The sequence below is a fragment of the Mesoplodon bidens genome, assembly GCF_964165515.1.
Source record: "Mesoplodon bidens genome assembly, chromosome: 3".
In the NCBI taxonomy this organism is placed as follows: Eukaryota; Metazoa; Chordata; class Mammalia; order Artiodactyla; family Ziphiidae; genus Mesoplodon; species Mesoplodon bidens.
In genome coordinates this window covers 174,363,782-174,649,479 of record NC_138178.1, presented here as the reverse complement: position 1 = coordinate 174,649,479, position 285,698 = coordinate 174,363,782, and the positions used below count along the sequence as shown (strand labels likewise).

Here is a 285,698-nt window from a genome sequence, read left to right as displayed (position 1 = left end):
GTTCACAGTCCTGTAAGCACAGGTTCACTACGGGACTGAGACCTAGAACTCTTCCCCTCCCCCCACCTCACCACTGCATTACTAAAGGCCTATTTCCAGAGCTTTCTTTTACCCAGTACCTCATGTCCGGCTATCAAGAAAAAGTTACAAGGCATACTAAAAGGCAACAAACATAGTTTGAAGACACAGAGCAAGCATCAGAACCAGATTTTGATATGGGAGGGAGGTTAGAAATATCAGACCAGGAATTTAAGACAGCCATGATTAATATGCTAGAGCTCTAATGGATAAAGTCAACAGCATGCAAGAATAGATGTGACGTGTAAGCAGAGAGATGGAAATCCTGAGAAAGAACCCAAAAGAAATGCTACAGATCAAACACACTGGAAAGGAAATGCAGAATGTCTTTGAGGGACTTATTAGTAGACTGGACACGGCTGAGGAACAAATCTCTGAGCTTGAGAATATCTCAACAGAAACCTCCAAAATTGAAAAGCCAAGAGAACAAAGACTTAAAAAAATAGAACAGAATATAGGAGGGCTGCAGGACACCTACAAAGGTGTAAATATGTGTAATTGGGAATTCCAGCAGAAGAGAGAAAGGAACAGAAGAAATATTTGAAACAATAATGGCGGAGAATTTCCCCAATTAATGTCAGATGCCAAATCAGAGATCCAGGAAGCTCAGAGAACACCAAACAAGATAAATGCCCCAAATAAACTATACCTAAGCATTTCATTCTCAAACTTCAGAGGAGCAAAGATAAAGAGAAAAAAAATCCTGAAAGTAGCCAGAGGGGAAAAAAGCACATTATCTATAGAAGAGCAAAGAAAAGAATTACTTCCAGCTCCTGGAGAGTGGAGTGAAATATTTAAAGTGCTGAGAGAAACCCCCCCAAATTTAGAATTCTGTACCCTGTGAAATTACCATTCAAAAGTGAAGGGGAAATAAAGACTTTCTCAGACAAACAAAAATTGAGGGAATTTGTGGCTACTAGACCTGCCATTCAAGAAATGTTCAAAGCAGTTCTTTAGAGAGAAAGAAAATAATATGGGTCAGAAATATGGATTAACATAAACAAAGGAAGAGTATAGGGGAAGAAATATAGAAAGGGAAGGTAAAATAAAACCTTTATTTTTTTTATTCTTAACCTTGAACTAACAGATAATGATTTGTTCAAACTAATCATACCAACAATGTATTTGACTATATACATAATATATATGCTTATGAATGTTTATGTATAAGTGAAATGAATGACAGCAATGACACAAAGTATAGGAGGGAGGAATTAGGATTATTTTGTTATTATAAGGGATTTGTACGACCCATGAAGTGATATAACACTTCATGAAAGTGGATCGGAGTAGCTGTAAACGTATATTGCAAACTCCAGGGCAACCACTAAAAACAAAGCAATACGAGCTTCCCTGGTGGCGCAGTGGTTGAGAGTCCGCCTGCCGATGCAGGGGACACGGGTTCGTGACCCGGTCCGGGAAGATCCCACATGGCCACGGAACGGCTAGGCCTGTGAGCTGTGGCCGCTAAGCCTGCGCGTCCGGAGCCTGTGCTCCACAACGGGAGAGGCCACAACAGTGAGAGGCCCGTGTACTGCAAAAAAAAAAAACAAGCAATATAACTGATAGGGTAAGAAAGGAGAGAAAAGGGAATTATATAAAATGCTCAGTTAAAACCACAAAAGGCAGATTTGCAACAACATGGATGAACCTTGAGAACAACATGCTAAGTGAAATAAGTCAGACAAAGACAAATACTGTATGATCTCACTTACATGTGGAATCTAAAATAGTTGAAATCATAGACACAGAGAGTAAAATGGTGGTTGCCAGGGGGTGTGGAGGTGCTGGTCAAAGGATACAAGCTTTCAGGTATAAGGTGCATAAGTTCAGGGGTCTAATGTACAGCATGGTGACCATCATTAACAATACTGTATTATATATTGAAAGCTCTCACCACACACACACACACACACACACACACACACACACACACACAAAGGTAACTATGTGAGGTGATGGATGTGTTAACTACCTTTATTGCGGTGATCATTTCACAATATATATGTATATCAAATCATCATGTTTTACACCTTAAATTTATACAATTTCTTTCTGTCAATTATACCTCAATAAAGCTGGGGGAAAAGAGAAGAGTTACTCCAACACAAAAATCTCCAGATATCAAGGACCTGATAAATATTTATTTCTTACTCAGAAAAAAAAAAACCCACAAAAAGGCAGAAAAAGTGAAAGAAAAAAGTAGTAACAAAGAACCATTGTAACAAATACAAAACAGTAACAATTGTGGTAGATATTAAGCCAACTATATCACTAATCACTTTGAATGTCAATAGTCTAAGTGCACCAATTAAAAGAGATTGGTAGAGTGGATCAAAAAACAAGAGTCAACTATATGTTGTCTAAAAGAAACTCACTTTAAATATAAATACACGTATAGATTAAAAGTAAATGGATGGGGCTTCCCTGGTGGTGCAGTGGTTGAGAGTCCGCCTGCCGATGCAGGGGACATGGGTTCGTGCCCCGGTCTGGGAAGATCCCACGTGCTGCGGAGCGGCTGAGCCCGTGAGCCATGGCCGCTGAGCCTGCGCGTCCGGAGCCTGTGCTCCGCAACGGGAGAGGCCACAACAGTGAGAGGCCCGCATACCGCAAAAAAAAACAACAACAACAACAACAACAAAAAAAAAGTAAATGGATGGAAAAAATAAACCCTGCTAACACTAATCAAAAGAAAGCAGGGGGCTTCCCTGGTGGCGCAGTGGTTGAGAGTCCGCCTGCCGATGCAGGGGACACGGGTTCGTGCCCCGATCTGGGAAGATCCCACATGCCGCGGAGCGTCTGGGCCCGTGAGCCATGGCTGCTGAGCCTGTGCGTCCAGAGCCTGTGCTCTGCAACGGGAGAGGCCACAACAGTGAGGGGCCCGCGTAAAGCAAAAAAAAAAAAAAAGAAAAAGAAAGCAGGACTAGCTAATTAATTTCAGAGCAGACTTCAAAGCAAAGAGTTTTATCAGGGATAAAGAAGGGTATTACAAAGTGATAAATGTCCAATTTTCCAAAAGGACATAACCCTTAATGTGTGCGTCTAACAACAGAGCATCACAATATATGAGGCAACAACGGATAGAATTTCAAAGAGAAATAGATGAATCCACTATCATGGTTGGAGACTTCAATGCCCCTCTATCAGAAATGGACAGGTCCAGCAGGTGGAAAATCAGTAAGGACATAGTTGAACTCAGCAACACCATCAATCAACTGGATAAAATTGACATCTATAGACTACTTCATCCAACAAGAGAAGATTATACACTCTTCCCAAGCTCACACAGAACATGCACCATGATAGACCACTTCTGGGCATAAAACATACCTTAACAAATTCTAAAGAATAGAAATCATAAAATGTCTGCTCTCAGACCACAGTGGAATTAAAGTAGAAATCAATAACAATAGGAATACTGGAGGGCTTCCCTGGTGGCGCAGTGGTTGAGAGTCCGCCTGCCGATGCAGGGGACATGGGTTCGTGCCCCGGTCCGGGAAGATCCCACATGCCGTGGAGCGGCTGGGCCCGTGAGCCATGGCCGCTGAGCCTGCGCGTCCGGAGCCTGTGCTCCGCAACGGGAGAGGCCATAGCAGTGAGAGGCCCACGTACAGCAAAAAAAAAAAAAAGAAAAGAATACTGGAGAATCCCAAAACACTTAGAGATTAAACAACATACTTCTAAATTACACATGGGTCAAAAGAGAAATTGCAAGAGAAATTTAAAAATACAGTTGACCATTGAACAACATGTGTTTGAACTGCACAAGTCCACTTAAATGTGGATTTTTTTTCAATAAGTACATACTACAGTACTACACAATCTTTGGTTGGTTGAATCTGTGGATGTGGAACAGTGATATGGAGGGCCAACTGTAAAGTTACATGCAGATCTCTACCTGTGAGGGTATCAGTACCCCTAAGCCCTGCATTGTTCAAGGGTCAACTCTATCTTGAACTAAATGAGAATGAAAACATAACTTATCAAAATGTGTAGGATGCAGCAAAAGCAGTACTTAAAGGGATATTTATAGCACTGAGTGCATGTATTAGAAAAGAAGGAAGATCTAAAATCAATCATCTAATCTACCTCAAGAAACTGGAAAAAGATCAAATTAAAATGACCATAAGCAGAAGAAAAGAAATAATAAGAATTAGAGCAGAAATCCATAAAATTGAAAACAAGAACTCAGTAGAGAAAATCAACAAAACCCAAACCTGTTCTTTGAAAAGATCAATAAAATCAATAAGCCTCTAGCCAGGCTAACTAAGAAAGATGACTCAAATTACTAATATTAAAAATGAAAGGGGGAACACCACTACAGATCCCATGGACATTAAAATGAATACTATGAACTATGAATCAAGGAATTCTATGCTCACAAATATGATATCCTACACGAAATGGACTAGTTCCTTGAAAGACACAATCTGCCAAAACTCACACAAAAAGAAATAGACAATCTTAAAAGGACTACATCTATTAAAGATTACTGAGTCAATAATTAATAACCTTCCAAAACAGAAAGCACCAGACCAAGATGGGTTCACTGGTGAATTCCACAAAACATTTAAGGAAGAAATTATACAAATTCTCTACAATCTCTTGCAGGGGAAATACTTCTTAACTCATTCTGTGAGGCTGACATTCCCCTAATACCAAAGCCAGACAAAGAGATTACAAGAAAAGAAAACTACAGACCAATATCTCTCATAAACATATATGCAAAAATCCTCAACAAAATATTAGCAAACCAAATCCAACAGTGCATAAAAAGAATTACAGACCACAACCAAGTGGAATTTATCCCAGGTAAGCACCGCTGTTTCAACATTTGAAAATCAATTAATGTAATCAATCACATCAACAAGCTAAAGAAAAATCACATGGTCAACTAACAGATGCAGAACAATCACTTGATACAATCCAAAACCCATTTATCATAAAAAAATTAACAAACTAGGAATAGTTTACTGTTGAATGTTGCAACTCTTTTTCAACATTGTATTGGAAGTTCTAGCTAATGTAATAAGACAAGAAAATGAAATGAAAGGTACACTGAGGGCTTCCCTGATGGCGCAGTGGTTGAGAGACCACCTGCCGATGCAGGGGACACAGGTTCGTGCCCCGGTCCGGGAAGATCCCACATGCCACGGAGCAGCTGGGCCCGTGAGCCATGGCCGCTGAGCCTGCGCATCCGGAGCCTGTGCTCCGCAACGGGAGAGGCCACAACAGTGAGAGGCCCGTGTACTACAAAAAAAAAAAAAAAAAAAAAAAAAAGAAGGTACACTGATTGGGAAGGAAGAAATAAAACCGCCTTTTTCAACATGATTGTCCATGAGAAAAATCCAGAAGAATTGACCAAAAACAAACAAACAAACAACAACAACAAAAAAAACCCTCCTAGAACAAGTGATTATGTATATCAAGGTTGTAAGATACAGTACGAGATTAATATGGGCATTCTTTGGAGATATTGTGGGTTTGGTTGCAGACCACCAAAATAAAGCAAATATCATAATAAAGCAAGTCACACAATATTTTTGTTTTCTCAATTAATATAAAAGTTATGTTTACACTGTACTGTAGTCTATTAAGTATGCAATAGCATTATGTCTAAAAAACAATGTACATATCTTACTTTAGAAATATTTTATTGCTAAAAAATGCTAAACAACATCTGAGCTTTCTGTGAGTCGTAGTAGTAACATCAAAAATCACTTATCACAGACCACCATAACAAATATAATAATAATGAAAAAGTTTGAACTATTTTGAGAATTACCAAAGTGTGACACAGAGACACTAAGTGAGCAAATGCTGTTGGGAAAATGGTGTCAACAGACTGATCGATGCAGGGTTGCCACAGACTTTCAATTTGAAAAAAATGCAATGTCTGTGAAGCACTATAAAGAGAAGAACAATAAAATGAGGTGTGCCTGTGTGCAAAAATAACTTGGTTTCTTATATTCCAGCAATGAACAAGTGGAATTGGAAACAAAAAGCACAAAACCATTTATATTAGCACTCCCAAAAATGAAATATAAACCTAACAAAATATGCACAAGTCTTACATAAGGAAACTCTGATGAAAAATATTTTTTTTAATCTTAAATAAAAGGAGAGATATTTCATGTTCATGGGTAGAAAAACTCAAACATTGTCAAGATGTCAGTTCTTCCCAACTTGATCTACAGACTCAATGCAATTCCAAAAAGTCAAAACCCCAGCAAGTCATTTTGTGGACATCAACAAAGTGACTGTAAAGTTTATGGGAGCTCCCTGGTGGTCCAGTGGTTAGGACTTGGAGTTTTCACTGCCATAGACCTGGGTTCAATCCCTGGTCGGGGAACTAAAATCCTGTAAGCCGCGTGGCACAGCCAAAAAATAAATACATACATATATAAAGTTTACATAAGAGGGAAAAGACTCAGAATAGCCAACACAACACAGAAGAAGAACAAAGTTAGAGGACTTGCATTACTCAAATTCAAAAAATACATACTAAAAATCTACAATAATCAAGACAGTGTGTTATCAGTGAAAGAATAGGCAAACAGACCAATGAAACAGAATAGAGAGCCCAGAAATAGACCCTTTATATAAATATAGTCAATTGACCGTTGACAAAGGAGGAAAAGCAATACAATAAGGAAAAGATAGTCTCTTCAGGGCTTCCCTGGTGGCGCGGTGGTTGAGAGTCCGCCTGCCGATGCAGGGGACACGGGTTTGTGCCCAGGTCCGGGAGGATCCCACATGCCGCGGAGCGGCTGGGCCCACGAGCCATGGATGCTGAGCCTGCACGTCCGGAGCCTGTGCTCCGCAACGGGAGAGGCCACAACAGTGACAGGCCCACGTACTGCAAAAAAAAAAAAAGATAGTCTCTTCAACAAATGGTGCTGGAACAACAGGACATCCACAAGCAAAAAAATGAATCTAGACAGAGACTTTACACCCTTCACAAAAATTAATTCCTAATGGATCACAGACCTAAATGTAAAATGCAAAGCTGTTAAGACTTCTAGATGATAACATAGGAGAGCATCTAGATGCCTTGGGTTTGGTGATGACTTTTTAGACATCAAAGGCATGATCCATGAAAGAAAAAATGGATAAACTGGGCTTCATTAAAATTTAAAAGTTCTGCTCTGTGAAAGACACTGTCAAGAGAATGAAAAGACAAGCCACAGACCGGGAGAAAATATTTACAAAAGACATACCTGATAAAGGACTGTTATCCAAAATATAAAAAGAACTCTTAAAATTCAATAATAAGAAAGCAAACAATCCAATTAAAAAATGGGCCTAGGGACTTCTCTGGTGGCACAGTGGTTAAGAATCCACCTGCCAATGCAGGGCACACGGGTTCGAGCCCTGATCCGGGAAGATCCTACATGCCACAGAGCAACTAAGCCTGTGCGCCACAACTATGGAGCCTGCGCTCTGGAGCCCGTGAGCCACAACTACTGAGCCCACATGCCACAACTACTGAGCCCACATGCCACAACTACTGAGGCCTGCGCGCCTAGAACCCATGCTCTGCAACAAGAAAAGCCACCACAATGAGAAACCCGCACACTGCAACGAAGAATAGCCCCCGCTCGCCACAACTAGAGAAAGCCTGCGTGCAGCAACGAAGACCCAACGTAGCAAAAAATAAATATTAATTAATTAATTAATTTTAAAAAATGGGCCTAAGACCTTAATAGACACCTCACCAAAGAAGATATACACATGGCAAGTAAACATATCAAAAGATGCTCCACATCATATGTCATCAAGGAAATTCTAATTAAAACAGTGAGAGGGACTTCCCTGGTGGCACAGTGGTTAAGAATCCACCTGCCAATGCAGGGGACATGGGTTCAAGCCCTGGTCCAGGAAGATCCCACATACCACGGAGCAACTAAGCCCATGCACCACAACTACTGAGCCTGTGCTCTAGAGCCTGCGAGCCACAACTACTGAACCTACGTGCCACAACTACTGAAGCCTGCGTGCCTAGAGCCCGTGCTCTGCAACAAGAGAAGCCACCGCAATAAGAAGCCCGTGCACTGCAACGAAGAGTAGCCCCCGCTCGCCGCAACTAGAGAAAGCCCACGTGAAGCAACGAAGACCCAACACAGCCAAAAATAAATAAATAAATAAATAATTTTTTTTTTTAAACCCCAAAAACAGTGAGATACCACTACACACCTATTAGAATGGCCAAAACCTGGAACATCGAATGCTGGTGAGGATGTGGAACAACAGGAACTCTCATTCACTGCTGGTGAGACTGCAAAATGGTGCAGCCGCTTTGGAAGACAGTTTGTTAATTTCTTACGAAACTACAGGTACTCTTACCATATGATCTGGAGATCACCCTCCTTTGTACTTACCCAAATGAGTTGAAAACGTATATCCACACAAAAACCTGCACTTCGATGTTAATGGAAGCTTTATGCATAACTGGCAAAACTTGGAAGCAACCAAGCTGTCCTTCAGTAGGTGAATGGGTAAATAAACTGTGATCCATCCAGACAATGGAATATTACTCAGCACAGAAAGAAGTGAGCTATCAAGCCATAAAAAAACATGGAGGAACCTTCCATGGATATTACTAAGTGAAAGAAGCCAGCCTGAAAAGGCTGTAGACTGCATGATTCCAACTATACGACACTCTGGAAAAGGTAATACTGTGGAGACAGTAAAAAGTTCGCTGGTTGCCAGGGGTTAGAAGGGAGGGAGGGAAGAAAAGGCAGAGAACAGTGGACTTTTAGGGCAGTGGAGATACTCTGTGTAATACCATAATGATAGATACACGTCATTACACATTTGTCCAAATCCGTAGAATGAACAACGTCAAGAGTGAACACCAATGTAAACTATGGACTTTGGAGGAAAATGTGACAGTTTTATACATGTCAACTTGACTGAGCTAAGGGATGCCCAGAGAGCTGGTCAAACATTATTTCTGGTTGTTTCCAGAAGAGATTAGCATTTGAGTCAGGAGACAGAGTAAAGAGGACAGCCCTGAAACCGGAAAGGAAAGCAACCAGCCCGTCCTTCTGCTCTGCCGAGACGGGGAAAGTGAGAGTCGCAGCGTTGGCTGTTGGAGCCCAGGGAAATTGGGCTCAGGGGACCCTGGGCATCCCCGCCCAGGCTGCATCTGCCCAGCCCGAGGCACCGGGGGGCGGGGGCACAGGTTGTGAGCCCCAAGACCTGGGCGTGTCCCCTCAGCTCTCTGAGTCTCAGTGTCCTTCTCTCGATGGACCCCCTGGACAGGGCCACCCTGTGGCCACCTGTCCCCACAGCTCCCTGCCTCTGTCTCACCCTTGGATAGGAGCACTGGATCAGCTGTCAGCAGGCCTGGCACGTGGTGAATGAATGAATGCATGAATGAACGAATGAATAGCAGTGGGAATACTGACTCGTGGGGAGTCATAAGAACTACGTGAGAGGGGCTTCCCTGGGGGCATAGTGGTTGAGAGTCCGCCTGCCGATGCAGGGGACACGGGTTCGTGCCCCGGTCCGGGAGGATCCCACATGCCACGGAGCGGCTGGGCCCGTGAGCCATGGCCGCTGAGCCTGCGCATCCGGAGCCTGTGCTCCGCAACGGGAGAGGCCACAACAGTGAGAGGCCCACGTACCGCAAAAAATAATAATAATAAAAATAAAAAAGAACTAAGTGAGAAAGCCCACGGACAGCCCCATATTGCACACAGCAGGTGCATAATTGATGTCAGCCCCTCCCTGTTCCTTTCTCCTCGCACCTCTCACATGTGTCCCAGAACTCTGAGCTCGGCATTCAAGGCCTGAGCCTCGTAGCCTCGGTCCACCACTCCTCCTGGCCACTCCCTGTCCAGCCACCCCCCAGGGCGACATTGTCGGGGAATCAGCCCCAGCCTCAGTTCCCAGATGCAGCTCTCCACACCCTACGGCAGCAGGAGAAAATGGAAATGGCTGGTTGCGGAAGTCAGGCACAGGAAGCTTAAGGTGCTTTATAAGAACGCTGTGGAAGCCCCCAACACCCTGGTCCAGACCCCAGCTCCTGCCACTGGCCACACCCCACACACCCCTCTTCTCGTCTGCCCAGGGGGCAGCTTGCCAGGCAGAGGACATGCTTTTCCTGCACTGTCTGGCAAGACTTCCCCCTAACATGGGGCCGCGGTCAGTCCCCTTTGGGCCCAGAGCCTGTGGAAACCCCGTGTGTGACACATGGACACCCAGGCAAGGAAACTGAGGCTCCAAGGTGGAATGACCCGCTCCGTCTCATTGCTGAACAAGGTGGCTGTGCAGGTGGGTTTCCCAGTTGCATGGACCCGGGTTTAAAGCTGACCCCCCCAGCCTCAGTTTTCTCACCTGTAACCTGGGAGTAAGGACACCTTCCTCTTGGGCGACAGTGAGCACTGACTGAGATCATCTTTCCTCCATTCGGTTGGCATTTATTGAGCATCTACTGTATGCCAGGTGCTGTTCCTGAAGCATGGGATACATCGATGAACAAAACAGAGGGCATAAACCTGCCCTCATGGAATTTACATTCTAGTCGGGGGAGGTAGAAAATAAACAAATCAAAAAACCTTACAATGCCAGGTGGTGGTAAATGCTTTGAAGAAAAATACAACGACTAGAAGGAGAAGGGGGGAACATTGCCAACCTATGTCCCTTACCCGTTGTCAGGAAAGGTCTCTTTGAGAAAGTGGGGTTTGATGAGGGGCTTGAAGGAGGAGAGGCCATGAGCCATGTAGCTACTAAGGAAAGAGTCTCAAGACAGAGGGAACAGCCAGTGCAAAGGTCCTGAGGCAGGAGCACGACTGTGTGTATAAGAAGAGCAAGGAGGTGAGGGCAGTGGGACAGAGCAGGGGAGAGGGCAAGGTGTGCAGATCCGAGGAGCAGCAGGATAACAGGGGCCTGCAGGACACGTGAGGGCCTGGGGAGGTGGCCCCACGGCAGGGTTTTGAGCAGACGTATTGGACAAGAGACTGCAGGGGCAAAGGCAGGAGGGCAAAGGAGACTCGAAGGGGAGATGATGGCTGGGACACGGTGGGCGTCAGGAGGCGGGAAAGGCGGTCGGATTCTGGATACTATCTAGAACCGTGCTGTCCGATATGGTAGCCACTCGCCCTAGGTGGCTATTTAAGTTAATTAAAATTAAAGGAAAACGAAATCAGTTCCTTGGTCACACTGGCCACACATCAACTGGTCAGTAGCCAAGCAGCAGAGCACAGACAGTGTCCTTCCTCGTGGAAAGTTCTTCTGGGCAGTGCTGCCCTAGGATACAGAGCGCCAAGAGAGCAACCTGCCTCCTGGACGCAGGGTGTGAGGGAACGGAGGAGTCAAGAACGGCCCCAGGGTTACACAGCGCCCAGCACACACAGCGAGCTGGCTGTTGTCACCCTTGTTACGATCATCATTCACTCATCCCTGCACATGTGCGGACAGGGAGGCCCTCAGTAGGACCCTTTTCCCTTCTCTCCAGCCTCGGGGTCCTAGAAGTCCCCCCGCAAATACTCGGGAGGTGAAGCCACCAGTTCCCTACCCCACTCCCATAGCCTCTTTGAAGGCAGCAGGCCGTCCTCGAGTTCACGACTCCCCGGCCCGGAGAACACGGGCTGGGCCGGGGAGCTGCCGCTGGGTCCCCTCTGGTCCAGGTGCGGGCAAGTCACCTCCCCTCTCCCGGCCTCGGTTTCCCCACTGTGGAATGATGGGCTTGTCCCATTCCGGTCCTGCCAGGGACAGAGCCCCAGCTCGGGGGTTGCAGTGGGGGAGGGGGTCTTTGGGCGAGGAGGCGGGGACAGAGATGATGAGGGGAGGAGTTAGCGCGAGGACGCTCACAGCCCGGGCGGAATCCCCTGCACCTGCAGAAGCCAAGAGGCCAGTTGCGGCCCTTCATGATCGTGATCTGCAGAGTATAGGCTCCGTCACTCAGGCGCCGGCAGAACAAGGAACCCGCTCCTGAAACCAATGACTCTGCGGCGCCTCCTGACTCTTCCCCGAATAACCCGGCTCGCTCTGCTTCCTGACGAGCTACCGACAAAGGGGCCAGTGGAGGAGGACTCGCTACCGCAGACGCCCCTGTGCTGGGCCCAGGGTTTTTGTGTGCTTGGCCAGGGCCCACAACCCCAGAGCCTTCTGCTTTACAAAAGGGCAGCTGAGGGCTTCCCTGGTGGCGCAGTGGTTGGGAGTCCGCCTGCCGATGCAGGAGACACGGGTTCGTGTCCCGGTCCGGCAAGATCCCACATGCCGCGGAGAGGCTGGGCCCGTGAGCCATGGCCGCTGAGCCTGCGCGTCCGGAGCCTGTGCTCCGCAACGGGAGAGGCCACGGCAGTGAGAGGCCCGCGTACCGCAAAAAAAAAAAGAAAAGAAAAAGGGCAGCTGATGGCAGCGTGACGGGCCCACACCGGGCTGAGGCTGGAGCATTCATCGCATTAGCGTCCAGGCTGCGGGGAAGAGCTGGCTGCTCTTGCTGCAAATGACATGAAAGCGTGTCTCTAACAGACCGCCCTGCCCATCCCAACTGCTTTGTCTGAGGGTTTGGTTTGGGGCCGGGAGTGGGACAGTCCCAACCCCTGCAGACACCCAGAGAGAACACCTGTGTGTTCTCTCTGGATCTCGTGGCGGGCTCCCGGGCTGTCTGTCCTGTGGCCAGCTCACTGGTCCGCTGTGATCCTCGCCCCCCAGCGCTGGCTTCCCAATGCCTTTGCCAGGTTTACCTGACAACAGGCGTTGGAAGGTCAAGGTCACCGGCTCTGCCTTGCCCTTTTCTGCTTCTTCCCAGGGATATCTCTCGACCCCAACCTGGCCCTTGGTAAAGTCCTCACACCAAAAATTCAAAACAGGAGTCCAAACGGACAGCATGGAAACAAGGAGAGAGGCATTCTTTGACACATCAGGATGGAAGTGCGTCATTTATAAACCAAAAAAGCGCCTTGTTTGGGAGGTGTCTCTGCCCCTTTTGGACCCTCAGTCAGCATGGAGGCAAGGACACACCCCAAATTTATAAAGCACGTTCCTGCTGAGCACTGGGGTTCAACCCGCCAGACCAGAGCACTTGACTGTGGGAATGGAAGAACGGTGGTTTATTTCTCGATTCACAGGGAAAAGGTTAAGTTAGAGTTTTCTCAATATAACATCCCCCTACCCCATTAATTGTTCTCTGGCCTCCAACACCTGCTGCCCTGGGAAGGCGGACCTCGGAAGGCTCCCGGGAAGCAAAAGCCAGCCAGCCCCGCTTGTAAAAGAAGCCCGGGATGGCCTTTCCTCCTGGCTCTGGCAGATGGAGACCCAACCTCGCTCTGCAGGCTGGAGTGGGCAGTGGAAGGAAGTGTGTCAGTAGTTCATGGCGGGGCTGTCTGTCCTGTGACCAGCTCACGGGTCCGCTGTGATCCTCGCCCCCCAGCGCTGGCTTCCCAATGCCTTTGCCAGGTTCAGAGCAGCAGCCCGGCCACTGAGATGCCAGCCCTGGGCAAGAGTCAGCCTGCCTGGGTGGGCTCTTCCAGCAAGGCTTTGACACCGCTGAGTCCAGCTGCAGGGGCTGTCTCACGAGGAGCCATCCTGGGCAGGTGGGCAGGATCAGGGCGCTGTCCCCAGAGGAAATGGGGTCAAGAGTACCACTCACCTGCTAAGCTTTCTAGTCTAAATTCCACACATCTTATGCCCTCGCTGCCTGAGAAGTAAGCTATCTGCAGCCTGTCGGACCTGTGGGAGGGGAGGCAAATGGACACGGAGGCCAGGAACACAGGCACTGGAGTCAGCACGTCCTGGGTTGGGATCTAAGCTCTACTGCTTCCTAGCTGGGAAGCCTTGAGTAAGCCAGTTACCCTCTCTGAGCCCTGTTTCCTCATCTGCGAAACAGGGATCACGACGCCCACCAGGGTCCTTGGGAGGGTTCAATCAAACAATAAGAAAAGACCCTCGCACCAAAGGCACATCAGAAAAGACACCAAAAAGCATATATAGGGCTTCCCTGGTGGTGCAGTAGTTGGGAGTCCACCTGCCGATGCAGGGGACATGGGTTCGTGCCCCGGTCCGGGAAGATCCCACATGCCGCGGAGCAGCTGGGCCCGTGAGCCGTGGCCGCTGAGCCTGCGTGTCCGGAGCCTGTGCTCTGCAGCGGGAGAGGCCACAGCAGTGAGAGGCCCGCGTACTGCAAAACAAAAACAAAAACAAAAAAAGCATATATAATAACGTACTGAATTGTCAAGAGTAAAACAGACGCATGTGCTCATCACCAGATTCTGAGTCTAAACATTCTTGGGGGGACTCAGAATGGATATAAGGACCAGAGAGTGGAGGGTGCCGGGGGCTTGGGCCTCTGATGACTGGGGTCCATATTGGAGGTGGCCCTTTAGGTCAGTGGGGCCAATGAGAGGCAGAGTACGGGAAAGGGGGGCGGGTCCAGGGACTTCTCTGCATCGTGCGGTCTGGAGCCCAGCCTCCGTCCAGGGGCTGGGTCCTCCTTGGCTGACTGTCGCTACGTTCCCTGTTTGGTGATAACCTTTACCTTTCTCTTTCTTCCAGGTAGGAGGGTGTGGGCATTCCCTTCATGGCTCAGTAGAGCCTTGATTCTGAAGGGTCTGGGGATATTTCAAGCACATCCTCTACGGTCGGCAGGTACTGACAGCTGGCCATGCCCTCTCTTCTCCACAACTCCTCCCCCAAATCAGGAGCACAGTGAGTGGGCCACAGTGGAGAACCCCGACAGCATCCCAGGAGACAAGAGGCAGCAAGCCTCGGACTTTGCTTCTTTTCTCTCAGCGCACCTGCTGTGTGACTCTGGGCGGGTTGGCCGGCCTCTCTGAGCTTCCACTCCTCATTCCTACAATGGGGGTGACAATGCCTATTGCACAGTGACCCGGAGGCCAATTCAGCTTAAATTCAAAGTAAGATGGGGCTAAGCATTGGCTGTAGGGCTGCTACGGACTGAATGTTTGTGTGTCCCCAAAATTCGTTTGTTGAAGCCCTGATGCCCCACGTGATGGTATTTGGAGGTAGGGGATCTCGGGGAGGTGACTAGGTTTACATAAGGTCGAGGTCGTAAGGATAGAGGTCCCAGGATGGGATTGGTGCCTTTCTAAGAAGACACCAGAGAATTCATTCTCTCTCCCCACCCCCAGCCCGAATCCCCATCCCCAGCACCATGTGAGGTACAGAAGGAAGGCAGACATCTGCAAGAGAGCCTCCACAAGGGACCAGATCAACGAGCACCTGGATCTTGGACTTCTCAGCCTCCATCACCGTGAGAAATAAATATTTGTTGTGTAAGCCACCCCGTCCATGCTATTTTGTTATAGCAGCCCGAGCTGACCAGGACAGCAATTAGTGCTGAGAAGTCAGGTGCTGCTGTAATAGACACTGAAACATGCAGAAGCAGCTTTGGAACCAGGTAATGGGAAGAGGCTGGAAGAGTTTTGAGATACACGTTAGAAAAAGCTGATGTTGCGAGCAGACAGTGAAAGGTGATTCTGTTAAGACCTCAGAAAGAAAAGAGGAGGGCTGTAGAGAAAGCCTCCATCTCCTGGAAAACACACAGATAATCATGAACAGAACGTTGGTAGAACTGTGAAGGCTAAGGGGGGACTTAAGGATGGAAATGAGGAACGTGTTATTGAACAAGGGAGAAAAGTTGATCCTGTAACACAGTGGCAAAGAACTTGGCTGTATTATTTCCGTGTTCTAGTGTTTCGTGGAAGGCAGAACTTGCCGGGGATGAAACTGGCTATTGAACTGAGGAGATTTCTAAGCAGAGTGGTTCCTCCCGACTGCTTACTGTAAAATGAGAGGAGACAGAAGTGAATTGAAGAAGGAATTATTAAGCAAAAAGGAGCCAGAGCTTAAAGATCTAGAAAATTCTCCACCTCTTCCATATTGCACAAAACGAGAAAGTGTGTTGGGAAGAGTCCTGAGGGCGTGGCTGACTAGCCCTTAGTGCAGGTGTGAACCAGCCAGCCCAGTTTGAACCAAAGGGGATGGAGATGAGACAGAATGAAGGAAAGCCGTGGACTACTTAGATTCTATAGGACAGGACAGTAAAGCTGTTCAGCTGCACATGTGCACTGTTCTTCAAGAAAAGAGGAAGGGTAGGGCTTCCCTGGTGGCGCAGTGGTTGAGAGTCCGCCTGCCGATGCAGGGGACACGGGTTCGTGCCCCGGTCCGGGAGGATCCCACATGCCGCGGAGCGGCTGGGCCCGTGAGCCTGCACATCCAGAGCCTGTGCTCCGCAACGGGAGATGCCACAGCAGTGAGAGGCCCGCGTACCGCCAAAAAAAAAAAAAAAAAAAGGTGCAGGTTCAGAAGCCAGACCTCCTGGACTTAACTCTCTTCTCCATCACTCACTCACTGCTGTGTGACCCTGGGCAAATTATCAACCCCTCTGTGCCTCAGTTACCATATTAGAAAAATGGAAATAATAATGGCACCCAGCCTGCTAGGGCTGCACGTCAGGGCCTTCGCAGGCACCTCGCCCATTACTTTATAAATGGCCAGCAGTATGCCTGTCACCACCACTACCATCCCAGCCTTGGAGCATCTATGGTTCATCATGATTGTGTCACTGGGGCCCCTGGGTGTGAAGTATCATAAACTTAGGGTGAGTGACAAGCTCTTTGTTCTGGGATCCCAGATCCTGACACCTCAGGTTGTGTCAAGAGGTGAAAGCTAAGAGATTCAGCTGGCAAGGAAACAACTTATTCCTTCCACAGACGGCAAAAGCGAGAGTCGCCAACGGCATCAGCTCCGCTTGACCGTCATACAGGGGAACAGCAAAACAAATGGGGCAACGACCGCAACATGGATAGTGGACACCCTGCTAAGGACGAGCCTTTTTTTTTTTTAAAGGAGTTGGCTTTCTTTTATTATTTATTATTATTATTATTATTATTTTGGCTGCATTGGGTCTTCGTTGCTGCGTTCGGGCTTTCTCTAGTTGTGGTGAGCAAGCTTCTCACTGTGGTGGCTTCTCTTGTTGTGGCTTGCGGGCTCTAGAGCTCAGGCTCAGTAGTTGTGGCACACGGGCTTAGTTGCTCCACAGCATGTGGGATCTTCTTGGACCAGGGATTGAACCCATGTCCCCAGCATTGGCAGGCAGGCTCGTAACCACTGCGCCACCAGGGAAGCCCTAAGGGCGAGCCTTTTTATGGCCTGCAGCTGTACCCTTTGGGGGAGGGGTAAAAGCTTTTAGACCCCGTCAGAACCTGGGAGGGGATAAGACAGTTTCACGTCTCACGCCGGCCGCCCTGATAGGTAGGGCGGGGAATGGGAAACAGCCTCGTGGCAGCTCCACACAAGCCCCCAAGCCTCCTGTTCCAGGACAACAGGACGTCCCGCCAGGCTTTAGATCAGCTGTGGTCCGGCCTTGTATACATGGCCTCTGTGGAGCTGTACGGAGTTGCCAGAGTGCCAGGGTGGAGCCATTCCCCTACAACTAGATGGAGGTCAGCCTTAAGGAGGAGATGGCCTAAGTAGGCCTTGAAAGATGGGTTAGATCAGAAGAGGCCAAGCCTCAGGAACAGCGTCCTGGGTGGCAGCTACAGGTGGAGCAAAGCCAAGGAGACCGGAAACGAGAGGGTTTCCTGGGAAGTACGGGTGTTCGAGTTTGGCTGCTTCAACGGATTTGAACATTTGTAGTTTGGAGACAGGGGTATCTGGAAAGGAGGCACTGGGATGCGGTGCTGCATCAGGCTGCAGGGTTTCAAAGTCTAGTAGGGGAGGCTGTACCAGAAACGCAGGCAACAAGCGCCCAGGAAGCCAGTGCTCAGACAGAGACCAGCCCAGGGCATGGGGCAGAGGGCATGAAAGAAAATCAAGTGCCTTCATTTTCTATAATTCAGAAGCGTTTAGGGTTTCCATTTGAGGTCTCCCCTTTCCTGGGAGGGGTGGAGCGAGTTGCAGCTGGCCCCCAATGTTGTCTGATGCACCTGATGTGGAGGGTCAGGGGAAGAGGTGACCTACAGGTGCAGCCTTAGCGAGAGCTGGGTTGGGCCGGATCAGGGAAGGCGGGGGCTGCCGACAGGCCCCATGAGCAAGAGCCAGGCCCCGGGTCCCCAGTCAGCCTTCTTGCTAATCAGGGTTGCCATCCATGTCGACGCCACAGGTTAGACCGACCGCAAGACGCATCGACTGAGGATTCCTCTCATTTAAGTCATTCCTGAAATAAACCGCCCTGATCTCTGGCCCTCCCAGAAGGTCTCTGCTCCTGCGTTCTTGAAAAGGTTTGGCCAAAAGCAATACAAACCAACCTGAAATCGAACGTTTCCCCACCTGGGCGGCCGCCTCGCAGCCTCGCGGCACTCATGCCAACCTGCGGTCAATACAGACACACACCGCAGCATCTCTGAGGACCCCGCCCCCCCACCCCCCCACCCCGCAGCAGCTAATCAGTTCCCCGGTCCCTCCTCGCCAGCTCTGGAAGGCAGGCAGTCATTTATTCCGTCAGCTGCACATCAGCCTTTCTGGTTTGTTTTTTCTTGATCAGCGTGAAGGCAAACTTCAAAATGCATGAGAATCCTTCAAACAGAAACCCCGGCCCTGCCCTCCATTGCAGTGCAGGCTGGAGGCAGGCGGGGCAGGGAAGGGGAGGGGGTAGCAAGCTGCGGAGGCTTCAGAGGAAGCGCAGCCTTAGGAGGGGCTCGCAGCCCTAGGATGGGTTCGCAGCCTTAGTTTGGGTTTTTAAGAATCGGTTGTTCAGGAGCCCCTGCCTGCCCGCTCCTGCCATCCCACATTCCAGCTTCACTCCTCCGGGTGAGGGAGTCCTCATGATTCCCCACTAATGCACGTGGGCCTTAAAGTGAGGACAATAGCTCCTTCCTCACCTCGCTGTTACAAGGGTCCTGGCGCGGCTCTTTGAAGTGTGGGGTCAGAGCCTCTGGCCGCTGAAGAGACGCGGAACTGCATTCTGCTGCCACCATGGAGCAGAGACAATAGTGACCCACACCGGGGCTCATGGGGGCCTGGCTGCCTGCCACATCCAGCGGGGTCTGCAGGCTGGGAGGTGGGGACTGGTGGCGCAGCAGTAGGATGTCTGGCGGCCCCAGGCTCCTTGCTGGATGTCAGGGTGTGACCTCTGTCCCTGAGGTCACCTCCTCATTCCTGCAGGACCCAGAACAGCCAAACACGCCGGCCAGGGCAGGAGTGGGCCAGCCTCCTCCTCCCCTCCCTTCGGCCTTGGTGTCTGGCTTCCCCGGCACCTCAGACCCTCTCTGCACACCGGCCCTCTGGGCAAGGTCTAGGCCAGACCCCCTCTCTGCTTCTCCCCTCCAGGCCTGAGAACTGGAATCTGATTGGTCCTGCCCATCTTTGCATGCCCCGCCCTGCCATGAGGATTGGCTGCCCTCCAGGCAAGCGTCTGTCCTAGACCAATCAGCTGGGGCCGTGGGTGGGGCAGGTGGCCTTCCTGGGGCCGCCCCCCGTGGAGGCTGGGACGTGGCCCACATAATCGGGCCTCAGCCCCAACTGGTGCTAGTGGGGTGTGTAGGAGCCCCTTGTTGAGTGGGCGCAAATGGTGGTCGGTGCTGATGTAGGCCCGCAGAGCAGGGCAGTGGTTGAGGAAGTGGGGAGTGATGCCAGGCAGCGTGGCCTGGGAAAGGTACTCCACCTTTTTGCATCTCTCTTTTCTTCTCTGTAAAATGGGGTGATGATAGCTCCATCTCATCAGGTTTGAAGTACAGAATGAATGAGGAAATTCACATAATTGGGCCTGAGTATAGTGACAGCTCAGTAAATACCGGCTGCCTCTTCGGATCGTCACCATTATTACTGGGAAGACTGGCGTGGCATTTGACCCATCTTCAGTGGTCTCCCAGCACCCTCCTAGCTCTTAATCCCTGAGCCACTTTGCTCAGTCTCCTCTGCGCTTTGCCAAATGAAGGATCTGAGAGGAGCTGGGGCCAGGGTGCTGGGTTGGGGGGGAGGAGAGTGAAAAGCTGTGATTATCGCTTGCTCGCTGGCTCAGCAGAAGAGAAAGCGTATGCCCAGCCCACCTAGCAATTACCCACAATGATGATGGTGATGGAGCCAGATGCGGCACCGTGGGGGAGGGGGCTGGGAGGGGGAGGGATGAACTAATTCTCCTCCTCTGGAGAGGGTGCTGGAGGAGGGGGGGGTCATTGGGGAAGATGCCTGGGCCTTTATTCCCTTGCCCGACCCCTGCAGAATCCCAGTGCTCCTAGAATGAAGTCAGAGAGAAGACCAAATACCCCAGCAGCCCTCCAAGGCCCCACCTAGACTGGTCCTTGCCCCCTCTGAGGCTCTGCCATACCCTCCACACTCCTGTGCTCTAGCCACCCTGGCTTTCTGCCAAGCTTATTTCTGACTCAGGGTGTTTGCAAGGGCTGTTCCCCTGCCTGGAATGCTGTTCCCTCTGCCCTTTTGCCTGGCTAACTGACTCCTACTTTGGGTTCCTGTTTAACCGTCACTATCTAAGTCACCATATATAGGCCCTCCCTGACCCCAATCCGAAGGAGGCCCCCACTGTAGGGTTTCTTAGTGCGTAGCCTGGGGCCCCTGGAAGCCTGCTGTGATATTCCCCAAATCCCCCTTAGGTTCACGCTCAGGAACGCCCCCAGGTGGTGACTGGCTTTGGAACACCCTTTCTGGCAGGGAGGTGGGCTTGAGCTGGAGGGTTTTGGGACCTGCTGTGGCCTTCCCACCATCACTGCCAGCCCAGCCACAGCTCCACGATCTGACTTCCAGCAGCCAACCGCCGCCAGCCAAAGGGCAAAATTTTACTAACGAGGATCCTTTTTATGCTGCGGAGCTCATGTCTGAGCTAATTAATTTCCAGGTTCAACACGAACGCAAGAGCTAAAAATTAGCACTTGCAGAAAGCCGCTCTCCTGAATTACAGGAGGGCCTGGAAGGCCAGAGTCACTGACGGCTCCTGGCACAGGTGCACCAGTAGAGGCTGCTTCCTCTTCATCCCCTCCCTGGCTGGCCTTTCCCCCTGGCTCCAGGCAGCAGGGAGGGTACAGCGTGAGGCCACAGACACCTGGGTTCATGGAGCCCTTGGTTGGGCCCTGGAGGTGCCCTGCCTTACGCTGGCTCTGCCCCTCTGCCGGCTGCAGCTCGCCCTTGAAGTAGACTAGGGGCTCCCTGGGGGAAGGGGCCAGGTCACACCCATTCCTGGTCCCAGAGGCATCTAAAATAGTCTTGTTTAATGAGTTTCCCCTGCCTCCTGGACGTAGCGGAAACTTCTGCCAAACTCAGACGAAGCCCAGAGACTCGCTTCTCCTCCTGGCTGGGCCTCCTGTGAGCACTGTGACAGGAGTCCTGGGTCTCACTGTAAAATGGTGCCACTGTCCCCTGGGCCATGAGTAACTGTGACCGTGGTGACAGTGGTCACTTACTAATGTTTGATGGCATTCAATGAGCTGAACACAACCCTGTGACCTCCCAAAGCCCACACGGCCAGAGAAAGCTGGAGAAACCCTTTCCTTGGAGCAAACTGAGTCTGGACCTGGGGGCCAGACAGGATTTGGGTTCACAGGAGCCTTACAAAGTGCCCGGCTTTGGGGTCTCACAGGCCTGGGAGCAAATCCCAGCTTCCCTTTCTGACTCCAATATCTCACAGGCCCCTCTGTGAAACAAGAAGGGCCCAAATCCCTCATCTAGACCCTCAAGGCCACATGCCGTTTAGGATTTAGAATTTCTTAGATTCAGAGAATCATCAAGTACACATACCAACTATTGTCTGACACCCCAGCAGGGCCTGGGGGAGCACCCCGGAATCAAAGTTCAAGATCTCCACACTGAAATGAGCGCATATTCCCCCCTCATCCTCGATAAAGACCATGGGGCCTCTGGTCAGTTGGGTCCAGGCTATGCGGCCGAGCTTAGGAATACAGTTTCAGTTTTCACGCTTGGTGGGTTCGGGAGTGTGGGGAGAGCTGCTGGGGGCCTTACAGACGATGACTGAGTGCTTGGCAGTAGGCCTGGCTCCAGAGCGACTCCTGCAATGGCCACCGGTCCTCTGGAAGCAATTACAAACTCGGTGGCATTTGCAGCTGCCGGTAAACTTGACCTTGCTGCCATCCCGCGGATGGAGGTGGCTTAAGCGGGACACAAGGTAGCAGAATTTTGGGAGGCTTTATTGGCACCCAGAGTTCAATCAGCCTTGGAAGCCACCCTGCCCTTTCTGGACTCAGAGTCCCTTTCACAGAGGTGACATGAGCCAAACATCATAGCAGTCTCCTTCCAGGAAGGACAGAAGAGACACAACTTCCGCATTTGTTTTTCCTCGCCCAAGGGTGGAGACAGCCTCGTGGATCCCCAGCTCCGAGCCTGCAGTGCCCCAAAAGCTCCGGGCAGGCAACCGCGCTCTGTAGTAATTGAGACCTCTCCCAGTGGCAGCTCCTGCTTCCCCCCAGACCCCAGGGTGCGTGACGGGGGCAGGAGGCGGTCTTCTGTTTTAGAAATACAGAAACACCAAGTGAAACCCAAGAGTCGTTAAAAAAGGAACAGTCCATTAAAAAGGATTATAGACAGGATCCACATGGCTGATCAGTGCCCCATTCATGGCCCCGGAGCCCGTTTCTGTGTCTGTACATCCCTCAGAAAAGCGAGGGGCGCGGCTCTGGCTTCTGAATGAAGGCCTCATTCATGTCACCACCCGCCCCCCTCCCCGGGAGCCTGGCCGCTGAGTCCAGCACGTGCTGAGCTGGCGGGGCACAAGCGGGCACACATGCTAAACTCCTCTCTGTTTGCACAACGGGGCTCTTGTCTTTCTTCTGAACAGTGTTATTTTAGGAAAGGTTCCCAAACAAATTAGGCTTTCTAAAAGCCCACCCTCCCTAAGGGGCCTTGGTTTTTAGCTCAAATGCTGCTAATTCTGGTTCCACCTCAGGGACCCAAATCTTTAAGGCTCCACCCTCATTTAAAAAGGAGCGTTCCTGGGCTTCCCTGGTGGCGCAGTGGTTAAAATCCGCCTGCCAATGCAGGGGACACGGGTTCGAGCCCTGGTCCGGGAAGAGCCCACATGCCGTGGAGCAACTAAGCCCGTGCGCCACAACTACTGAGCCAGCGAGCCACAACTACTGAGCCCACGTGCCACAACTACTGAAGCCCGCATGCCTAGAGCCCATGCTCTGCAACAAGAGAAGCCACCGCAATGAGAAGCCCGCACACCGCAACGAAGAGTAGCCCCCGCTCGCCGCAACTAGAGAAAGCCCACGTGCAACAATACAGACCCAATGCAGCCATAAGTAAATAAATAAATAATTTTTTAAAAAAGGGGGTGTTCCTTTAGGGAGCCCCAGCACCCCTCCCACTGCATACCTGCTCTTGGAAAGCTCTGCCCGCACCAGCCTGCCAGTTTCCCTGCAAAACTGCAGCTTCCCACCCTCCCTGGCTCCCTCCCTCACACACCTAGTGCAATCAGACTTCCCTTCTACAGCTTGCCTAGACCTTAGAGGTCTTCCCAGTTGCTTTGACCAATGGACGACGGGAACCTGTGGACAGTGTTTTCTCCCTTCCATCCCCCAGACGTATGTTCAAGACAAGTGTTTTCAGGCGGCCTCTCTAAAGTCATCCCAGGAGAGAGAACAAAGGCTGGACTTCCTCCAAGTTGTACCAGCACAGTGATGCACCCCCCAACGTATGCACCCCCATTCTCGCACTCTGACATTCTGGGAATATGTTATATGTATTACCTATATATACTCCTATATATAATATAGTATAGGCCCTGCCAATTCCCCAAAAGAAAAGAGCCCCGGAATAACTTGTTCTGAAGCAAAGCCAAGTTTCCTACCTCTTGCTACCTGCTACCTGCTACCTGGATAGTCCTTGTTGGGTCTCGGAAGGGGGAGGTGAGGGACTAATACCTATAGGGGTTGGGGGTCTGGGCTTGGGTGATTTTAAGACCACCCTTTCAATGCAGGGGTTGGCAAAGGTTGTTTTGTTTTGTTTTGCCTCAGGATTTTTTTTTAATCTATAAAACTACACATAACATGAAATTTACCATCTTAACCTTTTTTTTTTTTTGCTGTACGCGGGCCTCTCACTGTTGTGGCCTCTCCCATTGCGGAGCACAAGCTCCGGACGCGGCCAGAGCTCAGCGGCCATAGCTCACAGGCCCAGCCGCTCCGCGGCATGTGGGATCTTCCCGGACCGGGGCACGAACCCGTGTCCCCTGCATCGGCAGACAGACTCTCAACCACTGCGCCACCAGGGAAGCCCCATCTTAACCATTTTTAAGTGGCATTAAGTACATTCACACGGTTGGGCAGCCATCACCACCATCTGTCCCCAGAACTCATTTCTTTTTTTTAATATTTATTTTATTTATTTATTTATCTGGCTGCGCTGGGTCTTAGTTGTGGCACACGGGATCTTTGTTGCCGTGCGTGGGATCTCAGTTGTGCCATGCGGGATCTAGTTCCCTGACCAGTGATCGATTCCCAGCCCCCTGAATTGGGAGCGCGGAGTCTTAACCACTGGACCACCAGGGAAGTCCCCAGAACTCTCTTCATCTTCCTCAACTGAAACTGTGTCTTCATTAAACACTAACCCCCAGCCCCCTCCCCGAAGCCCTTGGCAACCACCATTCTGCTTTCTGTCTCTATGGATCTGACTCCTCTGAGGACCTCATCTAAGTGGAATCATACAGTTCTTGTCCTTTTGCGCTGCCTTATTTCACTTAGAATAATGTCTTCAAGGTTCATGCATGTTGTAGCCTGTGTCCATTTTTCCTTCCTTTTTAGAGGCTGAATAATATTCCATCATATGAATGTACCACATCTTGTTTACACATATCCATCGATGGACACTTGGGCTGCTTCCACCTCTCGGCTGTTGTGAAGAATGCTGCTGTGAACAAGCGTGTACAAATATCTATTTGATTCCCTGCTTTCAATTCTTTTGTGTATACACCCAGAAATGGAATTGCTGGATTTGGTAGTGCTATGTTTAATTTTTGGAGGAAACTTGGTCAAGGTTTTGCTATAACAGCTTAGGATGGGTGGACACAGTGAAGGGAGGGTCTGAAAGTGGGTCTTGATGAGTCAACAGTGGATCCATAAGCGAGCAGCCCTCCCCCCTTTGAGGGATCCACTGACCCGAGAAGGAAACGTGGGTCCATATGGGCACCCGCTGTCCTGTGAAGGGGGTGGGTTGAGCGACCCACTGTGTGGATAACTTGATATTCACACGTCATCCCGTGGTTGACAGACTCGCCACTGATCCTGAGATCACACCTCCTGGTGTTCACGCCTCCGAGCGTGGGCGGGGCCCTGACTTGCTTATAAACAGAAGGCGGCAGCAAAGGGAGTGTGGAAAGCACACGAGGAAGTTATTCACTGGCTTCGTCTTATCTTCCTGGGCAAGAACGTCCCAGAGCAGCCCCTCCTGTGGACGTGGTGGTCTTAGGTCCCGGTCCCGATGGATGCGCTGCGTGGATGCTGGCAGGCGGGTTCTCATCCTCCACCCCCCCCATGCCAACGAAAGACGCCATCCTGCCCCAAACCTACCCCGCCTCAGCCCGTATTAGGACCAAGGCTTCTGCATGGCCAGGAACCAGGGACCGAGCTGGCCTGGGCACCCCCTGGGAGGCCAGGGCTCACTTCCGTCTCCTCCCCTACGGCCAAGAGCGGCAGATTCTTCTTCCCAAAACCGCCACAAGACCTTCCTGCTACCGGAGCACTCTCCCCACCTGGCCCTCACTTTTGGGACATGGATGATGGTGATGGTTGCCCAACCCTGTGAATTTAGTTAATCCCACTGAACTGAACACCTGAAGATGGTTAAGATGGTAAATTTTATGTTGCAGAGACGCTTCCCCTGACTGCAGTCTCCAGGTCCAAATAGAGGGCCAGGAGTGACCGCTCCCCCTACACCCACCCACGACTGATTTGCTTGTTGACTTATGTCTGTCTTTGCTACTAACATGTGAGGGCGGGGATGCTTCTTCATGGCGATGTCCCCAGGCGCCACATCAGAGCCTGGCACACAGTAGGTGTACAGAGAACCGCTACTGAATGAATGAATGGGGGCGTGATGCACAGGCCCCACGGATGATGGCAGGGAATAATCCAGTGGGGGGCGGGGGCACAGAGCTGAGCCTGGGTAGGGGCATCCCTTCCCGAGACAGGATGAAGGGCTGGGTGGGGATGGACACAGTCTGCCTTGGTTTTCCCTGTCTCTCCGGCATGTTAGTAACAAGTGTCCCAGTTTGAACGTAAAGTTCAGGGTTACTGACCTGGTGACCTCAGTCCACCTCAGACTCACCATGGAAAACCAGGGGGAGGGATGAGACCCAAGAGAAAGGTTGGTCTGGGTGCTGAGATCCCAGAAGAGATGAAGGAGCTTATCGAAGCCTTTCCCCGAGAGACACTTCTAGAAACTTTTCTCCTTGAGACAACCACCGTCGTGACTTGAAGGCAACCAAGGTGGGGGCTTCCCGGGCACGTGCCCAGAGGCGTCAGCGCCTGCCCTGCTCTCCACGGCACAGCCGGCCGCTGTGATGATGGTGACCGTGGTGAACAGGGGTGGCCCTCAGCTCCACACGGCCCCCTCCCGTGCCAGGCCGCCCGACTGGCAGCACAGAGGAGGGGGTCTCTTCCCGGAGCTCTGGCTGCCTCCTGCTTGGGGTGCGTTTCACCCGCAGACTCAGAACCTCCGGGAACATGCTCTCCCGTTCACACCGCCAGAGCCTCTGAGGTGACTCAAGCTCAACCCTATTTTTCCGCAGCTGGAGCCGTGTCGATTCCCCACCGGGAAAATACCTGGGCCACACCCAGAGGGCAGAACAGGTAGTTCACCTCCAGGAGGGGATGGTGGGTAGGCGGGGGGTCCGCTCCCAAGCCTGATGGGACCCCTCACCTACAGTGTCAGGAGCCAGGGCTCACGGCCACTGAGGGGCTCGCGAGCAGCCTGGGGTGCTCAGGAAGTCCACCTGGGACCGAGGAGCGTGAAGAGGGGCCGCTGGGGCCTCCCATTCTCCTCAGTCACTGACGACCCCCCACATTTCTCTACCCTCCCTCCATCCAGGCACGTGTTCCCCGGGCCCTGCCCCAGGCTGGAAACCAACAGCACGGATGCAGGCTCTGGCCGAGCTCCAGGAAGCCCATTTCCACCCCACTGATTACCCCTGAGATGCCCGCCACCCAGGCCACGTGGCCCTGGCTGTCTGGTGACCCCACTCCCAGCTTCTGGGCCCTGGGTGACAGCGCTGAGGGTGGGAACCGTGGCCCAAGGGTCCAGCCTCCTGGGGGCACATAAGTCAAGCGAGAGTTCTGATTAGGTGAAGGAACTGTGACAGCGGCAGTGTGCGCTCTCCCCAGGTGGGGGTGGGTGGAGGACACACATCCCCCCAGGGTCTCGGCAGGATCAGAGGCCTTCTGGGTAACCCCATGTCACCCCTCCCCCAAGGCAGGTCTGGCCCCGGCTCCCTCCATCAGCCGTCAGGAAGGGAAGGCACTGATGGTGGCACCCCAGCCATCTCCCGGCCGAAGCGGGATGTGTCTGTGCTTAGTCTGGAATCAAGCGCGGTGGCCATGAGCCTGCCAGGCCCCAGGGGTGGGGTCTTGGGAGGCATGCACATTGGAGGTGAGAAGAGTCAGGCAGGAGGGGGCCTCTCCAAAGCCAGCAGGGCTGGGAGCCAAGGGGCCACAGCTCTGCAGCGGCAAAGTGGGCACTGGGGCCCTGGTCTGGCGGCTGAGGGCTGGTGGGTCCTGTCGTCCCTGCTGCCTGCTTCCGGACTCTGCTCACTCTCGTGTCCAGTGCCCCCTCCACATTGTGGCTCCGGGATGAGCTTTCTCAGCTGCAGGCCTGACCCAGCCCCCGACCGCATCCATAGCTGTCACTGGGCCCCCTTCCCCTGCAGCACGCAGGGCAAGCTCCGTGCCTCCCGTGACCGTCTCCCAGTGCAGCCTCACCACCCCGCACATGCATCAGCCCCTGCCACTCTGTCACACCACGCCTTTGCACGCAGTGTTCCTTCTGCCCAGCAGGCCCTCCTGCCACCCCAGCTGGCAAAATCCTCCTTTCAGTCCAGTTCAAAGCTGGGAGGCCGTTGGCACCTTCGACCCTCCAGCCTTCATCTGAAAGGCAGCGGGGGGGGTGCTGCTCTCTGCCTGGATCACACACCCACGTCACGCTTGTTTCTGTGATCGTCCCCTCAACAGAGTGCAGGTGCCTTTAGGGCCCAGATAGGGCCCCCACCTCACCCCACCCCCGACCACAGGGGCTGGCACTGAGTAGCTGCTCAGTAAATATTAAATGAAGGAATTAATGAATGAGGCCCTAATGGAACGCTAAAAATGGAGTTCCCCTCCTGGCGCCTGCCCCGCTTTCGGAGGCGTCACCAGCTGCCCGGCAAGGCAGCATCGCTTCTCCTGATGTGCATTTCCTGTCACCTCAGTGCGCCTCTGATTGCGGCTGGCTCTGGCCCCTGGCACAGGGGAGCTCTGGGCAGGGCAGGCCGGGTGGGCCCAGGCCACTGGGCTCACTAGGACAGGAGGGAGGACCCGGCTGTCAGAGGTCCTGGGACTTTGGGGTCATTTTGTCCGCCCCAGCTGCCAAGCCCCTCACGTCCTGCCGTGTGTGGATTCGGGGTTCCCTGACCCCGTTGTGCCTCAGTTTCCTCAACTGGAAAATGGGGTGACATTGCTCACAGGCATGGGCTAGACAAGGGGCCGGCATGGTGTTTCTGTAAAGTGCCAGATAGTAAATATTCTAGGCTTTGTGGGCCAAACTGTCTCTGTCGCAAACACTTGTGCTGTGGTGGCAAGGAAGCAGCCACAGACAAGATGTAAATGAATTCGTTTGGCTATGCTCCAGTAGAGCTCTATTTAGGGACACTGGATTTTGAATTTCATATAATTTCACGTGTCATGAAATCTTCTTTCTATTTTTTTCCCCAACCATTTAAAAACATAAAGACCATTCTTAGCTCACAGGATGTATGAAAACAGACAATAGGCTGGATTCAGGCCACTGGCTGTCTCTGAACTAGATGACAGAAGTCTTCCCTAATGTCTTCGTTCCCACCATTATTGTGTTTCTGGCTCTTTGCCTCCAAACGGAGGCACTGGGAGATTTGATATTAAAGTAACTGTTTTGTCAGTCATTTACCCAATACACAGTATTTGTGCTAAGAAATCACCATTGATAGATGGAGGAGGTTGCTGGAGTGGTAGTGAGCTCCCCGTCCCTAGGGGTATGCAAACAGAGTGGATGACTAGGACAGGGAAGCCATACAGAGAATTTAGGCACCAGGTAGGGAGTGCAGGAGAGTGTCCACTGAGCCCCCTTTTGCCAGATTATGGACAATGTGCAGGCCTGTGACCTCAGCTGGACCTGGAGGGCTGGACCCCATCTTCTCCTGCTGCATGCCCCATGCCCAGGCCCCGTCCTCAGGCCCTGAGCCCAGGGGTTGGATAGAGGGTCGATGCCCAGTGTGCCTGGCAGCATGCACCCCTCGAGCTCCGGGAGGGACTCAGTCCCAGCTGCTGCCGTCTCAGTTTGGGTCCCCAAAGCCAATCCTGAGACAAGGATTTGGGTGCAAGTTGTTTATCCGGGAGAAGATTCCAGGAAGCACATGGGGAAAGGAGTGGCGTGGGCAGCAGGTTTATAAAGGCTGTGTTAATGATCCGTTACCACTGTGGCTCAGCTTGCAGGGGACCCTCAGAGAGAAGGTGGGGAACACCCTCAGGCACAACCCACAGCCAGAAGAAGAAACTGGGTGCTTATCCACCACTCCCACCCCCAGCTCTGGAGTGGCACCTCACACCTGCCCAGCGCTCTGAGGCCAAGGAACCCTCTGCAGGATAATGCAGGTACTTGCGGTGGGATAGGGACAGCTTATCCAGACACTGCTCACAGGCTCAGGACCCCCCAGGGTGGGCGGAGGGCATGGCCAGTGCTGCACTGAGGGCCTAACTGCTGCCAGCTCTGGCTCCTGCACAGGGCCCTGCTGTAAACAAAGAGCCAGACCTAGGCTCCCCTCCGTCCAGTTCCGTGCTTTTGGGTGTGTGGCCGTGGCTGCGTGGCTTTCCTCTCTGAGCCTTAGCTTCCTTTTGTAATACACACACACCCCCAGGGTTGTCATGAGAACTAAATGAGATGATAACGTGTGAGCGCGGCAGACAGACCCTGTGCATCACAGACGCTCAATCAATGACGGTGCGTTGTCACTGTGTTCCCTTGGCTGCCCATGTCTCTGGCCAATTGAGCCTCAGTTTTCCACAATTGACCCCAACCTCGCTCTAAAAAGTGACCAGGGTTGACTTAAGCCAATCAGCACCTTCACCCCGCCGGCTATTGTGATTGGTCAGGGATGGGCATGTAGCCTAATTCTAGCCAATAAGAGAAGAAAATTCAGGATGTGTTTGGTGTTACTGAAAATGACTCTCTCTCTGCCCCAGGATAGGGTGATGGGGAGATTTAAGCATGTGGGGCAGACATTTTGCTACCAAGAGGAGAGCAGCTGGTGCTGCTAGGGGTACCATTTGGAGCCCAAAGAGGAAAACAAGTGGAGAGACAGAATACAGTTGGGTTAGGGTGATAGTCTTTTGAGCTGCTGGATCAAGCCTGACCTGAAGCTTCTAAACTTTTCAGTTACATGAGACAATAAATTCCCTTTACGTTGAAGCCACGAGGAGTTGTTTTTTTGTCCTTTGCAACCTAAAGAGTCCTATAACAGATAGAGCATCCCTCCTGGTTGCCTGAGGCCCAAGGGCAGGGCCATAAAATACAGGGTTCACTGAATAGACACAAAAAGCAAGGCCTTCTCAGTCTGGGCCAGTGAGCAGGAGAGGAGGCTGGAAAGCTCAGCTGGGCTTCTGCTCGTCACTGCCGCAAAATCACTCAGTTCTGCTACTATGAATCTGAGAGGCTCTATGAATGACTGGCTTGGTGGCCGGCCAGGAGCCTCCGGGTGTAACTACTGTCCCAGAGACAAGGCGACGGCAACGAGGAAGGTGAGCACCACCCACATTCACAGTCCCACGCCGCTAGCACGCCACTTGGCAAACACAACCCGCAGAGGACAGACAGGAGCTTATTCCTTCCCTCTCCATAATTTCAGAAGGGGAGAAAACCTCCAGCGACACGGCCCACGTTGTCACTGTTATCTCTTTTCGAAGACTTGCAGACCTCAGGCGCCGCTCCCAGCCGGGAAACAGAGGGTGGAGGGAGGGGAGGGGTGTGTGGGAGGAAGATGGAGACTGGGAGTCCTGCGGTTCACTTGCTCTTAGAAATCTCCAGCTTTGCTTTGCACGGTTAACACGTTTGTGCCTCCAGAGACGCTGGTGAGGAGGACGGGTGTGAGAATTGTGGGGTTTTTCTTTTTGCAACCATAATAGTGAAATAGCCACAAGGGCTCAGCGTTAACCCGTCCATGAGCCGGCTCATCGGCCAGGCTGGAGCTGCCTGTCCAGGACGGAGACAGCGCGCATGGGATGTCTCAGCCCAACTCCCAAGGTGTCCGCTGCTCCGTGTGCAGGTGACCCGGTGGCCACGAGACCCCAGAGAAGGCCAAACAGAGAGCAAGTAAATGCTCCCAATAGGCAGAGGGCAGGGCCTCTTCAAGGTTTGGTGCTTGGAACCGGGTGGCCAGCCCGCCCACGGAAGAGGGGAAGGGGGTGGCAGTTATTGAACGAGGCAGGCACCAGGGTGGACGTTTTTGGTTTTTCTTTTCTTTTTATTTTTTTGGCTTCACCCCGCAGCATGCGGAACTTCCCCGACCAGGGATCAAACCTGTGCCCCCGGCAGTGGAAGGGCGGGGTCTTAACCACTGCACCACCAGAGGAGTCCAGGGTGGACGTTTTACATACACTTTATTGACCCCTGAGTTGTCAATATTAGACCCATTTTACAAAGGAGTAAACCCAAGGCTGAGAGGCAGTATGACTGGCCCAAGGTCACTCAGCCACTCTGAACCAGACCGGGACTGAACCCTGCTCTGACCCACCCACGTCCACCGGCCCCACTTTTCTCCCTCAAAGAGTCCAATCCTCCCCAAACCCATTCCCGTCATGCTCAGATTGCGCCATCCCCTACCCCACTGCCATCAACCCTGCCCCTCCTCCAGGTCATCCTCTGCCAAACCCCCATGGACCCGGGCACCTGGCAGGGGCAGTGAGATATGCAGGAGGGACTGAGGGCACAGGACACTGATTGGAGCCAGGGGACCTCCTGGGGCTTCCTGCCACTGTGCAAGTGTTGGGATCTACGAGTTGCTCTTTGGGACCCCACTGAGGGCATCCTTTGACCCCCAAGCAGTAAAACAGGACCCCCAGTGACACTAGGTTTCTTGACTGTGTCTCCTGCCCCCGACACACGCACACACAGCTGTGGTCTGAAAGCTGCTGGCTCGGGAGCAGCGGAGAGCGCCAACCCTCCCTCGCCCCTGGCCCCCGTCTCCCCCCACCCTCCCCGGCCCCCCGCAGGGACCTCCCGGCTCTCAGCCCACAGCAGGCCTCGCACAGCCTTGCCCGGGAGCTGCTGGAAGGCAGCGTGGCCCCGGCACAATGGCAGGGATCAGGGACGAGCTGGAGGGCGTCAGGGAGGCCCCTGGAGCGCCATCTGCTCCTGTGCCCTGAGCACGGTGGGCTGCAGAGAGGCGCGTGAGCCGGCAGCTAGGACGCCTGCGAGGGCCGCTGGGCTGGCAGTGCCCCCCGCCATGCGAGCAGAGCAGGGGCCACTCCTGCCCCGCCAGTGGGCCTGCAGACCCGCACGGGGGAGGGAGGAAGGGCCGCTCCGCACCGCCTCTGATTTCATTTTGGAAAAGTACACGAAACAAAGAGCGCACAGCTGTGCACACGCCGCGCAGACATGACAATCACTGGCATTTTGTTCCAATTGTTTCAACTCTTTCTCTCTTTCAACGCAGGATACAGAAACATTACAGATAATACTGAAGTCCTCTGTGTGCCCCCAGGTGGGCATCCAGGACCCAAGTGTTTCTTGCCATGGACACCGCCTCCCGTTCAAGGGAGGAAAGCAGGCACTTTGGGGGTGCACAGTGTGCCCAAGCTGGTTGGGAGTCCCCGGCTCGGGCCCTTTGCTCCTCATGACCACATGGCAAATGGTGACTCTTGTCCCTGCTTCTCAACCAGGGACACTGACCTGCAGGATGTGACTGCCTCAAGCCATAGGAAGGCATGTCACCCAAGGAAGGGGACGCACCTTGACGGCATCACCGGGATTCAGACCCCTCCATCTGTCTGTTCTCCTAGCTGTGGCGTGTCGACCTGGCTTCCACCTGCCCTAGGGTAGTCCTGGGTTCCCGACGTCACCTGCATCCACAACACATCTTCAGGGGAAGGAGGTGCTGTCTTTGCTGTGAGTCTCTTTGATGGGTCCCCACAGACCCCTGCACACTTTCCTCTGGTCTCCTCAACCTGCCCCAGTGGCCTTCCCAGACCACTGCTGGGGAGGGCAATGGCACTGCTGTGATTGGCTTGGTGGCTGCATGCAGGAAGCCAGGCGACCAGAGCAAACAGATGTGCCCTTGGCGAGGAGTAAGGGTGTGGATGGACAACTCCCGTCAGCGTCGGCCGCCCTTGCCAGGGGACCGCAGTCAGCAGGAGGCTGAAGTGGAAGCGAAGTCAGACCATCTGCACCAAAGCCACACCCTTGCACTGCACCACCCACATCGCCTGCACCACCTCTGCGGCCTGCCTGTGCCACCAAACCACCAAACCCTTGCCCCCATGCACGACTCTGCCACTGCACCACTCATCCCATTGGACCACCCTCCCCACTGCCACACAGCCACACCATCTGCACCACTGCACCTTTTATTTTTAAATAAATTTATTCATTCATTTATTTATTTATTTTTGGCTGCGTTGGGTCTTCATTGCCGCGTGCGGGCTTTCTCTAGTTGCAGTGGATGGGGGCTACTCTTCATTGCGGCGCGCGGGCTTCTCATTGCGGTGGCTTCTCTTGTTGCGGAGCACAGGCTCTAGGCGCGCGGGCTTCAATAGGTGTGGCGCACGAGCTTAGTTGCTCCGTGGCATGTGGGATCTTCCCGGACCAGGGATCGAACCCATGTCCCCTGCATTGGCAGGTGGATTCTTAACCACTGTGCCACCAGGGAAGTCCCCACCACTGCCCCTTGTAAGGTGAGTGGGGCCCAGGAGTGCGGGACCGTGGCTGAGGGTGGGATCCGAGGACCACGAGCAGGGTCAGGAAGTAGAGCCCAGAGCAAAGGCCACCCATGGGCCAGCTATAGAGGGTGGGAGGGAAGCCCAGACCTGCCCAGACCCAAGCCAGATGGAATGACCGGTGGTCAGGGGCAATGCCAGCCTCGCCACTCCTCACTGTGGAGCCACATTCTTTGGGCACTCTTTGACTGGACATTTGAGAGGAAAATTGGGGTGGGATGGGATGAGGGGCTGTATCCATTAGAATCAGGTTTGGCTGCAAAGCAGAAAGCACAAAATAATGAGGATTAAACACACAAGGATTTATTTTCTCAAGGAAAAGAAATTGAGAAGTTGGCCGTGCAGAGCTGGCATGGCTGGGTCCTGGGCTCCTTCCATCTATCTCTCTTTTCCTACATCCTTAGAAGGTAGCTTCCATCCTGTAAGTCACCTCCTGATCTAAGAAAGCTCCTGGAGCTCCAGCCATCATGTCTTAATCCCAGGTAACAGGAAAGAGGAAGGGAGAATGCAAAGGGAGACTTTGTCCAGCTGTCTCCCTTCGCCGAAGTCATGCAAAGCTCTTCCATTTCCAGCCAAAATTGAGTAACAGGGATAAGATTTACCCTCCAATCTTAATCTACACACACACACACACACACACGCTAATGAAACTGTGGTTTTTCAAACAGTGGATAGAAGGCAGCCCAGGATAGGGAGCTCTGAGAGAAGGTAAACACATGAGGTGAGCACTACGAATGTCCCCTAGACACAGTTTCCAGGCCACATCCAGAGAAGGGAAGCCTACTCACAGCCCAACAGTGTCTCTGAGCTGGGACACAGAGATCAGAGCGTCCAAGACATCTATAATTCACAATCTAGAACACCAGAGAAGAGAGAGCTGCATAGAGATAAAGAGCTTCAGAGATCTGCAGAAGGTTGTCCTCCAGTCTTTAGCTAAGTACTGATCAGTGCATGAGTGTGAGGAAACTACTAAGGCCGAAGAAAGAATGGAAGATGCAGAATAATCCCCTGGACTTGTACAGGGATGAGAATAGTTCATCTTCCCACCAGCCCAAGTGGAAAGACTTCATAACAACAGGGCATAAGTAGAGTCCTCAGAAGACTATTGTCTTCATGGTTGTGCCCAATTAGCCCTAGACTAAAGGCTGACCTGGATCTGTCTCAAAGCTTAAAAGTAAACCTTGAAAGAATCAAATTGTCTCCAAGTAACTACAGCTCAGAACAAAGCCAAAAATATTTAAAGAAATATGAAAAACTCTAGCACCTAACAAAGGAAAATTACAATGCCTGGCGTCTAATCAAAAATTACCAGGAATGGGCTTCCCTGGTGGCGCAGTGGTTGAGAGTCTGCCTGCTGATGCAGGGGACATGGGTTCATGCCTCGGTCCGGGAAGATCCCACATGCCGCGGAGCAGCTAGGCCCGTGAGCCATGGCTGCTGAGCCTGTGCTCCGCAGCGGGAGAGGCCACAACAGTGAGAGGCCCGTGTATCGCAAAAAAAAAAAAAAAAAAATTACCAGGAATGCAAAGAAGAGGAAAATAGGATCCATAAGAAGACAAATAAATCAATATAAATGAATCCATAAATGACCGGATGATAGAATGAGGAAAAAGGATGATAAAATAGGTATATGTGCAAGAAGGTAGAAGAAATCATGAGCATGAAAATGAAAGAAATAGAATATATTTTAAAAGGCCCAAATTGAGCTTTTAGAGTTAAAATATACAATGTGCAACATGAAAAGATGCTCAACATCACTAATTATTAGAGAAATGCAAATCAAAACCACAATGAGGTACCACCTCATATTGGTCAGAATGGCCATCATCAAAAACGTCTACAGGGCTTCCCTGGTGGCACAGTGGTTGAGAGTCCGCCTGCCGAAGCAGGGGACACGGGTTTGTGCCCTGATCCAGGAAGATCCCACATGCCATGGAGCGGCTGGGCCCTTGAGCCACGGCCGCTGAGCCTGCGCGTCCAGAGCCTGTGCGCCGAACGGGAGAGGCCACAACAGTGAGAGGCCCGCGTACCGCAAAAAAAAAAATGTCTACAAATAACAAGTGTTGGAGAGGGTGTGGAGAAAAAGGAACCCTCCTACACTGTTGGTGGGAATGTAAGTTGGTACAGCCATTATGGAAAACAGTACAGAGGTTCTCAGAAAACTAAAAATAGAATTACCATATGATCCAGCAATCCCACTCCTGGGAATATACCCGGACAAAACTATAATTCAAAAACATACATGAGGGCTTCCCTGGTGACGTAGTGGTTAAGAATCTGCCTGCCAATGCAAGGGACATGAGTTCGAGCCCTGGCCCCGGAAGATCCTACATGCCACGGAGCAACTAAGCCCATGCGCCACAACTACTGAGCCTGAGTTCTAGAGCCCGCAAGCCACAACTACGAAGCCCACGTGCCACAACTACTGAAGCCTGCATGCCTAGAGCCCATGCTCAGCAACAAGAGAAGCCACGACAATGAGAAGCCCACGTAACACAACGAAGAGTAGCCCCCGCTCACTGCAACTAGGGAAAGTCCGCACACAGCAATGAAGACCCAACTCAGCCAAAAAAGAAAAAAAAAAAGATACATGCACCCTATGTTCATAGCAGCACTATTCACAATAGCCAAAACATGGAAACAACCTAAATGTCCATCAACAGGTGAATGGATAAAGAAGATGTGGTACATATATACAGCAGAATACTACTCAGCCATAAGAAAAGAACAAAATAATGCCATTTGCGGCAACATGGATGCAACTAGAGATTATCATACTAAGTGAAGTAAGTCAGAAAGAGAAAGACAAGTACCATATGATATCACTTATATGTGGAATCTAAATATGGCACAAATGAAACTATCTACAAAACAGAAACTCACTCATAGACGTAGAGAACAGACTTGTGGTTGCCAAGGGAGAGAGGTGAAGGGAGAGGGATGGATGGACTGGGAGTTTGGGGTTGGTAGATGCAAACTATTACATATAGAGTGGATAGACAACAAGGTCCTAATGTATAGCACAGGGAACTATATTCAATATCCTGTGATAAACTGTAATGGAAGAGAATATTTTTTTTAAAAAAAGGTGTTCTCAAACCAAAAAAAAAAAAATACAATGTGCAAGATGGAAAAATACACTAGGTGGGATTTAACAGCATATTAAACACTTCAAAATGAAAGATTGGTGAACTGGAAGCCACAGCAATAAAAACTACCCAAAATTAAACATAGAGAAGAAAATGACTGGGTTAAAAAATGAACAGAAGATCACTGACCTGTGGGACAACATCAACTGGCCCAACACACATGTAACTGGGGTCACAGGGAGAAAAAAGGGAGGGGACAGAAAAAATAATTGAAGAAATAATGACCAAAATTTTTCTAAATTTGATGAAAAGTATAAATCTACAGATCCAAAAAGCTCAGTGAACCCCAAGCAGGGAACAAAACAAAGCAAAGAATCTCACTGAACCTCAAGCAGGTAAAGAAAACTACACCAGGCCATATTATAATCAAATTGCTGAAAACCCATAAAAGTAGAATAGAAAGACAAATTATGTACAGCAAAAATAAAGATAAGAGTAAGAGTAGATTTCTTGTTGGAAATAATCCAAGCTAAAAGGAAATGGATCAACAGCTTTATTGTAAGAATAAAAGCTGACCACCTTAAATTTAATGCTCAGTGAAAATTCTTTTCAAACTCGGAGGTAAAATAAAGACTTTTTCAGACCATCATAATTGGAGGGAACCCATCGCCAGTAGAACAGCTCAAAATGTTAAAGGGAGTCCTTCAAGCAGAAGGAAAATGATAACAGAAGGAATCTGGATCTACAAAAAGGAATGAAGAGCACCAGAAATGGCTATTATGTAGGTAAAGATAAATGGCATTTTTTTCTTATTTTTAAAAATCTCTTTACAAACTGATTTACTGTTTAAAGAGGTGGGGGGAACAAACTGTGGAGCTTATAGTATATGCAGAAGTAAAATGTACAACAAAATAACCTGAAGTCTAGAATGGGGGGAAATGGAAGTGTATCATGGTAAGTTTCTTATATTAACCATGAGGTAATAATACAATGTTATTTGAAGGTAGAGTGTGATAAATTAAAGATGTAAGATCTAAACCACTAAACCACAACAACACATACACAACAAAAGAAGCACAGCTGTTAAGCTAAAAAAGGGTAAAATAGAATAATAAATATTACTCTATTAATAAAAAAGAAGGCAGGAAAATAGGAAAAGGGAACTAAGAATAGATGGGCCAAATAGAAAATAAGTATTAAGATAATCAATTTAAACCTAACCATAATAATCATCATACTAAATACAAATTGTCTAAACTGACCAATTAAAAAGCATAGATTTTCAGATAAGATGAACAAGCAAGACTCAATTATACAGTATGTACAAGAAACCCACTCTAAGTATAAAGGCATAGATAGATTAACAGTAAAATATATAGAGAAAAATATACTGTATTAACACTTGTCAAAAGAAAGCTGAAGTGGCTATCCTAGGAACATACAAAGTAGATTTAAGAGTAAAGAATATTAACAGGAATAAAGAGGGTAGTTTCATAGTGATAAAGACTTTAATTCCTCAAGAGTTCAGCTTGAGGACAATCTTAACAATCTTTATGTTTATGCACCTAGTAACAACACTTCAAGATGCATGATGCAAGAGCTGATGGCAAAGAAAAATAAACAAATCCACAATTACAACTGGAGATTTTGACACAGTTCTCTCAATAATTGATAGAAGAGACAGAAAATCAATACGGATATAGAAGATTTGAACAATAATATCAATGAACTTGACATTTATAGAACACTACTCAACAAAAGCAGAATACACATTCTTCTTAAGTGCACACAAAACATTTACCAAGATAAAACATATTTTGGGCGATCAACAAATCTCAATGAAGTTTAAAGAATTGAAATCCTACAAAGTATCCTACAAAGTATGTTCGCCTATCACAATGGAATTAAATTAGAAATCAATAACAGAGAGATGCCTAGAAATCACCAAACATTTGGACACTAAACGACACACTCCTAAACAAGCCATGGGTCAAAGAAGAAATCACAATGGAAACTGGGAAATATTTTAAGCTGAGTAGAGTGAAAACACAGCATATAAAAATGTGTGGGATGAAGCTAAAGCAACGGTTGGAGGGAAAGTTATAGCACTAAATGCTTATATATAAAAGAAGAAAAGTCTCAAATTAGTGACATCAGTATTCACCTTAAGAAACTAGAGAAAAGAAGAGAAAAACCCAAAGTAAACAGAAGAAAGGAAATTATAAAGAGCAGAAATCAATGAAATAGAAAACGCTAAAACAATTTTAAAAATCAATGAAACCAAAAGCTAGGTCTTGAAGAAGTCAATAAACTTGACAAATCTCTGACCAGACTGATCAGAGAAAAAAGAAGAGAAAACATACATTACCAATCTCAGGGATAAGAAAGGGGACATCATTATGGATCCTACAGAACTTAAAAGGATAATAGGTGAATATTTTGAACAACTTTATGCCAAAAAAGTTGACAACTTAAGTGAACTGGACAAATTCTTTGAAGGATCTGAACTACCAAAGCTCTCTCAAGAATAAATTGATATCTGAATAACCCCATATCTATTAAATAAATATTTGTAGTTAAAAATCTTCCACAAAGAAAATTCCAGACCCAGATGGCTTTTCTGGCAAATTCTACCAAACACTTAAGGAAGAGATAATACCCATTCTAAAGAAACTCTCCCAAAAGGTAGAAGACGAGAAAACTTTCCAACTTTTTTGAGGCCAGCATTACCCTGATACCAAAACTAGACAACAACATTACAGGAAAAGAAATCTACAGACCGATATTCCTCATGAACATAGACACAAAAGTTCTTAACAAAATATTTGCAAGTGGAATTCAACAAAGTATAAAAAAGAATGACATCATGTCACAGTAAGGTTTATCCCAGCAATATAAGATTGGTTTAACATTTGAAAATCAATCATTGTGATTCAGCATATTGACAAACTAAAATATATATGCATATATATATGATCATATATATATATATATATGATCATCTCAACAGACGCAAAAAATTTTTTGACAAATTTCAATTTTCATTCCTAATAAAGATTCAGTAGGGCCTCCCTGGTGGCGCAGTGGTTAAAAGCCCGCCTGCCAATGCAGGGGACACGGGTTCGAACCCTGGTCCGGGAAGATCCCACATGCCGCAGAGCAACTAAGCCCGTGCGCCACAACTACTGAGCCTGAGCTCTAGAGCCCACGAGCCACAACTACTGAGCCCACATGCCACAACTACTGAAGCCTGTATGCCTGGAGCCCGTGCTCCGCGAGAAGCCACGACAATGAGAAGCCCACGCACTGCAACGAAGAGTGGCCCCCACTCGCCGCAACTAGAGAAAGCCCGCACACAGCAACAAAGACCCAACACTGCCAAAAATTAATTAATTAATTAATTAATTAAAATAAAAACGACTCAGTAAACTAGGAACAGAAAGGAATTTTTTTTTTTTTTTGCCACACTGTGTGATCTTAGTTCCCCAGCCAGAGATCAAATCCATGCCCCCTGCAGTGGAAGTGTGGAGTCTTAACCACTGGACCACCAGGGAAGTCCCAGAAAGGAACTTTCTTAACCTGAAAAAGGCATCTAAGAAAAACCTAGCGGATTAATACTAAGTTACACTCAATAGTGAAGAATTCAATGCTTGCCCCCAATACAGAGAACAAGGTAAGGGTGTCCACTCTTACCACTTCTATCCAACACTGTAATGGAGTTCCTAGCTAGTGCAATAAGGCAAGAAAACAAAACAAAACACGAATCATACTGATGTAAAGAAAGAAGTAAAACTACACTTTACACACAGATGTCATGGTCACCTATGTAAAAATTTCTAAGGAATTTACAAAAAATGCTATTAGAATGAATCTGTGAGATTAGCAAGATTGCCAGATACAAAGCCAATTGTATTTCTACATACTAGCAACAAACAATTGGCTAGGTAGGATTTCTTAACACAATAAATACAAATTATTTTTTTAAATTGATAATGTGGACTTTATCAAAACATTACTCTTCAAAAGACAGTTTTGGGACTTCCCTGGTGGCACAGTGGTTAAGAATCCCCCTGCCAATGCAGGGGACACGGGTTCAAGCCCTGGTCTGGGAAGATCCCACATGCCACAGAGCAACTAAGCCCGCAAGCCACAACTACTGAAGCCTGCATGCCTAGAGCCTGTGCTCCACAAGAAGAGAAGCCACTGCAATGAGAAGCCCACACACCACAAGGAAGAGTAGCCCCTGCTCGCTGCAACTAAGAAAGCCTGTGCACAGCAACGAAGACCCAACACAGCCAAAAATAAAAAAAATAAAAAGTTTTAAGAAAGTTAAAAGGCAAGCAAAAGCCTGGTAAAGAGGGGCTTCCGAGGGGCTTCCCAGGGGCTTCTCTGGTGGTGCAGTGGTTGAGTGTCCGCCTGCCAAGGCAGGGGACACGGGTTCGTGCCCCAGTCCGGGAGGATCCCACATGCCGCAGAGTGCCTGGGCCCATGAGCCATGGCCGCTGAGGCTGCACATCTGGAGCCTGTGCTCCACAACGGGAGAGGCCACAACAGTGAGAGGCCTGCGTAACACACACACACACACACAAAAAGCCTGGTAAAGAGTATTTGTTTGGTTTGGGTTTTTTTTAATTTACTTATTTATTTAATTTTGGCTGCCTTGGGTCTTCGTTGCTGCGCGCAGGCTTTCTCTAGTTGCTGCGAGCAGGGGCTACCTTTGTTGCGGTGCGTGGGCTTCTCATTGCAGTGGCTTCTCTTTTGCTGCGGAGCGCGGGCTCTAGGCACGCGGGCTTCAGTAGTTGTGGTGCACGGGCTTAGTTGCTCCGCAGCATGTGGGATCTTCCCAGACCAGGGCTCGAACCTGTGTCCCCTGCATTGGCAGGAGGATTCTTATCCACTGGCACCAGTGAAGCCCAAGAGTATTTGTAAAACAGGTCTCTGACAATGAACTCATGTCCAGAATATAGAGAGAGCAGTTATAACTGAATAATAATAACTCAAACAATCCGACTAAGAAATAAGCAAATGATTTGAACAGACACTTCACTAAAATTGATTCTTAACATCAGCAGTCATTCAAAAAATGAGAATTAAAAGCACAGTGAGGTATCAGCACACATCCACTATGAATGGCTAAAATTTAAAAGACTCACCATATCCAATGTTGGCAGGGATGTGGAACAGCTGGATCTTTCATACTTGGCTGTTGGGAATGTAAAATGGTGCAGCCACTTTGAAAACAGTTTGGCAATTTTTTAACAAGTTAGAGATACACCTACTATATGATCAAGCCATTCCACTCTGAGGTATTTTCCCAAGAGAAACTAAAGCAATATGTCCACACACAAACTTGGACCCAAATGTTCACAGTAGCTTTGCTTATCATAGCCAAAGAGTGGAAAAACCCAAATGTCCATTAATAGGGAAATGGATAAACAAATGATAGCTTATTCATACAGTGGAATATGACTCAACAATAAAGAGGAATGAACTACTGATACACCCAATAGCATGGATGAATCTCAAAATCATTATGCTGAGTGGAAAGAGCCAGAACTCCCCCAGCCAAAAATAAAAAATAAAAAAAGGAGAGCGAATACACACTGTAGGATTCCACTTATATAGAACTCTAGAAAGTGCAAGCTAATCTGTAATGGTAGAAAGCAGATCAGGGGTTGCCTGGGGACGGGGGGAAGTGATGCACGCCTTGCAAAGAGGCAAGAGGAAATGTTTGCAGTTGATGGAAATGTTTGCCATCTTGACTGTGGTGATGGTTTCCTGACATACATGGCGAAACTTATCAACTTGTGCAGTTTACGTGTGAGCAGATTATTGTAAGTCAATTGTGCCTTAATAATGCTGTAAGAAAACAACAACAACAACAATTCCCTTATAACAAACTTCTTCCACACAATTCCCCACACGATTCACCTGGCCGTTCTGGCTGTGAGGATGGCTGGAAAATGTAGTCCTTCGGCTGGGCCTGGGCCTCCGCCCCCAGAGCAAGGTTCTCTTCAGGAGGGAGGGAGGGAGCCGTGTGGGTGGGAGACACTGGCCACAAGTGCAGTCTCTGGGTTAACACCCCCTGGGGACTGTGGGCAGGGCCCCCGGGGGCTGACTGGAGTATGGGAGCCCCTATCCAGCCCCTGTCCTCCTGCTCAGCAATTCAAACTTGTTCCATTTGTTTCCAAGCTCCTTGCTCCCGGACCCAATGCCCAGGAGAAGCTACACTCCCTCGGTGTGCCAGGGTCCATGCCAGGGCCTCCACAGACCTTATTTCAAGTCTTCCAGCTTCACAGCATCTTTGCAGAGAAAGGTCAGTATGCAATCTTGCAGATGCAGAAAAAAAGGCTCAAGCTGCAAATGGCCTCTCTCAGGGAAAGGATGAGGCCAAGCTGAGATCTAAATGAAGCCCTGACTGTGCTCCCTCTGCCTCCTGGGGTGCTCGTTTGGCCAGAGAGACGCTAGCAATGAAGGGATGGCTATCCAGATGGCCCAGAGGCCGGACCCAGCATCCGGGGGTGGCTGCCCTGAGGAGGAGCGGGATCCGAGACCGGGTCCCGGAGGGGCAGCTCCACCAGGAAAAGCCCCCAAGTCCCTCGGGACTGTGCTCAGCTCCTGGCAGACCCTTGGAACAGGCCGACCTGACCTCCCTCCCAGCCAGAAATGCTTCCAGAGGCAAAGCCCTCCCCCCTGCACTTGATTCCTTCTAGCCCTGCAGCTTCCACTACCTCCCAGTCTACCGTTTTGGACTTGAACCATTGCAAGTTCTTTATCTGCCTAGGGTGACCAACTGATCCTGGTTTGCCCAGGACTGTCCGATTTGAGAGCCGAAAGCCCCAGGTCCCGGGAACCCACTCAGTCCTGTGCCAACTGGGTCAGTCACCCTAGCTGTGTCCCAGGCTGCCCCGGTCCCTGGCGCCCCCGCCCCACGGCCCCAGAGCAGCACGCTGGGCTCCCGGACCCCAGCCGTGACCCCACCCCTGCCCCGCACCCTCAGACGGGAGGCTTTGGTTGTCCTCCCTGAGTCTGACTGCCCAGACGTGACCTCTCTGCCCTGGGCGCTTCGGTACAGGGACCGTCTCCATTGCTTTACCTGCTGCAGCTTCCCTCCGCCTGACTGGCCCCATCTGTGGACAAGCGAGGCCACTGGCTACGGGGAAGAGCTCGGATGTTGTGGCAGACAAATCGCAGCCTCTTCACTTCCACTGGGAACTTTCACCTACTCCTCTGTGCCTCGGTTTCCCCTCTAAGGTGGGGCTGAGACTCTTCCTGGCAAGGCTGCCGTGGGATCAGCAATAATGGGCAGAGGACGCGCGGGGCGGTCCCACGCGCTTTTCTTTTGGGCCCCTCGTTTTTGACGTCAGAAGCCCAGAGCGAATCCACCGCCCCGGCGGGGGTGCCGCCAGAGCAGAGCCCAGAGAAAGAGGAGCTGGAGATGCTCCAGGGCCCCAAAGAGCTTGGCTACTGCGGGCAGGCTGCCTCGGCCTCCAATCGCGGCCGGAGCGGGTGTCCCTGACGCTGCGTGACTTTGAGGCTCGCTGCAGCCACTGTTCCGACCAGCCTCTAGATCTCTCGCAGGCACGGAACCGGCGGGAACACAGAAGAATCCGAAGAAATAATTTTCCTGCCCAGTGGAGTGGGGAAAATTAGCGTCCACCTCTGCAGCCCAGTTTCACCAAGCGTAGCCCGCACAGTTCCAGCGGCCCCGGCCTGCACGCCCACCTCTCGGTCTGCGTGGCTCCGCGCCTGGCACGGAGGGGTGCGTCCCAGGGACGGGGCGTCCGGGGTCTTTGACCCCCAGACAGAGGCTGCAAACTCCTCAGTCCCTGGGCTCACAGCCTTCGTTCTAATCCTCCAGGTGAGGAAACAGATCAGAGGGGAGAATGTCTTGCCGGGGAATCCCAGGCAGACAGGACCGGAACCGCGGTCTCCTGGGGCCCAGGCCAGAGGCCTAACCAGTGGCCGTTTGGACATCTAGGGGACTTACAGGTCACCCATACCTTGGCATCGTCCTGGGTGGGAGCCACAGAGAAGGGACCCCAGAAGGGGTCACCCTCTGGTTGGAGAAGAGGGTTTACAGCTATTGAAGAATGAAGTGGTGAAACGGTGTGTGCTGGGGGCCAGGAAGGAGGGACATCTGGACAGAGGTGGCACCATGCGGACCCCACCCCACACCCGGGGCCCACCCTCACCATTCCAGGGGCTCTGAAGCCCATGAGCTTTTATTTTATTTGAGTGTTGTCTCCTGTTCCGAGCTGGGACAAGAGGAAAAGTAGCTGAGTGGGCATTCCTGGGGGTGGAAGGGGGCAGAGGGCAGTCTGGAAGGGACATGAGGAATCAGAAGAGCTGCCACCTCTGTCAAGAGTTTAAGTCACACCGGAGACTCAGGGAAGCCCATGGAAGGCCTGGAGTGCCAGATAGGATGTGTCAGGCAGTGGGGAGCCATTGCAGGTTCTTGAACAATAGAGGGACAGGGTGAGAAAGGTACTGGGGACACTGTCCAGGGCCCAGAATAGACGTAAGGCAGGTTTCAGAGAGACGGAGCAGTTGGGAACCTGGGGGTGCTCCCTGGAGATGGGAGCTTCTGGGCTGGGAATAGCGGGTGTGGCGACCTGCCCAGATCCAGGCATCCTCAGCTTCCACCCTGTTGGACCAGCAGACCCACTCAGCACTGCCTTGCCCCCCACCATCAGCCATGCCATTCAGCACAGTGCCAGACAAGCACACCAGGAGTTGGCGCTCAGCCTCCAGGCAGCCTGGCTTGTGGCCATCCCTGACCTCAGGCTCTGCCTCTTGGTCTGTTCTGCCTCCTAAGCCTCTTAGAGGGCTGGTCTCCATTTCCTTGCCCCAGTGCCCAGGCCCCTACAGGGTCCCCCTCCTACGACCTGCTTGGTGACCCCCAGGCTACTGCTGTTTGGAAGCCACATACACCGATTGGGGTCACACCTTCTTCTGAGAGAAGACAACTTTGGGAGCTGAGATGAGGGGTTTTCCAGGAGGACACTCCATGGAAAGGCATCCCACGGTGAGAGGACACCAGGTGCAAAGGCCCAGAAACAGGAGGGCGTGGACATTGACAATGGGGCTGGAGCTGAGGCCAGCTGTGGAAGGGCCCTCAGCCGGGCAGGAGGGCAAGAGCCCACCCACCCCAGGAGCCAAGGCCTGGACCAGGACCAAGCAGGTAGGCTGCCGAAGAAGCCTGGGTCCCCAGGTGTGACCTTACTTAACACCTGCCCACTGGCGGCAGGTATACACTTAGTGGCAATTTCGTCCCAGTGAGGCCACCTTGGTGCCATCCCGTGCTCCGTGTTTCTCACCACGCCCAGGCCCAAGGATGGAAGGCCCAGAGAGAGGCTCCCTTGCCAGGCCTGCGCCCCTTCCCAGCAGGAATCTGGACGCTACCCTTCCCCAGGGGCTACAGGTGGTCCAGAGGAAGGGAGAACAAGGCACTGACCAGAGCTGTCCCCGGTGGGATGAAATGATCCATGTCCTGTGGTGCCTGGAAGCCCCTCCTTCCAGCAGAGCGGCCCTCATTTCTTTTCTCTGCCTGACCTGGCTTGTCTATTTCTGCGTGATAAGGAAGTATATTCACATGTTTTGTTTTGATAAATATTTGGTAGAAATGTTTCCCCTCCTTATAGTTTCTGAGCCCAAGTCACAGCGCCCAGTCCACCCTCACCTGGTAGGACAGCCCAGCACGGGGCAGAGTCCTGGAGAGGCTGCTGCTGCTTCCCGCAGAGATGGCCCAGGGTGGGGACACGGCAGGGAGGATGACGAACCCAAAGACAGCCCTGGGCCAGAAGCTGGGCCCTGGGACCTGTGGGTGGGATGCAATCCCGTGAGGCGGGCCCAGGACCACGGGAGGCGGGAGAGGGCAGGACTCTTCTTGGAGCCTTTACTACATGGTGTTGACGCCCCTATTTTTTTGACTGAATTGGGTACAATTTTGTTCTTTGGTTGCCCAGAAGTCTGGTTACCCCCAGGAGCAGACACTGAATCCTTGCCTTTGTTTTTGGCTGTACCGTGTGGCATGCAGGATCTTGGTACCCCGACCCGCGATGGAACCCATGCCCCCTGCAGTGGAAGCACAGAGCCCTAACCACTGGACCGCCAGGGAATTCCCTGAATCCTTGACTTTTAAGAAAGTGTTCCCAGGAGAAACGAGTGAGGGACCGTGAGGGCAACAGGATGGGGCAGCAGTGATTTGGGGGCGTTGGCCCTGCGGAGGGCAGCTCCACCTGACCCTGCAGGGCAGCCTGGAGGCTAAGCCACAGCAGCCGTAGGGGCATGGAGTGAACAAACCTCTCAGCTGCCGCAAGGTCCAGAGCTCACATTCCAAGAACCTTCTCCATCCCAGCCTGAAAGAAGCGGCAGGAAACACAGGAGGCTCGAATCTGGCCAGACTGGCCAACTCTGGAGCCCGAGGCAGGGACGGGCTGGACTCCTACACCCGGGTGTCTACAGGAACCTCACTCTCAATGACCCCTGATCTGCTGACTTCCCTCGTCCACTCGGCCACCGCAACCAGAGGCCTCCTCCAAGCCTCCCTCCCTCTCCTCCCCTCCCTCCATCAGTCCTCCACTCGTTTGTTCGTTCTCCTCCCCAGCTCCCCGCCTCTCATCTCAAAGCACACACTCCGGCTGAGGAGATCAAGTAAACACGCAGAAACAAGTAAACCAGGTAACAGCAGAGAATAGCAAGAGACATGAAGAAAATAAAACCAGGGAACGGGATTGAGAGTTAGAGGGCAGGACAGACGCCCAAATGAGGGCAGGAGGCCAGGGGACAGGGGACCTACCCGGCCCCAGGGCATGGTCTCCAAGCCCTGCCACTTTTATCTCTTCCTCCCACCTTCACCTGAAACCCCACCTCCTCCAGGAAGCCTGCCTGGATGCCACTGATGCTCCAGGCACCTGTTACACTGGCTTCAGAGGCCTTTCCAGACCAGCCCGTCTTGCAAGGATCTTCAGGTTGCATCATCTGGACCTTCTCCTCAGAGATGCCTAGAGGTGGGTCCTAAGGTGAGACTTGAATGGGGGTGAACATCTGACCAGAATGACCAGGGTACTAAATCCCAGCTTAGCCCTTATTTGCTGAGTGGCCTTAGGCAAGGGACTTTGTCTCTCTGAGCCTCAGTTTTCCCATCAGCCCAAGAGGGCTAGTGCCACCTCCCTCACAAGGTCACATGGGAGTTAACTGAGACCCCCCCCACCCCAGCCAGTGCTGGCATTCTCTCCTCCTTCCCATCATCAGTGAGCTGGGGGAGGGGAGAAGAGAGGGCTTGCTGGGTGGAGATTAGGTGTGCAGCGTGGGGGAAGGGCTCTCCTGGGGCCTCCCCAAGCCGGCCTCAAGCTCAAGTGTGCAAGCTGCCAGAGCCGGGCATGGGCGCCCCCGCCCCTCCCCCGCCTCCCCAGCCATCTGCAGCGTTGGCAGCAGCAGAGCCAGGGCTGCTGGCGAATGTTCTGGCACCATCTGAGCAGGACCAGTGTCTGGGCAGGAAATGTGGGCAGAGCCCTGTGTGCACACTTCATCCACACTCCACCGTTACTGTTGTCCCCCTGGGACCTGGGAGGGCAGGGACATTGGGGCTGGCAGGTGGGGGATTGGGCTCCCGCTGCCTCTTGAGGGGTACTGCCACCGCTGCCTGCGGCCTGAACGGTGTCAGAACCCTAAAGGGCAGGAGTGGAGGTCACAGAGCCTGCCCCGATTCATGATGGGGAACCCAGGTCCCACGTGAGCCTAAAACAGCCCTATAGGAGGGGTTTAAAGAGCCCACCCCCCAGCAGCCACCTCTCCTCTTGTCCTGATCTGTAGACCCTGTGTGCCCGCCTGGAGACAGAAGCTTGTGCCCTGATGCTCACCCCACCCTGCACCTCCCTTTCTCCATTTGTTACTCAACAACGTCCCCAGGGCCTGAGGGGGAGGAGAGAGGACTTTGCCTCAACACTCATGGGTCCAGTCATGGCTCTTTTTTCCTGTCTCTTTTTATTGTTTTTCTCACTTCCCTTGCTATCAATGCCTTTTCACAGCACTGTCCTATGCCTGAATGTAGCAACCTACTCCCCTAATTAAATGAGTGAATAGAAACTGCAAAGTACACAACACATAAAATATAAGCTGGATGGCGGTGTGATGGTTGCACAATAAGGTGAATGTACTTAATGCCACTGAACTGTACACTTCAAAATGGTTAAGATGGTGAATTCTGTGTTGTATATATTTTACCATGATGAAAAAAAGTCAAAAAAATATACAAAGTATTCATTGGAAGCATCTTGTAATCTGCCATGTGCTTGGGAGTTATATAAACACGTGTGAACGATGGGCCCATAGGTCCTGACGGAGGACAGGAGTCAAGTGCCTGTGCTTTGTGGCCTCTCTTCGCACCAGCCAGGATCTTTTCTGGCCCCCTTGTGTTTTTTTCCAGGGTTCAAATACTGGCTGCTGCTGGTCTGGGTGGGCTGGCAGACTTGTCCAGCTGCCCCCAGGGAGCCCTGATGCCCTCAGAACTGAGGCTGGTTCTTGAGGAGGCCCCAGCCTGTCTTGGACCAGCAAGGTCACCTTGCCCAATGCCTCAGGGAGGAAGGGCTGAGGTTCACCTTGCACCCTTCCTCAGGGCTAGGAAGGGGCCAGCCTTGGGCTCCGCTGGGGGCAGGGATAGGGGTGCTCCAGCTAGAGGTTCCCGGAGTAACACTGACCCCATCCAGAGGCCACCTCCCCTGCCTGATTGCTGGCGGGGTGGGGGAGGGGAGTGCCCCTCCCCCATCACTTGGCGACCTTGGCACACGTGTGCAGGGTCAGGCAGAGAGGGAAAGTGGGGCAGACATCTGCGGTGCTGGAGTGGGCCACCGAGTGGGAAGTGGGGCAGAGCAAGGGGCAGGGGGAACTCGGCGGGTCGCGCCCTTCTCCCTGAATTTTCTAAATCTGGGAAGCGTGAGCTCCAGGAGGGGGGGGGTATCCCCAGGGCCTAGAGCAGGGCTGGTATACAGGAGGTGTTCAGTAAATGTTGAGGGGTGGAATGAGTGAGTGTGTGAATGGGTTGGCCAGGTGAGTACTGAGGGTTCCCGCCTTCAAGGGCTCATTCACTCCTTCCCTCAAAGCTTGGCCTGTGCATTCATTCCTCATTCATTCGTTCCTCCCGCACGCTCCGCACTCATTCATTCACGCGCTCTGCCATTCATGCTCACGCGGGTTCATTCATTCCCTGCCCCGCCGCCATTCCCTCCCGGGTTCCCGTGCGCACGTGGCGCCCCGCGCCCCCAGTCCGGCCCCGCGCCCCCCGAGTGCGCCCCAGCAGGGCGCTGCGGGGGGAGCCGCTGAATCAGCCGCGGCTGCGCGGGGCCGGGGCTGGCGGGGAGCCGGGCTGGGGGCGGGGGGCGGGCGCTCCCTGCGGGAAGCCGGGCGGGGTGGGGGAGCCCCGGCCGCGCCGGCTCCGGGCGCGCTCGGCCTCGGCGGGGAGGGCGCGGGCCGGGGGCGGCGGCGGCGGCGGCGGCGGCAGCGGCGGGACCCGAGCGCGGCGGCGGCGGCGGCGGCGAGCGGCGCGGCTGCCCCGGGGCCATGTGGACGGGTGGCCGGCGGCCGGGCCGGCTCCGCCGGGCGGTGAGTACCTGCGAGCTGGGAGGGCAGGGCGCGGGCACGGGCGCGGAGGCGGGGCGGGCACCACCCACGCGGCAGGGCGGTCTCCGCGCGGCGCCGGAGGCGGCCCGCGTGCCCCCCTCCCGCTAGGGGGGCGACGGCCCAGCGTCATCTCCCCCGCCCGGGGCGCTCCCTCCGGTGCCGGTGCGCCGGGGCCCCAACAGGAACGCTTGCCCGGCCGCGGGGGGCACTCGCGGGGCGGGGCGGGGCGGGGACTCGGCCTCAGCGTGCTGCCCTGCCCCCACGCAGCCGGCCTGAGCACCTGGGTCCGAGTTGCAGGGTCTTCGCCCCCAACACGTGCGTCCCTGCGGCGAAAGGGAGGGTGGGACGGGGGAGGGGGGCAGGGCGGGGCCTGGGGATCGGGGACCCGCCGCTGTGCCCGGCGGGTGGCCGGGGTGCAGGCAGGCCCCCTCCTGCCCGGGGTCAGGGCTCGGTGATGCCGCCCGCCTGGGAGAGGTCGCGGAGCCGGAAGGAGGCTGGACCAGGGGCTGGTTCACTGAGCGTTTGCAGCGCGTGGGCTTGCGCCGGCCCCAGACCCCCTCGGTGGTCTCATTCGGCACCTACGGGGCAGGTGTTCCCCTTCTCCTCAGTAAGAAGCGAAGCCGCTGAGGCTCAGGGAGGGGAGGGCTCGCCCAGGGCCGCTCCACTGAAGCTTCCTCCCTCCCTGAACCCCAGCCCTGTTGGATGGGAATTGCTGCCCTAGCGTTTCCGCTTCCTGCCTGGTTTAGAGGTGTTTCCTTCCTTGTCTGGGCCCCACCCCATCCCCAGTGTGGTTCCTTTGGGGCAGGAACAGCGTGGGCGACATCCTGGAGTCTCCTGGACCGGCAGGGTGGGAGCAGAGTAGGCACCCAGGAGTGAGCGGGGGTGGCAGAAGGAGCTGTGCCTTCGAAGGAGGAGCCCTGGATGGCCAAGGTCAGCCGCAGACCTGGGCTGTGCAGACCGAAAGCTGACCAGGGGTCAAGGCCTTGGGGCCCCGGGCCAGCAGGACAGGGTCTCCATGGGCCTGGTTCCTATGGAGGCCCCAGTGCCCTAGACCTTTGGGGCCGGGGACAGGTCCTTGCCCTTCACTGGGCCCCGGTTCCCCTGCCCACTGCCTGCCCCAGAGCCCTGTGCACTCCCAGGGCCAGGGAGGACCGTGGAAGAAAGCTCCGTATACACTGAGGTGTGCCGGCCCGGCCGCCTGGGGCAAGTGGCCCATGGAGGCGGCTCTGCCTGGCATCTGTGACGCACAGGGCGGGAAGGCAGCAGCCTGGGCCCTGGCAGCGTCCCCGAAAACCCTTAATTTCCCCAACTCTCACTATAATCAGGCCGGCACAGAAAAGCAGGCACAGTGGCAGATGCGGCTTCTTCCCGGCTGCTGAGCGCTGGCGCCGGGCGAGGGGCGGCTGCGCTGCTGCAGAAGGACCCTCCCGGGCTATCGTCTCATATTTATAGATTCCTGTGCCCCGTGTTCCTTTTATCCTCAGAACCTGGAGCTGTTCGCACCTGGGATGCTCAGTGGGCAGGGCTAGGGGTGCCTAGAGCCTCAGTGGTGGGGGTCTGGCTTTCCATGCGCCGGGCGTGGGGAGTGGGTCGTTTCCGGGTCAGGGAGCGGAAGTGAGTCAGAGCAATCTGGAAGGTGATCGATCCCCCATCCTCTCTCAAAGACCCTTGGGCACAGGGTCTGGCCCCAGATAGCTGCCACTTATTGAGCACCTACTACGTGCCAGGCCCGGTATAAGCATCTTCACGCATCGTCTCCCCGGCAACACTTTGAAGTGGCACCCGTACTCCTGTAGGCACTTAAGGATGGTTAAGAATGAATGAATGAGAGGGGAGGAAAGCAGTCCGTGGATCCAGGGCTTGGCTGGAGATGGTTCACAATTTCCCAGATCCCAGGAGGCTCGTGAAGCCCAGGAGTGAGTAGGAGTTGAACAGGGGAGGGTGGAGGAGCCTGAGGAGCACAGCCTGAGTCAAGGCCTGGGGGTGAGAGGGGGGCGTGCAAGGATCAGAGGAGGATCGGTCCAGCTGGAGTGTGGAGGTCAAGGGCATGGCCATGGGTCGGCATGTGTGTGTGTGTGTGGGTGTGGGTGTCTCCTCCCCTCAGAGCAGGTAAAGATCTCTGGAGACACATCCAAGGGTGACCCCAGGCTCACTGTGTTGGCCTAGAATTACCCCCAGGGTCCCCTCCTGGTTCCCCCTCCTTCTGCAGAGCAGGTCACTAGCCTGGAGGAGAGGCCTGGATAGGAGTCTGCAGTCTTGGGTTCCAGTTCCTCCTCTGCTCTGTGACCTTGAGCAAGGCCCTGCCCTCTCTGGGGCTCAGTGTCTGAGGCACAACACCTCTCTCGGTCAGAGGACTGGCTTCCGTGGCCCGAGAGCAGGCCCTCGATGGTAGCCGGTGGCGGGAAAAGCTGACCGGAGCTGTCTCTGTTGGTTCAATATTACAGGAATGGATGGCTGAGTGAGCAAATAAATGAAGGAATTCTCCATCCCCCGAGCATACTCTCCCCATGTACCCTCTGCCCCTTTCATTGGGACCACTTAGGTGACTGATACAGACCTCACCTTTCAAGATCTCACAATCTACCGCCAGGAGACATGGACCTTGACTAGTGTGGCAGGTGTTAGGAGAGTGACGGGGGCCTTCACTGTCCCCCCGCCCCCAGCCAGGAAGGGGACGCAGCAGTGGCTCCAGCCCCAAAAGGCCATGTACCTGGAGGCCACTACTGCAGCAACATGTGGATGCCGGGTTGGATGGATAGGGACTTGAATAATGTCAATAAGGTGATGGATGTAGGAACGGATGGGTGGATGGATGGATACAGGAAGAGTGGATGGATCAGTGCTTGAGGGTATGTTGGTGATGCATGGAAGGGTGGATCAGTGCACAAATAGACACATGTCAATGGATGTATGCCTCCGTGGATGGACAGATGGATGTGTGGATACAAGATACAAATGACAAGGATGGATACATGGATGAATGGGAGGTGGATGGCAGGTACAGGCACGGAAGGATGCACTGAGGCGTGAATGGGTACATACTAGCAGATGAATGGTTACAGGGATGGATGGGTGGAGCATCTTCTCATGTAACCCCCCGTCCCTCCCGTTCCGTGATCCCATAGCAGGGAGGCTGCTGGGCTGGGGAGAGGGCAGGGGGCCATGAGGCCTCTCCAGTTATGCTGGAAGACATGCTCAGGGAACGATGAAGCCGCAGTGTAGCCTTCTGTAAAGACGGGTGACCAGCGGGGACTCCTGCATGGAGCTCCTTGTCCCGGGAGACTTTCTGGAAGGTCTGGATGGCTCAAGCGCGCCCCCCTTCTGAGGAACAAAGGCTGGGGCCAAATTCAGAGTGCAGAAATGACGGCACAGAGCATGAATGCTGGGCCTGTGGCCGCCCTCGAGGGTTCTGAGGCCAGCACGGAAATAACCAGCAGCAGAGGCAGGGTGATGAAAAGTGTGAGAATCCTCAGACCCGGAACGTCCTCATCTATAAAAAGAGGGGGATGGTAATAGAAACTTCTGCACTGGCATGAGGGAGGCTCGGAAGGTGACTGCACTCTGTGGGTGTTGGCTACGGTCCCTGGCCTGTGGCAGGCCATGGCTGTTTACCAGTCAGCCCTCGGAGCCCGTGTCCTCCTCCATGAAATAGGGTGGCACGTCCCAGTTTGGGGGGTTGCCGTGAGAATAAGTGAGGTGATGTTTGGAGCTCTTAGCGAATGCTCAGCCTGCCCTCCCCACCCCCCAGCCCCCGCTGCAGGGTCCCACCAGCGCCCTGTGGCTGGGTTTTCCTGTTCCAGCCCCAGGAGGCAACCAGGAGCTGGGTCCCTCCTCCCTCGGAGCTCACAGATACCAGCTTCCCATCCTTGGGAGCAGGATGGGTCTGGGTGGTAGAGGAGGGACTGAGGGGGTCCAGGAGTGAAACAGGGCATGAGTGCCTGACCTCTGGGGGTCCTATCCCGGGCCTGCCGCATCCAAGCCATGTGACCTCAGACAAGTCACTTGGCCCCCGTGAGAGGCTGCTCCTTTAAGCATAAGACAGTTCACGGCTGTCCCCCCTCACGGGACTGGGTGAGGATCTGGGCGATGATGTGGAGCTTGGCACACAGTAGGGGCTCAGGAAGAGGGGCTGGAGCAGATAAGTCAAAAGGCAGGGGAGCCGGAAGCCCTTTCAGGAGAGGCAGCCCATGCTGCTAAGAGGTGAGCAGGCCCAGGCTGCGAGCCGTGGCAGCCGACAGCATCCTCCGGGGCCTCGGGCCCAGGCGGCGGAGAGCCAGTGGGTTGTTATGACAACAGGAACTTGTCTGATACAGCCGGCAACTCTGGGAGAGGCTCAGAGGACCGACTGGCCAGGGCCCCCAGAACATTCCTGTGACCACACATGGTAGGGGAATGGCCAAATTAGAGCCCTGGGCTGATGGGTTCTGAGGTCCCACGAGATGCCAGGCTCTGTGCTGAAGACAGCCAGCGCACTCTCTGCACTCCCACTACATCACTGCCCGGGGCTGGGTACTGCTGTGTCCCCACATGGCAACGAGGAGGGGACGTGACTTGCCCAGGATCAGTTGGGGTGTTGGAGGTAGATTTGACCTTGGCTCTGCTGGCCTCCAAGTTCTGTTCCCACTAGTAATGGAGCAGGGCTGGATGACTGCCCCCGGGGACGGGGGTGTCCACACGTAAAGGGGTGGCCTTCCGGGGACTGCAGCAGTGGCTGGGAACACTGTGGCCTTCCAAAGAGCCTGAGACCCCTGACTCCCCACGTTCTCCTGCCCGCCAGCCCAGAGGAGGTCCACACCAGGCTGGGGATGCCTGTGAAGAGAGAGTCGGACCTGGGGTGCCTTCACTTATTCATCCATTCGAGAACTACTTGTTTTTGTTTGTTTGTTTGTTTAATAAATTTATTTTATTATTTAATTTTATTTATTGTTTCTGGCTGTGCTGGGTCTTTTGCTGCACACGGGCTTCTTCTAGTTGCGGCGAGCAGGGGCTACTACTCTTTGTTGCGGTGCACGGGCTTCTCACCGCGTTGGCTTCTCTTGTTGCAGAGTGCGGGCTCTAGGCGCACGGGCTTCAGTAGCTGTGGCGCATGGGCTCAGTAGTTGTGGCTCGTGGGCTCTAGAGCGTAGGCTCAGTAGTTGTGGCTCACGTGCTTAACTGCTCCACGGCATGCGGGATCTTCCCGGACCAGGGATCGAACCCGTGTCCCCTGCATTGGCAGGCAGATTCTTAACCCCCTACGCCTCCAGGGAAGCCCGAGAACTACTTGTTGAGTGCCTCCTATGTGCCTGGCCCTGTGCAGGGAGCTGGGGTAGAATAGAGCTTACATTCTAAGGGGACACCGATAATAAACAAATAATTGCAATATCAATTACAGGTAGGGGTCATGTTAAGAAGAGCGGGGGGGGCTTCCCTGGTGGCGTAGTGGTTGAGAGTCCACCTGCCGTTGCAGGGGACATGGGTTCGTGCCCCGGTCCGGGAAGATCCCACGTGCCGCAGAGCAGCTGGGGCTGTGAGCCATGGCTGCTGAGCCTGCGCGTCCAGAGCCTGTGCTCCGCAAAGGGAGAGGCCCCAACAGTGAGAGGCCCACGTACCACACACACACAAAAAAAAAGAAGAGCAGGGGTTATAAGAGGCTGCTGCACGGGTACCTAATCTGATCTGGGGCTACAGTCCAGATCAGATCAGGCGTGAATGGGTACATGTTAGCATCATGTACTTTCAGGGCCCCAGTTCAATAGCCTGGGGACAGGCTATTGAACTGGGGCCAGGAACGGGACAGGCTATTGAACTGGGGCCCTGAAAGTTAGTTGGGAGTTAGATGATGAGAAGGAGGGGAAGGGAGAGAGAGGGAGAATGCTCCTGGCAGAGGGAACAGCGAGTGCAAAGGCCCTGAGACCAGAGAGAGCTTGGCACATTCAGGAACTGGATGGAAGTTCCTGGAGTGGTCTGTGGGGGAGGGTAGAGAAGACACTGGAGCCTTGCAGGGCGTATGAATGTGTGATGTTGTCTGGTTATCTGGTCTGTGACTTTAAAAGTTCACACTGGCTCATTTGTGGGGTGAACCAAGCTGGGGTCAGGGACCCCAGGGAGGGGTGATTATAGGTGTCCGGATGAAACATGGTGGCACCTGGGATCAGCAAGGTGATGCTGAGGATGGAGGGAGGTGGCCAGGTGTGAGAAAGGCTGAATAGTCAGGGCCTGATGGTTAGGGGTATGGTGGGGGAAAGGGGGAGAGGGAGAGGGAAGGTCCAGTCAGCTTCCATCCCTGTCTTGGGCAGGTGAGCTCATGAAGCTTTTCAGACATTTAGTCACAGGTGCTGTGAGGCATCCAGAGAGGTGTCCAGCTGAGCTCAGAAAAGAAGGCGTGCCCAGCACTTGATGTGAGGCATCTAGGCACTGCCAGGTGGGCAGAGGCCCCAGGTACACAGCCACGAGCAGGCAGTGCCAAAGAGAGCCTAGGCCATCCTCCAAGCAGCACCAGAAGCCGGGGCTGGGGATCATGGCCAAGAGCCTGGGGCTGCCACCCCCTAGCGAGCCTCCCTTTGACTCATGCAGCTGCATCCCAGGAGTTCTGCGTGGACCCCTGGCTTCCTGAGATGCCAGGGATCTGTGTGTCTCCCTTCATGCAAAGGAGCAAGGGCTGTGGCCCTTCTCTGGGGTGTTCGTCCCTACCCCACTCCCCATCTGACTGCACCCTGGGCCCCCATGTGCCGAAGGCGCTTGCCTCATAGCGTGGTCAACCATGGTTCCTAACTTTATCCCCTGTGTATCAGTGAGGAACTGCACACAGCTGCTAGTAACAGGGACTGGAAATAACCATGGCTTAAATAAGACAGGGGGTTGTTTCTGTCAAGTTAAAGAAGTGCCAGAGGCAGGTGGTCCAGAGCTAGTGTGATGACTCAGTGGTCATCAGGAACCCAGGTTCTTTTTTGTCTTTCTGTTCCTCCAGCCTTTATATATGGCTTCTGCCTCAAGTTTGCCTCACAGTGCGAAACAGCTGCAGTAGCTCCAACCATCACTTCCATGTTCTAGATAAGAAGCAGGAGGGTTTGGGAGTGGGAGCAAAAAGGGCACAGCCAAGCTTTCTGGTCCCTTTTAAGGAGCAGTCACACCCAGTAATTTCTGTTTATATCTCATTGGCTACCCCTGGCTGCAGAGGAGCCTGGGAAATGCAGTCTTTTAGTTGGGTATCTTGCCTCCCAGAATAAAGGGAGGGTTCTTCACTAAGGAAGAGTGGGAGGACAGTGGGCAGCCAGCAGTCTCCACCGCACCCTCCCATTCTGCCAGATGGATGCAGTTCTAATTTCCCCTCCTTCAGGCCCCATGTTCACCCATGTCCCTGCACCCAACCCCACACCTGGCAGAGATGAGGAGACGTGGGGAGTGGAGGCCCAGCCCAGGGCTCCCCCCACCCCCCGGCACACAGCAGGTGCTCATTCAGTGCAGGCTGCCTCCCCAGGCAGATGAAGAGCCCAGGACATGACCTTCCCTTCTCTAGCACTTTCTAAGCCCTGGAGTCCAGCTCCCATTTAGTGAGAATCAATTTAGGGGGCGGGAGGCCCCCTGCCACGTGCTCTCTGGATCGATGGGGGCGGGCATTCAGCTGATCACTCTGGCCAGTGAGGGACGGGTGGCCGTGCCGCCACCCCCCCCCAGAGGACAACGGGGTCCCAGCCACGTGGGAGGAGAGAAGTAGGTGTCAGTGAGGTACTTGGAGAGGCTTGACCTTGGACTGACCAAGGAGGATGCTCTCAGGGGCTGGCTTCCAGGCACGGGGCTCTGACCCCAGCAGCCGCAGGCAGGATGGCCACGGCTCTCTCGTGGATCCTAGGGCCGAAGCCCCCAGGAAGGAGGTCTGCAGAGAGGACTTTCAAAGCTGCAAACTGAGCCCCAGCTCAGGTCAGAACCCCAAGGGCCCACCATCTCACCCCAGCTGGGTGAAACAGCCTGGCCAGGAGGAGACAAAGGCATCACCTGGCCTGCTGTCCATCCCGGAGCCCCTGGGCACTGGCAGCAGGGCTGCCACCGGCCCTCTCGCCTGGCTGAGCCGCCGACAGGAGGCCAGGCTGCCCTTCTCCAGATTCCTGGATGAGGTCGCTGTGCGGGTTCTGGACCCCGGGACCCTGGAGGCCTTCCGGGGGCCCAGAGGCCGCAGCCCGGAGCCCTCCCCAGGTGAGCAAGACCCAGGCCTGGCCCAGGAGCCCCTCGCAGGAGCTGCAGCCCCGGAGAAGACCCTGGCCCTGAGCCCCCAGCTGTCCTCGGAGGTGGCCCCGGAGGCTGCAAGCAGAGGGGGGCCAGGCCGGGCCACGGAGACCAGTGTGCCTCGTGTGGGCAGCAGCAAGCGTGGAGGCCCATCTGCCTCCCCCCAGAGGCCTCCAAGCCCGGTGAGTCTCAGCCCTCGCCCATCCCCTAGGGGGCAGCTGGACAGAGGTCTGCTGGGACCCCTCCCCTTCTCCCCTGATGGGCCATTTCCCCACAAGTTCTGGCTGACCCCCTCCGAGTTCCCTCATCACCCCCTTTTCATAATCACTGTAACAGGAAAGACCTTAAGCACCCAAAGAATGAAGCTCTAGGATGAAATTTCTGGCTTTGGGGCAGGCAGGCTATTTCTGGAGTACGCATGAGTAAACAACAATGATAACAATAATTTCACACCCCCAGTGGCAGAGACCTTGGTGTTTCACCACGGGATTTTATATGATGATTCTTTTGAACCTCAGACATGTCCACGTGAGGTCGGATGTCACAGTCCTGTCAGGCAGTTGGGTGGGTCCACGTCCTTCCTAGCTGCCCATTTTATAGAGTTGGAAAACTGAGGCTCTGAGTTGCCCCGGGGCCCCCTGGGGAGCCTGGGCTTGGACTGAGGTCTTCGAATCTAAATAGCACAGCATCACCCCCTCCACACACACACACTTCGGCCTCAGACAGATGGGCAGAAGGATTCGGTGAGGCCTGCTCGGCCGTCCTGGGGGATCGGGTCGTGCAGGGTGTCAGGATGGCGGCACCCCACCTCGCCGCTAGCCTTCATCCCAAACCACCTGTGTCCCCCGGGGCCAGGACGGGTCCTTATGGGCTGTTGAGGACCTTGTCCTGGCCTCAGGCTCGAGGTGGGACTGCAGGGCCAGGTGGTGGAGATCTCGCCCGAGCCCCTCCCAGAATGGCTGCCCTGCACGGAGGGGTTCTTTTAAAAACAAAATCCTGGGCGGTAGGAGAGAGCTGATGCTTGCCGAGCGCTTACCAGAGTTGTTCTAACTCTCCATCCCTGTGCACCCTCAGCGGGTGGTGTCATCCTTGCGCTCCGGAACTACTGCGTGCTGGGAGGCAACAGGCGAGGGGAGGTCACAGGAGGAGCCGGGGCTGGACACAGGCCGTCTCACCTCCCCCTCTGCACCTACGCTCCTCCACGTCACTCGCCTCCAATGACCTGACCTGCCTCTTTCTCCAGGGAGAGCCAGGGAGCAGCGTGGCTGGAGGGGAGCTCTGGGTATTTGAAGACCTCCAGCCCTTCCTCTGGGGTCCGCTGGGCCAAGCGCAGCCGGGGAGTTCTCAGCTCAGGGGGACTCAGCTCAAGGACCTGGGCAGGTTGCCCCCCCCACTCAGGGCCTCAGTTTCCCCGGCCGTGGAAAAGCGGTCACGGTCACGAGTTTTCTTTCGCCTTGTCACGGGGAAAGCATCCAGCAGGCACCCAATAAGATCGCGTCCCCGGCCTCCTCCACAAGGGCCTGGCGATCCGGGACCTCCCCACCCTCTGCTCTAGGCTCTGCACACCATGCAGACCTCAATCCAGGGACCACTGGGTCCGGGGGAGCCCCGTGATGCTCAGGCCTCTGGAAGATTCTGTCTGAAGGCAGCACAGGGCCTCGGGGACCTGTCGGGGTCCTGCAGCAGGTGCTGGGGGGCAGGGCTCTGTCCTGGGTCCCGGCCAGAATGTCCTTCCCAAGCAGCTGGTGTTGGCTCCTTGAAGCGGGAGGTGGGCATCAGCCCCCAACCCAGCCCAGCCCAGCGTTATATGTGGTCAGCTCCAGCCTCGCATCGAATACTCCAAACAGGCCAATGAGGGAGATACTAGGATCTGGCCCATTTCACAGACCAGGAACTGAGGCTCAGCGAGCAGAGCCCGTCAGGGTCCTGGCTGGGCTGTGCCCTGGCTCAGTGAACCCGGACAAGCCATATCCCCCAGTGTCTTCGTGTGTGTGGCAAGTGGAGGTGCCTGGCACACAACAGGAATCCCATCTCTGGGACGATGGTAGCCATGAAGGTGATGATGACGGCCCCTCTACCTAGCCTGGACAGGCTTGTGTCCTCGGAACAGTTCCCAGGGTGAAGGTGGAGCTTCGGGAAGGTAGGGAGACCCCGGGCTTCCAGGCAGCAGTCTGAAAGCCCTTTCTGGAGGACAGTGCCTGGAGTCGCACCGTCAGCCACTCCAGGGAGGAAGCGGCAAAGCAGGCAAGGGTGGGGGAAGGCCTCTGCCCCGTCTGGCTGCGTGGTCGTGGGGGACTCTGGTCTGACCCCTCACTGTCGAGCAAACAAGAAGCCACTGTGGAAGGTCTCCGGGACCTCCAGCCGTCACTGTCACAGACCTGGTACCAAGGCTCACTCGTACTACAGTGTGAATGGCTGAAGCCAGTTGTTTCCTGAGAACAAAACGGGCAGAAGAGAGCAGGAAGCACAGGCCGGGGTCAAGGAAGGAGAGGCGGGCTGGGGGCTCTGAAGTGGCCTTAGTGACGTTGTGACGAGACCCCAGATGCCAGGGCTGCGTTTGGATCCTGCCCGAGGGGCTTTCCCACCGTGAGCCCTCACGAGCAAGCCCCCTCCACCCTCTGGGCCTCAGGCTCCCCGTCTGTAGGGCCAGCTTAAGGTGTGATAGCGCCTCTCCCCAGCGGGGGACCCCCAAGGTGCCTCTGGAGGGGGCAGCTGCTTCCCTGCTCCCCAACTGTTGCCATGTGGGAATGTGGGCCGGAGTTGCCAGATCTTCCAAAATTTCAGTAGAAGCCAAAAATACGGATTTTAAAATGTAAACTCTCCCAATTTTTAAATGTTGGCTCAAACGTTTAAAAAAAAAAAATTAAAACCCTCTCGCAGGCCAAATACAACATGCCGGCGGGCCAGATTTAGCTCAGGAGGCCAGTTTGCTGCCGCGGGACGAGTCCATCTGTACCGGCGCACGGCTGGGAACCCGAGGCCCTGCCCAGGCCATGCAGAGAAGCGCAGGGCTTGGCTGGGGGGATGGGACGGGGCACCTCTCAGCCCGCAGCGAGGGCCTCCAGAATCCCCAGGGGAAGGACATTCTAGGCCCCATCTGGGGACAGCCCCAAGCCAAGGTACGGGTTCAAGTCCCCAACTTGCTGAGTGACCTTGGGCCAGCGCTCGCCCCTTTCCCGTCCATCTGTGCTCACCTTGGTATTCCGACTAAGGTATCAGGGGATGACCCACTGTGTGCCCAGAGCAGCGAGCTCTGCGGGGGATGCTGAGGGACCCGAGGCCAGCTTCTCACCCATGACACAGTCTGTGACACCGCCTCTCCCCCCCACCTCCCCGCCTGCCCCTTCTGAGTCCCCTGGGCTGGCCCCGCCCCCTCTCTGAACCCTCACCTGGCAGAGCCCCTCCTCTTCACCATCTACGCTCACTCCCTTGTCGACCTCATCCAGTTTCGGAGCCTAAGTGCTGTCTCCATGCTGGCCCCTCCCAGATTCACATCTCCTGGACCCTCCTCCGAACTCCAAACCCAAGTGCCCACCCTCTTGTCCGTATCCCAGCTGGGATGTCTGGACCTGAATCCGGATCTTCTCCCCAGCCCCCTTCAAGCTGCTCTGGCCAAAACCCATGGCCTCATCCTTGGCGATTCTTCCTTCCACCCCCTCCTCTAGTCTGTCAGGGCATCTGAGCGCCTCTCCCGCCTCCACCCTGGTCCCCACTGGATTTGTATAGGTGCCTGCGGCTGGACTCCTCGGGCCCTGCCCTCACCCCTCAGTGCGTCCTCCGCACAGCAGCCCGAGGGGCCCCCACTCTGTTCAGCTCTGTCGGGGCTTCCAACCCACTCAAGATAGAAGCCAAGGCCCTGACGATGGCCCACGAGGCCCCCAACTCAACCTCTGCTCCCCACTGGTGACCGGACGCTCCCTGAACTCAGGGCAGGAGGGGCACTGCACTGATGCCCCGGCTAACCTGCCTCCCCGCTGTGGGAATATCAGCACCGTGAGAGCAGAGAAGGTCCTCTAGTTTAGTCTGTTCACTGCTGAGTCCCCTAGAGCAGGGCACACAGTGAATGTTTGTTGAATGAATGCAAGAAGGCAAGGAGTGATGTAAAACCTCTTAGAAGAGGGTCCACCCTCAGTGGTGACGTCAGAAGTCCGGCTCAGGAGTGGCTGCAGCCCTTCACCAGCCCTGTCCCCGAGACAGGCCCATACACATACTTGGCCACCGTGTCACTCACAGCGTCCTTTGAAGATCTTCCATCCTCCCTAGATGAGGGATTGAGCTCAGAGAGGTTGAGGGTTTTGCCCCAGTTCACATAGCTGCGTAGGAAGCCCAAGTCTCCGTCAGTGGGAGGTGGGTGGCCGCTGCCTGGGCCACATCTGGGATTTGGTTCCCCCCCTCATCTCTGCCCTCTGTACTCTTCGGCTCATTTCCTCCCCTTGAGAAGAGGGTGAGGGAACAGGATCAGGAAGAAACCAAGGAAGCTGGAGCTCAGAGTAGATCTAAGGAGGGCCCAGAGGACCCATCACAGGCCCTGAGGGAGGGCAGGGACTCGCCCAGGGTCACAGGGTGAGTCGGAGGCAGAGGGGAGGCCTCAGCGCCCAGCAGACCCCTCCCCGACCTGGATCTGCTTTCTTTCTCGCGACAGTTTCCGGGAACCACAAGATTTGGGTGGGAAAGGGCAGCAATACACCCGGGCCAGATGGTCCAGTAGAGGATTCACACATCTGCTCGTGGGGGCCAGTGCGGGACTGACCCCCATCAGCAGAGGGGTTCCCTCTGTTCCCTCTGCAGGGCTCTGTGCAGGTGTGTGTGTGCCGGGTACCAAGCGGACTCAGGTGCCCCCTAACGTGGGGGTGGGCTTGGGGGAGGGGGACGACGGGTGAGTGACAGGGGCCATGAGAGCAGACCAGAGGCTTCTCGAGGTGGAGAGCAGATGCCACTGGCTGGGGATTAAGAGCAATTGCATTCATTCAGGTGTCACCAACTGCTCATCAGAGGCCTCTGCGACGGGCCCTAGGGATGGAGACACCGTGGCTGAAGCAGAGGCGCCCTGCTGTCAGGGGTGTCTCTTGTAGTGCAGGTGCAGGGGCGGGGGCAGGCAAATGGACAAAGAGGGTGAGTCCAAAGGGACAGGGCGTGATGAGAAACCATTTGGTGGGAGAGAGGAGCTACTTTAGGTGGGTAGTCAGAGAAGGAAAGATCCAGGCAGAGGGAGGAAGTGCAAAGGCCCTGAGGCAGGAGTGAGCTGGGTGAGCTTGGGACCAGCAAAGTGGCCAGTGTGGCCAATGTGTGCCAAGTGAAGGGCAGGTGGTGGGGGTGTGGTCAGAGGGTTAGGCCAGGCCCAGTCGGTATTTACCAACCCCTCGTTGAGGCTTGACTTGTGACGCAGAGTTGCCTCCCTCCATTGCCCCTTGGGAGCACCTACTATGTGCATCAGTCACATGCCCAGGTGCCACTGGGAGGATGGCAGCTTGGGAAGCTGGACCCAACCCTCCACGCTTCTGCACCCAACCTGCAGGGGTTTGCCTCTTGGAGCCTCTGTTTTTGCATCTGTAAAATGGGGGTTGTAAGACCCACCTCGCAAGTCACCATGGGGATTAAATAGGATTGATTTCCTTAACAGGGCCAAAATCTGTGCTGGCTATACAGCAGGCAACTAAAGGGTGGAGGGGCCTGTCTCTGGCCCTCCGGAAGCTCAGAGTCTCTCAGGGAATAGGGAAAGGAGGGAGGTGGTGGGGCTGTGGTGGTCGGCAGGGAGCTCAGAATATGGCTCAGGGTGAAGGAGGGTGAGCATTCGGGGTGGCAGGGACCAGCACCAGCAAAGACACAGAAGGAAGAGGTGGCAGGTGGGCTGAGGCAGGGATGCATGGTGTGGTCCAGTTTAGCCAACAACTGGGGCTTGTGTGATGCTTGTGTGAAATAAAGATGGCCGCTGGGCTGGACCATCCAGAGGGGCTGGAGCACCTAGAAGAGACAAGAGGAGAGTTTAGGGCAGACAGTGACAATGTCACAGGTGTGTCGCAGGAATAGGCATGGGGCTGTGAGTATGGGGTGAACCAGAGGGACAGCGGCCAGGGCAGGGATGGACTCTCCCTCTGAGGGCACCCAGAGTGCCAGCCTGTGTTCCTACCTGTAACAGGAGAGCACTGGGACCCCACTTGCCTGTGGGTCCCTGGAGGGGCCAGATGGGGCCTTGAGGCTACTTCCTGCTCCATCATTTCACACTGGGGACCCTAGACATCTCAAGGTCCCTCATAGTCATGGTCCCCACCAGCCCCTGCCCCCCTCCTATAATGGAGGCACTACCTCTGGCCTGAGACCCAGGCAGTGCCCCCATTCTCCTCCACCCAGCCCAACAGGCAGGCCTCAGCTAACCTCAGGTGACTCAGGGCAAGCCACTTTATGCTCTGGCCCAGGTTTCCTCATCCAAAAGAGGGGCATCTCAGGAATATCCCCAAGTCTTGTGATTATGAATTGCAGAGTCAAGACTCAAACGTGGTTCTTTGGCCCCAACACCAAGACCATTGCCAAAGGCATAGCCCCTCCGCTTGGGGCCAGCCACACACAGCTGTGACTGCTCTTTGCACATACACCCAGAGCTTCACGCACAACTCCCACCCCCTGGGTGAGGTGCTGGGCTAGCCCTGGGACACAGCTGGGAAAGACACAGGCTCTGCCCCAGGGAGTACAGAACTGGTGTGGAGGCCAAACCCAACTACTCCGCTGGGCCTCCATCATGGAGGGCTGACTGGAGGAAGTGGCCTTTAAGGGTGAGGGCAGTGGTGACCACACAGGCACTGGGTCTGGGGAGACTGCATGGTAGGATCAGAGCCAGGCTTCAGGGTCTAGATTAGCAGAGTGAAGGGAGGGGCTGCTGAGGGGCTGGGGCTGGACCCCCTCCCACCCCACCCCCTGCCACCAGGGCGACTCAGCAGCCTCTCCTAGAGTCCCTTCTTGGGGGAGAAATTCCTGGACAAGGCTTTTAGAAGAGCTGAAACATTCCATCTAAATAATAAATGCGAGATTTTTATAATTAAATTTTAATACATTCTTAGTAATCTTAGACAAACTCCCTGGCAGGTCATTCACTGTGAGTGACTGAGGCAACTGGAGACACTGAGGGGCGTCCCCAGCCTTTGGGTGGAAAAGGTCTCTGAGGAATGGGGTCCAGGCCCAGCTGGGCTCTGTCTCTGAGCTTCACTCTCCTCATCTGTAAAATGGGAGTGACTGCGTCCCTGAGGAAGAGCCGGACAGTGTGGTGAACGCAGGGCTGCTGGGCGGCGGTGTCCTTATGATCTCTGCCAGTGTGCTGTGAGTGGACACTCCCGGGAGGCGAGCCGCGGTTTCATTTCTCCACCATTAGCCCCCGAGGGCAGGGCTCACCTCATTTGCTGCCGTCTCCGAACCCCAAGAACCAAGCCCAGAGCTAATGAATGAGCGAGGCACCGTGGGTGGATGATGGAACACTTGGACTTTGGGGCTTGGGGCTGACCCTCGCAATGCGGGGCTCCTCCCACCCTGCGTTGGCGGGGTGGAGGCCAGGCCTGCTGGGTGCTGAGGGTGCCCTGGTGAAGGGACAGGGCTCCTGCCTGGAGCTCACAGCCAGAAGGGAAGAGGCAGGAAAAGACACGCCAGAGAGGTGTAGGATTCAAGCATGCCTTGTCCGTGTTTATTGAGCGCCTGCTGTATGCTGGGATCTAGTGTGCTGAGCGCGGTGATGGGAACCTGGGAAAGGTGGGCCTGGGTACATAGGGGGCGTCGGGGAGATGCTGGCCAATCGGCCAGCTCTTTGCCTTGGGGGAGGAGGGTATATAGAGGGGTCTGGGCTCGTGGTCTCCGACAACTTTTAGAGCGTCGGGGATTGCGTCTGGCCGCCAGTCCAGACGCCTCGGGGATCCTTTCCTCTGGAATTCCTTCCCGCACCCCAGCCCCTCCGCAGTCCGCGATGCAAAAGGGCAGCAGAGCGCCTTGTCTTGCTCCCCCTGCCCCCAAGCCCAGCGCGCAGGTGAGGAAACTGAGGCCAGGGGAGTCGCGGGAGGGCCTGACCAGCACCCGGGGAATTGGTGGCCGAGCCTGGCGGAGGGCCCCCGGTCGGGCCTTCCAGCTCGGCGCTGGCGGCCGGGCTGCGCCCTCGCCCGGCGGGGCTGTGGGGAGGCGGCGTGGGGCCCCGACCGGAGCGGAGCGCGCTCCCGGCGGACGCGGCGGCGGCGCCCGGCGCGAGGGGCCGGGATGGGCAGCCATCAGTCTTCCCAGGTGTGTCGCGTGGTCCCTGGGCTCAGCTCCCCCTTCCCCCTTTAATGCCGGCCGTGGTACGGAAGGACGGGGAAAAGCCCCCGGGAGCGGCCTCTCCGGGCGATGGAGAGCCCTCCCCGCGCCCCCCGCTTCGCGCAGGAAGTGCGATCCCGCCCGGGCCGCTAGCGGTCTGGGTCGTTCGCCGGCGCCCGCTGGGTTAACGGCAGCCGGTGGGCCCCCTGTCCGGCCCTCGGAGGGGCTGCCCGGCTGCGCGGGGCTGGGCGGGGAGGGTCTCCAAGCCGCGCGCGGGCGGGTCTGCGCAAGCCCGGCGGGGAGCCCCGCTGGCGAACAGGGCGCGCAAGGGTTAATCCCTTGGGCCCGGGAGGGGCGAGCCAGGCCCGGACCCCAGAAGCTGAGGGCAGCAGGGTCCCTGATTGAGGAGTCTGAGGTCCCGACTGCTAGCACCCTCGGATCGTGTGCGTGTCAGGTTCTGCACTCCCATACGGCCCCCAATTGCCCGATTTGAACATTCTCCGACTCGGAGATTCAGCAATTCAGGGCTTGGCTTCCTCCGGGAGGGAGCGCGGGGCTGGAGGGGTTAATGGGCGGGGTGGGGCGTGGGGAGGTGTGCAGCGGGGACCGCGGCCGCCCGAGAGTTAACGCAGCCAGGCCGGGTCCCCTCTTTTTCAGGCAGGCGAGACTGGGATCGCCCCGGTCAGAGCGGTCCCGAGTCTCCGGGCCAGCCCCTTCCTCTCCCCGGGGGGCGTAACTCGGTGCGCGGCGGCCCGGGCGGGCTCACCTGTTACTCGGCTGAGGCCCCGCGCACCCACTGAGTCCCAGGGACGGCGGCCAGTGAGTGTGGGCTGGGGGCGCGCGGGCCGGACTTTCCAACAACCGAGCCGCGCGGGGGTGACCCGCCGCCGCGCCCGCCTGTGCCCGCGGTGCCCAGCTCCGCCCGGCGCGGCCGCGGAGCGCTCGCCTCCTGCCTGCTGACCCTCTCGTTTGGTTTCTCGCAGGCCTCTGCCGCAGACATGGAGAAACTCAGGTGAGTGGAGCGTCTTCCGTGCCGTGGCTCCCGGGGCCGGGGTCGGGGATGGGGGCGCTAGGGAGGGCGAGGGGAGAGGGCTGTGCCCGAGCGCATCTACGGCCCGCGGCCGCCCGGCGAGGCTGGCCGGGGCCGGTATGCGTGTGTGTGGTGCGTGTGTGTGGTGCGTGTGTGTGTACGCGCGCGCGCGGCTAGACCAAGGGGAGCCCCGCGCTGGGGGTCCTCGGCCGGGCCGGGGCCGATGCGGCTGGGGGTGGGAGTGTGCCACTCAGGGCCGGGTCGGCGCGCGCGCGGGTTTACGCGATACCCCGCGCCCTGACCTGGACTCTGGATTGTCCCCCGGGACCCTGCTCCTGCTGTTATGCATCAGTCCCCCGCGCCGGCCGGTCCCCCATCCCCCAGCTGACAGTTGCCAGTTCTGAGTTTTTAAGTTTCCACCTTTTGGGGGCAGGGGCAGGGGATGGAGTCCTCCCGGCGGGCCAGGCAGTCGCGTCTTGGAGCCATTTTAGGAGAATCCCGCGACGGCGTCTGGGGAGAGTCTCCCACGGCCTCCCTCCAGGTGCTAAACTTTGAGCCTTAAGGACTCCACTGGGCGCCCTTCTCGGCTGTCCCGGGATCAGTCGATTTGAATATTCACAACTTCCCTTGGGCGCCCTGACCCCCACTTTGGGAACACCCTCCTGTGTCTTCGTTCGGGAAGCTGAACCGAGGCCCAGCTCTGGCTGCTGGGTTTCAGAAAGATCCGCGGGGCCTGGAGGGTCTCTTGGCCCCCTCCTTCCCCCTCTTCCCCCCTCCCAAGGCCAGGATCAGCATCCCTGGGGAGGCAGCTCGGTAGCAGGTGCCCCCATTCCCCAAGGGGCAGGGACCCAGCAGAGCCCAGCTTGTTCCAGTGCAGGTCCACGGTCTAGGGGAGAGGGCCCTGGGGCCTTCCCAAGTGACCCTCAGTGCTGTGGATGAGTCATTCGGGAATGCCCAGGGGGACCCTGGGGACAGGTGGGCCCACACGGAGGCCCCAGACTGCACATGAGAGCAGGGCCATCTTCTGGCCACTGAGCTGGAGTGCTGCCCTCCCTTGTGGGTCCCACAGGACCAGAACCCATTTGTCTTGGGCTGGGAGGAGAAGTCCAGCCTCTTAGGTCGTAGGAGCTCAGACACAAAACCAAACGTCCATCAGCCAGGCCCACCTTGTCATGGTCAAGGTCCAGGTGGGGCTGATGAGGCCCAGGCAGCGGCAGCTCTGCCTCTGGCCACATAGATGAGCTCAGGCCTCTGACCTCAGGTCAGGACCCTCCTCTATACCCCCACCGGCTATCATCTCACCAGTACCCCCACTGGATGGGGCTCTCTGTGGAGGAGGCATCACTACTTAGCTGGGACTTGAAAAAAGATAGCTTTCATGGGGCACCTTGAGGCCAACCTGGTGGGGGGGGCCCTCTCTGGTCCTCTTTCCCTCTCTCTCCATGCCCAGCCAAGGCTCTTGAGCACCTATCCCTGTGCTCTGGGCAGTAGGGACAGAGACACGGCCCAGCCTGGCTGGAACACAGGTGGACAAGTGAGCCGGGTGCGCAGATCCACTATCTCAGCTGCTGAGGGCACCGAGCATCTCTTTGTTGGGTGGGCTGAGGGCTTCCCTGAGCGGAATCCTGAAGGCTGGTCGCAGTGGCCAGGGCCCAGGCTTCTTGGCTGCACTGAGGCATCGGAAGCAGAGCTCAGAAGCTGGTGGGATTGGGGTCCCGTGTGGCCAGGACACAGCATGGCCTCCCAGAATTGGGGAGCATCCTGCCTTCCTCTCCCTCTCACCCTATTAGTAGTTTCAGAGCGACCTCGAGGGCCTTTCCAGACTATTTCTTCCCAGCCAGTACTGGGGCTGCCCCTGTAGGGTTCTGCCCTGCATTTAGTGTCGGGGGTCCAGGACCAAGAGGCCCCAAGGGATGTAGGGGAAGTTGGTCAGCATGGCCTCCCATGGTGTAGGTCACAGGGTCCTCTGGCAAAGTCCTGATGCTCTCTGGGGCTCAGTTTCCTCATCTGTAAAGTGGGTACCCTGGGCACCCCCACCTTGCAGGGCTGTTGGGAGGATGACCTGAGATACTGGGGGTGACAGGCCTCACCTGGGACCTGGCCCACAGCAGGGGTCCAGGTAGAGGTTCACCGTGGGGCATCCGAACTGCACAACTATGCGTTCCCAGGCAGGAGAAGATTCATTTGTGGTCCAAGTGAAGGGGTCTTGGCTGTCCAGCAGGATGGCCCTGTGCCGGGGTCTCTCCTCCTGTCCCGGGGCCCGCATCGCAGGCTGGGCCTAGGAATCTGAATTGAGCTCCGAGAGGGCAGGCCCTTTGCCCCATCCAGCACTTGTCACACAACACACACACACACACCCGCAGTGCCCGGAACCACAAGGACTATGTCCTTGTGACCCTCAGTGGCTCCCTTTGTGAGCAGGTACCCAGCTGGGGCTCCCTCTGCCTGAGTCCCTCCCCTCGCCACCCACCCCATACTGCAGCCCCACTTCTGAGTCCCGAACTAGCTGTCACCTTCATGCCTCTCTGCCTTTCATGCCTCTCATGCTGTTACCTCTGCTCAGAATGCCCTTCCACCCACCTTCTTGTCCACATGACAGCCTAGTTATCCTCCTTGTCATCTTTTCTCTGTGGCTTTTGTGACTCTCTTATCCCTCACCCCCAGATGGGCTCATTCCCCCTCTGTGTACCAGGTCCTGCGCTGGCGCTGAGACAGGTCAGCCTTCCAGAACAGGGACCCAGGCCCAAAACACAGGCTCCCAGGGATCCCAGGTTGGAGACACTAGCCTGGGGAGTCAGAGAGGGCTTCCTGGAAGCAGGGACACTTGAGCCAAGGCTTAAAGAATGAATAGGAGTTTGCAAGGAGGACAGATAGGACGAGGCTTCCTAGAGGTGCAGAGTCCTGGGGGCCTGAGGAAGCAAGGCTGTGTTCAGGGAGGGGTGGGGAGTGGAGGTCGGTGGGGTGTCCTCTCCGCCCCGTAAGGAAGCCCCTGCAAGCAGAGCATGGGGTCCATTTCTCCAGCCCCAGATCTGGCCGCCTCTGCTCTGGCCTGACACATGCCCCCTGTCCCTCGCTCCCTCAGCTCTCCTGCCTCTGACTGCTTGAAAAACTCTTCCTGTGACACTCAAATATTTGCAGATATTAGCGAGTCCCAGCTGGCTGTCAGCATGCAGAGCCGCTGCACCGCTAATCCCCAAGTTAATCCCCTCCTCTGCCTTCGTCTGCCCTGGGTCCGCCTGCCTTCAGTCCCGCCGTGGGCACTTTGCTGCATGCCTTTCGGCAAGCCATTTCCTCTGTGGGAGCCTCAGTTCTCTCCTCTTGTCATAGAGCAAAGTGGGTCAGTCGCCTCACATGGCACCTGGGACACAGAAGGTGCCCAGGAAACCCAGAGCTATTCCTGTTCCAAGTCCACCCCTCCCCCCACAGTATAATTGTTCAAAGTTGTGAACTGTGATAGGCATCTAGAAAAAGTAATAAACATCTGTGCCGGTTAGAGGTTAACTTTAGGACGACCGCCACCCAGGTCAAGAAGTTGAATGCTGCCAACCTCCCAGGGACCAGCCCCCACCGAGACCCTTCCCCAGTCACAGCCCCCTCCTCCTCCCCCAGAAGTCTTCAGGATCCTGGCTTTTGTGATAAAGTGGTTGCTTGTTTTCTTCCCTATTTGGCCGCCCGGGAGCATCCCTAACTGACATAGTTTTGTTTTGCCGGGTCTGGAACTTCGCATACACGGTGTCTTTTAGCCTGTGCTTTCCAGGTTGGCTCTTTTTTTTTTCACCATAACATCATGTTTTCGAGAGGTGTCCTTAGAGCGCGTGGAGCTGCCCATTGCTGGCTGTCTTGGGGAATGGCGTTTGTGAGTGAAGTTATCTCTTTGTTCACTGATGGCCGTCCGGACGGGCGGCTTCCAGCCTGGACCATTGTGAATGAAACTGCTGTGACCATGCCTGTCCAGGTGCTGGGGAACACGTGCAGCCTTCCTGGGGTACCCCGTGCAGCCTTCCTGGGGTACCCCGGGGCGGCACTGCTGGGGCACAGGGCACGCCCACGGCCAGCTTTAGGAGATGAGGCCACACCCTCCCCGTGGCCCTGGGACTTCCTGTGTCTCCGCAGCCTCCCCGCACTGGGCTCTGTCAGGCCACACGCGGGGAGCTGCTCCTCCGGGTAGCGTTAATTGCATGGCCCTGGATTACTGCCCATTTGGGCTTCCTGTGTTTGTGACTTCTGTGTGTTTTTCCATCAGTTGTCCTATTGATTTGGAGCTCTTCAGCGAGCCCTTGTCAGTCACACGTGTGGCAAATGCACCTCCCGCTGGTTGCTTGCTTCTCACTCTTTCAATGGTCCTCTGATGAACAGAAGTTCTTAATTTTAATTCCGTTGAATTTCTCTTGAATCTTTTAGGCTTTTACTTTTTGATGAAAGCTTTTTGTGTCTTGTTTAAGAAACCCTTCTGACGTCATGAAGCTATTGAAAGTGATTTTCATGTATGGTTTTGAGGTTAGGTTCCTTTTGGTCGTTGTGCTTTGTGGGTTTTTGTTGCTGTTTGGTTTGGTTTTGGTTTTTGGTTTTGTGTATATGTGTTTTTTTGCTTTTTTGTGGTTTTTTGGGTTTTGTGGTTTTTTATTTTGGGTTTTTTAAATTGGTTTTGGGGATTTTTTTGTTTTTTGGGTTAAAAATTTTTTTGGTGTTTTGGCTTTTTTGTTTTCTGGGTTTTGTGGTTTTCTGGGTTTTGTGTTTCTAAATTTTTTTTGGTTTTGGGTTTTTTTTGTGTGTGTTTTGGGTTTGGGGTTTTTTAATTTTTTGAGAGGCTTTGAGTTTTGTATTTTGTGGAGTTTTGTTTTTTTTAGTTTTGGGGGTTTTTGGTTTTTTAATTTTTTTGTTTTTTTCTGGCTTTGCGGGTTTTTGGTTTTGTGTTTTTTTAATTTTTTTGTTTTTTTGTTTGGGTTTTTTGTTGTGTTTTTTGGGGTTTGTGTTTTTGGGGGTTTTGTGGGAGTTTGGGTTTTTTTTTGTTTTTTGGCTTTTTTTTGTTTGGGGGTTTGTTTTGTGTTTATTTGTTTTTTTAATTTTTTTGCTTTTTTAAAAATTTTTTTTCGGTTTTTCTTGTTTTGGGTGTTTTTTTTGCTTTTTGGGTTTTGTGGGGTTTTTAATTTGGGCCTTTTTGTTTGTTTAGTTTTTTGTTTTGTGTTTTTTTGGCTTTCGTGGGGGTTTGGGGTTTTTTGATTTTTGGCTTTTTTTTGTTGTTTGAGTTTTGTGGGTTTTCTGTGTGCTTTTTTTCACGCAGACGCCAAACGCTCAGGCCCATACTCTTGATTCATTCGTGTCACCCACGCGTGTTGCAGTGCTGCCTATACCAGATACCACTCGCTGTGCCGAGACACTGTGCCAAGTGCCAGGCTGATGCCCTGGAGGTCGCCCCAGAGATGCCAAATCGCACTGACCTCATTTCCAGAGGCTCTCCCTACCCACCCCCTCTAGCCACCAGGCTTCATGCCCCTCCTCAAGTCCATCAGACAGGCTCCTGCCCCAGGGCCTTTGCAGGCACATTTCCTTCTGCCTGGAATGTTCTTCCCCAGATATCCACGTGACTCCTTGCCTCCCCTCCTTTCACGTCTTTCTCAAATGTCATCCCTGGTCAGGGTGGGGTTCCTGACCACTCATTCCATGTACAATTATAGCCCCTCCCCCATCCTCCTCCTCCTCCCTGCCTTGATTTTCCATCTCCCTCATCCCCCCCGACTCTCAATTTGTCTTATTTATTTATCTTATTTACATCCATCTCCCTGCCAAGAACAGCAACTGACTGCTGATCCCCAGCACTTAGAGCTGTCACATAGTAGGTGCTCAGTAAATGCTCTGGAATGAGACCAAAGTGTGGTGCACAGTGAGGAAGGGGGATGGGGAGCAGCTATTCCCCACGCTTCATGATGCCCAAGAGGGGGGCCCTCCACTCTTCCCCCCAGGAAGGGGAGTGTTGGGGACACTTTTGCCCCCCACCCCCTCAGGGAGTAGTGGTTTTTTAAAAAAATCACCCCGTGAGAGGCCCTCAGAGGTGTGAGAGCCTCCACTGAAGGGATCTGGCCTCAGCAGCATGTAGGGGAGCCTTCCTGAGAGGGAGATGCTTGGATGGAGATGAGGAGGAGTGGGGGGAGGGCGTTCCCGGCAGGGGGTCTGACGTGGGCAAAGGCCCGCAGGCAGGGGGGATGTTCCTCCTCACCTGGCGCCTGAGCTCTGCCCTTCTTGGGCTCTTGGCCTCCTGCCCCTGCCAGCCAGGAGGGATCACAGAGCCGAAGGGGTTTGGGGAAACAGACGCCAGAGGCGGAAAGGGGCTTGTCTAAGTCTCTGGGGTCAGGACAGCCACAGCCTCCCGGAGCAGCTGGACACTGCCCAGTGGGAGGAGGCCTCTCTGTGTTTGGGCCAAAATTTGCAGCCCACTCGCCCCTTCCAGTGTTCCCTCCTGAGGGCCACACCAGCACCCTTCCTGAAGTCCAGAGTGAGGATGCACCTCCGAGGCCTGCGGGCCCCCACTGACCCTTCAGAAAAGTCAAAGCTCTTGTGTGGCACCCAGCGCCCCTCTGTGTGGCCACCTGAGCCCTGGACCAGCTGCTCCTCCCGCCTCTGCCTCACTTCTAAACATGAGTCAAGGGGAGGAAGTCTTAGGGGCTAATTCTCACTAAGCTGTGAATGACTGCCTCACTTTGATTTCTCCCTTTGGGAGTCAGGGCATTATAAAGGGACCTTCCACATGGACTGTTCTCTCTTACCTTCTGCCCTGCCCTTCAAAGTCTCCTGTCCTCACAGCCCATCTGAGTCCCACTCCTCTGCAAAGGCTCCCTGATGAAGTATGTGGTTAAGAAGGTGGACTTACCTGGATTTGAATCCCAGACCTGCCACTTACTGGCTGTATGGACTTGGGCAAGTTTCTAAACCTCTCTGATTCTCAGTTTCTGCATCTCTAAAATGCAGATCATAATAATAGCACCTAACTTAGAAGGTTGTTTTGAGAATGAACTCGTGAACGTGGAGCTGGGCACGTGGCTGGCGCTGTGTGGGCCGCTGTTAACCTCCTGGCCCCCTCTCACATGGTCTCATTTGTTCCCAGACCCTGTTTCCCCAACCATTGGTCAGATGGCATTATTCCCATGGTGAAGGAGAGGACCACCTGGCGAGGGGGGTTGTCGGGCTGTGACCTGCAGACCTAGACTGAGTTAGGACTGCGAGAGCATTTCAGAGTCGGGCGCAGCAGGCTGGCTCTGCTGTGCCCCCAGACTGCATTTTTCCCAGGGAGGGCACATCACCAGTCCCGGTGGTGGCCGAGTATTTCAGAGCAAGGGTGTGCCGTGTACCTGTTTCTCAGCGTGCTACCTCACCCCCATTAACCACGGGCAGAAAGCCAGCCCTGGCTGTTTGAGATCTCTGGCCCCCTCCTGCACGCTCTCACGCTACGTAGGCTTCATGACAGCCTGAGAGCTGCCGCATCGCCTGCATCCCTCGACAGGCCCACTGAGGCTCTGGAGGCGTTGCCCATCAGGGCGCCAGTGTCAGGGACAAAGCCTGGGTGTCTCTCTTGAGCAATGGAGCTGCCACTACCTGACATGGGAAGGATGGAGATGGGGCAGGTGGGGATGCATGAGATGTCTGTGGGATGGGTGCTCGGGAGCAGGTATCCTGGGATCCTCAGCCCTCGTGGCAGACAGCATGGCGGTGCCCTGCCAGGGCAGGGGGTTGCGTCTCTGTGTCCTGTGTCCTGGCCGGAGGGGCTGCCCTGGGGAGGGTTCTATCCTGGCTCCTGTGCTCACTAGCCAGGTGCCCTTGAGAAAGGCCCTGGCCCTCCAGGCCACAATTCCTTCATCTGTACAATGGGTAGTATCCCCCTCCCTGCCAGGCCTTGGGTGAGGATTCAGTGAGGGGACTGTCAAGGGCACGCAGCAGGTCTCACTGGGTGATTGAATGATTGAATGGGGGTGATCTCGGGGGAAGCTTCCAGAGGAGGTGATGGTCACCGGTGTCCTTTGGGCTTTGGTTACTGATGGGGAAACTGAAGCCCAGAAAAGCAGCCTCCTTCCTCGGCCCCAGTGCCTTGCAACCACCTGCTGCAGCTAAAATCGGTCATCATAACGCCAGTTCTTTTCTTCCAGACTCAGTTTGGCCCCCAGGACTGTCTCCTGTGGGTGTGGAGAGGTACGGGGTAGGTGGGGCGGTGAGGGCAGAGGAACCAGGGACCGAGGGCATCCCGGAGGGGCCCAGGGGCACGTAGAGAGCGCTGGGATGGGGCAGGCCACCCTATGCCCCGCGCTCCAGGGTCATCAACAAGCCTCCCACAGCCCTGATTACCTTTATGATCCCCAGAATTCCGGAAAACAGGCCCCACCGCCGATCCAATTAATGCGTGCCCGTGTCCGTGGCGGGGTGGTCAAATTAGTGAAGCCAGCGTGGGTTCCGTGGTGGGCAGCAATGAACCTGACCATCGGAGTGTTGGACGGCAGCCTCTTCTCACCTGGGCTCCAGGGCGCGTGGCGGGCGCTGGGAGCTTCATCTGGGGACCCCTCACCAGCGGTAGGACCACACCACCCACCCGTCCTCCCTGCGGACGCCCCCTGAGCACGGATTCTGGGCAGAGAGTAGGTGTGGCCTCGGGGCAGGGGAGGGGTCCGTGGCCAAAGTGTGCACAGTCCCGCCCTCCAGGCCCCCCCAGTCTAGGGGGGGAGGAAAGAGAGTAGGTGGGCAGCAGTGCTGGGCTGGGTGCTGGGAAAGACGAGGCCAGGCGGGAGTGCCCAAGGAGCCCCAACACAGCCAGAAAGGGGGCCTTGGGGGCTGCCTGGGGCCCGCTGTGTGGCTGGCCCTACCTCTCCTGAGGCAGCCTCCTTAGGACTCCCTGTCCCGACTCACCCACCAGAGGAACAGCCCCAGGCCGGAGCCTGTCACCAGTCCTCTCCCCTGTGGAGCTCCCCTGGGGCTCCCAGCGCCCCGAACAAGGGGACCGGACACTTGGCCCACACTCAGGGCCCGGTGCTCTCGGCCTCCTGCCAGCCGACCCAGGCCTGGGCTCTGGCCACACTCATCTCCCAGCCTTTGCCCAAGCTGTGTTTCCCACGCAGATGGCTGGCCTGGTTCATGACGGGCACGGGATGACCTCTCCTGCCGGTGCTGGAGGCCCTCCTCCATGGGGTCACCTCTGTCTACATACTCGGGCTGCCAGATAAAGTACAGAATGGCCAGTGAAATTTAAACGAATTTAAATAAATTTCACTGGGCATCCTCTACTTTATCGGGCTCCCCGATTTCAATAAACAGCTGGATGCTTATTTAGTGTAAGTACTTCCATGCCGTGTTTTGCATATACTTACACTGAACACTCATTATTGACCTGAAATTCAAATTTCACCCTCTCATGATCATTTCAGGGGGCTCAGCCCTTATGGAAATCAGAGAGCAACTTCTTCTGGCAGAGCCAGACAAACAGAACGAACCCCCTAAAGCCCCTGACCTCAGAGGCAAGGAAAAGCCCAAAGCACTGGAAGCTGCGGAGGGGAATTCGGGTTGATCGTCAGGAGGCCTGCAGCCTGTTGACCTGGGGTGGCCGCTTTCTCCCTCTGAGCCTCAGTTTGCTCATCTGTAAAATGCATTCACTCTGTGTTTTTCATTCATTCAGCGAATGTTTATTGGGCCCTCCTGGTTGCCAGCCTCTGCTGCAGGGTCTGAGGACCTAGCAGGGAACGAGGCAGACAGAAATCCCTGTCCTGGGGAGTTGCCACTCCAGGGGGTGAGGCCAAGGACACACAGGCCCGGCAGGGAAACGGGGAGAGAGGATGCCTGCAGAGTGTAGGAAAGGCCTCACCAAGAAAGTTGCATTCGAATGTTGAGTGGAGGAGGAGAGGGGCAGCCGTGGGGTATCTGGGAGACAGATCTGGGCAGAAGAACAGCACGTGCAAAGGCCCTGAGGCAAGGCCGTGCTGAATGTGGCTGGAAGGTGAGGTCCAGGGAGCAATGGGAAGGCCACCTGCCATCAGGTGATCAGCGTGAACACATTGGGCTTGACCCTAGCGATGTAGGAGCTGTGGAGATGGGGGGGTGGATTGGACTTAGCCTTCAACAGGACCCGTCTGGCGGAGAGCAGGTGAGGGCAGGAGCCAGTTAGGAGGCTGTGCAGCAATCCCGCACAAGAGAAGTTGGCCTCAGCATGGCGGGCGGCGCTGGAAAGAGAAAAAGAGTCAAGGGTGCCTCCAGGCTCGGGGAGGAGAGCTGGCCCTGCTGGGTCAGGGCAGGGATTGGGGAGGGAAGGCTGTGGATTTGGGGAGGGCGAGCGGAGTGGGATACAGTGGGCTCCGCAGGTCTGTGCCGCCTGCGAGGTATCCAAGCAGAGACAGAGGCAGCAGAGGGTATGCATGCCTGGAGTCGGGGAGACACAAATTTGGGGGCCCTCAGTGGAGCGATGGTATTTGTGGCTGGGGCCACCATGGGGTGAGTGTACCCAGGGAAGGAGAGAGACTGGAGGCACTATTCCTGGGTCCTGCTGGTTAGGAGGTCAGGGAGAGGAGGACCACCCGCAGAGGAGGCTGAGAAGGACTACGGCCAAGTGAGGATGGTGTTTGCAGGAGGAGGGAGGGGTCGACCGTGCCAGTGGCCGCTGAGGGCTCAGGTCACATGAGCACTGAGCTGAGGGAGGGGCGAGAGCTGGTTCAGTCGCGTGGAAGGGACGCGAGCCAGGTTGGGTATTGGTCCTGGCAGGCTGGGTGCAAGGACAGGTCCTGGAGTGTCCACAGAGCGTTGTTCTCAATATGGCAAGCGTACCTGACATGTTCTTGTGCCGGAGACAACGATCCAGAAAAGGGGGAAATTGGTGGTCTGGGAGTGAGGGAGTAGCTGGAGCCGTGCCTGGAGTGGGCGGAGGGGCTGCCTGGCGGGCTGTCTACAGTAACAGGCGGGCAGATGCTGGCAGGTGGGGAGACCTGGCGGTGGCATCTGTGAAAGTTCCCTAGGGGTGGCTTCTTTTTTCCCGTGGAAAAGGAAGCGAGGTCATCAGCTGTGAGTGGCGGTGCGGGAGGAGGCGTTGGGAGGTTGAGCAGAGAGGAGAAAGTGAAGGAACGGGACGGGGGATGTGGTAAGGTTCCCGGGTCAGTCTGCCGGATGAGCAGAAAGGGAGGCCTGTCAGCTCGGCCGTGTGACGTCCTGCCATCTGTACAGGTGCAGGTGCTGAGTCTATGGACAGCTGGCCCTAACCAGAGTGGGGTTTGGGAGGCCAGGGAGGGCTTCTTGGAGGAGGTAAACAGAATGAACTAAAGAACAGGGGAGGGGATGTCCTGAGCAGGAGGGGCAGCATGTGCAAAGGCCCAGCGGTGACTCTGCAGCTGCTCCGCCCACCTGCCCAGGTTGCTCTGCTTCGTCCTGGCCCTGAGCACCCCTGGGTCCACCCACCACTGGGCTCCCAGGCTGCAGTGTTGCCATTTCCCAGCACGTGGTTCTGCCTCGATGGGTGTGGGGGGAGGGGGGCGGTGGGAGCAGGGCTGCAGCCCCCATGATAAGATGAGGCGGAGGCGAGATGACATGTTCCCTGTGGCGTCTCCCGTCTCCTGTCTCTGGGCAGGACAGCAGTGGAGCGTCCATGTCACCGGGCCGCGAGGAGGGAAGAGGGACTGGTTCCACTGGACGACCTCGGTCAGCAAACCAGGAGAGAGCAGGGCCTGAGCAGGCGTAGAGTTTGAGGTCACCCCCTGTCTGGCTTGAGTGGGTGACCCCTCCTGGCTCTGGGCCCCCAGGCCAGCCCTGTGACAGTCCCCTCCCCCAGGACACACGCACACCCATGCACGCACCTGCACGCTATTGCACAGTGGCCTGGCGTGTCCAGAGTCCCCTTCTCCATGCACGTGGTGTTGCTGGTGAAACTGCTGCAGAGTCAGCCGAGGGGCTGCCCAGGGGCTGGGCAGGCGTGTCTGAGCCACAGACCAGTGCCAGCCAAAGGCCCAGAACTGTTTTCCTCCAAGGAGAAGCTCACAGCCCACCAGGAAGTGGGATGAGCTGTCCTGTGGGACTCCAGGCCCCTGCCCTTGACCCTGGCAGGTGGCTCACCTCTTAGGCTCCAGCCTCTGCCTCCGTCAAGCTGGCCGTGGTCGACCCTCACAGGGAGACCATGGCTGTGCCTCATCGTGATTATGTGTGGGAGACGGTTCAAGGAAGAGTAAAGGGCTGCGATTTGCACTAAAATCTGGCATCTGAACGTGAGGGGAAGAACAGCTGGCCCAGTGTTGAACCCCAGGAGGGCTGTGTGACGTCATCGCCATGAACCTCAGTTTACTCATGTGTCATATGGCTGTGGTGCACGCCTCCCTCACAGGGTGGCCTGAGACTAGATGAGTAGGTATGTGTGGGCACCTGGGGCAGGGCAGGCCCTCGGCAGGTGCTGGGGGTGTTGGTTAACCATTCATGCCCACCTGCCCCTCGAGAAAGGTCCTGAGTAGGTTCCCACTGGGGACACAGGATGGAATCAGTGCGGCAGTGATCAAGTTCAAGGGGAATAGAGAAAGACTGTTTGTTCTGAGACACAGAAAAGTGGTGGCCACCAAGCATGGGGGCACAGGCCAGGGCACGGGGGGCCTCGGCAGGGACGAGGGGGCTCTGAGACCCTGCAGGGGTTGTCTCTGGCTCCTTTTGTGGAAGGATGGTGGCACCAGACCTTCTACAGGGAGACTCAGAGATGATGCCAGCATGGGACAGGGACAGAGGCTATTCTGCAGGGACCCGCCCCCGGGCCCACGCAGGGCATCCCAAGAGTCTGATGTGGTGGTCCCAAGGTGCCCACTGGAGGCCCAGCTGGGAGAGGACCAGCTGGGTCCGAGCAGCTCTGGGGGCAAAGACCTTCTCCCAGGGCTGGGCTCACCTTGGCCAAGGTGGCCCGTCAGTGGTAGCTCTGAGGCTGGTTCCATGGTGTCTGCCTCTGCCGGGCATTGCCCTTGACACTGGGAGCTGGCACAAGTCCCTGTGCCATGAGTTCCAGGGTGTCGGCCCCTGCGGGAGGGGGAGAGGCCGGTGGGGGAGGGGCCGGGTGCTCTGCTGACCAGCACCTCAGGGGAGCAAGGAGGACGTGGGGGGGCTTACCCCCCCTTTATCCAACCCCAGAGTAGGCCCCGGGGATATAAAAATGCACCGGGCCTTGCAGCCCCGGAGACAAGATCGGCTCCCCTCCTGCAGGTGTTTCTGCAGCCGTTCACGCGGCACATGTTGCTGGTCTCTGGCTCCACGTGGACACAGCACGGGGCCCTGGGACGAGTAGGTGAAGGAGGGAGGTGATCCCAGGGGAGGGCAGGCAGGCAGGCAGGTCCCCAGCTCGTTGTCCCCGCAGCAATGAGAGAGGGCGCCCCTGGCGGCCGGGGCCTGAGAGGGGAGGTACCTGGCCGAGAGGACGGCGAGGACAAAGGCCCTGAGGTGGAGAGGAAGGGGCTCAGGGTAACTCAGGTGCAGCCTGGAGCCAGCGTGCGGGAAGGGGGCCAGCGCGGGGTGAGGTGGGGGCCGTGGGGGGTCTGCGGGGAGAGGGGCTTGGGGGAGGAATCTTGGGGAATTTTGCCCAGAGGCGGGAGTGGTCTGGCTGGGTTTCGTGACCTGCCGTCTGGTGGAGGGCGGAGACCGGACTGGGGGCCGGCGTGGGACAGGAGACCGGGCCCCGGGCACTCGGAGATGAGCGGGACAGGGGCTCAGCCCCAGTGACGCTCCCTGGTGGGCAGGCTGGGGCAGGATGGGTGTCAGGGTCCCACCAGCAAGCCCCGGGTGGGGAGGAGTTAACCTGAGCTGGAAGGAGTGAGTGCCATCCTGGCAGAGGGGACACAGGGACAAAGTCACCCAGATGAGAAGCTGCCTGCAGCATGTGAAGAATGACAAGCAATTTGGTGGCACTGGAGCATGACTGGGGGCCGGAGCCTGAGCGCGGAGAGTGGGTGCGGAGACGGGCAGTGCCATGGGGGTACCGCAGGGACTGGCTCCTGGTACCTGGGAGCCGGAGGGCGGGCACGCCTTCAGCCCCACCCCGCCCCATCACCACAGCCCACCAGGGAGCACCTCTGCCCCCGGGACCCTTGTTCACACCGCGGAGCAGGGAAGGCTGGCCCCCGGACCCCACAGCTCACATGTCCTTCCTCCCCGTGCCCAGCACAGCATCACAGGCATCGGGGGATTTCAGCCGCATCCCAGACCTGCTGTGTGATCTTGCTTAACCTCTCTGGGCCCCAGTTTTCTCATCTCTAGGAAGAGGCGCTCCCCATGCCACAGGCTGGAAATGAGAATTTGCGTCAGAACGAGAGTGGTTGTCAGGGATAAATGCCTTGTGTGTGACCAGCGGCGGAGTCTGGGTCAAGTCACAGCCATGCCCCCCATTCTCTGTGCTTCCAGGCAAGCCCCGCCCCTTCCCTGGGCCTCAGTTTCCCAGGGTCCCAGCCTCCCTTCTACTCTTCTGAGAACTCACCTGCCAGGAGTCCCCAGCGGAAGGGCCTTCTGGGGTGAGGACTGGCTGGCGAGGGCTGGGACGGGGACTCCCCCAGGGATTGCTGGCCTCAGCCGAGCCACCAAGGGGGGACTGGGTCTCTGGCTGTTCCCACGGGAACGGGCCAGTCCTGTCCCTCCTCTCCGTTTACTCAGCAGCATTGGGGTCATTGGCCAAGAGTGAACCCTGGGCCTGGAATTCCAAAGTCCCGTTCAAATGGAGATCAAGCCGCTGCCTCTCCCCCCACCCCTCCCCCAGCCCGGCCTGCAGAAGATCAGCCCAGGAGACCAGGGCTGAGGGCAGCCCATTTCACAGATGAGCAGATGGGGGCTTAGGAAGTGGTGATCGATGTGCAGCTCACAGCCCAGGGCTGAGAGCTTCCCTACCCGCCCCCCTCCCCAGACTCTCAAATCAACACTTTCAACCTTTTCTGGGGGGAGGGGCAAAATTTGATCCTTAGTAAATTTTTTTTTCTGTTTTTTTTTTTTTTGCTGCACCCCACAGCATGTGGGATCCTAGGTCCCTGACTGGGGATCAAAGCCGCGCCCCCTGCAGTGGAATCGCGGAGTCTTAACCACTGGACCGCCAGGGAGGATTTTTCATCCTCACTGTAGGAAATATGACAAATCCAGAAAAGTATAAAAGAACATTTTTTAATTGCCCAGAATCCCACCACCCACCCAAAACAGCATTAACATTCCTTCCCTTCGGTTATCCTGTGTGGCCGTCTGTACGCAGTTATTTTGTAGATGGGATTGTGCTGCCTTTTCTCTGAACACATACCCTTGCCCCTGTCTCTAAGCCTTGTCTGGACGCCTGATGTCCGGGGCAGCGTCCTCCCGTCAGATTTCTGCTCTGGCTCCAGGGCCAGCCAGGCCACCGGGAGCCCTCCCGGGAGAGACCACAGGAAGGGGGCGACCAAGCCGACTCGCGCCTAAAGCTCTGATATACATCCCGTTGCCCCCAAGCAGGGTGGCACCATGGGGCTGGGGTGGGTCATCCACCCCCCTCTGTCCCACCCCCTGCCCAGCCCAGACAGGCCACAGGCAGGGTGAGTGAGAAGGGGTCCCAGGAGGGGTGAAGTGGGTCCTGTCCTGGACCCCTGACATCCACTAGGTCCCACAACCTCCAGAACACCCCACTGGTGTCCGTCAGCAGAGGTCGGGGGTCACACGCCCTCCATCTTCCCTGCCTCCCAGGCTCTCTGACCAATGGGTCCTGCAAGGAAGGAGCAGTAGCCGGACAGAAACCTGGAGCTGGGGGAGCCTGCCCCCCATGACTCCCCTCTGAGGCTGAGATGGGGATGCAGGCCTGGGGTGGGACTCGGTGCCAGCAATGCACTCAGGCAGCCAGTGCTGGCAGGTGCCTCCCCCCCGGCTCCTCCGCTCCTACCCTGCCACCCTGCTGATGACAGGGAGCTCTCCTGCCGGTGGGGGCCGATCCCCCCCCTCTCTGTGACCGCGTGCCCTCGGCGGGCCCTGCGTGGCCCCCGGGCCCCGTTCTGAGCAGATCCCCCATCTCTCTGTGACCGCGTGCCCACGGCGGGCCCTGCGTGGCCCCCGGGCCCCGTTCTGAGCATATCCCCCTCCTCTCTGTGACCGCGTGCCCACGGCGGGCCCTGCGTGGCCCCCGGGCCCCGTTCTGAGCAGCTGTGTCCTCTTCACCCACAGGCTGCGCAGCCCCTGGGTGCCCTCGTGCCTCGGGCAACCCCGCGTCCTGCAGGGCCGACTGGCCAGGTCCTCGCCCTCGCTCTGGGACAGGTAACACACCTGTTGTCTCCCCGGCTCCTCGGTGTCTCTGCGTCTGTCCCCAGACGTCCGTCCCGCATCTGCATCAACTCCCCCGAGAAGGCCCAGAGACGGGGAGGGTGTCGGCTGCCAGCACACCCCCGCCATTGCTTCCCGGCCATCCGGTCTTGGAGGCGAGGCCCCGGTGGCCCCACAGACCAGCCTCGGGCTCGATCCTCGGGCTCGATCCTCGGGCTCAGGCCTCCGCTGAGCGGCCAGAGGGGCTCCTGGTGGGAGGCAGGCGGGGTCCCACTCTGTGCTGAGGGAGCTCATCTTTCTCCCCCGCGAGGTGGGGAAGACTTCCAGGGGCTTCCCGCGGGTTAGGAGGGAACCACAAAGCACGCACCCCCCAGCACACACCCTGCCGGGTTAGGCCAGATACTGATCAATTCACCAGGACCCAGGTCAAAGCGAGGTGACCCCCCCCGGGCAGCAGTCTGAGCAGGGCTTCCCAAGCCCCCCGGCCAGGAGGGTGGCCCTGATCTGGAGGGTGGGGCATGAGGGATTTCCAGGCCCTCCCTGTGCATCTGTTGAGGGGCCCCCTGAGCCAACTCCACACCAGGGGGAAGGCAGAGGCACTGAGCATTCCCCCTGTGGTGCCTGCCCCCGGCCTCATCTCTTGGTGGTTCTGGTGACCTGGGGAGTGCAGGGACCACAGTGACAGCCCTGCTCCCTGAGGGTGGGTGCTCCAGTGTGTGGGTGCACACATCCCCATTTTACAGATGTGGAGACTGAGGCTGAGGTCAGGCAGGGCTCGGGCAAATGCCCTGGGAGGGAAAGGCAGGAAAGGATGGTGGTACCACACAGGTGACCGAAGACCTCAGGGTGCCCAGCCCAGGGCCCTCCCTGGACCAGGCAGGGGAGGGGACATGTCCAAAGCTCTGGAGTAGTTGATGGCCAGGACCTGGTGATGGGCTGTGAAGGGTGGCCACAGGCAGTGAAGGGTGGCCACAGGCAAGAGGCGTCCCTGCGTCCTCTCAGGGTCTGACTGGGGACGGATGGTGGCTGTGACCTTCCCGGGGGTGGGGAGCACAGGGGGCAGAGTCCGCACTGGGTGCACTGGGTGTGAGGTGACTGTAGGCCTTCTGGGAGGAGAGCCCGGTGGGCGGCTGGACTCGGAGGGCAGCAGAGCCCCAGAGAGAGGTCGGGGCTGCAGATGGAGGCCCGGGAGGGGTTCGTGTGTGGCTGGGCACAGAGGACCTTAGGCCTGCGATGTGCGGGGAGGGGGGGAGGGGTAAACCAGGGCCCTGAGGATCAGCCTGGGCGACGGAGCTGGAGTGGCAGAGGTGGGGAAGGCGTGGTGGGGCACCAGGGTCGGCGCTGCTGTGACCCAGGGACCAGGGGGGCGTGTCCAGGGCCGGGGCCCAGGTGCCCCCAGCACGCGGCCAGGGGGACGAGGAGGCGGCATGGGCTGGGGGCTGTGCCCGCCCAGGGCTGGACCGGCTGCGGCTGAGGGGTGGGTGGGTGGGTGTGGGGGGCTCGGGAGGTGAGAGCAGTGGTTGGAGGGTGGCAAGAGCCGCCCAGCCGTCCGGAGGCCGTCCGGAGGCCGAGGGTAAGCTGAGGCTCGGGTGGGCCGGCGCGATGAAGCGGGCTGCCCCGCGAGGGGCGGTCCCGGCTCTGCTCGGAGCCCACCCCACAGCCCTGTCGTATTTCCCTCCTACACGTGCCTTGTTGGTGAACCTGCTCCCTTGTTCATTGTCTCCCCTCGAGACTATAAGCTCCGTGGGGCGGGGACCGCATTTGTCTCATTCTCGCTGTGAGGCGCAGGGAACAGGGCGGGACAGGGCAGGAAAGGAAGGAAGGAGGGTGACGGGTGGATGCATCGTAGGAGGATACGGCTGGGTCACGTCAGGGGTGGACAGTCTTGACGGCAGGGTCCGAGCTGTGGCTGCAGGCAGGTGACCAAGGTGGGGGAGGGCGGGGGCTCAAGTGGCCCCACGGGTGCTCTCCCCTCTTCCCGAGGGTGCGGACCCCGCCTGTACCCTGTGACCGAGGGCTGTGGGTGACCTGCAGCCCCTGCAGGATGACTGACTTCAGGGGCCGCCGCCCCACTCCCACGCCTGATCCCGTGTGTGCAGGGGGCCCTGGGTGACATGAGAGAGTCCCCAGGAAGCTCGTCAGCCCCCTGGGGAGAAAGGCCTGGGCCGGGGGGGCAGTCTGGGACCTGTAGCTGCAGGGGGCTTGGGGTGAGTCGGTCAGGCGTGCTGCCTGGAGGAAGCAGCAGCGCCTGCTTGGCAGCCATGGGCGGGCACTCTGCCACTGGTCTCCCTCCTTGCTTGTCACTCTGCATCTTCCTTGGGGACCAACTCTTGGGAGGACCCGCCCCGCCCTTCCCTGAGGTTCTCAAAATGTAGGCAACTCTTTATTTTTAAGAATGTAGACCTTGGCAGGAATCCAGGAAGGCTTAATCGGGGTTCGCTGGGTGTGCACCTATGGTAACGTGTGTGGTTTACAGACAGGGCCCGAGACTGAAGCTCACTCTACCCTGGGCTCTGGAGGAAGCCTCCTGCTCGCCCACAGCAAACCCACCAGAAGTTACCATCCAAAGGGTCTTAGCTCCAAATGGTCCCCTGAGGAGGGTTCGGCTTCCTCCAGCAAACAGTTGGCCCAGCTGGGCCCCTACTCCAACCTGGACACCTCTCTGAAGCCAGGGCTTTGTGTCCCCAGGGTATGATGAGGACAGTCGCAGGTGGATGGGGGGTGCATGGCGGGGGCCAGCAGCCAGGTCTGTGTGATGGCAGGGCCCCTGCCCACCCCGTGACACCATGGAGTTCACCTTCAGGCTGCACCATTCTGGGCTTCGTTGTGACTGTAGTGTAGGGGGTGACGGGGGCAGAGTGCAGGGGGTGACGGGGGCAAAGTGCAGGGGGTGACAGAGCAAAGCGCACAGCCAGGGCGCTGAACGGCAGCTCAAACCTTAGCCTCACTCGTGGCTAACAGCCAGCAGAACTCCCCTGGTGCCCCTCACCCACCGGGCCGCTGTCCGTTCCCTGCAGAAATCAGCCCTCCCGGCTATTAAAGGTGAGTCCTTCCCCCTTGGCCCCTTCTGCGTGCTCAGCCAGTCAAGGGAAAGGTGCCTCAGGTCAGCACATGGTTAGGTGCTCTCTGGGAGCTGGGTGGCTGCCGACAGGAGGGTGTGGCCCCTGCCCTGGAGTTCGCAGCCAGTCCCCTGGGTGTGGCCACCACACCTGTCCCTCCTGCCTTGTGCCCAGCGGTAGCTGATGTGAATTGATGGCATATGGCTCAGAGGGTGAATCATCCCGTTTCTGTTTCCTGAGCATGGGAACTCAGCGGCCCGGGGTCCCAGAGGAGCCTCAGTCTGTGGGGAAAATAGAGCCTCAGGAGCCAAGCCTGGCTCTGGAAGGCTTCCTGGAGGAAGGGAGACATGAGCAGGCCAGCGGTTTTCTGAGTGTCTGATGCTCTGTGCAGCTAGCTGGCCACTGTGGCGGATGCTGCCTGGGCGTGGGGCATCCAGGCTCATCCTCTCCCTGGCCGAGGTCACACAGCCTGCTGGGACCACACAGTCGATTTGGGGAAGACAGTCCTGGTCTAGGGTGTGGCACTAGTGCCTCTGGGCCTCAGCGTCCCCAGCCAGCGCTGTGGAGGAGCAAAAGTGGGGGACCCTGTCAGCGGTGCCATCTGGAGGTCGGATCCCAGACCGAGAGACTGGGTGCCGATGGGCGCTCTTTAAAGCAGGGTCCCTTAAGCTGCCCCAAGCACTTGCCCCCCCCCAGTGCCAGACTGGCTCAGGGTCAGAGACCCTGACCCCCGGCGCGGGGGCGGGGCGGTGTGCGTGCGTGCGGGGCGTGCGCGCGTGCGTTGGTGCGGCCGGGCGCACCCGGTGCGCACCCACCGGCGCCTCGAGCTCAGCGCCGCGGCCCGGCCCGCCGCCGCGTGTCGTTGCAGCGCGCTGCAGGAGCAGAAGGGCGAGCTGCGCAAGCGGCTGTCCTACACCACGCACAAGCTCGAGAAGCTCGAGACCGAGTTCGACTCCACCCGCCACTACCTGGAAATCGAGCTGCGCCGAGCGCAGGAGGAGCTGGAGAAGGTCACGGAGAAGCTGCGCAGGTAAGGGGGCGGGGCCTGGGCGGCGCGGGGCGCGGGGCGCGGGGCCGGCGACCTGCCGCTAGCAGAGCTGTGCCTCCCACCCGAGCTGGTGACCCCGTTCGTACACGGGGAGTCCAGGGCTCGGCGAGGGCAGGCGGCCCTGACAAGAGTCGCGCTTTGTGCCAAGAGCTGCCAAACCAGGATCTGAACTGGCGCTGGCTACTGCCGGGTACAGGCTCTCCCCAGGCACCTCTGCGTCCCCTGCTTATTCCTTCTCTTGTACTTATGTGGTGGGGCAGCAGCATGATACAGAAGCAGCCATCTCCAGACCCAGACCCCAGCCACTGTCGCCTGGGGTTTTGACCGGAAAACGATGTCCAGCCTTGGAGGTGAACCAGCATTTAGAGACGGTTCCCTTGAGCAGCACAGCAGCCAGTGACGGCAGGCTAGGTGTGCGGGACCCTGAGCACTGACTCCTTTAAAAACAAAACTCCTGTAAACATCGTGCTGCACGTGTAAGATGGATATTCTTCTAAAAAATATTACACGCTTTCCAGGCTTCTTTTAGGAAGAATGTAAAGAAACCGCAAACTTTGCTGTTGGCTTGGTTTGTTTTAAATGTTTAGAGAGCATTGGATTTGCAGTGAGGCTGTTGGTCCCTTACTACTTAAGCACCTCCAGCCTCAGTTTCCCCCCTCGCAAGACAGGGGCAATAACACTACACATAGGTTGCCGAGAGGATGGCCACTGCCCCTTCCACCGTCACACCGCATGGCGGCAATGGCTTCCCACCCAACACTTGCCTCCATCTCAGCCTCTTCCAGGGGGGAACCGTATCCTATTCACTGTGTGTCCCCGGCACTCACCCCAGGGCACATCACACAGTCTTAAGGTTAGACCCCTGCTAACCTGCTACTGAACTGTAAACCCTTTCGCCAGCCTTGTAAGGACTGTGTGTAAACTGTGAGTTAACCGGCTCTGAGTGAGGACCTGGCAGAGTCCCTTGTGAATAACAGGCTTTCCCTTCTCATCTGCAGGGCTCCTCGGCCCTGGCCCAGGAAATGTTGCAACGAGTTAGCTTCAATCAGGTGCTTTCTAGCACAGGAGCAGTTAGAGCAGGGTGGGGCCTGTGTTCAGCCCTCAGGGGGCTGTATGGCTACAGGGGCCGTGGGAGGGTCAGGCCTGGCACAGCAGTGACCTCAAGGCCTCCGTTCCAGGATTCAGAGCAACTACATGGCGCTGCAAAGGATCAACCAGGAGCTGGAGGACAAGCTGTACCGCATGGTGAGGGCACGCCACACCCCCCCTCACCCCAGCACTCCCAGCCCTGGGCCCCCAGCTCTGGAACCATGGTGAGGACCTTGGGCCTGGTGGTCATGCCCTTGCCCATGAGGAGCTGGGCCAAAGGCCTCGTTTCCACCCTGCCCACTCCCTGCTTCCCGGGGTTGGGCCAGTTCCACCTGTCTCTGCCCAGCACTCACCTGTCACTGTCCCCACGGTGCAGAGGAGAGACTGAGGCTCAGAGAGGCAGTGACTTGCCCAAGGCCGTGTGGCTCCTCCCTGGCAGAGCGGGACTGGAACATGGGCTGCTCTGTGCTCTGACTCTTGCGTGCCTTGGCCTCCAAACACCTCCTCACTATCGGCTGCGAGAGGGGACCCAGGAGGCCCCAGGCCTTGGCTGACTGCTGAGCACCTCCCTCTTCTGCCCGTCCCCCACCTCCAGGGCCAGCACTATGAGGAAGAGAAACGAGCGCTTAGCCACGAGATTGTCGCCCTCAACAGCCACCTGCTGGAGGCCAAGGTGACCATCGACAAGCTATCGGAGGACAACGTGAGTGCCTGGCCATTCTGACCCTGAGGGGCTGGCACAGGGCCGGGTGGACAGACGGGATGGTCCGGACCTCACGGAGTACCTGGGCAGTTGGGGAAGCACGGGGGCTGCCTCACAAACTGCATCCCACGAGACCCTCCACTGGAAGGACATGGGACTTGAAATAGGGAGCATGGGGTCACGGTGTCCCAGTCAAGGCAGGGCTTCCTGACCCCAGGGTTGGGGCGTGGCCACTCAGGACTCCTGCCTTCGGCCACTCGCAGTGGACCTCAGAGTCCTGTGGCTATCTGTGGGTCCTGATTTCCAGGGTCCCGCGAGAAGGGCCCCGCTGCCCTCCACAGACCCGTCAGCTGAGCACACACTCACTGATGCGCATCTGCTTCTCGCCGGGCCACACCCTACGAGGCTCTGAGAATATGTGTGAACGACACAGGCAAGCAAGTGCCCTGCCCACGTGGAGTTTACATCTGAGCAGGGGAGTGGGGAGGGCGGACAGCAAACAGGGTACATAGGTCAACTGTGTAGTGACCTAGAAGTGCTAAATGCTGCAGAGAAAAATAAAGCAGGGGATGGTGCTGGGAGTTGCCAGTTGCAGGGTTAGGGAATCTCAGTCGGGTGCTTCTGGAAGAGGCTGCTGGAGCTGAGACCTGAAAGCAATGAGGGAGCCATGGGACAGCGGGGAAGGGCGCTTCTTCCAGGCAGAAAGAGCCACAGCGGCAAAGGTGGGTCTGAGTAACTTGAAGACCAGCAAAGAGACCAGAAGGGGCTCTTGTGGGGAGGAGAGGCCGAGGGTCTGAGGTCATAAGGGTAACAGGAGGCCGCGTTGTATAGGCTCCTATAGGAATCGGGGGAGGTTTCCTTGAGTGAAGTAGGGAGCCATGGAAGGTTCTTGAACAGAGGCGTAGCCTGACTGAACCTACTCTTACTGGGCTCCGGTGGCTGCTCTGCTGAGGACAGACCTTAGAGGACAAAGCCATGAGTGGGAAGGTCAAGGAGACAGCAATCTGGGAGAAAGACAATGGTGGCTTGGCCAGGATGGCGGCCAGGGAGGTGGGAAGCGGGGGGGCTTGGATTCTGGTTATATTTTGAAGCTGGAACCAAAGTGATGGACCGATTTGGGATGTGGGTTATGAGAAGAAAAAATGGGTCCAGCCCGACTGCAGGGGGCAGAGTCTGCAGGAAGGGAGCCACCTGCCGTCTCCTGGGCTGGGACCTTCTGGGGGAGACGTGGGAGGGGGCGGCAGGTGCGGGGCTGGAGCCGGGCCCTGGACAGCCAGGTGGAGATGCCACAGGTAGGAGATGGCGGAAGAGGGCACAGAGATGAGGGGCGGCGCTCAGAAGACTGTTAACAACTTGGTGGCAGGTCTGGGCTGGCCAGACAGTGCCTGCAGCCCTCTGATGCCAGCGGCAGCCAGTCTGGGGCCTCACAGGAGCCCAGTTCTCAGCTCTCAACTAACTATACCCTTTCAGGGATGCCTTGAAGGAGCGAGGGACCTGGGTGTCCTCCCCTGTGCAGGCCAAGTCGGGGCACCAGCCTCAGTACAGAAGGTGGAGTGTTGGGGGACGGCAGGGGCGCCCACGCCTTCAGCAGCTCACCTGAGCTGCAGGACGCCTGGGCCTGGTTGACTTGAGACTATGGGAGCAGGTGGACCTCAGGGCCCATCAGTGGACCCCAGACCCCCCGCCCCCGCCAGAGCCCTGGCTGCAGAGGGTCCCTGGGCGGCAGTGGGAACCAAGGTCCAGCGGCAGGAACATGCAACAGAGATTTTCCAAAGATGAAGCCAAATCCCCTCGATTCCTACTGTTTGCATCTGTTTTCAGCTCAGGAGGCTGAGCTGGCCCCCGCCCGGACCTGGGGTCACACAGGCCCTCTGACCCCAACTTGCCCTGACCCCTGCCCGGCCCTGCAGCCACGCCCGTGTCCAGGCCTCACTCTGAGACGTGGGAGCAGCAGGCCCGTTCCTCGTCCCTCGCCGGTGCCGGCGCTGTCCACTGCGTTCCCTTGCGAGGGACTCAGAGGCCGCGAGCAGGGAGACCGGGCCTGGTGTCCATGCCTGGGGCCTCCGGGACTTTAGGGCACGTTGCGGGCCCTTCTTCTCCCACTGCCCCCCACCCTGGGGGAGCTTCCCACCCGGGTCAGTGATGGGATTGCCTGGGAGGGCGCCCTCCATGCACCAGCGGCTTCAGGCCAGAGCCGGGGCCCCCGTTCTGCAGGCGAGAGCGTGAGGCCCAGAGAGGGTCCGCGTCCTGCCCACTGCACAGCCGGCTCTGCCCGCCGGTTTCCACGTTGGCCACTGGGCACCGGTCAGGGTGGCAGCGACTTTGGCGAGGGGCGAGCCTGTGCAAAACAGCTTCTCTTGTCTTTTAGGAGCTCTATAGGAAGGACTGCAATCTAGCGGCCCAGCTGCTGCAGTGCAGCCAGACGTACGGCAGGGGCCATAAGGTGTCCGAGGTAACGTGAGCCCCGCCCCCACCAGGCCCACCGCTGCCCCTGCCACCACTCGGGGCCCCTTCCTCGCAGGTCCCACCCTTGAGGGCGAAGGGGCTGGCTGCGCCCGAGGCCCCCTGGCCCTACTCCATCCTGCTGTGCCCTGGCCTCTCTCTACGTGGTGGACGGACCGCCACATACACACCTCCCCGCCAGCCCAGACAGCCGGCGCACCCCCCGCCCATTTCCTCCAGGCACTGCCCCCAGTTCCCACCCGCTGTGTGAGCCTCCGCGAAACCCTGTGGTTTGGTTTGGGTACAATTCCTGACAGGGCTCATTTTCAGAGATAAGAAACTGGCTTCACACGGGAGTCACTGGGCCAAGGCCACAGGGCCCAGCCTCGGACCCAGGGCTCCCCCCCCAGCCAGGCTGCCCCTCCCCTCACCCAGGCCTTTCCACCTTCCATCTCCCCAGCCTGGGCCACACCTAAGACGCTCACAAAATAGATCAAACAGTAGCGGGACGCCCCCCAAAGGGCACCAGGAGCTCCTGCGGAAACCGCTGGGCGCCTGGCCCTCAATCTTTGTTGCATCTGTTTCTGAGTCTGTCTGGTTTGGGAGCACCCAGGCCACGTGAGTGGGCCGGGGGTGCCCTCCCAGAGACCCTGAGGCTGGGAGAGCAAGTCAGCCCCTCAGGGGAAGTCCCGAGAGAGGCCTGAGTCAGAGCCGGGTTCCAGCCTCCAGGCTCTGCGGTGCCCCACGGTAGTGGGCCGGGGTGGGTGGCGGTGACCAGGGGTTCGCAGGAACATCCCGGGAGCTTGTGAAATAGAGCATCCCGGGCGTCGGCTCCAGCTGGTGGGATTAGAGAGGCCCTGGGCGGGTCCCCGGTCGGTCAGCCTCGGCTGCCAGTCCGGGGCTGACCATGATCCCCGTCCCCTCCTCCTCGCGGCGTCCCATTCTAGCTGCCCTCAGAGTTCCAGGAGCACGTGAGCCTGCACATGGAGAAGCAAGGCTGCAGCCTGCCCTCCCCCCTCTGCCGCCCGGCCTACGCTGACAGTGTCCCCCCCTGCGTCCTCGCCAAGGTGCTGGAGAAGCCAGACCCCGGCAGCCTGTCCTCCCATCTGTCGGATGCCTCAGCCCGTGACCTGGCCTTCCGCGACAGGCTGGAAAAGCCGGGCCCCCGGCCCCCGTACAAGGGGGACATCTACTGCAGCGACACGGCCCTCTACTGCCCCGAGGAGCGGCGCCGTGACCGGCGGCCCAGTGCGGACGGGCCCGTGACCGACGTGGGCTTCCTGCGGGCCCAGAATTCCACTGACAGCGCGGCCGAGGAGGAGGAGGAGCCCGAGGCGGCGGCCTACCCCGCGGGCTACCGGCACGAGGCCTTCGGGGGCTACGCGGCCTCGCTGCCCACGTCCAGCTCCTACTCGAGCTTCAGCGCCACGTCGGAGGAGAAGGAGCACGCCCAGGCCAGCACGCTCACCGCCTCGCAGCAGGCCATCTACCTGAACAGCCGCGACGAGCTCTTCGGCCGCACGCCGCCTGCGGCCTACGGGAGCAGCCCACGCTACGCCTCGGCCGCGGCTGCAGTGGCCGCCCCGCTCGAGGCCGAGGCGGCCCCGGGGTTCCCGAGGACTGTGTCGCCGTACCCCGCCGAGCCCTACCGCTTCCCGGTCTCCCCCGGCCCCCAGCCCGCCCTGATGCCCCCCAACCTGTGGAACCTGCGGGCCAAGCCGGGGTCGGCCCGGCTGGCCGCAGAGGACGTACGCGGCCAGTGGCGGCCGCTGAGCGTGGAGGACATCGGCGCCTACCCCTTCCCGGCCGCCGCCGCCGCTGCCGCCGCCGCCGCCGCCGCCCCCGGCCGCGCCTCGCCCGGCGGCTTCAACGACCGCTACTTTGGGGCCGGAGGCGGCCCGGGCGAGAAGGCCGAGGGGCGCGCCAGCCCCCTCTATGCCAGCTACAAGGCTGACAGCTTCTCGGAGGGCGATGACCTCTCCCAGGGCCACCTGGCCGAGCCCCGCTACCTCCGGGCGGCCGGTGACCTGAGCCTCAGCCCAAGCCGCTCGGCTGAGCCCCTGCCCAGCTACGCAGCCAGCGAGGGGGAGCGGGAGAGGCTCGGGGTGCAGCTCTGTGGGGCGGGCGGCAGCCCCGAGCCCCAGCACAGCCCCCGGAGCTCCAGGGATTCCCTGGAGCCCAGCTCCATGGAGGCCTCCCCGGAGATGCACCCCAGCGCCCGCCTCAGCCCCCAGCCCGCCTTCCCTCGGACTGGCGGCTCGGGGCTCAGCCGCAAGGACAGTCTCACAAAAGCCCAGCTCTACGGAACCCTGCTCAACTGAGCACCCACGTGCAGGCCTCGGCCGTGGCCACCCCACACACCGGGTCCCGAGGGGTGGTGCCTCGCCTCCCCGATACCCATCCTCCCGGCCCCGCAAACGAGGACCCCGTCGAGCCTGGGGTGGGGGCGAGGACCCCCCACGTGTCTCGTCCGCCCCCGCACCGCCAGGGCGGACCGTTTCTCACACAGCAACCTCCTTCCCCACCGGAGATGAGCATCCCCCCTTTTATAACGTGCAACTATTTTTATAGAGCAAGAGGGTCTTTCTTAACGCACTCAGCCTCCAGCTCCCTGGATGGCGGCCTAGGCGTTTTGGACGCAACGCTCCTTGATTTTCGGGTGAGGGCGAGTGGGGCCTGCCCCTCAGAGGGAAGGACGGTGTCCTGCGGAGACCCCCCCCCCGCCGCCGCCAGCCAGTGACAAGGGAACCCTGACGCTCTGTCCACAAAGAGGGGGACTGGAACGGGTGGAGGGATGTGTAACGTTTTCAGCTGTTCTCGCCGTGTGGCCGACGACCACCTCCCAGCTCCCCCGTGGTCCGTAGTCCCGAGTGGGGCCGGTGCTCGTCCCCCCAGTGTCCCGCTCCCCGGCACCACCTCGCTCTACCTCAGATGTAATGAGGCCCTCCGACCCCGGTTTCTGTCGCTTGCTTTCCTGTTGTCTGTGATGCATGCCCCGTCTCAGTACTGTATTTTGCATTCCTTAATAAAAGACGTCGGTGGAAAGAAGTTGGGTTTGGGTAGTCTCTTCTCCCCCCTGCCTTTTGATCTCGGGACGTGTGGCCCTGGGTGTCTCCCCCCGTCCTCCCCTCTCTGAGGCCAGGGCAGCCTGATAATAACAGTCCTCCCCCGCCCTGGCACCGTGCCATCCAGTGTTTGAATTCCTCCATTGTCTAACCTGCTAAATGTTATTATTGCCATTTCATACAATGTTCCTTATAGACTTTGCTTCTGCCTCAAGATTCCTTAGGATTTCCTTTAGTTCGGCTCTGCTGGTGACAAACTCTCCTGGGTTGGTTTTTTTTTTTTTTTTTTTTTTTTTTTGCTCTGAAGATGTCTTTGCCCCATTTCTGAAGGATATTCTCACTGGGGAGAATGTCAGCGGGGGTCTCTTTCCCTCAGTGCACAGAGATGTCCCCTGGCTTCCTGCTGGGGTGGGACTCGCCATCAGTCCCCCCTTCCCAGGAGCTGTTCCTTTGGCGCTAATCTGTCTTTTTCTCTCCAGCTGCAGAAGATCTTCCCTTTGACTGGTTTTCTGCAATTTCCCTGAGGTGTGTCTCGCTGTGGATTTCTCCTTGTTGGGAATCCGCAGGGAGTCTTGTATCTGTGGATTGGTGTATTTCATTGGTGCATCTGTGGATTGGTGTATTTCAGTAGTTGAGGAAAATCCTCAGCTACTTCTTAAACTATTTCTCCACCCTTCCCTCCTCCTGGGACTGCCATCAGAACCTCTGTGGCCTCTACCTCTGTGTCCCTGCCTCCTTAAGACCCACACCTTGGTGTCACCGTGCTCAACCTGCATTCTTCCAGGTCACTAATTCTCTTCTGCTGCGTCCACTCAGCTGCCAAACACAGCCACCAAGTTTTTAGTTTTAGTTATTAATGTTTTCCATTTCTAGACGTTCTGTCTGGTTATTCTACAAACCCACTGTGCCACTTTCTAATAGTTTCCTATTCCCTGGAGATATTTCCAAGCTTGCCTTTTGCTTCCTTAAACAGAGCGGGCACAGCTGGCTCACTGTCTGGGTCTGACACGTCCATCAGGTGGGGTCTGTGTAGACCTGTTTATCTTGGTTCCTGCCCATGTCGCCTGGTTTCTTTGTGTGCCTGGTTATCTTTGAGCATGCTCATTGACGCCCTTGAGAAAGTACTTGTGAACGTTCTGCAAGGCCTAGGATGGAGGGCCCCTCCTCCAGGGGGCTTTATGTCTGCTTCTTCCAGGGGCTGGGCACTTCCCATTGGGAGGGGACCACCTCGGCCCAGGTGCACGCCTGAAGTTCTCCGGCCCACCCAGCTTCGTGTAGCTCCAGGGTGCCTGCACCTGACCTGCCACTGCAGGCCCGGCTGCCCACCCCCAGGAGCAGATGCACCCCCAGGAAGCAGCCTCCTGGCGGGGGAGGGGCTGTGGAGAGGCTCAGGAGTCAGCTCCCCTGTCTGGGGCCCAGTTTCCCTGTGGGCAGGTGGGGAAGCAACCCTTACCGAACTGGGGGGGCAAATGGGAGAGTGGAGGGGAAAACACATGGCCCCTGGCACCCAGCAGGCTCTCACTCAGAGACGCTCCCAGAGGGGCCCTGAGCCTTGTCAGCACCACGTGGGTTGTGAGACTGGACAGCAGGGCTGGGAACCCCAAGGACTTTGCAGTCCGGGCCCAGAAGGCCAGGCCCCTACACGGTCACTTCAGAGTCTGAGTGCTGTTCCCCGCAGATGGCCAACAGGCCTCACAGAGCTGTCCTGCCATGGCCTCCGAAGCCAGCCGCAGCCGGGATGGGCTTCCCGCCTTCACCAAGCACCCGCTTTGCTCCACTCCAGTCCTGCCTCACTCCCCACAGGACCCTGGCTGTGCACCCACCGTCCACCGGCCCTTCTGTCCATGTTTCTTCTCAACCCACAGCAGGCAGTGCAGGGCTGTGTGACCTTGGGCAAGTCCTGGGCCCTCTGGGCCAGTTTCCCCTTCTGGAGCCTGAGGACACTGACTCGTGAGATTCCCAGGGGCCCTCGAGACTGGTGGCTGTCCCACTGCATGGAGAGCCCCAGGCTGGGCCAGAGATGGGTCCCAAGGGAGGGGGGCCCACCTCACGGGGGCTGCGAGCATCAGCCTCACTCAGCAAAGTCACAGCCACGCTCAGCAGCAGACACAGCCACGCTGGCATCTCCGTATGAAACCGTTCTTCTCCCACGACGGCTTCGGATCTGTATTTCAGATTTATGGGTGAGGCGAAGGTAGGCACTCAGCCCCAGGAAGGTGGGTGGAGGGGACAGCCCACACTCCTTTTTCACTCCTGCTCCATACTTTCTAAATTTAGCTCTCTTGTTTTAAAATTGCAAATGGTGAACTCCTAGACACCCTGCAGAGGATCAGGAGTCTTGAATGCTCTTTGGAAGACAGCACTTGGAAAAAGAAACAGATAAGTATTCGGAGAGCACCTGCCATTCTTCCCAGTAAAATAACCTAAGAAGGGGGTAGGGCTTGCAGGGCACGTAGTTAAGAAATCAAATCCACAGGGGAGGGATGCTAAGAAACAGCCGCAGTGGTGTCTGGGGATACCTGGATATCCCTGTCCCAGGAGGGTCAGAGCTTCGGCTGGTTCAAGGTGACCAGTGTGGTAAAGAAACGGCCTCCAAGGACAGAGATTTGGCTGGTGTTTGCCCCAAGAGAAGTCGAAAGGGTACCAGCCCACAAAGGCCCCATGCAAGCAGGTGATGGGTCTGGGACCCATGGTGTCCTGGCCCCAAATCCCACAGGGCTGCAGGTAGCCGGGGTGTGGACTCAGCACAGGGGAGGGGCCGGGCAGCTCGGTGGACAGGGAGGTCGTCCCCTGGCCACACCCCAGCACCCACGCCAAAGCCAGTTGAGTGCAGTCCGTAACTGATGCTCATTAAACAAATGAGTGGTCGTATTAACATATCACAGTGGGGAGAACAGTCAGCAAACCACGAGATGAAATTCTCACTCAGAAGACACTCCGCATCAGGGAAGGCAGAAAAACACCCGCTTCGGGCTGGGCTAGGAAGCAGGATGTCTGGGCCCCAGGATCTGGGGCTGGATGCAAGGTGGGGGCAAGAGAGGCAGGCGAGAGGCACCTGGGAAGGCCAGGCCCCCCTACGCCCCAGACGAGCACAGCCTCCCCTCCCGGTCTGTGTCTGGGTTCATTCACACGTGGTCAATCCATCCGACAAATGCCTGCCAAGGGGCTGTTCAGGCTGGACCTGGGGGGGACACACCCTCATGACAATACTGTGGGGGTCCCGTCACTCTCCCCTCCAGCTGCATAGTGGCAGCTATGCCTGGCCAGGGACCCCTGGTCTGGGGCGGGCATGTGACACAAGCCAGCCAGTCAGAGGCCTTCCCTGAGACTTGTCAGCTGGGAGTAAGCTCACTGGGGGCTTCTGCCGTGAGAGTGGGCCAGAGCGGGCCGGAGAGGGCCTCGCCAGACCAGGTCTGAGGAGGAACCCAACTGCGCCCTCTGGCCTGAACTGGCTCAACTCCTGCGCCAGGGGGCTGGGCTGACACCTATGCTAATATTATCGCTAATACCGATACCCCCACTGCTGGCTCCCGAGCGCCTGCTGCATACACAGCCTGCCGAGAGCCATCGCACCCAACCTCATGAATCCCCACAAGCTGCGTACTGTGAGTTCTCATTTACAGCAGGGGACACTGAGGCACAGGGCAGCTCAGCACTGGCTGTGACCGCGCAATAGCGAAAGGGGGTGAAGTCCACGGCCGTCTGATCCCAAAGCCCACATCCTGTGGGCAGGTCTTACCTGCAGTTATTCACAGAATGCCTCCCGCACGCAAGGGCCAGGGATGCAGCCGGGGGCAGGGCCCTGCGAGCCCGGGAAGTTGGCACTGCGCTGAGCATGCACCCTGGAAGGCAGCATCAGGAGGGGACAGGGCTCAGGGCGCCTGTTACACTCGGAGCCCTGAAGGAGCGGGCTGAGGGGTGCGGGGGGAAGAGGGGCCCAGCCCAGGGGGCAGCGGGAAGCAGCTGTAACCTGGGAAGGCTTCACGGAGGAAGTGACCCCAGGGCGGTCTTCACAGGTCACAGAGCTCCCCACTCAGAGCAGGCGAAGCCACCTGGGGGCGTGAGGGGTGAGGCAGGAGCGTCCACTGCCTGCCCGGGCTCTGAGTGGATGCACGCCCAGCCTCCCCTCTGCTCAGGCTGGGCAGCCCCCCGTGCGGGCCTCCACTTCTGCCAGGGCTGAGCGTGGGGTGCGGTTATCTTTCCCTCCACACCAGAGAAGTCATTCTTGAGCCTTCTTGAGCCTTGAGCCATTCTGGAGCCATTCTTCACCTCCCTGGTGTGAGGGACACCCAGGATCCTGTGCTCCCCACCCACCCACGCACTTGGCTCTGGCCTCTCCAGCCCAGCTCGGGGACACAGCATCCGCTCGACACCCACTGCAGGCCAGGCTTCGTGCTGACTGCAGGGGACGAGGACGAAGGACGGAAAAGGGGTCGGCCCCCAGGACGAGTCCCGCCTCAGGGCCTTTGCACTGCCCTTCCCTCTGCTTGTGGACCCCAGGATTCCCAAGGGCCCGGGGGTGAGTCAGACACACTGAAATCAATGTTTACCACCAGCCCCAGCAAGCCCCAGAGCCCCTCCCAATCTGCCCAGTCCCCCTCCCCAGACTGGAGCTCCCAGGGTGCTGACACCCACCACACACTTGACCTTCTTGGACCCTCACAGCAAGCCTGCAGGCTGGGGATTCTGACACCACTTTACAGAGGGGGGAACTGAGGCTCCGAGAGGAAATATGACTTGGTCTCAGCTACACTGACAGCAGAGCCGGGCCTGGAGCCCAGGTTCTGGAGAGGCCAGGCTGGGCACCACCTGCTCCTGTGGCCTCCTCCTCAGGTCCCCTGTGTTTTCTCACTGACCCCCTGCCGGGGACACCCTCCTCACAGGCTCATGGTCTGCCCCCTCCAGGGAGACTTCCAAGGCTTCAGGGATGCCCCTGTCCTCAGACGTGCACCTTTGGTCCCCACCCTCACCCATCGGTGGATCTTTGGGCTCCTGGGGCTTAGGGTTCCTTGAGGCTCCTCAAGGGCCCTTTGCTTCTCCACATTGCTCCGTCCCCCGGGGCAGATGCACTCCCGTGGGCAGCACGCACACCTGACAGGCAGTGGGCAAGGAGAAGTGCAGATGGCCCAGGGCTCAGGCAAACCAGGGGGCCCCGCTGGCCACGCTTTGGGGGAGGGAGAGGGCGGCCCGCGCCTGAGCAGGCCCTGGGAGACCGGGGGCGGGCAGACCTGGACCCAGAGCCCCCGGGGGCTGCCCCCCATCCAGCTCCCACCCCAGTTTTTGTCTCCAAGCTCCAGCAGGCCTGCGAGTGGGGAGCTGATACATATTTGTCGCTGAAATAACAAGAAATAGCAAAACACTCACGTTTATTGATCATCACCAGCACCGTGCCAGGTGCTTTTGCTAATGCAGTCCTCAGAACCCCGAGACGCACGGATTTTTGCCCCCGTTTTACAGATGAGGACACTGAGGCTCAGAGGGTGGAGAAGGCAGCGTCCACCCGAGCCTGACCCAGAAGCCAACCTCAGATCCTCCTCATCACACACACCCACCCACCCCGGCCGGTGTCTGGAAGGTTCCGCGCTGGGAGGCTCAGTGCCAGATCTTAACGTCGCCCTCCCAGGAGCAGGTGGCGAGGACGGAGGGCAGCACAGGGTGGAAGGTGGTGCCCACACAGGCCTGCGTGTGCCCGTGCAGCGTGCGGGCGCGGCTGGCAGTGCGGAAGCTGTACACCAGGACCCGGCCGTCGGCGCTGCCCGTCAGCAGCAGGTCACCGTCTGGAGAGCACTCGCAGCCCACCGAGTAGCCTTCCACCTGCAGAGGGTGACCCGGGGTGAGCAGGCCACGCGGCACAGGGCGCACGGCCTCGCCTGCCCCTCCCACAGGGGAGTGGGCTGGGGCCCAGAGCCGGCCAGGAGCAGGGCTGGGCCTCACACCCAGCGGCCGAGCTCCTGCCCTGAGGCCGGGGCCCCGGCATCGGCCTGTGTCACAAGGCTGGTTTAGTGTAATCCAGACAGCCCAGCTCTAGCACAGCTGATGGCGTCTGGCCTCAGCGCCAGGCGCTGGGTCCCCACTGGCTCTGTCCCATGAGGCAGCCCTCAGCAGGGAAAGGGGGAGATGGAGAAACAGCCCCACTCCCGTCCTGTCCTGAGCCCCTCCCCAAGCCCCGTGACCTGTCCACGTGAGCCGACAGGTCAGTGAAACTGTCCCTGCCCAGATGTGGCCCGGGGCCTAGAGTGGACACCGGGCCACGTGGCATGGGGTCACCTGGGAAACAGAAAACACAAATTGCCTGGACAGAGGGCCCATGCCCTCAGGGGCCGCAAGCCCCTTGCTGGCGTTGTCAGTGGGACAACTTTCCACCTGGGGGACGGGGACGAGGTACCTTGTGCCCTTCATAGCGCCGCCTTCTGCTCATCCGGTAGGGCCACACGGCAGAGAAGAGGGCCAGGTAGTTGCCGTTGGTCTGCGCCAGGAACACAGGCTCCCTCGGGTGCAAGGTGAGGCTGGGGCAGGTGTACCTCTCCTGAGAAACAGCAGGGCCACAGAGAGGGTGGAGGAGGTTCCCACCTGGGCTTCTGCCTCTGACGGACTCACCCCCCAAACTCTGCCTGTGGGGCCTCGGGCCCTCTGCCCAGACCTTGGCTTAGGGGTCTGTGTGAATTTCCTGCTGCTGCTGTAACAAAATGCCTCCAATTTCGTGGCTTAAAGCAACACACATTTATTATCTTACAGTTCTGGAGATCAGAAGTCCGAAACGGTCTCTCTGGGCTAACTAAACTCAAGATGCCAGCAGGGCTTTTTTCCTTCTGGAGTCTTTAGGAGGGAATCTGTTCCCTTGTCTTTTCTGGCTTCTAGGGGCCCCCTGCACTCCTTGGCTCATGGCCTTTGGAGTAGACTGAAAAATGCCCCACCAGATACTTCCATGTCCTAATTCCTGGGACCAGTGAATGTCACCTTATATGCGTCCCCCCGCAAAAAAAAAGGCAGTGGGAGCTTGCAGATATAATTAACTTAAGGATCTTGAGAGGAGGAGATTATCGTGTATTACTGCCCTAAATGCAATCACACGCACACTTATAAAGGGGAAGCAGAGGAGATGAGACACACAGAGCAGGCGACGTGCAGACGGAGCAGAGAGACGCCTGAAGATGCTGCCATGGAGACTGGAGTGATGCAGCCACAAGCCGAGTATCACCAGAAGCTGGAAGAAGCAAGGGACAGATGCTCCCCCGAGCCTCCAAGGGGAGCGGGTCCTGACAACATCTAGATATCAGCCCCGTGATACTTTTTACAAACTTCTGGCCTCCGTCACTGAAAGAATACGTTTCTATTGATTTCAGCCACCAGGTTTATGGTAATTTGTAATTTGTTACACAGCGATAGAAAATGAATCCACACGCCCATCTCCCCACCTCCACAGTGAGCCGTCAAGGGTCCCCGGCCCAGCCCAGGGTCCCACGCAGCCAGAACACATCGTAAGTGAGAAGGTGACTGGCCAAGCGGGGAGGTAAACGCCTGCACAAGGGATTCCAAACAGGAGGGGAAATCTCACTGTTTAACAGGCTCGGTCACACAGAAACACCCCTAAAAGCTCCCTTCTCCATTGTACACCTGTTCCGTGTTCTAAGTGATGTCCTGAAGCCACAGCCTCTAAATGAGCCCAAATTCAGAGGGTGACGTCAGGACCAGTTGGGACCATGGCTGCTGACTAATGTGCTGTCAGAGGCACACGGTAACCTGATAATGAGCTCCTGGTGTGGTGCTACCAGGCAGAGTGCCTGCTTGCCTGCACAGAAGGTGAGGAGGTGTGACCCTAGGAGGGCTGGTGGCTCAGGCACACAGCACTTTCTCTACCTCACTTGCTTCCCTGGCCTCTGCAGGGCCGTCAGAGGCAGGATGCCCCGATGGCTAGACATGCCCCTCCGGGCCCTCCCAGGGCTTATCTTTCTCAGTGGGTTGCACTAGAACCCTGAAGTGAAGGTCTACAGGCAGGTTGGCTCAGGGTCACTTAGAATCCTCTAAGAACAAGGGAAAAAGCAGGGAGAGGAGGATGGTGTATATACACCTGACATATTTTTAAATTCAGGATGGCAGCACTGAAGAGATTAGCCATAGCTCATTTGAAATCTTAAAAGACGATGGTGGGTGGTGATAGTGATGTCGGTGATGGCAGTGATGATGATGGTGGTGGTGAGGGTGACGGTGATGACTGAGGACGATGGTAGTGATGATGATGATGGTGGTGATGGTGTTGGAGATGGTAATAGAGGTGCTGGTGATGAGAGGTGGTGCATTTTATGGAGAACTCCCTGTGCCTGGCACTGTGCTAGATTCTTTATAAGTATTTATGTCTTTTAATTCTCAAAACCACTCTATGAGGCAAGAAACATTCTCACCCTCGGTTTACGAAGAGAAAAATGAGAATCAAAGAGGGTAAATAATGGGCCCAGGCCCTCTGCTTGTAAGTGGTGAATGCAGGATTTTAATGCAGGTGGTCTACCTTTGGGGTCCCTGCTTGAACCCTTGAGTCACAGCCCCTGCCAAAACCACTGAGCCGGGGCAAGGTGGAACCCTGCAGGCTGGCTGGGGTGGCGGAGGGAGGGTAGGGGTGTCTCGGGGGTGCATCCGCATTCCTGTGGATCTGGACCGGGCCGCCCCTCCACACGCTTACCGCGGGGCCAGGCTATACTGGGTAGAGGACGAGTGTGAGGACCGTTAGGCAGTCACTCCGATCTGGGAGCCAGTGGAAGGTTCTCTGGGCGGCCTGGACCTGCACTTTGCCTTCCCCGACCCTACAGATTTCAAGCAGCCCATCTGTCTCCAAAGGTCCTGTCTGCTGAACCGTCTCCGCAGAAGTGACCTGGGGCCCCAGACAGCCTGGGACTACACGGATGCACCCTGAAACTGAAAGCAATGCCAAACAGGGTTTCTCACGTGGAAAATCTGGTTGGAGATCTTGGCGGAGCTCCGGAAATCCCAGGCAATAATGGTGCGGTCGGCAGAGTCCCGGCTCGAAGCATCGGTGCTGCTCAGAAACTCAGAGCCTTCCCGGAGGAAGAGGATGTCCAGGGTCTGCTGGATGGTGGCCTTGTAGCTTCTCACCACCTGCAAGAGCAGGCACCTGTCATGCCAGTGGGCCCCAGGGGTACAGGGCGGGTGCCCACAGACAGGGACAAGGAGGGCCACCGAGTACCCTGAGGGCTGGAGAGTTTGGAGAGGCTGGTGCTGGAAAACACGCCCCCAGGCTGAGGAGCCCAAGCGTGGAGGTGGGGCTGCTGCGGGGTGACCTCAGGACCTGCCCCGTGATACCTCCACAGCAGACAGTCCTCCGCATCCCACGGCCTCCCCACACCCACTGGCACGTGGGCCCAGGGAGGCATGAAGATCTCCCCAGTCAGACTGGCCCCCTGGAGAGCAGCGGGGGCCCAACGAAGGAGAGCTTAAGGAAGGGCCCACGCCTAGCCAAGGGCACCTAAAGACACCAGTGATGCCCATCAATACCAGGGCCATACTCTGTGCGAGGGTCTTGCTTCTGAAGGGGTCACGTAATTCACAGCTTTCAAAGCCTCAGCCTAACGTCCCTGGAGTGGTAAGCGCCTCACGGGAGCCAGTGTTCTCAAGCCCACGGAGCCGGAACCGCAGCACGTAAGTTAGCTTTAAAGACACTCTTACTTTCTTACATCATCACCAACATTCCACAGCCTCCTATCTCTAAACTAACACAATCAAGCGTCAAGCTGTTGTTCCGCTTCCTTCAGGGCGTTTTCTCACATGAACCTTCCAGCCTACAGCAACTGGGCTGGGCAGGGTCAGGGTGGAGGTCCCAGCACCCGGACTAACACGTACCTCCATGCAGTAAACTCCTGGGCGACACTTTAAATTGCAATAGTGAGCAACCGGGCCGCAGGCACAGTGCCTCAGGCCCGCCTGCCGGGCCTGGCGGCCTGTTTACCAGCTCCCAGGGCGCCACCATGTGGCCACAGCATAAACACAGCTCTCCGGCACCTCGGCAGCCGGCCGTGAAACGAGCGGTCTTCACACGTACTTAAAAACTGGAGTTTAGGAACTTCCCTGGTGGCGCAGTGGTTAAGAATCTGCCTGCCAAGGCAGGGGACGTGGGTTCGAGCCCTGGTCCCTGAAGATCCCACATGCTGCAGAGCAACTAAGCCCATGCGCCACAGCTACTGAAACCTGCGGTGCTCTGCAGAAGCCACCGCAGTGAGAAGCCCGTGCACCTCAAGGAAGAGTAGCCCCCGCTCATCTCAACTAGAGAAAGCCCACACGCAGCAATGAAGACCCACACGCAGCAATGAAGACCCAAAGCAGCCAAAAATAAATTAATTAATTAATATAATTTAAAATAGTAAATAAATAAAATAAAAACTGGAGTTTACAAACTTTCAAATGTTTCAGACCTAGATTTTCTATTGTCCTCTTTCAAATATATATAAGTCAAATTCACATTAAATGCAGCACTCCATAAATCCAATTTAGACAGAGGGGTATCTTGAGACCCATTCTCCAGATGAGGAACACTGAGGCTCAGAGAGATGCAGGGATTTGCTCCAGGGCGCAGGGCCAGGGTGTGGTGCTTCTCTGGGGCCCACATCCCCATCTCCTGCTGGCCAAGTCCTGCCTCAGTAAACGCTGGAACAAATTCCTGGGGGAGGGTGGGGAACAAATGATTACCTTCTCTGAGGCTCTTCAGATGCAGCCCTCAGCTAGGGCGATTTCAGGGTGGGCCCCCTGGAGCCTGAGGGGTAGTCCAGGGGAAGGAAAGTGAGGGCAGCCCTGCAGGCCTCTGAACACTGGCCAGCCTGCGTAGCTGCTCCCCAGGCAGCGTGGAACTGGCCACCCCCCTCCCTCCCTTCCTCTCCCACTCTGTGCGCCAGGATCCCACATGCCCGCTTTGCCCTCCCAGGTAGCCATGAGCCCCCTGGAGTGTGGACTGGAAGGAAAGCTCCAGACCCCCGGCCAGGAGGGGCATAGGAGCTGTGCTGCTGGCAGATGCTCTGGCCTGCCCAGTCTGGAGCTGGGGCCACGGTCTAGGGCCTGGGAGGGGACGTGGACTCCCAGAGACCCCAACATGTGCTCTGATAAGTGCACAACATCCTGACTCAAAGGACAGCGCCGTCCCAGGGCAGGGTCTGGAATCTGCTCTGGTGGGAAGAGAAGGGAGGGGAGGGAGCAAGGCCCGGCATCGTGGCTCCAGATCCATCCCCTCCTCCCGTCCCCAGCGCCACGGTCACCTCTGACTCACACCACCCTCTCCACCAGCAGCCCCAGGCCTCCGTCTGCCAAGGCCACGTGGGGCCTAAAGGCCTTCCTGCCGCCTTTCCCGACGCCCTCCCCATCACCACAGTCCAGGCGAGGAGCAGGGAATCAAGGATGGCAGGGGCAGCAAGTGCCAGGAGAGGAATAAGTCCGGCCCAACTCACGTCCCTAGATGTGGCCTGTGCTCTGAGGCGCGTCTCCTCCCGGGCGGCGGGGACACAGCCCCAAGAGCCCATAGGGAATGGCTGCCGATGGGCAGGACCGTGACATCCGTGGGCACCTGAGCCCTCTCCAGCGGCGGCACCTGGATCCCCACACGCACTCGGGAAACACACTGACCCAGGAAAGCCTGGAGGAAGAGGAGGGCCCGTTGAGTTCCAGCCACAGGCCAGGGGTTTCACAGAAATCATCTCCTGATGGCAGCAGGAGGAAGCTGCTCCCAGAGGGCGGTGCAAAGGCCCAGAGAAGCGATGTGCCAGGGGTCCTCGGCCTGTCCCCGGCAGAACTACCCACGTGCCCACCAACACCCCACCTGCCTTTTCCAGGAGAACGAAAACCCTTGTTCTGTACACTTCCTGAGAATGGATGGAAATGGCCCAATTCATTAGGGCGTCGTAAAATCGAATGGCCAGGAAACAAGCCGTGTTACGGGCGATCCCTGCCAATAGCGCGGCTGTAAGTGGAAGGCTGACCTTTGAAGTGATTGCCGCTGAACATGATTTACTGGCCTTCACAACTGCTGCTGCCCCAGGAAAGAGCACAGGAGCCATTTGTGTGTCTAGCTGGTGGGTTTTATGGCAACCTTAATTACACCGACAGCTGGTACGTCCCACCCCAGGGGCGTGGGACAGCGCTACACGGGCCTAACTAGCTGGATCCAGAGGGAACCTCACTCAGACTCTCTGGCAACCAGGGCCTCTGTTGGCAGACAGTTGTAGACACTTGGCCAAAAGTCTACGGCTTTGGGAAAAATGGAAGACGTGATCAAGACACATTCAGGTGTGATGAAAATCACCTAATATCCTTAAAATCTTGTCTGCTTGGCCCACCAAACAGACCTGGGTAACTCTGGGCTGCTCTGGATTCATCCGAAGGCTCACCTTTCCCTTCCCCGGGCCGTGCCACTTCCCAGGTGCGCGGGGTTAGGGGGCAGGCTCCGGTTCTGGCCCGCTGCTGACTCACTGTGTGCCTGGGGCGTCCCCGCCCGCTCCGCGGCTGGTTTTGAGTCATCACCACCAGGGGCCTGGACTGGACAACAAGCCAGCCTCTCACGTCTATGCGCTGCTGGACCCCAGAAAGAGGGAGGGCTGGGGGCCCAGCTCCCCCTCCCCTCCACCCCGGCCAGTCCTCTGCACCCAAGCCTGGAGGGAAAGTGAGGGAGACACTGCTCTGGGCCCCCCAGGATGGCCGAGGCCACCTGCCTGCCCTACAGGACTGTGAGTTCCTGGGGACAGACGCCTGTCACATTTCTGGGGCACCCTGGGCCAGGACTGGGTCTGCACACTGCAGGCATTAGTAAGTTGTGCTGAATTAAGGGCTGGATAAGTGAATGAGCAGATAAACAAATGGACGGACGAACGAAAGGACAACTTGAAAGGCCTCTGGCTGCCAGTGTCAGGCGGGCCCTTGGGGCTGAGGCAATGCACGTGGACCTGCTGCCACCGGCTCCAGCAGGCGCCCTGGGAGATGAAGTTCATTCACAGGGCCCTCCATGGCCCTCGGCGTGGAGACAAGGACACCTCCTCGGCCAAGGACCTCCAAGACCGTGGAGGGGGGAGGGGAGGGGAGGGAAGGGCTCAGTGCATGCATGCCACCACCAGACGTCGGAGGCGGGAGGGCCAAGCTCTCAGGCAGACACCCGGGTACCTGAGCCTGATGGCCTATCACTGGCTGCACGCCGCTGGGCAGGCAGCTCACCTCGCAGCGCTTCAGTCTCCACACCTATAAGGTGGGGCTAATAGCAGGACCTACAGCTTGGGCGTGCAGGACGGTGACAGGCCTGGCCAAGCGGCCAACACACAGCAGATGCTCATAAACCTCTTCCCAGGCCGGCCAGAGCTAGTTCGTGGGATGGGGCTGGGAGTCCTTGGGCAAGTCCCTTCTCCCCAAATTTCAATTCCTTCCCCTTGAATATACTGGTCTCTTCAAATTCTAAGATGCAAGGGGTCTCTGCACAATGGCAAACTGGAGAGGTGAGTAAAGAGCCCCTTTCTACGGTTTACAATCACACAAGTAGGGCTTCCCTGGTGGCGCAGTGGTTGAGAGTCCGCCTGCCGATGCAGGGGACACGGGTTCGTGCCCCGGTCCGGGAAGATCCCACATGCCGCGGAGCGGCTGGGCCTGCGCGCCATGGCCGCTGAGCCTGCGCGTCTGGAGCCTGTGCTCCCCGGCGGGAGGGGCCACAGCAGTGAGAGGCCCGTGTACCGCAAAAAAAAAAAAAAAAAAAATCACACAAGTAAAAGTAGCCAACCACATGGGATAGTGTACACCAAAACTGCTCTGTGGATCATTTTTTTAAAAAAAAACAGAAATTTATATTAAAAAATAAGAAACTATACAAATATGAAAAGAGAGTATGACTGAATTTTTCTACAAAATCTGAGAGTAGGGGAAACTTCCCTGGCTATCACTCCAAGGCCAGAGCAATAAGAGAAAAGATGCATAAATCTGGCTACATGAAAATAATAGCAGTAGAAATAATAATAATAAACATTATTGCACGGCATAAAAAACAGGTAAATAATTAAGAAAAATAAAAAAGACAAATGGGAGAGATATTTGCAACTTATACTAGAGGCAAAGGTCACTGTCCTTAATATACAGACAGGGTCTAAAAATCGATGAAAAAGACCAAGAGCTCTACAGAAAAATGGGCAAGAGAAGTGAATAGAGAGTTCATATGAGGGGGAATGTAACTGGCCCTTCAATCTTGCTCATAAGAAACGAAATTTTAAATTATGTGGAGATATCATTTCTTACTTGTCAGATTAGAAAAGCCACAAGTTTGACAACACACTCCGTTAGGTGGCTGTTGGGCGTTACTTACTTTGCACACTGCTGACAGAAACGCAAAATGGTACAGTCCCTATGGAGAGAATTTGGGTGACACCAAGCAAACCAGCATGTGCCTTGTTACTCGGCAATATACATAACCCAGCAACCCAACTTGTAGGAACTGATCCCAAAGTTACAGCAGCAAACACCAGAAAACATAAGCACGAGGCTGCTGAAAGGAGCACTACTTGCAAAATTAAAAAAGCAGAAATAACCCAAATGTACAAGAAGGGACCAGTTAAACAGACATCAGTCCAGACACACTCTGGAATACCATGTGTGCTGCTGTAAAAAAGAGGGAGGCCCATCTCCCCGCCTGCTGTGGGCTGGCTTCCAGGAGGTACTGCTCAGTGCAAAGGCAAGTGGAGAGGAAAAGGGTGTACAGTAAATACGAGAGGTTTGTGTTTGCTTCCATAAAAATAGTAGAAAGATAAACCAGAAACTAAATAAATAAATCAGTCAGACTGCCTCTAGAGGGGAGAGGGCAGAATCGGGGAGACAGGCTAGAGGCAGGAAGTAGAGGATGTCTATAGAGGGGCAGACAGTAAATACGTTAGGGTTTGGAAGCTACATTCAGTCACTGTTGCATTCTCTTCTGTGTGCGTGTGTGTGTGTGTGTGTGTGACAGCCATTTAAAAATGTAAAAATCATTCTTAACTCAAGGACCATACAAAAACAGGCTGTAGGCCAGATTGGGCCCATGGGCTGTAGTTTTCCAATCCCTTCTCCAGAACCATGTACATATTTTATAAAATTATACAACAAAATTAACTTAAAAAGCAGGCTCTAAAATGTGAAAGCAAAATTAAGCAAATGAAACTAAACATGTATTGAGTTGGTAGCTTAATCACACAAATGGGATTTATTTTAAGAGACATTAAAGCATAGTAGTTTAAGGCAGATCCTCAGTTGAATATACATTATGAACAGAAAACCAGTAATCTGATGGTAAACCCTAATTGGATATACCTTGTGGACAAAAAGAACTGTGAGAAATCTTCAGTTGTTTTCAGTCATTACATTGCTAGTGTCCACATACACCCAAAAAATTGTGGTCAGGAAGACAGAAATAAAAATTTTCAGTTTAAAAGAGATCAAAAACATATAAAAACAAAGAAGTGAAAGAAAAATTCTGTAATGCTAAATTTGAATTGGACAAGTCAGCATAAACAATGATATATTTTTTTCTTAACAAGAAAAACATTTCTTAGCTCTGTGCACAGAAGACGTCTAGAAACAATGACCAACCACAACACTCAGATTCTGGTCTCCAAACCCAACTAAACCCACAAGTGACACAGATGACAGAGCAAGGCATTACAGTGGTCATTACAACTATACATAACATGTGTTTAAGAAGGTAGAAGGAAGACTGACCAAGGGTATAGTAGAGACCTGGAGGATGTATGAGCCCCTCATAGAATTTCTAGAGATGAAATGCACAATGTTTGAGGAAAAGGTATATTAGATGGGATTAACATCAGATGAGACACTGCAAAAGAGAACATTACTGAACTAGAGGACATAGCAATTGGAAATTTCAAAACATACTGGAGAGAAAAAAGACTGAATTTTTAAAATGAACAAAATCTAGTTTTAAACCAAAATGCAGCAAACCCATTATGGTCTCTCACTCTCTTTCATAAATTACAACTAAAAACTCTGGACGAAATTCAAGAAACAACTACCTGAAGATTCTGAAAAGTAAATAACAGCTGATAGGTTGAAGAGGGAAGTCAAAATTTGAAGAAAGACCCATATGACAGGTAAGGTTCTAGTTTTTTGTTTTAATTTTTACTTTGGGGGTTTGGGGGAGTTTTTTTGTCTTTTAATTCCTGATGTTGACCCACAGACAGACTGAATCAAGGAATTACATAGTAGACATGGACAGCAAAAATTCTGAAATAAATCCATCATCCTGGCCAGAGGAACAAGAAAATGGGTCCTTGCAAGCCAGAGAGTAGCGGGTGAAATTTTTTAAATATCTCTTTGCTCTCCTAGCCCTGCCCTGATGCCAATCCCAACAGTTCTGGCAGTGCAGCACAAATACCTAAGAACCAGAAGGGAAAAAAACCTAAATAGAAGAACTGGGAAAAGGGAGGGAAATTCATGTTATTTTTTCCTCTATTTTCTCTGGCCAATTTGCTTTGAAAGGGATCCCGGTTATGGACACTGTGTGACAAGGGAGAAGGCTAACATTCTGAAAGAACTCCATTGCTCTGGGCAGAAGAACCAGGAAAGGAGGCCCAGGGAGCCAGGCAGCGTGGGAGAAATTCCAAAGAGGAGATAGCTGAGAAGGGAATCCTCTAGTTCTGTATATAAACTGACACACATCCCAGGACAATCCCTAAGTTACACGTGCATGGAACATGGCCAAAGGGGCACAGCTAAAGCTTTGAGAAGTGGAGTACCATATAACTGCTGCCCCAGTCTGAAACTAACCCTTTAGTGGCTCCGCATAACAAAGGTTTTGAATACAGAACTGAAAATGGAGCCCCTGACCACAGGAGAGAAGGAACTTGCAATATGAATCTAACAGGCTTGGTTGCCTGTTAAGGCAAACAAATCACTACTCTCTACAGGATGTTAATAGGACCCAGGATCTTACAACATAATGTTCAAAATATGCAGGATATATTCTGAAATTACTTGACACACAAAACCCAGGAAAATGTAAACAGTACCCTTGAGAAAAGAGAAACCATAGATGCCAACCCTGAAGTGACCCAGATGTTTGACCCATATTATCAGACACATTTAAACAGCTATTAAATAATAATCCTCAATGAGATAAACACCCTTGAAATAAATGGAGAGATGATTTCAACAGAGAAACAGAAATTATATATATACTTTTAAGTAGAAATTTTAGAACTGAAAAAAAATTTTTTAATCATGGGATAAGCACAATAATAAAATGGAAGTGACAAAAGAAAGACTTAGTGAACTTGAAAAAGGATCAATAGAAATAATTCAATCTAAAGAAAAAATAAGCAAAGACTTAGGAACCTGTGAGATAATATCAGAAGCTTAAATATTTTTGTCAATGGAGTTCCTGAAGGAGAGGGAAAAGAGAGCAGTGCAGAAAAGAAATACTGACTGAACATGTCCAAATTTGGTGAAAGGCATAAATTTAGAGTCAAGAGATTCAGCAAGCCACAAAGAGGGAAAAAATCAAAGAAATCCAAGCCCTGACACACCACAATCCAACTGCTGAAAACCTCAAAGAAAAAAATCTTGAAAGCACCTGGGGAAAAAATGAACCATTATATGAACAATTTAAATGCTGTGGATTTCTCATCAGAAACTATGGAGGTTAAGAGGCAGTGGGACATACTGAAAATGGTGAAAGAAAGGAGTGTCAACCCAGAATTTTATAGACAGTAAAAATATCCTTCAGGAATGAAGGTGAAATAAAGACCTTGACAGATGAAGAAAAACTAAGAGAATTTGTCATCAGCAGACCTGCTCTATTTAAAACAAGCACTAAAGGAAGTTCTTCAAGTTGAAGAGAAATAATAGCAGAGGAAAACTTGGAACTTTGGGAATGAAGGAAGAACAACAGAAATGGCATACGATTGGGCAAATATAAAAGGTCATTTTTCTCCAGTTAAATTCTTTAAACTATGCATGACTGTTGAAAACAAAAATTCTAAGTCCTTAAGGCAGAAAGAAAACTATACCAGACTTGAATCTACACAAGAGGATGAAAAGCAGCAAAAAATAGTAAATACAAAGGGAAATAAAAAATACTTTTCTATTATTAAAATACTTTTAAAATAATTTGCTGTTTCTAGCAAAAATAATAACAATGTATTGTAGGGGATTGTAATATACGTACAAGTAAAATTTATGCCAAAAATAGCACAAAGACCCTGAGGGGTAAAATTGAAAATCTGTATATTGTTCTAAGGTTCTCATACAATACAAAAAGAGTTAAGACTTGAAGGTAGACTGATGAGATAAAAATGTATATTATAAACTCTAAAGCAACCACTAAAAATAAACCACAACACAAATCCACAGATAATAAAGCAACAAAAGAGATAAGAAAAAAATCACAAAATAAAAGCTAAATTAATCTATAAGAAAAACATAAAAACAAAAAAAAGGAGGAAAATAGATGGAACAAACAAAAAACAATAGCAAGATGCTAGATTTAAACCCAGCCATATCAAAAATCACATTAAATTAAAACAGGGTAAATACACAAGTCAAAGGAAAAGATTGTTATATAGAATTGAAATGAAAGAGCAATACCGAACTAAATGCTGTCTATAAGAAACATGTTTTAAAAATAAAGACACAAATAGGTTAAAGTAAAAAGATGAAAAAGATATACCATGCTAACAGTAATCAAAATAAACCAAGAATGCCTGTTAGTAACAGACAAAGTAGATTTCACAGTAAAAAATATTTTCAGGGATGAAAAGGGTCTTTCACAATGATAAAAGAATCAATTCATCAGGATAACATAACAATCCTAAATGTTTATGCACCTGATAACAGGGCTTCAAAATAAATGAAGAGAAACTAACAGAACTTAAAAAGTAAATATGACAAATTTACGCTTATAGTCACAAATTTCAACTAGCTGCTCATAACTAACAGAAAAAATAGAAATAACAGAAAGGATACAGAATACTTGAATAACACTATTAACCAACTTGAAATAATTGACATTTATAGAACATTGCACACAACGCAGTAGAATACACATTGTTTCCAAATGCACACAGAACATTTACCAAAATAGACCATGTTATAGGACATCAAACAAAATTTCAATAAATTTAAAAGGATTCAAACATACAATGTATGTTTTGTGACCACAATGGAGTTAAATTAGAAATCACTAACAGGTATGTAGAAATTTCCCAAGTATTTGTAATCTAAACACTCCTAAATAATCCATGGATCAAGAAGAAATACAAAACGTAATTAGAAAGTATTTTTAACTGAATGAAAATGAAGAACAATATATCAACTGTTGTGTAATGCAGCTGCAAAACCTAGAGGAAAATTAAAAGCACTGAACGTCTATAATAGAAAAGAATAAAAATCCCAAAATAATGACCTCAACTTCCACTTTATGATGGAAAAAAAGAGATAAACCTAAGTTTTAAGCAGAAAAAAAAATGTTTAAAAGCAAAATTGATCACTTTTTAAAATAAAAGAAATAGAGAAAAATCAGGGCATCCCTGGTGGCCCAGTGGTTAAGAATACACCTGCTAATGCAGAGGACATGGGTTCAATCCCTGGTCTGGGAAGATCCCACATGCCGCAGAGCAACAAAGCCCATGGGCCACAACTACTGAGCCTGTGCTCTAGAGCCCACGAGCCACAACTACTGAAGCCCATGCACCTAGAGCCCGTGCTCCACAACAAGAGAAGCCACCCAATGACAAGCCCACATACCACAATGAAGAGTAGCCCCCTCTCCCCTCAACTAGAGAAAGCCCACGTGCAGCAACAAAGACCCAACACAGCCAAAAATAAATAAATAAATTTATTTTTAAAAAAAGACATAGAGAAAAATCAATGATACAAAAATATATACTTAAAAAAGATCCAAAAAATTGATAAATCTCTATCCAGACTGATCAGAGGAAAAAGAGAAAAGACTCAAATTACCAATATCAGGAATGAGGGAAATGAGGTGACATCACTACAGATTATACAGATATTTTTAAAATAATTAAAATAATATGAAAAACTTTATGTCAAAGAGATAACTTTGATGAAATAGATAAATTTCTTGAAGGATACAAACTACTAGAGGTCACACAAAGAGAAACAGAGAATTGGAATAACCTTATATTTACTAAATAAATTTTATTTGAGGTTTCAAATCTTCCCGCAAAGAAAATTTCAGGCCAAGCCAGTCTCATCACTAGTCAATTCTAGCAAATATTTATGGAATAAATAATATCAATTATACACAAACTCTTCCAGAAAACTGAAGAGAAAGGAACACTTCCTAAATTACTTATGAGGCCAGAATTACTCTGATACCAAAACCAGACAAAGATATTATAAGAAAAATATAGATCAATACCCCTGATGAACATACTTTAAAAATTCTTAACACATTTTACCTAATAGAATCCCATAAAGATATAAAGAAGATAATGTATCATAATAAAGTGAGATTTATTCCAGTAATACAACATTGTTTTAATATTTGAAAATCTATCAAGAAATTCCACCATATTAACAAAATAAAAGAGAAAAACCACACTATCCCTTCAATAGATGTGAGAAAGGCATTTGACAAAATCCCATGTTTATTCATGATAAAAACTTTCAACAAACTAGGAATAAAAGGGGATGTCTTCAAACTGGTAGGGGCATCTACCAAAAAAAACCTACAGTTACCATCATATGTAACTATGAAAAAGAATGAAATTTTTTTTTTCTAAGATTGGAAAGGCAAGTATCTCCATTCTCACCACTTCTAAGTCAACACTGTTCTAGAGGTTTGAGCCAGCGCAATAAGGTAACAGGAGGAAGGGGGAAAGAAGACATTACATCCAAGTTAGAAAAGAAGAATTAAAGCTGCCTTTATTCACAGATGACATGATCATCTTTGCAGAAATAGAACCTACAAAGCAGCAACTAGAACTAATAAATGAGCTTACCACAGTTGCAGAATTCAAGGTAAATATACAAATATCCACTATATTTCTACATTCTAACATTGTATAACCAGAAATTGAAATTGAAAAATACTATTTACAATAGCATAACAATATATAAATACTTTGGGATAAATCTAAAGAAAAAAATGTGATGGAGTTGTACAATAAAAACTACAAAACATTGGTGAGAAAAAATAAAGGTTTAAATATATGGAGAAATATACTATGATTATGGATTGGAAGACTTGAAGTTAAGAATTCAGTGCTGACATTCACAGAAAGATAGACAAGATGAAAAGGCAGAGGGCTATGTACCAGATGAAGGAACAAGATAAAACCCCAGAAAAACAACTAAATGAAGTGGAGATAGGCAACCTTGCAGAGAAAGAATTCAGAATAATGATAGTGAAGGTGATCCAGGACCTCGTAAAAAGAATGGAGGCAAAGATCGAGAAAATGCAAGAAATGTTTAACAAAGACCTAGAAGAATTAAAGAACAAACAAACAGAGATGAACAATACAATAACTGAAATGAAAAACTACACTAGAAGGGATCAATAGCAGAATAACTGAGGCAGAAGAACGGATAAGTGACCTGGAAGACAAAATGGTGGAATTCACTGCTGCAGAACAGAATAAAGATAAAAGAATGAAAAGAAATGAAGACAGCCTAAGAGACCTCTGGGACAACATTAAACACAACAACATTCACATTATAGGGGTCCCAGAAGGAGAAGAGACAGAGAAAGGACGAGAGAAAATATTTGAAGAGATTATAGTCGAAAACTTCCCTAACATGGGAAAGGAAATAGCCACCCAAGTCCAGGAAGCGCAGAGAGTCCCATACAGGATAAACCCGAGGAGAAACACGCCGAGACACATAATAATCAAATTGGCAAAAATTAAAGACAAAGAAAAATTATTGAAAGCAGCAAGGGAAAAATGACAAATAACATACAAGGGAACTCCCATAAGGTTAACAGCTGATTTCTCAGCAGAAACTCTACAAGCCAGAAGGGAGTGGCATGATATACTTAAAGTGATGAAAGGGAAGAACCTACAGCCAAGATTACCTGGCAAGGATCTCTTTCAGGTTCGATGGAGAAATCAAAAGCCTTACAGACAAGCAAAAGCTAAGAGAACTCAGCACCACCAAACCAGCTCTACAACAAATGCTAAAGGAACTTCTCTAAGTGGGAAACACAAGAGAAGAAAAGGAACTACAAAAACAAACCCAGAACAATTAAGAAAATGGTCATAGGAACATATATATCAATAATTACCTTAAACGTGAATGGATTAAGTGCTCCAACCAAAAGATACAGGCTTGCTGAATGGATACAAAAGCAAGACCCATATATATGCTGTCTACAAGAGACCCACTTCTGACCTAGGGACACATACAGACTGAAAGTGAGGGGATGGAAAAAGATATTCCATGCAAATGGAAATCAAAAGAAAGCTGGAGTAGCAATACTCATATCAGATAAAATAGACTTTAAAATAAAGAATGTTACAAGAGACAAGGAAGGACACTACCTAATGATCAAGGGATCAATCCAAGAAGAAGATACAACAATTATAAATATATATGCACCCAACATAGGAGCACCTCAATACATAAAGTAACTGCTCACAGCTATAAAAGAGGAAATCGACAGTAACACAATAATAGTGGGGGACTTTAACACCTCACTTTCACCAATGGACAGATCATCCAAAATGAAAATAAATAAGGAAACAGAAGCTTTAAGTGATACAATAGATCAGATAGATTTAATTGATATTTATAGGACATTCCATCCAAAAACAGCAGATTACACTTTCTTCTCAAGTGTGCATGGAACATTCTCCAGGATAGATCACATCTTGGGTCACAAATCAAGCTTCAGTAAATTTAAAAAAACTGAAATCATATCAAGCACCTTTTCTGACCACAATGCTATGAGATTAGAAATGAATTACAAGGAAAAAAACCTAAAAAACACAAACACATGGAGGCTAAACAATACGTTACTAAATAAATTCTTCACTGAAGAAATCAAAAAATACCTAGAGACAAATGACAATGAAAACACAACGATCCAAAATGTATGGGATGCAGCAAAAGCAGTTCTAAGAGGGAAGTTTATAGCTATACAAGCCTACCTCAAGAAACAAGAAAAATCTCAAATAAACAATCTAATCTTACACCTAAAGGAACTAGAGAAAGAAGAACACACAAAACCCAAAGTTAGCAGAAGGAAAGAAATCATAATGATCAGAGCAGAAATAAATGAAATAGAAACAAAGAAAACAATAGCAAAGATCAGTAACACTAAAAGCGGGTTCTTTGAGAAGATAAACAAAATTGATAACCCATTAGCCAGACTCATCAAGAAAAAGAGGGAGAGGATTCAAATCAATAAAATTAGAAATGAAAAAGTAGAAGTTACAACAGACACCACAGAAATACAGAGCATCCTAAGAGACCACTACAAGCAACTCTGTCAATAAAATGGACAACCTGGAAGAAATGGACAAATTCTTGGAAATGTATAACCTTCCAAGACTGAACCAGGAAGAAATAGAAAATATGAACAGAACAATCACAAGTAATGAAATTGAAACTGTGATTAAAAATCTTCCAACAGGGGCTTCCCTGGTGGCGCAGTGGTTGGGAATCCGCCTGCCAGTGCAGGGGATGCGGGTTCGATCCCTGATCTGGGAGGATCCCACATGCCATGGAGCGGTTAAGCCCATGCGCCACACCTACTGAAGCCCACGCGCCGTGTTCCGCAATAGGAGAGGCCACTGCAAAGAGAAGCCCATGCACTGCAATGAGGACCCAACGCAGCAAAAAAAAAAAAAAAAAAAAAAAATCTTCCAACAAACAAAAGTCCAGGACCAGATGGCTTCACCGGTGAATTCTATCAAACATTTAGAGAAGAGCTAACACCCATCCTTCTCAAACTCTTCCAAAATTTGCAGAGGAAGGAACACTCCCAAACTCATTCTATGAGGCCACCATCACCCTGATACCAAAACCAGACAAAGGTACTACAAAAAAAGAAAATTACAGACCAATATCACTGATGAATATAGATGCAAAAATCCTCAACAAAATACTAGCAAACAGGATCCAACAACACATTAAAAGGATCATATACCATGATCAAGTGGGATTTATCCCAGGGATGCAAGGATTCTTCAATATATGCAAATCAATCAATGTGATAAACCATACTAACAAATTGAAGAATAAAAACCATACGATCATCTCAACAGATGCACAAAAAATTTTGACAAAATTCAACACCCATTTATAATAAAAACTCTCCAGAAAGTGGGCATAGAGGGAACCTACCTCAACATAATAAAGGCCATATACGACAAACCCACAGCAAACATCATCCTCAATGGTGAAAAACTGAAAGCATTTCCTCTAAGATCAGGAACAAGACAAGGATGTCCACTCTCACCACTATTATTCAATATAGTTTTGGAAGTCCTAGCCATGGCAATCAGAAAAGAAAAAGAAATAAAAGGAATACAAATTGGAAAAGAAGTAAAACTGTCACTGTTTGCAGATGACATGATACTATACATAGAGAATCCTAAAAATGCCAGCAGAAAACTATAGAGCTAATCAATGAATTTGGTAAAGTTGCAGGATACAAAATTAATGCACAGAAATCTCTTGCATTTCTATACACTAATGATGAAGAATCTGAAAGAGAAATTAAGGAAACACTCCCATTTACCACTGCAACAAAAAGAATAAAATACCTAGGAATAAACCTACCTAGGGAGACAAAAGACCTGTATGCAGAAAACTATAAGACACTGATGAAAGAAATTAAAGATGACACCAACAGATGGAGAGATATACCATGTTCTTGGATTGGAAGAATCAATATTGTGAAAATGACTATACTACCCAAAGCAATCTACAGATTCAATGCAATCCCTATCAAATTACCAATGGCAGTTTTTACGGAACTAGAACAAAATGTCTTAAAATTTGTATGGAGACACAAAAGACCCCGAATAGCCAAAGCAGTCTTGTGGGAAAAAAATGGAGCTGGAGGAATCAGACTCCCTGACTTCAGACTATACTACAAAGCTACAGTAATCAAGACAATATGGTACTGGCACAAAAACAGAAACATAGATCAATGGAACAAGATAGAAAGCCCAGAGGTAAACCCGTGCACCTACGGTCAACTGATCTATGACAAAGGAGGCAAGGATATATAATGGAGAAGACAGTCTCTTCAGTAAGTGGTGCTGGGAAAACCGGACAGCTACATGTAAAAGAATGAAATTAGAGCACTCCCTAACACCATACACAAAAGTAAACTCAAAATGGATTCGAGACCTAAATGTAAGACCTGACACTATAAAACTCTTAGAGGAAAACATAGGAAGAACATTCTTTGACATAAATCACAGAAAGATCTTTTTTGATCCACCTCCTAGAGTAATGGAAATAAAAACAAAAATAAACAAATGGGACCTAATGAAACTTCAAAGCTTTTCACAGCAAAGGAAACCATAAACAAGATGAAAAGACAACCCTCAGAATGGGAGAAAATATTTGCAAATGAATCAACAGACAAAGGATTAATCTCCAAAATATATAAACAACTCATGCAGCTCAATATTAAAGAAACAAACAACCCAATCCAAAAATGGGCAGAAGACCTAAACAAACATTTCTCCAAAGAAGATATATAGATGGCCAAGAAGCACATGAAAAGCTGCTCAACATCACTAATTATTAGAGAAATGCAAATCAAAACTACAATGAGGTATCACCTCACACCAGTTAGAATGGGCGTCATCAGAAAATCTACAAACAACAAATGCTGGAGAGGGTGTGGAGAAAAGGGAACCCTCTTGCACTGTTGGTGGGAATGTAAATTGATACAGCCACTATGGAGAACTGTATGGAGGTTCCTTAAAAAACTAAAAATAGAATTACCATATGATCCAGCAATCCCACTACTGGGCATATACCCAGAGAAAACCATAATTCAAAAAGACACATGCAGGGCCTCCCTGGTGGCGCAGTGGTTGAGAGTCCGCCTGCCGATGCAGGGGATACGGGTTCGTGCCCCGGTCTGGGAGGATCCCATATGCCGCGGAGCGGCTGGGCCCGTGAGCCATGGCCACTGGGCCTGCGCATCCGGAGCCTGTGCTCCGCAACGGGAGAGGCCACAACAGTGAGAGGCCCGCATACCGCAAAAAGAAAAAAAAAAAAAAAAAAAAAAAAAAAAAGACACATGCACCCCAATGTTCATTGCAGCACTATTTACAATAGCCAGGTCATGGAAGCAACCTAAATGCCCATCGACAGACGAATGGATAAAGAAGTTGTGGTACATATATACAATGGAATATTACTCAGCCATAAAGAGGAACGAAATTGGGTCATTTGTTGAGATGTGGATGGATCTAGAGACTGCCATACAGAGTGAAGTAAGTCAGAAAGAGAAAAACAAATATCATATATTAATGCATGTATGTGGAACCTAGAAAAATGGTACAGATGAACTGGTGTGCAGGGCAGAAGTTGAGACACAGACGTAGAGAACAAACGTATGGACACCAAGCGGGGAAAGCCACAGTGGGGTGGGGATGGTGGTGTGATAAATTGGGCAATTGGGATTGACATGTATACACTGATGTGTATAAAATTGATGACTAATAAGAACCTGCTGTATAAAAAAATAAATAAAATAAAATTCAAAAATTAAAAAGAAATATATTAAATATATATATATATATATATATATATATATGTATATGTATAATGTCCCTTTAGATAGCAATAAGAAGTGCTGGTTGGTTGGTTGGTTGGTTGGTTGGTTGGTTGGTTTTTGGAGGAATGGTAATTAAGGTATAAATAAAACTAGGGTAGAGTCCTCCCGCATAAAGCTCACATAAGCTCACATAAGAACACTGAAACGAAACTGTAAGTCAATATAAAAAAAAGAAAAAAAAAGAATTCAGTCCTCCTCCAAATTGATCTGTAGATTAAATGCAATATCATTCAACGTTCAAGCAGGCTTTTCTTGTAAAAACTGACAAAGTGATTGTAAAATTGAAATGTAAATGCAGAGAACCTAGAATAGTCAAAACAATTTTGAAAGAAAAAAATTGGAAGACTTACACTACCTGATTACAAGACCCATTATAAGATTACAATAATGGAAACAGTGGGGTATTGGTGTAAAGATAGACAAAGAAAACAATGGAATTGAAGAGAGAGTACAAAAAAGACCTACACATATTTAGTCATCTGATTTTCCACAGAGGCATAAAGGCATAGATATTGTTTTCAACAAATGTTACAGGAATATTGAATATCTATATGCAAAACCATTAACTTCCATCCATACCTTGCACCAAAAATAAAAATTAATACAAAATGGACCACAGACTAATATAAAGCCCAAAACTATACAACTTCTGTAAGTAAACAGGAGCAAATATTTGTGGCCTTAGGTTAGGCAAAGTTTACTTAGATTGTACACCAATAAGATATGTTGATAAATCGGACTTAACCAAAAATTTTTAAATTTGCTCTTTAGAGAAAAAACTGTTATGAGAATGAAAATACAACCTATAGACTGTGAGGAAGTATCTGCATATCACATATGTGATAAACGTCTTATATTCTAAATATCAAGAACGCTCAAAACTCAGTATTACAAAAACAAACAATCCGATTTTTAAAATGAGCAAAAAATCTGAACAAACGCTTCATAACAAAAATCAACAGATGGCAAATAAGTTCATGAAAACATCCTCAACATTGTTAGTCATTAGGGAAATGCAAATCAAAACCTCAGTGAGATACCACACGATATATCAATACATTTTAGAATGTCTAAAATTAGAAAGATTGACCGTACCAAATGTTGGCTAAGACAGAGAGCAATGGAATCCTCACAAAATGCTGGCAGGAATGTAAAATAGTGCAATCATTTGGAAAACTGGCAGTTTCTCTAAAAGTTACATGTACACCAGCATATGACCCAGACATTCTAATCCTAGGTATTTATCCAATGTCTCAGTCAGCTCAGGCTGCCATAACAAAGTTCCATAGACTTGGTGGCTTAACACAACAGACATTTATTTTCCCACAGTTCTGGAGGCTGGAAGTCTTAAGATCGAGGTGCCAACAGGGTTGGTTTCTGGTGAGGCCTCTCTCCTTGGCTTGAAGATGGTGCCTTCTTGCTGTGTTCCCACATGGCCTTTTCTCTATGCAGTGCACAGAGGAAGCTCTGGTGATTCTTCCTCTTCTTATAAGAACACCAGTCCTATTGGTTTAGGGCCTCACTCTTATGACCTCATTTAACCTTAATTATGTCTTTAAAGTCCTGCTTTCAAAATATAGTTACATTAGGGGTTAGGTCTTCAACATACCAGTTTAGTTTGGGGGAAGGGTGCCAGGGGGTGGGGACACAATTCAGTCCATAACACCTAAAGAAATGAAAACATGTGTCCACACAAAGGCATGTCCATGAATGGTCACTGTAACTTTGTTTGTAATAACTAAACACTGGAAACAACCCAATGTCCATCAATATGTAAGAAGATACACTGTGGTATATCCTTACAATGGAATACTACTGAATACTTAGCAATATGAAGGAATGAACTATTACTGATACACAACAACATGGATCAATCTCAAAATAATTATGCTGAATGGGAAAAAAAATCACGCAAAATCAAAAATCAAAATCAAAATCAAAAATCACCTGCCAGGGGCTTCCCTGGTGGCGCAGTGGTTGGGAGTCCGCCTGCCGATGCAGGGGACATGGGTTCGTGCCCCGGTCCGGGAAGATCCCACATGCCGCGGAGTGGCTGGGCCCGTGAGCCATGGCCGCTGAGCCTGCACGTCCAGAGCCTGTGCTCCGCAACCGGAGAGGCCACAGCAGTGAAGGGCCCGCGTACCACAAAAAAAAAAAAAAAAAAAAAAATCACCTGCCATATGACCATATTTACACAAAAATTCTAGAAAATGGACACTAACTTACAATGACAGGGAACAAATCAGTGGAGGGGTAGGAGGAAAGCATTATGAAGGGGCACAGAAATAGCTGAAGGTTGTTATGGATGTATCAATACTTAACCTTGGTTGAGGCGATGGTTTCATGGACGTATGTGCACGTCGACACTTATCAAAGTGTATACTTCAAATATGTGCTGTTTATTATATGTCATTTATACTTCTATAAAGGTATTTTTCAAAGGGCTGACATGGAAGAAATGAAGGCAAAATAAAGACTTTTTTGATAAACAAAAACTGAGAGAATTCACAACCCGCAAACCTGTACTACAAGAAACGTTAAAGGAAGTTCTTCAGGCTGAAGGGTAATGACAGCAGATTGGTACTCAGATCAACAGGAAGAAATGAAGACCTTACAGCCAATTAAAAAATAAATTGAAAGAAATAATGATAAGAGCAATTTTAGGCCAACAAATCTGACAACTTAGATGAAATGGACAAATTCCTTGAAAGAAAAAAGTTACCAAAATGAGGAAGAAATAGAATACCTGAATAGCCCTATATATATATATATATATATATATTTATATTTATATATATATATTTATATTTACTTTTTTTTTTTTTTTTTTTTGTGGTACGCGGGCCTTTCACTGTTGTGGCCTCTCCGGTTGCGGAGCACAGGCTCTGGACGTGCAGGCACAGCGGCCATGGCTCACGGGCCCAGCTGCTCTGCGGCATGTGGGATCTTCCCGGACCGGGGCACGAACCTGTGTCCCCTGCATCGGCAGGCAGACTCTCAACCACTGCGGCACCAGGGAAGCCCTACTTTTTATATTATATTGGGGTATAGTTGATTTACAATGTTGTGTTAGTTTCAGGTGTACAGCAAAGTGATTCAGTTATCCATATACACATATCTATTCTTTTTCAGATTCTTTTTTTTTTAAGAAAAAAATTTTAATTAATTAATTTATTCATTTATTTTTGGCTGAGTTGGGTCTTTGCTGTTGTGCATGATCTTTCCCTAGTTGCAGCGAGAGGGGGCTACTCTTTGTTGCGGTGCGTGGGCATCTCATTGTGGTGGCTTCTCTTGTTGTCGAGCATGGGCTCTAGACACATGGGCTTCAGTAATTGTGGCACGCGGGCTCAGTAGTTGTGGTTCATGGGCTTAGTTGCTCCGCGGCACGTGGGATCTTCCTGGACCAGGGCTCGAACCCGTGTCCCCTGCATTGGCAGGTGGGTTCCTAACCACTGCACCACCAGGGAAGCCCCACCACTACAATGGCTAAAATGGAAAAGATTGACAACGCAAAGTGTTGGTCAGAGTGTGGGGGGAACTGAAACTCTCCTGCGCTGTTGATGGGAATGCAAAATGGTGCAACCACTTAGGAAACAGCTAAGCAGTTTATTATAAATTTAAACTTACACATACTATACCACTTAACACCTACACTCTCAGTTACATACCCCAGAGAAATGAAAATATCAATACATATCCACATAGGGGCTTCCCTGGTGGCACAGTGGTTGAGAGTCCGCCTGCCGATGCAGGGGACACGGGTTCGTGCCCTGGTCCGGGAAGATCCCACATGCCGCGGAGCAGCCGGGCCCGTGAGCCATGGCCTCTGGGCCTGTGCATCCGGAGCCTGTGCTCCGCACCGGGAGAGGCCACAACAGTGAGAGGTCCGTGTACCGCAAAAAAAAAAAAAAAAAAAAAAAACATATCCACACAAAGACCTGTTCATGAACAGTCACAGCAGCTTCATGTATAATAGCCAAAAACTGGAGACAACCCAAAATGTCCATCAGCAGGTTAATGGATAAACAATGTGTGATATATTCATACAATGGAATACTACTCAGCAATAAAAAGGGATACTGACACAAACAACCATATGGATGAACCCCCAAAAAATTATGCTAAAAGAAGCCAGATACAGCAGATTACCTACTGTATGATTCCATTTATAGAAAAGTCCAGAAAAATGCAAACTGCTCTTTAGTGACAGAAAGTAGATCAGTAGCTGCCAAGGGGCTGAAGTAGAGGAATGGATTTATCACAAAGGGGCAAGAGGGAATTTTGGGGTGATGGAAATGTTCTATATCTTGATTGTAGTGGTGCCTCCACAAATGTAGCCATCTGTCAAAACTCATTGATTTGTGTACTCTAATGGGTGGCAGTTAACTGTATTAAGTTATACTTCGGTAAAGCTGAGTTTAAAAAAAAGATTCAGAAGCCTATTGAAAGAGGCTCACTCACCAAATACAGGGCAATTTGACCACTGGAGTAATAAGGGCCGCAACTGATTGAGACATATCAAATATTTTATAAAGCCAAAAGTTCATAATGATACTAAAAAAAAAACACCCATGAAAACCCAATTAGGTACCTTTGGAGATGCTAGGGAAGCAACCCATTATTCTGAAAACTTGTAAATAAAGGAAAAGACTCAGGCCTTTCTCTTGCCTTTCCTGTCCTCAGGGTAGCTAAGTTTGAAAGCAAAGCTTTCTCTATAGAAGTAGTCCAGTATTTTGTAACTTCTAATGAGTTCATAGACCTAGACAATGATCATTAGTAACTACTGAGACCATTAGGTGCAAAGCTGATGAGGATTTTATAAATGAGGTACCAGGCAGACAACCCCTGAACTCCCTGATCAATCACATCATCATCAAAAATGGTTCAACCAGACATTAGGTGCCTCCTGATGGAAGTATGTACCACTACCTATGACCTCTTCTTCAAAAAACTGAGTCTGAATCTGATCAAATATTCTTGAAAAAACGAAAAGAGGGCTTCCCTGGTGGCACAGTGGTTAAGAATCCGCCTGCCAATGCAGGGGACACGGGTTCGAGCCGTGGTCCGGGAAGATCCCACGTGCCACGGAGCAACTAAGCCCGTGTGCCACAACTACTGAGCCTGTGCTCTAGAGCCCATGAGCCACAGCTACTGAGCCCGCACGCCACAACTACTGAAGCCCATGCGCCTACAGCCTGTGCTCTGCAACAAGAGAAGCCACCGCTGTGAGAAGCCCGCGCACCGCGACGAAGAGTAGTCCCCGCTCGCCGCCACTAGAGAAAGCCCGCGTGCAGCAACGAAGACCCAATGCAGCCAAAGATAAAATAAATAAATAAATTTATAATAAAAACTTTTTTTTAAAAAGGAAAGAGAAAAGAAGTGCCTGAATCTTATCAAGCCTCTATTGTAGGTATTACCTGGGAGCTTATTAGAAATGCATCTTCTCTGGACCTACTCCAGACCCACAGAGTCAATTAGAATTGGAGTAACAAGCTCCCCAGGTGATCTACGTGCAGACCACAGCGTGAGAAGCCCTGTCTATAGCCTTAACTGCCGGCTTATAAGACATACAGGGAACAGAGGAATGTGCTAAATCACACCACCGGGGATGCAGTGAGGAAAATGAAGGACAACCAACCAATTTCTTCTCCAGTAAATAAGTTACAAGGAAAACAAAGAAGGAGAGAAACCCAGATATTAAACAAGGCTTAAGAGATTTCTCAACCAAATGTTCAGATTCCCATGTGAACAAGGCAACTGTTTTAAAATGTTTAAAATTATGAGGCAATCAGGGGAACTTAGATACGTACTGAATATCTGATGATATTAAGGAATTATTGCTAAATTGTTAGAAGGGACAACAGTATTATAATCATCTTTTTCAGTCCTTATCTTTTAAAGAAACAAGAGTGTGTACAAATGAAATACTAGCATGTTTCTAGGATTTGCTTCAAAATAATTCGGCAGCGGGGGCAAGGAGGGAGAGACTGTTGGGAAAAGGGGTAGGATTATAGCTAAAAGAAGCTTGGCCATATGTTTATAATTGTTTAAACAGGGTGCTGGAGGTTCATCAAACAGTTTCTCTACTTTGGTATATATTTAACTGCTTCAGTAATAAAAAGTTTCTTTAAAGTGCTCTGTGGGGAGGAATGAGCTCCACAAATGTTAATTCTTCTTATTGTCAGTGGGCCTGAAATAATAAGCAGGGTGGGGACCAGCCGAAATCAAGCAGCAGGTATAGAACAGACATAATTATAGCAAAATTACAGCTGCGGCAACATACATCTGTCCCGTTTTGTCCAGAACCCAGTCCCAACCTGCCAGCAGGACTCCAGTGGTCTTCAGAGGCTGGGGCCGAGTCGCTGAGGTTACAGGCAACGCTGTGGTGCGTAAATGAGACTCCGGAGCTCGGCAGCTCTCCTACCTAGGTGCCAGTGGTTTCTATAGAAACCACCAGGGAATGATATTTCAGAGAGCACAGAGCATCTCCACTGGCCTCCACCGGCTTTGTTCACACTTACCCATCAGCATCCGAGATCCAGCCTATCAAAGGGGGCCACGTGGCTCACTTTTAAAATAGGTACAGCTCATTATAAAGCACCTGCTCTCAAATGTTTCCTAGGAAACAGAGGCCCCAAGACGCCCTTCTCTAAATTCATTAGCATTTAACACTCCTTAATGAGGTTTAAAGATGGCGCGCCTTAATAACCATGTGCTGGGGGAGGACACCTTTCCCTTTCACATTTAGGTGTAACTGATGAGCTGGCTCGGGCTCCCAGAGGACCAGCCTCTGCTCTGAGCCCTCCTTAAAGGCAATGTCGTGAGCACGGGGGGTGTCTGCGTGCCTGTCTGAGGGCTCCCTGTCTCTAAAGCTCCCTCAAGGTGTTCAGCCCTGGGCCACAATCTAAACATGGCTGGGGTGGAGGCCCTGCACTGACAGCCACCTTGATTCCTAACCCTCCTGTACACACACACACAAACAGACCCACACCGACTTACACACACACCTTGTGTGCACTCCAGCCACACAGACCCTCACCATTCCCTCACCTGTCAAGCCCTTTCACGCCTCTGTGCCTTTGTGCATCCCTTACGCCTAGAATTCCTTACCCAGACTTGATGCCTAGAACACTCCTATGCATCCTTTAAAACCCTCTGCCAACCAAGCCTCCCAAAGTGCCAGGCAGACTCATCAGTTCCTTCCTCTGTGGGCCTCTCGTCATCCCCTGCACGGCAGCTACCATCACACTACACTCTGCCTGATTCTGTCTCTTCCCCTTGACTGTGAGCCCAGGGCTCGGAGCAGGGATGAGCCTCATTTCCCTCCATCCCGTGGCCACGTGCCACCCGGCAGGTATTCGGTGAGTGTCTGAAGGAGCCCCTGATGAATGGATCTAGACCAAGCACTCCAGGACCCTGGGGAGTCAGCAGGTGGGGAGCAGCCCCGTCTGGGCCTCCAGTTCCCCTGACCACGGGACAGGAGGCTGACTCCTTGCAGCACGAAGCCTCGGCTGAGCCCTTCCCAGATACACACGGTGCGGAGGGGGCTCTGCCTGGTGCAGACCCCATCACAGAGTCCAGCCCCTTCCTGACAGACGGGAGGACTACGGCCCAGAGGACGGGCACCGAATGTGGGGCTCACAAGGGCCACTCGGGCCTCTTCCCCAAGGGGGGGTAGGAGGAGCGGGGGGGAAGATTGTCCCTCAGACCACGTGGAGAAGGAAGCCACCACCTGTCTGGAGCTGGGTGGGAGGCCCAGGGCACCGCACCTCCCGAAACTGCCTCGGGCTCCTCCACCACGGCCAAGCAGAAACAGGATATGCCCCCCAAGGACCGCCTTCCTAGGCGTGACCCTCCACAATGTAGCCCGAGGAGCTGGCCGGGGAGTAGCAGGGAAGGTGGTGGGCCTGGGGCCTGGGGGAGGGGGACATGAGGGGACACCTGGAGAGAAGCAGCCAACTGCATCTCACTCTCCAGGAGCCCCAGGGAATCCAGGAAACCCACACCCACACCGTCACCCCTGGATAGGGCCTGAGTTGCCACCTTCCTCTGTCTCTTTTTTTGTTTGTTTGTTTGTTTTTGCAGTATGCGGGCCTCTCACCGCTGTGGCCTCTCCCACCGCGGAGCACAGGCTCCGGACGTGCAGGCTCAGCGGCCATGGCTCACGGGCCCAGCCGCTCCGCGGCATGTGGGAGCCTCCCAGACCGGGGCACGAACCCGTGTCCCCTGCATCGGCAGGCGGACCCTCAACCACTGCGCCCCCAGGGAAGCCCCCCTTCCTCTGTCTCTGAGTGTGCTCACTGGCCAGTTTTCTGGGACTCACCGGACCTGGGACAAGTCCCGGGCTCCTGGGGCTATAGGTTCCCGACGACGCATCTCCTAAGGTCCCGCTGTCTGCTCTTCCCCTATATTCTGAGCATCCATACTCACCAGGCAATAATTAATTCATTTCTCTCTTTTAAAACTTAATCAAAGACACAGGGGAATGTATATCTGAGCCTCTGATCAGCTTGAGAGGACCCATGTTATCACACCGGGTTAGAACATCTTCAGCCGAAAGCAGGCACTTGACATTTCGGTCAGGCGCACTGCCTGGCTGGGGGAAAAGTATGATCTCCATTCAGCTTTTAGCAAAATGGAAGGCAGCTCCTGACGGCCAGTCATCACAAGCTTGTGGAAAGTACGACCCTGTGGTCACCATCGGAGACGGCGGGGTGCATTAACTGAACACCTACTGTGTGCCATGCACCTTGCTAGGGGCGTCACGTGTGACCTCACTTAAGCCTCATGACCACCTTGCGGGGTGGAGATGACCAGCCCCACCGTGCAGAGGAGGACACCCGGGCTCAGAAACGGGAAGGGCCTGCCGGTGATCCCACGGCTGAGTAGAGGCAGAGCCGGCGTGACATGCGATCTGCGGCCGACACCGGAGCCCGTCCCCCCGCCCCGACTGCACCCCACAGGCTGCCCAGCCAGAGGCAGAGAGTAGCTGCTCAATTAGCGCCTGCTGAACCTGAGGTGGAGCTGAACATGCCCACAGAGAAGCCGTCACGTTGGAGGCCGTGAAATTTTCAATTACGGCTACAGAACACGAGAGGAAGGAAGAAAAGCAGAAAGAGACAATTACACATGTATCCACGCTGCTGAACCTCTCAAGTGAAAAATTGGTTTTCCTCACTTTACAATGGAGGCATGAATTAAAATAGGGCTCGAACAATGAGGCCACCCCCAAGGGCAGCGCAGCTCGGCAGAGTCTGGGCCCCTGCGCCGTGCACGGTATGCACCCATCTCTTCCAGGCGTCTCGGACCCTCAAGAAGCAACATGGGGCAACGCACAGAGGCTCAGGCCTGCTCTGGACAGGACAGATGGAGACGGTGGGGCTGTCCTGCCTGGGCCGGAGAGAGGGAAACCAGAGCACAAGGGACTCTGCACCCTGAGACCTAGTCCATGGCCGAGACAGGGGCCCTGGAAGGAAGCAGGTCCCCCTGGCCTGGCTGCCCTGGGCCCGCGCCCCACTTCCTTCCACCTCCGGTCGCCCCACCCACCCCAACCTTCAGTCCCTCCCCCTGAACCAGCTCTTCCCCGGATGGTGGTGAGCCTGCATATGCCTCGCCTATGCGCCAAACAAGCAAGCCAACCCACCAACCCCGTTCCCAGGGTGACCTGGTAATCCCTTCTGGAAGGAAGTGGCCAGTGGAATCCAGAACCTAAAACCACACATACCCTTTGATCAAGTCTGCATCTGGGAATTTACACACAGAGATGTTCCCCTTAGTGTTGTAATAAAGGAAACACTGGGAATATGATAAATACTCAATAATAGAGGGCTGGTTAAATACATGATAGTATATTGGGTAACTATTAAAAATTACACCATCCAAAAACTTTTCAACAATACAGAAACACTAAGGATATATTCAGTTGGGGGGAAATTACTTAAAAATGTAAATATATGCATTGAAAAACTGGAAGGAAGGACCCCAACTGTCAATGGTGGTTCTGGCTGTGTTGAAATTGAATGCGTTATCTTCCTCATTACAGTTTTCCATTTTCCAAGTAGCCTGCAAAAAGCACAGATGACTTCTGTAATCTGAATGTCTGGAGAACAGCCTCCCTTTCTGCTCTCATGTCGCGGGCACACCACGTCCCCAGGTCCCTGACATCCTTTCATACCTCGACCTCTGCATGCTGCTGACACCCCGAGTCCACGGCCCCGCCCCCAGTCCCCCCATCAGCTCACAGCCCTGGACCCAGCTCTCCTCCCAGGTCTCTGGCTGCTCCTTTGCAAGCTCCCCTTCCTCTATCTTCTTTGGAAAATAATGTATCTACTCTTTTATTCTGAAGAGTAAACCCCACTCGTGGCAGACAAGTCAAACAGTCTGGAAAGGTGTGAAGCCCCCCAGTCCTGCGAGGTGGTGGCTTGGGGCAGGCCGGGCAGTCGGAGCCAAGTCTGGTGAGGGAGGCTGGGCTGGGCGGTGCAGAGCTGTCCTCACCAGGAAGGAAGGTCTGGACCTGCTCTCACGGGCACTGCAGGGTGCTGGGCCGGGAAGAGCCCTGAGCCCAAGGGCGATGTGTTCGGATTTGCGTTTCCAAATGATGGTACTTGCCGTGGTGTGGAAGACGTAAGGCGGTGGGCAGTGGGCAGCGCTGGCATCCCGGGGCGGGGGTGCGAGGGGCAGACCTGGTGAGGCTGCGGGGATGGAGAGGGAGTGGATGGAGCAGACAGAGGGGAAGGGACGGGGCCACGGCTGGCCCACCTGGCCCCTTGGTGCATATCGGGAAAAGACCCTCCTTCAGGTGGAGATCACCCCATGCTAGGGGCATCACTTGGCCAGCGGAGCATAGGCTGGATTCCAGCACCCAGCCACCCCCTTGGCCAGGTGCCTGTGTGCAGTGGACAGCCTGCATGACCCCAGAAGATGGAAGCACAGGGTATGGGGGTGGTGAGGGGAGGGCAATCCTAAAGCTGCCAGGGAGGTTTCCCACATGGTCTAGCAACTTGGTGGATAACGGTGCCAACAGCAGGCATGAGATGTTTCCTGTAGCTTCTTTGAGTCTTGCAAACTAGGAAGATGTCCTACACGTGGCAGGTGCTCGGCAAATGTTCAATGAATGAGGCAAACCAGGTAACCAGATCTTTTAAAAAAAATCTTTTAAGTGAAATACTAGAATTAAAAACTGAGAAATTCACTTGATATAAAAAGGGCATGCAGGGGGTGAGGAGAGATGTCCACCCTTCATCTCCTCTCTGAATCCAGCGTGATGAGTGGACCGCTTGGCACAGCCTAATTACAGGATGCACCACGAGGTTTCCTCTCACACATCCCGTCATCCTTCTCAGCTTGTGCACTACATCTGTGAAAGGCACCAGGCAGTCTTCCCTCAGGGTAGGTAGGGAAGGCTGTGGCCACCGGGAGAGTCTGCCCACTGGCGGGGTGCACAGAACATCCATGCGCTGGAAACAGCACAGCTGTCAACACTGCCCTATAACTGGGGAGCTCTTGGTTGGGGCACGAATTTGGATTGCACAAACTTTCCTAAAGTCATAGAATCTTTGCAGAGTTAGGCTGCAGATTCACGGAGGTTGCTGTGACCATTTATTCAAGAAACACTGATTGAGCCGCTGACCCCATGCCAGCCATACAGAGTCTGGGGACACAATGCCAGGTTGACAAGATCTTCGTGTCCCCCAGCCATCACGCGGCTCACATTCCAGTGCAGGGGTGACATTTGCCAAGCAGCTACAACTCAGACTGAGAGAAGGAGGGGGGCACCTGACCCAGGGGGGCTTTGGGAAAAGCCTCTGGAGAGGAGACAGCATTGGAGGCCCACTGGCAGGTGGCATCCAGCCAACAGAAGAGGGGAAACTCAAGGCCAGGAAACAAATATGTTCAAAGTCCACCCGGGGCCACGTGGGATCCAGTAAGCCCACCAGAGCCTCTCTGCCCACTGATGACAACAGGCTCTGGACAAAATGCAAAAAGCAGCTCCCTGAGAACGCTGAAAGTAAACACAAGCAGACAGACCCCGGAGAGAGGGCAAAACCTGGAGAAGTGAGCAGCATGAAGACGAGCTGCTATTTTCTTTCCTTCTTTTTTTTCTTTTTTTTTTCCTTCTTCTTCTTATTTTGTCTAACAGCTTTGACCAGCAAGCAGGCCCGCAGTGGAGCTGTGGTGGCAGCTTCAAAATACATAAGGGAGAAAAGACAGAACTGAAGAGAGAAATGCACAAATCCACAATTATAGTTGGCGACCTCAACACTCCTCTCTCAATAATTGAAAGAACAAGTAGACAAAAAATGAGCGAGGATCTAGAAGAACTAACTGAACAATACCATCATCTAACTTGACCAAACTGTCATTTATAGAACACTCCACCCAACAACAGTGAAATACACATTCTTGCCAAGAGCACATGGAACATTCAATGAAGCAGACCATATTCTGGGCCATAAAAGTATTTGAATCATATAAAGTATGTTTTCTGAGCATAACAGAATTAATAACAAGGAAATTAATGACAGAAAGATATCAGGAAAATCCCTACAAATTTGGAAGCTGAGTAATAAGTTCTAAATATCCCACAGGTCAAAGAGGAGGTAAAAATAAAATTAGAAAATATGTTTTAATTGAATGAAAATGTAAATACTGCATGTCAAGATTTGTGGGATGCATTCTTAGAGGGAAATGTATAGCATTAAAATGCTTATATTAAAAAGGATTTCGAATCAATGATCTAAATTGCTGCCTTAAGAAATGAGAAAAAGAAGAGCTAATTAAACCCAAAGCAAGTAGAAGAAAATAAGTCTCTAGCCACACTGACTAAGGAAAAAAAAGAAGACATAAATGTCAATATCAGGAATGAAGGAGAAGATAGAACCTAAAGACATCAAAAAGGATAATAAAGGAATATTATGAACAAGTTTATGTACACAAATTTGATAACTTAGATGTAATGAACAAATTCTTTGAGAGACACAAACTACCAAAGCTCATTCATGAAGAAATATACAGTCTGCACAGTCCTATATCAAACCTTAAGGAGACCACAATGAGACACCACCTCACACCCACTGGGATGGGGAAAAGCAAAAAGACCGATAACAAGTGAGGTGAGGACAGGGGAAAATCGGACCCCTCATACATTGCAAAGTGGTGCAACCACTCTGGAAGACAGTCTGGCAGTTTCTCAAAAGGTTACCCATAGAGTGACCATGACTCAGCAATTTCACTCCTAGGTGGAGTCCGAGAGGAATGAAAACACATGTCCACACAAAAACTTGTAAATGAATATTTATAACAGTATTATTCATAAGAGCCAAAAACTTAAAAGAACACAAATGCCTATCAACTGATGAATAAACAAAATGCAGTCTATCCACACAATGGAATATTATTTGTCCGTAAAAAGGAATGAAGTACTGACACACGCTACAACACAGGTGAACCTTGAAAACATTATGCTAAGTGACATACTGTATGATTCTGTTTATATAAAATGTACAGAATAGGCGACTCTATAGAGACAGAAGGTAGATCAGTGGTTGCCAGGGGCTGGGGGTAGGGGATAGAGGCAGGGGAGTTGGGGTGACTGCTAAAGGGTAAAGGGTTTCTTTCTGAGGTGATGCAAATGTTCTAAACTGACAGTGATGATGGTTGTATAACTCTGTAAATATATTAAAAACGAACGAATTGTATACTTTAAAGGAGTGCATTGTATGGTATATGAATTACATCTCAACAAAGCTGCTACTGGGACTTCCCTGGTGGTCCAGTGGTTAAAACTCCGCACTCCCAGTGCAGGGGGCCCGGGTTCGATCCCTGGTCAGAGAACTTGATCCCGCATGCCGCAACTAAAAGAGCCTGCATGCCACAACTAAAGATCCCACACGCCGCAACCAAGATCTCGCATGCCACAACTAAGACCTGGAGCAGCCAAATAAATAAATGAATTAATTAAAAGAAAAAAAAGCTGCTACCAAAAAAATTTAATAAGTATTTAAAGTATATTAAGAAAAAAAATAACTGGGACATCAAACCCATGATTTTTTTTTTGGATACTATTAGTTATGGCAAACTAAAATAAGTTTTTAGGTAAAACAAAAACTACGAATCTATTTCATAAAGACATTAAATTTTTAAAAAGCTCAAGGAGAAAAAAAAATCTCAATGAGAGATGTTCAGTGTATGTAACACAGCTTATTTTAGTGGCAAAACAAATTACAAAGGTCATATACATTAGCATTACATAAATATTTTATTTATATAATCATTACGGGTCCAGAGTCTGCTTTATATTTTCTGATACATCCTACTGCATCTTTAAGAGCCCAAGTGACCACACGGGGACGTGGCCTTCCTGAGTGCCACGCTCTCCCGTCGTCACACACTGAGCTCCAGGTGGCAGCTCACATCTCAGGTTTTTAACTGGAGTCTGCTTGACACCCCAAGAAAAGTGCTGCCGAGTGAAGGTGAAGAGAAGGACTGGGCTGGGGGCAGGAGTCTGAGGTTCTGGATTCCAGGGACCCCTTCCCCAGCTTTGCCCAAGATTTTGGATGACCCAGGAGACACATGGGGACCCCCTGGCCGCTTGTGAAGGCAGCCAGTGAGGCCCACAGATCAGGTCCAAGCCCCACAGTGGCTGTCCACCTCTGCGCTGAAAGCTGAGCCGTTCAGGACTGGTTTCCACGTCTACCTGTGGAGGTCGAAGGGCCGCCCTCACAGAGGTGCCGGGGTTATGACTTCAGGCCTGAGGGCGCAGGGCCCACCACTGTCAAGTTCACAGTGGGGTCCCTGACACCGGGCATCGAGCTGCAAGCAGTGGGACCGAGCAGGCTTCTGAACTCAAGGGCTGCCCCATGCAGGCTTCTCCAAGAAGAAGGCACATGGCCCTCACTGCCAAAGCTTTATTTACACCCAAGACCAACGCTTCCTTCGCCCTGTGAACAGGAGGGCCTGAAAGGGCGCGGGAATCAAGGCACCGGGTCAAGGTCTTACCCCCCTTACCAGCCAGCCGTGTGCTGGCTGCTGGAAGCCTTCTGAACCTCGGGCACCCTGCCAGGGGGACAAGGTGACAGCGTCGCCTGGTACACCTCCCAGGACTGCTGTGTCGCGGTAGATGACACACAGGGAGGGTCCAGTACAGACCCAGTCCATGCCACCCGAGAGCACCCCGCCGCCACTTGACAGGTGGGGCAACGGGAGCCCGGAAGAGACAAGGACCCACGGCGAGCCACACGGAGCGGTGACCACGCTTCCCTCAGCACCAGGCTGTCCCCGCCCTCCCCCGTCTCCACCTCCCGTAGGCTCCCGCTCTCATCTCATAAAAAGTTTGGCTGAAGGCAAAACTTAGCCAGAACTGCAGAAGTACGAAGAGTCCAAACAAAAGGCGTTTTAGTATAAAGCTGATGAAAGAGACAAATGGAGAGTAATCAGAACCTCATTAGAGCAAATAAGCAACCTGCCTACAACGCCACGAAGACTGATGGTGCCCGGGAACCAGGAGGTGAAGGTGCTGAGTCTTCCAGACAGCTGCCACTGCAGGAACGGACACTTCAGGACACCCTCACCTACACCAGCAGAGACCCTGCAAAACACCAATCGGGACTCTCACTCATGCTCCCAAACCCTGGCCCCCAGGGCTGTGGTTCGCCACTCGGGCTCTTCGTTAGAATCACCTGGAGAGTTTTCACAACGCTGGAGGCCGAGACCATCTGCAGGCGTGGGTGGGTATCCTCTAAGTCTCTGGGTGCTCAGACCACTGCACCAGGGCAGCCAGTCCAGACCAGCAACCACTGGCTGCATGACCAGCCGGTTCATTCCCCCTCGGGGCAGGACACCCACGGTCGGTGCCGGAGAAGAGTGTGTTAACAGATGCTGACTCAGCTTCCACTTCACCTGGGTGGGCTTATCACTTGGGATTTTTTTTTAATTGGCCTGGATTAAGGCCGTTAGTCATTCCTGCAACAGTCCCATCCCATCCACCCAGCACTTCGCTAGGCTCAGGGAAAACAGCAGGAATGGAGCAAATCCCTGCCCTCAGGGAGCTTACATTCTGTGGGGAAACTGCAGCAGAGTGAGGGGCTGTGACAACAGGCAGAGAGAGATGAGAACCCAAGGAGGTGGGAAGGACGAGCCAGAGGCCTCGCCCACTGTCACCTGCATGATAGGACACACACCTGCAGTGGGTTTGGGACAAAGCTCCAAAAGGAGGTCAAGGAATGAACTCAAGATCTGGAAGTCAAGACGGCCCTTTACAAACTTAAAAAGAAAGAAAGATGTAGAACAAGCATGGACTATTGATGATTCAGGTCAAACCAACACTAGAGCAAAAAAAGTGAGCTGGTCTGTCAGAGTAGATCTCATCCTGAGAACTACCCGAGCGGGTGGGGCTTGGTGTTTTCAAGGCCCAGTGGGGGCCTGAGGGCACCTGAGACTCTCCTTCTCGGGAGCAGAGTGGACCTATGCATCGGAAGTCGCGCTCGGCCCTAGCCTGCCCAGTGTCGGCCCTGCCCACGGAAGGGAAGAGAACTGGAGCAGAGGCCAGGTTCCCAGTGTCGGGAGCCACATGTCCCAGATTTTACAGGGCTGCTCCAATTGGCAGTGCTCGATCCTGCTTGGCTGAGAGGTAATTTGCTGAGGTTGGGGTTCCAGAATTCAGTCTCGCAAAAAGGGTGATTCACTCAATATGCAATATGATTTTTAAGCCTCTGTAGGAGTTCTTCTACAACTTTCATTCATGATACAAGGGAGAAATTTTATTACCTATCCTAACTTTTGGCTCAAACTACATAGTCATCTTAAAGCAAACCTAAAAGTAACTACCTTGGAGCCTTTCCCACAGTGCTGGTGGGCCCTGCAGATCCGGAACTCTCCAGCTCCCATTCCCTGCCGGGCAAAGAGCCAGGGCCCTGCGAGGCTGGAAACTCCGCCATCTACGAGACACTGGGGCACATGAGAGCTCAGACTTGGCTGAGAGCTGCAGTGTTAGAACCACGGCACCAGCCCTCATCTGGCCCAGGATCTCCCAAGTCCTCGGCCTCTGTCTACACTTCTGGAATGACCAGTTACAGCTGAATTGCAGCTAGCCTTTATTTCCCATTTGTTGGAGGGCCCACTCCCTCTGCAGAAATCCCAGGGAGGCCACTGCCCCCCAAAATGTGGGCAGGTGGGTGCTCCTGCAGGGCTCCATCATGATGGGAGGGGCGGCTGACCCCAGCAGCTCACTCCAAGTTACCCCCTGAGCACCTGCTCTGGTTCCAGGTCCTGTGGGAGATGCCGGGGCGCAGACATGACTGGACTGAGCCCCCCTCACAGGCAGGTGTAAATGAACAGCTGTCGGGTGAAGGTGCTCACAGCCTATTTATCACTGAGATAGGTCACAGGTGGTGCAGGTCAATCCAGGACGAAGACAAAGGGTGCTCACGTGTGAGAAGCATGGGACCTCTGTGTTCAGAGGCCCTTTGAGACCTGGCTTCTCAAAGTGTGGTCCATGGGCCGTCTGTCTCTGCATCTCCTGGGAGCTTGCTGAAACGCAGGATCTCACCTGCAAAGGACTGAATGCTTGTGTCCCCCCCCAAAATCTATATTTTGAAGCCCTAATCCCCAATGTGATGATATCTGGAGATGGGGCCTTTGTGAGGTAATTAGGTTTGGATAAGATCATGAGGGTGGAAGTCCCATGATGGGAATGGTCACCTTAAAAAGGGATGAAGAGCCCAGAGCTTGCTCACTCTCCATCCTGTGAGGACACAGCAAGAGGCAGCTATCTACAAACCAGGAGGAGCCCCCTCACCAGAGCCCGACCACCCTGGCACCCTGATCTCGGACTTCCAGGCTCCAGAACAATGAGAAATAAATGTCTGCTGTTTAAGCCCCCCAGGCTGTGGTATTTGATTACAGCAGTCTGAGCTATGACATCATCTTCCTGAAACAGAGTCTGCATCCTAACAAGAGTCCCAGGTGCTCTCCCACGCACAGGAGAGTTCAGAGGCCCTGCTTTAAAGATGACCTCATCCTGCCCCTTTACTATACCACGGGGGAAACCCTTGACTGAGAGAGGCTTTTTTTTTTTTTTTTTTTTTTTTTTTGCGGTACGTGGGCCTCTCACTGTTGTGGCCTCTCCCGTTGCGGAGCACAGGCTCTGGACGCGCAGGCTCAGCGGCCATGGCTCACGGGCCCAGTCGCTCTGCGGCATATGGGATCCTCCCGGACCGGGGCATGAACCCGTGTCCCCTGCATCGGCAGGCGGACTCTCAACCACTGCGCCACCAGGGAAGCCCTGAGAGAGGCTTTAGTTTAGAGATTTGCGTAAAATCAGCCCGCTAAGCAAGTAGGAGAGGGAGGATGGGAACCCGGTCTGCTGGATCTCAGGCCAATAAGCACTGGTGGCCCGGAGGGGCTCAGACCTCCGTGGTAACATGAAGGTCAGACCACAGACATCCTGGGTTCCAGACCAGACCCACGTTCGAGCAGACCGTCAGGAGACAGAAGAGTCAGAAGACCCTGTACTGGCAGCACGGGGCCAGCACGAGTACGCAGGCTCGGAGGGTTCGTGAGGAACACGTCCTGCCGACCTTCTGGAAATGAAGCCAGGCGCTCTGCGGTGACGAGGGATGTGATCCACTCCTCAAACCAGAGCAGAGAGAGATGGGCCAAGAAAAGACAGGGGAGCCAAATAGCCCATTTGCTGTAATGCACTGGGCTGGACCAGGGGAGTCCAGAATCCCAACATTCATCATGTGGCTAAGCTTAAGGAATAACAGTCTACGACTGGAAAGTAGCTTTGAAGTTATCTGTTCCCACTGCTCCTCAGACCCGGTGGGAGGCTGTCTGGCCACACCGTCCTGCTCCATGGTGGGCTCAGCTCCATCGTCGGACACCTACCCCTTACCTTCAGAATGCTGACTCACTTTAACCCAGCAATTTGAGTTCCGGGGCACAAGCTGCAGGAAATAAACTGCCAATGTGGAAAACACTAGATGCACAAACGTGTGTCACAGTGGAACGCATAACAAAGTAGACTGCGATGGTTTGTCTGGAGATTGTAACAAGAGAGGGAAATGACCCACATACCCCTGACTGAAGCACGGTTCTCTGAAAAGACATTCTCTGAGCACACGGTTTCCACAGGGTGCCCATAATAGGGTGAGGCACAGGGGCACCCACCCTGTCAGCCAGGTCAGGAGGATCAGTCACAGCGTGACACACACCACAGCCAGATACGTCTTAGCAGGGATCAGCCAGATCATAAATATTTTTGGCTTTGCGGGTCGTGTGGTCTCCGGTGCAATTACTCAGCTCTACCACTGTAGTGTGAAAGCAGCTGTAGCCCATACACAAATGAATGACAGGAACTGCATTCCGATAAAACTTTATTTACAAAAACAGGCAGCAGGTCAGATTTAGCCCCAAGCTGCAGCTTGCCGATCCCTGATCTCCACCTTCACATCTATTAACTTTAAATGGCAAACCAAACCAAACAAAAGGAAATGTCCTAAAATCCAACCTCAGGAAATGGTTTAAGAAGCTAAACCATTTGAAATTGACTCATTCGATCCATATTTATCGAGTGCCTGCTGTGTCAGACACGGCTCTGAGCGCTGAGGATAAGGCATGGAGCAAATTAGCCAAGCATACTGCATCAGGGGAATGTACTAAAAATCTACAGGAAGTCATTTCACCGTAAGGAAAACCTTTACAATGCTGTGTGAAAAGCAAAATACAAAACAGTATAAACATGAGACCAAACGATGTTTTAAAAAACACACAGTGGAAAAGAACACTGAAATAAAAATATTTAAATGTGAGGATTCCCTGGTGGCACAGTTGTTGAGAGTCCGCCTGCCGATGCAGGGGACACGGGTTCGTGCCCCAGTCCGGGAAGATCCCACATGCCGTGGAGCGGCTAGGCCCGTGAGCCATGGCCGCTGAGCCTGCATGTCCGGAACAGGAGAGGCCACAACAGTGAGAGGCCCGCATACCGCAAAACAAAACAAAACAAAAACACAGTGGAAAAGAACAATGAAATAAAAATATTTAAATGAGGGGCTTCCCTGGTGGCGCAGTGGTTGAGAGTCCGTCTGCCAATGCAGGGGACACAGGTTCGTGCCCCGGTCCGGGAAGATCCCACATGCCGCGGAGCGGCTGGGCCCGTGAGCCATGGCCGCTGAGCCTGCGCGTCTGGAGCCTGTGCTCCGCAACGGGAGAGGCCACAACAGTGAGAGGCCTGCGTACCGCAAAAAAAAAAAAAAAAAAAAAACCCACACATAAAAGTATTTATTTAAATGTTACTAATGTTTACCTTTGGCTGGCTCAACTACCCCTGCTCTCTGTTTCTATTTCTAGTTTTTTCATATAATCACATATTACTTTTATAATAATAACAGTCCTTCCGTTGTATTTAAAAGAGGAAACCCGTCTTGATTTTAAGCTAAGGTCTGTGTCCCTGCTGCAGTTTCCACGGCTGCCCCTGAATGCAGTCAGAAAAAGACAAGCCGCTCAGCCCTAGGTGTTCCTACACTCACCAGGGAGGGCTGGAAAGTTCAGCACCTGGGACAGAGCCCCAGGCCCCACGGGAGCCCAGCAGGAGGGCAGAGCCCTCCCAGGTGGCGGTCCACACCTTTCCTCTCTGGCCCTCCTGCTGGGTCCACACAAGGCACTTGGGCCACACCTATCAGAGGAAACAGAACTGAAGCAGGAAAGAGACTGGTCCCCTGAGTTTGGCTGATGCAAATGGAAATAGTCCTTGTGACCCAGCAAGGGAGGACAGGCAGTCATATTGTTGGTAAAAAGGAAGTAAAAACAAATATTGCACAGATCCCTTTACCCACATTATTAGCTGGGGAGAGACTGGCAAACATGCCAATACCAGTCACAGCAACATCTGCTCCTAATTGCTTCTCCCCCAGCATTCTCAGAACGCGTCAGCTGGCGTCTGCCCTAGGAGAAAATCCGATATTTTTAACAAAGTCTTAAATCAGATGGCGTCCTTGATGAGTAATTTCTTACGTGTTTGGTCTTTGAGGCTAAAAACAGCACACCTCTAAGGGACGTGGCCGTCACCAGGGGCTGGTTGATCAGGAGGCCCCACTTCAAACAGCATGACTAAGAGTGTCCAATTCCAGCAGCACTTTCCAACGTCTTCTTTCATTTATCATGTATTTATATCCCATATACAAGTGTTCTAGTGCTTTTAAAAGTCCACACATCCACTTCTTTATGGGTAACTTTTCTCTCTTTTCCAACTATTCTTGTTTTAAAAAACAGTCTCTTGTAAAAGAAAAATGTGTGTTTTTTTAAAAAAGAGTACATCTCTCTATGCTCTAATTCTCCCACTTGTGAAGTACTTTAGGCAAAATACCTATGGATATAACATCCTGTTCTCTTTAAGGAAACTGTCTCTGGTTTTAGGTTCTCCTGAAAACACCAGCAGCTCCTTCCCACAGCCTGGGGGGAAAGTGCCTTCCTGCAGCAGCCGGTCTGACGCATGAACTCGCCTTTCGAATCCGGCACTGGAGGTCTTGTCCCACCTCCTTCCATCCTGGCCACGCAGAACGGCCTCTTCTCAGTGAAGACCTGCTGGGGGGCTGCACCTGCCCAGGATGGGGTAGGAGGCGGCCCTGGAGGGGGATGCCTTTAGGTAGAGGCTTTGGCGCTGCAGATGCAGCAGGCTAGAGCCCTTCGGCGTGGGACCACTGACTCCCCTGAATCCCTAATGGAGGAGGACACTCTCTGATGTTCCACACCCTCTTCTTTCAAGGTCCAGATCAATGCAGGTATCATCATGAACTACCCTGTAGCATTCTAGTGGCTATGTGCCTCCTTCAGACCAGGGCGGTGCTTCTCAGAGCTTGAAACAGCCATCCTGAAATCACTGAGCCCCCCAGAGGCAGGAGGCAGTCAGGTTCTTCCCCACTGCCCCTCCCTGAACCCCCCTGCACCCCTGATCCCAGCCCCCCTGCTCACAAACCTCCCATGGCTCCTCGCTGCTGATCCAAACCCAGACTCATGGCATTAAAAGCCTCTCTGCCCGGCCTGTCCCACTGCCTGGGGCCCATGCCTGGCCAAGTTGAGCAGGCCACTGGCCATGTACACACCTCGTATCCCCCAAGTCGAGCAGGCTACTGGCCCTGCACACACCTCGTATCTCTCAAGTCGAGCAGGCCACTGGCCCTGCACACACCTCGTATCTCCCAAGTCGAGCAGGCCACTGGCCCTGTACACACCTCGTATCTCCCAAGTCGAGCAGGCCACTGGCCCTGTACACAACTCGTATCCCCCAAGTCGAGCAGGCCACTGGCCCTGCACACACCTCGTATCCCCCAAGTCGAGCAGGCCACTGGCCCTGCACACACCTCGTATCCCCCAAGTCGAGCAGGCCACTGGCCCTGCACACACCTCGTATCCCCCAAGTCGAGCAGGTCACTGGCCCTGCACACACCTCGTATCCCCCAAGTCGAGCAGGTCACTGGCCCTGCACACACCTTGTATCCCCCAAGTCGAGCAGGTCACTGGCCCTGCACACACCTTGTATCCCCCATCCTGTGTGACTGCCCTCTACCTCCATCCACTCATTCAGTCACCCACGGTCTGCTGAGTGCCTACTATGTGCCAGGCACTGTTCTAGGAGCTAGAAGTCAGCAGCAAACAAAACAGACAAAAATCCCTGCCCTGGAAGAGCTTACATTCGAGGGGATGGAGACAAGGCAAATAGACAAGTAAAATCCATAGTGTGCCGGGTGATCATAAATGCTATGGAGAGAAAAGAGGTGGCAGGGGGACTAGTGAATGCCAGGGGTGGCTGGCACGGTGGTCCGGGAAGGCCTCACTGCAGAGGTGGCATTTGAGCAGAACCCTGTAGGAGGGAGGGAGCCTCTCCGTAGAAAACTGGGAGGAGAGCATTCCAGGCAGAAAGTGCAAAGTGCAAAGGCCCTGAGGCAGGACTGTGCTGGTGTGTTCTAGGAAAGGCAAGGAAGCGGGTGGGGCTGAGGCTGAGCGGAGACCATGAGGCCTTGTGGGCTGCCCTAGGGACACAGCTTTTCCTGTGAGTGAGACCTGAGCCTGGAGGGTTCTGACCAGAAGAGTGACACATCTGACTTCCACTGTCACAGGCCACTCTGGCTACTGTGTTGAGAACAAACCGTAAGGGGTCGGGGGAGGGGGGGTGTGGTGGGGGAAGACAGATACCAGAGAGGACACTACTGCAATTATCAGGGCAGCTTAAACCCAAGTTACGACTGGATTTGCTGATGGTTTGGGTGTTGGGGGGATGACAGGAAGAGGGGAGAGAGGGATGGTTCTGATGGTTTGGGCCTGAACAACCAGAAAGATGGAGTTGCCACTTTTTTTTTTTTTTTTTTTTGGCCACACTGTGTGGCATGCGGGATCTTAGTTCCCTGGCTAGGGATCGAACCCATGCCCCCTGCATTGAGAACGTGGAGACTTAACCACTGGACCGCCAGGGAAGTCCTGGAGTTGCCATTTCCTAAGTTAGGGAAGCAACAGGAGGGGCAGGCTGTGGTGAAGGACGGGAGTGGACATCACTTCTCTATGGGACTGACGGTGACCAACCTTTAAGCCCCAACGGGAACACTGTCTCCTCCGAGAAGCCTTCCTTACACTGAGCTGAACTGAAAGCTCACCCGCTCTGAATGCCGGCCCCTCCCTCCCCACCACCCCTCCTCTCACTCACATACACACACACACACACACACAGAGCACTTCTCCACCCCACTTATTTGTATCCACATATTATTCCCCTGAGTAATCTGAGGCTGATTCATTTTATAACATCTGGAAGCATTTGCACACAGTAGGTACTCAACAAATATTTTTAGTAATATGCTGTATAGAATTGCACCTATGGGGCTTCCCTGCTGGCGCAGTGGTTGAGAGTCCGCCTGCCAATGCAGGGGACACGGGTTCGTGCCCCGGTCCGGGAAGATCCCACATGCCGCGGAGCAGCTGCGCCCGTGGGCCATGGCCGCTGAGCCTGCGCGTCTGGAGCCTGTGCTCCACAACGGGAGAGGCCACAACAGTGAGAGGCCCGCGTACCGCAAAAAAAAAAAAAAAGAGAGAAAAAAAAAAAGAAAAAAAAAGAATTGCACCTATGATGCTTTAATAATCTAACAACTCAAGAATGTTCTTTCAAAACATCTAAAAATTATGCTTCCCACTGATTCAATATTAAGTGGTAATTATTCCATCTCAAGGGTCCTATATATAGATGCTGACCCACTCCCAATCATTCAAAATGTCCAGGCAAGCTCTCCTGGAAAGGCCATGTGAGGAAGAGGTGTGTTACCTTGCTGGTCCTTATGTCCCAAGCTTTCATTTCAGAGCTGAAGCCGCCACATACGAAAACGTTGTGGTCTCTTGGATGAAATTTCAAGGTGGTGATTCTAAAGTCACTTTGACCACTGAATAGCTGGGTTCCTGCAACACGAAAAGAGAAGAGAGGGTTCGAAAATACTCAGATCACAAACTAAATACCTTAACACTAAGATGCCATCTGATATGGAGCCACGGGAGAGCGCAGCCCACCTGGGCCTGAGGCGACCAATGGAGACTTTCTGGAAACACAACAGCAGCGGCATGTGCCCTCACTCTCTGGCCACCCGGTCCTCAGTTAGCTGAACCCCCCCACCCCCAGGGATAAACAAGATGCCTGAATCCACCTTTTCGGTGCTCTGTAAACATTATGCACATCAACTCATTTCAAGCACATAATCCAGTTTGCAGTTGAAAAAAGCAAGGCCCAGGGAGACTGAATAACATTTCCAGAGCTACACAATTAATTTTGTTAGGTTATTTACTGGGAGTCTAAAAGCCAAAAGCAGGATGCTCCAACATGATTCTTTTTAGGATCAGCATCTTACAGTCACACCCTCACGATAACCCATCAATGGTTTGCCATAGAGCGTGGCGCGTGGGGTGGCATCAGCCTCTGGGTGATAAATGAGAGCGTGACGTCACAGCGGCTCAGGTCACAGGTTGGAGGGGGTGTGAGGACCACCTTTTCTATCTGCCATGAAACTGCCGTCAAGTGCTCCTGGACACTGTGCAAACGACTGCGTGCACACACATACCTCTGCTGTGGAAACTGTTCCTATCACTGAGCTCTCTTAGAGGTAAGCCATAAAAACACCAGAAATGTCGATCATTTAGAACAGCTCAGACTCGGGGAACAGACGTTTTGTGCTGAGCCCAGGTCTCGAAAGCCAGCATGCCTTCCTCTACACGGTGCCACAGCCCAGGAGGGACAACCTTGAAACCCTTCCCCTGGATTGAGGCAGTGGGCAGTTAGGGACATAAGAAGCTGGATACCAGTGCAACGCCAAGATCTCAAGCATCGGGCTTCCCTGGTGGCGCAGTGGTTGGGAGTCTGCCTGCCGATGCAGGGGGACGCGGGTTCGTGCCCTGGTCCGGGAGGATCCCACATTCCACGGAGCGGCTGGGCCCGTGAGCCAGGGCTGCTGAGCCTGCACGTCCAGAGCCTGTGCTCCGCGGCAGGAGAGGCTGCAGCGGTGGGAGGCTCGCGTACCGCAATCAATCAATCAATCAATCAATCAATCAATAAACAGAAAAGATCTCAAGCATCATCTCCCTTACGGGAACCCAGGAAGGACACTTGTTCCTTCAATTCAGAGAGCGCCTCCGGAAGGCTGCCCTGCTCTGTGTTTAGGACCACACTTTAGTTAAGTGCTCCACCAGCTCACCAGGTAAGGAAATGAAAGTCGTCAGTTGGTCCCCTTGAGAATTACAGCAGAAGCCTTGACAAATCCAGCTTGCCTAGATCCTTGGTCTCCAAACTCGCCTGACAGTACATCCCAGCCATGAGAACCCCTTAGGCACATACCTCCAACACAAGTATATTTATTTATAAGTTACACAGTGTGCTACTGTACCAATATATTAGGAATATAAAAGCAATTACCAAAAAAAGGACATTTGGGAGGATGAGACAAGGGTAAAATAAACAATACTTTAAACTATATTTGAATAGCCGTTTACTAAGAGTGTCAGCAAACCTCTTGGAAATTATTAACTCACGTGGGTTATAATAATTTTAGTAAGAGCAACAGGACTGAATATGCTTCCACTAGGGACCTTTTTTTTTTTTTTTTTTTTTTTTTTATGGTACGCGGGCCTCCCACTGCCGTGGCCCCTCCCGTTGTGGAGCACAGGCTCCGGACACGCAGGCTCAGCGGCCACGGCTCACGGGCCCAGCCGCTCCGCGGCATGTGGGATCCTCCCAGACCGGGGCACGAACCCGTGTCCCCTGCATCGGCAGGCGGACTCTCAACCACTGCGCCACCAGGGAAGCCCGGGACCTTTCTGTGACTCCGTGATTTGACAGTAACGTGGTTACAGCTGAGGTGACACACACTGATGTCCGCCAGAGCCCCAAAGCCTCCTCCCAGAGACGTGAGGACCCAGAATGGAAGACGCTTACCACTGGCAACAGGGGAGACATTTTCCACTTCCATCTACCACTGATGCAAAGGATTTTGTGAACAGTTTGCTAATAAAGCTCCATTTCCCCTAATGTCAAGTAATGGCTCCTGCAAATAATCAGCGGCTGTTACTGTATTCTCATATTTTTAACAACCTAATTCAAAATTTACTGAAACTTTCATTTACAGGATTTTAAAGCAGGACTAGAAAAACACTGTTCCCAGGTTAAGAGTGCTGACACTGAAGTTTTTAACAGGTGACACATACACATCGTTTCTGGCAACAAAAATTACAGAATGATATAAACAATGAAAAACATCTGTTTTCAAAGTGTTCTCTCCATAGGACAGATTTCTTGGAAAGAAGCTACTCTCTTGTTCTTTGTTCAAGCATCACCTTTACCTTGATGGATGATTGTGTTGATTTTTTTCTGATATCTTCTAAGGGCCTACAATTGGCAGTCAGTTGTCATCAGAGAAAACTCTGGCAACACTTGACTTTTTGTAAATGAAGACTCTATACCTCTTTTCTTTTTTCTTTTTTCTTTTTTTTTTGCGGTACGCGGGCCTCTCACTGTTGTGGCCTCTCCCGTTGCGGAGCACAGGCTCCGGATGTGCAGGCTTAGCAGCCATGGCTCACGGGCCCAGCCGCTCCACGGCACGTGGGATCCTCCCGGACCGGGGCACGAACCCGTGTCCCTCGCATCGGCAGGCGGACTCTCAACCACTGTGCCACCAGGGAAGCCTGACTCTATACCTCTTTAAGCTCAACAAGCCCCTTAACTATTTTGCTACAAAATGCAACTCACAAAGATTTCCACAGTCATCCTATGTCATCACAATGCTGTCAAGAGCTGGCCAGTTTGGGTCATTGCACTGATGACGCTGAACGGGCTATAGAAAGCAGCCTAGCTGTCCAAGCTGAGGGAGCAGTTAAGGCAAATGTGGTTCTCTGCCTGGTGCAATGCTGAAAAGCCATTTACAACTGGGATTATAAATAGCACTCTGTGGCAAGAGGGACAAAGCTTGATACCCGTTCTTAAATTACAGGAGTATTAAAGGACTGACGTAAACAAAGACAGGGAAGACATGATTCACCAACAGGAAATGAGTTGTTCTGGGGGTGGTAAGATAACTTCTTAAATCATACTAATATTGCTGTCATAACACTGTTTTTCTAATAAGTAAAGAACTCTTCTATAAAAGCACGAGGAAGATGAGCAGACTTGTAGTATTCTGTGTGCTGTGTCCCTCTCATTAGGTCAAGAGACAAGCAACACTCTCAAGTAGACCCAAAAAAATCACTTCCTGAGGAATTAGTCTAATTGGAAACCTGGTATTCCTAGTTCTTAATCTTCTTTTCCTTTCCTGAAACTTGTCTGGGACCCAAACTCTTCCTCGCCTTTTCTGCTACACGTTGGGGTCAGAAAGCAAGCGTGACATGCCCGGTTAGCAAGCCCCCCTCCCAGGGAGGATGGAGCAGGGGGCCGCCCGCCCGTGCGGTACTGTGTGCCCTGGGGATGGGCTTCGCGCCTGCAGCGCTGGCTTCGGGAGCTTCGCTCCAGCCAGGGGGCTGGGGGAGCCACATGGGGGCTAAGGGCGAGGGGCTGTCACCACATCCCCTCGATGGAAAAGGAGCACAGATGTCGCTGCGACCCTCACACCGGCGCAAGAAGGCCCCTGTAGTCCAGAAGTCTTCTCTCCAGACAGACAGAGCTGCGCCTAATGCCGACTTCTTGCTCATTTGAAACTCACTGCCAACCCTTAAGTCCAAAAGGAAAAACAAACTCTATATGCCTGGAGAAAAAATTCTCCCTGTTTCTTGGACCATAGCATATACCATATGCTTATTTCAGGAAAAGCAGTGAATTAGGCACGTTTTTTTCAAAAAGTGCCACGACAGTCTTGCCAATAATAGGGGAAAAAGATGAGAGGAAAAGTGAAAGTCGAGTTGCTAAAAGATAATCACTGAACTATTTTGCTGAAAAAATGTATTTCTGACTACGTTATTCATCCTCAATCCCCCAAAGAGATTGAGACAGAATCTATGTCTTTTAAGTACTAAAATTTTCCAGTTAGAAGACAAGCTGCAATTTATATGTTTTCCTACTTTTACTTGTAATAACTAGGCCTTTACTGTACTTCTTTGTTAAAAGGCACCAAAATGAAATTTTTCCATCTTTGAATAATAATTACAGATACTTATTGGGAAACACGAGGTAAGGAGGTCTGGGGCAAGACCGTGGCTCAGAAATCAGGACCCCAGCCATTGTCACCCAGCAGCCTGTTCAAAGTGGGAGGTGATACAGCCGAGGGGTGGAGAGTCACACACACCCGGGTCCCCCACCAGCTCTGTCACTTCCAGTGGAGCGACCTTGGGCAGGGTCCTTCACTGCTGTGTCACACACCCTCATAAACACACGTCTGTCGGGAGGGCTGTACGGAAAGCATTCTAGAGGGCCTGGCAGACAGCAAACAACAAAGGGGTTCAGAACTCTTACAGTTTGAAAAAAACTAAACCTCAAATTATTGAATTCACCCTTAGTTAAACTGAAAGCTAAAAACAAGGGATATGAGTTTTTAACAGCAGGGAACTTGAGAGATTATTGACGTTGAGTTTTTGTTCTGAGGCTATGAGAATACAATGCCCTGGGCTGGCCTTTACATTTAGTTAAAGAGATACAAATAAAGGCTGGTAAATATTTATGAGAAACTGTCTTGAAGGTGATAGCCACACTGGAGGTGAAAGTCCTTTGCTGTCAGATGTGTTCCTACTCTACAACTTTTCATAAATGGAGTAGCTTTTTTAGTTGTTTTTTTTTTTTTTTTTTTTTTTTTTGCGGTATGCGGGCCTCTCACTGTTGTGGCCTCTCCCGTTGTGGAGCACAGGCTCCGGACATGCAGCCTCAGCAGCCATGGCTCACGGGCCCAGCTGCTCTGTGGCATGTGGGATCTTCCCGGATCGGGGCACGAACCCGTGTCCCCTGCATCGGCAGACGGACTCTCAACCACTGCGCCACCAGGGAAGCCCTTAGTTTTTTTTTTTTTAATTTTCTTTATTTATTTTCTTTATTTTTTTAAAATTTATTTTTATTTATTTATTTATTTATTGGCTGTGTTGGGTCTTCGTTTCTGTGCGAGGGCTTTCTCCAGTTGCGGCGAGCGGGGCCCACTCTTCATCGCGGTGCGCGGGCCTCTCACTGTCGCGGCCTCTCCTGCTGCGGAGCACAGGCTCCAGATGCGCAGGCTCAGTAGTTGTGGCTCACGGGCTTAGTTGCTCCACGGCATGTGGGATCTTCCCAGACCAGGGCTCGAACCCGTGTCCCCTGCATTGGCAGACGGACTCTCAACCACTGCGCCACCAGGGAAGCCCTTAGTTTTTTTTTTTTAATTTTCTTTATTTATTTTCTTTATTTTTTTAAAATTTATTTTTATTTATTTATTTATTTATTGGCTGTGTTGGGTCTTCATTTCTGTGCAAGGGCTTTCTCCAGTTGCGGCGAGCGGGGCCCACTCTTCACCGCGGTGCGCGGGCCTCTCACTGTCGCGGCCTCTCTTGTTGCGGAGCACAGGCTCCAGACATGCAGGCTCAGTAGTTGTGGCTCACGGGCTTAGTTGCTCCACGGCATGTGGGATCTTCCCAGACCAGGGCTCGAACCCGTGTCCCCTGCATTGGCAGGCGGATTCTCAACCACTGCGCCCCCAGGGAAGCCAGGAGTAGCTTGTTTATCGCATCCCCTCCTGGGCAATGCTACTTTGAGCACAATGGTTAGTTGTATATAACCTTTAACCGTGAGACTTATCTGGCTTGTTTACATGTTTGTTATGGAAAATTCCATTTATTCACTGCATGCTGCTTATAAGAAGCCGAGTTTTAAAATATTTTGTCTACTAACACTGACTTTATCTTGTTCTAACGAACTCAACCAGTATAAAAGAACTGTTCAGACTCTCTTGGAGTTAGGAAAAATCATTTCTTTTCCTCCTTGAATCCATAATGATACAAATAAACTATAAATCGCCATTAAAACAAAAACATGTTTAAGACAGAATGCAGAAGCTCACTGGTTCTCTTGACACTACTTGTGCTGCCAATGCACCATCACCGATATTGCTATGATAAGGCAGCTGGTAACGCTGGCCGGGCTCCTCCTCGGGGGCCCCCCCCCTTTCTCAGGTGGAGACACTGAGCTTCCCAAGGTGACCACCTGCGTGGCCAGGCAACACTGCCTGTCAACCCTAATGCCTACCCTGTGGGACCCTATGGTCACGAGGGCTCCAGGGCCCTGAGGGGCCTCCTCTGCCCCTCAGCACACCTGGCCCCCGGCCCAGTTCCTGGCACGTAAGAAGCACTTGACACAGGTCAGGTGAAACCCAAGTACGGGTCCCCAAGAAAGAGCAGGGAAGCTCATGCCCTCCTCTCCAGAGAGACGGCGCCTATCGCCTCCAGGCCTGCCTGGGGCTTGCACGTGTCATGCCACAGCCCTGCGTGGGATGTGTAATTACCCCATTTCTCAGCGTTGCGGGAGTGGGGGATGGAAGCCCAGAGAGGTGAGGCCTCATCCAGGGCCTTGCAAGTCGGCCACACTGGGACAGAGGCTGGACCCGTGTGACCCCGGAGCCCGCCCGCGAGCGATTCGTGACCTTTCCTTCTGCTGAGCTCTGCGTGCACACCGCAGGCTCGGGAGCCGGTAGGGGAGATGCTGACAAGGGACTGGCTGGCGCTGTCGGCTGGTGGTGATTGAGCTCGTGTTCCCAGGCAGGCGGTGTATGACTCATTCTGCGAAAATCAATATCCTTACACTCATCCTCTGGGAAGTATTCAGCCAGCTGTAAATTTAACCCTCCTGACTCAAAGTGAACGAAGAAAGGAGCTTACTAACTTTCCAATCAAACTCTGTGAATCAGAAACAAGGGCCGGGCTTCCCTGGTGGCGCAGTGGTTGAGAGTCCGCCTGCCGATGCAGGGGACACGGGTTCGTGCCCCGGTCCGGGAAAATCCCACATGCCACGGAGCGGGCTGGGCCTGTGAGCCATGGCCACTGAGCCTGTGCGTCTGGAGCCTGTGCTCCGCAATGGGAGAGGCCACAACAGTGAGAGGCCCGCGTACCGCAAAAAAAAAAAAAAAAAAGAAACAAGGGCCATCTTGGCATGCCGGGCAGAGTCCCGGGGAGGGTCCAGGCCAGAGTCAGACGGCCCGTGTCTGCACGTTCCCTGTAGATAAGGTAGCAGCCCCGGGATCAGCCGGCAAGCCTCTCAGATCCGTGGGCTCCTAATACGTGAAATCAGGAGAATAAATCTTACCTTCAGGGCTTGTTGTGAGAATTAGAAATAATGCATGTAAGACAGCAAGCCCCAGACAAATGACAGGCCCGACAGACAGTAGCTGCAGCGCAGTAGTAGTCACAGAACAAACAGCAGTAGCTGTTGTAGAAATTTCTATCATATCAAGTTTGGCCACTGCATTTAATTAACTAGACAAGACTGAATTTTCCAAAATTAAAAAAAAAAAAAGTTCTCAACTTGCAAACAGGTCCCAAAGGTCCAACTTAAGTTGGTTTTCTGGGACTCAGAGGTCACCACCAGAACAACGAACAAGCCGTGACTGTGTTTAGCCTCCAGGGTCAGTCAACAGAGGTCGTCCCACCTACAAAGGGAGCCAAACTGCAGTGCAATCACAATTAAACACACACAGAGATAAAAACATCACCTCTGTGCAGTAACGGTAATGAATGAAATAGTGCCGTTGATTAAAACCCACCTTCGATTTATCCAGAGGGCTGGCACGAGCTTAACTAGAGGCAGATGACTAGTCAGAGGTTTGTGGAGGCGTGGAAGGCCCTCGAGGGCAGGTTCTAAAGTGTGAGATATGGGGCTGGCAGGGGCTTTACTCAAGCGTGGTAACATCTGATTTAATATCCACAACTAGGTCGGCTTCTTACCCCAAAGCTGTATGGAAAGAGGGGGAGAAATCCAGGGTGGGACTGGAGAGAAATACTCCTCCGAGCGGAGGAGAAGAGTGTGGGTGGGAATGGGGACGGGTGCCCGGGATCGAGAGGGCACAGCCTTGAGAACAGACTAGTTTAAAGGAGGGCTGGGAAAGGGATGCCGGTGAAGGAGCGAGCTTAGGAGAAAGTGGGACTCCATCGTGTAGAGGAGTCTGCGGGGTCCCGCCTGTATCTGTGGGACGGAGGACAGGAGGGCAGGCAGCTGCTCCCAGGGCAAGAGGGCACTGGAGGGGCGGCAGCCAGGGACCACCGTCAGCTCAGACCTCACTGGGGCACAGAGCTCTGCACAGCCTCCATGTCTGGATCTAGTAGTAAAACCCCGAGGACCGAAGGAGCAATGACACGAGACGTGCCCACACCCTCGGGAGCTCCATATCCATGTCCGCTGGCAGGAGACCTTCCTGCTGTCCGCGGGCGTGTGAAGGACACCTAACCGGGTTCCTCTGAGATGTTCCAGAAAACAGTCATGGTGCTCGAAAGCCTAAAGGCTGGAAAAGCCCAGGCCTCTCTCACCAGTGCCTCCCAGGAGACCCGGGGTCGTGGGGCAACACCGCTATGAAGGCTTTAGCCCAACAAGGAGCCCCCTTGCAGCCACTTCTCCAAAGCCGAGTGAGCCCCTGACACTCTTCTCCGGGCTTTTTTTTTTTTTTTTTTTTGCGGTACGCGGGCCTCTCACTGCTGTGGCCTCTCCCGTTGCGGAGCACAGGCTCCGGACGCGCAGGCTCAGTGGCCATGGCTCACGGGCCCAGCCGCTCCGCAGCATGTGGGATGTTCCCGGACCGGGTCACGAACCTGTGTCCCCTGCATCGGCAGGCAGATTCCCAACCACTGCGCCACCAGGGAAGCCCTCTCCGGGCTTTTAATATGGACGCTTCTCACCCTTCCTCAGACAAGTGTTGTAAAATCGTCAGTGCAAACATTTCTCCTGCCGGAACGGCAGCTGTCGATAGCCAGAGAAGCACCCTTCAGCCAGTTACTCCATCAGAGGGATCAGTCAAGATCAGTCTGGGCGCGCTTTCTTCCCAGAGGCCCCGAGTTATCCTCGGCAGGTGGTAAGCCAGCTGCCCGGGTGAGAGCCAAGCGGGATCCCCCGGAGTCGGCTTAAGCAAACTGTTTGGTCACAGCCCAGAAACACACGTGGTTGAGGGCACCCGCTCTTGTCCTTCAACAGCCAAAGCCTCTGCCAGTCACACGGGCCGGAGCTGAACCCCAGCTCTGTCACTGAAAGTCATCAAACGCTCCAAGCCTCAGTTTCTGAGCCCATGAAATGGGGATAAAAACACTTCCCTCATAGGTTAGCATGAAGACTAAATATGTAATAAGCAGAGGGCCTAACATCCACGTATTCATTTTGGCTTGATACAGGCCAGGCAGGGTGCCAGGAACCAGGGCTACACGGCTCACAGCCTGGCCCACAGTGAGCACCCAGCCAATTTGTCATTCCCCTTTTCCTTGGAGCATTCCTGTGATGGAGGCCCCAGCCGTGCTGCAGAAACAAGGGAGACACCAGAAGACACTTCTTGGAAAAGAAGAGTCACGATCATGTATGGGTCCAGTCCCAGTCGGCCACTCACGCCCAGGCACCATGACCCCCACGGAAGGACACAGGGAGACCCCCAGAGCAGAAGGAACCAAGCAGGGGCGGGGGCGGCAGGGCACAGGAAGCGGAGTCTGAGTGAAGAGGACGCCCACTCAAGTGAAAGGCACGTGCCGACCCATCACGAGGAGGAAGTTGCTACCCGGCTCAGGCCGTTTTGTCATGGAGCAGCGAAAGACGTAGGAGCGACTGCGAGACCCTGAAAGGTGGTCTTCCTGCCGCTCTGCCCCCAGCCCCACACGTGGAATCAAGAGCCCCACTAGTAGGCTGGCTCGGGAGGATCTCTGGGGGTTTTGGAACTGAGCCACCAAAGCTGCCCCATGTGGGGAAATGGTCCAGCCACTGGGGCTCTCTGGATGCTCAGAGGAACAAGGCCATGGTTTCCCACCTTCTGAAGGGCCTTGTGGGGCAGGCGCGGGGAAGGGAAGGGCAGCCTCTGCTGAGTGCTTGCCGTGCAGGAGGCACTCTGGATACGTTATCTCAGCTGTTCCCCTCCACGACCCCAGCCGCTGGGCATTGCTACCCGTCTCACGGATGCGGAAACGGAAGTAAAGGAAGCTTCCCCAAGGATGCCCGGCTTGGGGAGGTGCAAGAGCCGTGTCTGCACCCCATCCAAGTTCCTCCTACCACACTGGGCTGCCTCCAGCATCCGGGAGCTGGGACCGGGTGGCACAGCCTGGATGCCCCGGATGGGCTGGACACACGTCAGGAGAGCTGACTGGGCACAGGAAGGAGGACAGGGTGCCCTGCCCATCCAGGGCCCTGGGGGCTCCAGGGAAAGGACCATCTCCTTTGCAGACAACAAATGCAAAGTTGGAGGCCTCGCACGCCTCCGAGGCCTTAACAGCCAGGCTGGGGGCGATGGTCTAAGGGGTGGAATCTGCAAGAACCAGCACCACTTAGAACTGAACGAGCTGAAGCTCTTCGGGGGCTTTTGAGGAGACTGGCTGATTCGGTATGCCGGACAGCTGACTCATAAAGCAGGCGACGCTCGGGACCTGGTGGAGTCGAAGGCCAGCGCTCCCCGAGGCCGTCTCAGCCTAATGCACCAGAGACGTTTCGTTAGGAAGATTACAGACTGAAATGAGAGCACCAAAAATAATTAACCTGTGAGCAGATTTTAGTTACGTGTTGATTCATGGTTGTTCTATAAGCCAACAGCCCGTCAGAACTATAAATTAACGAGATAAAATGTGACTGGCCCTCCCTATTTCAGGCCGGGTATTGACGTTTTAGAATCCACAGATTTTTAACTGTATTGACGGAGGACACCAGGATAAATGGCCTTGGCGCCAAATTCCCATTAACGACAATGGGCACCGAGTGACTAATTCCCAGAGCGCTGCGGTGAGAACGCGCTGCGTTGCTTTCTCCTGGCAGGGAGTTCTAATTAGATTGAAATGAAACAGCCAAATCACCAAGGGCGGAAAGAGGCAAAGCAAGTGAAAAGGAAGATCAGACTCAGTGACGAGAAAGGACAGGAGTCAAACGAGGCCAAGAGCCACGGGGGCCGTACACAGAGAGCCCCCGCACACCCCGGGCCAGGGCGGGTGCCGGAACGCGGCGTGGGCGTGCACGCAGACCCCACTCCGGTGGCCCCTGAGGAACCCACCCCCGCCTGGCGAGGGCCTCCTCAGCTCCGCCTCATGGGCACGCCCGCAGGGCAGCTGCTCCGAGCCAGGCCTGGCCAGGTGACAGAGACACAAAGACCACCTGGATGGGCCCCATCCTCAAGGAGCTCCCACACTAGCCATGGGGATGGACACAGAAACCAACAACCCCTCAGTGGGAGAGGCCCCACGCAGGGACCGGAGGGCTTCCCCAAGGGCAAGGCCAGACCCCTGGACCCTACCCACCAAGCAGCACACTGACCACGGTAGCCCCAGCCCAGGTCCTGTACAAGTAGCTGCTGAATGAATGAAAGTGGTCCTTCAATAGGCAAACCAGGTGGTGAGCCCATTCCCAGCAGAGGGGTGGAGGGTAAAAGTGCCCCCTCACCTCCCCAGGGGGATGGCAAAGCCCTGAGGGCAGGGCCATGCTTTCCCCGTCCCACCCAACACACCACAGCTGGAGGAGCAGCTGGGCCCGGGCCAGACAATGTTCCCTCCAGCGAGTTCTACCACCAGCTGGGCAGGGCTGCCACATCCCCTCCTGCAGCTCCCCACCCAGCCTCGGGTCACCCCCAACCCGCTACAGCCACCAGGGAGACCTGCCCAGGGTGCCCATGGAGCCATGATTCTCTCCTGCTCCAAACTCAGCAATGGCCCCTTACTGCCACCTGCTGTGGCAGTGTCTAACTGGCCAGGGGAGGGGACTCTCTTTGAACGTCTGAAAATGTCCGAGCCCCCCCCACTCACTCACACACACACACACACACACACACACACAATGGCAATGTCTGCTTAACATCTGTCGATTGAGAAGATAGATCATGACAAAGGGCCGCTAGAAATCCATTAATGTTATCAAATGAACTTGTATTTGATTAACACAACAGCATCACCAGCATGTGAGAAGCATCCCTTCTCCACTCTTGGGCAGGCAGCGCAGGTACCCAGGGGCGCTCAGTGACACTGGACTGGGGAGCGGCACCTGGGGAATGCGCACCCCACAGGCCAGGAAGCGCATGGAGCCCGAGCTCCCATTCCTGCACCCCCAGACTCACCTCCCCAGCTCCCTGCACCCCACACTTCCACACACATCACATGGTTCATGTTCCTGAACTCCGTCCTCATTCCATCTGCTGAGAACCCGCTTCCCTCCCCCTCCCCAGCCCCCCTCCATCCTGATTCTCTGTCCCCCAGTTCCTGCCTCAGCTTGGGTCCCACTTCCTCCAGGAAGCCTTCCTTGATCTCCCAGGCTAGAGGTCCTTGCGGTTCCTATATCTCTCTCCATCACTGTACCCTGGGACTCTCTGCAATTCTGTCTCCCCCAGCGGATGTGAGCTTCTCCAGGGTGGATCCTGGGACTTATTCACCTCTGTGTCTCCAATACCGAGCACGGCTTATTGGACACACAGGTAACAAAGTATAACGGTCAGGCAGCCGGCTTCGGAGCCTGGCAGACCTGTGTGCATCCTGGCTCAGCCGCTTCCTGGTTGTGCCCCGGGCCTGTGTGTCACGAGGGGATTCCGGTGGTGCCAGTCTCAAGGGGTGAATGGGGCCTCACCCCATATGTTAAGCTGCAGAGGAAGGCCTTGCACACAGTCGGTGCTCAGTGACAGTACCTGCTGCTGTCATCAGCGACCCAACTGTCACCGTCACCCAGTGGCACCAAACCCCCTGAGCCTCGGCTCCCTCTCGGAGGGGCTCATAGGAAGATCACGGTCTTTGTTGCCAAAAAGAACACCGTACACCCAGCACTGTGGAAAGGGCACGGGGTTTGCAGCTGCACAGACGTGGCTCCAAATCCCCGCCTGCCTTGCACCACTGGGAGGCCCTGAGCCAGTCACTCGCCCCTTGGAGCCTCAGTCTCGTCACCTGTGAAATAGGGAAAACAATGGCTGGCAGGATTGAAATGTGCACAAAGCCTGTGACACAGTACCAGCCGCCGACACAGCCAACAGCCTGGTCAACACCCCTACTGGCAGCACACGGGGCCCAGTCAAAGGAGCTGCATGGCCTCAACAGGGCCATCCCTCGGTGACCCAGCAAGAGAGGAGGACACTCCAGGTTAGCAACAAACCCGCTGCATCCAAGCTGCGGGGCGGAGCTGGGTGGCTGGACCCCGGAGTGATCACCCCCTGTTTGCCAGGCTCTGGGAGAGGCACAGACCCCAGTGACACCACAGCTGGGCCAGGCAGGCAGGGGCCGCCTGAGGGCTCAAGGGACGCCCGGGCACTGGTGTGAACCCAGGCCTCCCCTCCTGGTGTTGGCAGTGATGCCCAGCAGAAAAGCGACCCAGGAGGAACCCAGGGAGGAAAAGGCAACGTGGGCGCCGAGGGCAGCCGGCCTGGGGGTCAGGGGCAAGGCTGGAACCCAGGTCTGCGCTCGCTGGCTCTGTGCTCACCCGAAGCACAGACAGGCCCCCGCTCCGGGGCTGTGGCCGGATTCACGCTCAGCGGGCCGGCTGCGTTGGGACGCTGGGGAATGGAACGTTCCTTCCACTGACTCCTCTCTCCTTCTCGCCCTGCTTGTCAAGGGCCCCCTTAGGATTTAGCCAGCATGAATCCATCTCACCCAAATGCCTTTTCAGTGTGGGCATGAAAGCAGAACTCGTTTGCAGCCTTTCCGTATGAGCTGGAATCATTCCTTACAGCCTTTCAGCGATAATGAATTGACAGGAATTCTGAACTGATTCCAACCAAAGGACGCTGTGATAAAGCTAAATCTATCTCAGTACAAATTGCATGTCAGAAGTTGATTAAAAAGCCACCTCTGGGCCTCCCTGGTGGCGCAGTGGTTGAGAGTCCGCCTGCCGATGCAGGGGATACGGGTTCGTGCCCCGGTCCGGGAGGATCCCATATGCCGCGGAGCGGCTGGGCCCGTGAGCCATGGCCGCTGAGCCTGCGCATCCGGAGCCTGTGCTCCGCAACGGGAGAGGCCACAACAGTGAGAGGCCCGCGTACCGCAAAAAAAAAAAAAAAAAAAAAAAAAAGCCACCTCTATCCAGCTCCACAGCCTGGGGCTGGGACAACCTTGGGGCTCTGTCCTCTGGGCAGGTGGGCAGAGGTCCACTGTGAACCCTACGGGACAGTCTCGGTTTCAGGCCAACAGCCTGGAAACACGCTTGCCGAGCGTGATTCTCCCCTCGTCCCGTCTGCCCCTGCCCTGAAACCGTCTGCAGCTTGTGGCTGCAGAATCCCCCTCCCAGAAACCTCCCCAGTGAGAAAGCTGACTCGGCTGCCAGCTCGGAGGAGGGGGCGCCTCGGGGTAATGAAACAGAGAAACACACCTGTTTCGAGGTCTGTTAGGTGCAGGGCGAAGTCGAAGCCACCACTGAGGATGCGCTGGCCACAGGGGGACCACCGGGCGGCCCGCACTGCCTCACTGTGCAGGGAGTAGGTCTGCAAGCAGCTTCCCGAGTCCACGGCGTTCCACACCTACGAGGCAAACACAGCGCCAGATGTCATGAGCGGGGGCCTGATCCTGGGGGCTCAGCTCAGCCCCTGTGCACGGGGAAAAGGCTCTCACAGTGGAACCAGATTCCCAATATTTTACCATCAAAACAATATCTAGATGTTAAACTTCTCTTTGTGGAAATGTAATAAGGCCTTTCACAGAATTTTTTCTGGGGGTTAAGGGAGCTCACAAGGAAACAGCATGTCCTGCGTTCTGCCACTCACCTGCCCGGCCCTTCACACCTGCTTCACATCTGCTCACCACCAAAAAGTTCCAGCCCAGCCTCGCCTGCACTTCTGACACGTGTCCTCCAAGACAGGACTTTCTGAGACCTGTAGTGGATGCCGCACCAGGCCAGGCTACCTGCACGGGTCCTGCTTTAAGACTAAGATCCAAAATAGAGTCTGCCACACCTGTGTTTGCAACCAGGCAAAGAGCAGATCTCTGCCCGAGGGGAAAGCTGTCCTTTTTTTCTGGGAGAGAAAGTACTGCCCCTCACTCCCCCTTGCTTTCCCTGGGGAGCGAGGCTTGTGGCAGAAAGCCCTATGTACACTTAATGACCTCTGAAATGTGTTTTTAGGCCCTCAAGTATAGAACTGTACATTCCAAGGGCCAGGACCACTTGTGCGTGCAAGAGCTGCGTTCGGCTTCCCCCCAGCTCTCCCAGGAAACTCCGCCGACCACCACACACCCCAAGGAAAGGCAGGCAAGAGAGGAGCCCAACCAGGCTGGCCCAGGGCCTGGCACGCGGAGGTGCGCAGCGATGCTAGTGTCCGCCCTGGGTGTCACTGCAGGAAGAAAGGGATGCTCTCACCTACCGTCCAAGGTGGGTCAGAGGATTGAACACAAGAAGCAAGAAGGCACCTACAGGGCCTCCTGTGTGATGCTGCTGCTTGCCAGCCTTGTGACTTGGCTGAGCAGCTTGGCCTCTTCAGGCCTCAGTCTCCTCCTCCATATAATGGGGATAAGAAGAGTCCCGTCCCAAGGGCAGTGGTGAGGAATGAGTGAGGGCTGGGCACACCGCACTGTGGCTGGCGCACAGCAGGAGCCACGGGGCCAGAGGCTGTGCCTCTTGAGGCATGTAGTGCATGCGGTTCTTAACAGCAGGATTCCCTGACCCTCTCTTATTTCCTTAATAAGAGTAAACCCGAAGCGCGCCCACGCAGATCCACAAACTGGAGGTGAGAGATAACCTCCCCTTTCAAAATGAGAAAATTCACCCTGCCACATCCTGAAGGTTCTCAAAATGCATAGGATCAGAGTTCTGAAAGTGTATTTCCCGGGCATATGGAAATGTCTAAGATTAAGAAAACAAGAGGTCAAGAGTAGCCTTGAAAGAATGGTAAGAGAGCTCAGTTCCTTTCTTACTTATTAGGGGTCAACAGCTGGGGTTTCAGACTGAAAAGCAAAAAATAGCAACATTTACATTTAGAGATATGAACATAAATAACAGAGGAAACAGCCAGAAGACTTCAAAGTGAAGTGGGAATTCATGGTAGAAAGGCAGAGCACAGGGAACTGCTGTTTTTTCAAAACTATGTACAAGTATGACTTAAAAGGAAAAAATAAAGTAAAATTAATGAACTGGATCTACAGGGTTAACTTGGCTAAACAGTGAAAAGATAATACTGAATACATAAGACAAGCTGTATATATGCAGTATGATGCCATCTAAGTTTTAAAAACACATGGAACACCACCTCACACCCAGTAGAATGGCTTCTATCAAAAAAAGAAAAAGAAGAAGAAGATATATGTTGGCGAGGAGGTGGAGAAATCAGAACCTTTGTACATTGTTAGTGGGAAGGCAAAATGGTCCAGCCACTAGAGAAAACAGCACAGCAGAACCTCAAAACATTAAGCATAGACTTACAGTATGATCCAGCAATTCCACTTGTGTGTATATGCTCAAAAAATTAAAACCAGGATCTCAAAGAGATATTTGTATCCCAATGTTCACAGCTGCATTAGTCACAACAGCGAAAATGTGGAAGCAACCCAAGTGTCCACTGATGGATAGATGGATAAACAAAATGTGATATATACATATATATATATATATATATATATATATATATACACAATGGAATATTACTGTCTTAAGAAGAAATGAAATTCTGACACAACCCACCACATGGATAAACCTTGAAGACAACATGCTAAGTGAAATAAGCCAGTCACAAAAAGACAGAAAGTATAATTCCACATATGTGGGGTCCCTAGAGTAGTCAAAATCATAGACGTAGAAAGTAGAACGGTGGTTACCAGGGGCTGCAGGGAGGGGGAAATGGAGACTTTTTAATGGGGACAGAGTTTCAGTTTTGCAAGATGAAGAGTTCTGCAGATGGATGGTGATGACGGCTGCACAACAATGTGAATGTACTTAATGCCGCTGAACCTACACTTAAAAATGGCTACACTGGGGCTTCCCTGGTGGCGCAGTGGTTGAGAGTCCGCCTGCCGATGCAGGGGACACGGGTTCGTGCCCCGGTCCGGGAAGATCCCACATGCCGAGGAGCAGCTGGGCCCGTGAGCCATGGCCGCTGAGCCTGCACGTCCGGAGCCTGTGCTCCACAGCGGGAGAGGCCACAACAGTGAGAGGCCCACGTACCGCAAAATAAAATTTAAAAAAAGGCTACGCTGGTAAATCTTATGTGTATTTCATCACAATTTTAAAAACACACATGAAGCAAAACTCTATCATGTTTCTTTGTGTCCTTGTAGTCAGACTATAAAAAATATGCTTGGAGAGGGTAGAGGGAGAGGGGCAGGGTTGGGGGATGGGAGCTGTGAACACTACACTGTATTTCCCCTAAAGGGAGGCAAAGAGAGCGTGAGAAAATGAAGGTGCTCTAAAGCGAAGATGCCCAAATGTCCCCATCTATTAAACTCATTCATTTAATCATTCATTCAGCAAACATTTCCTGGGAACCTGCTATCAGCCAGGTGTTGGGGAGGGGGAGAAGGAGGTGGTGGAGGACGAGGACGGGGTGGATCATAACCCTAATCAAAGAAGAAAAAGAGACCTTAAACCCTGTGGCACCAACCCCAAAAGCAGCAACCAGAGAGGTCTGGATTCTCGGCCACGGCCTCCTAACTCAGCCGTGGAAATGTGTTTGAGGAAATCCATCAATCCGTAAATTACCCAATAACTCCCCTCTGAAATGAAAAATGCGTACTTGGCTCTCCTGGTTGATATATACACAACGATAGCATATACACAACGACAGCATATACACAACGATAGCATCAGAATCAATGCACCCCAGGCTGCCACTTCTCAAAGCACCCAGGGTGAGGGAGAGGAGAATTTTTGCTAATCGCTCTCCCTAATTGAATTTAATGTTTGCTGTCAGGTTTTAAAGATTAATTCCCAAACATTGCGCAGCCTGAAGTGTGTACCTTTTTTCAATTAAGTAATTAGAGAGCCCAATCTGCCTTCATGGAATTAAGGAGTTAAGTCTTCTGTCACATGTGCTAAGATGACTTGATGTATTAACTGGAGACATTCTACGTGTCCAACAAAAGTCAGATTTAGAAGGAACATGACAAGTGAAACGTGGTGCAGGTGCACGTTCACTGCAGTTTCTGTGTTCTGGTTACTGAGACATGGCCCCACCAGGAGTTCCTAGCAGTCTCTCAAGACCTATAGCTTTAGCCACTGGTCACCTTCTCTCTGCCTACCTGCCTGACTTCTGTTTTTTATTGGGTTGGCCAAAAGGTTCGCTTGGTTTTTTCCGTAAGGTGGCTCTAGTAGCGCTGAGCTGTCTTTAACTTCATTCGAAACGATTTTGTTAGACTGTGTGTGACAGCTGTCGTATCGGGGTGCATTTAAAAAAAGACTCATCGACACGCACCCCAACGTTCACTGCAGCACTATTCACAACAGCCAGGTCATGGAAGCAACCTAAATGCCCACTGACAGACGAATGGAGAAAGAAGATGTGGTACAATGGAATATTATTCAGCCATAAAAATGAATGAAACTGGATCATTTGTAGAGACGTGGACGGACCTAGAGACTGTCATACAGAGTGAAGTCAGTCAGAAGGAGAAAAACAAAAAATATCGTATATTAACACATATATGTGGAATCTAGAAAAATGGTACAGATGAACCGGTTTGCAAGGCAGAAACAGAGACACAGACATAGAGAACAAACGTATGGACACCAAGGGGGGAAAGGGGGGTGGGATGAACTGGGAGATTGGGCTTGACATATATACACTAATATGTATAAAATAGATAACTGATGAGAACCTGCTGTATAGCACAGCACTTCGCTGTACAGTAGAAACTAACACAACATTGTAAAACAGCTATACCCCAATAAAAATAAATAAATAAATAAAGACATCAAAATTGGTGAATTTTTGTGTTGCCACTTTAATATTGAAGATGGAAGAAAGAAAGCAACATTTTCGGCATACTATGCTTTATTATTTTAAGAAAGGTAAAAATGCAACTGAAACACAAAAAAAGATTTGTGTGGTGTATGGAGATGATGCTCTGACTGACTGAACATGTCAAAAGTGGTTTTCAAAGTTACATGCTGGATATTTCTCGCTGGACGATGCGCCATGGTCAGGTAGACCAGTTGAAGTTGATACCAATCAAATTAAGACATTAATTGAGAACCACTCAGGAGACAGTTGACATACTCAAAATATCCAACTCATGCGCTGAAAATCATTTGCAACAGCTTGCTTATGTTCATCGCTTTAATGTTTAGGTTCCACATAAGTTAAGTGAAAAAAACCCTCTTGACCGCATTTCCACATGTGATTCTCTACTTAAACATAACGAAAATGTTCCGTTTTTAAAACAAATTGCGATGGGCAATGAAAAGTGGATACTGTACAATGATGTGGAACAGAAGAGATCGTGGGGCAAGTGAAATGAACCACCACCAACCACACCAAAGGCCAGTCTTCATCCAAAGAAGGCGATGTGTATATGGTGGGGTTAGAAGGGAGCCCTCTATTACGAGCTCCTTCCAGAAAACCCAAAGATTGATTCCAACAAGTACTGCTCCCAGTTAGACCAACTGAAAGCAGCACTTGACGAAAAGCGTCCAGAATTAGTCAACAGAAAACGCATTATCTTCCATCAGGATAACGCAAGACCACATGTTTTCTGATGACCAGGCAAAAACTGTTACAGCTTGGCTGGGAAGTTCTGATTCATCCGCCGTACTCACCAGATATTGCACCTTCAGATTTCCATTTATTTCAGTCTTAACAAAATTCTCTTAAGGGAAAAAATTTCAATTACCTAGAAGACTGTAAAAGGTACCTGGAACAGTTCTTTGCTCAAAAAGATAAAAAGTTTTGGGAAGATGGAATTATGAAGTTGCCTGAAAAATGGCAGAAGGTAGTGGAACAAAAGGGTGAATATGTTGCTCAATAAAGTTCTTGGAGAAAATGAAAAATGTGTCTTTTATTTTTCCTTAAAAACCAAAGGCACTTTTTGGCCAACCCAATATTATAAAACAAATCCAATCTCTGTAAAAAATACTAAAATTATACAAAAGTGCAAAAAGTAAAACCCTATAGGAATCAACAATAGGATTGCTGTTTCTCTGATTACATTGTAAATAAGTGTTCTGCAAAAAATTTTTCAAAACAAAACAAAAAAAACAGAGAAACACAAAGAAGAAAATAAGAGGCAGCTATCATCCCACAACCTGGAGATAATAGCTGTCAGACTTCTGGGTGAATCTTTGCCTCCCATTTGGCCCTGTCCTGCCAGCTCCTGCCTCACGGACCCTCCTAGTTCAGTCCCAGCTCCTGGACTCCTGTTTATTCTCGACAGTCTCTGCTGTCTCAGGATATCATTCTAGAGACCGCTGTCAGGCTCGCACAGCTTAGCACAAACCTGTGCAGCCAGTGCCCAAGCCTTCACCAGGCCATTTACCTGCAAAAGTTTTGGGAATCCTTCAGGGTGTGTGTGTGTATTCAAGGGCTGGAATTGCGTTTAATCCACAGACCAATTTGGGGAGATGTCCTAACAATACTGAGTCTTCTGATGCATGAACAGGATATATCTCTCTTTTATCAATATTTAGGTCTTTAATTTCTCTAAGCAATGGTTTATAGTTTTTTGATGAAAAAAAATCTTGCACACCTTTTGTCAAATGTATCCCTATTTTTTTCATGTTGTGATGATATTATAAATAGTATTTAAAATTTTTTTAATTTCAGGTTCTTTTCTAATGTAGAAATACAATTAATTTTCTACATTGACCCTGAATTCTGCAAACTTGTTAAACTATTAGTTCTAGAAGGGTTTTTTTTTTGTAGATTCAGAAGAGCTTTCTACATACACAATGACATATGTGAACAAAAACAATTTCACTTCCTCCTTTCCAATCCAGATACCTTTTATTTCTTTTTCTTGCCTTGTTGCACAGGCTATAATCCCCAGAACAATGCTGAATAGACACAGTGTGAGTGAACACCCCTGCCTTGACCTCAAGGGGAAAGGAGTCAGTCTTTTACACAGTTAAGTAAGATGCTAGAGGTTATGTTTTCAAAAATGCTCCTTAACAGTTTGAGAAAATTATCTTCTATTTCCAGTTTGCTGAAAGTTTTTATCAGGAATGAAAGCTGGATATTGTCAAAAGTTCTTTCTGTATCTCTTGAGATGATCGTCATATGGTTCTTCTTTTATAGTTCATCAATAGGCTGTATTATATTAATTGATTTTCAAATATTAAGCTAAACTTGAATACCTGGGACAGATCCTACTTAGCCATGACATACATACATACATACATACATACATACATACATACATACATACATAAATAAATGTTGGATTGATTTGCTAAATCTTATTTCTTCTCTTGGTTTGGTACCACAGTAATCGTGGCCTCACAGAACAAGTTGGGAAATGCTTCCTCCTCTTTGATTTTCTGGAAGAGTTTGAAAAGAATTGTGTATTAATTTTCTAGGGCTGCCATAACAAAATACCACAAACCAGCTGGTTTAAACAATAGATATGAATTCTCTTGTGGTTCTGGAAGTCAAAAGTCAGAAATCAAGGCAAGATTGGTTCCTTCTGAGGGCTGTGAGGGAAGGATCTGTTCCAGACCTCTCTTCTTGACTTGTAGATGGCTGTCTTCATGTTCACATGGTGTTCTCCTTCTATGCCTGTCTGTCTTCATATATCCCCTTTTTATGAAAACATAGGGACTTCCCTGGTGGTGCAGTGCTTAAGAATCCACCTGTCAATGCAGGGGACATGGGTTCAAGCCCTGGTCCGGGAAGATCCCGCATGCCACAGAGCAGCTAAGCCCATGCGCCACAACTGCTGAGCCTGCATTATAGAGCCCAAGAGTCACAACTACTGAAGCCCGCACACCTGGAGCTTGTGCTCGGCAAGAGGAGAAGCCACTGCAATGAGAAGCCTGCTCACCACAACGAAGAGTGATGAGCAGTCTTCTGCTCACCGGTTTGCCGCAACTAGAGAAAACCCACATGCAGCAACGAAGACCCAATGCAGCCATAAATAAATTTATTTTTAAAAAAGAAAAGAAAAGAAAACGAAAGTCATACTGGATTAGGGTCCATCCTAAAGACTTCATTTTAACTTGATTATCTCTATAAAGATCCCATCTCCAAATAAAGACATATTCTGATACACTGGGGGTTAGGACTTAGAAATACAAATTTTGAGAGAGACACAATTCAACCCATAACAAATTGGTACTATTTCTTACTTAAATGTTCAGTAAAATTCACTAGTGAAGTTTGGGGGCATGGAGTTTTCTTTACGGGAAGGCTTTTAACTGTGAATTCAATTTCTTTAATAGAGACAAGGCTTTGGAGTTATCTAATTTTGTCAGTGAGCTTTTATTGCTTGAGTCTCTCAAGGGATTTATCCAGGTCATTTAAGTTGTAGAATTCATTGACAGAAAGTTGATCATAATATTACCTTAGTACTCTCTTAATATCTTTAGAATTTGTAATTAAATCACTTCTCTTATTCCTAATATTGGTAATTTGTATGTTTACTCTTTATTCCTGATGAGTGGTTAAAAGTTTATCACTTTCACTGATCTCAAAGAACCAGCTTTTGGCATCACTGACTTTTCTCTACTGTTTATCTGTTTTCTATTTCAATTATTTCTGCTTTTTCTTTATCTCCTTTCTTTTGCTTACTTTGGGTTGAATTTGCTTTTCTTTCTTTTGTACATCTTAAAGTGGAAGCTAAGATCATTGATTTGAAATTTTCTTCTTTAATATAGGCATTAATGCTATAAATTACCATCTGAGAACTGCTCTAGCTACATTCCACAAAATTTTATATGTTGTGTTTTCATTTGCGTTTGGTTCAAAATACTTTCTAATATCCCTATCAGCTTCTCCCTGAACCCAGAGGTTAATTACAAATGTGCTGTTTAGTTTCCAAATATTTGGGATATCTGTTATTGATTTTTAATTTAATCTTATCACCATTAGAGAATATACTTTGAATAATTTCAATCCTTTTAAATTTACTAAGCCTTGTTTTATGGCCTAGAATATGGTCTATCTTGATAAACATTCCATGTACACTTGAAAAGAATGTGTGTTCTGCTATTGTTACATGGAGTGTTCTATCAATGCCAATTAGGCCAAGTTGGTGATAGTGTTGTTCAAGTCTTCTATACCTTTACTGATTTTCTGTCTACTTGATCTATTGAGTATTGAAAAAATGGTGTTGAAAGCTCCAACTATAATTGTATATATGATTATTTCTCCATGCAGTGCTATCAGTTTTGTCTCACGTATTTTAAAGCTCTCTTATTAGATGTATACATATTTATGCCCTTAATGTTTATGTGCCCAATGTTAAGTATCTAGTGTTATGTCCTTTGATGAATTGACCCCTTTATCATTATAAGATGTCTCTCTTTATCCCTGCTAATATTCTTTGCTCTGAAATCTACTTTGTCTAATATTAATACGGCCACTCTTTTTTAAAATTACTATTAGTATGGTATATCTTCTTCCATCCTTTTACATTTAACCTTTGGTGTCTTTTCATTTAAGGTTTCTTGCAGATATTGTATAATTGGGTCTTGCCTTTTTATCCAACCTAACGAACTTTGTCTTTTTTTTTTTTTAATTTATTTATTTTGGCTGTGTTGGGTCTTCGTTGCTGCACACAGGCTGTTCTCTAGTTGCAGCGAGGAGGGGCTACTCTTCATTGCAGTGCACAGGCTTCTTCTCATTGCGGTGGCTTCTCTTGTTGCGGAGCATGGGCTCTAGGCACGCAGGCTTCAGTAGTTGTGGCGTGCAGTCTTCAGTAGTTGTGGCTCGCAGGCTTTAGAGAGCAGGTTCAGTAGTTGTGGCACAGGCTTAGATGCTCCGCAGCACGTGGGATCTTCCCAGGCCAGCAATCAAAACCATGTCCCCTGCATTGACAGGTGGATTCTTAACCACTGCACCACCAGGGAAGTCCCCAAACTTTGTCTTTTAAATGGGCATTTAGGCCATTTTATCCACTACTGATATGGTTTGGGCTTAAATTTGCTATTTGTTTTCCATTTATCTCAATTGTTTGTTCCCTCTTTCCTAATTTTTTTTGGCCTTCTTTTGGATTGAGTATCTTTTGTTACTTCATTTTATCTCCCATTGTTAGATTACTAACCATAAATCTTGGTTTTGTTTTATTACTACTTGCTTTAAGACTTACAGCATACATCTGTAACTTATCAACTTCAAGTAATATTAGCACTTGCCTTAAGAATCATAAGAATCATAATAACAATATACACCATTCCTCCTATCTCAGCTTTTATGCATGTTATCATATATTTTACACCTACATATGTTATAAACTCCTCAAAACATTGTTATTATTTTTACTTTAAACATAAATCATCACTGAAAGCGATTTTTTAATAAAAAGAAAAGTATTTACATTTACCCACATATTCACCATTTCTGGTGCTCATCATTCCTCTGTGAAGATGTAATTTCTATCTGGCATCATTTTCTTTCTGTTTCAAGAACTTTAACATTTCCTTTAGTGCAGGTCTAGTGGAAATGAATTGCTTCAACTTTTAAATGTCTGAAACAGTATTTTGCCTTTGTTTTAAAAAAGATGTTTTGCTGGGTTTTGAATTTTGGGTTAACAGTGGTCTGTTTGTTTTCTCTTGGTACTTTAAGTATGCTATTCCACTGGCATCATTTCCAATAAGAGGCCTGTTGCCATTCTTATCTTTGTTCCTCTGTATGTAACTTGTCTTTTTCTCCCTCTCTGGCTGCATTTAAGATTTTTATCCTTATCATTGATTATAAGAAATTCCATTATGATGTCCCTTGGTAAACTTTTTCCTCATGTTTCTCGTGCTTGGGGTTCATTGAGGTTCTTGGATATATGGGTTTCTAATTTTCATCAAATTTGGAAAACTTTCAGCCATGCTTTTTAAAAAATTTTTTTCTTTCTATTTATTTGTTTTTAATTTTTGTCTGCGATGGGTCTTCGTTGATGCATGCAGGCTTTCTCTAGTTGCAGTAAGCAGAGGCTACTCTTTGTTGCGGTATGCAGGCTTCTCATTGTGGTGGCTTCTCTTGTTGTGGAGCATGGGCTCTAGGCGCGCGGCCTCAGCAGTTGTGGCTTGTGGGCTCTAGAGCGCAGGCTCAGTAGTTGTAGCACACAGGCTTAGTTGCTCCGTGGCATGTGGGATCTTCCTGGACCAGGGCTCGAACCTGTGTCCCCTGCATTGGCGGGTGGATTCTTAACCACTGTGCCACCAGGGAAGCCCTCAGTCTTTATTTCTTTAAATAATTTTTTCTGTTCTCTCTTCCTCTGAAGACTCCAATTTCATGTATATTGTGTAAGCTTGAAGTTATCTCACAGTTCACTGATGCTCTGTTTATTTTTTTTCCCCAAGCTTTTTACTCTCCGTGCTGCATTTTACATAGTTTCTATAACTATGTCTTCAAATTTGCTAACCTTTTCTTTTACAGTTTATGATCTGCAATTAATTCCATCTAGTGTAGTTTTCATCCAAAACATTTTTTTCACCTCTAGAGTTCGATTTGGACCTTTCTTCTGTCTTCCATGTCTCTCCTTATTGTGTTCATGCTTTTCTCCACCTCTTTGTATATATAGGGCATATTTATAACAGCTGGTATAACATTATTTACTAATTGTATCATCTTGCCATTTCTAGGTATGTTTCTATTTATTGATTTTTCTTCTCATCATGGTTCAGATTTTCTTCTTTCACATGCCTTTGTAATCTTTGTTTGGAAGCAAGACACAGTGAATTTTACTTTAGTGGATTTTTTTTTAATTTTTGTATTCCTATAATAGTCTTGAGGTTTGTTCTGGGACACAATTAAATTACTTGGAAACAGTTCACTTCTTGCCAGGATAGTCTCTAAGCCTTGATAGGAGGAACAAAAGCAGCATTTATCTAGGTCTGTTTTACTCCATTCCTGAGGCAATACCCTTGTGAATTACAAGGATTTCCCACTCTGGCTTATGGGAATATGAAGTATTCTTGGTCCTGTGAGCTCTGGGGATTGTTCATCCTGTTCATTTCAAGTGGCTCTTTCCCCACCTCAGGGAGCTTCCTCATACACGTGTGCTGATCAGTATTTCACTGAAGACTTTGAGGGAACCTCCTGTAGGCTTTGGAGCCCTCTCTCTCTCTGGGCAGCTCTCTAGTCTTTGGTTCTCTATTCTGAGAACCAGAACTCTAGAGAGAACTCTGAGAACTCTAGCTGCCTTGCCCTTCCTGGATTCCAGCTCTCTCTCCTCAACTCAGGAAGATCACTGGGACCCATCTGGGTTTCTCCTCCCTGTGCTATAGTCCAGAAACTCTCATCAGGCAGTAAGCTGCAACAATCTCAGGGCTCATCCCATTTTGTTTCCCCTCTCTCAGGGATCACTGTCTACACTACCTGGTGTTCAGTGCCTGAAAACCACCTGTTCCTTATATTTTACCTATTTCTTTTAATTATTTAAGATTGAAGCATAAATCTGGTCCCTATTACTCCATCTTAGCCAAAAGCATAAATCCCCATAAGTTATTTAGAATATGTGATTTAACTGCCAAATGTTTATGGAGTTTTTCTTATTTTTCAGTATCTTATTATTATTTATTATTAATTTAATTCCACTGTGATCAAAGACTAGGCTTTCTATTGTTTAAACCCTCTTTTAATATTTATTTATTTACATTTATTTAGGCTGTGCTGGGTCTTAGTTGTGGCACACAGGATTTTCACTGCAGCATGTTTTAGTTGCAGCATGCAGACTCTTAGTTGCAGCATGCATGTGGGATCTAGTTCCCCGACCAGGGATTGAACCTGGGCCCCCTGCATTGGGAGCATGGATTCTTACCCACTGGACCACCAGGGAAGTCCCTAAGCTTTTTTAAATGTGTTGATATTTGCTTTATTTCCTAGCACATGACCTACCTTAGAGAAGTACTATTTGAATTTGAAAAGCATCTGTACCCAGCATTGTTATATATAGTGTTCCATAAATGTCAGTTATGTCAGTTTAGTTAAGGTAGTTGATAATGTTATACAGATCTTCCATCTTTATTGATGTGTCTAGTTGTTCTATCAAATACTTAGAGAAGAGTGTTAATATCTCCAACTATGACTATGGATTTGTTTATTCTCCCTTTAATTCTATGAAAACTTTTTCATGTATTTTGAAGTTCTGTTATTAGGTACATAGATTGTTACGTCTTCCGGATGAATTAATCATTTTATCACTATGAAAAGTCCCTCTTATCTCTGGTAATACCCTTTGTCTTGAAGTCTATTTTATTGGTTAGTATTATAATACTTCCAGTCTTCTTACACTTAATATTTGGATGATATCCCTTTATTCCACCTGTTTACTTTTAGCTTATTTGTTTCTTTTCTACTTGAAGTGCACCTCTGGTCAACAGCATATAATTTAGTCTTGCTTTTGTATCCATTCTGACAATCTCTTTTGATTGTAGTGTTTAGTCCATGTACATTTAATGTAATTGTTGATATGAGCAGATTTACATCTACCATTTTGCTATTAGTTTTCTGTTTTACCTCTGTTTTATTCCTCTTTTCCCCCTTTACTGCCTTCTTTTGAAATACCTATTTTTAGAATTCCATTTTATCTATTGCCTTTTTAGCTATGCCTCTTAACCTTTTTAAGTGGTTGCTCTAGGGATTATAATATACATGCTTAATATTTTATTTTTTCATCTTTATTGGAGTATAATTACTTTACAATGTTGTGTTAGTTTTTGCTTTATAACAAAGTGAATCAGCTATATGTATACATACATCCCCGTATCCCCTCCCTCTTAAGCCTCCCTCCCACCCTCCCTATTCCACCACTCTAGGTCATCGCAAAGCACCAAGCTGACCTCCCTGTGCTATGCAGCTGCTTCCCACTACCTATTTTACATTTGGTAGTGTATATATGTCAATGCTACTCTCTCACTTCGTCCCAGCTTCCTGTCCCCCCCATGTCCTCAAGTCCATTCTCTACGTCTGAGTCTTTATTCCTACCCTGCCACTAGGCTCTTCAGTACCATTTTTTTAGATTTCACATATGTGCGTTAGCATACGGTATTTGTTTTTCTCTTTCTGACTTACTTCACTCTGTACGATAGACTCTAGGTCCATCCACCTCACTACAAATAACTCAATTTCATTCTTTCTACGGCTGAGTAACATTCCACTGTATATATGTCATGCTTAATATTTTAAAGTCTTCTTATAGTAAATTGTACCAGTTTACATAAAATATAAGAAGCTTGCAACCATAAATGTCTTCTCCAACCCCCATCCTTTACACTATAGTTGTCATATGTATTCTACCCATATATGTTATAAACCCCACAATGCAATGTGAAAATGTTTGCTTTAAATAGTCACACGTATTCTTTTAATTTAAGAGGAAAAAATAGTCTTTTATATCTTCCCACATATTTACCACTGACAGCCACTTCAATCCTTCCTAAAGATATGAGTTCCTATCTGGTATCATATTCCTCCATCCTAAAGAACTTCCTTTAACATTTCTGTAGTGCACATCTACTTCCAATGAATTCTCACCTACTTCTCATTCATCTGAAAATATCTTTATTTCACCTTCATTCTTAAAGGATACAGAATCATGAGTTGAGAAATTTTTATTTTTCTAACAGCACGTTAAAGATGCCATTCCAGGGACTTCCCTGGTAGTCCAGTGGTAAAGAATCCGCCTTCCAATGCAGGGGACGCAGGTTCAATCCCTGGTCAGGGAACTAAGATCCCACATGCCACAGGGCAGCTAAGCCCACACACCACAATTACTGAGCTTGCGCACCTCAACAAGACAGCCCACGTGCTGCAAACTACAGAGCCCATGCGCCCTGGAGCCTGTGCACCACAACTAGAGAGAGAAAACCAGCACACCACAACTAGAGAGAAGCCCACGCACCACAACTGGACAGAAGCTCACGCACCGCAACAAAGAGCCTACACACCACAACAAAAGATCCCGCATGCCACAACTAAGACCTGAGGCAGCCAAAATAAAGAAAATAAATAAATATCAAAAAAAAAAAGATGCCATACCACTGTCTCTGAAATCCATTGTTTCTGATGAGAGAAGTCAGTCATTTTCATATAATTATCCCTTCCACATGATACTCATTTTTCTCTGGCTACTTTTCTTTCTTTCTTTCTTTTTCTTTCTTTCTTTCTTTCTTTCTTTCTTTCTTCCTTTCTTTCTTTCTTCTTTCTTCCTTTCTTTCTTTCTTTCTTTCATTCTTTCTTTATGGCTGCATTGGGTCTTCGTTGCTGTGCAAGGGCTTTCTCTAGTTGAGGCAAGCAGGGGTTACTCTTCATTGCAGTGCACGGGCTTCTCATTGCGATGGTTTCTCTTGTTGTGGAGCATGGGCTCTAGGCGCGTGGGCTTCAGCAGTTGCAGCATGTGGGCTCAGGAGTTGCGGCTTGCAGGCTCCAGAGCACAGGCTCAGTAGTTGTGGCTCATGGGCTTAGTTGCTCTGTGGCATGTGGGATCTTCCCGGACCAGGGATTGAACCCATGTCCCCTGCGCTGGCAGATAGACTCTTAACCACTGAGCCACCAGGGAAGTCCCTCTCTGGCTACTTTTTTTTTTTTTTTTTTTGCGGTACGCGGGCCTCTCACTGCCGTGGCCCTCCCACTGCGGAGCACAGGCTCCAGACGCGCAGGCCCAGCGGCCATGGCTCACAGGCCTAGCCGCTCCGTGGCATGTGGGATCCTCCCGGACCGGGGCACAAACCCGCGTCCCGAACCCACATCCCATGCATCGGCAGGCGGACTCTCAACCACTGTGCCACCAGGGAAGCCCTCTGGCTACTTGTAAGATTGTTCTCTTTAGCTTTGGTTTCTAGAAGTTTGACGATGATATGCCACAGTGTGGTTTCCTTTATATTTGCCCTGTTTGGGGTCTGCAGGGTTTGTTTTTTTCCTTTTGAATCTGTAAATGTACATATTTCACCAAATTTGGGGAGTTTTTAGGCATTATTTCTTTGAAAAGTTTTTTCTTCCCCATTGTCTCTCATCTTCTCTGAGACTCCAATTATACATATACTATTATATATTAGACAAATATCTCTGGATATTGTCCAGAGGTCCCTGAGTATCTGTTTCTTTTTCCCTCTATTCTTTTTCTCTGCTTTCAAGTTGAATAATTTCTATTGCTCTATCTCCAAGTTCACTGGCTCTTTCTTCTCTCATCTCCATTGTGCAATGGAGTCCAAAGCACAAACTCTTTATTTCAGACACTATATTTTTCAGTTCTAGGCTTTCCTTTTTTTTTCTTTACAGTTTCTATTTCTGTACAGACATTTCCTATCTTTTTATTCATTGTGTGTATATTTTCCTTTGTGTGCCTGAGCATTTTTATAACTGTTTTAAAATACTTGTCTGCTAATCTCAACATCTGGATAATCTTGGAGAGAAACTCTTTCTCCTGAATATGGGTTTCTTTCTTTCTTTCCTGCTTCTTTCTATATTGAGTAATTTTGGGTGAAATATTCGATATTACAAAATTTATATTGTATAAACTCTGGATTCTGTTATGTTTCTCTGAAGAACATCAACTTTTTTTAAAACAGGAAGCTAACTTGACTCTATTCACATTTCAAACTCTGTCTCCTCTGTTGTGTTCAGCAGCAGAAATTCTATTCAGTTGTCTTAGTCTGAGCTGACCTGCTTAGAATCTGCCCCATGAGTGGGTTCAGGAGTCATCAGAGATTTGGGCAGAGTCTATACACGGAATCTGTGGCTCCCCCGCGCCGACTCTTTCCTGTCTGAGATTTCCCTCGTCACTCTCCAGCTGCTGTAGTTGCCCCAAATTATGGTTCTTCAAGCCAGTAACACTACAGGTTTTCTATCTGACTTTCAGCTGCTCTGCTTGGCACAGACTGGAGCCTACCCTCAGGCAGAAAAACATAAAAGTAGGAAATTCATCCAGTGCTATTTCCTTCTTCTAAGGGAAGACTCTCTTCTATGCCTGCCTGCTTTTTGTTGTGCTCCAATACCTTTGGGTAGTTTGTTGTTGCTTTTGTTCAGAGTTTATAATTGTCATCTGTGGGAAAGTTAGTCTGATGGGAACTGCTCCTTCATTACTGGAAATCAAATCTAATATCAAATTTTAAGCATCTGGTTTGCAGTAATGGAGAGTAATACACCACCCTATCTCCTCACCTCCACCCCAGTACTTCAGTAAAAAGTACTGAATATCTCTTTACCCCAGTACTTCAGCAAAAATCTCCCCACATCCTGAATCCTGGTAGGAATATTTAGAAAAGTCAGGGGATTGGAGCATTCATTGTGTGGGTGGGTCACTGTGTCACAGAGATGACGAGAAGGCCAGTGTGATCTACAAACTGATGTCATTTACCGCAGGCATGAATGAGGAGCCAGGAATGACTTAAGGAAATAATCCCACGCACAACACTCTCCCCACCCCTGTCAGCTTCAGGAAGACTTGCAGGGAGCCTGGGAAGCCTGCAGCATTCCTAGCATACATGGTGTAGGAGTGTGAACCAATTTCACTTCAATCTCTTAAGAGCAGGGTACCTCGGCTGGTATCTGCAAAAACAGTGAGAGCTAAGGCAGCATTTTCATCTTACACCATCCTCCTAAGTGCTTCCTAAAATGTTTTCTAGGGGCTTCCCTAGTGGCACAGTGGTTGAGAGTCCGCCTGCCAATGCAGGGGACACGGGTTCGTGCCCTGGTCCGGGAAGATCCCACGTGCCGCGGAGCGGCTGGGCCCATGAGCCGTGGCCTTTGGGCCTGCGCGTCCAGAGCCTGTGCTCCGCAACGGGAGAGGCCACAGCAGTGAGAGGCCCGCGTAACGCAAAAAAAAAAAAAAAAAAGTTTTCTATACCAAATGATGCAAGTTCCCTCAAAGTAAAGGTTGAGGAGAAACTTGATCAGAATCTGTAAGTACATGAGCATTCATTATACAGAGAACTCCAAGAAATTATTCTCTCTGTTCAATAAGGTCGGATCAAAGGGAAGGAGTTTTAAATGCAGCAGAAGATGTAAAGGAGCAGAAAAGAGTTTTCTTTGCGTAAAAAGGATTAAGAGCAAGATGTCTCGCAGAGGTTGCCGAAGAATGCATGGAGAGTGGAGGCGGGGGCTCTAGAGGTCACCACTCCACCCTCCTCGTGGAGTGGGGAGGAGCCTCGGCGGCCTGCAGGGTCCCCAGCAGGTGGTGCAGCCTGTCCAGCGGCCCGACTCCAGGAGGAGCTGGAGCCCCTTCTGAGAGCACTGCAACCTTGGACATTATTCTGAGACAAAGTACCACCTCCCTTCCTACCTCCAGGTAACAGTAATCATGCATTCAGCCGTACTACACGTAAGGAGTGTTTTTTTGTTGTTGTTGTTGGTTTTTTTTTTTTTTTTTGCGTTACGCGGGCCTCTCACCGTCGTGGCCTCTCCCATTGCGGAGCACAGGCTCCGGACGCGCAGGCTCAGCGGCCACGGCTCACGGGCCCAGCCGCTCCGCGGCATGTGGGATCTTCCCGGACCGGGGCACGAACCCGTGTCCCCTGCATCGGCAGGCGGACTCTCAACCACTGCGACACCAGGGAAGCCCAAGGCGTGCTTTTAAGCACTTCACAAGAATTAACTCAATCCTTACCTCACAGTATGAGGTGGGTATTATTATAAACATCATTTGACAGTTGAGATAACTGAAGCACAGAGAGGTTATCTGCCCCAGGTCACACGGTGAGAGGTGGAGCAGAGAATCAGATGGAGGCAGACTGGCTGGAGAGCCTTCAGGCTTAACCATCCACGCTCACCCACCTCCCACCTGCAATGTGCTCTGCGGTCCCATACACGGCTCCTAATCCAGTTCTCTGGACTAATACAACACAAAGTCAGACTGAGCCCTCTTCCCACTGACAGCCCTTTAGGGACGGATGAATAGACAAATGGACAGATGAACAGATGTATGGACAAATGGACAGAGGAACCAAAGGATGGCTATCCTAGTTTTGAGTCCTCTATAGCTTGGACAAGCAGCCCTCCCTTCTGAAATGCTACCCAATTTGTTTATTATTAAGCTGTGGAATAGAAGAATGCTAAGTATCGTGCCCTTTGGTCATGAGAAACCTCCACCACTCTAAAAGTAAATCATTAATTCTTTAGGTTGGGTGCTATTTTTCAACAAGCCACGGCCATCTAGTTGGACTATATCACATGGTAGACACCACCACCACCACCCCGCCATGTTCACAAGAACAGCCTGAGATTCTCTGGCACCAGGAAGACCTGGGGTTCCAGCTCTTCTGCAAAATAAGGATGAGGTGGAATCGTCAAGATTCCAAAGACGTGGGCCCCGTGAGTGACAGGTGCCTTTCCAAATCAAGATACATTTAGTCTCCGGCCTCAATATACACAGACCCTATGAATCTAAGAACTCAAAAAAGAATGAATGGTTTTGGTGAATGAATGCTGGCCCCCAGCAAGCACATCTATCTTTTAGTCCTGCAGTGTCATGGATTCTACTGCTTGCCCGGTGTCCATTCGCCCACCTTCCTTGGAGAACCACCCATGCCCCACTCGGTTAGTGTGTTACACGAGGCACTGGCTCAAAGCTTCTACAAAGGGGACTTCCCTGGTGGTGCAGTGGATAGGACTCCACACTCCCAGTGCAGGGGGCCCGGGTTCAATCCCTGGTTCGATCCCACATGCATGCTGTAACTAAGAGTCTGAATACCACAACTAACACCCAGTGCAACCAAATAAATAAATAAATATATTTAAAAAAAAAAAAAAAAAAAAGCTTCTACAAAGGACACGTAACCCAGGCCTGGACAATCCGAGGCAGTGGAGTACAAGCCCAGGGCTGCAGCAGGCAGTAGAGGGGAAGAGGCATTTCCTCTCCAATGGGGTTGCAAAGCAGTAGCCCTGAAGCTGAAAGGAAGCCACCACAGGGGTGGCGTGTCCCTGGGCCCAGGGCACACCTAGAGACAGAGAAGGTGAGACAAAGACATGAGGACATCTGACCCCTGAGTGCAGCCACGCCTGAAGCTAAACAGCCCTCGGCATTGTCACCCTTGAACCAACAGGTTCACTTTTTTGCTTTAAGCTACTAGGAATCGAGTGCTTTATCACTTGGAACCAAGAGTTCTAACACAAATCCACTGTAGAATTTTTCCAGAAGTCAGTGTTAGTTTCATGGATAGTCAGCTTCTAACACCACCGTTTTTCTCTCTTGGAAAGCCCATCTAGTCTCCTCAAATTTCCCCCCTTCTCCACAGCTTCTAAGCACTACCGCAGCCCATCAACATAGGTAGAATGCTCTAGGTCTCAGTGCTGGAGCTCACTTAAACCCTGCCAGGTGCTCTTCCAGACCAGCCCACCCGAGGGGGACCAGGAAGGGCAGTTAGGGACTTTTCCAGGCTGAATGCCACATCTGCCCTTGAGCCGCAGGCCTCTCTCCTCCGTGGTGCGCCTACCCTGAACCCAGATCATCAAAAGGGGCTTCGTACTGCTCCCTACTCTTTTATGCTAAGAAGTACTCTTTCTCAAAAAATGCCCGGGGAAAGAGGAGGGTGTGACCTGGTTAGAAGGAGTCATAATATCATACTTTAACTTCTGTGCACCACTTTCCACAGTACTTTTCCAAATTACGGAACCATGTGATCCTCACGCAGACCCATGAGGTCAGCAGGGAAGTTATCTCCATTTTACAGATGTGCAGACAGAGGCTTTGAAAATTGGGCAACTCTCATTCATTCACTGGGTTTATTCCATAGATATTTATTTATTCAGAGTCCACTATGTGCTGAGAACACTGCTCACTGCTAGAATCTCCGGGGAACAAAACAGCTCACAAGAGTCTAATGAAAGAAAAAGATATTAAGCAAATGTACACACAGGTATTACAACTGGGGACAGTGCTAAGAGAAAAGAGCCGGCCTCCAAGAGATAATAATAGCAGGTGAAGCTTAATTCTGATTGGGGAGGTGGGCAGGCTGCTGAGGAAGGTGGGAGGTGGGAGGGCGGGGAGAGCCAGCCTGCAGAGGGGCCAGGGGCCCATGTGGATGGGAGCACAGCAGGGACGGGCAAAACAGATCGGAGACCTTTGGAAGTGTCTCCCTCCACAAAAGATGGGGAGCTGTTGAAGGCTTAAACATAGGAGAGAAAAGCAATAGTCCGCTTTTCCTTTTGAAAGAACAGTCTGGCTGCTGCACAGGAGGCCAGAATCCCAGATCCTGCGGGGAGACCAATGAAGAGGACGACCAGAGGGGAGGGAGCAGGCCGGGGCTAAGGACACACCGGACGTCATTTTGGAGAAGTGTCACCAGGACCTGGGGGTGGATCTGATTGGCAGTGAGGTGGAAGGAGAGAAGCTGAGAATGTGGGGTGCTGCAGGCAGAGGGGGCACCACTGGAGGAGTGGCAGGGAAGACAGACCAGGGACAAGGGACAGCAGTGGCAGGGAGCGGGGACACCACCCACCACCTGAGCCGGGAGAGGAGCCAGCTCGTGATCAGCGTGTCTGCTTCACCCACGGGCAGGGACGGGCTGCGTGCAGCAGTCACTGAGTGGGGGCCCCTGAGAGCACAGCCTGACTTATTTCCAGTGGCCTCCAACTTAATCCTTGTGCAGGCCCAGGCTGGGGGGCCCTGGTGTCCTGGCTGTCACACACAGCCTCGTCCCCGGGGAGCACCTCCTGACAGCTTTTCCAGAGACCCAGCTAAGTCCCCCACCCCACCTGACGCCAGCCAGGGCAGGGCCCCCCAACAGGGTGGCCACCCTCAGAAAGTGAGGCCACTCAGGTCTTGCTGCTACGGCAACCGCCACAGGCCAGCGCCAGGCTGTCTCTGCTCCCCAAAGAGGCCTTCCAGGGCAGCCCTGAGGGCAGGCTCTGTCAGGCCCACACTGCCCGCCAAAGCCACGGTTCTCACCAGCCCTCGGTGAGGGGGTTTGGATGGGGGTGGTCATTCTCATTATGATTTCTCAATATGCATTAAAAAACAAAACAAAACAAAAAATGTGGGCCCCTCACCCTAAAACGCATGCAGACACCCAGCAAGGAGGTCAGCTCGGAGCCTTCTGGTCTTAAGGCCTTATCTGGCTGTGGGCCTCTGCTGGCCACGCTCAGGGACTCCATGGGGGTTGCAAATGGACCCAGTCTAGCGGGAAAGCCTCCAGTTGACCTGAGAGCCACCCACTCACCTGCCCAGCCTCACCTCTCACCACCACCTCACCTGCGCATCGCCCTCTGGCTAGGCTCTTTGCGACCTGCGGCTTTACACACGCCCTTCCCTGTACTCGAAGCAAATGCCTCCCTCTCCACCACGTTGGCCCCTACTCTTCCCTCCAGTCTCAGCTGAGATGTTCCCTCCTCCGGGAAGCCCTCCTGATTATCTGGGATATAATCCCAGTGGATGTTCCCATCGCACTCCATGCTTTCCCTCCGGGAGGGCTGGATGCACCATGTGGTGCCGGTTGCCACCTGCCCTCCTCTTTCCTGAAGACACGTAACGAGTGGTCACTGTGGTCAGGACAGAGTGGTCGGTGGCACTGTGCAGCGAGATGGACTGCTTTGTTCTTCCATTGTCAGCCCTTACTCCCCTCTCCCATTATTTATTTATAATGTTTTGAAGATTACGAAAGAAACACGTGCACTTTTATAATAACCCCCACAAGGATCACTTCTTCTGTTTCATTTATTCTATGTTTTATTTTTAGCTGCGTTGGGTCTTTGATGCTGAGCGCAGGCTCTTCTCTAGTTGCGGCGAGTGGGGGCTATTCTTCGCTGCAGTGCGCAGGCTTCTCATCGTGGTGGCTTCTCTTGTTGCGGAGCACGGGCTCTAGCCATGCGGGCTTCAGTAGTTGTGGCATGTGGGCTCAGTCGTTGTGGCCCACGGGCTCTAGAGCACGGGCTCAGCAGCCGTGGCTCACGGGCCCAGCCGCTCCGCGGCATGTGGGATCCTCCCGGACTGGGGCTCGAACCCGTGTCCCCTGCGTCGGCAGGCGGGCTCTCAACCACTGCGCCACCAGGGAAGCCCCCAGCCTCTCTTCTAGGGGCGTTAAGGTCCACTCCAATTTCACTGCCAGTGTTATCAGCGCTTTTCGTATCTTTGCTGCACTTTCACCTTTATTGGCCGATTTCCTCTTTCAAGTGTCCATTTTTTTTTTTTTTGCGGTACGCGTGCCTCTCACTGCTGTGGCCTCTCCCGTTGCGGAGCACAGGCTCCGACGCGCAGGCGCAGCGGCCATGGCTCACGGGCCCAGCCGCTCCGCGGCATGTGGGATCTTCCCGGACCGGGGCTCGAACCCGTGTCCCCTGCGTCGGCAGGCGGACTCTCAACCACCGCGCCCCCAGGGAGGCCCGGGGCTATCACTTCTTTAGACCCCCACCTGCCCCACACTGCCAGGTGCTGAGCCAAGTGATGGAATCTTCACAGCACCCCTCTGAGGTAGATGGAACTGGGCCATTGGATAGATGAAGAGACTGAGGTATGAAGAGGGTTGCCCAAGGTTATACAATGTGCAAGTAACGGGCCCAGGATTCACGGCCAGTGTCTAAATCTGTGTGCTTCTCCCTGGGGTGCTCCTTGCCCGGGTGCCAGTTGTTGCCACTCTAGGCAGTGGGAAGGGAGTAAGGGACTGAAAAAGCACAGAAGTGGACACTGAATCTAATCCCTGCGCTCAGACGAAGGAGCCAGTGTGACCCTGCCGGCAGCATCCGCCCAGTATTTTTCTCTGCATGCTTGGTTTTTCCTGAGATCTTACTGAATATACAATTTGGCATCCTGCTTTCCTCACTTAACATTTTCCAGTGTTCTTAAAAACTTCATTTTCAAAAGTGCAGTTCCTCATCAATTCCAGAAGAGCCAAGCACGGCTATGGCAGGGGCCTTGAACGTGACCATTTCCCCCTGGTGCTGACAGCTATAGGCACACAGCAAGAGGATTTAACAGCCTGCTTCAGCACGGTGGGAAGGCGTACATTGCTTGTGTCTGGGAAATACATTACCTCAATCTCACAAATGGTTTTTGAAGCTCATTAGGCCACAGAAAATGTCGTTCTGCAGGCCCGGCTTCTGCTACCTCCCCAACCCGCCCAGTGGCGCCCCATGTCGCTGCATGAGGTGTAGACAAACTCAGAGCACTCGCACCTGGGGTGATTAGCAGGCTGAGCCCCTCGGCCCAGACCACCCCCAAATCCCTCCTGAAAGACGAGGAGATGGTTCTGATCTGCTCAATTCACAGACAGTAAAAGAGCTGCTGACGCTTGACAAGGAACAAGGCCCATCTCCCCCCGGAAAGCTCGCCTGCCCACCATGCCCACCAGGAGCAGAAGTTCCTGCTCTGCTGCCGGCACTGCTGTTAACTCCCCAGAAATTATCTCTGTGATATCTCCAGGCTGGTGCCCCAAAATAAAATCATAGTACATGTATGCGTCTCAAGTCCATTTCTCAGAAACAACCCCTAAGTCTAATGGCTTCTGAAAGGGCCAGCTAAGGACTAACTAACCAGTTTCCAGTAGCTTTCGGTTAACTCAGACCTCCTCAGTGCCCAAGCTCATGCCCAGGCCTGGGGTTCTTGGGGGGTGAATATTCATTATTCCCTAACAAACTGTACCTGGAATGCATTCGGTGGTATTATAAATGGTGTCCCCCAAATTTCTAAGAGTCTTGAATTAGTCTGTATAATTACATTACTTCAATGAGCACAAAATTATGTTACCTATAAAAGTCTAACGGGTGATTCTAAAGGATTAAGAAGAGTTATATAATAGGATAATAATAAGTCTATAGCACTTAAGTCAATGATTTTTGTGGTCACACAGCCTGTAATTTACAGAAGCTGCTTGGCTGTGAGTTTAACAGCCAGAAATCCCTTTACCTGTACCTGTGCTCACAGCAACAAGGATTCACACATCAGAGAACAGCAGTTCCCCCAAGAGCCAGGTGAGGTCAGCAACACCTGTGTGACTACAGAAGGCTCACAGGCCACTAGTCAATCTGTCTCTCCTACGCTCTTGCTCACAAGCTTTCAGATACGGAACGCGGCTTCCAACTTTTTTTGAAAGAGGAAAGCAGGACAACTGCTGTGTAGCTTTCAAGCTGTTCTTTGTTAAGTTAATTATTACCAGTACTGCGTTGTGTGTACCATGTGTTGTAATTTATATGTTTTTACAGATGCTGAGCATCAACGTTGGCAGTGTACCTGTTGTGGCTCCACATCATTTGTGAAGACCCCCGGGGACCCCAGGAGCAGGTGCACAAAGCCAGCCCGCTTCTGCTCGGAACTCTGATTGGGCCTCGGTCAATCCTTCCCACCCTGCCAGCCGGAAGGTGGGCCCAGGGTTGAAACACCAGGTGGTCACAGTGCTGGGGAAGTGCCAGACTCAGCAGTTAACAGAAGGCTTGGGATCATCGTGGACTGAGCCTCCTTTTCCTTGGCCGACCTAAAGTCCTTCCCCTAAGGCTGGCATCACCCAGGCAGCCCCGTCACCAAGTCAGAAGTGCAGGGTTCTAAACTCCAAGGCGTGGTAACAGCTCCCCAGCACTACCTCCGACCCTCGGGTTAGGATGGAACAGAGTGTCTTTCTACACCAGCCCTTCTCCGCCCAGATGCTCCCAAACGGGCTCCGTGCCCACTTCTTCCCAGAGAGAAGTCAGAAGCTCAACACGGCAACCCAAGGGCTTGAGAACGAAGGTGGAGGAAAGCTTCCTGTTAATCCAAACAGGAGACGCGTGCTGCCACCCAGCAGGTCTCCTTTCAGCTCTGGCGACCAGGAAGCTTCCGGCAATTTCGGGGCCCAGGTCAGCCGGCTACAGCATGTGCTGCCGCCGCCACCCCCTCCCCCGAGCTACATGGCTTCCAGGCTTTCTTTTCATCTCTACAACAGTAAGCCTTAAAATCCTCTTGCTGTGCTGTAAGTTTTTATGATAAACTAGTCTAAAACCTCTTTTGGAAGTTGTCGTGGCATAAATTATAAATAAAGACTAACAAAGCGAAGGCTCTGAGGCACAATCTTATTACCACCTCGAAGGCGCTTGGTGTCATTTTTCTTGCAGTAAACATGGAAATCTGGTGTCCAAAACAATACAAGTTGCTTTATTCTGTGTCTTATTTGCATGATTTTTAATGGCAAACAATAATAAAGTGTAACTGAATCCTCTAATCCTAAATTCATCTAGACGTCGCTGCAGAGAACGCATTAATAATAAAATCCCAAGTTCACAGGGGAACTGTAGTGCGGGGCTCTGAGAGCCCCGGGGGTTGGGAACCGTGAGAGCAAGCAGGCGGCCTGGGGGACACCGGGCGGAAGCAACAAGAACATCGAGGTCCGATTCCATAGGGCATTTCAGACACCCCGAATCCTAACGCCGCTGTGCCCCTTCTATTGACATGGCCTGAGCAGACGACCGCGTCTCTGAGCTGCCATGTCCACAGCTAGAAAACGAGGCCAGGCCACTACCACTTCCCAGAGCCGCAGGGAGGCTCAGAGGGAATTACGGTAAAGTAGAAGGCACAGAGGAAGGTGCCACTAGCCGTCTGTTCTCTTTCCTGTCTTTTACCACCTGCTGCCGAAATGACCCTCTGTTGGAGCAAACAGGACTCGAGACCCTACAAAGTAAGGCCCTGCTTGAGTGCCTCCCTTCGGGATGCTGGCCGGGCCAGATGGCTCAGCTGCACAAGTGAAGGTACCAAGTGTCCACCCTCAGTTCGGTCCCAGAAGCCCAGTCAGTACCAAAGCCCCAGCCCAGGGCCAATGCAGACGTGACGGGGACATCCGAAGCCTGCACAGAAGGGTCCACAGGTCTGGCGGGCCCTGAGGCCAGTGTGAGGAGGAGGATGCCCGGGCCACGTGTGTCCGTGGAAAGGCAGCTGCCCTGATGACTGCCATCTTGGCTTCAGCAGCTGCCCTGGCCTTGGCCTCAGCTGGAGATGAGACGCATCCTAAGCCAGAGCAGAGCTGGACCGGGCCCTGGACAGAGTGGAGCCCAGGAGTCCAGGCCTGACAGAGCCCCACACACCTGGGTTCCACCTTGAACCACAGGCTTCAGAGAGACATAGGTCCTGCGGTTCTCTGGGGCAGCTTTCCTGACCCACAACTAAATGGAACGGGCCGTGCTTGCAAGCACGCCTCTCTGCATCCCCGTGGTTACTTTCAAAGTAGAAACACCACCAGCAGCCTCGGTGAAGCATCAGCCCCCTCCTGCCCAGCTTTCCTTTCATTTTCATGGGTTCAACCTCAGCATTCAGCAGGGCACGGGTGCGTGCTTCTCAGGCACACCCCACGAGGCTGTGCCTGTCTTCCTGTGGGCAGCTCCTTGTAGAACTGAGATCACTGCTAGGGCCTGAGGACTGAGCGGTGCTGTGGACAGGACAGGGGCTTGGCGGCCCGACCTGGTGTGCGGGCCTGACTCTCCCTCCAGGCACCCGGGCGGACTTCGCCCTGTCATTCCTCTCTTGGCCTCCAGATCTAATCTGCAGGACAGAGAAGCACGACCCCCTCCTCAAGGTGGCTAGGAGGATAAACTGAGAATATGTATTAAGAGCACCTTGCCCAGTGCCAAGCGTTAAACGACAGTGATTATTATTACCACGCTCCAATCACTCAACGCACAGTCCTCATGCCTTCCGAACGCATTCATTTCACATCAGCCCAGAGCGTTCCCAATTAATGAAAGAACAAATTAAACTGTCATTACTTTGGTTTAATTCTGTAATTAAAGAACTTCAGGAAGCGACAGGCTCTAAATAATGCATGCTTTTGTCAAAAAAAATGTTGAGTTCTGGGCAAAGAGAAAAAAAATTAAGAGGGGAAAACCTCTGGGGAAAAGGAGAGAGAAGAGATACGAGGTAGAAGCAATGATATTTATCCCCAAAGATCGGAGGGAACAATCAAGTGACAGCTGAAGGACTTAATTTGTTTTTGAATTAAGGCTTCAGCCATCACCAAAAACAGGAAAATATACTGCCCCCAGCCCGAGCTCCGCTCCGCATCTGCCGTAAACAGAAATGGTGTCGGGAGTCATTCAGTCGGTGGCTTTTCCAGTTGATGAGGCAAAGCACGGCAGTCATTTTGACATCTGCTTGTGTGTGACTCTCCTTTTTATGTCAGTTCAGGGGAAAGCGGGGGAAAAAAAAAAAAAAAAGAAAAGCATGCGGCACGTAAATTTTTTTAAATGTGTGTCTCTTAACCAGCAGATCATGCAGCTGCCGCATGTGACAAACCTAAAGAGGTTGCCCGTGCAGGGGTGGGGATCGAGGGGTGGGCTCGGAATCAGGCGGATGGGATTCAAACCCTGCTCCGCCTTGCCCTGCCCCACCCCGGCTCCTGGGCGAGCCAGAGGGCAGTGAGCGCCTGTGGGCTGGCAGCAGAGCACGCGGTCTGAATTAGGAACCAGCAGCCAGGCCTGCAACTTCAAATTAAATAACTTACCGAGATATTTTTTTCTCGTTAGGCATTAATGTTTTCATAAATCTCATACATGGGGTAATTGCAGCGTCCTGATTCTCTGAATCACATAAAGAAATGGCTTTCAGACATGGCTCCCATTTACGCTTCTAGTAGCTGCAGAACCCAAAGGATGAAATGTTATTAAATATAACTTTTTTTCCTGCAATCTCGCCAAGTTCCTAGAACAGCTTGGAGGTTTCCCTGAAAAGGTTGGCAAATGTGCTTAGGACACAGAATAACAGCTGCTTTACAAACTGCATACTTTTATTAAATGACTGCCCCTGCAACATCCTGCCAGCCGCAGGATTAAAAGGGAGAAGAGATTAAACTGATGGGAAAGGCTCCCAAGCAACAGGTCTAAGTCACAATAGATAAATCTCCTTCTAAGTCTGTACTGTGGGGGGAGGGGGGGAGGGCGACAGAGGGGGCTTTAGCTGGGGCTGCAGGGGAGCTAGTATATAAAATTTTAATGACACGTACCCACTATTTCAAGGCTGAAATGGCAATTATCCACATTGCTGGACATGTCATAATTCTCTTTTCTTTCCTTCTTTCCCCACCAGGTACCCACTAGGGTACTCTGCATCTGGTAGAATACCTGGAATGCAGTCGGTGCCTACTAAATACTGCTCAGTGACTGAGTAAATGTGTGTGAACCCCCCATCTGAGAGCTGGCCACAGAGCAGGTGCTCAGGAAACATATGAGTCATTGCTCCATTCAGGGGCGGTGCGACAAACCGACTCTCGCCGTGATGGGCCACGTCCTAACCCCCTTGCTACACAAGCCCGCTCCTCTTACAGGGGCCCCCCTGCACCCTCCCAGCCCCTGCACTGCCGTGTAGGACCTTGGGCAGCTGCTTAACCCTCTTCCGAGGAGGCTTCTCCACTATAAAATGGGAATAAAAATACCTAACAGAGAGTCAGAGTGAGGACTCTGCATCGCCGCAAACCTCCCCCCTCCTCCGTCAGCGTGCCTGCAGGATGCCCGGCCCTCTGCCAGGCTCTGGCTGGTCGGGAGCTTTACCCCCAGGGTCATTCCATCCTCAGAGCAGCCCTGACAGATGTGAGATTATGACTGCTTCTACTTCACAGATGAGGAAACTGAGCACAGAGAGCTTCAGTAACTTCGGCGGCAGGAGAGGAAGCAGCAAGCCCACGCTGCTCTCCACTGAGCCCCCAGCCCATCTGCAGGGACACTCTTGCCAGCGGCCCTGTGTGCCCTTCACCCTCCCTCCTCACGCCCCTCCACATGCCCGCTCACCCCAGGCACAGCTGCTTCCACCTCTGCCTGGAAAGCCCCTGAGGTGAGTCCTGCCTGGGGAGGGGACGCTCTCCCTTTGAGATCCAAATCACCCCTGTGCCACCTTCCCCACTCCCCTGGCAACAAGGGCAGCCCTGGTCGTGGTCCCAACAGCTTGGGTCACACAATTAGTGATGGACATTTATCCACCCCCACTGTGTAGTGACACCTCCCTCTAGAGGAGGGCCTCCAACCCACACCTCTGTACACCTTGGTACCCAGCACACAGTAGGAGCTCAGTTAACGCTTGATGCCTAAGTGGGTCAGTGAACAGAGTGCCTTCTAAGTGTCCATCAAGACGCTCGTACCAGAATGTTCTGAGAACCTAAGCCAGGAAGCAGAGCCTTGGCTCCCTGGCTTGGTTTCAAGACCAAATCAGGCAGAGCTCTGTGTGCCTTGTTTGATTAAAGCGATGAGCAGGAAGTAAACACAAGGTTGTTTACTGGCTCCAACATAGAACCCTTGTTCAAAATGCCAGAGACCGGGCACTTTGACACAAATTCAGCAGTGGCATCTTTAATCATTTCAGGGTTAATAAAAAATGTCAATTGCATTTGTCATCATGGCTCTCCTGGGGGAACAACCCCAGCGCTGACAATCTCCGGCCAAATGACAGCTTGGTCTGTTTGTCACACATCCTTCCAGCTGCCTCGCTGACAAATTAATCGAGTTGGTTACCTCCCCCTGGCCTGTCCCTTCGTAAATAATCAGTGGTCATATGGATCTTCCAAATAATCTGACCTAAGAATTGCTGCTCCGACTCTCCCTACATAAGAAAAGGGAACAAAAACGAGGAACGAGCCTCTAAATACCCCAGAAGGTAGAGGTTGCCGGGAAAGGTGGGTGTTGCGCAGCCCTGGACACACAAGCTTCTTCCACCTCAGTGGGCCGGGGCCTGCCTTTCTGTCCCACTGTCCCTCAGCGTCCAGTGCAGCCCCCACAGAGCTAACACACCACATCACACTAGCCAGGCTCCGTGCCCCCCCAGAACCTTCCGAGGGGGCCCATCCTAGCCCCATTTTACAAGTGAGCAAATGGCAGCTGAGAACAGCTAAGCAGCGTGCCCCAACAGGGCGCAAACCCAGGTGTCTGGCACCACCAGCCCGCTGCCCGTGGCCAAGGGGCTCCTGAGTGCGGCTGCCTGTCTCTGCATTTTGAGAGCAGCTATTTTGCAATCAAGGAATTCCTGCACAAATTGCCAGGTGCAAATGCAGCCAACAGGAAAATGCTCCCCTGGTATAACTGACACTTAACAAAGAGGAATGAAGTCAGGTTGAAACGGAATAAGGAAAACATTGCTTTCTACCCCAGGACTACTCCAAATGCCCCGAAACCATTAAATTTGCCTAAATTAAGCACTCTATCTTTATCAGAGAATGACTTGAAAATGACTATTCAGGGACTGTTACTCACATTTGTTTCTAAAGAATGAACCCTCTCCTTGACATAGATCTGGACACGGACCAAAAGTTGGGGTCCTTGTTTCCCCCCACCGAACAGAAGTGGGGCTTGGACGAATATCTCAGCCTCCCCTACAGCACAGAACACGCTGTGCTGGTTTTGTTCCCAACCACTGCAACATGCTTTAGGAAGGAGAGGGGTCTTTGTCACCAAAACCTCAAACATTCAAAATCGTTTTCATTTTCAGAGAAAACATGGTGGGGTATGAAGAACATACAACTATTTCCAGGATCCATTTTAAAGCTTTTGCCATTCAAAGGGTTAAGGTGAGCACGGCTCCTCAGAGACCACTGTTAATTTCTCCAACTCACTGTCATAGAAAAAGCACCGCCCCCGCGCAGCAATCAGGGGCTGCCCGACTACCCTTCCAGAGAGTTCCATCTCCAGTGAGAAACCCAGATGACACTTTTTCGACAGCCCAACAGTCATTAGGTTTGCAAGTTAACTTTCACAAGACAGGAAAAGGCTCTTATTTTGATGGCTTCCCTCCATCTCAGCAATTTTATCACCTTCATAAACACTAATGGCTCTTGAATACCTGCTGTGGGTGTGGCGTGCTGTGCCAGGCTGAACTGCACAATGCCACACAAAATGCCATCGAATGAATCACCCGCCTCCACTGGCAATCAGCACAGGAGTCCGGGGGCTGAAGCCATGGCAGCTTCTCAGCCGCGGCCGCGAGCAGGTCTCCAAAGGGCAGTGTTCCTCACTGCAGGGCCTGCCACGTGCCAGACACACCGCCAGGTGCCTCACACACTCTCTGTAATCCTACCAAAAACCCAGGATGTGTCATCATGGCCATTGATTCACCGGTGGGAAAAGTGAGGGTCCGAGAGGACAGACGGCCCTGGCTGGGGCACAGAGTTAGAAAGTACCCAGGAAACTGAAGGCCTGCCCCGCCTCCATACCTCCCCTTGCCTCGGTTTACAGGAAGGTGCCCCAGTCACTACTGCTAGGCCACTTTCATAGCAGGCGGTCAGCCACATGTTGGAGGAAATGCAGACACTCCTCCCCACCCTCCCCCCAGGAGTTCTAGAAGGAATGCTGGCTTTGGAGCCAGAGGGTTCTGAGTTCAAATCCCAGCTCCATCTCTCACCAGCTCTGTGACCTGGCATATCACCACACCATTCCGAGCCTTAGTTTCCTCAGATGTAAAGTAAAGGAAATGTAACAAACTTGAACTTCACAGGGTGGTTGAGAAGATTAAACAAGATTAAACGAAGTAACATATGCAAAACCACTCAACCTGTCTCTTCTCCCTAATCAGCTCTGCCTGTAATCAGCTGGAGATGAAAGAGCATAAGCCTCAGCCCAAACTTCAGATCCCACCTCCCAGATTTGCCAGCTGGACGGGCAGAACCTCACTGTGCCCCCGCTAGCTCGCTCCCCGTTGCCACCGTACAGGCGGTGCTCAGGTTAAGGAGACTGTGTCTAGCAGGGAGTGGGTGCTCCATAAAAGCTCATTCAATTCAATTTAACTCAATGAAGAAACCCTACTCGTAGCCTCAAGAATGGCAGGAGCACCAAAGGCTAAAACTACAAACTCAAATCCATTTGAAGCCCATAAATTCTATTTCCTGCCGATGAATGCATTTTCTTATTAAGCAACAATATTATAAACCTCTTCTGAATTCCTGGCAACGTTTAAGAGCCATATCTTCATCAGGCTAAAAGCGGTTGTCAAATCACAAAGAACTTGAAGGGGTTCTGAAACAACTGATGAAAAGGAATAGCTGAAACCAAGTTTACTGAACAAATCAAATTATTTCACTGCTGTGCCTGTCTTTGCAAAGCTTCTCCAAATTACACTTCATTATGAGACTCAGAAATTAGACACCAGTAACAAAATGAGAAAGCCAGAACACATAAATATTTACATAATCGTCAGAATAATATTCTTCTGTGCAAATCCACCTACTACTTTGTTTATTCTTATTAACTCAAGTTTAGAAATGGGACAATTGTGTGAAACAGGGCCCTGGGGATTTCTCTCCCTGACTCAAACAATTTTTCTTTTTCTTTTGAGAAAAATGTGGTGCGTCGGGAGAGAAGAGAGAAGGCGAGGAAGAAGGGAGGGCGGCCGCTCCTTTCAAGCCCCTCCGATCCTCGATCCTCAGTCCTTGGCTGGGGCCTCTGAGCAGCTTAGCAGACAAACACACTGACGCCAGTGTCTCTCTTGTCTCACTGAGGGAGAGTTAACATGCCAGGGCTGTGGGTGAACACGCGGGGGGAGGCGGGCAGAGTGTGCTAGTGGGGGACAGCAGATAATCGCATTGGGGTGGCACAGTAATAGTGTGACAATAATGATAGTAGCAACTAATGTCCGCGTGTCTGGGTGCTGGGCAGGACACACAGCATCCCAAGTCCCCACAGCCACTCTCTGCAAACAGGGACATACTGTCCCCACTTCGAGATAAGGACACTGAGGTGTCAGAGCTCGGCAACCACCTGGTCCAAGGCCACACAGCTAGTGAGCCCCAGAGCGGGAGTACAAGCCCACTTTGGGTGGCTTTCCCCAGCTCACGAGCACCACGTACTGGGCGCCGACACCGCCACCACAGCAAGGCTCGGCCCTCGACAAGCACCAGCTGGTGCTTCAGAGGTGGGTCTTGCTGAAGCCGAGAAGAAAGTAGGGCTGAGGCTGGATGGCGGTAGAGATGGATGGACCCGATCTCTGTGGCTGGACACCGTCCCAGGAGCAAGGCCAACAAGTGGGCTCGTCCTGAACAGAAGTCCCCGGGACTGGGTTTCACCTCCTCCTTTCTTTTTTTTTTAAACTTTATTTATTTATTTATTTTTGGCTGCGTGGGGTCTTCGTTGCGGTGTGCGGGCTTCTCATTGTGGTGGCTTCTCTTGCTGTGGAGCATGAGCTCCAGGTACGTGGGCTTCAGTAGTTGTGGCTCACGGGCTTAGTTGCTCTGCGGCATGTGGGATCTTCCCAGACCAGGGCTCGAACCCAGGTCCCCTGCATTGGCAGGAGGACTCTCAACCACTGCGCCACCAGGGAAGTCCCTCACCTCTTTCTTTCTTATCATCGTCTTCCGCATTCAGTCATATGAATCAAGCCTTCATTCATTCATTCATTCAATGAGCAAGCACTGAGCCGCTGCTCCATGCCAAGCACTAGGGGGACCCAAAAGGCTGAGGCCCAGCCGCAGCCCTAAAGGGCCTTCTGTGCTCTACCAGGCAAGACCCTAACCGTTGTGTCACGTTTTCCAAAACAGAAAGGCAGAACGGATGGTTCAGCATATGGTGTGGCACAGGGACAACTGCAAGCAGGGCACCCTAGCAGACCGAGGCCCTGTGGGGTCAGCGTCCTGGCTTCCACGGTGGGTGCACGCCCTCCACATCCCCAGGGACTTGGGGGCAGAGACTCGGACTTGCTCTTCTACGTAGATGATGCCCAGTCAGGCGCTGTTAGGTGGAAAACAACCCTAGGAGCGACCCAATGACGTGGCAAAGTGAAACCCAGGCGCACGGGTGACCGACGTCCCCTTCTCCTCTCCCCAGTGCACAGAGGCCTCTTGGCCCTGAGACACGCAGCACCCATCGCAGACTGTCCAACAGGCCTGGAGGGGCGCTCAGGCCACGAGGAAGTTAGGATAACAAAAGTATCTGACTGCAAATCCCTGGAGACACCATTAAGAGGCCATTAAAACACCATTAAAACATGTAAGCTCAATGCAAAACTATTTTATTGCAAATTATACTGCTGTAAAATAAACAAAGGAAATGGATTCCAAAAAACATTAAAGTAATGTTAAAGCAAACAGAACCCCTTTCTCAAGTGCAAGAGAATTCTAAGTAAAAAGCACGCAGTCTGTGGTGAAAAGCTGAGCCCAGACTTGGCAATCAGCCCTGCGTTCCTGCCTGGCCTCAATACCCAACTAGCTGTTTGACCCTCCACAAGCATTTCACCTCCCTGAGCCTCAAGATCCCGTATGCAAAAAATGCTGTGTTGATGGGAGGGTTAAATGAGATGAGTGGAGAGGGAGAAAGTTACGTGCTCAGACACTACACATCTCAAGCTCACGTGGCTGGTCAGTAGAAGAGTCTGGAAGGGTGACGCCTGAGTCTGGGCTGGGAGCATCTCCACTCATCTGAGAAGACTCGCCCTTGGGCTGGTGGTGCACAGCAGTCAACTGAGGCCCTGGGGAGATTAAAGATCTGTGTGCGGTGAACTCCACCCGCAGCTGCGCTCTCCCTCCTCCAGGGCCCTCTTCAGCTGAAGGCTCGCAGGTGTCTCCTGCGCTGTCAGTCATTTCTCCCTGGAAGACGTGTCCAACCACCAAATCTCGCTTAGGCGCCTCTCCTAGGTAAGCCGCAGCACCGTGTTCTTCCCTGAGAGGCCTGGGAGTTGCCATCTGGGCTGGAAGCCACTAGGTGAGGTCTGGGCAATGCACTCCCGCTCACCGCATTAACCCCACCACCCAGCAGAACTGAGTAAAGGAATCAGTGAACGCCCAGCTCCTCAACCTGCTTGGCAGGGACAGGTCGGGTCTTTCCACTCCAGGACAGCTTAGAGAACAACTCTTTCAGTAGCCTCCAAACTTTTTTGATCACTTATCACTAGCATTAAAAAAAAAAATTTTTTTTTGAGCACACAACTTTGAGTACATAAATACTATTCTACCTATACATTAGATACATTATAAAACACGTACACACACAAACAGAAATTTTAGAATGATGATATGAAAAGTAGCTCTAAATGGAATGCACAACAATTTCTCCTGGGTTACCCTCCCTCCCCCAGGATCATGGCGCCCAGGGGTGTGAGCCTTGCTTTTAGGAGCACCCTCTGGACGATCCCCGTCTCCTGACAGAGGACGGGCAACTAGGGCATGTAATGAAGCCGTTGTGCATGAGCCCGATCTCCAGCACCACACAGACGGACCTCAAGCCCCAGGACCCAGCTCAGTGTGCGTAACATGGGGTCCGTGCTACTGCTCTTAGCCCCAGTTTCCTCCTCCAAGCACACTGCCACTCTTCCACCATCAAGTGGAAACGAGGTGACATCCAGGAAGGACTGTACTATTACCAGCACCTAGATACACGCAGTATAATTCATTCTCATGTACCCAAATAATAGCCAAAAGGAAGGAGAATGCAATGGAATACTCTGCAGCTGGGACAAAGCTACCAGGGGAGCTCTAGGGACTGGTGTGGCCTGACTGGGCACGTTGTTAAGTGGGAGGGGGAAAAAAAAGCAAAATGTGAAAGAGGATCTATAATATGCTAATATGTTTTCATGAAGAAGGGAGAGGGACTTCCCTGGCGGTTCAGTGGTTGGGACTCCACGGTCTCACTGCCAAGGGCTCGGGTTTAATCCCTGGTCGGGGAGCTAAGATCCCACAAGCCTCATGGCACAGTCACAAAAAAAAAAAAAGAAGGGAAAAAAAGAAACTTCCCTGGTGGTCCAGTGGTTAAGACTTCACCTTCCAGTGTGGGGGGTGCGGGTTCGATCCCTGGTTGGGAAGCTAAGGTCCCACATGCCTCGGGGGCAAAAAACCAAAACATAAAACAGAAACAATCCTGCAACAAATTCAATAAAGACTTTAAAAATGGCCCACATCAAAAAAAAAAAAAAAAAGAAAGAAAGAAAGAAAGAAACTACCCATTTGATCAAAAAGAAACATAGAAGGAAAAGCCAAAGACTAATGAGATTGGTTACCTACAGGGCAGGGCTGGGAAGTGGGCAGATGGGATAGAGGAAATGGTGTGGGGATGGGGGATACCTCTCTAAATAGAACTTTTTTTATAGATTTGACTCGCCTATATATGTGAGTGGTTCACATGGAAGATGGAAGGAAGGAAGGAAAGGGGGAAGGGAGGGCCGGAGGAAGGAAGGGAGGGAAAAGGGAAAAATAGAACACAAAGAAAAACAAATGCACCAAATGGTATTTCAAACAAACAACAAAATCACACCGAAAGGGAAAGAGGAAAAGAACTTAGCCCAAGGAACATCTGAATACATTTGGACTATATGCCCTCAGGCTAAAGGCATAAAAGAACTCTAATAATGAATCCTAATGAGTAGGCTTTTTTACAGAGGTTAACAATTCTGAAATGGCTTTTTGACATTCTAGAGTTGAGCAAGTATATAAATATGTTGTGAAAATGGGAGCTAAGTTTCACATTACTAGAGAAGGAAGTCACAAATATGGAAATGGAAAAGGGCAAAATGAACCCCACAATACCAGGTAGGATTCAGAGAAACCCACATGAACTCGTGGGTTTAATAGAAAGAACTAGATAGAGGTATATGTGGGTATGTGCACGTGTACATCTACTGATCTGTCTTCTGAGATGCACTGACACCCCAGCAGTGGTGAGCACACTTAAAACCCAAATCTTGGTTTCTAAATGTCTTCCTCCACTAAAAGAAGGCAGAGCTCCTTAGAGCTCCTTGGAGATAGCTCCTTGGAGATGGGACAGGGATAGAAGAAGATGAGCCCAGATTATTTTGCCGTGTCAAATAGTAAGTGGGTGTTCATGGAATGATGGAGACAAATGGACACAGGAGCCAGCTTGAAGGAGCTTCCACTGGTCCAATGATAAAAACAGATTAGAGGGCTTCCCTGGTGGCGCAGTGGTTAAGAATCCACCTGCCAATGCAGGGGACACGGGTTCGAGCCCTGGTCCGGGAAGACCCCACATGCCGTGGAGCAACTAAGCCCGTGCGCCACAACTACTGAGCCCATGTGCTCAGTTTCAGTATTTGAAAAATACTGAAACCCATGCACCTAGAGCCCGTGCTCCGCAAGAGAAGCCACCACAATGAGAAGCCCGCGCACCGCAACGAAGAGTAGCCCCCGCTCGCCACCACTAGAGAAAGCCTGCGCACAGCAATGAAGACCCAACACAGCCAAAAATAAATAAATTTTTTTAAAAAACATAGGAAAAAGAATCCCAGCAATGCAATTTTAAAAAAAGATAAGAATTTATTAGATGAAGAGTCCATGAACTCACACTCTTATAAAATAAATAAACTTATGGGGAGTGGGGGGTCTCTTTATAGTAGGAAGAAATGATAGAGTCAGAAATCACCATTTTCCAACCACCATCATAGGAATTGATACAGCAAGAATCATCAGTGGATGCTAAAACTAGTGGATAAAGTTTGAGGGGTAACAGGCTATTTATGTAGTCTCAAAGTTTCTCTCTACATGATACTTTTGAGTTACAAAAGGCAAAACAGTAACTATACTGGAAAGACATCACCTGGCAGACATCACCCTAACCAAACAAAGTCAATAACTCCAAGAATAGGACAAACTGACAGCATGTGCCTCCTGATACAAGGCACCGAGGACACAACATCACCCCTAGGACATTCCTGCCAAAAAGTCCACAATCTGAATCTAACCATGAGGAAGCACCAGACAAACCCAAAATGAAGTATAGTCTACAAAATAACTGGCTTGTACCCTTCAAATATGTGAATGTCATGAAATACAGGAATTGTTGTAAACTAAAGGAGACTAAAGAGACATGACAATGAAGGTAACACATGATCTTGAATTTTCTTTCACTATAAAGGACACTATTAGGACATTGTTGAAAAAATCTCAATAAGGTATACACAGGAGATTAGATAATAATGTTGTTTCAATGTTATTTTCCTGATTTTGATAAATGCACTGTGGTTATGAAAGAGAATTTGTTGTTTTTAAGAAATAAACATTGAAGTATTTAGGGGTAAAGGACCACCAGTCTGCAACTTACTCTTAAGTGGTTCAGAAAAAAAAATGTACCTAAGTATGTATGTACGAATGTATATACATGTACATCTATATATCGAGAAAGAGATAAAGAGAGAGGATAAAATGGTATTAACATTTGTGGAATTTGGGTAAAGCGTGTCTGGAAATTCTTTGTACTACTCTCAAAACTTTTCTGTAAGGCTGAAATTATGTCAAAACCTTAAAAAAGAAGAAGAAAGGAGAAAAGATTTTTTTGAAGCCTGGTAAATTTGATGGAGTTATTTGCAAGGTCTTTTGGCAGGCTATGCTTTTGGGAGATTTTGGCATTGTGACAGTAAGCTCTCTGAAAATAACAAATGAGAGGAGTTGACTCTTACAAGTGGGGTAATATCCACTGACTTATGATATCCTCTTACAGTTAGTGTTTCTGAAGATACTTTCCTTTTCATTTCCTCTCTTTCTTTCTTTCTTTTCAAATTGCTACCTCTGGCAGGCTTCCTAACCTGAGTGAGATGAGAATAAAACACCTGAATTCTCCTCGGCTCCCCCATTTCAAGCACTGTCTTAATTCACAACTTGCTGATGCTGAAAGTGAGATGCACATGGGCTAACACATAGACTGCACAGAAGAAACTCAAAGAAGAAATGCAGTCATCCCGGAGGAAGAATCGAAAAGGGAGTTCTAAACAGAAATGAGCTTTCGCCAGGCCAAACAGCTCTCCAACTGTCAGATTCTCCTCATATCATCCTCAAAGTTAATTCAGCTGTGGGGCTTCCCTGGTGGCGTAGTGGTTGAGAGTCCGCCTGCAGATGCAGGGGACACGGGTTCATGCCCCGGTCCGGGAAGATCCCACATGCCTCGGAGCGGCTGGGCCCGTGAGCCGTGGCCGCTGAGCCTGCGCGTCCGGAGCCTGTGCTCCGCAACAGGAGAGGCCACATCAGTGAGAGGCCCGCGTACCGCACACACAAAAAAAAAAAATCGGCATCTTGCAGATAAACAGTGGATTCTCCTCTAAGAAGACAGGCTTGTATCCTGTACCACTCGAGCCCCTGGACCCCGAGGGGTGGCTCCATCTCTTTCCTTTCGCTCTGGGCCCTGCTCACCTGCTAGTAGGTAGGTCTCCTGTGAGCCCCAAGCGGTGGGAGTATGCAAGGCTCCCTTTCCCTCTGCTGTGCTACCCTGCCCCCATACCTCCCTGGTCCCCAAGGAGAGGGGGAGTGGTGACAAGCTGAAGGTCAGAGTTCTAGAAGGTGGATAGACCACGTCCGATAGAGAAGAGGGTTGCAAGCAGAGGATGGGGACAGTCCTGCTCTGCAGCTCCAGATCAAAGCCTGAGGGAAAAAACACAAAGTGCCAAATAGAAAAACAAAATGTCCAAAAGTTTTACAAATGCGTACCTGCGGCTCGGCAAAAAGCTTCCAGTGACAGCGTCATTCACTGATTCAGTAAGTGCAGGATCTGAAGTGACTTAGGTGGAAGTGAAGCTGACACGCTCTGGAAAACTCTATTAGATGTCTCAGAGTGGCCTGGGGGATCATGATGACTTGGGTGCCAGAAAGGCAAGAGAACTCACTAATACTGCTTCGTGAAAGGTGAGAAAAAAAGCAACCCAGTATCATGAAATTAATACATATGAGGTTTTAAATGTAAATGTGCAACTAAATTAAACTTACATTCAAAGTAGAATAAAAACTAAGGTGCGGTACTTTTGAAAGACGTATTATAGATTAAAAAACAAAATACACGTGCATCCACTTGATTAAAGAGGAAGTGACAGGGCTCCGCTCAGGGGCAGCTGCAGGCAGGGCACGGCACCGGGAGAACCACACCGAGGGGTCTGCTCCCCTCGACAGGCACAGAGCTCAGGGGCCGCCCCTCCACAGACGAGGGAACGGAGCCCAGAGGGGCCGGGACAGTGGTTCCCCACATGCACCAGCGCGCACTCCACGCTGACCAGCCCACCCACACCAGAGCCCAGTCGTCCCGGCCCTCTGCCCGTGGGCCCCTGGCCACCCTCACCGTCCAGGGGCAGAGGGGACGCCGCCTGCCTCTAGCAGGCGTCTGGGAACCCACAGCACAGCCTCAAATCTCGCAATGGGAGCACACAACAGGTGTTTCCCCGGGAGGGAAAAGTGGCCCTGGTGGGCGCTCCCCAGGGGAACCAGGCTGGGAACAGAAAGGGAGGAGCCTCCCACCCCAGGTGGGGCATCAGCAGAGTCACCAGAAGCACCCACCTGGCCGTTGGGGCAAAGACGCCCACTCCAGCGCACAGGCCTGCCTTCTTGCCTGCTCGGCCCTTCTGCTGCCTGGAGAAACAGCAGGAAGGAGCCCTGCACCAGGAGTCAGGCGGCCAGGGCCCCAGCCCCTCCCCCTGCCCTTTGGCCCCAGTGTCCTCGTGGGTACAGCTGAGCGGGCAGCAGAAAGGAAGCCCGTCAATGCAGCCTAACGGCAGCCCCGCCCAACCCAGTGCTCGTGCCAGGAGTCATTTTTCTCCCAGCGACAGCAGCCCAGACACCCCTGAACTTGTCCTTTGAAACAGGCTATTTTTCCCTCAGTGGTGAAGGATGTCAAGTGATAGGCCCAGTTTAATAAAGAAAGTGATGACTGGGACCCCAGCACACATCCTTCACCTACGCGCCACCTCCAGCTCCTTCCCTGAGACCTCCACTAACACACTGACAGCTGCTGGGCCATCACGCGCAGCCCACGGAGCCGGCGCCATCCCCCAGGGCACCGTGTGTCACTCCACAAACACTGACAAACACCTACTGCGCATCGCCCACCAGGATCATGCTGGGGACACAGCCGTGAGAAAGACCCTGCGGCCCTGACCCCATGTTAACCAAAGGGACACATTCCAAGAGGTGACAGACAAGTGTGGTGAGGGGAGAGATTAGGGGCAGTGGGGACATGCTGGGAGGGGCACCCAACCCAGTGGGGGTGGGGGGTGGACCGTGGGAAAAGGTCCAGTGGGAATTACTCGGATGAAACTGCAGAAGGGAAGAGGAAGGCCCCAGAAGGCCTCAGAGGCACACGGGGGAATCGGACTTTCTTCTGGAGATGGAGGGGCACCTCTGGATGGTTTGAAGCAAGACTTGGAGTGATCAGGGACATCTGAGCCCCTCTGCCTGCAACTTCAGTAGCTGCCACTAGAGAAACGAGTGGGAAACAGGCACAGGGCCCACCTGGCATGGGAGCTGCTCTCCGGGGCAGGGCACACCTCCGTTCTGTGTGCTCTACTGCCCAGCCCCACGCCTGGCACCCAGCAGGGTCTAGTAACTGGAAAAATGCTGTGAGCGTGGCCGACAGATGGCGTGGATCGGGCACACCACCCCCGCCGAGGGCTGGGGCTCGAGCGGATCACGCTCTAGGATGGGCTTTGGGGCACAGGGAAGTTGCAGGGCAAGAAACGCTGGAGAACTCGCTGTAATCCACCTTCTAAACCCGCGCAAAGTCCACACAGAATGCTTGACAAATGCTGCCTGGGTACACGCTGGAGCCTGAGGATTTTATTGACTTCTGACACCTCTACAGGCCCGCCTGAAATATCGCGCCACAGCACCATTGTCTAAGATTCATGCTTTCTTCAGAGAACTTGGAGCACAAATTTATAACTTGTTGTCAAATTGATGCCCACTGTTCTCTGGAAGGGCAATCCCATTTGGGAAAAATAGCCAATAACTCTTCTGAGTTGGAAGACCATTCTCGAGTTGATTTCCCAAAGCACGAAAGAAGAAAAACAAAGAAAAGTATAATTGCAGAAAACGATAACCCTATAGACATAACCCAGTACAGGGCCCATTATCTTCTCCACACTGACTTTTCAATAATTTTGTGATGGATTCTCGCAGAAAGCTTAATTTGTACTTTTAACCACAGGAGTTAGTGGGCCAGAAAAAATTAATTCTAAGCATTGGCTCACAAAGAGAGAAATAAAGGCTTGTCTATTCATTTTTTAAACTACGCCATGCGAAGCCGTGGAATGCATATGTGTAGTGACACAGTGCGGAGAATAACTGGGCACTGCTTTCTGCCGATGCAAATCCACTTTGGGGTGAAAATGTTAGCACGGGGCCTTCGGCAGCCTCAAGGTCTAACCCTGGCACCACCCGGATAGCCCTGGGCTCGTGTTGAGGGCTCCTTCCCCTAGATGGCTTCTCCGGCTGTACACCGGGCCTGAAACAAGCCAAAATTGTTTTAATTCTGCCCCGAGCTCATTACGTGCAAAAGCTTTGGTAAACAGTCCACACATTTCAGCCAGGGAACACTGTTAGATTAACAAAGACCCCCGAAATGAAGCCTGTCATTTTCGAGAACTCTTTTTTTTTTTTTTTTTTGCGGTATGTGGGCCTCTCACTGTTGTGGCCTCTCCCGTTGCGGAGCATAGGCTCTGGACGCGCAGGCTCAGTGGCCATGGCTCACAGGCCCAGCCGCTCCGCGGCATGCGGGATCCTCCCGGACCAGGGCATGAACCCGTGTCCCCTGCATCGGCAGGCGGACTCTCAACCACTGCACCACCAGGGAAGCCCTCGAGAACTCTTTTAAAACAAAAACTTGACAAGGCCTTCATAACAGCCTGCCGAGTGTGCGTCAACATGGGACGGATCCCATCGTCGTCAGCATGGGGCAGCACTGTCTAATGGGTTTCACACAGAGGCGAGTCAGGCTGCCAGGGACGTTTCCTTCGAAATACACAAGGCGGGCTTTGGCCTGGGTATCATTCCCCATCACACCTTGAAGTTTTGAAATCTAACAGATGTGGGTCCAAATCCTGGTCTCCCTAATTATTAGCTGTGCACCCCACGGCAACATCTGTATATTCACCCAACAACCAAGCAGGCGGTGGGATCATCTGCTGTCAGGGGCAGGCAGGAGGGGCGGGTGTGCCGGGCAAGGTATCACCTTGTTGGACCTAAGTATCCCTACCAGGGCGATGAATGATTAAACTCTTGCCCAGCATGACTGCAAGGTACCTGGCAGAGGCTGGTCCATCGCAGGTGCCCTCTAGGTGTTGACAGCATCCACTGCTGTTGGGTGGAGCCCAAAATCAGCCCAACCCACGAATCTCCCAGACTAGGAACCCAAGACCCGAGCTGGGAAGGGCTGTCCCAGAACGCAGGCCCCAGACCCCTGAGCCCAGGATGCTCCGGCCCAAACGCCAAGCAACGGGGAGGGTCCTCGTCTTCAAGACCCACAGGAGGTTGGGGCCCCTTGGCAAAGCATAGTCAGGTCACACCTGGGTCATCAGATAAGGAAGCCCTGGGGTCAGTGGGTAGGTCCCCAACAGCAAAGGATATGTTCTACTAACTCTCCTTATGCAAATGAGGTCTGAGTTTAATTAAGACAGCAGGTACTTGTATTTGCTTACGCGGGATACAAACTGTTAGGCCGTGAACAAACTTGTCACAAAAATGGAGCTAATGCCCTGCCCTTGTTAGACTTTTGCTGGCCCCTGGAATGTGGTGTGAAAACTCCACAGGCTCTGAAACTCGGCTCCCCAGAAGTGGGGTGGTCTTGGGAGTGCCTGAGCTGCGGGCACCCACACCCCCAGCCTGGGAGGCCTTGCCCAAGTAGAACCCAAATAGGACCCAGCGGCTCCACGTAGGAGCGAACGAACCACCACAACGCCTTCCTCCCCTGAAAAAAACAGATAATGAATTCTTCATTTATACCCACTCTGGTTGGTACAGGCAAGCCCCGTGAGACCAGCATTGACAGTCCTGGCTGGCTGCCCTGTTCTGTGAAGCAATACCCATCACCAGCCTTCCCAGGACCAGCCTGGAGCCTGGCCAGGACAGAAGCTCCCCTGAGCTTCCTGCAGTGACCTGTGCCCCCGCTGCAAGATCTGGACAGCAAGGCAGCAGCGCTGGTGTGAGGACACGCTGCAGGCACCCGACCTGGAAGCTTCAGGCCGTGGCACGCACGGCTCACCGGGGGCCCTGGTTTGGATGCAGAGGCTGCTTCCAGAGCGCGTGCAGAGGATCTGAGCCAGCTCTCAGCACACAGACGAGGCCTCATTTCCGGCACAGAGGCTCCGGCTCTAAGCACAGATAAGAAGCCGAGTGCCCCTTAGGAGGGCGGCGGAGAAGATAATGTCCTCCAGCAAGCCGCGGAGAGAGTGTTCAGACGGAACCTGATTAAATTTAAAAGTAGCCCAAAGTTCGCTTTTCAAGGAAGGCCTAGGGATTCATTTTAAAACTCGTGATCAGATGCAGCTATTTTCCAGATGTTTTTGAGAGAAGCCAGTAGGTCTGACTGATCATTACAATAATCGAGCGTTTTGAATTATTTGGCTCAGTGACCATTTCCTGAACGCTCCCAGGTGCCAGGCTTTCTGAAGGCGATAGACGGCCCTCTGTGACCTCACAGCATCATTAAGCAAGGTGTGTTTGAGTAGTGGGGTGCCAGACGCCCCAGGGAAGACCCCAACCCAGCTGGGGGTCACGGTGAGCCTCCCAACCTGGGCCTGCCAACCCCGATGGCTACCAGTCCTGGATGGCCTTCCGCCCAGAAGCTTCAGGTACACGCTGTTCTAGCAGGAGACCAGGGTGGGGGAATCGGTACCAGAAGTAATTAAATGAGCAAGGAGACAGCAAGGCTCGAAGGCAGACACATATTGGCATTATTTCTTATTACTATTATTGTAATAACACATAGCAAGAACAGGACCCCCAGACAAGGAGAAAGCAAGCTTCAGGGCATTTTTAAATTGGGCAAATTATAGAGAGGTGAGAGATTAAATGAAAATCTATCACATTACAAATTCAGCCTGCAGTTACTGAGATCCTATTTTTTTCATAAGTGAGTCATACCAATAATAACTCCAAGGTCTTTATAATAGTTTGCAATAAACTCTGTGGGATACTCACCACTTCTCTTTTGAAAAATTGACATCATAAGCCAAAAAAATAGCCCTTTGACGTTTCTGTCTTCTTTTGGGCAACCAGCTGGGAAAGGGAATACAACACCATCGCAGGAGGCAGTGTGGTGCTTGGCCTCACTGGTGGACAGACAAATTAAAACAACAAGATCCTGTTTCACACCCACCAGAGGGGCAAAAATCAAAATCCCTAACAGCAAGGGTTGGAGAAGGTGTGAAGAAATGGAACTCTCAAGTACTGTGGTGGTGTCAGGAGAATAAACACCCAGGACAGCAATCTGGCAACATCAGGGTGGGCCAAAGGGGCACACGCCAAGGCCTGTCAGCCCACCCAGAGGGGTCCAAGAGCCTCTCCCAGGTGTGCACAGGAAGCATATCTAAGGCTGTCGGTTTTAAAACAGCTCTAAAAACTGTGACATTTGTCCCGTTAAGATGGAGCCTAATCCCTCTCACCTTTAATGGGAGCCAGCCTTGGTGACTTGCTTCTAGTGAACAGAATGCAGCGAACAGGACACTGCCTGACTTCTGAGCCAAGATCATAAAAGCAATCCCGTTTGGGCCTGGCTCTTTCGCGCACAGAACCAGACGCCATGTTGTGAGGAAGCCCAGGCCATAGCACTCCCGGCAACCGCACAGTCAAGGACCTGGCTAGCAGCCAGAGTCACCCTCAGTCATGTGAGTGCACAGCCTTCAGATGACTCCACCCACCATGACGCCAAGTAGAGCAGAGATGAGCTCTCCCCACCAAGCCTGGCCCAAATTGCAGATTCATAAGCAAAATAAACATTACTGTTTTAAGTTACTAAATTTGGAGGTGCTTTATCATACAGCAGTGGATGACTGGAACACGTTCACTGAAATATTGTTTGCAAGAGATAAAAAGTGAAAAACAACCTTCCATGAGTAGCAGAATGAATAAACAAACTGTAGTTTAGTCCATCCAGTGGAATAGTACACAGCAGTTAAAAATGAATAATCCAGAAAAACAGACAGATGTGAGTGTGTGTTTGTGTGTATGGAAAAACTGCAAAAACATAATGTTTAATGTTTTACAAATTACAAAAGGATATAGCGCATGGTAATATTTCCATAAATCTTTCAAGTACAAAGCCGATATTACATATTGTTTATGGATAAGCACATGTAGTAAAGTTCAAAAGCAGATCCACCAAACTCAGGAGAGCAGCCATTGCCAGGGAGGGAGGCAGGGCTTTGGCTGTATCAGTAACATTCTACTCCTTACAAAACAAAAAGAGGGACCCAACACAAACATGGCAAAATGTTAGTAACAGTTAAATCTGGTGGCGGGTCCATGGGAGCCTTTTATTATCTTTTATTTTCTGTAGGATTAGAGCAGGTCACAGACTGCTCATTTCTATGCCACTCAGCTTGGTTTACACGATGATAAGCTGGTGATGGCATTTCTGGCTGATTCCTCCACTCTCCTGGGAGCTCCCTGAGACAAGGACTGTGCTCGAGATCGCCACTGCACGCGGTGGGTGCTTGACGGACTTCCCTTTGCCAGGTCGACCAGAGAAACCAACAGGCCGCAGGAAGAGTGCATTCCCTCCCCTGGTGCATGGGAGCCAAGCAGAGAGCAAAGGAGATGCGCTAATTAACCCAAGGGACTCGGCAGGCCTCAAAACGCAGGATGAAAGACAACTCCACTAAAGAGAAAGACGGGGCTTCCCTGGTGGCGCAGTGGTTGCGAGTCCGCCTGCCGATGCAGGGGACACAGGTTCGTGCCCCAGTCTGGGAAGATCCCACATGCCGCGGAGAGGCTGGGCCTGAGAGCCGTGGCCGCTGAGCCTGCGCGTCCGGAGCCTGTGCTCCGCAACGGGAGAGGCCACAGCAGTGAAAGGCCCGCGTACAGCAAAAAAAAAAAGAGAAAGACGAGCCCCTTCCTCGGCCTGAGGCGCACGGCTCCCCCTTCTCTGCCTCGACACTGTTAAGATTGCAGCTTTGGCCAAACGGTATGTCACAAACACAGGCAGCTGCAAATGCAGAAGGTGCAGAAAATAGCAGCAAATATCTCGTTATAATAACAGCCCAAATGCAGGAGACGGAGACGGTCTGTCTGAGGAGCAGAAGCAGACAGAAATCAAAAGACTCATCCAGAGGAAGGGGTGGGGAAGGCTGCAGCCAGGCAAGGAGGAAGCTGCTACCTGGGGAAGGCTGAGCAGAGGACGAGGAAGCGGGCTGTGGACCACAGCCAAGCCACTGAGGACGGGGGGCGGAAGAGAACAGGACCTCTAACGGCTCAGCGGTACCCAGGAACCAGCCACGGGCCCCCTCGAGCATCCTGTCCCATGAGCCACGTGCCTCCACCTGGTTGAGCTGCCCGGGGTGGGGGGGCAGGGGGGCGTTTCCTGTTATGTGCAGCCTAGGGCACTCCTAGTCAACAGGGTACAAACTCCAAGTGAGGGGACAACTGGCCATCTTTATTCTCCCTTTTCTACCTTTTCCTATTTTCCAAATGCTATTACCATGGTAAGAAGATTTTCATGTTTTTCTTTAAGTTGATCCAAGTCTTGGCTAGTAATTCCAGCCCTAGGAACCAAGCCTAAGAAAATAACTACACAGAAGCTAAATATTATGTACATAAAGATGATCACCGCAGCCTTGCCTATAAAACAACAATAAAAAACCTGCTGGAACAAACCTCAATGTTCAGCAATAGGGACACAATTTAGTAAATTGTGGTGCAACCACATGAAAGAAGATGACGATTCGGAAGGCTATAAAAATAGGGAGAGACATTAAGCTTTAGAAACAGGATCCAAAATGATATATGAATAACACCTACAGAACTGTAAAAAATCTGTTCACAAGGGAACGGTGAAACACAAAACCCAGGTTATTTGCTGTGGGCAGGGATGGCCGAGCCAACAAAAGGAGCCGAGAGGAAAGGGAGCGGCCAGGGCCTGATGCGTGGGGAGGGAGGGGTGAGGGGGCCGGGGGGTGGGGAGTAACAGCCTCCTTGCCCAGAAGATGGTAGCTCCAGGCTGCCAGGTGCCCTCAGAGGTCTGGGCAACACAGCCCGGTGAGGGAAGCTCTCGTGGGACTGGGTGGGTGCTGCCCCCTCCCAGGTGCAGCCTCACACAACCCCAGGGCAAGGGGCGACCTGATACAAACAGCCCAGAAGGAATTTCAGAGCATGGGCTCATGTACTTGAAACTCTTCAGAAAAGAAAGTTTCCCATTAACTTCAAATACGCGTGTTCTCTGAGGATTGGGTGCAGAAAGAATTTCTGAGCATTTACATCCCCAGCCCAAAATACATAGTCTAGTCCAGAGATGTGAACCGCCTGTGTTTGCCATATCATGCTTTTCGTGGGAGATTAGACAGGAGGCTCCACCTTCTTACCTGAGATCTCCTCCTGCTATAAAAACGACTGCTGATGTCAGTGTCTGAAATGACTTGCTCACAATTATAATCATTATATTAATGTGGATGACTGTAAAAGTCTACCTCGGCTTTTGCTAAATGAAAACACCAGGCTGCCAAACCTTCAAGAAGAAATTAAACTGTTAATGTGTTGAAGACTATTACATCCCGAAAGACATTACCATAGCATTTCCCCCGAACTTCAACCAGGCAAGATGCTGGACTGTATTGGAAACCTCTGTGAATTGCCTAATTATAGTTAAGAAGGGCATCATCTTCCCATGAAATAGCCTTTTCTGTTTTCCAACAGAGCTTTCGACAATTCTAAAAACTGTTCATTTGAAGACTCCCTGAGAGGGAGATCACATTACAGGGCAGAGGCAGTGAGAGGCACCAGGAAGCCAGAGAGAGGAAGCCCCCACGGAGCAGGGAACAGAGCTTCCCTGGAGCGTGGCATTTCAGGGCCGGGGTCCCACGTGAGAAAACAGAGGAGAGGGGACGGGATTCACGTGAGTTGCGGCGTGGAGACCACTCCCCGGCCCGCTCTGCCATCCTGGGTGATGCTGGCAGGGGGGAGACTCCCACTCAGTACGGCCTGCAGTGACCCCTAGGGCTGTCCCAGGTGTGTGTCCCAGTCACACATCCTGCCTTTTACGTACGTGGCTGGGACTACGGCACCATTGCTCCAAGTCGTCACTTTTAATAGATGCAGGGAAGTGGGAAAGTGAATGCAGGGCCATCATTGTGTGCATAATGTACAAAATCACGGGCAGGGAAGAAGCAGGATGTGAGGAATTCAGTAGTGACCTTCATGACAAGCTAAAAGTACATGCACGGAGTTTTAAGTGTCGGGGCCCAGCGCGGGGAGAAGGTCACCATCACAGAGACAATGGAAGGTAGACGGCAGTGGCCAGGAACAGCTCAGGGTCACTGCGGCCCCGGAGAAGTCGGGCGATAAATGCGATGGCGGCTCTGTGTCTGTCACACAGACAGACCAGGCAGCGTCGAGGTAAAGGCTCGCTCTCCCGCCTCGCAGGCAGACACAGCCGGCACAAGGCTCGGTCTCTAGCACCCCTATCGGCAGGATGAGGTAATGCTTACAGCTCTCCTTCCTGCGGGAGGGAGATGCTCACAGCAGCCTCGGGGCAGGAGCAGGGCGGCTGGAGCCACAGCCTGGAGGCTCGGGCCCTTTCGGGGCAAGTCACCCAGGTTGTGGGAAAGAGCCTGGCCCCAAACATGGCTCCAACTCTAGCTCTGCAGGCCTGAGGTCCTCTGCCTCCCCAGGGACTCGCTGGCTGATGGGAGACTGAGGAACTCAAAGATCCCAGCACGTGCTAAGTGTCCTGCTAAAGCGCTCCTCCCTCAGTTGGTGTCGTCGGCACAGGCCCGGCACAGCAGATGCCCACGGGTAATAGGTCGCACCCCTGCTCAAGATAGGTGGTTTCCTGCAAAGTTGAACATACAATGACCATACAACCCAGGAGTTCCACTCCTAGATATTTACTTGAGACACGAAAACAAATGTCCACACACAAATGTTCACAAAAGTCCTAACTCTAATAGCCCCAAATTGAAAACAAACCAAATGCCCATCAGCAGAAGAACAGATAAACAAATTGTGGCATTTTCATGCCATGGGGTACTACTCAGCAATAGAAAGGAATGCACTACTGATGCACCCAGCAATGTGGATGAGCCTCCAAAACATTACATCGAGTGAGAGAAGCCAGACACAGAGATTACATGCTGCATAATTCCATTTACGTGAAATTCTAGAACAGGCAAAACTAATCTATAATAACAAAGCAGATCAATGGTTGCCTGGGGCTGGGGTTAGTAGGAAGAGGGTAACAGATAAAGGACACTAGGAACTTTCTGGGTCGTGGAAATGTTCTGTATCTTGATGATGCGCAAGGGGTGGATGATTGCACAAGTGTACAGATCTGTCAAAACTCATCCAACAGCACACTTAAAATGGGTGCCTTTCATTACATGTAAATTGCACCTTAATAAAGTTAATTCACTTTTTAAAAAATGTAAAACCTCTCTACTTCATTATGAATAAAATCCCACCTACTGGGCTTCCCTGGTGGCGCAGTGGTTGAGAGTCCACTTGCCAATGCAGGGGACACGGATTCGTGCCCCGGTCCGGGAAGGTCCCACATGCCACGGAGCGGCTGGGCCCGTGAGCCGTGGCCGCTGAGCCTGCGCGTCTGGAGCCTGTGCTCCGCAACGGGAGAGGCCACAGCAGTGAGAGGCCCGCGTACAGCAAAAAAAAAAAAAAAAAAAAAAAAAAAATCCAACCTACTGTACAGCACAGGGAACTCTGCTCAATATTATGTAACAACCTAAATGGGAAAAGAATCGAAAAAGAATAGATGCATGTACATGTATAACTGAATCACTTTCCTGTACACCTGAAACTAACACAACACTGTTAATCAACTATACTCCAATATAAAATAAAAAGTTAAAGAAAAAAAAAAAAAGGAAAAATAAATAAATAAATAAAACAGTGCCTAGCAAAAAAATTTTAAAATAAAATAAAATCCTAAGGTCCAGTCATGTCCTTCGAGGCCTCTCACAGTCTGGTTCCTGCCTAAATCACCAACCTCAACTCACACCACTCTCCCCTTTGCTAATATCCCAAACCTAAGGCAAACTGTAGGGAACTCCCTCATTTTCCCAACGAGAAGATTAAAAGCAAAGCAAAAAGGATAGAGGCCATCTTGAACATATATACTTGTAGAGATACTGAGGAAATAATCAAACATCTATATTTATATTTAATTTATTAATTTACACACATGCATATTTAGAATCACCTATTATGACAGGTGCAGAAATACTGTATTCTTCCACTGCCATCCCTAGGCATCCTCAAGACCAGCGTATTCGCCACTCCAAGGAGACGTTTCTACACGTGTCCAAAAGGGAACCCAAAGGTTACTAAGCACCTAGTATAGGGCACTGCCTTGAGCATTTGCAATGAACATTTCATTTAAGCCTTCACAAAACCACAAGAGGTAAATATCACTGCAGTTCCCAAACTCTGCACCAAGGCACCCCAAGGCACACCAGCAAACTCACCAGGGTGAGTGTCAAGAGATATGTTAATTTTTTAAAGGAAACACAGTACTATCTGTCGACACCATGTAGACTGCTAGCTGAAGCAGTTAACCGTTTCAATGTTAGATCATTCTGTGTTTCTATACTGCATGGTCCTATCCATGCAAAGCTGGGTTTTCATCAGAGGTTCTGTGATAAAAAAGCAAGTATCACATGAAAATCAAGGTGGAACAGGACATGAGGGTGGCAGTGCCCGGCCCGCCCCTGACATTGGAGAACTTGTGCGTGTCCAACAGGTGCCGAGCTGTTACCACACAAATACTTAAGCTGTTTGGCCCGAACTCCTCAGTAAACAGGACCACTGAGGGGCTTCCTTTGGCCCGGAGAAAGGTGGGAGACGTTACTGTGACACCAAGAGTGTTGTAAACTGAGACCCTCTGCACCACTGTCTCTATTTTACAGATGGGGAAACTGAGGCACCAAGCGATTGCTCACCCAAAATCACAGAGCTAAGAAGTTGGGGTCCAAGCCCAGCACAAAGCAACATGGCCTTCACAGATGCATTTACTGCTAACTGGTTTATCAGAGACTGTGTGTATGAGTGTGTGTGTGTGTGTGTGTGAGAGAGAGAGAGAGAGAGAGAGAGAGAGAGAGAGAGAGAGAGAGAGAGAGGGAGAGAGAGATGGGCTGGAACAAGTTAAGTGATAGACAAAATATCAAAAGATCTGCTTAAACTTTGTGGTCCAAAACTAAGAGTGTCCTATAATTTGAGAAACTTCAACAGACTCAACCATACAGGAAATACCTCCTCTGAGGACAACCTGAGGACGAGCCGGGTCTTGCATCTGTCTCCCTTCTTGCCACACCGACCCCCAGGCCCAGCCTCCGTGCCCCACTGCCTGCTCTTCCCCCTCCATTCTCATTCCTGAGTCCTTCCCTCACACTTCCAAGCTCAGCCTGCATGTTGTCTTTCCATGGGTTCTCCCCTACCCACTGGCCATTTTTCTCTATTTCCCAGTAAAGAGCACTTTGCTATTTATAATTACCTTGTTAATGAATTAATTTATTAGACTGTGAGCTAGGTACAGCGGCCCCACATGGTGTCTGGCACCTCGCAGGCCCTCAATGAGTATGGCTGCCATTACCAATGGCTGTCTTCCCCTGGGCCCGCAGGGTCAAGAGCCACACCTGAGCAGCATAGTGGAGGCCGTGTGCTCTGGCCTCCATCCTCCGCTGGGAGGCCCTCGAGCAGCTCCAAACGCCAGGAAGCAGCTCTCCCTGAGGCCAGGGATTGGCCTCACATGGTTGATGGAGGCGGCTCTTTTTCCTGATCTCAGTGGCTGTCATCCTCAAAATCCCTTTTAAAACAGAGCTTTAACTATCTCCCTCTGGAAACTCAGAAGGGCTCTGGCCCCGACTGTTCTTATTTTAAAACACCTCTTTTCTAGAATGGTAAACTTTTTCAGCTACTGCAAACAATTAAAATCGAAAGTGATCCATGGGGAGATGGAAGGGGGCTGGGTAATTATTATCAACAAAACCAATGAGAAGGAACAAATGTATTGGGCCAAAGATCTAATAAAACAAGTCGGAGAATTCAGGCGCGGCTCTGCGGGAAGCAAATTACTCTCCTGCGTCTTCACAGACAATACACGGGAGAGGCAATTTATTAACTTGTGCCATGTGGGCCTCAACATTAACCTGCATCCCTGAAGTACTTAACTCTTACCCAGGAAACTGCTTACTTAACTTGCTTTAGGACACGCAAGGCCAATGTAGGCTTGCTATTCACAGCTTCAAATTCAATTTAAAGGGATCCCTGTTCCAATTTCCTGTAGAAAGTTACTTCGTGTTCTAATACATCAGTGTCAGGAAACACGGCCTTTACTTAATTTCTTCTCATTATTCATACAACCAGGGATCACCCAGAGCAATTTCTCCTCCTTTGTGCGTCTAACAGTAATGATGGAGCTTTTTTTTTTTTTTTTTTTTTTGCGGTACGCGGGCCTCTCACTGCTGTGGCCTCTCCCGTTGCGGAGCACAGGCTCCGGACGCGCAGGCCCAGCGGCCATGGCTCACGGGCCCAGCCGCTCCACGGCACGTGGGATCCCCCCCGGACCGGGGCACGAACCCCATGTCCCCTACATCGGCAGGCGGACTCCCAACCACTGCGCCACCAGGGAAGCCCAATGATGGAGCTTTTACTTTTCATCTTTTCAAGTGCCAGCTGCTCTGAGGTCTCCCCTTCCCTCCAAAGCACGCCCTTTAGAGAACCTTGCTCAGCCTACTGGGGAATCTCTGCATGGTGGCATAGCTTGGGACAACGACATTCAAGTCTGCCAGTATTTCTGATCCATATTCTAAAAGGCAATGCAGAGTCAGAAAGCACGGAGACCAGCCCCAAGCCACCATGTCACCTTAGGCCAGACACATCTCCCCACAGCCTCAGACTCCTCACTTGTGAAATGACAGGCTGGGCCCGGATCACTGAGTCCCCATCCTCATAAGCCACGGGGCCATTTGCTCCAAGGCAGCCACGTGAGGAAGCCCACGTGAGACAGATAACGTAGAACTATGCGGGGCGGGGGGGTAGGGTGCTCGAGCCCCCCCAGCTCACCCTCCCTGGAGGCAGCCCCCCAAAATTTCCATGAAGTCCTCAGAGCCCCCAAAGCACAGTTTGCAAACCAACAATCTGAGTTATCTCAACAGGACCCTCCAATAAAATAAGTCTAGTGCTCCGAGTTTCCTTTGCACAAGCAAAACGCTCTTAATAGGACTGTAATGGAAAAATAATTCATGCATTTTATTTCCTATTTAATGCATTTATGTATTTTCTACAATAAGCATACATTATTTTAATAATCGGAAGAAAACAAACATTATTTTTTTAAAAATTCACATAGCTTTAAAAAAAACAAAACAAAAACACCCGAGGCACAGAAGAGACCAGCCAGGAAGGTTTTTGTACTCTTCCAGCGTCATCTGCCAGCGTTAACAGCTAATTGCTTTCGTCCCTTCAGAGCAGCAAAATACCACGGTGTCTGGAAAGGTCTGATGAGTCACCCAGCGCTCTGCAGCTCTCTGCTGCGTCACCGAGTCCTGTGCAGGCCTGCGTAAACACTCATAACCTCAGCTGCCTCCGGCTTCAGAGACTGGGGGCGGGGGGCACCGGAAGGAAAAGAGCCCGCACTAAGAGGGTAGGGGCTCTGTGGAAGCTTCCAGAGAGATCTTGGCCTTCCCACACCTCGGGTTTCTTCACCCCTAACATCCGCCACACAGGGCCAGGCGATACTGGAGCTCAATATACGTGCAAGTGGGTTTTCAGTAAACGCAGGCATTTTTAAGCCCCTAAATTTTGATTACATTTATACCTAAACCTCAGGCGTCTACAATAAAGGAGGAGAGCCCTACAGTAAAGGAGTGGGCAAAGCTATCTGAAGTCGGGCTTGCTATACCCGTTCCCTATCTGCTCTATCTTAGGGTCTACATTATCACAGGAGCCTCAGAAGAGGTCTCCCCAGGGGGCTTTCCCTCCAACTGCATACACACCAGTACACGAGCTCTCCACGGCTTCCACTTCTTATACGAAACACTTGAGATCCAGCCACATGCCCCACAAAGCCCCCAGCCCCCACTACAGGCCACTACCATGTCCACGGCTCCCCACCCCAGACCCCTCCTCACCATGTGATGTGCAGGCATCTGTGCTCTGCACCCAAGGGCCTTCAGCCTGCAGCCTCTCTCCCACCCCAACCACCTCCCGACCCCAGGCCCAGCTCACCTGTCCCCTCCCGCCCCCATCAGGACTGGCTCTCTTCCTCGTTGCTCCCCGACACCCGGTTTACGCCAGCCAAGGGTCCTTCCTACAGCCCACATTATTATAATTGTCTGGACATTTACCAGACACCATGAGCGCTCAGGGGAGGGCCTGGCCACATCTCTGTCCCCGCTCCAATCTCTGGCACCCAGACTCAACCTAGCAATACTGGGCATCGGGGCCTGTTTGGGCACCAAAGTGTGAAACTGTGGTCCCCGCTCTTAATACGTTTATGCTTCAGGGGACAGCTGCCTCCAAAGCCTCCAGAAAAGACATAGCCAGAGCTCCCAGAGTACAGGTGACCTGGCAGGTTTCTCTGATTTGCATGTAATAAGCAGCCACCGGTAGCAGCTGCCCTGGGAATGCACCAGCTTCCAACAAGGGTACCCTGAAGAAGGAATCGAGGGAGCCCACAACAGCCAGCCAGGAGGCCAGCCTCGCTGATCGAAGCCAAGCTGACTCTCCAATCCCCATCTCACCTGAGCTGGGAAGGTGAATAGCGCTTGGAATTAAAAGCTTTTCCTCACTGCCCCCTGGACTATGAGAGGTGTGTGGTCCTGAGAGGAAACAGGGGAGTCATTCATGTCAAAGGAGAACAAGTACTCCCCAAAATGGGAGCACATCAATAAGAACCTGAAAGCAACTTTTCAGGAATGTAGGACACGATGCAAATTGAATGTCTGAGCACTGCATATATATCAGTATATATATATACCTAATCTCGGAGAAACTCTTTGGTCACTATTACGACGTTAACTGCAGGCTCAGCCCAGCATCGATCTTCTTCCCCCGCAAGGACTTCAGCAAACTTTGTCTTCTGCGCTTAACTCACTCCACTCCCAAACTGCAGCCACCATCATGCTGAATCCACACAACGCACGCCTTGGGGCTTCCCTAACAAGTTGGGCTCATCACAGGTCCCCACCTTTGGTCCTGCTCGGTGGCCCTCTGCCCAGACAGCAATTCTGAGTCACAATGAGGAAAAAAGAAGGGAATGGAGAAAGGAGGGGACCCAACTACAGATCTACTGCCGAGTCTTTTTTTTTTTTTTTTTTTTTGCGGTACGCGGGCCTCTCACTGCTGTGGCCTCTCCCGTTGCGGAGCACAGGCTCCGGACGCGCAGGCTCAGCGGCCATGGCTCACGGGTCCAGCCACTCCGCGGCATGTGGGATCCTCCCGGACCAGGGCACGAACCCGTGTCCCCTGCATTGGCAGGCGGACTCTCAACCACTGCGCCAGCAGGGAAGCCCTACTGCCGAGTCTTTCGATCATCTTTCACATCTGCCCAACTGCCCTGAGCCTGCCCCTTCTTTCTCTGTCCCCACGGTGTGCCATTCATTCACTCACGACACCAATGCCTGGCCGGTACCCACTCCGTGCAAGGCAGACAGCACGGGAAGGGCGGACGCGGCCCCGACCTTAAAGAACCCAGTCCAAAAGGACATGTAGACGATCAGGGGGCCCAGGGCTGCGCATATACGACAGGCACAAATTCTGGAAGTGCATGGGGCTGGGTGGGGATTAATGAAGCTGGTGGCACGGATTCCTGCTCTGCCACCGGTGGCAGCCTGACATCGGGCACGCCGCCCAGGAGGGCCCAGGTACCTGCTGCCACACATGCATTTCCCACTCAACTCCCAGCTCCTCACACTAAATTCAGACACCACCAGCTTAAGTCTCAATTTCTTCAACTGCAGAATGAAGACAGAACACCTAAAAGTGGCTCCTGAAAAGTGGGGGCTATCCACGTGAAGATCCACACGCACGGGCAACAGTCAACAGCTGCTGCTTTCACTGCTCATGTGACGTCACTGAATTGTCCCACACCCCCTCCTGGGTGTATGACGACCAGGACACACACTTGCCCCGTGCTCCTGCAGCGAGCCCACTCCATCAGTACTCAGCAGCCCAACCGGCCTCCAAAGCCAGTCGCTCCAGGTCTCAGTGCTGGCACACATCTATCAATGTGAGAACGAGGACTTCACACTTCCCTTCTCCGTCCTTTGCTTTGAACTTGGGCCCCACACGTCTTGATTGAGCTGGAGCCTCAAGGCCTTGGGAGAATCCAAATATGTGACTTACTCAGCGTGCGAGGGGGGAAAGAACACTGGCTTTGGAAGTAAACAGTCGCGGACTCCAGCCGCAACTCCTCCACCTGCGAACAGCAAGCCCCTAGGCCTGCTGAGCCCTGGGGTCCTTGACTGTAGGACGGGCAGACCATCAGCATCTCAGAGGTTTGGGGAGGACTGATCATGTGTGTGATGCCAGCACTGAGCTGGGAACATGGTAGGATCTCAGCCAACGGGACTTATCATCCCACCAAAATTCAATCTCACCTTGAGTTCTGGTGATACGAGATGCAGCCCATGGTAAAGTCTGCACCAGCATGGGCCCCTTCTCCTCAAGACAGTTCATCAGGCAAGGCAGAAACCAGGCCAACGGGAATTAACTTAATGCTCCGTTTGGCAGTGCTTCCCTAGGTCCATCATCCATTCTATTCCCTGCAAGCTGCCAGCCAGGCAAACTGGAATATTGATCGCCGCAATCATCTCGATGGAAGTCTGAGGGCCAAGCACTTTATGTGTGTTTCAATTAGGAGAGTAGGCTGGCCATTCTAATTCCACTTCATTCCAGCCAGCTTCACTCTGGGCAACAAATGGGCTCCTAAAAAGTTGAGTTAATCAGCAATCTATTAATGGAATCACACCTCCACAATGATTTTACATTATCATTTCAAAAGGATGCATATTCATTCTCCATCTTGAATTTTAAGCACAGGGAAGGAACCAGGAGTTACCATGGCTGCGCGAAGCTCCGGGCATCACTCAGGGCTGCCATCTTGCTGACTGTGCAAAGCAGCCCTGCAGGTGGAGTGGCACTAGCCTCACTTCACAAGATCCAGGAGAGAGAGGCCGAGGGCCTTCCCTAGGCCCCCGGTAGACCCGCCGCTAAAGGACAAGTCTGCTAGCTTCTTCCAGGAGTCCCACTGATCCCAATAATTCCGAAGGCTTTTGCCTCCAGTTCACTCTCAATATTTGGCCATAAGTGCTTTGGTTGGAAAGGCAGCTAGGTCCTTCTAATTCAACTGAGCCCAAGTCAGTTTGCGGTTGGGCTGGCTGCTCCCCAAGATTCAGAGATGAGTGTGGAGTGGCTCTTCCAGGCTCAGGACAGGGGACGTGGGGGCATGAGGGCAGAGAGGAGGAGACCCATTTTTCTCTGTACATCCTTTGTCTCCTTTGATTCCTTTTAATTGCCTATTTTTTTTCCAAGTGATTTAAACTAAAAAAATTAAAAACAGTTCACCCATTTCTTTTGAATTTTGTACCAAATTCATGTATTTCTACTCTTAAAAATAAGTTTTTTAATGACATGAGTAAAAATGGTTTCTTCCTCCTGAGGAAGCTTACAATCAAAAGGGGAGATGAGATTTGATCTACAGGAAAAATTTCCTTCACCCCAACAGCCATGTATTGGGCTCTTGTGTTATGGAGGCCCTGAGCTCGGCCAGACAGGTCACAAATGCAGTGAAACTCAGCGGTCGGTTCCTCTGAGAGGGAAGGACCTGCACAGTGCTGCTGCCTTGGTGTCACCCCGTGGCATTTTCTTTCACGGTGGTCACAAGGTGTTAGTGACTTCCCTGCTTGCTTAACGACTTCTGATTCAGCCTCGGGAAAGTTCATTCCAGTGACTCTGCAGCAAGACCTGGGGTGACACCTGTAATCCTCTCATTACCTCATTTAGCTAAAGTTAGTTTGCAGATCACAAAACCACTTAAAAGGGCCCTGGAGATGCATGGAAACTTCCTGTTTTCCCAATAAGAAACCAAAGCCAGAGCTGGCCTGACTTCTCAGGGTCTCAGCTGGTAAACGCAGACCCACACGTGGACTTCCGGCCCCGACAGCCAGCCCACGGCTGTCTCCACCCCCATGGCTCTGCTGTCTTGTCCCCGTCCACAGTAATAGCTGCACAAAGAAATGAGTCATTTGCTCACCCAGATCATGCCTGTAAAATCAGAAGGTTGTTTTTTTAGGGAAAAGTAATAACAAAGGCGGGGGGGGGTGTCTTAAATAAAGCCTGTCCTTCCTGACATGATGGATGGAAAGCTTTTGGGCATGAGATGGAATGGTGTGTGATTATACCGAGCTAATAATGGCTGTCACATGTCAGGAGAGCAGATGTCACTACCTTTTGACAGAGGGCACTTGGGAAGAAGAAGTTACAAAGAGAAAGCTTTCCCTTTACTTTCTGAGGGGTAGAATAATACTTCACCTGAATTGTCAAGACCTGTTCTGGGTGGCATATGTGTAATAAAGGGAGGTTCCAGAGCTCCCGTACCATCGCAGGCATTCCTGGCAGCAGCAGCAATCACTGGGTTTTAAAAGCCCCACACAATTGAGCACGAGTCCTTTCCAGCACTTACTACTCCTTCCCCAGCACCTACTAGTGCCAGTCAGACCCCAGAAAGGTGCACCAAGGAGAGTGAGCTAGAGCCCCTCCCAGGAGTCATGCTAAAATGACACCCCAAGGGAATTCCCTGGTGGTCCCCGGTCCAGCAGTTAGGCCTCGGCACTTTCACTGCCGTGGACCCGTATTTGATCCCTGGTTGGGGAACTAAGATCCCACAAGCCGCACGGTGCGGCCAAAAATAAATAAATAAGATGACCCCCCAAAATCCAGGGAGAAAATGGCAAGCGCCAGCACACAGAGGACGAGCTGAACTAAGAGGGCAGAGAGCAGCTGGGGAAGGAGGAGAGAGGCCGGGGAGAGAGTTATGGGCAATTCATCACCCACGCAGTTTCTTGTCCTCTCCAGGACTTTTCAATTCCTCCATATGAACATGTTTTTCTTTTAGAATCGGAAACAAAGTGAAAAGCCAAAGAAATAAAAAACTGTAAACAAACCAAAAAAATTTTTAACGGACCACAAGAGCCTACTGGTCCAAAGCTAAGAGGAGAAAGAAATGATCAATTCCAGCAGGGGGTGAGGATGGCCATCCAGCAGAGAGGGAACTCGTGGCAGCCCAGGAAGGCAAGGACCTGCCTCGTGAACAACTGGGGATGCAGGGACGTGGGCCCCGGGGTCACTTCTGCCAGGGCAGGGCAGAGAAGCCTAAGACACTGCGGTGGGGAGAGGTGTCTTGCCCCCATAACACCTAGGACCCGTGGGCAGGACTGGTCTGAGACCCCCTGAAGCAACCAGAGAAAGCCATAAGCAAGGAAATGCTTAATTAGGCCGTGCAAGGGGGGATCCACGCGGGCCCGAGGCCACCAAGGAGGCCCTGCAGATGCTCAGAGGAGAAGGGACTGTGGTAGGGAGGGAGGGGGGCCCCGCCCCGGGAACGGGAGCAGCCGCCGCCGATGCGCCCCAGAGGCCCAGAGGAAATATTATTGCAAGACAAAAACTGAATTATGAAATCCGCAAGCAATAATTAGTTTAAATTACTACTTCGACTTGAATAATTAAACACGCTTATTCTCACTCACTGATGTTTGATTCATTACCATACATCTTTCCTGAAAGTTGTTTTTAATGTGAATATTCTTTTATTTGCAAAGATCCCACAGAGATTTACTATGCTAATTCCAATCCTTTCTTCTAAAATAAAAACAACAATAACAAAAACACTCCAGATTATCATCCATTAGTGACTGCTGTGTGGGGTCCATTATCAACTTAAGTCATAGCAACTGGCTGGAAATACTGTGGGTTGTGATAAAATTATTCACACACCAAAGCTTCCTTCCTTTAAAATTCACCACTGAAAGGACGATATTTAAATAAGCTCGAAATGACTGTGAAAATAAAAAGACCCGAGTGCAGAAAGACCACTTAGGCATCAACGAGAGGCGCCTTTTGCTTTTTATCACACCCTCTATTAATGAAAATGTTCTTGCATTTCCACAAATAATGTTTGGATTTTATAAGTCTTATTTTTACACCCTGGAGCTAAGATACCCATAAGCACAGTAATAAAGGCTTACGGTTTTTATTAAGTAAAGTTACCTTTGGGAATAAGTACCAACTTAAATATAATCCATGAACTAACTCTTCCCTGCTGGGCTATTAGCTGGTATTGGCTGAATGGCAAAACTCCAAATCTGAGCTAATGCCAACAAGCTGGGCCTAAGTCAGACCCTGAACAAACAGAAAGGAACAACGTTGACACCACCATAAACCAGCTCCACGAAGACCCAGAAGCCAATAGCCCTCTGAGGGGACCACAAAGCCTACCTAACGTGCAGGCGTGCGGGCTGTCCCGCAGAACTGACAACAGCTGGACTCACTGGATCACTGTGACAAATATCAAGGAATGTGGCTCTGCAGGAAAGTGTGTGTGTGTGTGTGTGCGCGCGCGCGCGCACGCACGCACGCGCTCTTGTGTACACATGTGCGCGCACACACACGTACCCCGGCTCTGTTACTCAAGTCCGGGCTTCTCCAGAGGAGCAGCAGCTGTCTCAGAACTGGCAAGTCCTCACTGAACATTTGTTGAGTGAAACTAAGTATCTGAAGATTTTTTTAAGGCCCCAACTATATGTCTCTTTCCCCCAACCTCCTTTAAAAGCAATCAGTCACCCATCCCAAGGATGCAACCAACGTGCAGCACCCACCTCCCAAGTGGAACGTAAATTACTCTCTGAACCTGGCAGCCACACTGCCTTTCCCCTGGTGTTTTCCCCCCGTTAATATAAGTAAACTCCCCTGAGTATTTTTCACACAGGTTGCAACCAGTCTTCTGGGGCCACGGGAAAGTGGTTTACTCAAAATTTTGAAGTTGCCAAATCAAAAATGACCATCTACTGAACAGATTTATGAGCCGTGGCACCAGTTTGGCCTTTGATAAATGAAGGGACTCTGAAGGCCACAGGCCGGGGCTCAGCTGATTCTAGAACTCAACATTCTCTGCGTCATCCTCGTTAGAAGCATCCGGAAAGCAGAGCAGAGCTTCTGCTGGGCTTCTGTTTCTGTGGCAACAGCTTCACTGGCCTGTCACAGAAAGGAATGGAAGGAGGAAACTGGAGGGGGAGAGGGAGAAGAGGCAAGGGGGGTGTGGGAAGGAGGAAAAGCTAAGAAGAGGGCAAACGGGGACAGGACGTGGTGGAAGGCGGGGGAAGGTACAGAAAAAGACAGCAAAGGAAAGGATGGGGGGATGTGGGGAGGGGTGTGAGAGAAGGAAGGGAAGGGAGGGGAGGAAGCCTCAGAAGCTGAGACTTCAGTCAGGCCAAATCACCTACAGATGTGCTTCTATCGGTCCACAAAGAATGTTCTAGTTTCAGTCATTAAATGTAACACATTTCAACTCTCAGTTAGTGCCCCAAGACACGCTCAATTACCTGATAAACCCCAGGAAAGCTGTGTAAAAACGTCAATGCAGTGAGAGGTCTAACTCCAAACCCTCACTAATGTCAACATCAGTCCAAAGGTCTGGCTGGGTTAAATCCAGAAGGAAAAAAGAGAGAAAAAAGAAAAGGCCCCGGAGACCTGTTATCACTGACCTACAACCATTAGGACAGGGACCCACTGGTGCCTGATAAGTGAGCGTGCTAGCTGAGCCTCATTAACGGGCCACCTGCTGGTCCTGCTCGTGATTCCACAAGGAAACAGGTCCTGAAAACCAAAAAGTGTCCAGCTTGAGCTTGGCTGTAGGGCTCTGACAGGGGACAGCAGCCAGGGACTGGGGGACAGGGGGTGGGGGGCCTCAGTGCAAGGAGCTCAGAATAAGTGGCCAGGACAAGATTCAGTCCATTCCCTGTCCCCCCAGCAAGCCCCCCCATAGCGGATAATTAACAAATAAAAATAACAAGCGCTCTAAATGCAACATGGGATCCTGGCTTGGATCCTGAAAGAGAAAAGGACATGAGGGGAAAAACTGGTGAAATCCCAACAAAGTCTACAGTTTAGTTAACAGAATTATACGGATGTTAACATCTTGGTTTTGACAAACGCTCCACGGTAAGCTGGGGACGGGTATACAGGAACTCTCTGGATTACAACCCTTCTATAAATCTAAAATTATTTTTTTAAAGTTTTCAAAGAAAAACAACGAGGTCTGTTTAAAAACAAGACTCCTGTTTTTCTCACACTGATTTATTTTTTTCATATAAAACCAATGCCCCTGATAGGGTTTAACTATCATAAAGCTTTACTGGAAGCCTGACTGAAACGTTACAGCGAAAGCTGTACTCCTGCAGCCACAGTGAATAACTGAACTCGGAACATGCTAGCAGTGTCCCTGCGCTTTGGACCTGGGATATAAGGAGTGGCGTGTCCCCGTGCATCCGGGAGAGAGGGTTCTGTCTGACAGAACCAGAACAGCTTTGCAGAGCCTGCCTTTACAACCCCCTCACACTGCACGCTCCAGATTCCCTGCCCCCTGAACCTTCTCCAGAGAACCTCGCTCCCCTCGCTTCATGGGTCCAACCACCAGCCCTGCCCACCAATCCGCACGCTCCTCCACACATCGCAGCCTTCGCACAGTCCGCTCCCTCTGCCCGAATGCCCTTCCATCTCTTTCCTGCTGAACAACGTCTACCCATCCTCTAAGACCCCCTGTGACTCTGGCTGAAACTGCGCCCCCAGGGCTACCCTTTGTGCCCCATGGCATCTTATCCTCCACCCACCAGAGCAGCTATGATGCACTAGAGGTATACGTCCACCTGTTTCTTTCTCCCAAAGAGGCCAGGAGTCTTTCAAGGAAGGGTGAGACGCTGTATTCATCTCTGCATCCCACTCCCATCCCCAGCACCCAAGTCTTGGAACAGATACTCAATAAATGAAAGCCTAGCAGTCAAGAATATGGGCAATTCTTTTAAAAGAGGAAATACCAGCATACAGCCTTCCATCTTCTGTTAAAGGGGCAAAAAGGTCCCATTTGTCAGAAGTGAAGGAAGCAAGCCCTTTGAAGAGAAACAGATTTTTGTTACAGAATGACGGGTCCATTTCCACAGACAACACAAGTCCCGCACAAGTATCCTCTTCTGACCGGAGAGCTGAAAAGCTTTTCAAAGGTTTTGGTTTCCTTGACAACAGCATTGCTGGAGACAAGCAGGGAAATAATTAAAAAGTATGTTCTCTTTGCTTCGAACTCCTTAAGTGTTGATGAGCAATAATGAACAGGCCAGGCTCAGCGTGCACGGCGCCAGCACAGACGAGCCGAGGACACGCAGGGGCACCCCGTCCTGCCACCCCCTCCAGCGGGGCCCTCTCTGAACCCGGGGGCCTGGGTGAGGACCTGCCCAGGACCACATTCATCAAGGGGATCACAGCCCACACAGGTCAGATTCGCAACAACTGCGCTTGCCAAGTGCCAGGTCTCGGGCCGCGTTTAACCCTCACAACAGTCCGCCAAGCCGGGTACGGATTCTTAGCACCATTTGACGGGAGAGAAACTGAGGTGCAGAAAAGTGAGGGGCATCCCAGGCCACTCGGCCCCGGGGCCCCGGGGAGAGCACACGGACTCCTCAGGCTGTGTCTATACAACTGCCCCAAGCCTCCGCTCTGACCCTCAGATCTCATCGCAGGGCAGCCAAGGCCCTGGAATAAAACGCCTGTCCCCAAGCCCCGCCGTCCTGCCAGCCCACGTCCCCACTCGGGACCACTTGCTGTGGCTATGCTCAGGCAGCAAGACTGGGCATCCCTGCACCCCTGCCCTGGGGCCGTGAGGACACGCAGAGCCATGCCAGCCCTATGGCAGTGCTCAGCCCTGAACTTGATTTATGTGCCTCCTTCTCCATTCAGGGTGGCTTTTCATGCTGTGTTTTGTTTTAACAGCTTTACTGTATTCATGTCTCTTTTTTTTTTTTTTTTTTTTTTTTTTGCGGTACACGGGCCTCTCACCGCTGCGGCCTCTCCCGCTGTGGAGCACAGGCTCCGGACGCGCAGGCTCAGCAGCCATGGCTCAGGGGCCCAGCCACTCCGCTGCACGCGGGATCTTCCCGGACCGGGGCACGAACCCGTGCTCCCTGCATCGGCAGGCGGACTCTCAACCACTGCGCCACCAGGGAAGCCCCCTGTATTCGTGTCTTTTATAGGAAGCCTCCTCAAATCTTTTCTCGATTTATGATTTATAAATAAATAATAAATAAACAAACATACAAGCTGCAAGCATCGGCCCAAGCCCATTACCTGAGAGTGTACAGGCAAACATTTCAACAGATGGGGAACAATCACTGCTTTGATTTAGTGTCCAGCTATGATCTTCGAAGCCCTTTCCAAAGCCCAGCCACCTCTGCAGGGATGCTTCCTGCACAGATTGGAGGTGGGGGACGGCGTCAAGGCATGTGGACAAGACCAGCCCCAAGAGCCTCCATGATCCTGAGGTCCGAGGAGGCCCACAAAAGTGCGGCAGACCGAGTAGGTGTTATTCATTCATTCCCAAATGTTTTTTCAGCACCTACTATGTGCTCAGCTAACCTCCCAGAAGGGGAGATACAACAAAGGAAGAAAATAAACTCCCTGCCATCATGGAATTGTTATTAGAGTTCTTCTCATTTCACAGATGAACTAGTTAAGACTCACAAAGGTTAAGGGCCCTGCCAACACACACATGACTGCCTTCTGGAGTTCCCAAGCAGGAAGGGGACGGGGAACAACCCCAGAATGATACCAGCTCTGTGTTTAGGCGCTATACATCCTTCAGTGCCCCTCTCTGCTCCTCAGTTTTCTCATCTGTAAAATGGACAAAAGGATGCTGCTAATGATGGTGCCAGCTTACATTAGGGAGCGCCTGCTGTATGCTCACCAAAGAGTTTTCCATGAGTTTTCTTGTTTAATCGTCAGATGACTGAGATGGATGCTATGATTACCCCTGCTTTACTGATGGAGAAGCTGAGGTCCCAAGAGTTATGTAACTTACCCAAAGCTACACAGTTAGCAAGTGCGGGGGCCAGGGTTGAGCACACACCCTCACCCACCACGGTGAGACTCAAGCTCGGCTGACCGCCCTGTGCCGCAGCTATGGGTAAATGAGATGCAGAAGCCCAGTGTGGAGGCTGACCCAACACAGGAAGCAGCAGCTGGCCTCATGCCACCGACTGTCCAGGCCTAGAGCCCACAAGAACCCCCGCCTGGCTCCCCTCGGTGGGCCCCAGCACTGCCTAGGCCCGCCCTCCCTGGCCCCCCTACAGCGTGGCAGTCAGCACAGCGCAGGGCCATCCCTGTCACCCAGCCAGCTGCCCACCGCCTCGTCCTCTAAGACCCGGCTCAACCTTCCGCTTCCCTGAAGCCTGGCTGGTCCTCTGCCCCTGTCCCCAAGAGAGAGCCACCCCACTGCCCTTGTCTTCCCGTCCCCAACACAGGGGGCCCCTGGAGGGCCTGTCACACTGGCAGTCTGTTTTGATGCCTGTCCCCCATTAGCTTTCTTGCCAGCAAGGGTATCTGATCCCCTCTGCGCCTGTCCAGAGACAACATTTAATCAACGGCTGGACCAACAGACGCTCAATCAAAGGAAGTGCTAGGGGAAGCAGGTCTCCTGATACAGACTCCGAGGGGCAACTCATGCACTCTGGCACCTGGTGCCCCTCTGGGGCCCTCGCCACTCACACCACAGACAGAGCCTAAAACAAGGCCCGAGCAACTCACTGGCCGTACAACAGCGAGTCCAGAAGGCCTGGCTCGCACGTCCCAAGTCCACACCCTAATGACCAGCGGCCGACGTCATGCTGCTGAGCCAGAAAATAGGCAGGCGCATCCCAAGCAGCCCAGGTGCCTGGAGAGGCTGCTGGCGTCAATGGGCGCCCGCCAGATTATTCGTTCAACAAATCGAGGCAACTGGAGGCAAACTGGACCGCAAGGCTCCTGCGCTTAGGAGCACGGCTTAGTAGGAAATTACAGAATAAACCCTGGCTTGAAGTTCTTGATAATACCTTCCATTTGAAAGGGTTTAGAGTTTACAAAGTGGTTTCACACATCTAACCTCATCTGATCCTTACAGCCCTGTGAGGTAATTATTTCACAGATGAGAACACGGAGGCCCAGACAAATTGGGAGAGGACTCGCTACCTCATTCTGAACACGTGCAGGCCAGGGCTGCCGCGTGTCAAGACTAAGCTTGGGGCTGGCCGTGGGCAGCAGAGCCACTGTTCCAGAAGAGGCCTTGGAGCCTCGACACACACCTGCACCCGCCTCCCTGCCCACTGGCAACGTGGGCTCCGGCCTGCCCTGAACCCTTCCATCCTCAGCCCTTTTCAGAGGAATCCGCTCGCCATGGTGACCAGTTCTGAGGGCTGGAAGGTTCTCCCTCACCTGTGCTGACTCTGTCCCCTGCAATTTCCACCTTTAGTCCCGCTCCTGCCCTAGGAGCAAATCGGAGTACGTCTCGTTCCTCTTCCCCACCAAGGCCCTGTCAGCACCTGGGGACAGCCACATGCTCCCCACCCGTCCCCCCCGCACCTGGCTAAGAGCATCATGATGAGACCACGAGGAGCCAGGACATTGCAGAACACCCTTGAGTGAGAGCAAAAGAACATGAAAAGAAACCAGGATGAGAACAAACAACTTCTCTAACCAAAGGTTACAATGAAAATGAGTTTTAATTTGTGTTTTTGTACCTTTCAAAATAACACTTCAGCTAGTTCAGAAAGAGACCACTTCTGTTTATAAAAGCTCTTGAGTTTTCCCTCCAGTTGCCAGGGCTTGTGTAAACACACTGTGGCAGAGAGAGAGAAATTGCTACTTGTGAAACTTTTAATGCTAGCACGTATGTGAATTAGAATCCTAAACTCAGCAGGTTAAAAACGTTCTGAAAGCAATTTTGGTGTTAGTCTAAATAATTATAGATCACATTCACTTAGATAAGAGCCTTTGCCCCCTCGGGGCTCCAAGGGAAAATTCTAGGCATGATAGTTAAGCAAAATAGTTGGTTATTACGCAGGCTTTGTGGTGGCAGTGCAAATTGGTATAATCCTTTTGGAAAGCAATCTGACAGGAGATGTATCTGGACCCATGAAAATGTACAACCCTTTGACCCAGCAGTCCCACTTCTGGGAATCAATCTGAAAGAAATAATCCAACAGAAAAGGTTTCATGCATGAAGATAACCACTTCAGCATTATCTATAATAGCAAAAATTAGCAGCCACCTAAGTGTCCAAGGACAGCTAAGTAAATTACAGTTAATCAACTCGATAGAGTATCATGGAACCACTGGAAATTGACGGCCCTCCAAAGATGCAGAGGCAGCCGGTAGTGCTGCGGCAGGAGAGGCTGGGAGAGAATGTTAAGTGGGGAAAGCAGGCTGCAAAATTGTGCGCGCACCCTGTAAGAAACACAGCCCATATGGACCAGAAATTGATGGGAGGGTGTTAAAAGGATAATCATAATTTTAGTGTATGTTGGAATTGGGAGATCTTCCCCCATCATTTTGTAATGCTGTTAAATCATCTTCGTAAAGGGCAAAATGGAGGGCAGGGAGGAGAGGCGGGGGACCGAGGGAGGCTTGGACCCCGTAGGATCGTGTTTCGGTCACACAGTTTGGAAATCCAACCAAACAGGAGGCGGCAGTGGCAGAGCTGGGACTGACCTGCACACACGCACCGGAGCAGGGATGTGACACTGTTGTGAACAATACAGACATGCCCCAAAAGGGGATTACGGATGAGGATAAAACCGCAGTTCTCAAACCCTTTGGTCCCTTTGACACTCTCTCCGAAGAGCTGCTGTTGATGTGAGTTTTAATCCCTCCACATTTAGCATATTAAAAATTAAAACCGAGGACATTTTAAGATATTTACTAATTTATGTAAAAGTAACAATAATAAACTCATTACATGTTAACATAAATAACGTATTTCTTATGAAAAATAACTGTTTTCCAAGGCAAAAAAAAAAAGTGAGAAAGCACTGTTTACATTTTTGCCATCTCTTTAATGGCTGGCTTAATACAAGACAGCTGCGTTCTCATAGCTGCTTCTGTATTTAATCAATGGCAACAGCACACATCCCATAGCCTCTGGAAAACTCCACGTACACTCATGAGAGAATGAGAGTGAAAAGGCAAGGAACTTCTAGGTGTTATTATGAAAATAATTTTCACCCCATAGACCCCAGGAGAGGGTCTCGAGGACCCCTAGGGGTTTGCAGACACACTGAAAACCACTGCAATAAATTACAGCATTAAAAACCGCTGCTGTAATGGGGAGGGGGCGATTTAAAATTATATGTATAGTTGGAACTCAACAACGTGGAATTTTTTTGAAGAGTGGATGGAAATATACTAAAAAGTCTGCAGTCACTGCCTCTGGGTGGAAAGACGCTGGGCAATTTCTTTCTTTATGCCTTCCTGTTTTTTCCATAGTGTATGTGTATTTCTTTTATGGTCAAAAACAACATTTCTTTTTGGAGGAGTGGCTTGGGTAGCCGTGGCGTATCCGTGCGCTATGGAAGCAGCCGATGGGAAGAAGGTCATTTTCAATCATTAGTAGCCAGTATAGCACCCGTGTGGGGAGCACCACCAAGCATGGTTCTGCTCCTGGTATCCCCATCGATCGCTGGCACCCGCAGCACATCCATCACAGCACGCACGGCCTGTCCAGACCCACGAAAAGCCAGGGAGAGATGACGAGAATTGAAACTGGCTCCAGCTAATCACTTCTAGATGAAGGTCAAATATAGGTGACTATTTATCAGCACCCGGGATGGCGGAGGACATGCTCTAAAGCCAGGGGACAATTACAAAGGGGAAGGTCCACAGACTTGACCACAAAAAATGTTAGGTTTCCTCTGCAAAACATAAAATAAAATAATGAAATACCAAACTCAAAGTCAAACACCACATGGCAGGGGGTGGGGAGGGGCGATTATTTTGACAGGTCAATAGCATTCATATGTAAATTGCTCTGGTAAGAGAACCACCAAGACTACAGGAGAGTAATGGGCAAGAACCACCGCCACAAACACTCCTTCAGCCTTAACGAGCTGTCAGGCTCAGTCCTAAAAGAGCTGCACATAAATGAACTCATTTGGTTCTCAAACAAGATACCACTAGATTAGCAAACATTTTAAAAAGTAATAATTCTAGCGCTGTCGAAGACGAGGAGACATGATCACATTTGTAAATGATGCTGTGTGCCATAAACAGAATCGGGAGATTGGGAATGACATGTATATGCTACCATGTGTAAAACAGACAGCTAGTGGGAACCTGCTGTAGGGCGCAGGGAGCTCAGCTCGGTGCTCTGCGGGGACCTAGATGGGTGGGATTGGGGGGAGGGAGGAGGTCCAAGAGGGAGGGGATATCTGTATACATATAGCTGATTCACTTCACTGTACAGCAGAAACTAACACAACATTGTAAAGCAACTATACCCCAATTAAAAGAAAAAAAAGGAAGAATGAAGTAGATCTGGGCACTGAGAGGGAAAGATGTGCACCACACGTGAGTGAAAAAAACAGCTGGAGGACAGCACGGAGAGCGAAGTTTGCATACGAAACAAAGAGCCCAGCCCTCTTTCCCAGTCAGATGCCAGAATGCAGGCAGCGGGGCTGAGCACACCCCAGGGAGTGGAAGGTCCCTCTCTGGGAAACTGACTAGGCTGAGAGAAAATAATCAGAGTTGTTCACATTTGGGGGTCCAGCTCACCTCATCACTCTGTAACAACGCCACTGTGGACAAGCCACACACACACACACATGCACACACACACACACGCATGCACACACAGAGCCTATGGCCACATCAGCTTTTTCGGGTCTCCCTCCTGAAATAGAATGAGCAGCAGAAAATCTCTAACGTGAAACACAGACACCAAAACAAAAAGACAAAAGGAGCTGAAATGAGACAGAAACATTTCAGAAAACAAGGGAAAACTTTCAAAGAACTCAGAGAGCTAAGAAAAGACCTTGTAAATATGCAATAAAAAAATAATACACTATAAATATCTTTTAAAAGGAACATTCAGAAAATAAGAAACAGCTCTTGGAATGTAAAAATATGATAGAACTGAATACTTTTCTGAATATATGTTATACTTCAGTAGAAAAGTTTAAGCATAGGACATCGGAAATAACAAAATCCCAGGAAAAAAAGGATTGAAAGATAAAGGAGGAAATTCCCCAGAAAAATAAAACAGAAAGGCAAAGCAATAGAAAACTAGATAAGAAAAATTAGAAGCTCAATCCAGGGACACGCAGATCATCTAACTAATCAGAGTCCCAGAGTCAACGCCCTTGACCGGCAATAGACGGGGTGGGGGGGTGTCGCCCATCTCCCCGTGGCCCCCCTTCCCTGGGAGGGGCTGAGGACCCCACACCTCACTCCTCGTGAGGAAAGACAGCCCTGGACCGGCCCCAAGACCGCTGGCAAAGCAGAGCCACAGCCTCCCCGGTGCTAGGTTTCCAAAGCCCTCCTGCCCCTCCTCCGTTTCATGTTGGGTCACAGTATCTTGTGAGGGGGGCTGAAGCATGCTCTCTTTTTTCTTGTCGAGTAAAGAAACTTCAGGAAGCTTGCCAAAGGGAAGCTATGTGATGGCAGGCTTCCAGGGACGCTGGGCTGACACCGCGGCCTCACTCAAGAACTCTGGCCCCTGCATCCTGCTCCACTTCCCCAGTTCATGGGGTCTTTGCTAGAGCCGTGTCCATCTGGGAGAGACGCCAGACTACAAACAGCAGAAGCTGGGAGAAAAGGCTAAGAAGTTGGAGAGACTTACCCACTCCTTCTTTTAAGGGATAAAAATACTAGCAGTTGGGCGAGGAAATGACCACCATGAAATTTTTTAATGCTGGTTACAAAAATAAAGTACCTAGGGTATGATTAAAATCAGTTGATGCACATGGGAAAAAAGACTGGAAGGAAACGTTCCTTGCAAAATGTTCATAGTCCATATGTTTGAGTGGAGGGTCTATGGTTACATCTTTAATTTTCTGCCTTTTTTTTTAAAAAAAAAAAAAAAGGAGAAGGACAAAGCCATCACTGGGCACTAGATAGGGGCCTTTAAGAGTCTTCTGTGTCCAAGTTTTAAAAGCACCAAGAAATAATTTACTAGACTGTCTCAACTCCTAAGTGTGCCAATTTTGCAATCTGCATTTTTCAATTACATTAAAAGCATTTTCCCAAATTGCTCTATTCTTCCCTTAATGACACAGGATGAGACTGGATGAGGCCGGTTCCCGGAGAACAGAGTCTGCACCTCCACACGGCACTGTTTTCTCCCCATCATCTGGCACTGGGGACACTGACCTGGGGACATCTGGCACTGGGGACACTGAACTGTTTAAGTTAAACCGAATGAAGTTTTCAAAAGACAGAAAGAAAACACAGCTTGGGTTCTGCCACACTTTCCTCTCTTATCCCTCTTTCAACCCAGGGTTTTTCCTGTAAGTCACAAGCTTACAGGGCCCTTCTGGCAAGCAAGGGAGAAGTGGGAAATATCTCATTTGTTGGCCTCAGAAACGTCGCAGCTTTCATATGGGGGAGAGGAGTGTCAAAACTTCACTTCCCACGAGGAGAAGGTTCCAACCCAGGATCTCACAGCTCCTCCCGGAGGCTCGGCAGCCCTGCTGTCGACCAGCCTAAAGCCCTCACTCCCCGGTCTGTTACAATTCAGATGATCGTGAACTTTCCCTGGAAGGAAAACCCTTAAAGGATGGGAACGGAGAGAAGCAAACACAGGGTGCAGAGAGGGAAGCAGCCGAACACTTCCTACACCTGACCTCCCTGTGTGCCCTCGGGCAAGTGTCTTCCCCTCTCTGGGCTTCTGTCAAATGCAGATGGAACCAGATGATCTCTGCGTACACACACATGCACGCGCACACACACACGCGCGCGCGCGTGCCCACACACCACCCGTCCTCTCCTCGCCTTCACCTAATTACCCCCGATGCACTGTTAATCATTCACTCCCCAAATACCAAACGCCCACGACCACAACCCAACCCTCCTCCCCAGCTGTGCGGCTCTCATTTCCAATAGATTCGCCTCGTGCTTGGAATAAATTGCCAATCATCTGCATAATGCTCCACGACTCCTCACGGTACACGCCACAGCCTTTCTCAATCTCATTTTGTAAAATCCGTCAAGAATAATTCTTTCAAAACTGAAATAAACCCTCACTCTGGCACTTGAATCCATAAATTCCTTGTCTTTGAATCTGAGATATATTACTTTCTACAAAGCCCATCTAAGATACCCTAACATAATCTGATACGCTAACAATGAGAAATCAGCGGGATCCTGTAATACATAAAAATGCAAATCCAAACCACCACGGAAATCACCTCATCTCCTGATGCCCCTTACAAGAGCCACAAGGCTTTGAAGCTGGGCAGTGCTTGGGCACCACCCAGGCGGGGGGATATGCTTTTCCATCCTTTATTCTCAGAGGCGGAGGAGCAGAATGGGTCTTCTAGCTTTTGTTGCTCAGGCTCTGGAGCCTGACAGCCAGTTGCCTCTATCGTTTACCAGCTGTGTCACCGTGGACAAATCCCTTAACCCTCTGTGCCTCGACTTCCTCACCTGTAAAATGGGAATAATAACAGTGCTTGCCTTGTACGCCTGTTATGAAGACGAGATGGGGTGTTTTAGGGGTGTGCCTAGCAGGTGGTGGGCGCTCCGGGATGGTTGGCTCTCCCCATCCTCTCATCTGTATCACAGGCAGAAGTCACAGCCTCCAGGACAACGTACATAAGAAGGGGACCCGAGGTCCACCTGGCGGCACACCTGCCTTACCGGGCACTCACTCTCCTGGGTCTCTTCAGGTGTGAAATCACTGCCCCCAGCACTGCCAGAGGCCCAGACACAAAAACACTCTGCAAACTGGCAAATGTTGCTGGGTCCATTCTCTTCCATCACACTTGAACGCGATCAGTTTGGAGACATGGACCCAGCCCTCCAATATAAACTTCCAAGTGCACGGTGCATGAAAATGGAGCAGGTAAATGGCGTGGTACAGACAATCTCAAAAACTTTCTAAATTTTAAAAGTATCCATCTCAGGAACAGTAACATTGAAACTCTTGAAAAATATATAGCTATAGACAGATTATGAAAAGATTCACAAGAACAAGAGTTACATGAAGTCGGAGGATTCTGGGTGACTTGTCTTTCATCCAGTTGTTTTTAATTAAGAGATCCAGATGCAGGGGAGTCGGGAACCTGTTTCTTCAGCCCCTCCCACTGCTAGGCACCGGGCTGCACCTTCTCATTTCTTTTCTACAGCAACAACCCTAACAGGTAGCCATTATCCCCATTTTACCAGTAAGAAAAATGTGGGATCAGAGAGGCTAGGTGATTTTCCCAAAGTCACAAAGCTACCAAGCAGCAGATATGAAATGGCAACCCAGGAGTCTCAAATAACAACGGCACTGATGGAGGTTGGCCAATCTAATCAGGTTCTACTCACCACACACAAAGGCTTTAGCTAAAGCTTGGGTTCAAATCAAAGCCCTCCTTAACTGCATTAAAGCAGCAAAAAGACATTTATGTATAGCCATGTTCACTGCAGTACTGACTATTTGAAACACAAAAGCGGGAAACAATAGGACACAACATGGAAACGACGAAGCAAAGTTTGGAATCGGAGAGAGTGAGAAAAATATGATTCGGGAAACTTTTTAATGAGGTAGAAAAATGCCCCTTACAAACAGTACAAAAGATGCGGGTGGGGAAGCGCACAATCAAAACCACACACGCTCTGCAGCGCTAGACCGATTCCGGAAACGCAGAGGGATGCGTTGGTCCCGACCAGGGGAGCTCCCTGTGTTAATGAGCTGCCGGCTCGGGGTGAGGATTGTCAGTGATTTCTGTTTTCTCCTTCATTCTTCGAGTTTTCTGCATTTTCAAAGTCAGTCCCTGGCAGCAAGAAACATGCCGTATGCCTCTGGGAGTCTTCTCGGTGCCTGGCAGAGGGCTGTGCACACGGGGCTGACAATCAGGGCTGCCCGTGTTTGGCCAAAGCAGGATACGTTCCGTTTGTGCTTTTTCCTTCAAAAAGGGCCTCAGGGCTTCCCTGGTGGCGCAGTGGTTGAGAGTCCGCCTGCCGATACAGGGGACGCGTGTTCATGCCCCGGTCCGGGAAGATCCCACATGCCGCGGAGCGGCTGGGCCCGTGAGCCATGGCCGCTGAGCCTGCGCGTCCAGAGCCTGTGCTCCGCAACGGGAGAGGCCACAGCAGTGAGAGGCCCGTGTACCGCAAAAAAAAAAAAAAAAATTTTAGAAAAGGGCCTCAAAGTCTGAATTCTACCTTTACGTGGTACGGGTATTCAAGCATGTTAAGCCAAGTTAAGACACGGGGAAATGACAAGAGTGTACAGGAGGGTATTCGTGCTGGGGTTACAACTACGGGAACAGATGCACAGTGCCCACAGGGCCAGGGAGGGACGGGCAGGAAAGAAAACAGAGCATCGATCAGGAATTATGAGTCATTGTTTTGTTTTACTTAATTTCTCTAGCTGTAAATTTTTCAAAACTAATATAACCATAATTTACCGCTCACAGAACATTTAGAACATATTAAAATAAGTATCTTTCTGCTGTAATGTGCCCAATTGAAATTTATGAGTTCCAAAGGTGCATTTTAAGGAAATGAAGGGACTGGCACTCCACGTTCTTTAGATTAATCAGATGGATTGTGCTGTTTTTCTCCTGATCAGAAAAGAAGTCGTATTTCAGTGTTACCTTGAATCAAGGATTCTTCCACGTTCTAGAAGCTTGGGTGAGCAGCTTATACTGTCTTACTGTGCCCCCTAGTGGCAAAGAGCATTTATGCACTTCAAAGACGATCCTTTCCCAAAGGCTGGAAGTAAAATCCAAAATAATTTTTTTATCTTTATTGATCAATTAACATGTACAAAACTTTGTGCCAGGTGCTATGGGGAATATAAAAGTGGATTTGGTACAGTTCCCATGCTCAAGAAGTTTAAAATCTACAAGCAGACACAGTTACATGGCAATGCAGGTAGAAAGAGATACCACCCCGTGGTTAAGGAAGGGTGAAAATTCCCAGGGACAGCAAGAGAGGGAGCAAGCAGTAAGTGCCTCCTATGTGCCAGGAGCCTCACCAGGTAATTCATAACTAATATCATTTATTTTTCATGAAAACCTAGCAAGCTATACATAACTACCTCTACTTTACATAACACAGGTTGAGGCTCAGAGAAGTGAAGTAACTTGCCTGATATCACACAGCCAGTCAGCAGCAGAGGGAGGATTCAAATTGAAGTCCTGTGACCCCAGCACCCAAGCTCTCCCCTCCTTCCTGACCAAGGGCAGGGGGCAAGAAGGCACTCTGGTAGACTTTAACCGAAAGACAAAGGGAAGGTACCCTCCAAAGGGAGCACAGAGTGGCGGGGTGGGGGGGAGGGGCGTGCCCTGTCGCACCCACCTCTTCTAGCTCATTCCCGACTCACCCAGCATCTGCTCTCCACCCAGGACTGGGCTGCAGCAAGCCAGGACTCCTGCCTGTGCCCACGATCCTGTCCCCACCCCAGACGAAGCATCCACACAATGCCTCCCAAGCACCCCTCCAGCTCCCACCAGACCACAAGGACACCCACGCGGTCCACCTTCCGACACCAGGGAGGGAAAAGCACACCATCCTGCCCAGGGCTGCCAGCTGCCCACCGGCACACACACAACCCTGAGGGCCCAGCACTTCCAAGGCCCCAGCCGGGACTTCCCTCCCCGGCCCCCAGCCCCCGGCCCCCAGCCCCCGGCCCCCAGCCCCCGGCCCCCAGCCCCCGGCCCCCAGCCCCCGGCCCCCAGCTGCTCTCCATCCGCCTTCCCATCCTGGCTCCTCCAGCCCTGCCTCAAGGTCTTCACGCTGAAAAGTTGCTTAACGTCGATTTGCCAGATAATTCTGTCACTGAAAACTGTCAAACATCATAAAGCAGAGGGGACCCTGGCCAGACTATTTGCATCTATGGCTTGTAAACGCCCTGATTTTCGAGACACCCACAGTAAGAAGATGGTCAGGAGATGCGGACCGCAGCAGCCATGACGGCAGCCACACTCTGCCCCTGGGGCCACCCCCAACGCCACTCCGCAGCCCCACCATGAGAGACGGACAGCACCGGGGGCGCAGGGCTCCCTGGAGGGTGCCAGGCCAAGCAAGGAGCCAGTGCCCACGTCATTGCCTGAAGCACACACCACCGTCCTCGGGGGGACAGATGGGCGACGCAGCCGTGCCAGGCCCCACGGCCACGGCAGCCCCACGGCCAGGGGAGGCCTCAGGAAATTGCCCCAAGCACGGATTGCTTTCCTGTAACAGATAGTCCCTCTGCCTGAGCAGCCGTCCCAAGGTGGACCAACTGCGCCCTCTTCTGGTCATGCGCTGTCACAGCGGGTTGGCTGCTCCCGGGTCGCCTCCCCGCCTCCCCAGCACACAGCCCGCACGCTCACCTCTACGCGAACACCCGCTACACGGCCGAACAAACACCAGGCCCCGAGTCAGCGGCGTCACTCAGACGCTCTCTGTTCCAAAACTGTCATGGGACGCCCCTGCTAAGGAAATCTAAACTTCCTGGGCAAAAGTGACCGGAGCAGGGCCCGCAGAGCGCCTCACTGAGGCCGGGTGCAGACCGGTCCCCACAGGGCTCCAGGCCTGCCCTTCCCCACCGGGAGACCCAGCCCCGAGGGCGGGTGGGCAGCGGACACATCCCTCCACCCAGCTCTGCCTACAGCGACCCGGCCTGTCCTCTGAGGCCCCCAGCAAGCTTGCCGCCTCCTCAACAAATGTCGTATATTAACGCATATATGTGGAGCCTAGAAAAATGGTACAGATGAACCGGCCTGCAGGGCAGAAATGGAGACACAGATGCAGAGAATAAACGTATGGACACCAAGGAGGGAAAGCGGCGGGGTGGTGGTGGTGTGATGAATTGGGAGATTGGGATTGATACGTATACACTGATGTGTATAAAATGGATGACTAATAAGAACCTGCTGTATAAAAAAATAAATAAAATTCAAGAATTAAAAAAAGATAGGAAGAAAAGAGGAAAAAATTTAAATACCTGCATGTTCGTGCACACACACATCACGCCACATACTATACACACATACACACACATCGCACACTACACACACACACACACACACAAAAAGCCTGGGCTGCCCATGTCTGGCAGACTGGCCCCACCCCGTGGGGTCCTAGGAAGGGGCTGCCCACGCCCTGCAGGTGGCCCACCTGTAACCATGCCACTCTCCACAGAACTCCACCACACCACGGGCCCGGCGTCAGACTGGGGGCTTTAGACACAGCACCTGGGCGTGTGTCCCACCTGAGAACCCCAGGCCGTAGGTCTCAAGCTTGTCTCATCTAGAGGAAAGAGGCTCAGAGAGGTCAAGGGCCTTGCCCAAGATCACGAAGCTGTTGGGGATGGAGCCAGCCCTTGAACCCAGATCATTCTAACTCCAGGGGCCAGCCAGACACGGCCCACCAGGAGCCCTCAGACAGGCTCCTGACCAAAGGGACAGGTGCAGGCTCTCGGGAGGGAGGGCCGAGAAGCCCCAGGACTGGGGGATGGGTCCAAGCATGAGACAATGCACACCAGGGATGCCAGGAGCCTCCTGAGCTGACCACAGGGCCCCCGAACTCGCGGAAAAAGCAACAAAGATGTGCATGTAAACCCTGGGGCTCCAGGCTGCAGACAGGACACGACACTGTCCCCACAGAACTCCGTCAGCCTCTCAGACAAGAACACAGACACGTCATTCCAGGACTCAAAATGTGCCACCTAAAATGACACTCATAGACAGAGGTCGTTTCCAAGACTTCACTGTACTTGGGCTTCCTTTCTTAGCTTCCAAAAATGCCTCCTGGGAAAAAAAGCTCAAAATGAAACGTGCAAATACAGTGTCCTGGGCAGGCAGGATCCAGAACCATGAGGAAAACAGGCGGGGAAGCCGACATCTATTGAGCACCTATGGGGCTCCTGCCTCTGCGCCAGGAGCTTTGGAAGCGTTTTCATCACACAGTCCCATGACCCAGGTACAACCAGGCCCTTCACAGATGAGCCTCCAGACTCAGAGGGGGTGGCTTGGGCAGCTGGCCAGCCACTCACAGCAAAGCTGCATCCGAAGCCACGTCCCTGCAACTCCAAAGCTACTTTCTTTCCAGGAAGCTATTGCTTGGCTCACGTGTATTTGGCACCAACTATGTACTAGGCTTTGCTAGGGGCCGAGGAAAGTGAGGAGGGGGACAGAGGACAGTCTGGGGGGGGGGGGGGCGAGGGGCCTGGGGGGCGGTTCCAGGCAGGTGTGACACACCTGTCACACTACCTACCTGTCCACATGGGCACTGCTTACTACAAGTCTGCCTTACCTCAGGAGCTTTTAAAATAAATAAATAACAACCAAAAAAGAGTTTCTGCGTAAACCGGAAGTCCCCGGCAGGGCATCCAAAGCCCTCCCCGCGCTGACCCTGCCTTCTTCCCCAGCCTCGGGCCCCTCACCCCATCATGGGCGCCTCATAGCCGCCCATGCTTAGAGCCAAGAACGCCCTTCCGCGCCAGCCCACCCCCTTCACCAAGTGAAACTCCCCTCCGGGAAGCCTTCACCAAGCCCTCTCCAGCTGAGCTGCTGCCCTGCCCCGGGTGCCCTCAGCCCCCATGGAAGCCCCTGGGGTCCCATCCTCACGGCCCCGACGCAGGCTTGTGAGCGCCTCTCCGCCAGTCCATGGCCCCTAGCCCACTGTGCCGGCCTGGAAGCCAGGGTCAGCTCAGCGACCTTTACACCCCCTGCCTCCGGCACAGCACCTGGTACAGAGCTAACGTCGTTCAGCACTCAGTGGGGGTCACAGTGGATGTCCCCAAGGTCCTGGGGCCTGGCCTGGGCCTTTCTTCCCCCTCTGCTCCCTCTCACTCGGCGACCTCATCCTCCGGGGGCGTGAGTGTGTCTGGGCGCCCCTGGCACCCCCAGGAGAGGGCAGGGCTAGCATCCTCTGGTGGCCTGGGCAAGGCCGCCTCTGGGGAGGGGGGCGGCGATGGGACAGAACGCACCAGCCGTCTGGGTGGGCCACTGAAAACCCTCTCCCAAAGGCAACAAAGAGGACTCCAGAGATGCCCCAAAAGAAACGTTCAGCCTGTAACCAGGCCCGACCTCACCATTTTGAAGAACAACACAGCTCAGCAGTTTATTCCTAAGGGCAGCTGAAAAGAGCAATTTCACTCAAGTCTTACCTTGAAGGTTTTATCCATAGAAGCTGAGAGAAGCATGTGGCTCGTGGAAGAGACTGGACACCACTGGATATTGTTGACTGGGCCCCGGTGGCCTCTCAGATGGAAGAGCACCCTCCTGGGAATCTGGGTTTCCTTATACTGACTGTCCAAATACGGCTGAATAAACTCGGACACTTGGGGCGCCACACAGAGAGGGGCCGGGGCGCGCCCTGCACAGGGACCCTGGGGCTCCATGTCTTTACCCTTGCCTGTTTCCGTGCTTAATGCTTGCAACTGTCTTAGTCTTTTCGGGGTATAGGGTACAACACAGTCCTCGCGCCACTGCCTCTGAAGAGAGCTGCCATTTTTACCTGGGGTTTCAGATCCAGTTCGGGCACAGAAAGATGGCTCAGGGGAGCCAGAAGTTCCCCAGGAGAGTTTCACCTGCTTCAAGCGGGCAGCTGCCAGGGGCACGTGGCCAGCTGGAACACGGCTGGTCCACAGGGAAGGACGAGCAGGCTGGCTGGTGGGGAAGGTGACGTCAGGCTCTGTCCTGGGCCACTGCAGCCTCTGGTTGGGGCAAGATCCTGAGTCACTGCTCCAGAGCCGAGCCAGAGGGAGACGACAGCTGGCTGCGTCTTCACAAGAACCATGCTTTGTGGGCAGTGCTCCCCCGCCCTTCGCATCCAGGACTTCCGAGGTAAAATCCTGCCCAGGAGGTCTGACGGCATCAGAAGCGTCTTTCATCTGGCCGACAGGATTAAAACTGCCCGCAGGCTCAGTCTCAGCCTCTGAGTCCGAGTCATCATAAGCCACCAGCGAAGCCATTGAAGACACAGTTTCTCCTTGTCCGTCAAGGGGCAAACTACCTAAGGCCAAACAAAGTGTCAGAAGATGTGCATGGCAGAATGTTTCCTACCGCGTGCCAAAAGCAAACATGCCACAGAACAAATCCAAGACTGAAAAACCCATAAGAATAAACACATTAAAAATGACGCTTTGGGGGCTTCCCTGGTGGCGCAGTGGTTGAGAGTCCGCCTGCCGATGCAGGGGACACGGGTTCGTGCCCCGGTCTGGGAGGATCCCACATGCCGCGGAGCGGCTGGGCCCGTGAGCCATGGCCGCTGCGCCTGCGCGTCCGGAGCCTGTGCTCCGCAACGGGAGAGGCCACAACAGTGAGAGGCCCGCGTACCACAAAAAAAAAAAAAAAAAAAAAAAGAGGCCTTGGGACTTCCCTGGGGGTCCAGTGGTTAAGACTCCGTGCTTCCACTGCAGGGGGCGCGGGTTCGATCCCTGGTTGGGAATCTCCCCACATGCTGTGCAACACGGCCAAAAGAAAAAAAAAATTTAACAACAACAAAATAGTAAGACCTACACAAAGAAAACTAAAAAGGTACTGAAAGATATAAAAGAGGACCTGACTAAATGGAGACAGGGTGCCTGGACAGAAGGACTCATGGTTTTAAAGAGGCTTTTTGGAAGGGCGATTCGGGCAGGATCTGTTGTAAATTTAAACACACGTAGCTTTTACTGCCACAACCCACTTTGGAACTCTGTTCTACACAAATACTAGCACGTGTTTGCAAAGATAGGTGTACAGAGAGCCTGAAGCACTGTTTATGAGCAACAAACAAGAAGAGCATACACTCATCAACGCGAGTGAGGTTAGTTCTGAAAATATTGAAATGCAAAGATGACCAGGACCCACCATGTGCTAAAAGCACGCCGCCCTCACCTTTGTCCTCCCCCTATGCTCCAGTCCTTCCTTTTATTCTCTCTGCCTAGAACGCTCTTCCCCAGATATCCCATCTCAACTACAAGCCAGTCGGAGAGATAGGCGGGCAACACAAGGCGGAGAGGTGCCTGAGGCATGGGTCCACCCCATTCCAAGGGTGTGATCCAAATCTGCCAGTTTCACTCCAAACACACAGGCTCACACAACAGTCAATTTCCCCTTTCTAAAAAACTCTTCCTGGAATTCTGAACCATCATACACAGTCAGTTGTAGCCAACTAGTTTCTAGAAAGAAGTACCTCCTCCTGGAATTCAATTCTGTGCAGTTAACATGAAGCAAGTAATCAAGAGGAAAACAACGATGCTGCACACATCCAGGACAGCAGAGGGCGCGGTGGAGCAGCACTGAAAGCTTAGGCAACAGGCAACTTCCGAGAAAGCCTGCGTCCCCTACCTTAATAAACCATCCTGAGCTCCTCTTCCCACACGTGGGGTCAGGTGAGACCTGAAGACTCCCTGGGGGTCCTCGGTTACGCCATTCCAGACAGCCTGTCTATCACCCACGTCTTCCCCTGGGCAGTGGGTTTCATGTCCCCTGGAATCAACCATCCCACCCCTTCCATGCCTTTCCCATAAAGGGTACCAAACAAGTTACGTCATCATTCAAAAAATGTCTGTTGCCTGCCTCCTCCAAAAATCCCACCCCCACCTGTAGCCCAATCCAGGCAGGTAACACCTTCCACACACAGAACCATTATCTAATAAAACTTCCACAACAAGCCAGCCCATCTCAGATGGAACTAATATAATATAATGGACTAATTATAAACTAAGGGAAGCGTGCACTGCGAAGGATTTGGCATTTCTTTTCTCTCACTACTTAGTCTGGTCCTGCATCCTGATCAGACACCTCATCTGTCTCAATTCCTATGCACAGGACCGCCCACCACAGCATTCCATCCTGCCAAAGGAAACCCACCAGGTTCCCACCACAAAGGCTCCTGTCTGCAGCCGCTGGGATGGATTCCTACCCACCCAGTTGTCCACAGTTGCCGAATCACAGGAGACGCCAATGACCAGAACTAAAGATGAGGTCTACAGCAAAAGATCAGAGAGTAGTGGGCTTGGGGCCCATGAGCCCCACTTCTTACAAGGCAAGGCAGCAAGGACTGAATGAATGCAGGCAGGTGGACCATAGGGCTCCCTATCTGCTTCATGTGCATTTCATTCAGTCATTCAACAAACACTGACGGAGCATGGGCTACTAGCCAAGCCCCACACGAGGCACCAGGAACACCAGGGCAAATGAGACAGTCGACGATGCCTTGCGCTCGCCATGCTCACATGCCAGTGGGGAGAGACAGACCAGAACCAAGTGAAACAGAGCATGTCCGGAGGTGAGAAATCCTAACGAGAAAAGTAAAACAGAAAAGAAAAGGAGGCGTGGTAGTGGACCTGGGATGCAGTTTCACATTGGGAGGCCGAGGCAGGCCTAAGGCAGAAGGTGAATGCTCTGCAGGTGAGGGAGCAGAGGTGATAAAAAAAACACTGAAGACCCCGGACCAACAATACTGATCAAATGGGGTGAGAGAGAAGGAGGCAAGGATGATTCAAGGAAAACAGGCAAAAACGGAGAAGACTGTGAGCCACTGGGAACAACATAAGCTTAAGCGGGAAAGTGTTTGCTGCCTTTTATGTTTCTAAGGCAAAGGGGGAAGAAAAGGAAACTTTTTCATGGAAAGAGGGAGCGATTAAACCAAGAAGAAGAACAGCCAGAAGAAAAACTCAGGTCTTTGGAGAAATAAGGCTACAAAAGGGGGGAGTGGCATTGGCAGTCATCAGCATGTCTGCTCCATCAGGGCAGGACTTTTTGTGTTCTGTTCACTGTTTGATCGCCAGCATCTAGAAATATTTGTGCAATGCAACCTGGGCGGGGGGCGGTCACAGAGAAAGTAAAAGGAATAGGACATTCTCATTCAACAAATATTTCCTGATTACCCACTCTGTGCCAAGCCTTATGTTAGGTCTTATGGACAGAGATTAAGCACAAAACACGGATCCTGCGCCGGGGGCCACAGACTGATGAAGGCAACAAACAAGATACGACCAGAGATGGGTTTTGAAGAAAGCAAAGGAGTTCGCCGGGCTGTCAAGAGGGAGAGGTGAGGATCGTCCAGAGCACTGCGCGTTCGGAAGTAACCGGAGACACGGGACAGGAGAGCGGCAGTGAACTGCCCGCGCGGAGGGGCGTGGAGCACTCGGGCCACTGCCAGATCCCAGTCCCCTCCCGCCCCCGGCCCTCCGCTCACCACACGCACCGGAAGCTCTCCGTCCTCCCGGAGGCTGTCCTGCCTGTACCCCGCAACCCAGTCGCGTTCCACCGGCGCCGGGGCCGCCAGCCAATCAGCGGCGGCCTCCGCCAACCCCGCGGCGCGAACAGCCAATGATGGCGCAGCCAGGCCGGAAGTTGTTCCGGCCGGAAGGCGTTTCCACGGACGCCCAGGAGGCCACCCGTGGCTGAGCCGGCAGCGCTGACGGCCCGGCTGGGCGGGTAAGTGAGGGGATGAAAGAGGGAGGGAGGCCGGGGCGGCGCCAGATGACCTGGCCCTCCCGGAGCCGCCTGCACGCCAAGGCCCGGAGTATCCTCCTCAGAGCCCGGCTCGCTGCTCGCCGGGTTCTGGCACCACGGGGTGCGCGGAGGCTGCCACGGCGCCCCTCGCCCCCTTCCTCCCAGCGCCGCCGACCCGGCCTGCTGCCCACTAACACCGGCACCGACCTTTCATCGTCTCCTCTCCTCGTTCGCCAAGGGGAGAGGCCCTCACTTTTAACGAGTGTCTGCCATGTGACAGGGGCTTTGCCGGTAGTATCGCACTTAGTCCCCTCCACGATAAAGTTACGAGGCTTCTTTATGCCCATTTCACAAATGAGGAAACGCAGGATGAAGTGGAGAGGGAATGTGACTTGCGCAAGGTCTTGTAACAAGAAGACGCCCAAACTGGGATTGAAATCCGGGTCTGACCCCAGAACTCATGATCTCTCCACTGCCCTGCGCCACCTCCGTGAACAGCAGCGGCAAGGAATTTACCATCCGCCTTCCCCCCCAGCCCCCTGCCTCCCCGCCCCAAGACTATACACAAACACAGTTATTCATACTGATGCTGAGAATAGGGAACGGGAAGAGGGTGGGGAGGTTATATAGAGGCCAACCTGGGATACGGGGTGGCTGATGCAATGACCAGCTAATGGCTTGCTTCCCAAGAGAGTTTGCCTGGTCTCCACCCGCATCCCCCCCTCCGCCCACCCCTGATTGGACAGTCTCATCGAAGAGGTTGGTCGAGAGGCTCAAGTGTTTCTGAGAAATTGGGTGATTTACAAGAAGCTCCTACATGCAAGTAGTAAAAGGTGGGGTAAACAGAAAAAAAAAAAAAAGAATAGTTTTTTCTAGAAAGGAAACTGAAAGAAAAAGGGAAAGACTATTAAAGAAGAGCTCGAGCTGCACTGGGCAGTCTCAGCTTCCCAACTGCCCAGCGTGCCCAGTGGCCACCTCTGCAGCATCTCCTGCAACCTGGTATGTATTGCCATCTTTGCTAGGCTTAGAGTTTATTAGTATTTCTACCAGCCTTTTCCCAAAGTACTGGAAACCTTGGCTTAGGAGATGAGGAGCAGTATCTCTTAGGACCAGGGTGTTGTGCTTTTTTTTTTTTTTTTTTTTTGCGGTACACGGGGCTCCCACCGCCGCGGCCTCTCCCGTTGCGGAACACAGGCTCCGGACACGCAGGCTCAGCGGCCATGGCTCACGGGCCCAGCCTCTCCGCGGCACGTGGGATCCTCCCAGACCGGGGCACGAACCCGTGTCCCCTGCATCGGCAGGCGGACCCTCAACCACTGCACCACCAGGGAAGCCCCTGTTGTGCATTTTAGTTCATCTCATTGTCCCAAAGTTCAGGTGACTCACAGCTTCTGTAGGGAATGGAGATACTAGAAAAGTAGCTGCCTATTTGGATTCGTGGCTTGACTTTCAGCACTTTGATGTTGGCTATCCTATTTTTCACTGATGAGGCCTCCTTAAATAGTCGATATCCATCCCCAGTATCTCATTGTGATACTCATAAGTAGCTTATGCCTGGCTTCATATAAATTAATGTCCTCTTTGCCTTTTAAGATAATGTTTATTTTATTATTTGGAGGGGAAAGTAAGCTTTCCTCTCAGTGTTTAAAAAAGAAAAAGTGACCTCAGTCTGTTCCAAGGTTTGAAGCGTTAAAGGACTCCTAGCTGGTAAGAAATCATTTTCTTGTCCTCTGGAAACTTGACAGTCCAAGGCCATTGTCATCCACACTCAGGGGTCAGGATGTGGAAGATGGTATCCCACCTCCTGGTAATAGTCCAGGCATCCAGGAACTTCTGGGTCCCCTGCTCTCAGCTGCTCCAGAATCGGCTGTAGTGCATGATGCCACCCTTCCCCCAAATTGCAGAATCAGTGTATTCTGATCTTATCTGTGAGATGATTTCATTGTGGCCCAAGGAGCTGTCCTGCCGTCCTGTTAAACAGTCCTGTAATTCCTCTTTCCATTCCTCATCCCAGAACTGTACCCAGTTTCTTCAGGTGCCTGTTACGTTCCTTGAGAACAGTGGAACCTTTCAAAATGAGCACCAGTTTCAAGTTCCTTAAAAAGAGGAACGGAGAGTTCATTTCGAAGAGTCTTGTAGTTTCCTCCTTAGCTGTGTGCTGACCTGCTGTGGACTCTGCAGTTTTGCTCTTTTCACTCCCAGTCCTTTTCTAGAGGAGATGATACATTACTTCACAGATTATAGCTTCATTTCTTTGTTTTAGATTGTAGTATTTGTGAAATAGATAAAGCAGTTTTCCTTGACAAAGATTCAAAGCCCTGTTTGCAGTTTACACAGTAAACACTGAAGACAGTGGTCCTTAGTCTCTTGGCATCTCGGACCCCTTTGAGAAAGCAGTAAAACCTGGATACTCTGCTTAGAACCGCAAACGTGCGGGCAGACTGTTGATGTCATTTCAGAGGTTCTGAACTCTGGGTTAAAAACCTCTGAAGCTAAGTTAAATTCTAGAAGTTAGTTAACAGAGAAATAAAGGAGAATGTTGACTAGATAGGCGGAAAAAAGGAGAATATGTGCCCATAAATGGGCTAAATGAATGGATGCCTGAAATGAGGAACGTGGTAGTTCTATTCTCTTTGTCTCTGATCACTGCCGAAGCACCGTACTCATTCAGGAAGTTGCATCATGCACACACACACGAGATTACAGTGTGGGTGGTTCCCACACAGTGAGTATACACCTCATGATCCTGAGCGCAGGGAGACCTCGCCTGCTTTTTCCTCAGTCAAGTTTCATTCCCGTGTGCCTCTTCTTACTTGAATGGGATTCTGATAGTTAAAGATACATGTTTTTCCCTACAACAGGGACCCTAAATGCAGGCTCAGTTCATCTAGCTGGTCCTCTGCAGTTACCTGCTCCGTTGCAGGGGGAGATTAGCCGTCTGGGGCTCACCGAGTCATTCTACCTGGCACTTTCCCTAGGAATTTTTAAGGGTAATTTTAATCTGTGCTTGATTTTGGTCCTACTCGCAGACTTCAAAGCCCACTTGTTGCCTTCCGTGCAGGACACCACATTTTTGGAAGGACAAGGGTAAACCGAAGGGAATTCCAAAAAGAGTGACCGGGATAGTGGGCAGATGTTCGCAATGGGTGAGGAAACCAGACAGGGTACGCGGGATTAACCTGGCTCTTCCCAAGGCTCGGAAGGCTCGGTGCAGTGTCAGGACGTTCTAACAGGACTTCTCAAGTCCAGGTAGGAGAAATCTACCTTAAACTGGAATACTGCAGAGGTATTATAAGAGGATATAAACCAGAAGGGGAAAATTAAACTAGATGATTTGTGAGATTCATTCATTCAGTAAACATCTGTTGATAAGCTACTCTGTGCCGGGTACTAGAAGCACATGAAAGAATAAAACCCAGTACTTGCATTCTCTGTGTGATGGATTTTCATAAATAACTACATGCAGTGTGAGTGCTCTAATAACCTCACTAACGAGTGCTCAGGGATCACCAAGGACAGCAACCAACTTGGCCCCGTGGGTGCAGGGGTCAGGAAAGGCTGCAGAGAGGAGCGGAGGTTTGAATTAGTAAGACAGCGGGCAGAGGAGGGTGTGAGACATTCTGGGCAGGGGGAGCAGCTGGAACTTGAGAGAGCACATGGTTGAGGGGGGCTTTAGCATCAGATCCTGGTTCGGCTTCCCTGGCATGGAAGCTCAGAGGATGGTTCTAACTTCCCTGAGCCGTCAGCCTCTGGTCGCTAATGCAGAGCAGATACGGTACCACCCAGCTTTGAAAGTTGGGAGAATTGGGGATCATGTGTAAAGCATCTGGGCGTGATGTTTGATCATTTGTGGCTAGAAGTAATGTTCATCACTTTGGTTGGTATTTGATATGGGCCTGAGTGTTTCTCCTCTCCAGCGCTAGTCAGAAGGTTCTTCCACATTCCTTCTCTTTTTTATGGGCCTCCCTTTCCAGGAATTGAGGCAGTTCTCAGCAAGGAGGGGAAAGAAACTGGCTGCTCTCCCATCCTGGTTTCATTATTACGGTTTCATTGACTTATATAAAGATTGGTTTAAATTTTACATATTTTTTAAACAGATATTTAACAGATGGATGAATAAAAATAAATTACCCCCTCAAATTTGTGTGTTTTGTTCATAGAGCTGCTAGAAAAAATTTTTTAATGATTAAAGACACAAAATAGTCATTCATTAAACCTCTCCTCTGTGGCTGATGCTGTGCTGGACTATTTACTTACCCACATTATCACACTTATTCCGTGACCAGTCCTGCAAGTTAGCGTTGTTATTGTTATTCCCATTTTACAGTTGAGAAACTGAGGCGTATGACAGTTAAGTAGCCCATAGGATAATGTTTGAGAGCATAGGTTCTGGTGTCAAACTGTTTGAGTTTGTATCTCATCTCGACCACTCACTAACTGCATTATCTTGGGCAAGTGTTTTAGCCTCTCAGTTTGCTCATCTACGAAACAGAGATAACAAATCTGTCCCATAGGATTGCTGTAGGTGTAAGTGAATTAATATGGATGAGGTGCTTAGAAAAATACCAGACACTGAAGAGCTGGAGGTTCGCTGCTGTGGTGTCGCCTCATTGTCCCTGTCATCCTCCTCATTCAAGGTGTCACAGCAAGTTACAGATGGAACTGGAGTTCAGCCAAGCTCTGGAACCCTAACAAATAACACTTGTAATGGGTTTGGGCCTTGCTTTACATTTTGTAAAATGCTTCCATGTCGTTTTTTCTCATTTCTTCTCATAACACCTTGAGGTAGGTGACAAAGTTCCTGATGGTGCTGCTTTATAGCTGAGGAAGCTGACACTCAGAAAAGGGAAGTGACCATCCCAAAAGAGGCTGATTGTGGCCAGCCTCGGCCCCAAGGCGGCCTCAGGTAGCCTGTGTGCCCCACCTCTTTTAAGGTTAATAGTAAATAATGCCTAATAGGAGGTGCAGGGACACCTTCTTCAGAGGCTAGCGGTTAAATAAGGCAGCATGTGGAGTGGACAGGCTGTATATGATTCTTACCTCACTTGGAACCCAAAAGGGATAAGGCCCTGCCTCCACCCAGGCTTCCCTTCGTCTGAGAACGGAACAGCTGGCCAGCAAAGGAAGCCATTTGTTCAGCAGTATGTTGGTTATGACTGCAAAGGCCTGGGAATTCATCCCGAAAGCAATTAAGATAAAGAGTAAATAGCCATTTGCCAAATGTTTCTAGCCGTGGTGAACTTAGGGTTACTAAAGCACTTTGGTATTTGCTGCCTGAGCAGACATGAGTCCTTCCTGTGTCCTGGGCACTGGCTGGGGCACAGGGGCACCTCAGCAGATGCACACTTGCCCTTGGTTAGGAGGGGTCTTTCTTTGCCTTCCCTAAGTCTGTAAATCGCAGCGATTCCTTTCGACCTCATCATTAGCATTTGTTCTTCCTCTTTTCCCCTGTTTCATGGCTCCAAATTTCTGCTTATATTTTTATTAATGTTATATTATCTATGCCCTTTGTTATAACTCATCTCCAACCTTTCTGGAAAGAAGAACTAGCTACGGTAAAGGAAAAACAGCTGCGATGGTTTGTTAATCTCTCTCTCTCCTCCCCCCACAGTCTTGTCTGGACCACTGAGCAAATCTGCCAACACCCTAGCCGGCTGTGAACGCAGGTCCTGGAAAATGGCAGATGTGCCCAACGGTGAGCAGGGCTGTGGGTCCCCGCTGGAGCTGTTCAAGAACATTGCTGCTCAAGGGGAGCTCGTGAGGGCCCTCAAAGCCAGAAACGCGGCGAAGGTATGTCATTTAGTTGGGTCCTACACACACGCACACGCGCGCGCGCACACACACACACACACACACACGTCCAAGCCACGTCTGTAGGGTCCTGTTACCAGGATTCCGTTCCCTCACCACCTGAGGTGTTTTGGCTCTCAATTTAAATGTATTTTCTCCTTCATCGGCATCGATGCGTGTAGTCTAAAGGGAAGCCGCTGGGAAACACAGCAGCCGTCCACCCCGCCTCTCTCCGTTTCCCGCTCCCAGAAACAACGATTTTCAATTCTTTTAGCTGGTTCTTTTGCTGTGTAACCCCTACATCTCTCAAAACCACACATTATATTGCTCCTGATAGATGCTCAGGTTTGGGGCTTTCACTGTGGACGACAAGGAATTAGCACTTTCGTAAGCACTTCCCATCCCCCCAGCCTCCATGTAAACACCGCTGACCCACTGGGTATAGCATGAGTGCTTCTCCTTTCCTGCCCAACTTTTGTTTTCTCCAGAGTTGATAGTCTTAATTGCTTTTTGTTTGGCTTTTCTTTGTTTCATTTCGGGGTTTTTTGGCTGCACCTTGCAGCCAGCAGGATCTCAGTTCCCCAACCAGGGACTGAACCCGGGCCACGGCAGTGAAAGCCCAGAATCCTAACCACTAGGCCACTTGGGAACTCCCCTGCTTGGCTTTTCTTTTTCTTTTTCTTTTTTAATTTGGCTGCGCCTGCCAGGTCTTAGTCGCAGCACGTGGGATCTAGTTGCAGCATGCAGGATCTTTTAGTTCCTTTCAGACTAGAAATTCATGACCTTTAATCCTCAGAAATTATATTATTTCTTTGATTTATCCTGGGGTTTTTTTTGTTGTTGTTTTCTGTTTCTTTGTGTATTTTTTTAATTCAAAGACTGGCCCTCTGAATTTCTTGTTTTTTGACTTATTTTCCTCATTTATTTTTCTTTTTGTTCTTCTTTTAGGTAGGTTTCGTCAACTTCTAACCCTCCTGTTGTTTCTCACTTATTCTATCGTTTTTGACCTCCAAGAGCTCGTCTGATCTCTGAACGCGCCTTTCCTCGTGGCTCTGCTCTTATTTCATAGCTACACTGTCCTTCTGTCTCGGAGGTCTTGGTAATAGTTTTTCCAGTGTTCTCTACCCGCCTTATAAACTCGGTTTCTTGCAAGTTAGGTTTTTGTTCCTTCTGCCTTTTGTATTAGATGCCGTCATCTGGTGTTTGGTGACGCTCAGCCGTGTAGTGGCGCTTTAGGAGGAGCCCCCAGAGCTGCGAGGGGCTTGTCGTGTGGCTTTCCCTTCCCTGGACGGCAGCCACACTGCTCCCTTGCCTTGGGAAGGCTTCAGTGTCAGGGTCTTTAGAGCTCTTCTTTGAGGCTTGTAGAGAGGACTCCTCCAATCTGCTGTCCAGAGGGTACGGGTCCGGCCGCCAGCATTGTGAGCTGAGTGGGGCAGGGGGACTGGGCTGTGTGATCCCTCGCTGAAGCCCCCGTTCTCCGTGCCCCCGCCCCCGCTGGGCAAGGCGCCTCCAGTCTGGACACTTTTTACGCTCCTCGACGAGACGCTAAACCTCTGGATGGGGGAGGGGGGGATGTACTGGCGAGGGGGGAGATCTCAATAACTGCTTCTTAGACAGACTTTCAGCCAGTGCTCCTAGTTTTATAGCCCGCTTTCACCCTCACTTCTTTGAGTATGTAGGGCCGCCGATGCCCAGACCCCTCAGGGATCCCACAGCAGTGTAAGTCCAGTCTCTGCCCAGGTTCCCCGTGTTGTCTTAGCATTTGTTCTTCTCCCGTGTTCAGTCAGGTACCACTCATCCCTCCGCTTTGCAGCTTCTGAATCTTGTTGCTGTCATCCTCTTCCTGTTCCCTTGGTCCTCGTGGGTTATGCCTTGTTTAAAGACCTCTTTGCTGTTGCTGCAGTGGCTTTTAGAAGTGTAACCCCTTCGGTCTGCGTCTGTAACCATCACCCTAGCACGTCCTTTCACCCTCGGTCACCCAGCTTCTTCATGTCCATGACTTCCCCGTCTGTCACTTCCAACCCCTGTTGTCATCTTTGCAAAAATCTCTTCCTAGGTTCTCACCAGATGGTGTCAACCGTCTCACAGTCACTCCAGTAGTTTACTTTGACTGTTTGGACCCTAAATAATCCAGTACATTTTAAAAGAAAGAAACAGTGATACCCAAAAAAAGGAGTTGATTACTCACAGAAAGGGGTTTACAACACCAGGTAGGGCTCGATAGATGAGGCTAAGTTGTTTTAAAAAAAAAAAAAATCTGAAAACCTAAAATAAATAAAGGACCGAAACGTTGACCATTTATTCTATAAACCCATTTTAGGAACCTGACAGTGATATTTTTTGTCATTTAACATTAAATTCGAATAATGTTAATAAATGCTTTTAGTTAGTAACTCTTAGTGACTCCAGTTATGTTCAGCATTTTAGCAAACAATACTTAACATGGTGGTGGTTTTTTTAACATCTTCATTGGAGTATAATTGCTTTACAATGGTGTGTTAGTTTCTGCTGTATAACAAAGTGAATCAGTTATATGTATACATATGTCCCCATATCTCCTCCCTCTTGCATCTCCCTCCCTCCCACCCTCCCTATCCCACCCCTCTAGGTGGTCACAAAGCACTGAGCTGATCTCCCTGTGCTAAGCAGCTGCTTCCCACTAGCTGTCTTTTTTACATTTGGTAGTGTGTATATGTCCATGCCGCTCTCTCGCTTTGTCCCAGCTTACCCTTCCCCCTCCCCGTGTCCTCAAGTCCATTCTCTACATCTGCATCTTTATTCCTCTCCTGCCCCTAGGTTCATCAGTACCTTTTTTTTAGATTCCGTACATGTCCGTTAGCATACGGTATTTGTTTTTCTCTTTCTGACTTACTTCACTCTGTATGACAGACTCTGGGTCCATCCACCTCACTACAAATAACTCAGTTTCGTTCCTTTTTATGGCTGAGTAATATTCCGTTGTATGTATGCGCCACATCTTCTCTATCCATTCATCTGTCGATGGACAGTTAGGTTGCTTCCATGTCCTGCTATTGTAAACAGAGCTGCAGTGAACATTGTTAACACAGTTCAGAATAACTTTTTCGAGGGTGGTCTTTGACTAATGCGTAGTCAGCTGACGCAACAAGAGAGATCAGAGGTTACATGATGAAACCAGAGTTAAATGGAGTAAATTTGTATCTGACCCTGAAATGTATTATACTAGAAGCACCTGATGTTTTGGAAATTCACTTGAAGTGAGCCACTCAGGGATCACCGGTCCAGTGAGGGGGCCGCAGGCTCTCCCTCCACTCTCTCTGCCGTCTGTCCAGGTCATGGTCCTCGACGTTCTTTCTGCTTCGTGTACCAAGGGAGTAACACCCACTGCTTTCAGAAACAGTAACTCACAAAGCTTCCCCTGGCGCGTAGGTCAGAATCTGGGGGCTCTGACGGGAGACAGTTTGAGCAGGATTCAAGAGATGACACTGGATCATAGGGGTTAAGGTAGAGAACAGAGCCGTTTTTCTTCTCCTTTTAGTTTAAGTAAACTTTTTAAACTGAAATACACCATTCGTTCAGAAAAATGTGGAGATCACAAACAGGCAGCTCGCTGAATTTTCACAAAATGACCAAACCTGTGTAACCAGCATCCTCCAGATGGAGAAACGGCACAGAAGCCACCCTCGGGCTGCTTCAGGCCCTGCCTCTACCCTCCCAAGAGAGGCCTCCACCCTGCCTCCCCCACCATGGATATAGTTCCTCCTGTGTTGGAACTTTATTTAATCAGGTAGTGTATATAGAGTCTTTCGTGTCTGGCTTTTTTCAGAACATCAGCTTTTTTTTTTTTTTTTTTTTTTTTTGCGGTACGAGGGCCTCTCACTGCTGTGGCCTCTCCCGCTGTGGAGCACAGGCTCCGGACACGCAGGCTCAGCGGCCATGGCTCACGGGCCCAGCCGCTCCGCGGCACGTGGGATCCTCCCGGACCGGGGCACGAACCTGTGTCCCCTGCATCGGCAGGCAGACTCTCAACCACTGCGCCACCAGGGAAGCCCCAGAACATCAGCTTTTAAAATCTGTTTCAGTGTCCTGGTCCATGTTAGACTGAGAACAAGAAAACGGACAAGACGAGCCTGCTTGTCTGTTTCGGTCCCATTCCAGTTAACAGGTGGTCCTTGAACTGGGACCCTGGTTAGATGTTTGACTTTCAAACAGCCGCCTAGTTGGAAGCTGAGTTAGGCCACATAGCGTATGAATGTCACACAGCTGGTGATTAAAGGGTAGTGACTTCAGGGCACTTCAAAGCAAGGTAATTCTCCCATAGATAACTCGATAGATCATGCTTGCTAAGCCTTTATTCTGCTGCAGGCACAGCCCAGGCACTGCCGTAATGAGGTGAGGGAAACACGCTTGCCTGTCTAAGGTAGGCCAACATCCTGTCTCTTGCATGAGGTCTATCCATGGGGCTATTGATGCCACAACTCTGACTCGTTTAAACGACGAATTCCAGATGGTTTCGGAGTTTGAAACACAAATCTGTGCTTGCGAAATCACCCTACAGTAACAGTCCTCTGTGGCCCGGGTGCCGTACCTGACGGAGGAGCCCTCTCTGAATGGAGTTTGGTGCCGTGATGTTTCTCCCCTGGGAAGCCCGGTTTATAGCACATTATGTATAAACTCTAAATGGAACTGTTTGTATTTCCCTTGGCAAGCAAATTGGACTGTGTCTATTCTTTGTGATCTAATCCAGCAAGGCCAATTATAGGAACAGAGCTTTAGGGCATAGCATGACTAACCTGCTTAATTAGGTTTGCTTTTTTAAATGCCAGGCTTCCAGGGGTGGCTAGTGTGGGCTCCTGGAAGAGAGGAGGTCTTTAATAGGTTTCCAGCTTACCCAAGGATCCATTTTACATTTGTTTTTCTTATGCTTATTTTAAAACACTAAATGTGCAAACACTTTGGACAGCTTGGTAAGACTCCAAAATGCTGTAGTATAACTGTTTCCCAGTGAATCCCTCCTTAATTTATGACCTGAAAGTCTGTATTTTTTCCTTGCCTTTATCTGTTTTCACAGTGTCTACTTGAGTTGCTGTTGCTGTCCTTGGTGGCATCGTTGTTTAAGTTTCCATAAATATTCATCTCAACCTGTGTGGATTGTAAAAACAAGTTCCAATGCAGAGCTCAGTGTGTTTGATTAGTGGAGCTTGTCCCATATGTTCGCTGGCATTGGTGGTGTTTAAGTAACATTTAGCACATTAACTCTGTCATAAACAACGGTGTAAATTGTGTCACTACACGTATCCTATAATGTTTGTGGTAGTAATCCGTAGCACTAGACCAACAGATAAACAAAGGGGCTTCCCTGGTGGCACAGTGGTTAAGAATCCGCCTGCCAATGCAGGGGACATGGGTTCGAGCCCTGGTCTGGGAAGATCCCACATGCCGCGGAGCAACTAAGCCCGTGCACCACAACTACTGAGCCCGTGTGCCACAACTACTGAAGCCCGCATGCCTAGAGCCCGTGCTCCGCAACAAGAGAAGCCACCGCAATGAGAAGCCCGTGCTCCACAACTAGAGAAAGCCCGTGCACAGCAACAAAGACCCAACGCAGCCAAAAATAAGTAAATAAAATAAATTTTTTTTTAATTATAAAATAAAATACATTCAGGCCCATGACTTGCTGTGTGTCCATGGGCAAGCTCCTTCACCTCTCTGAGTCTCACGTTCTTCAACTGGAAAAGGACAGTGACAGTGACGCCTTCCTCGTAGGGTTGTTGTAAGGCTAAAGGAAGTAATGTGTGTGAAAGCAGTTAGCACAACGCCACCACACAGCAGTAACATTCAGCAAACGTTAGCCACTGTCAATACGTTCAGGCTTCACCCTTGCTTCCTTTGTACAGGATGAAATTGATTCCGCAGTGAAGATGTTGTTATCCTTGAAAGTGAGCTACAAAACTGCCACGGGGGAGGATTACAAGGCTGACTATCCTGCAAGGGAGCCGGCACCTGGGAGTGACAGTGGCCTGGATGCCACAGAAGCAGGCGAGGATTTTGTGGACCCGTGGACAGTACAGACAAGCAGTGCAAAAGGCATTGACTATGACAAGCTCATCGGTACGTTATGGGAAAAGCCCCAGCTTTTAGGAGTGGTTCCACTGAGTTGATTCCACTGATGTTTTCTAATTTGAATTAACCATACATCCAGTCAAGCTTCAATGCCAAGGGGAAGATAGATCCTAAAATCTTCTGTGGTGCATTATATTCCCAGAGGATTATTTTTAATTAACATAACAATATAAAATAAATCTCAAAATAATGATTTATAGTAGATAGCTTAGTAGAAGCTTTTTCCTTTTTTTGAGCAATGCAGAACTTGGGGAAGGTCCATTGAACTGGGCATCTTTGCGGTCATTTAAATTGTCTTTAACAAGTCACTCATAGATTACTTAAGGTTTCTCCTCCAGTGATACTGAGTGTGGAGCTAAACAGCTGGAAGTCAGCTGAAGAAAGATGACTCCTCACAGGTGGCAGGTCCTCACTGCCAAGCCCTTCACTGGAGGGCTTCCTGCTCAGAAAAATCCTTACTCTGAGATCACTGATGGCTGTCAAAAAAGAAACAGGACTGGGCTTCCCTGGTGGCGCAGTGGTTGAGAGTCCGCCTGCCGATGCAGGGGACACGGGTTCGTGCCCCGGTCTGGGAAGATCCCACATGCCGCAGAGCGGCTGGGCCCGTGAGCCATGGCTGCTGAGCCTGCGCATCCGGAGCCTGTTCTCTGCAAGGGGAGAGGCCACAACAGTGAGAGGCCCGCCTACCGCAAAAAAAAAAAAAAAAAAAAAAAAAAAGAAACAGGACTAAAACGTTCTTACCTAAGTCTAAGCCATTTTCCATGATTTATGTATAGACTACCAATGAGGGAAAATTCTCCTGAAGACAGCCGTTAATTCGGTTAAAGACTATTTAAATTTATGGTTGTGAGTGAATATAAGTTAAACCTTAATGAGCAATAAGCAGCGGGGGCATGGGTGGGTGTGTGTGTGTGTGTGGTTGCCTGGAGTTGCTAGCTAAACTGCATTCTGGATCTGTTTCCTGTCAGAATCCAATCCCAGACAAAAGAGCATTTTGTTCTGTAATTTATTTTCTGTGCTGCTGGCTGTGACCTCCACTCTGGGCTGGTGGAAGGGACCAGAGCCTGAGGCCTAAAGAGGCCTGGGTCTGTTGAGACTGCGCGTGGATCCCAAGTCCTTTCCTCTCGTTTCAGCAATATCACCAAACCTCCCACCACCTAAGGTCGGCATCTCTTCTTTTCTTTCCAGTTCGGTTCGGAAGCAGTAAAATTGACAAGGAGCTGATAAACCGAATAGAGAGAGCTACAGGGCAGAGGCCGCACCGCTTCCTGCGCAGGGGCATCTTCTTCTCACACAGGTCAGGGTCTTCTCACTGCGGGACCTCCCACCCCTCCTCTTCTTTTAATGAAGAAAACTGTCAGGATGCTGTTCCCTCAAACCTCCAGACCCTTGGGGGGAGTGGTTGCCAGTTGGCAGAGGCCAGTTCCGCCTCCTGTCCTGTCAGTAACTGGCTGTGGGACGGTGCCCGTCCCTTCACCTCTGGCCCTTTGTTTATTCATCTGTAAACTGCCCACCTCACAAGGTAGAGGTCAAGTACACAGCAGATGAGATTCGTGCCAGGTTACGTGCTATCAACTATAAAATGTCACAAAACGAAAGAGATTAACGTGTCCAAGTTCAGCATTTCCCATGAGATAAGCAGGAGGCTTCCTGAAATTACATACTTCTTCCTCCTATTGTACTGGCCTCCTCATAAATAATAGCCAAAGAGAAACTAATAGTACGGCTGAGTCGCTTTGCTGTGCCCCTGAAAGTATCACAGCGTTGTTAATCGGCTATACTCCAACATAAAATTAAAAGTTAAACAAAAAATTTTTTTAAAAAGAGAGAAACTAATAGAGCGAACATGCACAGAATATCCCTACCTGAGATCATAAATCCCATGCAGATAACAGCAGAGAACAGGCGGCTTCCGAGCGAGGTCTTGCCTCTCCCAGCCCACACATCGCCTCGGCTTGGGTTCAAGGCCGTGTTCGTGGAGTTTATAGTCCGAGGTAGGGTTGTTCTGTGCTGCCCGCATGTCAGGGTTACGGAGCGCGCGTGCAGGACAGAGCTCGGCAGTCTGGCGAACACTTTAAATTCTACAGGCAGAGGACTCCAAGCCCCGCTCAGCCCTCTTTCTGGGCAGAATACAACCAAAGCTTTTTCCTTAATTGAGATTTAATTCACATGACATAAAATTCACCTTCTGAAAGTACATAATTCAGTGGTTTTTTTGGTGTATTCACGAGGTTGTGCAACCATCACCACTGTCTAATTCCACAACATTTTCCTCACCCCAAAAAATAACCCTCTGCCCATTAGCAGTCGCTCCCCATTCCTCCCTCCCCACCAGCACCACTGGCAACCGCTAACCTACTTCCCGTGTCCGTGGATCTGCCTGTTCTGCACATTTCATATAAATAGAATCATACCACACGTGGCCTTTTGTGTCTGACTTCATTCACTTAGCATCATGTTTTCAAAGTTCCTCCATGATGTATCATATGTCAGTACTTCATTCCTTTTCATACCTGAAAAATACTTTATTGAATGGATGTACCGCCCCATTCAACAGTTGATGGACATTTGGGGTATTTTCACTTTTGGGTTATCAGTAATGCTGCTCTGAACACTTGTATACAGGCTTTTTTTTTTCAATAAATTTATTTATTTTATTTATTTATTTTGGGCTGCGTTGGGTCTTCGTTGCTGTGTGTGGGCCTTCTCTAGTTGCGGCGAGCGGGGGCTACTCTTCGTTGCGGTGGGCGGACTTCTCACTGCAGTGGCTTCTCTTGTTGTGGAGCACGGGCTCTAGGCGCTCAGGCTTCAGTAGTTGTGGCGTGCAGGCTCAGTAGTTGTGGCACACGGGCTTAGTTGCTCCGTGGCATGTGGGATCTTCCCAGACCAGGGTTCGAACCCGTGTCCCCTGCATTGGCAGGCGGATTCTTAACCACTGCGCCACCAGGGGAGCCCCAAGCCTTGCACTTCTTTTGTTAGATTTATTCCTAAGGTTTTGTTTGTTTTGATGCTGTTGAAAATAGCGTTTTCTTCGTTTCCTTTTTGGATTGTTCATGGCTGTTTCTGAAGGGAAAGCGCGCTCCTGTGTGTTTCCTCTAGCTCAGTGCTCACTGCAGCCCTGCTTCACTTCTGATACTGGATATGTGGGGTTTCCACACATCAGGAGGTCCTGCAGCACAAGCTGGTGTCTTACAATTTAACCCAGTTCTGACACTGTCTACCTGGAGGTAGCGTCTGATCCCACAGGTTAATAAGGGCTCAGTCCCACAAGACTACCCCCCACCTCCCTAATTCAGACAGGAATCGTGAGTCCAGACCGTTACCCGTGCCATAAATCGGAGGGCCCCATGACTGCTTCGTGGAGTGAATCTGCCAGAGCATCTCACATAAGTCAGGAAAACATTTTACTTACTAGATTACCGTTTATTATAAAAGGGTATAATTCAAGAACAGCCAGATGGAAGAGATGCACAAGGCAAGGTGTGTGGGAGCACAGCGCTTCCATGGTCTCCCTGGGCACCTCTCTCCCCACTTCTCCATGTGTTCACCAACCCGGAAGCTCTCTGAAGCTGTCCTTTGGGTTTTTATAGAGGCTTCACTACATAGACGTGATTATTTAAATCACTGGCCACTGGTAAATAAACTCAATATCCAGCCCCTCCGCCCTCCCCAGAAAGTGGGACGAAGGCAGGGGGGACTGAAAGTTCCAATCCTCTAATCAGAGTTAGCTCCCCTGGGAACCAGCCTGCCTCCTTAGGTTATCTAGGGGCTTTGCAAAAGTCACTTAAGTAACATAAACTTTGGTGTGGTTGAAAGGAGCTTATTATATGAATAACACTCCTGTCTTTATCATTCTTTTCACTTAGGAAATTCCCACAATGGTTAAAGGAGCTCTGTGCTTGAAACGGGGTAGAACAAAGACCAAATATATATTTCTTATAATCAATCACAATATTGCACTACTGTATAGAAATACCACAACTGATTTTTGTTTGTTGATCTTACATGCTGCAACTTTGCTGAATTCATTTATTAGTTCTTATTTTAAAAAAAAACAAAATTCAGCCACATACATTTGAAGATCTAATTATCTTTATTCAGTGATTCATAAATCAGGCAGCATCCCATCTAGCAACTAGAAAGGCTGCTCCAAGGGGTTTTACAAAATGGAAGGTTTTTACAGGGAGAACGTTTGGGCAAGGGAGGAATTAGCAAAAGGAAGAAAAGGATTATTTTTAGGCCAGGACATCTTTTTGTGGAAGGGAATGGCAAGGGTTTTACCACGCAGATTGATTCTTGAGGGAGCGAAGGTGCAGGGCTGGAGACAGTTTACCTCCTAGACGCTGAGCAGAAAATTCCAGACTGGTTGATTAAGGTTACATTTCTGGGGAAGGGGGAAAGTGCAGTCAAATCAGATATTAACTCTAGGTTTAGTATCATGGGCTTTAACATGATACCATTTGGGGCCTGTGGTTTTCTTTTTAACATTCTCTTGTTTCTTTTTTTGTGGATTCTGTAGCATTTTTGTTCTATAGAATTATTTCACCTGCGAGTAAGGATAAGTTTACTTCTTCCTTTCCAACTTGGATTTCTTTTTCTTGCCTAATTGCTCTGGCTAGGAATTGTAGTCCAGTCCTTGTGAAAGTGAGCATCCTTGTCTGATTCCTGATCTTAGGGGGAAATCTTTCAGTCTTTCACCCTTGGGTAGCTGTGGGTTTTCCATAAATGCCCTTCATCATTTTAAGGAAGTTCCCTTCTATTCTGAGTTTGTTGAGTACTTTTATCATGAAAGAATGTTGGGTTTTATCAAATCCTTTTTCTTCCTCTGTTGAGATGATCAGGTGGCTTTTGTCATGTTTTCTGTTAATACCAGTGTATCCCATTGATGGATTTTTGTATGTTGAACCAAGTTTGCATTCCTGGAACAAATTCCAGTTGATTATGGTGTGTAATCCTTTTTATACGTTGCTGGATTTGGTTTGTGAGTTGCTGAAGATTTTTTCATCTGTATTCATAAGGGACATTGGTCTGTAGTTTTCTTTTGATGTCTTTGCTTTGGGTATCAGAATAATACTGGCTTCATAGCATGAGTTGAGAAGTATTCCCTCTTCCATTTTTCTGGAAGTTTGTGAAGGATTGTTGTTAATTCTCTTTTGAAAATTTGAGAGAATTCACTAGTGAAGCCATCTGGCCCGAGGCTTTTCTTTGTGTGACTTTTTTTTTTATTCCTAGTTCAATTTCTTTGCTTGCTATAGGTCTGTTCAGATTTTCTGTTTCTTCTTGAGTTAGTTTTGGTAAATTTGTCTATTACATCAAGGTTGTCTAACTTGCTGGCATACAGTTGTTCCTAGTAGTATTCCCTTATAATCCTTTTTACTCCTATTAAGTGCTTAGTACTGTTGATTTTGGTAATTTCAGTCTTTTGTTTTTTTAGCTCAAGCTTTATCAATTTTGTTGATCTTAAATCAAAATTTTTTATCTTAGCATTTTACAGTTCTCACTGCCCTGTGACTTATTTACTTCAGTATAATAATGCTGTAGGCTCTTGGTTTAGGGAGGCGTAGGACTTGAAGCTTTGGCCATGCTCAAATTTAAGAATGCCTCTCAGATCTGTAAAGTAGGTATTTGATGAGATCTGCCACACGCTGTCGGGCTCCCTCTGCAGCTGAGGGGTCCCTGCTGGAAGCCATCCTCACAAAGCTGAGCTCAGCATGGGAGCCTCGTCAGCACCCTGCCCTCGGGACAGCACATCGTGAGCGCTCAGAGACTTCCTACAAAGCCATCTGGAGCAGCTCAACCGGGACTTCCCCGGCGGTCCAGTGGTTAGGACTACGTGCTTCCACTGCACATCACACAGGTTCAGTCCCTGGTCGGGGAACTAAGATCCCACATGCCACACGGTGCGGCAAAAAAATAAAAAGAGCAGCTCATGTGACGGCTGTACTCTTTTTCTTTTCTACAAGCCGATAAAAGTTTGATTTGGTTACTCGTGAGAACCAAAGAAGGACTCTTTTTCCTCCAAAATCAAGTGTTTCATTCTTTCCTTATTTCAGAAGCACTGGGTGATCATTCCTTGGGGAAAAATCAAAACTATGCACAAAAACCAGAATCCCCCTGATCCTATCAGCCCAGGGATAAGCACCGTTAACCCCTGGTCTGGTAAGGAGAAGTCACTTTCAGAATACTCTTGTCTGGGTTCTCCTACCCAGACCTCTGGAAAAGGCAGCCATTCCTCTTTTATCTGGGCATACTTTGCCCAGAAACAAAGAGCATTCACACCCTGGAAGGGTGGTTTCATACCCTGCCAGATGTTGCAGTCACTGGCAGGGTTTGTTTTGTTTTGTTTTGTTTTGGGGGGTTTTTTTAACGTCTTTATTGGAGTATAATTGCTTTACAATGTGGTGTGTTAGTTTCTTCTGTATAACAAAATGCATCAGCTATACATATACATATATCCCCATATCTCCTCCCTCTTGCATCTCCCTCCCACCCTCCCTATCCCACCCCTCTAGGTGGACACAAAGCACCAAGCTGATCTCCCTGTGCTATGCGGCTGCTTCCCACTAGCTATCTATTTTACATGTGGTAGTGTATATATGTCCATGCCACTCTCTCACTTTGTCACAGCTTACCCTTCCCCCTTCCCGTGTCCTCAAGTCCATTCTCTACGTCTGCATCTTTATTCCTGTCCTGCCCCTGGGTTCTTCAGAACCATTTTTTTTTCTTTTTAGATTCCATATATATGTGTTAGCATACGGTATTTGTTTTTCTCTGACTTACTTCACTCTGTATGACAGTCTCTAGGTCCATCCACCTCACTACAAATAACTGAATTTCGCTTTTTTATGGCTGAGTAATATTCCATTGTACATATGTGCCACATCTTCTTTATCCATTCATCTGTCGATGGACACTTAGGTTGCTTCCATGTCTGGGCTATTGTAAATAGAGCTGCAATGAACATTGTGGTACATGACTCTTTTTGAATTATGGTTTTCTCAGGGTATATGCCCCGTAGTGGGCTTGCTGGGTCATATGGTAGTTCTATTTTCCATTTTTTAAGGAAGCTCCATACTGTTCTCCATAGTGGTTGTATCAATTTACATTCCCACCAGCAGTGCAAGAGGGTTCCCTTTTCTCCACACCCTCTCTAGCATTTATTGTTTGTAGATTTTTTGATGACGGCCATTCTGAACCGGCAGGGGTTTTAAAAATACAGATTCCCAGACGTCACCCCAGACCCACTGGACCAGAGTCTGTGGAGGCACACCTCTGGCAGATGTTGTGTGGAAACAGCCAGCCAGGCGATTCTGATGTACCGCCAGAAGGAGGCCTCTTCGTGTGCTCTGTCAGTGGACCCCAGTCCTTGGGGAGGGTGGATGATTCCAGAATAACTCCCAGATGAAGACCTCTGGTCCCAGTGTAGCTGAGGGAGCCCAAAGCAGATCTCCACCTGGGGGCATCCCTTACTTCCCTCCCTAAGTCAGGACTGTGGGAGCCCTGCGATTTCCCCCGTCTGGGCCAGCAGAGTGTTGGCGCTGCGTGGTTCTCAACAAGGACTGGGTGGTGTTGGCCTGGTGTCACTCCCAGGAAAGTGTGTGAAGCAGGCAGTATGTGGACATCGATACTTGGAGGAATTCCAAGAGAGATCCAGTGGCTGATCAACATTTAAATACGTTATTCCCAACCTGCATGTCTTACACTTTTAAAACAATCACAGGAGAACCAGTTCACAAGAAGTTTCCTGTCGTTTTTACAGCATAAGCGCCAAGGATAACAAGCCCTAGTGATTATCCGGGTTGTTTTGTCTGTTTATCGTTTCCAAATGAGCATTCACACCACGATTTTTTTCTCAGAACATCACACTATTTTCTTTTCTCCTTTTTCCTTTAGAGACATGCATCAAATTCTTGATGCCTATGAAAATAAGAAACCATTTTATCTGTATACGGGCAGGGGCCCCTCTTCTGAAGCAATGCACGTAGGTCACCTCATCCCGTTTATCTTCACAAAGTAAGTATTGCGTCGTATGACTGTTCTCACTTGTATTAGTGAATCAGAAATGTTAGTCACATTACTGATCGAGTATGGTGTATAAAATTATTTTGTTATTTTGAAATTCTTTTGAACCATGGAGAGACTAAATCAGCAGTATATCTGCCAATCATAGATAATAAATATATTATTTTGCCAAAAAAAAAAAGAAATGTTGGTCAGAAACCTTGTCTAGAACTGACAAGACAGTACCAGTTCACGTCTGCTTGAACAACCAAGGTCTTGGGGAGTTGCTGCCTTTGTGGCTTCTCTTCACCCTGTTCCTGGTGTCGCTTTAGCGGGATGTGGGTGGTGGAGAGAGCACTGCTTTGGAGTCAGTGGACCTGCGTCCTCCTCTTCCCCTGTCCATGTGACCGTAGAAGAGTTACTTCTCTGGGCCTTAGTTTCCACATCTGCCAGAGGGAGTGATAATACCTACCCGCTACAGTTCTCGTAAGGCTTCAAAATAAAGTGTGCAGGGAAGCCAGCGCAGAGCTGACGTGGTAATAAACAGTGGTCGCCCTTATTAACAGGAGTCAAATTCACAGTGTGATCAGAGCGTGTGATTTTGTGGGCAGGGACGTTTTGACATACATTGTGAGCAGGAACCATGTTTTCAGAGGCACGGGGGCGTTCTTCTGCAGGGAGATGAGATGACGGCCTTCCTCCCGCCGTCTCTTAGGTGGCTGCAGGATGTGTTCAACGTGCCCTTGGTCATCCAGATGACCGACGACGAGAAGTACCTGTGGAAGGACCTGACCCTGGACCAGGCCTACGGCTACGCTGTGGAGAACGCCAAGGACATCATCGCCTGCGGCTTTGACATCAAGAAGACCTTCATCTTCTCTGACCTTGACTACATGGGGTAAGGAGAGAACGCCCGGCTGCCTTTTAAATAAGTAGATGCAGATTGTAGAGAAGTCATCACGGCCACGGCTGCAGCTGAAACACTGGAAGCATCTCGAGGTCTGGAAGACGTTTTTCTTCCCTTATTAAATGTTATGGTCTAGTTTATTGGTCTATTGACAAATACGATTTCCATCCTCAGCTTGTGACAGCTGTGCATCTGTGTCGTAGTTTCTCTTCACGGATGGTCAGTTGTGCCAGTTTGGGTGTCTTTCTCTTTCTCAGTGTTCCTTTTTCCCTACAGAGAAAAGACTCACTGGTGACACAGTTTCCTCACAGTCTAGTTAAACCGGACACTTAATAGTCCAAAAGATTTCCTTCTGGAAGTCCTCAAACTGTAACTTCTGCGGTTTTGAACTTCATTCCAGACAGCTACCAAAAAGTGTGTTAGAAAAGTAAGACTCTGTCCACCGTCCCACGAAGAATGCTCTTCAGGTCACCAAGTAGGGCATGAGCCCCTAGATGTGGTGCTCCCTGCGCGGCTCTGGCCATCCATGGGGGATGGTGATTGAGGGCCCAACTTGCTGGTGGACTGTGGCCGCTGTTAGGAGATTCATTAGAGGCCCACACAGGGTGTAATGGAAACACCAAAGGGCTGCGTGAGCAGTAAGGGCAGAGGACCTTGCTGATTAACATTGCCCCAGAAGGGTCCCTTTTGTAACTACTGAAATCTAAGGGGTAGCTTCACAGCCATTGAGAGAAATACATGCCTTGGTATGAAATCTGACCTTTCTAGCAGCCAGTAAATGAATGAATTTTCTAATTTTACCTATTACATATTTTTAATCACTCTCTTGTGGGCACAGAGGCATTGTGGGGTCCATGAAGAAACATGACCTTCCAAGGGAGGAAAATAGACCTGGGTTCGAGTCCCAGGTCTCCTCTGTTCAGGGTCTGTGAGTCAACAAGTCTGGTCCATGAAATAGGGTTAGATGCGACCTTAGCTGTCGCCGTTATTATCATTTTCATGACACTTGGTTTTATTTCTCTCCCCCTATTCCTTAAAAGAACCTGATTCAACTGCTTGACCCCATAGACACACCACGGGCTCTGCTGCTCTTTTTAGGACAAGGCAGTGCTGGCATCACACAGTCACCGGCCTCCTTTTGTGCAGCCTCTTCCCACCCACCGTGGCCCCTCTCGGCCTCTCGGCCCCCACCATCCAGCGCTCTTTCTAAAAGGCAGGTGTGGCTCAGTCCCCTGCTCACAGCTTTCCTGGTTCTCCATCATCATCAGGATAAAGTTCTCGCTTTCTCCTTTGCACACCAGCCCCTTGTGATTTGGCCTGTGTTCCTCTCTGGTCACCGCACCCTCCAGCTAGACAGAACAATTAGCTGTTCCACACCCTCGCCTTTGTCCCTGCTCTTCTCTGCCCTGACCCCGGGAGTCCCAGCTCCGCGGATTCCTATGCTGTCTTCCAAACACGTGGTCAAGCACCGCCTCCTCCTGGGAGCTGTCCCTCCTGCAGCCAGATTTAGGTGCCTCTCTCTGGTCTGCCTGTGCCCCGGGCCCCCCTCTGGTGCAGTGTGAGGGGCTGTCCTCTTGCACTAGACCAGTAAAGCAGCGGTCACGGGGTGCTCGCTGTGGCAGGTGCCCCCCAAGGCCCCGAGAACACAGCACTGAGCAAAACAAAGTCCCCCGTTGTGGTGCTGAGACGTTGGTGGGACAGAGACAGACGCCTCTGACGAGTCCGTGGGAATGTCGGGCGGGGGGTGAACTTCTGAACGGCCGCGTGAGGGGACCGCCACGGCCCACCATGCTCTCAGCTCGTCCGGAGAGAACGTGGCATCTGTGGCGACTGGTGGCCACCCTGTCTTTCTGGTACCTGCAGCTTCAGTTCTGATGCCTTTGCTCCCTGAGAACTTCCTTCTTCTTTATGAACGTGGAGTAAAGATGAAAACCCAGACGAAGGGCCTGTCCTAGCTCTTCTTAGGTATTTTAGGTTGAACCTAAAGTTAGGAGGGACATTTAAATGTTAAAGTCTGTTTTCAAGTGTCTTTTTCCCTTTAAGAGTTTCTTCTAAACACTCAAGCACTTTGCTTTTTTTCTTGAAGATGAACTCAAAATCTAAGTCTCTGACTTCATAAAGCTCCTTCCCCAGCCAATCTTCCTTACGAACAAGAAACACAGCAAAGCGTCCTCCACCCTCTCGGGGGGCTCCGTGGGGGAAGGAGCTGGTGCTGGGGCTGAGGCTTCCCGCCACCCTGTCCTCCCACACGTTTGGGCCCAGAGGGGCCTTCCTGCCAGGACCCCCGAGGGGTGGAAGGACACTGCTCCGGGAATCTGAAAGCCAGTGCTCCAGACCCAGCTCTGTTCCGGGTTTGGTTCGGTTCCTGTGGGCAAGTCCTTCAGTTCTCTGAGCCCCCGTCTTCCTGTGCAGTGGGGGGTTCGTACTAGTGAGGGGTAGTCCAGCCAAGGGGTTCCGAGTGCCCTGCCTGGGCTCGCGCCCTGACCGCCACCTCCTGTGTGACTCGGGCAGCGAGTGTTGGACAGGTGTTTATTGAGCATCTACTGCATGTCAGACTGATGCCGGGGGTTCAGCAGCCAAGTATCCAGCCGGTCCGTCAGGTTCTCTCTAACGGGAGTTAACAGGTAGTAAACCAGGTGAGAAGGAGTGTTGTGAGGACAAAGGAAGAGCAGAAGGACAGGATGGTTAGCTCAGTGGTTAGGATGGTTAGGACAGGATGGTTAGCTCAGTGGACGGGAGCACCTGCGCTGCCAGTTCATGAGGACTGACCACTGAATCGCTGCGTGTGGAGTGCTTCCAGCAGAGCCTGGCCCTGGTGAGCGCTCAGCGTCACTCTTGAAAATCTCTTCCAACTTAGAACCCCGTCGCTCACCTGCCTGCCTGCGTGAGGAAATCCAGGCCACGTTCTCCAAGCTACGTGATTGTGAAGGGCAGGTGTTCTCGGGGGCAAACTGGTGCCCAGCCCTCGTTTACAGGATGCAGCCGGGTCTGTTCCTGGTCCCCAAGGTGAAGCCTCGGGGTGTGTCACGCCGCCTCGGCACAGGGGCGAGCCCGGGGGACAGACTTCCCTGGGGGGTTGGCGGGGTGTGGCCACGCTCTCTGTGCAGCCAGAAGGCGACCCGGCCTCCAAGAACGGTCAAGGCGGTCTTCTTCAGGAGTACTGCTTCTGACACTAGGGGTGCTGTAGACTTTCCCTCCTTGTGGGGCTTGGAGGCCATCTTATGCAGCACGACCCCAGACAGAAGAGGATGGGCCTACCGGCTGATCTGCCCAGGGGACTAGCATGGACGGTCGCCTCAACCCCAGGGTGCAGGGAGTTCTTGTCCATCCCCCCCTGGTGGTGGACAGCCCTGGTCCTCGCCAGGCGTAGGCAGCATGAGGCCTGCTGCTACCCCCCAGGAGACCCCTGGCACGGGAGGGCGCTCCCGTTCCGGCAGGGTGAGCGAGCGGGCATCTCTCCCGGTGGCTATCCCGCTCTGCTCTCTGGGGTGTTCAGTATACGTCAGGGGGTGTCGGGTGGGGGGGAACCTGTGCTGGCAGTGCTTTGCTTGCCGCCGTTGCTCCTGGCACGCCCTCCGCAGCACTGTTCCCACCCTGGCCGGTGCCCCACGCTGCCCTTGCTCCCTGTCTGAGTGGGACTCTGCTCAACTCAAACAGACCCTGCTGCGGTGGCCTTGGCCACCCAGGCAGCCGGCATCCCTGCACTTCTGACGCTCGCCCCCTGCCTGCCCAGAGGCGTTCGGTGGCCCTCCGTCAGGGCCAGAAGCCTTAAACTCTTCAAACACTGTGAGATGTGGTGAGAAAAGCACAGGCCTTGGGGCCAGACGAGCCTGGGTTTGGATCCCAGGTCCTAGAGTCACTAGGTCTGTGACCATAACCTCTCTGAGCCTCTGGGAAAGTGGAGGCGAAGCTGCCGCCTCACAGGGGAGCTGGGCAGTGGCCGGGTATCTCCCGCACTCAGCACAGCTCCTGCCCCCGATAGTAAACGGCAGCTTTCCTGCCTTTTCCCTTTTTATCTTTCTGGTGCCTGACACACAATAGGGCCTGGAGGAGAAGCTACTGAATATGGTGTCAAAAGGTGCAGTGTAAGAAGCCCCTCTGGGTTCAGCCTAGTTCCTTCTAATAGAATGGCTGCCACAGATCCAGGCCTCGTATTCACACCCCTCACTACCCAGGAGAGTTCGCCCTGTCCAGACAGCCTGGCTGCCCCACGATGGAGGGCACAGTGGTGGCCGGGTGCAGGGAGGACCAGCTGCACTGAGACAGACCCTCCTTCCTGGGCCCGTCAGTTGCTATCCGGACACTCCATCCAGCAACCAGTTGCAAATACCCTTGAACAATGAGGAGGTTAGCTCACGTATAACTCACAGTCGGCCCTCCACAGCCTCGGTGCCCCACATCCGTGGATTCAACAAGCCAAGACCACGTAGCACTGCATTGTTAACTATTGAAAAGTACCATGTGTAAGTGGACCCGCGTTGTTCCAGGGTCAACGGTAATCTCCCACGAGAAAGCACACAGTCCGTCTCAACAGAAAAGCTGCACTGGGGCCCCCAAACTTAAAGCCCCATATGCTCAGCCAGTGACCCTGGCAGAATTTAAATATCTCATGTTAGCCGCTGCGTTAACCACTGAATCCGGTGTGTTCTTGCCTTATTTGCTTTTCAGCTTCATGTTGATTTCCTTCCACAGGTAGAGGTGTGTTTGCCTCGCCTGCCGCAGGCATCTTTGCGTACAGGGGCCGTCACAGCGCCTTCCTCCCCAGTGTGTCCCGGCCTGTGTCTGGCCTGCCATGTTGTACCATCTGCTGCTTTGCCCTCAGTGGACGCCACCCTCTGGGTCCGGGGTTTGATTCTGATTGTCTTTGCAGGATGAGCCCAGGCTTCTACAAGAACGTGGTGAAGATACAGAAGCACGTCACCTTCAACCAAGTGAAAGGCATTTTCGGCTTCACTGACAGTGACTGCATCGGTAAGGAGCCACTGCTGCCCGCGGTCCCCGCCCAGCTGCCCTCAGAAAGGAGCCGAGCTCAGCAGGAGGCAGGTTGATGCGCTTGGTGCCTGCCCGGGGCTGAGCTCTCTCTGAGATGGTAGCATTTGCAGTTTGTCTCTTTAAATAGGTGGGTTTTCCCTGGAACAGCAAGAGCGGGTGTGATGCATTTGGCCCCTTTTCTGGGCCATGTGGAGCTATCCCTCGGGACACCCTCCCTCCCTCTCCTTAGTCATCCGGTTTAAGGTTTAGAAGGAAGAGAAGGGTATGGATGGCTTCTGTTCTCTGCCTGCTCCTGGGACCCCAGTCAGCGTGGGAGGCCTTGGTGGGGGCCCAGGGGCTGCAGGAGGGCCTGCTCTATGGCCGGAATCTGCCGTCTTTGTCTCCCTGGACCTCAGCTTCCCCACCTGCAAAAGGAGGGTCCTGACCGGAGGCCCTAGGAAGCCCACCCTGCCTGCCCTCCCTCGCTCTCCTTCCAGGCTTGTCCCCAGCGGATAGGCCCCCTTTGCCCACGTTTACGCCCCTTTCCCTCTATCTCCCTCCATGCCCCTTTCAGATGCATTGGCTTTCTCTCCTTTGAGACCCTTAGCTCCTTGAGCAGAGAATCAATCCTGAGACTAGTGGCTGGGTCTCCGGACCCCCTCCCCTTTATTTTGGGTGCACGGCCCCAGGCCTAGCAGCTGCCAACCTGGGTAGCTCCCAGGATGTGCCTGCAGGCGCTCTGTGCCGGGTGTGCCTGCTGGGAGGGAGCACATTCCAGAGCCCACTGTGAGGGGAGGGCCTGTAAGGAAGAGTGCAGAGAGAAATGCGCCGAGGCCTTATTGGGAGGCTTTTCACATCAGCAGAACCCTTTGATGTTTAGGTCAGATCCATTCCTTACAACTGGGGCATAAACCCTGTGCTTTTGAAAGGGCTTTTTAACCCTGGGAATCCTGGCATCGAGTGGAGCGGCGTCTCCCTGAAGGCTGCCCAAGCGAGCAGGGAGAAGCAGGCATGACAAGGAGCTGCATCCACTTTGCTGCCAGGAGACCTGGGCTCGGACCCTGGCTCAGCCACTTACTGACTGCGCACTAGTCTCGGGAAACCACACAGGCAGTCTGAGCCTGGTGTCCACGTGCACAAAACGGGGACCACAGTGACACCTTCTCCATAGAATCGTGGGGCGTAGACGAGCCCAGGGAAGGCCCTGAGCCGGAGCCGGGTATGCTCAGTGCTGTAAACGGGGTGCTGGTGCCAATGGCAGCTGCCACATGGACACCCAGAGGCAGAAAGGAACCCAGAAATGAGGTGTGTCTCCGCAGAGGGGAGAAAACAGCTGCCGGGAAAGAGCATCACAGAGACAGCATTTCAGGGCTGGAGCCACGTGGGCTATCTGGGAAATGCCTGAGCAGCGCAGAGGGATAGACTGGCCCAGCTCCACTTATCAAGGGTCACACCAAGATCCATGCCCTTTGACCCCAGAGTTCCGCTTCTGCAGGTCTAAGCAAATAGCAGTAGCAGTGTTAACAACAGCAGCATCCAAAATATTGAGAACAGTTTTATGTACCAAGATGTCATCATTTATAATAATTAAAGCTGAGGAACAACCCAGACGCCCAGTGGGTACAGAATGGCTGACTCTCTAGGGTACCTGTATGGGATAGAGTGTGGGTAAATGTTACAAAGCGGAACCTGTAAAGAACAGACCAGAGGAGAATCACAACTGAAACGCAGAGTGTGAAAGGGAGAGAAAATGGGTGAAAAGAGACACAAACTGGGACTATAGGGGTTTTTTTCTTCCTTCTACTCTTCTGTAGTTGTCAGGTTTTCTTTAATGACTGTTACCTTTCCAGTGGGGAAAAAGCGGATTTTTGTTCCCCCTTTTGCAGCTCCAGCCGGAAGCGGTCTCGGGTATAAAGATGTTTTTTCCTCCCTTCCAGGGAAGATCAGTTTTCCTGCCATCCAGGCCGCTCCCTCCTTCAGCAACTCGTTCCCCCAGATCTTCCGAGACCGGACAGACGTCCAGTGCCTCATCCCGTGTGCCATCGACCAGGTCAGGAGGCAGCGCCAGGGTTGTGTCATCCTGGGTGTTGCAGGAGGTTCTTGGCCCTCTTTGGTGGGAAGGGAGGGTCTAAAAGGTGTTGCGGGGCGGAGCTGATTCTTTGAACTCACCGGAAGCTCGGGGGTTGCTGTGAGGCCCGCTCGGGGGTTGCTCACGGGCTAGCAGCTGGCCCACTTCTCCCACTGTCCCCTCCCTCCCCACAGGACCCATACTTCAGGATGACCAGAGACGTGGCCCCCAGGATTGGCTACCCTAAGCCAGCCCTGCTGCACTCGACCTTCTTCCCCGCCCTGCAGGGGGCGCAGACCAAGATGAGCGCCAGCGACCCCAACTCCTCCATCTTCCTCACGGACACGGCCAAGCAGATCAAGACCAAGGTGAGCGCTGCCCGGGGTGCGGGCAGCCTCTGCGCAGGGCCACCCCACGGGGAGACACACACGCGTGGTGCTGCTCTGTCCTTTGGCCTCCACTGCCACGGGGGCCCGGAATGCCAGGGTCCAGGCAGCCTGTCCCCGTTCCCAGATAACAGGGGGATTTTCTTATTTGTGTCTTTTCATGTGGGCAAGACTTTGGAATTTTTTTCTTTTTTTTTCTTCTCTGATTCCCTCACCAACGCTGTTCGGGAAGCAAAATCACGGCAATTTTCTTTAGTTACAGTTAAACAATAGAAAAAATGTAGTGTATTTCTGGGCATCAGCCCTATTCCAGGAGCTGGGCCAGGTGCTTTCTTTACATTTCTCGGTTTTAATTCTAACTGGGAGATAGTGGTGTGTTCCCTTTAAAGACAAGAAGGACGAGGCCCAGAGCGGATGACCAGCTTGACCAGGTTTCCACCGGAAACCAGGAGACGCCCTCCCGGCCCACGAGCTGCCGTTACCAAGCTGGCTGCTGGGGTCATGAGCACCCTGTGGGGCAGGACAGGGTCAGGCCAGGCCCTTGTTCCCAATCCCCAAGCCCACCTTCAACTCCAGAAGCAGAATCTCCACGCCAGCCAGGAGAGGGGGCATCCGCTCCAGGCCCCTCCCACAAAAAACAACAGCAGAGTGCTGGGGACACGGCAGCTTGGCTGCGTGATCACCTGCCATGTGCTCACCTGTGCGAGCTCACTGAGTCCTGACAGCCACCCCGGGGTCTGCGTCCATTCCGTAAGCAAGGAAGTAGGGCTCAGAGGGGTCCGGCAGCTTCCCTACGTTCACACAGCTGGGAAGCAGTGGGGCAGGGCCATAACCCGGGTCCCGCACGGCTTGGGCCCTCGGGTGGCCTGGAGGCAGGAGCCCTGGGTCGTCTGGGCCCCGCCACTTACCTGCCATTGGTGAGTGACCATGGCTGTCCAGGTGTCACTGTCAAGTGGGAGCAGCTGTACAGAACTGCAGACTAGGGGCAGGGCTTCCATGAGATCACACATAAAAGTGGTTGCACACTGTAGAGTGCCACCCAAATTTAAGATTTCAGTTCAAACGTGGATCGTTGGACCGCTCCTTTGTCATGCGGGCCAAAACGTGCCTCCCGCCTCCCTGGGACGTCACGCCCGGGGAGAGGTGGGAGCTTCCGCTGTCCCTCAGAGCCGCTGGCACTCCCACCAGAAAGTCCAGCTTTCTCTGGCCTCACTCGTGGCCGCCAGCCTCTGCCCCCGATGTTAGTCTGCGATTCTGGATGATCCCGTTAGGAATCTGCCCCGGAGCCCTGCTGGGAGGCTTACCAAACGTCTCCACTGAGACTGTCGACGCACCCTTTTCCGGAAGAAAATGAGGGTGACGTTTGGACTTGATAGGTTTCTCAAATAGTCCTTGAAAGAACGTTGAAGGAACTTTGTCTCCCCTTTTTGGCTTTTCTTCTCTTACCTCTTGACCCTGATTTCTCTAAGATTATCTTCAATCCTACAAACCATTTTGTTAGTTTCTGAGTCTTTCTTTCTTCAGCTTCTCGAAGTGCCTGTCTTTAGCGGGGGCACCGCCTGCGGGCCCTGTCCACCTCGGCGCTCCTCACGGGTTCTGCCCTCCCGGGAGCCCTGTCCTGTGCCTCGCGTCCTCCCGTCCACGGTGGGGGGCGGGGGGGTGCTGTGCTCTCCTGTCCGCCGCCCAGAGCACGCCCTTCCCTGGTCGTCCCTTTTGCTCTGAAGGTGGCTCATATCTGTCCTCTTACTGAACCCGAGGACACTTTAGGACATTTTCCCCAAATTTCAGCACAGGTGGTGCTTTGGCTTTCCCGATTCTATTCTGTGTCTCTGGGGAGTGGGGGGGTCAGAGCTCATCTGCCCTCCGGTCCCCCCTTCTCTGCAGTGAGCCCCGCGGTGGCCCGTCCCGGGCTCCGTGGGAAAGAGCAGTCCGAGGGCTCCCCGCACTGCTTGGGCCGGCTTCCACGCACAGGGCGGTGGCCCAACGAGCATGTGTGTCCTCTCGCTGGCGCAGGTCAACAAGCACGCGTTCTCCGGAGGCAGAGACACCATCGAGGAGCACCGGAAGTTTGGGGGCAACTGCGACGTAGACGTGTCCTTCATGTACCTGACCTTCTTCCTGGAGAATGACGACAGGCTGGAGCAGATCAGGAAGGTGAGGCGGGGGCCCAGTGCCCACACGGGACCTGGAAGGCCTGGCAGCCACGCTGGGGACAGCCAGCGTCCCTGGTGCCTGAGGGGCAGGTGCTCAGCTGAGACCAGACTAGAGTTGAGTAGGTCGGTCGTGTTCTGACCACGTGCCCAGAAACCTCATGAACAGATAGTTCCCAAAAGAGAAAATACAAACCGCTAGCGAATAGCCCCACAGAAAGGTTTAATCCCCCTAGTCATCGAGAAATAGAAGTTAAATCAAGGCGCCTTCAATGTTGAAACAATTCCACTACCGATTTAGCGGGTTTGTGCCGTATTTGCACTGATTGTGATCCAGACGCTTTGGGGCTCACCCAGGTGAGTCGAGTGTTCCCAGCGTGCCTCTCAGCGGGCCAGAGAGCTCAGAGAGTGTTCCTAGCCCCTGCTTCGGGTTTTCCAATTCTTGGCATCTTTTCCAAGAAACTAATCCCGAATGAGAAAGAGCTCTCTATGCAAAGACGGTAAAAATGATAGTAGCAAAAAGTTCAGAAGAGACACCGTACAACAGAGGAAACCTTAACTGAGAAATTGTCAGGAGGGGTTATTACGCAGGTGTGAGGTTTACGATCACACAGGAGAATACGCCAGTGACAGTGATAAAAGGACACCAAGTTGGACGTGCAGTGAGATCCACTACGTTTAAATACAATGCACCAGAAAAAAGCTAAAAGACAACATGCCAGGATATTAGCAGTGGCCCTCAGCCTCTGGGCACTGGCTTTGCAGGGGATTTTTTTCTTTACTTTGCTGCTTCTTTGTGGTTTGGGTACCTCATTAAGTTCGTTCAGTAAGAACATGTTACCATCACAATCAGAAAATGAAAAAAGATTCGGCAGAGATTTTAGAGAAGCCAGTAAGGCTGAAGGGGGCAGCCACGGGTTCAGGGCTTGGAGTCCCCCAACCCCGCAGGAGGGTGGGCGAGGTGGGGTGGCGGGCCCCGTTGTTCCCCCCGCTGTGCCAGCCTGAGTCGCGGCTGCTCACCAGGGCCCAGAGTCATTTTAAGAAAGGCATGGTTTAAGGTTCTCATTTTTCTATGCCGCCCGTGTGCCAGGCTCTGCATGGGTGGTGCCCGGGCAAGGGTGGTACCCAGGGCGTGCGCAGCCGTTTCTCACATGGCCTGTCTCCTCCCGGGCAGGATTATACCAGCGGGGCCATGCTCACCGGCGAGCTCAAGAAGGAGCTCATAGAAGTTCTGCAGCCCTTGATCGCTGAGCACCAGGCCCGGCGCAAGGAGGTCACAGACGAGATAGTGAAAGAGTTCATGACTCCCCGGAAGCTGTCCTACGACTTTGAGTAACGCTCACTTTCTATACACTTACTAAGAGATGTAATTTACCAAGAATCCCAGCCCAGTCGAATCACCACTTCCCTTACGCTGTGTCACATGGTAATTACTGGCCTGGTGTCTATGAGCCCTCTGTGTGTATCAGTGCTGTTCCTTCTGCTGAATGTCATTCCCTGTCTCCTGTGAGCATAACCCTGTGGGGTGATTGGGTGCCGGGTAACACTGAGTGGTCACACAGACAAGTCCAGCGGGAGTCTCTCCCACAGAGCAGCCCCAAGGATGTGCAGCCTTGGGCTGGATGTCCACTGGCCAGCCTGTTCTGGTCCACAGGACAGCTCCTGTTTGAAAGCATCCTGCATCCAAACATACTCTTAAACGTGCTCTATCAAAGAATATGTAGTCTGTGTATGCATACCTGGAATCAAGATGTTATTACCATAAAACCAAAAAGAAGTGCTTCGAAAAGTTGATGTGGGGAAGCTTAATGGGCACAAGAGGCATTTCAGCACATGCCCCCAAAATAAAAAAGTGCTGGCCAAGAGCTTTGCTAAACATTTAACCAAGAGATCTCTCAGCTTGAAAGCTTCCTTGAACGTTTCTGAATATTGGCCAGAGTGGGCCAGTTTTTACTAAATTGAGTCTTTTGTGGGTGAAACTTCCCAGTTTACGTACTAAAGTCCAGACCATGCATGTACTGTACTCCAGAAATCATGCTGTTTTCCCTGAGCGTACTAATATTTTGTTTGCACCAAGTAATCCTAGACAGTCCATCCTGAGAACTGATGGCTGCTTTACTCTGATTGTGCCAGACGCTGAGGGGAGTCTGTTGCCTTTGCAGGTGCTTTTGTTTTGACACTTGACTGGCGTGGAAGTCTGTCTGCACAGAGCAGTGCCCTGCCTGTGCCCCAGACGGGTGGGCAAAGCTAGGCAGCATGCAGCAGCCCTCGAGGCCCTCGGCTGTGTGTCCATGGGAGGCCCGTTTAACCGAGCGCCCTGTGTAGTTTCAGAAAAGCAATGACCTGTCTCAGGGAAGCCCTGGGTCCAAGAGCCTGCCCTGGCTGGAGGTGCAGGGTCCACTCCTGGGTGCCCCGCTCTGGTCTCACTCGTGACAGATAAACTTCCTTTGGTCCCGCCTGTGTCACTGTGCTCCGTCTGGGGTTTGAGGGGTGAGCAGAGGCCTCACTCCAGCCCAGGGCCGTGCCGCGCCTGACCCTCCGCGGATGCCCTTGCTCCTGCACAGGTCATACCGGGATGCGTGTGGGATGGAAGCGCGGTCCCGGGAGCCCCACGGTGTGGAGGTGCAGGCTTCAGGAATCGGCTGAAAGCGGCCCCTTCCTGGCGCTCAGCGGTCTCCCCGTGCTGGTTTCCATCCTCCCTGGAGGTTCCCAGCAGCTGCTGGAGAATGCAAGCAGATGTCCTTGTTTCGCGGACAGCACGGGGCCGTCAGAGTGGCGCCATGTAGCGACAGGGCCCAGGCCAGGGGCCCAGCCGGAATGGGCTGCCTGCCCACCCTGTACTGCACGTGGGCAAACTGAGGCTCAGGAGAGGAATGTGACTTGTCCGAGGCCACACAGTGAGTTGTGACCAAATGTGCCCATCCCGTCTCGTGTGCTTGTCTCCTCGCACAGGCTGTTTTACACGTGGGGGCCCTGAGGTTTCCACCTGGGTGGCCAGGTGCCCTGTGCGGCACAAGCTCATCCCATCTCCTCTCCGGGCTTCAGCTCCCGCTGGACCGGATGTGGCCCGTGGAGGTGAGCCCAGAGGATGGTGAGGTTGTGTGGCCTGGGCAGCTGAGACAACCTCTCTCTGCTCCATCGTATCCACGTCACAGGGGGGACCACAGCAAAGTCCCCGGGGTGGCAGAGCCGTCCCTTCACCCAGCCGGAGCCTCCAGAAGGAGTGGGCATCGTCCTGGGGCCACAGAAGGGCGGGGCTGAGGCCCCACACGGGCCAGTGACTTTGGGCGGGACCCCCCCACCAGTTCCCCGTAAAACAAGAGCACTGACACCTCATATTTGGGTCAGCCGGGCCCTGGGCCAGAGGTCAGCTGGGCCCTGGGCCAGAGGTCAGCTGACTTGCCCAAGGTCACTGCTGGTAAGGGCCACAGACCCTCCCACCCACCACATTTTGCTGCAAACCAGTAGATTCTTTTTTTTTTTCAGTACGCGGGCCTCTCACTGTTGTGGCCTCTCCCGTTGCGGAGCACAGGCTCCGGACTCGCAGGCTCAGCAGCCATGGCTCACGGGCCCAGCCACTCCGCGGCACATAGGATCTTCCCGGACAGGGGCACGAACCCGTGTCCCCTGCATTGGCAGGCGGACTCTCAGCCACTGCGCCACCAGGGAAGCCCGCAAACCAGTAGATTCTTAAAGATCCCCGAGAGATGCCCTGGATTAGGATGGGCAGGTGTGCGGCCCGGAGGTGTTTGGGGGCTGAGGCGGGAGGTCGGTCCCCAGCCCCCATGACTGTTAATGTCCACCCCTCAGACCTTGCTCCGCTTCTGTCCCCGGTCTGGGGGAGCCCAGTGGAGCTGCATCTGAGGGGCACTGAGGAGCCCGCTGACGGCAGTGGAGAGCTGGGCCAGGCCCTGTGCAGACCGTGGCAGATGCGGCTTGGAGGCCCCATGATCCCCAGTCAGCACAGGCTCTGGGAGCCCTTGGGTGACCACCGTTTATCTCCCATTTGAAACTTCAGGTGCAGCCTGGACTTGGTTAGGGTGGCCCCGTTCAGTAGGAGAGCCCGGCTCTGGCCTGCTGACTCTGGGCCCAGCCCTTCTCTTCCCCGTCCCTTCACATCTGCCCTCCGAAGGGCCCTGCTTCCCAGAGGCTGCAGCCAGAACGAGGCCGGAGCGAGGCCCGGGCCTTCCTGCAGAGCCACTTCCCCAGCACAGCAGAGCCGGTGCTCTGTGACCGACGGTCCCCGCCCCCCATGAGGAAGGCGTGACTCTCCTTCCAGGGCCGAAGCAAGAGGACACACTAGTGGTCTTCTTGCCAAGAGTGGACACAGGGTTTGACGAATATTGAAACCTTTCGTTAGGAGACGCCCTTCTCCCAGCACTGGCCAAAGCTTCTCAGCATCTTGAACCGCAAGCCCGATGAACTTGCAGGAATCCACTGCGGGGCTTCGTTCACTCACTCATGCATTCATGCATTCCACACTCCCTGAGCACCTGCTGCATGCCAGGCCCTGACATCAGGCATGTGCAGCCTGTGCGCGGCTTATCGTCTCGGGGCGGCGGGGGCGGGGAGGGGGGCAGGAGGTGGGTAAGTGACCAGACGATGAGCCAGGCCCCACGGAGCAGATCAGGAGGCACCTACAAGCAGCCAAGCTTCCTGGGGGAGGTGACGTCTGGGATCAGTGATGCCTGGAGTTAGCCAGGCCGAGAGGAGGGAAAGGCGTCCCTGGCAGAGAGCGCAGGGTGTAAGCAAATGCTTGGGTCCGTGCAACAGGAGAGGCCGAAGGAGAGGGTCCACCCACGTGTTCTGGGAACAGGAAAGAGTTCTGTTCAGCCAGAACACTGGAGGTGGACCAGTGAACACTGGACTTCAGTCCAAAGTCACGGTCAAGGCTAGTGTCTGAGTGAGTGCTGAGTCGACACAGGTGCTGTCTGGCTTTACCAGAGGGCTGCTGTGGTGGGCACCCGGAAGGTTCGTGTTGGACCGTCACTGGAAGCCACGTGGTGCCAGAGGGAGGGCTGGGGCCTCAGAAGTGCAGGCGTGAGACCCCCATTCTCCCTGCTGGGTGGCCTTGGGTAGGCCTGGTCCTCTCTGAGCCATTGTGATAACCTATGTACGGACCCAGCGGTGTTGAGGATACACGGAGCCTCCCTCCTCCAGGCCCCGTGGAAAGGCAGCTCACATCCTGGCGTCTGGAACTGGCTGGAGATCAGTTTCACTCAGAAAGGGGGTGGGTCTGGGGTGGGGGTGGTGAGGAGAGCAGGCGTCATGCTGAAGGCTGAACGGCCCCCTGGGGCAGGCTCAGCGCCCAGGCGTGGCCCCCGGCTCCGAAGGCTGAGGGAGCCAGGCCGGCCGGAGAGCTGGCGGGGCCTCCGCATGCCGTCAGTGCCCTGGGAGCCCTGGTCACACAGGTTTGGAGGGCTTGGCCTTTGAGGACAAGCAGCAGATGGGGACCCCGTCACCAGCCCCACAGACCACAGAGCAACACCACTGAACTGCCCGAGAAACGTTTTATTGGCAGCAGCTCGCCGCTGAGCCTCGGGTCCGCAGGCGGAGCGAGGGTGGGTGAGCAGGACTGGGCGACACCTCCCTGAGCCTCCTGGTGTGGGGACCGAGCGTGCCGGGTGCCAGACGGCTGCGCCCGGCTTCCGTCTGATGGGGAGACCAGTTGGCTGCGTCTGAGGACCAGGAATGAAGAGCACACTGCCCAGCAGGGAGAGCTGGGCGGGGAGAGAAGGACGGGGAGCCGAGGGGACACGGGCGCTCTGAAGACGTGGGGCGGCGGGGAGAGGTGGGAGAGGAGCCGGCATGAGCCACTGACCAAATGCACAGACGGCTCCAGGCGACCGCATCCTCATCCCAGAGGCCCGCTTCTCCCTGGCTCCTGTGACCCTCAGGCCAACCCTGGGCCCCTTGACCTCCTCGTGGTCAGTCGAGGGGATGGCCCCCTGGGGCCCAGACCCCGACACTCCCCTCCGCCTCCTCCAGCCCCTGCGGGCTCTGGCATCTGCTGGCGGGTTGGCCCCTGGGGATGGGCGCCAGCTATGAGAGCAGGCCCCGCATGAGCCTCAGCACGGCCTCGTAGGTGACAAAGACCACCATGTTGACGGGGAAGGCACGACAGCAGTTGAGCGACAGCCCCTTGAAGAGCACCCTCGGCCCCTCCTCCCGGACGCTGGTCCCCACGCAGTGCAGGAGGCCCCGGTAGCGGCGCTGGCCCTGCCCATCCGCCTGCAGGCGCGACTTGATCACGTCCATGGGGGTGGCCACGGCCCAGGCCAGCACCCCTGCACAGCCACCGGCCACCAGCACACCCAAGACATCTGCGGGGAGGGCCCCACGGGCACGTTGGTTGGAAGCTGCACTGGGGCCCCTGAGGAGAGCTGGTGGGCACCCAGGGCGGGGCCTGGCCATGAGGGAGCCCTGGGCTCTCGCCACCGACGTGACCTGTACAGGGCCACCCAGAGCAGGCCTGTCCTGACTCTCATGTTGAGGGCAACGAGCTTCCCACCTGGCAGGCGTGTGACAGCCCGCCTCCTCCGCCCACGTCAACTCGCGCCAGGCTGATCCTCACCACCAGCACCGCCCCCGGCCCCCTGCTCACCTGGCCGGCTGCGGCCAGCGGGAGTCAGCTGCTCACAGAGCACGGCGTACGAGAGGAAGTAGGTGGCAAAGGAGTGACCGTCCCGGAAGAGCAGGGCCGAGCTGCCCTTGTAGAGGCCGCGCAGCCCCTCCTCCCGGGCCACCGAGGCCAGGCAGTGCAGCGGCCCGCGGTACTTGGGCCCTGGCGCCCGACCCACAGGGGCTGCGGGGCACGTGGGGGGCGCAGCCGAGGGCCCCGAGGCCGAGGGGCGCCGCTGCTGCATCTGCATCTGCGTCTGCGTCTGCGTCTGCAGGCGGACCTTGGCCACCTCGGTGGGCGAGGTCAGGAACACCTGGAGCGGGGGTGGGGCCGACAGGGATGAGGAGGCAGCGCTGCCCGCTACCCACACTCCCTGCCCCTGGCCTCCCTCCACCTCTGGGCCCGTGGTGGCCGCCAGGGAGCCTGAGCCCCAGGAAGCTCCGGGCTGGCCCACGGGCCATGGTGGAGCGGGGTTCAAAGCCGGCTGCGCCCACCCAGCCAGAGCCAGTGCTTCCTTTAGCTACAGACTCTCTGCTGGCAGAGCGGCCTGACACACAGTAGGTGTCAGGTAAACGTGACTCCAGTTCAGGAAAGCGCTTAATCTCATCATTAATCTGTTAATGACATATTAATGTATTATTTAATTAATGTAAGTGTTTAGTGTAAGAATAATGTAACACTTAATGTAAGCATTGATAACGTTAATAGATAACAGGATAATTTTACTAATAACATTGGTTGCATGTCGTGGTCGCTCATACCTGTCAGACCCCATGCTGGGGGCTTCACACGCGTGACCTCACCACGCCTCTTACAGATGAAGAGAGAAGCTCAGAGAGGCTCCCTAGCCTGCCCTCAGTTACCGAGTCAGCTGTGTCCTCAGCCACAGTCCCCCAGGCTCCGTCCAGCCTCTCCCCAACCCTGCGGTCCCGGGACCCCGTCACCCCGCCCTACTCACGCGGACAAGGCCGGAGGCGAATCCCGAGAGCGTGATGTCTGTCTTGGCGGGCTTGGCGTCGGCGCTGCCATACCGGAACCAGCAGATGTGTGCGAGGCAGTGGCGATAGGTGCCGAAAGACACGGACGAGACCAGGGACACGGTGCACACGGGCAGCGAGAGGCCCCTGTAGAAGCCCCACACCTGGCGGCAGGTGGAGGGCGCCCGAGGGCTCGAGTCAGGCCAGAGGCCCAGCTGGGAGGAGTGGCTGCCCGCGGGGGTCCTGAGCCCCTGCCCCGTCCTCCCTCAGGCAAGTCACGTAGACTGCCTCGGGCCTCAGTTTCCTCGGCTGTAAAATGGGGATGTAACCCCCGACTCGTGAGGTAGTGCTGAGGGATTGAAGGGCCGGGGTCCAGGCCTGACCTAGGGCAGCTGTTTGATGACGGTGATGTCGAACTAGCAGCTTGGTCGTTGCTGTTTCTCTTTTGCTCACCCCTGGTCGGCACTGATTCCCAAGTTCACTTTGGTAAGTGTCCCTGAGACCCTCCTCTGGACGGGGCTCCGAGCTGGACCCTGGGACCCCTGATGACTCCACCCAGCATTCTTTCAAGGGGTGCCCATGCTGGAGGGGACAGAAATGCAAACAGGTTCCTCCCCAGACCTTCCAAGTCCCCAGATGTCCCCTCTAGGCCCTCTTCTGGAGGCAGGACCTCATTCTGAGCACCTCCTGTGTGCCAGACACCCCGGCTCTTGTTCTCAGAGGAATCCAGGAGGTTGGTACAACTTTTCCCATTTGGAAGTTGAGAGAGCTGAGGCTTAGAGAGGAGCTCAGTATTGCCAGGCTGGTTGGTGAGTGGCAGCCCTGGGGTCCGAGGCCCCAACATCCCGCTGCCGTGACCCTCTCCCCAGGCCTACCCG

General features: G+C 51.8%; 4 protein-coding genes across 19 annotated transcripts in view; 2 read left to right on the top strand and 2 right to left on the bottom strand.

Moving 5' to 3' along the window:
- Positions 1–50,815: 50,815 nt before the first annotated feature.
- BEGAIN (brain enriched guanylate kinase associated) lies at positions 50,816–96,125 on the top strand (the record flags this gene model as incomplete). 8 transcript variants are annotated; one of them, XM_081228426.1, is made up of 8 exons in its annotated part: positions 50,816–50,857; positions 68,323–68,351; positions 84,504–84,593; positions 88,527–88,688; positions 89,885–89,951; positions 90,391–90,498; positions 92,867–92,950; positions 93,888–96,125. In XM_081228426.1, the coding sequence occupies 8 exons, from the start codon at positions 50,816–50,818 to the stop codon at positions 95,259–95,261; spliced, it is 1,956 nt and encodes a 651-aa protein (XP_081084552.1). In that variant the 3' UTR covers positions 95,262–96,125. The 8 variants fall into 8 exon arrangements, with proteins under 8 accessions (XP_081084552.1, XP_081084554.1, XP_081084557.1 ...); XM_081228427.1 differs by lacking the exon at positions 50,816–50,857 and adding an exon at positions 67,304–67,327; XM_081228428.1 differs by lacking the exon at positions 84,504–84,593.
- A 5,219-nt stretch (positions 96,126–101,344) lies between these two features.
- Positions 101,345–247,505, bottom strand: WDR25 (WD repeat domain 25). 7 transcript variants are annotated; one of them, XM_081228160.1, is made up of 7 exons: positions 247,054–247,505; positions 242,565–243,408; positions 161,738–161,885; positions 147,089–147,219; positions 104,943–105,113; positions 102,391–102,531; positions 101,345–101,819 (listed from the first exon to the last, which is right to left on the bottom strand). In XM_081228160.1, the coding sequence occupies exons 1-7, from the start codon at positions 247,191–247,193 to the stop codon at positions 101,598–101,600; spliced, it is 1,797 nt and encodes a 598-aa protein (XP_081084286.1). In that variant the 5' UTR covers positions 247,194–247,505; the 3' UTR covers positions 101,345–101,597. The 7 variants fall into 7 exon arrangements, with proteins under 7 accessions (XP_081084286.1, XP_081084287.1, XP_081084292.1 ...); XM_081228161.1 differs by having other exon boundaries at positions 242,565–243,412; positions 247,054–247,133; XM_081228166.1 differs by lacking the exon at positions 247,054–247,505 and adding an exon at positions 246,596–246,819.
- Positions 246,738–279,108, top strand: WARS1 (tryptophanyl-tRNA synthetase 1). 2 transcript variants are annotated; one of them, XM_081228173.1, is made up of 11 exons: positions 246,738–246,828; positions 252,458–252,636; positions 258,513–258,726; positions 259,927–260,035; positions 266,632–266,751; positions 267,455–267,637; positions 272,517–272,617; positions 274,555–274,667; positions 274,880–275,053; positions 277,085–277,225; positions 278,396–279,108. In XM_081228173.1, exons 2-11 carry the CDS (start codon positions 252,523–252,525, stop codon positions 278,555–278,557), a joined length of 1,431 nt encoding a protein of 476 aa, XP_081084299.1. In that variant the 5' UTR covers positions 246,738–246,828; positions 252,458–252,522; the 3' UTR covers positions 278,558–279,108. The 2 variants fall into 2 exon arrangements, with proteins under 2 accessions (XP_081084299.1, XP_081084298.1); XM_081228172.1 differs by lacking the exon at positions 246,738–246,828 and adding an exon at positions 247,675–247,845.
- A 2,682-nt stretch (positions 279,109–281,790) lies between these two features.
- SLC25A47 (solute carrier family 25 member 47) overlaps positions 281,791–285,698 on the bottom strand; it is a 6,589-nt gene continuing 2,681 nt past the window's right edge. Inside the window, exons 3-6 of one of the 2 annotated variants that reach the window (XM_081228182.1) lie at positions 285,696–285,698; positions 284,802–284,984; positions 283,826–284,156; positions 281,791–283,668 (exon numbers count right to left, since the gene is read on the bottom strand). The exon at positions 285,696–285,698 is cut by the window's right edge and continues 69 nt beyond it. In XM_081228182.1, the coding sequence (XP_081084308.1) occupies positions 283,115–283,668; positions 283,826–284,156; positions 284,802–284,984; positions 285,696–285,698 (1,071 nt within the window). In that variant the 3' untranslated portion in view covers positions 281,791–283,114. The remainder of the gene's footprint in view (positions 283,669–283,825; positions 284,157–284,801; positions 284,985–285,695) is intronic. The other variant, XM_081228183.1, reaches the window with a different exon arrangement.

Bases quoted from the DNA above. Each gene is read 5' to 3' on its own strand.
- WARS1 (XM_081228173.1), top strand. From the start codon at position 252,523: ATGGCAGATGTGCCCAACGGTGAGCAGGGCTGTGGGTCCCCGCTGGAG. The intron at 260,036-266,631 runs GTCAGGGTCTTC...TTTTTCCTTTAG, and splicing joins GGCATCTTCTTCTCACACAG to AGACATGCATCAAATTCTTG. The intron at 267,638-272,516 runs GTAAGGAGAGAA...TTGTCTTTGCAG, and splicing joins TCTGACCTTGACTACATGGG to GATGAGCCCAGGCTTCTACA.
- WDR25 (XM_081228160.1), bottom strand. From the start codon at position 247,193: ATGGGCATAAAGAAGCCTCGTAACTTTATCGTGGAGGGGACTAAGTGC. The intron at 161,886-242,564 runs GTAAGACTTGAG...TTTGCCTCGTAG, and splicing joins CTATGGATAAAACCTTCAAG to GTGTGGAACGCCGTGGACTC. The intron at 101,820-102,390 runs GTACCTCGTCCC...CACCCTCTGCAG, and splicing joins GGCGCTATGAAGGGCACAAG to GTGGAAGGCTACTCGGTGGG.